General features: G+C 38.7%; 14 protein-coding genes and 1 long non-coding RNA gene across 40 annotated transcripts in view; 10 read left to right on the top strand and 5 right to left on the bottom strand.

The window, feature by feature from the left end:
* The window catches only part of LOC101161682 (ephrin type-A receptor 6), a 203,896-nt gene extending 126,072 nt beyond the window's left edge, over positions 1–77,824 (top strand). For both annotated transcript variants that reach the window (XM_078939863.1, XM_023951152.2), the window contains 12 exons: positions 32,882–33,006; positions 33,889–34,051; positions 35,922–36,030; positions 61,543–61,613; positions 63,221–63,346; positions 63,893–64,078; positions 71,049–71,110; positions 71,453–71,662; positions 73,439–73,588; positions 74,757–74,950; positions 75,242–75,391; positions 76,381–77,824. In XM_078939863.1, coding sequence (XP_078795989.1) covers positions 32,882–33,006; positions 33,889–34,051; positions 35,922–36,030; positions 61,543–61,613; positions 63,221–63,346; positions 63,893–64,078; positions 71,049–71,110; positions 71,453–71,662; positions 73,439–73,588; positions 74,757–74,950; positions 75,242–75,391; positions 76,381–76,495 — 1,661 coding nt within the window. In that variant the 3' untranslated portion in view covers positions 76,496–77,824. The remainder of the gene's footprint in view (positions 1–32,881; positions 33,007–33,888; positions 34,052–35,921; positions 36,031–61,542; positions 61,614–63,220; positions 63,347–63,892; positions 64,079–71,048; positions 71,111–71,452; positions 71,663–73,438; positions 73,589–74,756; positions 74,951–75,241; positions 75,392–76,380) is intronic.
* On the top strand, positions 45,338–47,067 carry LOC105356805 (uncharacterized). The gene is made up of 3 exons (XM_011489633.4): positions 45,338–46,309; positions 46,391–46,609; positions 46,676–47,067. Exons 1-3 carry the CDS (start codon positions 45,480–45,482, stop codon positions 46,881–46,883), a joined length of 1,257 nt encoding a protein of 418 aa, XP_011487935.1. The 5' UTR covers positions 45,338–45,479; the 3' UTR covers positions 46,884–47,067.
* LOC105356806 (G2/M phase-specific E3 ubiquitin-protein ligase) lies at positions 47,061–55,996 on the bottom strand. Of its 7 annotated transcripts, none has more exons than XR_013652871.1 (14): positions 55,628–55,996; positions 54,226–54,341; positions 53,835–54,141; positions 53,675–53,754; positions 53,435–53,487; positions 53,145–53,184; positions 53,031–53,074; positions 52,807–52,893; positions 52,407–52,720; positions 51,114–51,292; positions 50,739–50,911; positions 48,745–49,266; positions 47,747–47,961; positions 47,061–47,677 (listed from the first exon to the last, which is right to left on the bottom strand). XR_013652871.1 is itself a non-coding variant. In XM_023951153.2 (13 exons), exons 1-13 carry the CDS (start codon positions 55,782–55,784, stop codon positions 47,442–47,444), a joined length of 2,001 nt encoding a protein of 666 aa, XP_023806921.1. In that variant the 5' UTR covers positions 55,785–55,996; the 3' UTR covers positions 47,061–47,441. The 7 variants fall into 7 exon arrangements, 3 of the variants coding, with proteins under 3 accessions (XP_023806921.1, XP_011487938.2, XP_011487937.2); XR_013652873.1 differs by having other exon boundaries at positions 53,675–53,751; XR_013652870.1 differs by having other exon boundaries at positions 47,747–49,266.
* Positions 77,825–78,982: 1,158 nt separating the features above from the next.
* LOC101165359 (ADP-ribosylation factor-like protein 6) lies at positions 78,983–83,815 on the top strand. Of its 7 annotated transcripts, none has more exons than XR_013652874.1 (9): positions 78,993–79,272; positions 79,473–79,523; positions 79,622–79,683; positions 79,786–79,854; positions 79,934–80,028; positions 81,382–81,511; positions 81,827–81,882; positions 81,975–82,181; positions 82,543–82,672. XR_013652874.1 is itself a non-coding variant. In XM_004081692.5 (9 exons), the coding sequence occupies exons 1-9, from the start codon at positions 79,150–79,152 to the stop codon at positions 82,580–82,582; spliced, it is 639 nt and encodes a 212-aa protein (XP_004081740.1). In that variant the 5' UTR covers positions 78,993–79,149; the 3' UTR covers positions 82,583–82,936. The 7 variants fall into 7 exon arrangements, 6 of the variants coding, with proteins under 6 accessions (XP_020568871.1, XP_004081740.1, XP_011487933.1 ...); XM_004081692.5 differs by having other exon boundaries at positions 81,975–81,987; positions 82,543–82,936; XM_020713212.3 differs by lacking the exon at positions 79,473–79,523 and having other exon boundaries at positions 78,983–79,272; positions 81,975–81,987; positions 82,543–82,936.
* LOC101161447 (F-box only protein 47) lies at positions 82,807–90,512 on the bottom strand. Of its 2 annotated transcripts, XM_011489632.4 has the most exons (11): positions 90,387–90,512; positions 89,944–90,135; positions 88,433–88,594; positions 88,241–88,317; positions 87,654–87,728; positions 87,474–87,582; positions 87,050–87,223; positions 86,711–86,860; positions 86,406–86,548; positions 85,739–85,895; positions 82,807–83,350 (listed from the first exon to the last, which is right to left on the bottom strand). In XM_011489632.4, the coding sequence occupies exons 2-11, from the start codon at positions 90,113–90,115 to the stop codon at positions 83,259–83,261; spliced, it is 1,311 nt and encodes a 436-aa protein (XP_011487934.1). In that variant the 5' UTR covers positions 90,116–90,135; positions 90,387–90,512; the 3' UTR covers positions 82,807–83,258. The 2 variants fall into 2 exon arrangements, with proteins under 2 accessions (XP_011487934.1, XP_078795992.1); XM_078939866.1 differs by lacking the exon at positions 90,387–90,512 and having other exon boundaries at positions 89,944–90,256.
* A 1,262-nt stretch (positions 90,513–91,774) lies between these two features.
* On the bottom strand, positions 91,775–100,035 carry LOC144988839 (uncharacterized). Its single transcript, XR_013652878.1, has 2 exons — positions 99,895–100,035; positions 91,775–93,951 (listed from the first exon to the last, which is right to left on the bottom strand). It is a non-coding gene; the product is annotated as an uncharacterized LOC144988839 (long non-coding RNA).
* LOC101161199 (claudin-14) lies at positions 93,671–96,593 on the top strand. Its single transcript, XM_004081838.4, has 2 exons — positions 93,671–93,904; positions 94,792–96,593. The coding sequence occupies exons 1-2, from the start codon at positions 93,671–93,673 to the stop codon at positions 95,308–95,310; spliced, it is 753 nt and encodes a 250-aa protein (XP_004081886.1). The 3' UTR covers positions 95,311–96,593.
* On the top strand, positions 99,963–110,091 carry LOC101160945 (high-affinity choline transporter 1). The gene is made up of 8 exons (XM_078939865.1): positions 99,963–100,146; positions 100,228–100,341; positions 100,484–100,639; positions 100,738–100,886; positions 100,965–101,108; positions 101,307–101,460; positions 104,809–105,026; positions 105,667–110,091. Exons 1-8 carry the CDS (start codon positions 99,963–99,965, stop codon positions 106,318–106,320), a joined length of 1,773 nt encoding a protein of 590 aa, XP_078795991.1. The 3' UTR covers positions 106,321–110,091.
* A 26,066-nt stretch (positions 110,092–136,157) lies between these two features.
* gcc2 (GRIP and coiled-coil domain containing 2) lies at positions 136,158–156,750 on the top strand. The gene is made up of 24 exons (XM_023951142.2): positions 136,158–136,375; positions 136,733–136,795; positions 137,104–137,188; positions 137,271–137,353; positions 137,454–137,558; positions 137,677–138,181; positions 138,296–140,157; positions 140,312–140,372; positions 140,464–140,564; positions 141,009–141,107; positions 141,777–141,896; positions 142,700–142,864; positions 142,972–143,076; positions 144,758–144,920; positions 145,991–146,091; positions 146,246–146,323; positions 146,433–146,570; positions 147,372–147,493; positions 147,735–147,911; positions 148,130–148,338; positions 150,716–150,943; positions 151,313–151,452; positions 155,081–155,282; positions 155,504–156,750. The coding sequence occupies exons 1-24, from the start codon at positions 136,370–136,372 to the stop codon at positions 155,575–155,577; spliced, it is 4,992 nt and encodes a 1,663-aa protein (XP_023806910.1). The 5' UTR covers positions 136,158–136,369; the 3' UTR covers positions 155,578–156,750.
* Positions 153,433–154,426, bottom strand: tmem223 (transmembrane protein 223). The gene has a single exon (XM_004081690.5). The coding sequence runs from the start codon at positions 154,283–154,285 to the stop codon at positions 153,530–153,532; it is 756 nt and encodes a 251-aa protein (XP_004081738.1). The 5' UTR covers positions 154,286–154,426; the 3' UTR covers positions 153,433–153,529.
* A 1,317-nt stretch (positions 156,751–158,067) lies between the features above and the next one.
* On the top strand, positions 158,068–181,913 carry lims2 (LIM and senescent cell antigen-like domains 2). 10 transcript variants are annotated; one of them, XM_011489628.3, is made up of 11 exons: positions 158,068–158,265; positions 174,212–174,371; positions 175,955–176,021; positions 176,109–176,229; positions 176,357–176,506; positions 176,846–176,996; positions 178,050–178,142; positions 178,345–178,393; positions 178,540–178,615; positions 179,199–179,387; positions 180,535–181,913. In XM_011489628.3, the coding sequence occupies exons 1-10, from the start codon at positions 158,237–158,239 to the stop codon at positions 179,341–179,343; spliced, it is 1,041 nt and encodes a 346-aa protein (XP_011487930.1). In that variant the 5' UTR covers positions 158,068–158,236; the 3' UTR covers positions 179,344–179,387; positions 180,535–181,913. The 10 variants fall into 10 exon arrangements, with proteins under 10 accessions (XP_011487930.1, XP_078795986.1, XP_078795984.1 ...); XM_078939858.1 differs by having other exon boundaries at positions 158,072–158,265; positions 179,199–179,335; XM_078939859.1 differs by lacking the exon at positions 158,068–158,265 and adding an exon at positions 161,539–161,612.
* Positions 181,914–182,337: 424 nt separating this feature from the next.
* Positions 182,338–205,524, top strand: ranbp2 (RAN binding protein 2). 2 transcript variants are annotated; one of them, XM_023950481.2, is made up of 30 exons: positions 182,338–182,550; positions 183,566–183,633; positions 183,708–183,819; positions 184,932–185,084; positions 185,278–185,508; positions 185,607–185,749; positions 186,061–186,256; positions 186,639–186,779; positions 186,951–187,110; positions 187,197–187,378; positions 187,563–187,756; positions 188,240–188,363; positions 188,726–188,887; positions 188,994–189,131; positions 189,421–189,552; positions 189,667–189,888; positions 189,972–190,055; positions 190,138–190,276; positions 192,338–192,432; positions 192,512–197,231; positions 197,575–197,655; positions 199,741–199,917; positions 200,793–200,873; positions 200,995–201,167; positions 202,075–202,324; positions 202,614–202,700; positions 202,794–202,945; positions 203,790–204,063; positions 204,159–204,514; positions 204,616–205,524. In XM_023950481.2, exons 1-30 carry the CDS (start codon positions 182,479–182,481, stop codon positions 204,919–204,921), a joined length of 9,405 nt encoding a protein of 3,134 aa, XP_023806249.1. In that variant the 5' UTR covers positions 182,338–182,478; the 3' UTR covers positions 204,922–205,524. The 2 variants fall into 2 exon arrangements, with proteins under 2 accessions (XP_023806249.1, XP_023806250.1); XM_023950482.2 differs by lacking the exon at positions 197,575–197,655.
* A 370-nt stretch (positions 205,525–205,894) lies between these two features.
* tpt1 (tumor protein, translationally-controlled 1) lies at positions 205,895–209,015 on the top strand. The gene is made up of 6 exons (NM_001164864.2): positions 205,895–205,999; positions 206,771–206,838; positions 207,059–207,243; positions 207,335–207,440; positions 208,452–208,568; positions 208,649–209,015. Exons 1-6 carry the CDS (start codon positions 205,972–205,974, stop codon positions 208,649–208,651), a joined length of 507 nt encoding a protein of 168 aa, NP_001158336.1. The 5' UTR covers positions 205,895–205,971; the 3' UTR covers positions 208,652–209,015.
* Positions 209,016–209,971: 956 nt separating this feature from the next.
* Positions 209,972–259,623, bottom strand: LOC101164354 (general transcription factor IIF subunit 2). Of its 2 annotated transcripts, none has more exons than XM_078939862.1 (8): positions 259,447–259,623; positions 259,300–259,373; positions 257,994–258,012; positions 257,615–257,759; positions 214,467–214,548; positions 212,902–213,136; positions 212,365–212,508; positions 209,972–210,357 (listed from the first exon to the last, which is right to left on the bottom strand). In XM_078939862.1, the coding sequence occupies exons 1-8, from the start codon at positions 259,510–259,512 to the stop codon at positions 210,223–210,225; spliced, it is 900 nt and encodes a 299-aa protein (XP_078795988.1). In that variant the 5' UTR covers positions 259,513–259,623; the 3' UTR covers positions 209,972–210,222. The 2 variants fall into 2 exon arrangements, with proteins under 2 accessions (XP_078795988.1, XP_004081735.1); XM_004081687.5 differs by having other exon boundaries at positions 212,902–212,998; positions 259,447–259,616.
* On the top strand, positions 234,144–235,963 carry kctd4 (potassium channel tetramerization domain containing 4). The gene has a single exon (XM_004081688.5). It carries the CDS (start codon positions 234,404–234,406, stop codon positions 235,178–235,180), a length of 777 nt encoding a protein of 258 aa, XP_004081736.1. The 5' UTR covers positions 234,144–234,403; the 3' UTR covers positions 235,181–235,963.
* Positions 259,624–263,679: the final 4,056 nt, after the last annotated feature.

The raw sequence follows: 263,679 nt of genomic DNA, 5'->3' as shown, positions 1-263,679 counted from the left end.
ATCACAACACATTAACTCACAACACAACACATTAACTCACAACACAACACATTAACTCACAACACAATAACTCACAACACAACACATTAACTCACAACACAACACAATAACTCACAACACAACACATTAACTCACAACACAACACATTAACTCATGGCCCAGAAGGGTCACAACACAACACATTAACTTACCTCACAACACATTAACTCACAACGGAAGTAAAGCAGCAATTGAAGTGCTTTTATTCTGAAATTTCTACTGGGCTGAGCAGCTAACTACCTAACAGAAAGTAATGTCACAGTGAGCTGTGGAGGGAGCATGTTATTGCTACAAGAGAAGCTAGCAGCAGTGTTGCCAGAAACTTTGTCTTTACTACGGTTCTCCTTCCTCTAAACACACACAATATGAACACACACTCTTCCCTCCGCTCTGACACCCCCCTCTGTCGCTGCACGCGCGCTCCTCTCCTCTCCTTTTTTCCGCTCTGTCCTGTGTGTGCGTGTGTTTTGGGGACTGCACGTGCCTGTGTGAGAGGACGGAACGGAAAAAAGGAGAGGAGAGGAGCGCGTGTGCAGCTCCCTCCACAGCTCACTGTGACATTACTTTCTGTTAGGTAGTTAGCTGCTCAGCCCAGTAGAAATTTCAGAATAAAAGCACTTCAATTGCTGCTTTACTTCCGTTGTGAGTTAATGTGTTGTGAGGTAAGTTAATGTGTTGTGTTGTGACCCTTCTGGGCCATGAGTTAATGTGTTGTGTTGTGAGTTAATGTGTTGTGTGTAAAGTTAATGTGTTGTGTGTAAAGTTAATGTGTTGTGTGTAAAGTTAATGTGTTGTGTGTAAAGTTAATCTGTTGTGCGTAAAGTTAGTGTGTTGTGTGTAAAGTTAGTGTGTTGTGTGTAAAGTTAGTGTGTTGTGTGTAAAGTTAGTGTGTTGTGTATAAAGTTAATGTGTTGTGTTGTTACCCTTCTGGGCCACCGTAGGATGCATAAGTCGAGGCCTTTAAAAAAGCAGCTGCAACTTTAGACATCATGTTGAAATGCAGCAAACGTGTTCGGGACACCTTTTAGGCTAATTTTTTTAATCCATTTTCAAAACTTTTAAAGCCTTTGTGACTTAACACTTTTTACTGGTAAAATCCTAGTTTGCTTTGACTATATTTACAGTTTAAAAAAAACAGTGACAACGTGCAAATTTTAAAGCTGTGACTGTGAATGTAACTGTGACTCTTCACACCTTCTTCCATGATTCTGAGATTTTATTTTTGGTTAATGTTGCTATCATTAGGTTTCCCTTTCAGTGTCAACTCTTAGAACAATCTGTGGATGTTTGCGATCCACCTAAAGAGAAAAACAAGGTTCATATTTGCAAATCTACAGATTTATCTGCACTTCCAGCTGCTTAGAAACCAAACAAAACACATGTCAAGCTATTACAGTAACAGAGGATGTCACATCATTTCTTTCCTCCATGCTCTGAGTTGTGCTCTGCTTTGAAATTCCACACAAATAAACTGAATTCAATCTTTGCGCTGCAGTCTGCATTTTTTTTTTTTTTGTTTTTAAAGAAAAAGTGGTTGCAGTCAGAGCAGGTTTTGTGAGCAAGGCTGTTTTTGCAGACTCCTGCAGCATCACTAACCATTTTCATGCAGATGTTCAGGTGTTCTCTTGGTCAATCAGCCTTTCATTAAAAAAAGCCAGTCTGATTAAGTCTGTGAAGTTATAAGAATATTGTAATGCACTGCCTCAACTGAGCATCAGTGACACAGACAATTACCTTTCATTCATGTGATTAGGGGTCTTCTGACTTCAAGCTATTTTTCCCATTCTCCTTGTCTCACGTTTTTTTTTCCAGTATGCAGTATTCTGTCCATCTCTATTTTAAATGTACAGAGAATGTTTTTGTTGGATGTTGTAGTTGGATCTTCATGCCTAGTTTTGAAGATGAGCTTCCAATGTTATTAGCAAAGAGTATTTTCCAGAGCAGTTCATCAAAAGGATTGTTTATGCTTATTAAAACAGAAAGGTGAGACAAAGAATTGTTTGAAGCGGGCACGTGGAAAATCTTGATCTTAATCTGACAGAAAGTGTGTGGGGGTCATCAAAAGCTATGCAGTTCAAGTCATAAAGCTCAGCAACACATTGAAGACTGCAAACAAATACTTTTTTACCAACCTCCAAAGTAACCCCTTACAATGATGTAAAAGTTTAGCCTATATTGTCCTTATTTTGCAATTAATGACAAGAACTAACGTTTAGCATTAGTTACATCATTTAAAACCCACTCTGATGAAAACTGGTGTTTTTAACATGTCCTTGTCTTTTTCTGACGATGGAGGACATATATAAAGAAAATCAATCTTAAAATTGAATTTCTTAGTATGTTTTTATACAAATTACGTCGGTAATGTAAGGTTTCAGGTGTTGGGGGGTGTAAGCTAGTGGGAGAGAGTGTAAACAGATGGCACAGTTATAGGTGACAGGAAGGGGGATAAGGTTGTTCCGCCTCAATAGTCCCACCCACAACTTAGAGGTGAATTTCTAACGAACTACTGCTACTCTGCAGAAACTACGTTTTAGAAAATAACACTTTTTTTTAAACTAGAAACTGAATAATCATAATAAAAAGACCACTGAGAACACTTTGAAAATAAATCAAAAGTTGATCGAAGAGGGACTTTAAAGAAACATTTTACGCTTGGTCCAAGTGACCCACACTCACGACCAGATGTAAATTTATACTTTACAGTTAAACAAAAGAAACATTTTAATTTTAACAATTAAAATGATGTGGTGCTGTAGCTGTTGCAGCAGTATGACATTGAAGAGAATGAACATGGCTGATCCATCTATAGGGTCTCTTCTAAAGGTACTGTCACCTTTAATACAAACGGAAGGCAAAGCAAAGACTTTTGCATATAGGTTTATTCAGGAAGATTCAAATTGGATTCATTTTCATCTCTTTACTGTTAGCTCTGCTCAGTTTTAAGGAACATATGTGGGTCACGTACAGTAATGCATGCATCCTTTCCTCATGCTAGATTTTTTTAAAGCAGTTATCCATATCATTGTCCCCGTATATTGATGAATGCAGAGTCTGCAATGATACATTGTCTCTGTGTGCTCAGTGCTATTTGCTTTCTGCTAACTTGTAATAGAACTGATTCTTCAAGAAGAACGCAAAAAGTCTTCTTTGCTAAGATGAGGTCTGACTGTGGAAAGCTATCTCAGAGAGGAGTTCTTTCTCTCTTCGTTGAATTCTTAAAACGACTGCTTGGTTTCAGAAAGGAGCTAAAAGCAGAACCAGCAGAGTAATGCAGTTACATTTTTTTTCCCATCAGAAAACCAGTCCATTCATTTAATTATTGTTTTATATCTTTGCTTCACCAAAACAGAAAGAAAGGTATCAGTTTTTGATTTTTTGTTTTTTTGGCCTAACTTGTCAAAATTTGAACATTAAGGGGTGTAGCAGAATACCCAATAACGTATTTCTAGCTTGTGGGGAGATAAAACTGATGAGTACGTGATGATGTTTACGTTGGATATAAAAGTCTAAGTGATGCAATATATTTTTTTTGTTTATTTGGCTGCATTTTATGAACATTTTATTTGATGTGAATATGTGCATGCTTTGTGTTTGTATTCTCACAATTCAGCAATTTGTAAGCATGAAATAATTCAGGTATTCTCACATGTAGACTAAAGCATGGTGACTGTGAGCAGTCGGGAGCTTGTTCTCGCCCACCCTATGATGTACTTAGTGAAACATATGAGTAGCTATCTTCTGTTGCCGGGTTTGAAGTAAACTAATAATAATAATTGATACTTTATTTATCCCCCAATGCGGAAATTCTTCTCCGCATTTGACCCATCCCCTGGGGGAACGGTGAGCTGCAGCTGAACCGCGCTCGGGAGGCAGTAGCGTTAAGAGTTTTGTCCAAGGACCCCCACTGTGTGATGTTAATTTTTCGCCGTTGATTTGGTAATCCCCCCCAGTATCTTTGTTCATTCTGGAATTGAACCCTGGATTCCTGCGTGGTAGCCTTTCACCTTACCAATCAAGCTACCCAGCATAAACAAGAACAGTCAATGGTTGAGCTGTACAAACTTCAGTTGACATGCCTTTCCCAAATCAGACTTCATTTTTGCAAATCAAACTACTGGATGACACCAAAGATTTTTTGTCCAGCGTATGTATGTATATGATTGTACCAACTTGATCAGATTCTATGAGCTTACAGTAGTTATTTTGACTGAATGGACCACATTTACTCAGCTTTTTAATCTTATTCTTTTCCTCTTTACAGAATCTTATTGAATGTTCTCTGTTGCCGTCCTTCATACCAGATTTTCATACACTTTCTGTTTTTGTATTGAAACCAACCTCACTGTTGGAATACCGTCAAATACTCATTAGTATGTTAATGGAAAAAATGATATAATTTAATGTACATCAAACTTATTATAAAGGTTTTTTATGATTGCAAAAAGCACAAGCTAAAGTTATGTAAGTAGTATTTTCATGAAATAAAAAAGAAAAATAATTGACAGAAAACGAGAAGTTTGAAGGCTTGCGGGTTCATTAAACAGCTCCATTCATAGCTGCTTTCATAGAATGATTTTATTTTCATAAAGATTAGAAATATCTTCTAGCTTCATTAAAGATGTTGTGTGCAAAACTGGATTGCTCCTGCAAAGGACTGTAGCATTATTTGCTAAGAAATTGCCAAATATGTCCTATTACTTTGCGCTGCTGCACAAGTTCAGAAAGGTTAACCTGAAAGCGAAGCATAGCCTGTCAACCTTGTGCAAAGCTAATAGGAGTAAACTTGGAGTTTTGTCCACGCTGGTTGAATAATGCTGCATTTGTAAAAAATTAGCATGATTGAGTGCACTTGTCAGGAGAGACCACTGTATGTATTTGAGGACTGGAGTGCTGTGCTTGCACTTGTGCAAACAGCAAAGAATACACAAACACACACCGGAACAGGAACACAACAGAGGGAGAGTTTTGTGGAGAAAAGAAAGCCTGCACCTGTAATAGAGTGATAATGCTGAGTAAGATAGACACGCAAACACACACACACACACACACACACACATACATGCACACACATGGACATAATGACTACAGCTCCATTAAACGGCTGCCACTGTGGATTCGTGACCTAAATGGGTTGAGATTGCAACATCATCTGTGATAACCACAGAAAGTCTTTGATATATGACAGTGAGAGAATATCTTCATATTGAAACATGATCTGCGACAGAAACTGAGACATCGCTGAACAATAACTACAGATGAATAAACATCACAATTGAGGAGAAAAAGGATGTTACAGACCAAAGGGAATAGTCTGGTAAAGTGGCACATGTCAGAGAAGTCGGATTTGTTTTAAAACTTTAACAAAGCGTCTTCAACTTTATATTACTGAAAGCTGAATAATTTTATATAAAATATCTGTTGATGAAAACAACCTCTGTATTTTTTTTAAATACATCAAAAGTGACACATTTGAAGTTACTTTAAGGAAATATAAAAGCTAAAAACTTTTCTGTCTTTATATTTCTGAATTTGATACATGTTTTGTTTCAAATTAGTTTATAAAATCCAAAATAAAATAAAGTTTTATTTTCATGTCCACAAATGTTGTTTTATCCTGTGTTGATCAGACTACTTCTTACCTTGCTTGACAATAATCCTTACAAATCTAATGCGCAGTTTAGATTATCCATCAAATTTGACTGCTAGCCCTGAAAAACTGTTGTGAGATTACCCACAACTCACATCCTCTTTTCTTTACATTAATCATCAAAATAATGGTGTCATTATCTTTCGTCGTTACCTTTGTGCTATCCAAGGCACTTTAACATTGGGTCCCACTCCCAAAAAATACAATTACCATCCCTGTTATGATCCAAATTATTCTGAACAAATCTGGGCTGTTGTAGATCACTTTGGTCTAAATCAGGGGTTCTAAAATATTTTGTAGCACAGGGCCAAATTAGGAACTCGACATTAGACTGGGGGCCAATTTTGGTTAAAAAAAAACTGGATAAAACAAAAAGAGTTGTTATTAATAACTTTAAAGACCAAGCAAGTGTCATTTGTACAATTAACCAAACCCTCCAGATGTTTTCCCAGTTGCGATTTGAGGTTGCTGCCCAGATTTTCTACTCTTCTAGTAATTGTATCATTCGACAGACTTTAGTTTGCTCTGGACAAACAATGTCAGCTGTTTTCAGCATACATTCTTTTTACAAACTCCCCGTCACTTAAGGGCTTGCTTTGCGGGGTCATTTCCAAAGCCACAACGTAGCTAGCTTCTGTCACAGCTTCACTGGATTTAGCCATTTTTTAAACATCTGGTGTGAAGCATAGCCTTGTAGGTTGTTGGAGCGTATTGTTGCGCTCCTCGCCAGTAAATTTGTTACAGTTTTTATGGTTTGTAACATAGTTATTTTGAATTCTTTGAGCATTGCATTTACCTGCTTGCAAATAAAGCACAGGACTTTATCCAGCCCATGAGGTACGACGAAGTAAACATTTGTCCACTTAGGGTGAAAGCCCCTTTTGTCCTCACCAACGCAACGTTTTTCCTCAAAGGAACCTGCCCTGGCTCTCTTATTTGAGAGCCTCAAAAAATCATCCTGAGGGCCGCCATTGGCCCCCGGGCGACACTTTCAGAACCCCTGGCCAAAATCCTTCAACTTAAAAATCAGACAGACAAATGTATAGTAACTTCATAAATGTAACCCACCTTTGCCTAGTATTTATAGCAGATCACTATTTTTGTACAGTTTCTGTGTAAAACGTCCCACTGCTCCCACACTTTACCCTAAATATAACATGAACATCTTACATGCTTGGTGCTTGAAGCTCTGAGAGCTGCTAAAGACATCCCTCCTGTGTGTTGGACCGGCATAAAAATAGCCCAGAACTGCTTCCAGGAGGTTCTCGTGGCATATTCCAAAGAAAAAGTGTATCCTGAAAAGGAAAAGAAACTCTGACAGTCTTTTTTTTTTCTATGTAGGAGGTCTAAAAGGGACATACATTTATGCGCAGGACTTTTTTTTCTGAGGGTATTTACACATTTCATGCACCTTATGCATTATTGATTGAGGTTGCTGCCAACCGAACGTGTGAATGTGTCACGGACAAGTCACATCTATTAGTGCATGTGTAGACATTACATCTCCCCCTATTGTCTTTATCAGCCCGTGTGTGTGTTTGTGTGCCTGTGTGTGTTCCAGACTGATGGGACACATATTTCACACACAAGACTGACTGGCAGTAAATCCCAGCTGAATATGCGGTCTTGTTACCGCAGGCTTTTCCTGTCAAAGTGTCCTTGAGAAAAAGTCGGAAGCCATATCTGGTCACTAATCATGAGTCAAATAAAACATTTTCTAGATGAACAAAATTTCAAGTGAATATTGGGAGAAGACTTTTATTGTAAAATCACTTGAATTAAGTTTCATCAAATGAACTTCTTTCTTGTGTTGTTCAGTGATTGACATGACTTCTGTGTTTTTAACATAGCAACACATTTCATTACTTACCATAAGAGCCGGATTATGAGACATAAACATCGGAGGGGAAAAAAGGACACCGGCCATGTCACTTGTGTTCAAGTGCGCGCCAAACGCTGATTTTTTAATGGCGGATTTAGCTCATGGTGCTCACACTGGACAAGCAGGGAGCGGTTTCTTTATCTGTTTACTGGTGCATATCTGTCACCTATTAGAAGAGGCTTGGTGAAAAATGGCTTGGTGAAAAATGTCAAAATGGTGCAAATTTTGCCCTAGCTTTTTTCTATCCTAGCTCTATGAAAGACTTGTCATAGAATTCCAACCGAGCACAAACCACAATTAGTAATTTTTGCTCCATGATTAATTTTTAAACGTTTGGCACTTCTGTGAAATGAAAGGGACACCATCCCTACTTAACTACCAATCCCAGACCCTGTTTGGTAAAAGTTTAACCTGGCTTAACTTGCAGCATGTATTTAGTGACCACGGTTTGTACGTAGAACCCTAAAACAATTGTAGAAATGTGTGTAACTGCTTGTGAAAACGAAAGTTTTGAACGCTAAAGCTCCAAACGCTCGTTTACATGTCTTAACGTAGACTTTTTAGTGGAAGTGGCCGCTTGAACGTGCGTTTTCACGGGTGGTTTAAATGTAGCTTAAGGCTCTGTGCACCCAAACCCTTTCAGAAATTGCTCTGAAACTATCTCAGCAAAAACAGTACCAGAAGTCTCTCATGTAGTCTCATCAATTTTTACATCATAAATGACATGACTAATGATATGAGATCAAAAGATCACTTTGCAGAATTTACTCTTCTATTGATTTCAAAAGCCCCCAGATATTCTCATATGCTAAAATAAACATTTCACATCCTTTCAGACTCTGCAAGAACTGTATCTCTCCTCTAGAGCTATAAGAAAAAGAAATAATTTATTATGTTCTTGAATCCCCAGTTTTGGAGTTCCTTTTCTCAACACATCCTTACAGATTATTTTGGTTGTTGTTTTTTTTTCACCTTTTGTAGAAAAACTAGTGGGCTGAAGCTGTTAATCTGAGACACTATGCTCATTCTGCTAAACTCTTCATCTCCTTGTCAATCTGAAGTACAGACAACAAAACTTTATCCTTTTCCCAGTGCGACACTCTTAAAACCCAGGTCACGGGCAGAAAGTGTTGCCTTTTTTCTCTCTTTTACTTTAACGTAGTTATCCCGTTCCCAATGACAACAGGAGAAAAATACTCGACCTCCTCAAGCCAAACTGGTTTGTTGACCTCACTGGGGTCAGCGTATGAAGTATAGCAGAAAACAGAGGCCTTTCTCCCCTACGGCAAGAATAAATGACTTCATTTCACCTTTGAAAATGAAATGCACAAACTAAGAAGAAACACAAAGCTGTTAGGTGAAATACACCACTATTCTCCACAGAAGAAAGGGCTTTACTTAAGCTCCAAATTTCTTACATACACTTCTGTATCAACAAGAATGCAGAATTAACTCCAAATCAAAAATTTCTAAAAGCAGGTCCTTTAGAAATCACAGTTCTGCTTTTTATTCAAGTTCAACTCGTTGTTTCCGTAAACTTATCTAACCTCAGACTTTGTCACAAAGTAGCTGACAGGAAACTAATACAAGTTGAAACAAAGTAACAGCATGAACGCAGTGTTTGTCAACCAGCATGTGCCGTGAGAGATGGTCATTGGTCAGGTGTGCTGTAGGAAATCCTTTAATTTAAACCTATTGGCATACAAATCCTTTAGTATTACCAAGTTATCAGCTCTATGTTCATCCAAACAGGCCCAGGTTTCATACTGGTGAGTTAAAGATTATAAAATACTTTTTTCTTTGTGTTTATTTCCCTATTTGGGACGATATGATAAGAATGACTGAACTGCAATTTTGCCACAACCTTGACCAATTGTTCTCATTTTGGGAAAGGTTCAACCCTTCATTCTGTCTCCACCTATCATTCTTGGAGGCTTAATCATGTACGCCATCATTCTAACCAATCAGATGTGGTTAAAGTCTTCACTTCCTCATGTCAACATTGCTCAAAAGTTCTCTCAGTTCCAACAGAAATATCAGCTAAAGATAGTGTTTAGTAATGCAGCTTCCCGCAGGATCCAGGGTTAGATTGGGTAAAAAGTGCATAAAATAATGAAGCTTTAAGAAACAAGTCAGTACCAGCGTTTTTTCACAACATCTCCCATGATTCGTTGGGGTAATGTGACAGCATCTCTAACTACACTAGTTTTAGCATGAAGCACAATAGACAGAAACATGATTTTGTACACAAACATCAACATTTTACAAATATTCTTGATGAAAGTAGGTTAACACTTAAGTTCTCCTTGTGTTTGAGCACAAAGGAATTCTTAACAACCAGAGATACCAGTGGTTGGTCCAAGTCATCTTTTTAACTGAAAAAGCTGGTTAATGTCTGTTTAAAGGAAAAATTCGGTTTCAGCACTTTATAAAGAATTGAAGGTAAGTTTAGTAATAAGAATAAAACAAAGAGCATTTAGGTTAAGTAGCCAAATTACACATTTAACTAAAACTAAATTGAAACCATTGTTTTTCCCAAAAAAGAAATACAAATGTTTTGTTAAGTTTAGGTTTTTTAATTAGGACAAAAATAGAAATCCTCTAAAACTATTAAAAAAACAGCACGTGAGATCCTGGAAGGACTGCTACATCATTAATACACACTATACATTTTCCCTTTTTTACATTTTCAGCTGCTGGTGTGTACCCCGTGAGTTTTCTCAAGGAAAAAGTGAACCTTGGCTCAGAAAAAAATTGAAAAGCATTGTTATTTTTTTAGCACGCTTACACCCAGACTCTAACCGAAATCCGCAGACTTCAGTTGATAAGAATGTGTCATGTTAACTAAACATATCAGGGGGTTTGAGTGTGAGAGGCAGGGCTTTTTTAATGATGAATTGGTTTTAACTCCTTTTCCAGACGCTCAAAGCGCTTGCAATGTGTCCATTATTCATTCACTCCTCATTCATACTTGGTGATGCTAAGCTACTGATGTATCCACAGCTGCCCTGGGGCAGACTGACATAGGCGTGGCTGCAGTGTGCGCCCTTCGTACCATAACATTCATATGCATTCACACACCAGTGGAGCCATGTTGCATGCAGGTAGGGTGCGTTGTCTTGCCCAAGGACACAGCAACGGTTGACTGGGAAGAGCAGGGATCGAACCGCTGACCCTTTGATCATTGGCTGACCTGCTCAATTGCTTGAGCCACCATTTTTTGTTAAAAAAGGCATTAATGGTTGAGAGAAACTAATTCCGGCACTTTAATTAAAACACATGGACTTTAGGAAAACTGTTATGATATTTGAAAAGAGAAAAGATTTGTCTGTTATGAGAAGCACCAGAGAGTTACATAAAAGTTACAGTACTTTAATGCAGTCCAGCTAATCCACTTTTGAGGCAAATCAGATTTCAGAAAAACTGTAATATGACCTAAAAGAAGACTTTATTTTCTTTTTGTGTACTGAGGGGACCTGTGCAAAGTCTACTATTAAGGTCAAACCTATTTTTACTTAACTTTAAATGGTTTTACTGCTCCAAAACAATTATCTCCTTTTGTTCTAAATATCTCACCTATTTTAACTATTTTGATGCAAAAAACACACAAGAGAAAAGATAAATTCAAGACAGACAATTAGCTGGTAGTTCCCAATGTCTTTAAAGGTTCTTTCTTGGACAATTGACCATTCTAATAAAAAAAAAGGTGATACGTGTTTAATCTCAAAGTCTCCAATGATGACAAAAAATGTTTTCAGAAGCCTTTTTGAAAGAGTTGTTGGACGTATGCGTTATTTTTTTTTTCTTTTTGGGGAATTACTGTTAGAACCTGGGTGCAAAAAATTAAGTGCAAAACTAAACCCATTTAAGAATTTTTTTTCTTCCCCCTTTTCTGGATGCATGTTAGCTACAAATGGCTGAAATTAAATTTAGCTTTGCATTCGTTTGTTTTTACAAGCACCTGTGTGATGACTAATTACACAGAACACTCTGCTCTCTGGCCAGGCTACAAAAGACAAATCTGTACTATTGGCTTGCACAATATAGTGCTTTGTAACAGATATTTTGCCTTAAAGATGAACCCTTCTTTGGTTGTTTGAATATGAAAAAATGAAGCCAACTTTATTGACATGGTTCAAGGTAAAGGGGTGATTATCTGACTTAGTGCAATCTCTACTTCTTTCCATTCTATGTTATTTTAAGGATTCAACTTTGTACTCACACACACTCAGATAAACTCATAGCTAAAACTGTAAGCCTAAAATCCATAAGGTTTCATTCAGATGCATAACTTACCTGTAAACCCTGCTATACTCTATATGAAGTCAGTGCCATCACCCGCATAATCACACATATGCATTTGTAAAAACACATTTACTGAACTTTTGTGGATAGAATAAAAGAAATACCACTGATTCAGAAGTGTGATATTGCTGAAAGAAGGCTAAGGTCTTGTGTGGTGTCATGTGCATGCGTGTGCATGCCTGGGTATGTATGTTGGGGTGGTGGGAGGCGGGGGTGCCAGTATGACAGCCATCAGAGCAGCACTTCTTGGCCAGCTGACTCCCCTCCATCTGAGATCCTCTGAGAGGATTATAAAACCAATCAGCAGAAGGTGATTGCTGCCGCAAGCCTGTGATTGGATCGCAACCCGGCCGCTGCCATCAGATCTGTAAAGAGAAAGAGTGAGATGAGAAGAATGAGACTTGAAAGAAAGTGATGAGAAGAGATAAATAAAGAAAGCCATCATAGGTGCCCGCAAAGGTCTGATGCTCACTGGAAATGTCCTCCTTTTTTAGACTAAACTTTTTCTTTGGACTTACCGAAAAGCCAAACTTACATATTATTTTTGGGTTGCAATGTCTGAACTTCTGACAGATGTTCATCCTTGTATTTATTCATGTAAATCTAGTCCAGAGTCTCATCACCGACCGTATCGATTGCTGTAACTCCCTTCTTTCCGGACTTCCACAAATAACCGTCCGTAAGATTCAACTGGTTCAAAACTCAGCTGCTCGAATAATAACCCAAACCCCCTCCATTCACCATATTACACCCGTCTTACAGCAGCTTCATTGGTTAACAGTACCTCCCCGGATCACTTACAAAATCCTCATTTTAACCTTCAAAGCCCTCCACAACCTCACCCGTCCGTATCTTTCTAAGGTCCTGACTGTAACAATTCCCACTCGCTCCCTCAGATCCTCTTCCTCCCTTCAACTGGCTGTTCCACGACAACGTCTCATTACCACGGGGGGCAGAGCATTCAGCAGCTCTGACCCCCAACTCTGGAACTCCCTCCCCTCTGATCTACAAAATATGGACTCACTCTCTAAATTTTCCAAACATCTCAAAACTCACCTCTTTCGCCATGCATTCAGCACATAATATTTAAATTGCTGTTTTAACTGTTAACTTATTTTGTTTTTTGGGAGTTTTATTGTTGTATTTTTATGCTTTTACATATTTTTAGACTGTGAGGCGACCTTGAGTGTCCAGAAAGGCGCCATATAATTAAAATGGATCATTATTATTATTATTATTATTTTATACCATGGTCTGGGGGAATATTCGATTCTGATTGGCTGCTGGGTGTGCGTTAAAAAGTGATATACGACAGGATAACCATACGGTGAAAAGATAAGTTCCGGTCACATCGCTTAAATGTTTTGTATCACTGCACCGGCTTCTTTAAAACAACCTTTTGCTTAATCTTTTGGACAAAAACAAGTGGTAATAGGTGAACTTTCTCTCTGAACTGATGCTTTATTCAACCCATCGGAAAGATCAGCATATATAACGTGGTGCGTGTGCTTTTGTCAGAAAAGCGATCCAAATTGGAAGGAAAACAAGAATTAAGGACTAAAAACTGGTAACTATTTATTTATTTTCTAAGTGACCATGGTATAAGCCTGGTATAGGCCTTCGAAGTGTGCATTATCACTTTTTAACGCATTTCGCATCGGACAGTTCAGGCGTCCACGGCGTGCGTTAAAAAGTGATAATGCACACTTCGTCAGCCATTAACCCTTACATAAATGACTCATCTATCTAAGCTGACATTTATTCGCTATAACAACAAATGATTGCTTTCCTATTTGACATTTTAACATCTAAATTTTGAAGACCACCAAACCATCACTATGTGTACTTTGTATAGTGTTTATTACAGTGGCCCTGAAGTGCAAATCACATTAACAAATCACTCAAAGCAAAAACCTATTAAAGATCAAAATGAAAATTAAAAACTTAAAACAAAAATATTACATTTTAGAAATCAAAACCAATGCAAATCCAAAAATGAAACAAAATAAAAAGGAAATGTTTTGGAAAACAAAATTTCCAGAAGACAAAATGTTTAAAAACAACGTAAAATAAAATCTGGAAAAGATAGGTACTATGGTACATAACTGATTGAACGGTGATGTTTGTTCATTTTTTCAAGTGGAAGTTATTTGGCATGACAATATCATCAATATCAGAAAGGATATTTCTTGAAGTTTCTGCCCCCAGCCACTGCAAAAATCCGGTGATTGTTCAATCAGAGCTTTACCACCGTTCAGGATAAACATCTCTTTGCTTTCCTTCTACTGTAAACATCAAACATCATTATCCAATCAGCAATGTCCCATAGGATATCCAATAGCACCTACTTTTTCTGATTTCATCTTTTGTTTAATTTTTTTTTTTTTTTTTTTTTTTTTTTTTTTTTTTTTTAACTTGTCCTGTCCAACAGCTAGGCAGACAGATGAGAGCTGAGGGCCTCTTGGGTTGGACATATTTTACTTTAACAAGAGGGGTTATTAATCTTCAGACAAACCAGAGGTATGTCTGAATAAACCCCTTTTGTAATTGAGGCCAAACTTTATTAATTTCAAACATGTCTGAAAATCTTTGGTGTTGGACCGGACGGAAAAGGAAAGAGGGGAAGAAGAGAGAGGGACGTTAGAGAGAGGGGGGGTAGGGGGTGATAATAGGAGGGGAAGGGGGATAAGACCATGAAGCAGCATAAAGCAGCAAGTTTACTGGTTGTTAATCATTATGGTAAGGTTCAAATGAAAAAAAAAACAAAAAAAAAGGGCGGAGCCTGTCCACACACACACTCAAATGTTATAAACACACCTGTTAGTTGCAAAAATGTCCACCTGTCGACATGTACACAAAACAGATAGTGTTCACACGCATACTTATGCCTTAAAACCAACTAGTGTGAAATATTTCAGTCATTCAGTCTGTTGAGCTAACACCTGTGCTCAGGTGAGTGTTTATGTTCTTCTAAAATGGATGGTGGAACGTGAAAAGAAGGAGGGAGAGTGCCCAGCCATCCCCACCCCAAGACCCCCACCGCACCAGCAGCGGCAGCCGGAATCCCCCCAACGCCACACGGGAACCGGCAGGGAACAACCGCCGCCCGGGCGACCAAGCCCGCCACCCAGGCCAGGGCCAGCAGGGCCGCCGCAAGGCCCCCAGAGCCAGAGAGCAGGGAGGCACGGAGGGAAAGAGGGCGCCGCCCCAGCCCAACCAGGAGAGCAGCCCCCCCGCCGCGCCGGGAGAACCCAACGCAGGGCCCCACCGGAGAAGGACGCCCACAGCCCCAGACGAGCACCCCACCACCACCCAGGAGTTCCGGGCATCCCCCCGCCCCAACCCCAGGTACGAGCCAGGACCCCCCAAGGGAGACCCACTCCGCACTCCAGGCAGCCACCCGCCCGGCCCACGGTTGGTCCAGGGAGGAGCGAGGCAGGGGCCCGCCGCCCCCGCCCAGAAGGGGGGAACCCCGGGGAAAAAAGAGGGCCCACAAGGGGTGTTGTAAATATGGCCCGACCAGGCTCGGCCACAGTTGGAAATTTGGCGGGGCCCAGCACTCAGGAGCAAGGACCAGAACCCACCCCCCAGGGACACGAACACCCCCGGCTCAGATGTAATGTGAACCCCCCCACCGCGCGGAGAGAGCACCGCCGGGCCCAGGAGGCCAGCACCCCGGGGACACAGCCGCCGTTGCAAAGGGGCCCGTACCCCCCACCAGGGAAGAGGCAGGGGACAGAAGGTCCTAGGTCCCACCTTCCTTGCAAAATGTGTGTGCGTGTATGTGTGTTTGAGAGAGTGTGTGTGTGCATGTGTGTGTGTTTATGTTGGGATGTATATATTGAGGGGGGAGGGGTGTGTGTACTAAGGGGGGTGCGGTTAAAATTGGCGGGTAGGGCACTAAGGGGACGTCTCCTGATTACTCACAGTGACGTCCCCTCACCCTCCCCACCAAGGGGCCCTAAATGTCTAAGGTGCGGTTAAAATTGGCGGGTAGGGTGCTAGGAGGACATCCGCTGCTTGCTGGCAGTGATGTCCAATCACCCCCCCTACCAAGGGCCCTACATGTCTAAGGTGCAAATAAAACCGAAAGAGGGGGGGCCCACTCCATACGGCAACCACAGGAGGGGGGTCACTGCCTAGTAAACCCCCCCCCCAAGGCTCATCGCAGGCTAAGCCCCCCACCCCCTCACCCTATTATGAGGTTATATGAGGAAGGGGGTAAGTTGGGGACAGATGATAGACTGTCCCCCGGTGGTCAAACAGCTGTCCCCCGCCCCCCCCCCAGCAAGGGGGCCAGGCCCACCCAGCCCCGGGGCCCCACCCCCGGAGGCGCAGACACCCCAGGCCCAGCACCACCACCCCCACACAGAGAGAGGGGAGCCAGAAAGCGCCGGCCCCCCCCGGAGCAAGCCCAGGCCCCCACCCCCAAACGCCGGCCCTAGAAGAGCTCTGGTCAGGCCTCGACGGGACCGAGGCAGCCAACCGGCCGGGGAAACCGCCGATGGCCTCAGCGGAGACCCCGACCCGTCAACCCCCCCTGCCCCGTACCAATAGTGCCCCCCCCCCCTCCCCCAGAATGCCCCCCCACAGGACAGGGCCGACAAGACCCCCACCCCACCCCCAGACCCCGCAGCCGAAGCGGATGACACCCAGAGCGACCGGGGGCCCCAAGAGGGTTGTCCCGTCCCGCCCCAGAGCCAGGGAAGGGCCGATCCCAGCCCCAGGTGTAGACGGGAAGCCCATCCAGCGCCGCTGGGCCCCCCCCCCCCAAGCAGCGCCCCCCGCCAACCCCCCCCAGCACAGGCAAAGGGACCACCCCCCCAAGCCAAGCCAGACCACCACCCCACCCCCCACCACGCACCCCCACACCCAAGCCCAGAGGACCACGCAGCGCCCCAGGCCGCCCCACCCAGGCGCCGGACCCAACCCCCCGACCAACGGAGCCCCCACCACCCCCGGCCAGGCACCGGAGGCCCCGACCCCCATCCCGGCCCACGGCAGAAGGGCAAGGAGCAGCGACGACCATGCCCCCCCCACCCCCTAAGTCACGGAGTTAGCTATGGGAGACCAGAGAGACCGAATTCTTTCAAAGTTACTTGAACTTTGGGCTGACATTTTTTCCAAGCTGATATGATCAAGCAGCAGATTTCTGTGTTGACTTATATTTATATTTTTTTTGCTTTTCCAATTTATTAAAATAGTTTTTTTAGCAATGCAAAGAGTTATGAAAATGATAGATGCTAATCCTCCTTCTACATCGATGGCACTCATGTCACCAAGCACACAAAGTGACGGTGAAGCTGTGATTGAAACCTTAAGCCAGACTGATAGATCGGCACATACCTGCTGCCAGAGAGCCTGGACAGGCGTGCAGAACCATAGTGCATGCATGTAATTGTCGGGTAGATTACTGTCACAGTGCTGACAAATGTCTGAGTTACTGAGACCCATCTTGAACATCCTCTGTCCAGTGTAGTAAATTCTGTGAAGAGTTTTGAAATGGATTAGCTGCAGATTTGGATTTTTTGTCATTTTAAAGGTGTTTAGACAAAGTTCTGACCAAAAACTTTCATCTGTGCTGATGCTCAAATCCGCATCCCATTTTGTTGTCGGAAGTGAAATATTGTTATCTAAATTACATAAAAGTTTGTATATTTTTGTTTAATTTTTTAACATTTCATTTTGTTTTCTGGAAATTACTTGTGGTTTCTGAAAATATATGTATTTTTTAAGTTGCGATTTTTGTTTTGATTTCTAAAACGTAAAGCTCTTGTTTTGATCCCTTATATGTTTTGTTGATGTGATTTAGACTTCAGGGGCCTGTTTCAGAAAGGAGGTTCAACCAACTCTGAGGTTAAATTTGAAATCTGAGTTGGTCAATCGAGAGATTAACAACTCTGAGTTTTCTGTTTCAGAGAAGCTGATCGGAGTTAGGTCAATCAATTCTGAGTGGACTGATTCGGAGGTAAGCGTGCGCACAGCGACTATAAGAAGCCATTATCAATGGAGCGCAGATATTGCGAGTCACCATGGCAACCAAGGAAAACAAAGAGGTCTGCGTATTTTTCGCCAGCTGAACTTGACGTGCTGCTGCAGAGTTACAGTCAATATAAGCACATATTCCGGAAGAAAAGCAACACCGCTGCATCTGCAAAACAGAGACAGTTAGCGTGGGAAACATAGCTGCGCAAGTTAATGCGCAAGTTTGCATTTAAATTATTGTTATAAAATATTGGCTGTAATAACTTTCTAAATAGCGTAAGGTGTGAAATGAAAAATGGCGATATTTAGGTGTACTTTTGAAGTGTTATTCCTGGTGTAATTGCATGAAATGCTGCATAGTGTACAGAACCAATCTGGGGGAAAAATGCATTTAACGTCGGTAATGTTTAGAGGACTTTTTTGTTAACCTTCCCCTCTTGCAAACGTTGGTCAGTTTAATATTAATACATGCAATTGTGTTTTTAAAAGTGAACTTTTGTCTACCCTTGTATTGATCAACTGGTATAGCTTTATACAGGATAAAGAAATTAAGCAGTTTTAGCAAATTGTGTTTCCAAAAAGTAATTGTTACATTAATCTAATTCAATGTCCCTGATTTCATTTTCATGTAGATGCAATCCTGCAGGAATTAAAAGAACATGGCAGCAGCTAAAAATGAAGTATAAAAACATAATTCAATCAGGTCAAATGTGAGCATGTCATGGATGTAGGCTTTGTTGACAATATTTGACATATGAAACATCTACATAGCAATACATATCTAATGTTGTTTTCATTGTATATATGTAATTGACTGCAACGAAAAACGGTAACGCTCAAACAAAAACGTATGGGGAAATGACAAAAAATCGAGTCTAGGTCTCAAAATCCTCGCACGACGTAAATGTAATTCTCTACGAATTAATGCAGCCTCCTCGTCTATTGGGTCTTCCAAAAAAGGACAAGCTATTCTTGTCACTTAGACCGTCTCTGTGTGACGGAAATGTGGGCAATGAAGGTTAAAGCAAAAAATACCGCTTCGTCTTTAAATAGGGGAGGGGACCGGCAGAAACCTTGAGTTTAGGGAATAAAACCTGCTCCCGACCAGGTTAGGTTCACAGCATAAGTAACCATGGACACTGACTCCGAGTATAGGTTACCTCTCTTTCAGAAACGGGTTTGACTTACTCTGCTTTCTCTGGTTTAACAAACCTCCCATTCTGAAACGGATTTCAGAGTTAACGCACTCAGAGTTTACACTTAACCTCCTTTCTGAAACAGGCCCAGGGCTGCTGTAGCTTGTTTTCTTTGGAACATTTTCATTAAGTAAAATGTATTGCCATTTTTCCTCCATTTCTCACTTAAATCATGCCACAGAAAATCAAATGTGTTGAGGTTGCTCACTATAAAAAGATTCACCTTTCACCGTCTTACTGTTTTGCAAATTGTTGAAGTGCCATTTAGCATGTTTTTCTTGTTTTGTTTTTTAAGCAAACTCTGTTCTGCATCCTGATTGGGTGCAGACTTTGTCAATCTGTGCCATGTCTCCACTACAGAATGTATTCAGTTTACCAAATCTACATAAATCTTTGATCATGAGCAGATCTTTGTTTTTATTCTATATATTTCTGGACAGCAGTGATGCAAAACTGATGTGTGCAAAGGAGAACTGAACTGCTGTTACTGTTGGACCAAATCTTTAGAATTCGTGAAGAAAATAAGCGTTTGAGAATTCTGACTTAGCAGGTAACGGTCGGCTCATGTTTTACTTACTACCTAAAACAGTCAGTGCATCCATCTGGACACCTTGTTTTCCTCTTTTACCATCTTTTCAAATGCCTGTATAAAGCAATGAACTCATCAGTTTAATGAAGAAAAAATTTGGATTTCCAGGAACCTGATAATATTTTTTGTTGGTTCCTAGTTTTCTCTTTTTTTTATTTCTGTTCTGTACTTCGAGATCATATCCAGTAAATATTTTTTGTGCGATTTATTAGTTGAGCTCCTAGAAATATCTCATCTAAATTGAACAATTTTTTTCAGAATGGTTATTTAGTTATAGAAAAAGTTCTGCTTTTTTATGTACATGAATACCTGGAATTCATTTTTAGCTAAATAAAGATTGCAGAAATCTCGCATGTCTAGTATTTTGATTTGAAAAAATGAACAAATTGAAATAATCTATCTAAAATAATACTGGTCCAGATCATTACTTTTCATTTATTGATTTTAACAGGTAAAATGACAGCAACACAAAGGTATTACAAGGAATCACTCAGAATTGTTCACATTCTTTTCCAATCATGTGATGAGTGCACAGCTGACATGGTGATTGACCAACCATGAATGTCTGAGACGATAACAAATTATGTGAGGAGAAAAAATATCCAAAGGAGCTGCTGTTTCAGAAAGAAACGAAGCAGTCAAAGAAAGGTCAGAAGATCTTTGGTCCATGAATGTCGACTGGTCTGTAGATTTTTCAGTACATCATTTTTTCCTGTATAAATGAGGCTTCAGAGGGCTCAGTTATTTCCTTTTTCTGTGATATATTTGCACAAATGCCTGTTCTTCACACTAAAGCTGTAAGAGAGCAACAAGAGGATTTTGCTAAATGTCCATTTAATTTTGAAGAAAGTCGACAGTAGTTCTATTTAACCCTGTCAGTTCCCTTTAGGGGGATGCTTTTAGGGAGAATAAAGACAGTTGGAGAAAGTTCTCTTCAAATGCAACAAAAAAAATGTCTGGTTCAAAAAACCCGATTTTTTTCATTTACAAGTGAAGTTAAAAAGAAAATTCATATTCTATGAAATGTGACTGAACTGAGAATAAGATAGAAAAACAGAAGTCCAGCAGCCTCAAACCCAAGAGCTTAGTAATGTTGCTTGCATGATATACGTGGTTTTGTGTGTGTTAGTGTGTCAGCGTGATTAATGTGTGTCCCTTTAATTACATTGTTAGCAGGTGTTTGCTCACAGCCTTCACTGGCAAGTTTGTTTTGCTGGCTTCCCAGAGGGCAGCTTGTGACCTGTGGCATCTGCTGCCCTCTTCCCATTTTCTGCCCCTCGCTGCCCCCTCATATTAATGCCCGCGACCTCTGGCAGCCACACACATTCACAGTCACAAACATGTAGAAATGCTCAGAGTGGGTCCCACTGATTTGTCGTGAAAAACAACAGATGTTGAGAGTGAGAACACAACGGGTGAGGGTTTTTTTGTTTTCTTTTTTTTTTTTTTGGGGAGCAAAAGAAGTCTGACACACTGACAAATAGAAATGGTAGAGGAATGGGTTACAATGAGTTTTAGCTCGTAGTGCTTTTTAAATTAGGTAGACTTTCGTGGAACTCCATGAGTAGAATAGATAGGAGTGTTGCAGTAAAAGTCAAACTAATTACTACTCAAACTTTAAGTACATGCTTAAGTGATTGGGCCTATGGATAAAAGTGTTTCCTTTGGTCATTTTAAATGCATTTATTGGAGGGTTTAGCAACAAAACACATGAAGATTTTGGAATAACAGATGACAATTTTGCTTCTTAAGACTAGTATTCTAGTGGCAGCACCCAGTGCTTGTTGAGAAGAGTTAAATAAAATATTTGTCTTCATGGAAGTCTTCATCGTTTTTTATAAAAACAAATAAAAAAATAGTTCCACCACTTACTAGCATTTCAGAAGGGTTGCCTAATGTGTATGAACATTTCTGTACACGGACAAAATTGGTGGTTTTAGCCATAAATGTGCAGATCGGTAAACAAGTGTATGGTGGCTATAATGTATGAAATAAAGATTACAGATCATATGTTGCCTAAAAACTCTTACTTTAGTTTAGCCTAAAGTCCCACTCCGATCCTCTTTTAATTTATCTTAAAAGTGTCCTCAGCTATCTTTATGATTATCAGGAAAATGCCAAAATATTGTTTAAAACACCAAAAAAAGAAACAATGATCATGGGAGTGGGTTATTATTTGAGTTAATATTTAAATACCACACCGTTAACCAAGTCCACTCAGTCTCCTAGGCATACTGTAACTTCCTGTCTCATCAGTCACTGGGGAGCACACGTATTCCCAAAGATTTCTATTCAGCACTGTTCATAGCAGGTGCAAACTTTGAGAAAATAGAGATTAGCTCTCTTTGCTCCACAAAATGATTTATGCTGCGGCTTTTATCAGGAAGCTTCTCCCTGCCTGCAAAGATCATTTCCCCTGACTTCACCTCAAAACCAGAACTATTTTAAGCATTGGCTCATTAATACTTAGTGATTGGATTCATTGTGCGCCAGTCCTGATGGATGTTCTCTGAAGTTTTCTCCTCTCAACTCCCACCTCAAAGCCCTCTTCAATCATCGCCTTGAATTCCCTCCCAAGAATGTGGCGCTATTGTGCACAAAACATCAGATAAATCAGCTGGCAATGCCCTTTTGTTGGTTCGGTTCATCTACATGAGGCTGCATTAGCCACCCGTCTTCAGACCAGACATAATGATGGCTGCTCCAGCCTAAATCTCCACAGACCTTTAAATACTGTGTAGATAAATCAGCAGCCACAGAAGTTATGTTCAGCTCCCACAATTTCCTCTTCACTTTTGCGTAGCAATCAGACGGATTCCTAGTAAGACATCAAATGTACTCTCAAGCTTTTTATTATCAAGCTTCTCCTGCATGTTCATTTTTTTTTATTAAGCTGTGGAATTGTGCCCTTTTCAAATGTGCCTTCTTTTGTTATCCCGATTAGCCATATCACTCTGCATTTGTTTGTTTAGGTATCTCTGATCTGCCAGAGAAAACCACCACGGGCGCAGAGGGAGATTCATACAAAATGAACACAAAGCTGAAAACAGTATTTTTCCAGCAGATCAATGACCTTTTTTTTGGTACACATTTGTCAAAGCTGTAAGTGACTAACCCATGCAGGGATTCTATGACTCTTTCCAGTGATTGTCTTGACCTTGGACATTTTGAGTGTTTTCAGAGTGCGTCCCCCTGCAGCACATCTAGGCTCTCCTGTGTGACCTATTCACACATTTGCGCAATAGTTGCGTGTTTTATTCCAGGACGGTTGACTTTGACAGCAGGCTCATGTACAGACAGATCTGCTTGAGAATTTGCTCCATAGGAAAATGTGTTGTGCTGCAGTAAGTCTGTTGTGGGTGCTACAGCAGGGTCGACTGCTATTTATACTCCATCTCTGCAGCAGAAGCGCTTCATTCCCTGTCTCCATGGACTCCAACCGGGAGAGGAGATAAAGGAAGCATGTGAAACTGAAAATACTTTGAATATTTTTTGTTGATTGCTTAAGTCAGACATTTTCTTCAACCGCTGCATTTGATTCCCGTTTTGACACAAACCCCTGAGATGTTTAAAAAACGGAAACACAATGTTTATAACCATCACCACACACAATGTCTCAGTTTAACAGCCACTGACAAAATACCTGGACACATTGTCATAGTAACCACACGTTTCTTTAAGCTACGTCCTCAAGCCAGCTGCAGCAGGACTTTGAACATTCACATTAATCCATAGTAGATCACACCCCAATCTTGAATGCTTGGTTTCAACCATAATCAAGCTTTTAAGTAAAAGCATGAGAAATGAAGAAGGTGTTAGGTGCGAGTGTGGACAGGGAAATCAGCTGTCAGCAGCCAGATACTTCCGTTCTTCTCATTAATTAGTTTTGGGGAAAGAGAGTTGGAAGCCAAATTAGTATTGATTGTGATGGGCCAGTATAAGGCCAGTTTCACTGGCCTTTCTCACACATCATTGCCTCTCCTCATCCCCATTAAGTGGGAACAAGAGGGATCAGTGGCAAGCTGGGACCTATTAAAGACAGCACCCTAAGAATGGCAGACAGGCTAGCTAGCGCACAAAGCTTCTCTACGAGAAAGTGGACAACACTTCTTTTCAAATTGGATCCGTTTGTCCTTTAATCTCCTTCCTCATGCTTTGGAGCAGGTTGTCAATAAAGGATATACGTTTAAATTAAGGTATTTGTCAATGTTGCTCAAAGTCAGACTTTGTTCCCCATCCTTTTATCGTTTCTCTGTTTTTAGTTTTTTCTTCTTTTTCTTCTTCTCTGACTTTCATTTTATCACACCTGAAAGCTGAGGCACAAGTGTAGAAATGACTCTTGGCAAACGGTCTTTTCCCTTTTTTCCGTTTCCTTTCTACCACCACAAACTCTGCTTTTATAGTGTGACTGATGATTTTAATTACCCGTTAACTCCCCGTACTCAGCAGATCCAAATGATAAATCGTCCGCAGGGTTGTTAAAGCCACCATCTGGATGGTGGGAAGGAGTCTATGAAGCTTCTCTGTGCCGTCACAGTGAAGACAAGCAACACAACAGGGGTGGACTGCAGGTGTGCCTGGGGAGTGGATGAAACTGCCCCAGTTTAGATTTGGTTGACTGTTATTTCATGCAAGAAGAGTCACATCCATTTTTCTTTCTGAGATTTTGTGACGCTACTAGGCACGTCCAGAGAAGAAACTTCAAATCAAAACAGGAGAAAAGAAATTACTGTAGGATATTTGTCCAATAAATCCCATTATTATGAATAGATGTAGCACAAGACATGAAGAAGCTTGAAACCCATTAGAGTAGAGTCAAATCCACAGGTTGGACACCAATGAAGGCATTATTAAAAGTAAAACATGTGTGTAAAGTAAAGTTGTAAATACAAAAAAGGGAATGCAGTTTTTAGTAGCAAAATAAATATAATTTGTTTCAAGCAACCTGCTTTTTGACAGCATTGACTGTAAAGGAATGGTCACCTGTTGATGTGATGTAATCTAACGGTTTCTATTTATCCATTTACAGGCGGTTTTTTTACTTTGGGGTCAATGCGATCTTGGGCCAATACAATGTTAAAGAGCCCAATAGTGGGCAAAACAAATGGGACAGTGGTTGGACCAAGACATGTGAGGCTGTTGTGGTACCCAAGATTTAAATGTCAGCTTTAAATGAAAATCCACACTCGCTTTAGAGCAGATTTCAAGATAAAAAAACTTAAAATAATAGTATATTGAGGTTTCTAAACTGTTTTTGTGAATAGTGAATTTAAATGTGGAGGCATAGAAGGGTTTTTTGCTATTGTTTTTTTTTTTTTTTTAAAGTAGATCCATTTGGCTCTCTTCTGTAGAACACTTCTGCATTCAGGTCTTATGATTCTAAAGATTCACTGTAACCTCACAACAACCTCAGGGAGCTTGAATAAATGCATCCATTTGTTTTTCAGAACAAAAGCAGATAAGCAAAATCTCCAGGAACAATAATTTCCTCTCCCATAATCTTTAAACAATGAGTGTCAAGGAGTCAAAAGTAGTTATAAAAAAACAAACGAATGAAATTAAAGAAACTAACCACTACTTTTTGTACTTTGTCTTTCCAGTGTTCTTATTTTAAATTCTGTTTTATTTTACCACATTGAAGATCATTAAACAAAGATCACACATGTGGAAACTCATTGTTTCTGAGCTTTGTCCCAAAATATCAGTGTTTCATTTCCTCCAAAGATCTGTAGGTATAATAGCAGCATGACAAATATCACAGAGAGGTGTTCAGATGTTGTGCGGTGCACTTTGAAATACTTTATTGCCTCACTAAGCAAAGGAAACGCTACTGTTTCCAAAAGTAGACATAAACACAGATCGCAAGAAATGATAGCCTTTATTTGTTTCTATAATAATATATTCTATGTATACATTTTTAAATTCTTTACTCCGATTAGTCACATGACTTTTTATGAATTATTTTTTGCATTGTTGACTGCAAAATTTACTAATTTAAACCTAAAGTTTAATTTCAATCGCAGTTAAAAAAAGAAAGGATCTTTTTTTTGTTTTGTTTCAACATCTAAACTGCAGTCAGAACCTGTCAGTCATTGTCTGAGCAGTAAGATGTTAACAGATATTATATTTATTTATTTAATACAGAACAATGCTGGGTCAGGGAATAGCATCAACGGGTTCAGTGATGTGCATCCCTGTTTGAGATAACGGTATAGTAGATTAGACAAAAACTAATAAATAAAACAACATTTACTGCTTTACATTTACAACTTTTTAGTTTGTCCAAGTTTTACTAAGATTAAATGATAAAAGACATCTTTTACGCATTAAAAATCAAAATGACGCATTTACTACTAGACTGGAATCCATATTTTAGATACTATAACAACAGCAGTAAGAATGAAAAAAGTATCTGATGATGGCAAATACTTTAACTTTTCTTTTCAAGTTTCATATACCTCCTTTATTATACCAATTTAGCCTAGCAAATCTCAGTCATTAAAACTTGATGCTGTTGTTATTTAAAGCTGAATGTTTGGACTGATAAACTGTTTAATTGCATCTAAATCAAGTTTTTAAATGCACAGTACTGGAGTCTAATTGACTTCCTGATCTTGTTATTTAAAACTCTGTATATTACAAAACATATATATATTCATGAGTTTGTGTTAGCGCTAACAGTGGATTTCAGGGGGGGGGGGGGGGTCAGATAAAAACAGTCCTGTTAAAAAAAAAAGAAAATGATAAAGCCTCTGCTGCCACAGATTAAAGAGGGGTTTTTAGGGTCAATACACAAACATGAAATGAATGATTTGTGTAATTTATTAATGTATCAACACATTCATAGCAAGTAAACATGCCCAGCCCTAATATATACCTCCCCACAGTGATGTCCGGGAGGCATCCATAGGAAATGCCGGAGCCACTTCAACTGGCTTCTGTTAATGTGGAGGAGCAGCACCTCCACTCTGATCTCCCATGTTGACCTAGCTCCTCCACCTATCTTTAAGGGAGCGTCCAGCCACCTTGTAGAGAAAATCATTTCAGCCACTCGTATCCGGGGCTGTATCCTTTTGGTCATGACCTAAAGCTCATGACTGTAGGTGAGAGTAGAAGCATAGATTGACCAGTAAATCGAGAGCTTTGCCTTTGGGCTCAGCTCCTTCTTCTTTATAATGGATCGATACAGCGACTGCTGCAGCCGCTGCACCTATCCGCCTGTCAACCTCACGCTTCATGCATCCTTCACTTATGAACAAAACCTTTAGATACTCAAACTCCTTCACTTGAAGCGGGAGCCCTCTCCCCACCCAGAGAGAGCAAACTATCATTATCTAGGCAAGAATCGTGGCCTTGGACTTCCAGGTGCTTCCCACTTTTTTACAAATAAATGTCCTGTTAATTCTGTGACGATAATACTTTTCCCCATCTTTGTCCGTAAAGGTATACTATATTTACATGGTAATTGTGATTGTAACCTCTCTGCGATGAGCAAAAACATATTTACCTTTACAAGTGTCCAGGTGAGTTGTTTACAGGTTAAGCTCCGTTTACAACGTGCTCAGAAAGGTGCGTTCAAGTGACCATTGCCGATGAAAAGTCTACGTAAATGTGCATGTTTCAAGCTTCCACATTCAAAATTCACGTGCTCGTGTCGCTACACAATTTTTTTAAAGTCCATTTTTGGGCTCTACACGCAAAACCAATGATGAAACAAGGACTCAGATTTAGCAGTGACGATTTGGTGGCATCCTTTTTTAATTTACGGAAGTGCCAACCATTAGAAAATTCATCCTGGAGGAGAAATTAACAATTGGAGTTTGTGTCTGGCTGGAATTTTATGACACTGAGTCTTTCATATTTCGGAATAGAACTGTGAAAGAAAAAGCCTAGAGCACAGTTAGCTTCAACATTTTGCAACAAGCCTCTTCCAACTGTGAGTAAATGCCCTAATATCAGGATATCGAGAGTCCAGTGTGAACACCATATGCACGTTCACATGCCCGATGTGTCATCTGAGAATAAAATGAGGAAATTTGCCTGGATGTTCTAAGCACTCCACTTCTAAACAAAGAGCCATTTGCACAGATAAAAAAGAGAAAAACCTCACAGTCAATGGTAATGCTGGAAACAGCACTTTAAATTGACAAGTGTCCTAAAGAGGACTTACAAGGAAATAAACTGAGCAAATTCAGTCAAAACGGAGTGAAAGGCATTCGAATATTTTGAGCACTTGCTCTCTCGCACAGATTTTATGTTTCCCAGAAAATGTCCCCTTGGTGACATTAGACAAACAATGAGAGAGGAGGCACATCAATGTGAGTGTTGTAAACAAGAGTTTCCATATTGTGTTTGTGTTTCTTTGGTACTCTGGCTCTTTATCAACATGGAATCAGCGAAGTGTTACGACATCGTTTAAGCTCTCACACAGCATCAATAGTGACTCTATTGATTTTTTTTTAAACAGTTAATGGAAGCCTTTAGGGCAGGAAAGCTAATTAAAATCATATGCAGGTCAAGCTCATTTAAAGACTCCCCATTAGTTTGTGTTGAGCTCAACCACGCTCGACTGAAAAATCCATCCATGGGGTATCATAATTGACTGCTGGTTCTAATGGCTTTCCAGTTCTCCTTCATCCCAAGGATACATAGGGAGTTCCTCTGGCAGATTTCATGCAGCAGGTTTAATAGCCCACATACAGAATCATTAAAGGCAATTGATGTGTGTCCTCAAGGTGTCTTGTCAGTGCCTGAAAAAAGTGTTGTCTTTCCAAAGGCAGGAGGCCTTTGGAAATAAATAGCGAGTCTCCACCTGCACTTGCTGTGTGAGTTTGTTCGGTCTCCTTCTATAAATTATGCAAACTACCCAACCTCTATAGGATTTATACCGGTACATAATGAGCTTGAAAAAAATTCCCAAAAGGGAAAATTAATGTCAGCAGAATTACATTTATCTGACAGCATGATCAGCTACAAAAGTCCAATTAAGACTGTTAGCATCTCAATGGAGACTTAAGATGCAAAACAATATTGATGCTGATTTTGTTTCCAAAACTTTGATTGTGACGAGTAGCCAGAGCTGCTATATTTTACCTGAATTTTCTTCCGAATGGAAAACAGCGTCCAAAAACCATGTTGTTTTCCCTCCCTGCTCTCATGTGTACGTGCTCCCCAGTTTATCAACGCAAATCACGAGAGGCTCACTCTGCTGAGCTGATTTGAATCTGTGAGTCAGGAGGAGATTAAACTGAGGCTGTGTTTATTGTTTCTTATCAGAGCACAATATGCTAACAGCAGATGCCAATGATCTTGCTGCGTCTTAGAATAGCACTTCCCTGACACGACTCTCGCCACAAACCACATCGGCCCCGCTGTGGCAGTCGTGCCCAGCTGGTATAAGCAGAGGAGGACACGCAGCACGCCACAGCACCAACATGGGGCTTTGTTAGACAAATTCTGATCCCGCTGGGAAGACTTTCCCCTGGATATTGTGGAGGAAGAGGTAGATAGGAGTGAAGTGTGGGAGTTGATGAGTGCTGCAGATGTTTTAGTTTTTTTTTTTTTAATTTCTCCTAAACAGGTTTATTTTGCTCTTCAGCCACTGCATATCTATTTTTTGAACATTGCAATGTGCTCATATGTATGCATGTGGGCATAGCCATAACCCCCACACACATCTTGCCCTTTGAGCTTGATGACTATGCTAATAGTGTAAGCAGTTTCAAGTCACGCGTGACATTATACTGTTCAGGTTTCACCAGCATTTCAGACTACCTACCCAATTCTAAATGCCTTGCAAGTTGATGGTTATTAAGGAGAAGTCAAGCAAAGCAATGCATTTAATTTGAAAGTGACTGTTGCTTAATACAAGATGCTGGACTGTGCATCTCACCGGTACTTTGCTTTTCCTTGGTCATCAAGTTTTGAACTCTGCTAATGTTCTGAGTTGGCTGTTAGATTGCATTTTTTATTCTGTGGCAGATTTAATAATTGAATGTTAGTCATACTGGTCATAGCCATGTTTGGGAGTCACATCTTTACAAAAATAAAATATATCTGTATTATTTGCGGTAATAAAGTATAATGTTATAGGTCTAAAGTTCTCTGTTTTGTCCTCCTTTTTCATGTAGAAAGCCTATATTTTTATTTTTATGGACTAAAGCTGAGAGTTGCTTCACCTAGCTAAAAAAAAAACAATAATATTATTATGGTAGTCATTATAGTATTACATCATGCATCCTTCTTTTAAAAAAGAAATACTTCATGGTACATTTGTCATTTCAGAATTTATGTTCTACTTCTTCATAGGTTTTAAAGAAAGTAACTTCAAAGTACTACAGGTCTCATGTCTTGCATCATAATTTTTAAGAGTAATATTGGAACTTACTTTAACTCTTCTACAGTTGTTTTTTCTTTTTAACTTGTCCTGTCCAACAGCTGATGAGACAGATAAGAAGGCCTCTTGTGTTGGCCATATTTTACTGACACAACAGGGGGTTCTTGATCTTCAAGGTGTGTATTTGTATAAACCCCTTTTGTGATTTAAGCTTGTTTGTATTGATTACATTTGTATCCTTTTTTTGTTGGACCGGACAGAAAAGAAGAAGAGGAAAGAAGGGAGGGATGTTAGAGACAGGGGGTAAGGGCACCGAAGAAAGGGGGAGATAAAGAAATCTGGAGGATGACAGCAGTGGTGGTGGTGGGGGGGGGGGGTGTTAAGCAACAAGATGCTGGAGGATTATCATCATTACTGTCTGGTGTATATGTTAGTCACAAGGGGCGGTGCCTGTCCACACACATGCTCAAATGTTACAATCATACCCGTTGGCTCCAAAAAGCTTCACATTCAATCATGCCAACATGTACTGAACACAACCACAGTTTACACACACACATGCATACAAACCAACACAAGTAAAGCATGTGCATGTGTATGTGTATTTATGACAATAGTATGTGTGACAAAATTTCATTCTGTCACAGGTACTATTTGTGCAAGGTGAGCTAATACCTCTGGTCAGGTGTGTGTTTATGTTCTGTTGAGGTGAATGATGGCATGAAAAAAAGAGGGAGAGTGCCCAGCTCTTTTACAGTTTATAAAATCAACGTTAATCAGCTGATTTTGACGCAGAGAAAATGTTTTTTCACATTGGACTTGCACCGATACCAGCGCAAGGCTGCTCTTCTCTGTTGCAAATGCAAGTGTTTGCAGGGCAATCACACTTAACCCTTTAACACCAGAGAGTTGGCTGCAATGTTTACATTCTTTCGACTCTTCAACTGTTTATTCAATTAATGTCATTCCAGTGGATTCTAAACTAGAGAAAAGCAGCTTTGTGTTGATATGCAACACTACAGTAGTGAAGTGCTTATTCAATCAACGCAAATCAACTGAATCTGTCGCAGAGAAAAGCGGCTCCGCGCCAATTTGCAACACTTTACGTTTGTAAATGCAAAACCGCTTTTCTTCATGTTTAGAATCAGCTGATTCACGTTAATTCTGATTCAGGATTCAGCAACATTTCCAGTGTTAAAGGGTTAAAGGAAATTTTGATGTTAAGCCTCTCAAAACAGAGCCTTGTGTTCAGGAGTATTTCTGTTTTACATTAAGCGCCATCTAATGTCAGGGAATGAAATTGCATGTTCGCTCGGCTCATCGTCAGCGAAAATCGCCTGGGTGTGAACACAAAAAACGTGGCAAAAAACGCTGGCGAAAAACGCCTGGCGAATATTCGTCCCGGTGTGTACAGGTCTTTATCAACTGTTTTACTGAAAATCCTGCAGGGTTTGGCACAGCTTTTTTAGACTTTTGAAACAAGCGCTGCGTCTGCTTGCTTGCTGCTGCTTAGTCTGGCCTCAACACCCAAGCCTTCATCATTACACTGTCATTTCTAATGAACCCCCAAACCCTCAGAATACACCCCAATGCCAGACGTTTTTTCTTTTTTTCTTTTACCCTGAAGCTTCATGCCTCACTAACTCAGATTGAGAAAAAGAGCAGAGCAGCTTTCTCAGGCATACTCTTCTTGCAGAATAAGTGAAATCGAGTATGTTATAATTTCACCTTAAACCCACAGGAGAAAAGAAGGCCTGTATTTTGAACCCTTGTAATGAGTTAGTACTATTATAGCAGATGAAATAATATATAGAAATGACTCTCAGGGCAGTGTTATCTGCTGACCTCTCTTGGGGACTCAATGCAATTATTTACACAGGAAAAATTCATAGAGCAAAGCTAATGCAATTCAGTCAAATAAAGGGAGATGTTTTGGACTTACTTTCAAAACGAACCACATGATATCATGAGAGGGTGAAATAGCTTCAAGAAAGCTTTTTCCACTGACTTTAAAAGCTCCTTTTAAATGAGAATGGTTGAGCAGAACCTTGCTGTATGATAACTAACACTTTCACACCACAATAACTACAGGATAGAACCAAGAAAAGTCCTAATTCTGCATTCAAAGCACATTTTCATTGCTCACTGGAGTCGTCTGGTTCTCCACAACTGAAGTTAGCAACCACAATGGTGGCTTTGTGAGGCTGTGGGTAAAGATAGTTAAATAGTAGCCTCAAGATCAATGTAAGCATGCAGCTGTTTAGCGGTAATGGAGTACAGGGCCATTGTTGTAGCAGTGTTTGTTAGCCACCGTGCATACATGTACCATAATTTAATACCCTAGTGTTTAATGAATCCCAGCAGACTGCATTTACTTCTTTCTACTTCAGTTCTGATTATTCGCAAGGCATTCATTACTTTGTACTGCAAACACAGTTGAGGATGAGTATGACAAAGCTTCATGCATGTTAAGACCTGTATCATCTCAACTAATCATCACTGTGTGCATGACAATTCCCAGAGACTCAATCATATTTAACGAGACATTCATCACTTTTATCAGTTTCAAAATTTTAACCATAATATACTGAACGTATATTTGATTATTTATGTGTTTATTTTTTTAACTTCAATATGTTTCTTTTACCCTCTTATTGTCAAAATGGCTTTTATTCTCTTAATTTTTAAATCTTAATTTTTAAATCTAATATATATAATTCTACAGTGATTTTTTTACTCAATCACTGTATGCACATAACCTACATGTTTATATTTAATATCATTTTACATGTGGAAAGTGACAATGAAGATCTATCTATCTATCTAGTTTGATCGTTAGACTAAAGATTAAATCAGAACATTCAATAATTGTCTCCCCATTTTTGTGTCTTTGATGCAGGTCCGTCTCTGATTGGTAATCTCAAGAAAGACTGGGCTTCTCCAAACAGCATTGCTCTCTCCTGGCAGCAGCCCGAGGAAACAACACTTCCTGTTCTAGAGTATGAGGTCAAATACTACGAGAAGGTAGAGTCTTGTACTAACTGTTGGTAAATATAAGTTAATTTAGCCTTGATTCCGTTTCCAAATAAAGGATAACCTAACGTGTTTCCTAAAGGTTCAGCAAATTAAAAAAAATAAAATAAAATAAAGGTTGAGTTACAGAAAAAGAAAATCCGTCCAGAAAAGGTCTATGTCTGGGAGCTGCAGAGTGTGCTCAAACAATTCCACCTTGCTCATTTTGTCCACAGAAGTTATTTTTTAAAGTTTTGTGGTTTCTGGGCATATAACTCTGCAAACCCAAGTGCAAGCCTAAACTGGGCTAGCAAGCTGTTTACAACGGCATAATACTCGATTCTTCAGAACAAAACAAAAAACATGTGTGACCTGAATTTTATTATCAACAGTTTAAGAATGGAAAGAACTAACAGAATATGCATTTATGATAACCGGTTGTTTCAGATTTTTTTTATTAATATGAACTCCAAACAGTTTTTCTTTAGGTTTTTCAGGCTTTTTTGAATTGATGGTCATAATTATATACATTATATTTTTTATGGATTAATATACCAGCTGTTTTTTTTTGGCACTGAATGTAAACATCTGAATGCCACTAATCAGGAAATTCTAAAGTTTATGTAAGTTTCTTTTTGTTTTTTTTACTAAGGTAAAGTTAACTCAAGTAAATTAAATCAGCAGAACCCCCTCTTATTTTTTTTTTATCTCATGACATGTAACCACGACTATGTTTCCATGATCATGTTTGCTTTTCAGTTAAATAAACAGTACATAAAAGTAATTGATTGTTTTTTAAAAATAACATAATGCATCAAAAAATGTTGAACATCTTAAAGCTTAATCTTAACTTTTATAAAGCTTTGTTGAGCCTCAGTCTGATGTCCATCACAGGAGCACGAGCAGTTGAGTTTCTCGTCAACACGCACCAAGGTGCCCAGTGTGATCGTTTCTGGGTTACTTCCAGCCACCTGGTATGTCTTCAGCGTGCGCACCCGGACATCAGGTGGATTCAGCTCGTACTCCTCCAAATATGAATACCAAACTACAGGAGACTGTAAGTAGCCCAAACCTTCTACCACCAGTTATTTGAGAAAAGTTTTAATGACCATTATTGGTTTTACTACTTTAATGTATTTTTACTATGGCAAAAAATTGAATCTAGTTTTTGCAAACATGTACGTCTTCATTTTTGAATAAGAAATATATGATTTATACGTTTTTTTATCTGTACAAACAGCTATAAGGTTAAAGTTAACTTTAGGTTCAGTATAAGTTATAATTACATATTCATTTAGATTTGTTTTATCTTTCTGTTTCATAAAGACACACCTAAAAATTTTTTATTTTATTATTTCTGTTAAATTTTTGTTATCACCAAGTCATACATGATTTTTCTTTTTATTTCATTTTGTATTAATTAGTGAACCAAACTATATATCAGTCACAGAATTTGAGGGTTTTTTTTAAAAGAAAACAAAATTCTATTGAATCTTTTTTAAATAAAAAGTTATTGTTTAAAGTTGAAAGACACTAAATGTGCTTTTTTTTTCTTAGTGTGAACTTTTTGCAGAGTTTAAAGTGTAGCTACAACATTTTTCCATCTTTACAGCTAGATTTACATTTCTCGATAGATTTTTGCCCTCGAGATGAAGCTGCAAACGATAATTATGTGTATTTCTTAAAACGATCAGGAAGAAATTTCCTTAATCTTTGATTTCATATTTTCTATACATGTTTACTAGTGAGTTGTACCTTTACAACATAGGCACAACACACAAAGGTGCAGCTGCCCTTTTATGTTGAGGTAGGTATTGTTGAGAGGTGATTTGGCTTCACAGAAACCCCCTCCTTTCCAAAACTGCAGAGCTTTTGCTCTATCTGCAGATTAGAGGCTGCCCGGCCAAGCTTTTGTTCTGCCTGGCCTTTTATCTGTGTGAGAGAAGGTGGATTTGGCTCCTGTCGCTCTCTTCAGTCTGTCTGTCTGCCTGTCAGTCAATGTCAGCGCACTTGTTTTGTTTGGCGTTTTCCAGCCACCTGTGCATCTGTCACTAAAGTGTCTTATTTTCATTTCAGTCTCGCACCTCCCTCCTTTTATTTTGATACTCGAACACCTCATTTCAGCTGGATCAATTGAACACATCTGTTTAGTAAGTGATGTGAAGAGAGTGTGAAACTGAAAATCGTCATCTGACCACTGTCAGTTTCGCTGAATCCCCCCACACCACCCCTCTGAATGATGTGTAATCATTTTTTTATCAAGCACAATGACACACGTCGACATCTCCCCCTAACCGTCTACTCCTAACACACATCCACACGAGCCCTCGCCATTTGGCTCGCCACCATGCACTCTGATCTCCAATTCATATTCATTAAGCATGAAATATTATAGAATACGTTTGGTAATAGTAATCATCTTTCAATTATCTGGGATTCGTTAGCCCTGTGACAAAACACAGAAAAGAGAAAATCATGAATATCAAATAAGCCCAATTTAACCAAATGATCACGGACTAAATCACAATTTCATGAATGAATAAAATTAATTAAACAGCAGCCGGAAAATGAATCATTCCAGCACAAAACTTGACAGGAGTTTTCTGCTCTACAAAGAGCTGTTCAGGTATCTCTCTATAGGGTTTCCTCAGAAATACTCAGCCGGTATATGTATATTGCATTGATGGGAAAGAATATTAAAGATGATGTTTAATAAAAATGTTCTTTTTCCAATCAGATTATTCTGAAAGCCATCGTCTATGCTTCTCATCGCATCTCTTTGTTTCTTTCATTCTTCCCTGCCACATGAACATCTCATATGTTCCCCCTTTTCACATTTTTTTCCATATATTCTGTGCTCAACACAATCATTTTTCTTTGTCACCCAGGCTTTCAGCCTACCGTCAACTATTCTCTGCTTCTTACAGCTTCAGACATCGCCTCTGATCAAGGCCAGGTGTTAGTCATTGTCACGGCAGCAGTTGGTGGCTTCACCCTTGTCATCATCCTCACCCTCTTCCTCCTCATTACTGGACGGTAAGAGAAACTTGCTTCTACAAATTTGTAAAACAAATTTCTGTTAACAAAAAAGATCCCAAATGACTGTGGTTCATAATTCTGCAAAATTGCAAGCGGCTTAGAATTTATCAAATAGGTCGGAACCTTTTTGTTCAGCGGTTGCCATGGTAAATCCTCACATCTGACCTCCAGTGTGTGTGGCCTGAACTCATCAGAGTTGATGGCCCTAACCCCAATCAGCATTTATGAAACTGGTCACAAGTAGATTTGTAACTTGGGTTAATTTTACTTTATTACTTTTCTAATTAGACTTTTATTGAAATTGCAGTCTGAACCAAAATGAAAGTGGTGTTGTATGGCCCAGAGGCGGTAACCGCCCTCGACCCTCCCTTGTAAGCTGGCCTCCCTGACCGAGCGGCTGCTACATCCCCATCACTCTCCCTCTCTTCCCCAGCCTCTCTGGTCATAGCTGCACATTACAAATAGATGTAAAACCAACATGAAAAAGTTTTTTATGTTGGTTTAATCTCCATAGCAACCATTTTAATTTTTGGTCGCCTGGGGGTGACGAACATGTCTATGTAAATTTTAGAAGAATCTTCAAAAGTAAACTTTTGCTCTTTAACTTTTTGCTCAAGCACCCCCTAGGGCCCTATGTGTGCACATGCCTGCCTTTGGCCATATCATCATATTTATATAGGATATCCCTGACACATGTTTTGGTTTCATTTGTGATTTTGAAATATTTTTTGAGGACAATGAGGGAATTTGCCTCCATTCGTGTTTTGATGTTTTCTCCCATTGTGATGTCAGCATTCACAAACATTTGAGTTTGAGTAAAGGTTTGATGTAATATTTCTACATTATGTTTTGAAATAACTGCATTTGTCAATCCCCCATTTAAATTAGACTGTTAGGAGTGTGAATAATTGGCCTCATTTTCTATTTTTTTCTTTTAATGGATCCAGCTCATACAAGAAACAAGTGCTCTTTAAGGATGAAACAGGGAGACAGGCGTATCCACATATTATTATTATTCAGCGAAGGAAGGAAAGATAAATCATTTGTCAGTCTGCCGACTGAACACCACCTTCTCACAAACAAACGCACAGTCTAAATTTTGGTGTGTAAGAATGTGAAGTTTGGGTAAAGTTGGGTAGAGTTTGGTGACTCAACATTGTTTTTAACATGTTCTCAACAAAAATGCACAGATCTGCTCTAAAATTGAAGCTGCTGTAACAGGCTAAAATGCATGTGCTGTCCCACATAATAAGTATCATTCTGGTATATTTTTCACTCTCGCTGTTATAACAATATCTAATGCTCAAATTTGGAATAGAATACATAAATTCATCATGCTAGAATATGGTTACAATGTACAAAAACAAACAACAATCTAATGCTATTTTAAGATGTGGCATGTAAGTGATAGAATAATAATGCTGGTGCTTAAAAGCTGATTGATTCAGTGCAGTTAGTTGGAGATCCTGTTATACTGGTGTCTCCTTTCAATTAAATTTTTTGCAAACGAATCAAGACTGGATTACCATATTTTCCGCTCTATAGGGCGCAACAGATCTCAAGGCACACCGTCAATGACTGGTCTTTTCTTGAACTGTGTCATACAGTACAGAAGGCGGACCAAACTATGAGGTGCATTAAGCGAGATAAAAGAGTCAAAGATATATCTGTCAGTCAGTCAGACATTCATAGTAATTCTAGAATTTGTTCATAACACATAACATGTTGGCCACGTTAGAAGCGTCAGCCAATTCACAATACCTTCAACTCCTAGCTTTGTTTGCAACACGTAAAAATACATACAATTACGGCTAAAACAAAATTGACCGTGCTAATTACCGACCTCGTTAGTAACGCAAACTAACACAGTCCGTCACCGCTGCACATTAGCCACATTAGCATATTCATAATACCTGTAACTCCCAACATACTGATACCACTAAAATAAATGTTACTGTGACTACGTGAACTCTCAACCTTGTTAAAAAAAAACAGTCTGACACTGCTATATGTTAGCTGCATTAGAGATTTCACAATAACACCCAAATTTAAATGGCAGGATCTCTCAAAATCTCGTCGACATCAGTAAACACAACCAGATTTAATTCATATTTAAGACACTTTGGATTATAAGAAACACATTCAATTTTTTTTTTAATAAAGACTTTTAAGTGTGCCTGGAACCCTTTCGAGCAACTGTGCAGTTACCCAGGGCCACAAGATGTGTGGAAGGCCCTGGACTCCCAAAAAATGCTTCATTTTCCCTGCAGCTGAGCAGTTATGTCTCAAGGTGTTTCCTCTGCTACCGTGAACAAACATCACTTTACTCAGTGAGTGTGATCTTTTCATACAATGCAGCAACTGCAGTTGTAATACAGTTGGGTAGCAGAGCCATTTACCATGGTGTTAAAAATAAACACAATGTATTTTCTGGAAAAAAGTAAACTATTCAACGCAGCAGTTCATAGTGAAAACTCAGGATTTTGGGAATTTTTTTTGTTAGTTTGAGTGATAGGCAGGAATCACTTAATGCTGTTTTTTTTGTTTTAGGTCTCATTTCTTTTTCTTTGTGTAATGTAATTTATTCACATGTGCTTTTTGTCAATTCTGGCATGTACTGTCACTATAATGTTGTGTCTCAACAATCACCTTGCAAAGATGATCCTTGTTTCATTTGATATTACTGGACTAATCTTTTCTGTGAAAGTTTGAACTTTGAGAGTTTAAACAAGAGAAAATAGAGTGAAGTGTTAATGCATGTCCAAGAAAAGTTTATCAAGTGTGTGAGAGGTTTAACAGCCTTAACCAGTTAACACCGGAGCTTTATCACCAGTGTTGACATTTCTTTTACTTGGCTACGGTTACTCTTCAACCGTTGACGTAATTCCAGCGGGAAAACCAGCCCTGCACTAATATACAACACTACACAGTAGTGATGTGCTTACACAATTGACTTCAGTCAGCTGTTTGACAAATTGTCTCCTCATCAGAATCAACTAAATCATGTTGATCACGTAAACCATCAAATGTTCCTGATTTTTTTTCAGTGTTGCCAGCCTCATGTTAAGGTGTTAAAACATCTATACATACTTGTAAAAAAATCTAGGCTGGCTTCATTGCAGATTTTCTTTATTGCTGGTTATTTTTAGAATGTAACTTATGAAGGACCATTATGCTCAATTTTAGAAAAGGTAAAAATATTAAGTACTACTCATTAAGTAATTCTCATTAAGTTATACAATTATTTCATGAGAATGGTCATTTTGACCGTTTCCTTTAGTATGTGGTGGGGGGCCTGAAGATTGTTTGCCCGTGGTACAAAGTCCTAAACAAACCCTCCCTGGTACAAACATACGTTTCCATAGATTAAGTTTACCTATTAGCAATCTGTTGGAGAAAAAAAATGTCTGATATTTTTTTCATATATGCAAAAACTTAAATGATGTAAGTATTAGACACATTTAAAAAAAAACTATAAATATCAACCATTGGATTTTCTTTGCACATTTTAAAAATACTTAGCTGCTGCAAAAATATTTTAAGTGTTACAACATTTTTAATGCATACTTGCTCAAATTATTTCTTTGTGTTAAATGTGAAGAATATTTGCATTTGCTTTTTACACATTTGTAAATGTCATAGAATTAGAGGGATGTCAGTCAATCTGTGAAGAGATCCAATGATGCAAACGAAGCGCATACACCTGCCAATGCACCTAAGTGGTTAACTAATTCTGATCTTTTTTATTTGGAGAGAATGTTAAAGGACCAAACGCTGATGAGTATGATTATTTTACATGTTTGATAAGATTTAGACATTTTCCAGATGCCTAAAACTTCATCAAAACATTGTTTTTGTGCTCAAAATCGTTATCCATGAAGAGGTGGGGTTCACCCTCAACAAGCACCCAGATTTTTGCAGAAGAAATAGTTCTTAAAAATAGATAGACAATTTTTGAGAAATTTGTAGGATTTTTTTTTTAGTTGCACATATACTGTAGGTCCTATTTTCATAAAAAAGCAATTTTAAAAATGAATCCAGGAGGACTTAAATGAATGAAAACTGGTAAATGTTGTTTGTTTACCACAAAAAAGTACAACCAAGCTAACACTGAGATCCAAAGATGACCAACAACCCAGCAAATAAGGGAGAATAAAACCAAACTTTAATGCAAATTAACTAAAGAAAAGAAAGAATAACAGGTGAGTCAAACAGTGTTTTCACTGCGGGAGCAAATGAATAGATGAGCAGACGGTTGCATCCCATCCGATTCCATTGAAACCTTAATTTTTGGGTCATGGTTTTGTTTTGGTTTGATATATGATTTGTGTATTACAAAGCAACCCAAAAAAAGTGAATTTGCATGCGTTTACATAGACTTAAATAAAGCTTAAACAAAAGTAGTTGCTGCATGATCTTTTTGTTTTTCATTGTTTAAAGTATTAACACCAGGATGTTGCAGCTGAATTTAAACAACAGTGTTTTTTCCCAAGTCGACTAAAACCCTGGATTTCCACATGTACCAGTTTCTCATTTGAGCCATGCCAGAGTTCAGATGAACTTCCACAGCTGCTGAACGAAGTGAATTTTTAAGGAACCAGACTCTGGTGAGGATCAAAAAGCTCAGTGTGAAAGTGCACTAAGAAACTCTTTGTCCCTGCATCAAAAACTGCATCACTACATACAGAAGTGAATAGAACAAGGAAAGGAAAAAATGATGAAAGGAGCTAGTGAACACATTGAGTGTCTTTTAACATTGCAAAAATTTACATTTGGTTTTGCTGTATGCCTTGTTACATTTATTTGAATTACTCTCTTGTAAAAATCACAATGCTGATCTTAAAATTGCATTTTCCTGCAGGCAACAATGAGATCAAAGAGTCTTTTGTTGCTCTGTGCATTGCCCTGTTACTTACCTACAGATGATAACTAATCAAGACATCACTTTCCACTTCAAGTATAAAGAAAAGGCTGAGAGGAAATGTGTCAATTTTTTTCAACTTTTATCAAAAAGTTGAATTTTAGGGAAGGAAAATCAAACAGATCATTGTTTAATGTGGGTTTCTACTCAAAGCAACAGCACCTCTCAAAATGTACACTCCAAGACAGGTGCAGAGAAAGGTGATATTTTTTATAGGTATGACACAAAAACGATAGGAGCAAAAAAAAAGTCTTTAGCCATTTAGCAATGCAGCGCAAGCATGACCCTTTTTATTCTGAGCCATCTTGAAGCAATAGCAGCATTTGGACCTTTTTTGAATGGGTCTGTCATTTCTGTTGGGACTCTGACATGTGTGGGAGTGACTTTTACTTTCTTTCAGTTTTAGAAAAGCTCAGAATGGAGTCTTTGCAGCCAGAAAAAGATTATAGCTTTCAGTCAAAAAAAAAAAAAGCTTTTACAGATTAAGGTTTTGCAGCACAAATGGGTATTTAGAAGTAGCTGATGCGTGACGAGTGTTTAACACGTGGCTGCTCTAAAAAGCTTCCTGAATGCACATCTATGTTTGAGTATTCTAAATGTGAAGTGTGAAAATTCTACAGGAGGAAAATGTGCAGATATTTATCCTGTGTGAAGAGTTTCACTTAATGTGTAAGGTAAATTTCCTATCTAAATAATTTTTTCCCATCTTGTCCTCTTTTTTTATCTTTATTTTTAACTATCCTTTCTTTATTTAGCCAGAGAGGCAGCACAGTGAGGTAAGCTGTGGAGGATGTGAGGGCAGAGGAGCAATGGTTTGAATTTCGCTGATGCTTTGATTAGCCCTTTGAGTGGGGTTGTTTTACCAGTCTGTGTGGGTGTGAAAAGAGCTTGTGAAAATGTGGACATGAATATGTGCTGGAACAGCACCTAACAAGCCAGAAAACAGTGGAAGAAACATTGGGGTTGGTGTGCTGTCGCTGGGTGTGAGGCCTCTTAAGAGAATGAAAGCCAATGATAGGGACACAGGGACAGGCGGATAAAGCGGATCAGAGGATAGGACTGGAAGAAGCTGATAAAGGCACATGCCACAATTTCTTTAACGAACAGCTTGACCCCATCAGCAGAGGTCAACACTTGCTTTCCAAATCCCCTTCTTGTTCTCTCTGCTAGTGTTACTTGCCATGTTATCGGCTCTGCCTATCAGTTTACAGAATCCTACAGGCTTCACTTAGACAGAGCGCAATCCGTTGACCTGTGGCCCATGGCCCCCTGACACCTCCTCTAATATGGCAACTTGGATTATGTTAAGTCCTCTAAGAGAAGCCAGCTCCTATATGTTCAGACAGACTCAAGCAGGCTTGGTGGTTTTATTTCTCCCAGTCACACTCTGCATTGAGGAGAAATTTTCTCTACACTCTTTGGTTTTAATAGAACCAAAAGTGGTGTTCTTCAATAACGTACATATGAAAAGCAGACAAAGAGATCAAGAAAATTGTTAAACAAAAAACAATTTTGTCAAACAGCAGATGAAGCTGATTGTACCTAGCTACATTCACACCACCTTCAGCAACGCATGTTACACTTCCCATGAAAAGTCTATGTAAACACAGGTATATGCACGTTTTGGGCTTCCATATTGAAAACTTTTGCCTTCACATGTAGCTGCGCAAGTTTCTATGATCATTTTTGGACTCCAGGTACAAAACATCTGACCAATGAATGCGCATTGAATGTTAAACCGGGTCAAACTTTGACCAACTAGAGACTCAGTTTGGTTGTGACGAATGGATGATATCCCATTAATTCACAGAATTGCCAATCATTTGAAAATTGATCATGAAGGAGAAATTAGTAATAGTGATTTGTTTCCTGCTGGAGTTATATGACACCAGGTATTTAAATAGAGCTGTGAAAGAAAAAGCCTGGATTCACAAGATTTGCACCACTTGGACACTTCACACCAAGCCTCTTTCAACTGGAGGTGGAGGACGTGCAATAGAACCTGTTGGCGACAGTCCAGTGTGAACACGTGTTTAATAATGCACCATTCTTGAACGCGAGTCACACGCCTAGTGTGACCATAAATAGAGGGATTCACCCAAGTCCCTTTTGGAAAGTCCAAGTCTAAAGTATTTTGTTTTAGGTTTAGGTCATGATTTAAAATTTATAGATATAATAACAAAGTGGAGACACAAAAATACACAATTGGTGTTTCTCCATTCCTACAAGTTGAATACTAGCAAAGGCATTTATAGAGACTTTTTTTGTTTGTCATGTCTTGGAGTTAAATAAGAAAACAAGTCCCAAAACTCAAGTTTTAAGTCTTTTTGATCAAGACCCACTCTGATAAAATTTGTGGTTTAGGTGTTTTTAACACGTTCTTGTCGCAATTTTTCTCATGATGGACAGACATCTAGAAAATTTAACTTAAAATAGCATTTCTGAGTACTTCTTTATTCAAGTAGTTGTGAATCAGGAGCAGATGTCAAAATACAGTTTGACGTAGTTTCCGCTCTGCAGGAACTATGTCCTTGAAAATTATAGTTGTTTTTTTAGTTTGGTTAAAAAAATCATAATTAAAACACCACTGGGAATGTTTTTAAAAGCTCTGTAAAGATGAGCGTAGTGCGTCTTTGAGTCCCTGGCTGTAATACTTTGGGGAATTTCAAGTCCAAACAGCTGAAAACATTAATTCTTTTTCCGATTCATTGTGGGTTAACTATGGTGTCTCGGACAGCTCACAACAACACTTCTGGTTAACCACAACCTATGACAATTTACTGCAACACAAAAGCTGCAACAAAAGTAAAGCTACAAACAAAGTGAGCGGTGAGCTGCTGCTATTAGACGTGACATCAACAGGAAGCGAGCAATTTTCAATGTTAAATTAGGAAATGTTTGGAACCAACTTAAAAAGTAACAACTTGAAAAATAAATTTACACTTTTTTTTATTTCATTTCTTGTTGTTTGACATTTAGCAAAGCAAACAACATAAGATAAAATAAGACAAAACGTAATATTAGAACAAATTGATACCAGCAAACATTCATGCAGTGAGTCAAACATGTAAAAAAAAATAGATTCCTCCATGGCTGCCTCCTATGAATGTCAGAATTGTTCTTTCTTGTAGTGATATTCCTTGGTGTTCATGTTGTGTTCTGAGTTGTCTCCTTGTTTCAGTCACCACAGGTAAATGTTGATGATCTTCCCCAGCTGTCACAGCTTTGACCCTTTTTTCCATTTTGTTTTTTCTTATATCTAAGCATAAACCAAAACAATTAGATAATAATTGTCTGAAGGTTTCCAGTAAATCCTTATAGTATGTCTATATATAGCCATGCAGAGCAGGGCTTTCATGTGTCATCTTTTTGCTCATTATGAGCTAGAATGCACTATGACGCATTAGTTTAGAACAGGAAAAGTTCACGGCAACTTTTTTCCTTTTTTTTAAAAGCTGTTATAAGATTTACATTTTAGATGACAGAAATTGGAAAATAACTCCCCAAAAAATCTGAAAGGAACCAACTAATGGTTGTAAATCCACTGGAGGAAAGAAGACATGGGACAAAGGAAACGGCCACCCTAAACACATCATAATGGAAATTCCTTCCTTCTTTTAAAGGTTCAGTAATTGACTGTGGAAAGACAAGCATTAACTCTGAGATAAAGAATCTGCATTTCAAAAGAGACTTGTGAAACATGCTTCTTTTTTTCATGAGCGTCATATTTGTACGGTGGCCGAGAGGTGCAAGACACGTTTACATTTAAGATACAACCGACAACAAATCCCAGTACAAATTACCAAAACCTGAAACACAACAGCAAAACACGGAACAAATTACCAAAACCTGAAACACAACAGCAAAACACAGAACAAATTACCAAAACACAGAACAAATTACCAAATCCTGAAACACAACAGCAAAACACAGAACAAATTACCAAAACACAGAACAAATTACCAAATCCTGAAACACAACAGCAAAACACAGAACAAATTACCAAAACACAGAACAAATTACCAAATCCTGAAACACAACAGCAAAACACAGAACAAATTACCAAAACACAGAACGAATTACCAAATCCTGAAACACAACAGCAAAACACAGAACAAATTACCAAAACACAGAACGAATTACCAAATCCTGAAACACAACAGCAAAACACGGAACAAATTACCAAAACCTGAAACACAACAGCAAAACACAGAACAAATTACCAAATCTTGAAAACACAACAAGGAAAGCGGAGACACTTTTTTTTAATGTATTACTACAATAAAAATTACTACAATTTTTTGCACGGTAAGGATTCTGGGTCACTGTCGGTGTTTTGCACTTTCCGGCCGCCCGGCCGAGAAGTGCAAAACACAACAGCAACAAGAGCTGCTAATAAAGGTTAATACCGGAAGTGACGTAACGATAACGTATATGATTTGTTGTTGAGCTTCACGCGGGCAGTTAGCGGCAAAATCAGTCGGGTCCAGAAGAGGACATAACCTGAGCCAGGTGAGGCTAAACAATGTTTTGCCCTTTTTGTGGAGTCCATTTTGGGGCATTTGTACCCTTTTGTGCTTCTTGCGGACGGTCTTTGGAGCTGTTAAGAGGCACGGAGCAAGCCGGAGGATCAGACGTCCTGCAACACTGTATCAAGTATTTCAACGAGGGTCACTCGTACAGCGTTATTTTGGACATGCTATTGAGTTTGCATGGTGTAAGGATGAGTTTGAGGACTCTTAAAAGTAAACTTAACCAGTCTGGGCTGTATCGAAGAAAGTATTATAGCTCAAGAACAACTGTAATTAATGCAATCAGAGCAGAACTTCGTGGGCCTGGCCAACTCTTCGGTTATCGAACTATGTGGCAGGTGCTAAAACAAAAGCACCAACTCCAAGTGAAGAGAGATACTGTAATGGAGTTACTCCGGGAGCTGAATCCTCGAGGATGCCAGAGCAGGGCTCGCAGACGATTCATCAGGAGAACCTATCATTCCCTGGGACCTAACTACATGTGGCATGCCGATGGCTATGACAAACTTAAACCATTTGGTTTGGCCATTTCAGGATGCATAGATGGATTTTCTCGTAAAGTTCTGTGGCTGAAATGTGGAGCAACAAATAATAACCCAACAGTTATCGCTCACAATTTCCTGTCATGTATACGAAACCTCAATGTAGTCCCCATGAGGCTCAGAACTGATTGTGGCACTGAAAACGGCATCATGGCTGCTGTTCAGTGTACACTACGCCACCAACACAATGACCACTACAGCGGAGAGTCCAGCCACATGTTTGGTTCATCTACCAGTAACCAGCGAATTGAGTCCTGGTGGTCTATCTATCGAAAAGGAAGGTAAACATATACACACATATATACAATTTATTTTACTTTTGTGAAATTACTGTAATCAAATTAAAAATATATTTTTTATAGGGCTCAGTTTTGGATGGAGCTATTTGCTGATCTGAGAGATGCTGGCCACTTTAACGGGAGTCAGGAGCATCAGAGGCTGTTGAGATACAGCTTTGGGGATGTTGTTCAAAAAGACCTAGATGAGTGTGTGAAGCTATGGAACACTCACCGAATCCGTCCTTCGAGAACAGCTTCATGTCCAGGAGGAGTTCCCAATGAGCTGTACTATTTACCTCACAGGTAATGGGTTGTTGGTTATTAATTGCATAAATGTAAATAAATACTGTTGTCTTCCATTTTATTCAGGCATGGGTCCAGGGACTGTGGATTCATTATTCAACATGATGAGCTGGATGCTTTTCCAGAGTCCAGTCTGTCACTACCTTCATGCGGGGACCCAAACACACAGGAGTACCTCGACTTTGTTATGGACCACAATCGTTTTCAAAAGCCAGAAAACTGGGAGTCAGCCTCAGAACTATACATGAAGCTCAAAGAAATTGCTCAGCTCTAAATTAGGATAATATAAAATTACCACTGTAACTAAGTGCATGTCTTGTTTTTGATGGTTGAGCTGCTAAAAGTTTGCATATAATTTTTCCATAGTGTTTTTTGATTTTGTAGTCTGTTCACCCAAAAGCGATATGTGTGACTAAATGTTACATTCTAAAAAATAAACAAACCATAAAAATCTGAAATATTGCACATTTTTTATTAAAGATCCTGAACATTGTTAAATAAAAAAAAAGACGCAAAAATAACTTTGCGCAAGTTTAAAACAACAAAAAAAAAGCTCCCCAAAAAGCATATTGTACTTCTAAAAATAAAATTAAAATGTAACAGAATTTTGAACAATTATATATTTAAAAAAAGGCAAGACCCAGTGATTTTCCACTGCCACTAGCAGGTCCCTAGCTCGCTTGCCCAGCAGGCGACCTAGTAAACAGCTATAAATAAAAGCTATAAACAGCTGTAAATAAATTAAATGAAAAGAACTGCCTTAAACGTCAAATTTGCAATTAAAACGATTTAAGACCAACTTAACAACAATTTAAACCTTGAGTAAAATGGCTTAGGAGCAGCCAAACCCCGGAGAATTTTGAATCCCAAAGTCCATCTGTGACTTGAACAGAGTGTACGACTCCAGCAGAGGCAATTTGATTGTGTTTAGGCATGTATTTGCCATCGGATACATGGAGTTGTCGAGGAACTGTAGCCTTGGCAGTGGGTCCAATCCAGAAGGGGGAAGTGATGTTAGCCCAGTGGCAAACATTAAAACATCCTCCAATGTTACAGGACTCTGTCCTTCTGGAGAAGAAAAAAAACAAAAATCAGAGTTTTAACAAATACTTCCAAACAACAAAAGTATTCACAAACCTTCACAATCTAGGAGATAGTCTGCCCAGTAGCCCACAGTTTGACCCTCAAGCAGTCTCCTGTTGCTGCCTGATGGACTAAAGTCCGGTTTGAAGAGTCTCTCCAGTTCCAGCCCAGTGAGCTGCTTTTCAGTGTGACACAGGACTGGACACAGCAAAGTTGGGTGTTGCTGCAGCGCATCCAAAAAATGAAGAGCCGAAAGACCATCTTTAAATCTAGAAAGAAAAAAAACATGTTACTTCCTGCCCTGTATTAATACAGTGAAAGTACTTAACAGACCCTGTAGAATGTGTATTCAAATTACCAATTGAGGTTGTTCCCATATACTGGGATCTATCCTATTACACACTGTATTCACAACACAGACATAGCATTAATATAAGCGCCATTTTGTGAATTTGCAATTTTATAAGAATTGTTTTAATTTTTTTTATATCTATTCAGCTAAAAAGGGGTGACTAACCCTGGTCCTCAAGAGAATCAACCCTGTCTGTTTTCCAGCTCTCCTTGAATTGCAAGATGCCTAAATCATCATTTGTTTACAACAGAAGTTCCTGTTTCTTCTTCTACGGCCGTTTCCGGTATTTTAGACAGTTCTGCACGTCAAATGATTTATTCTGATGGAAAGTATGGCGTATGTAAAAGTTTGTTATAATCGGTTAAAGTTTTTTTCCGGGCTCATGTAGAAAGTTCCATTCTAATCCAATATTTCATCTGATCAGAGACATTTTGTGTATGAAACCGCATATAGGGAAACGAGCAAGACTAGGGGTGACCCGGCCCACCTCCATGTTTCGTCCGGCCCCTTAAACAATATCAGAGCCGCATTTTTATTTCCAGTCTGGCCATGGGATATTAACCCACATAGAACATGACATTTTAATCTGTCCTTCTGCAGTCTGTGCCCCAATCTAAACCCCTCTAAAAATCCCTGTCAAGTAGAAGAGAAGACAGTGTTCTCTTTCTATGTCGCAGTTCATCTTTTGCAGTTCTCTCACTTTGTTACAGAGATTCTGCTGCTTCTTTTTTCAAACGGCGCACCATGTTCTGATTGGCTGGAGATCTTGTCAATCTCCTTCGTGACGTGTCTCCTGTACAGAAACGCACAGCTTTAAAGATCTGCAGAAATCGTTGATCGTGATCAGATCTTTGCTTTCATTCTATACTTATGGACTTTATTACTATGAATGGTTGAACTTTGAGAGGAATGTGTGAGAAAAGTGAAAAGTGCAGAAAGTGTGTAGTGAGGAGTTTTACTGCCATAAAACGTCCGAAATCCTACTCCCCAGATTTCATCGTTCTTGGTTATTCTTAGAACGTAACTCCTGAAATAAACAAGGGAACTCTGTTCTGGTGAAAAGGTTATCCAGATATCAGTCCAGCTGCAGCAGAAGACAAAAAGAAACTAAAGCGTATCTCAGGGGTAGGCAAACTTTTTAACTCGCAGGCCTCATAGGGTTCTAAAATTTGATCGAAGGGCTGGACCAGGAGCAGATGCATAGAGTGTTTTGGTAATCCACCTTATAAGAGAAAGAAACAACACAAATTATTAATAATAAATAATAATTTAAAACAGAACATTTTTAGATTTTTCTTTCAAAACTGTGGCTTTTGTTCTTAATTTAGAGCCAATCGCACCAATGGTTTGATGTACCTCATGTAAAACGCAAACCTAGAGAAATGCAGCGTTCATGTGGTGTTTGAATGATTGGAAGGATGAAAAAAAAAAAACAAATCTTCAAACACCACACGGATGCTGGAGCAGGGTCCCCTACCTAATCTTTTCTTGTGAGGACCTCAAAACATTTTTCTCCGTGCCCGATTCTTAACTTCTTCTGTCTTTCTTTTGTTGTGAGGTAATTTGGGACCTTATAGATATGTATAATGCTATATGAATACAGTTTCATTCATTCATGATACTTTTAATGAAAACACTGTTTATGAAATAAAAAAACAACCAAATAACTTTTTTTGTGATCTTCATAGAAAAAAAAAAATCAGGAAAAATAACAAATTTCAAACATATAACCAATAAATAGAGGATCCCATCATATCATAGTCTCGTTGAGTCTTTGGAGGCTGCAGCTCCTCACATAAAATACTTTGCCCTAAACTTCATGAATCAAACGAAGCAGCTGCACGTCTGAGACACGGTAAAAATAATTCTGAAGGATTTATGTCGAGAGAAAGTCGAAATGATGCCCGAGAGAAGTAAGGCCAAGCCTTTAAGAATAATTCAGTCTTCACAAAACAAAATGGCTAGTGTCAGTAAAGCAGAGTTTCATCTGTCCATCTGTAACCTTTGTCATAAACCTGTCATGCACAGAACACCAAAGCTGAAGGTAAACAGTGTTTCATACGCCCCCTCCTCCTGATGAAACGTCTTGTTTCAACATAAAACAAAGATGAAAATAATCTGTTATATTAGCATTACAACCTCGAAAATGCTAAAAGCGCGCCTCCTCAGATAAAAATGTCACTCAGACTTTGAGATCTTTTGTGAATAAAGAAAGGATGTAAGTGGACAGCTACAGGGATACCGACAGCTTCATCAACAGGCTGCAGAGATCCTGCAAAACGCTGATAAATAAATATAACTTTAATACACAGTCAATCACATAAATGAGCTTCCAAACATTTGGAACGTTATCAATAAGCATTTAGCTCACCTGTTCAACAAAGTTAAGTCGGTCTGCTCTACTGTGTGACATTCACTTGCTGCTCTGTAGCAACATTTCCACTTTTTTCTTGAAATTTTATTTTGACTTTACTCTCGCCATTTTGACTTTAATCTCAACATATATCCCCAAGAATCTTTTTCTCACCGTGACCCTAAAACTCTGTTTTAGTTTCTCATTTAGTGATAATGAAAAAAATTCAAATTCTTATATAAAGAGGTTAAAACCCGAAAAAGCAAGGAGGAAGAAGAACTGAGATGCAGAAGAAAATAACCAAAGATTGACCTCTGCAATTAATTTGAATATAATCTTACCTGTCAAGTACAGATGAGTTGCGGTCGATTATATACCATCGGAGATAGTCAGACACAATGTCTTTCTTTTCTTCAATCTTTGAAATATGTCTCAGACAACCTGCTGTCTGCAGCATAGTGCTGTGTTTCATGAGACATTCACGCAGGACATCCACTGATGTAGAATTCTCAAGCTGTAAAACATAAAAATGGACATAAACACTAAATTTAGTTATTGAATCTTGCTGAAATTGTTTTCTAGGATGAAAGAACCCTTGGTGTAAACATATACAGATGGAGCTAATGTAGAATAAGTCATAAAAAGTGAAAAGTCCAGCAGAACAAGCAAATGCAACAATTCTACCTTATAACACTGAAATTGTGTGGTGTTCTCACCTCTTGTAAAGCTTTCCTTGTTTCGTCTTCAGTTATTGAAGCAACTGTTGCTCTGAATAGAGTCTGTCCAGCAAGATAATGAACCAGATTTTCTGACAGGAAGTGAGGTCCCGGACCACCGTGCACAACTGACACAGCAATCATCTTCCCAGCTATGTAGTAGGCATCCTCCCTGACAGCTTCAATAAATACAGATTTAAAGATGTTACACACACACCGTATTTTCACGACCACAGGGCGCACTGGATTATAGGGCACAGTCTCAGTTGTGTTTTTTTTTCTATATTTAACATGAAAAAAGGCGCACCTGGTTTTAGGCATGTTATAACATCCCGGTAAAACATGCATGCTAGTGTGTGTTTAAAAAAGGCAGTGGGAGCAAAACTGAGTTAGTTGTGATTTATTTAGTATTTTTTCAGTCATCAATCAACATCCAAAAACCCATCAAAGTCCTCATCTTCTGGATCTGAAATGAACAGCTGGGCTACATTTCTATCAAACACACAACGCCCGGATGGAAAGATAACGGCGTTTCATCAAACCAAAGTGAAAGCTTCTTCTAAAAGCGTTACTGCCCTCAGTCATATGTTGACTGTACAGAAGCTTCTCCCAGCTGTTCTTTGATGGTTAATCCATGGCTCGAGTCGACTTCCCGCAGAAACTCAGCTGCATCAGCTTGACTTGTGGGAGTTGGTTTTCCAGTGTCCTCCACTTGTGAACCATGGATTCATTCATCTGAAATTGTCTGGCAGCTGCTCCCATGGTCCTCCTCGTAGCTGATAGCTTCAGTTTAAACTGTTCTGTTGTTCACGCCCACACTTCCCTCCCCCGTTCTCATGCTGTTTTCTCCTACGCCCTTCACTGAAGTCCCACAACAACGCATTTCGAGCAGCGCCTCATAGGGCGCCCACTACATTTTTGGAGAAAATCTAAGACATAAGTGCGAATTATGATCGTGAAAATACACTGTGTGTATGTATGTGTGTGTGTATATATATATATATATATATATATATATATATATATATATATATATATATATATATATATATATATATATATATATATACACATACATACATACATACATACATGTATATATGTATATATATATATATATATACACATACATACATACATACATACATGTATATATATATATATATATATATATATATATATATATATATATATATATATATATATATATATATATATATATATACACACACACACATATACACAATTACTAAAGCATACGTATTGAATAAAGCAAATATCTGACCAGCTTACCATTTGCATTGTAGACCAAGAACCGATGTCCTTCTGGTCCATCAAAAATGGGACGGTCTCTAAGATGTTTCATTAGCAGACTCAAAAACTCTCGCTTTGGGCCACCTGCATCAAGTCCTTCTTCAAAAACACCAGCATCATCTGTAAAGTTAACTAGCATGTCACAGGTTTCAGAGTAGGATGAACGCTTGAAACCTCTAACTGCTCCATCCCAAACATTAGCCCTCGAGATGTTGAACCTGCTGACTCTGTCATGATCAATATCATGGGACAAGTTGCCTATAATGTCAGACAGAGTAATGTTTGTGTCTTCCCTATAACAACAAAAGTGAGAGACAATAATCAATTGCATGAATTGTTTCGTATCAAATTTATGCACACACAGAGAAAGAGAGCTTACACTGATGTGTGTGCATTTGGTGAAGCAACTTCAACCACATCTTCATCCTCTTCCTCAATACAAGGCGCACACAGTTCCGTGTATTGACTGTTAGAAAATTATCATTAAAAATATATTCCATTAAATTACTTTTTATATGCACAGATTTTTACAAAACCTAAAGTTCTTTTATAATGCATACTCTAGATTAGAAATTAAAAGAAACACCATCATTTCTAACTTACCTATAAGGGCTCTTGACTAGATCCTCCATGTCAGATGTCACAACCTGAAGAATAAAAAAATTAGAACAGCAATATTACCACGAAATTACAAACTGACACAAAATGCCCGAGTACCTGTCCAGGTTGTAGTGTGGATGAATGTCCTGGAGCTTCTCTAAAATAATATTTAAAAAAAATACATGAAATTATAACATTAAGATATAGACTATAACAACATAGTGGGTAATAGTTTGATTCTGGGCTACAAAAGTGATAAATACATCAACTTCCTTGTACATGACATACAGTAGAACATCTCTATCTGTGTTTATCAGGGACAAAGTTTAAGACTGGTAACATCAACAAGAAAAATGTTTCTTTTGTAAAAATAAATAATTAAGTAAATAAATAAAATATGTACTTACTCTGTTTCAATGTGTTTGGGATCAGGGGTGCTGTAGTCTTGTGGCTCAAAAACCTCAGAAGAAAAGTATACTTTTTTAAGATTATATTTTAACAGTTCTTTTACTGTTTCCATACCCTTACAATGGTGTAAAAGTAGTCACTGTATATGAAATTACCAGTTGATTAAAAAAAAAATAAAATACATCAATGGATTTTGTAAAAATGTTCCCAAGTACAAATTTAAAGATAAAAAAACATACCACAGTGTCGGCATGATAGAACTCTGCTGTGCTTTTAGATGTGATGACAACTTCGCAATCAGAATCGGAAGTATCATCTGCTGTAGGAGTTGAAAAATACATTATTGTGTAATAAAGAATATTTGTTATGTAAAAACTGTAAATACTGAGAACAACATACCTCCTTCAAAGTGTCTCTCAGAGCAAATGAAAAGAGTGATTCTGGAGTAGTTCTTTCCTATTTCTTTTTTATATTCTTCAAGTGTGAAAGGTCTTTCTGTCCCTGGCACATTCACCACCTTGGTGCAGTCTGGGTATAAAAGAACATACGGCCCCTCACCCAGGTCCTTGTTAAATGTGGCCATTTTAATTGCAGCCCGTTTCAGGAGGTCCTGCGCCGTTATCTCCGGGTTTGTGTTTAATGGGAGAGTTTTTCCTCTTACGGCTTTTAAGTCATATCCTTGTCTGCTCATTAATCCAATGTTTATCTAGTAACAAAGAGTGATGATTAAAAAAACATCAATTTAATTTTTTTTCACTGTTACATTGTAAAAACAGTTAAAACAACTTACCTGCACAGTTTTGCATTGTTGTTTAAATGGTACTTTGGAGTGGGTAAAAGACTGTCTCTCTTTTGATTTTGAGTTTCTGTAATCCAGAAACTGCTTGTATGTGGGATTTGTATTTTCTGCCGGCACAAAAAACAGTTCCACATCAAAACATTTACCACTATATCGATTACTCAAAGCATGATGACACTGAAGTTGGCTTCCAATTCACAGCTCCCTATTCGCGAGGGCACTAAAGGAAGGAAAATTCATTTTTTTCCACACTGAGAACCTCTAAAACCAGGTCCAGTTGAAAAACCACAGTATGTATAAAACCTGGATTAAATTACGCTTTAGATAGTATAGAATATATATTAGGAGACAGTTTCTAATTTGTGAAACCTTTATGTGTTTTTTGAAACTGCGAAATATGATCAAATAAAGGTCTGACAGATCAGAAACTGTGTCTAATATATTCTTTACTATCTAAGCATAATTTAAACTAGGTTTTAGCAGTCCAGGTCCAGCGTTTTTTCAATAGGACCGGATCCTAGGTGGTATTAGTGTGAAAAATCCAGTGGAATGTTCCTTAAAAGTACCTCGCCAATCGGAAGCTGTGAATAGGAAGCCTAACTTCAGCGTCGCTAAAGCATGTCAGTATAGAAGATTCCATTCCCTACGTAGTTTCTTTTTGGAATAATTTAGTTTATCATTTAGAATGGAAAAGGATTTGGAATTTACCAGCAAAATACCAATAAAGTGAAAGGAATCTCATTCAAACTAATCCATAAATTCTATCCACCCAAACTATATCTGCAAAGGTTCAAAGAAAATATTGATGTAGCCTGCTCTTTTTGTCCCTGAAGATGCTGTACATTTATTTTGGCCATGTCCATTTTCCACAACTCTCTGGTCTTAAGTTGTCATTTCATTTCCGCCCACATAGACACAGACTTCCACCTGTACTTAAAACATGTTATGTTTGGCCTCACCCACTGTCCATCTCATAAAAAAGAACAATTGTATGTAATTAACCTTTTATTGTTTTTATGCAAATGGTACATTCATAAATCAAAGGTTACGAATCATACCCCTCATTTCTCAATCTTTATCAATTAGTTCAAACAATACATTAAGACAATAAGAAACTCCAACAATAAGAAAACCATTAAAACATTTGATCTGTGTGTCAGTTTCAATATATCTGCGTAAAATGTAACAACAACCCCCTGGCTTGTTCCTTTGTTGTTGCTGTTTACATTGTTTTGTATTGAATTGTTATATTCAAAAAAGTTTGAAAAAAAAGTGTCAGTATAGAAGATCACCTGAACTGCCTGAATGCATGTGACAAAGCATTTTATTCCATAAAATATATTAAAAAGACTTCATTCTTTACTTATAAAAAAGTTAATGCTGTCACACTTACTTTGCTTCGAAATACCTGCTGAGTGTAGGCCCGACGGACCGGGAGCGTCTGATCCTCCGGCTTGCTCCGTGCCTCTTAACAGCTCCAAAGACCGTCCGCAAGAAGCACAAAAGGGTACAAATGCCCCAAAATGGACTCCACAAAAAGGGCAAAACATTGTTTAGCCTCACCTGGCTCGAGTTAGTGACCTCTTTTGGACCCGACTGATTTTGCCGCTAACTGCCCGCGTGCAGCTCAACAATAAATCATATACGTTATCGTTGCGTCACTTCCGGTATTAACCTTTATTAGCAGCTCTTGTTGCTGTTGTGTTTTGCACTTCTCGGCCGGGCGGCCGGAAAGTGCAAAACACCGACAGTGACCCAGAATCCTTACCGTGCAAAAAATTGTAGTAATTTTTATTGTAGTAATACATTAAAAAAAAGTGTCTCCGCTTTCCTTGTTGTGTTTCAGGATTTGGTAATTTGTTCTGTGTTTTGCTGTTGTGTTTCAGGATTTGGTAATTCGTTCTGTGTTTTGGTAATTTGTTCTGTGTTTTGCTGTTGTGTTTCAGGATTTGGTAATTCGTTCTGTGTTTTGGTAATTTGTTCTGTGTTTTGCTGTTGTGTTTCAGGATTTGGTAATTTGTTCTGTGTTTTGGTAATTTGTTCTGTGTTTTGCTGTTGTGTTTCAGGTTTTGGTAATTTGTTCCGTGTTTTGCTGTTGTGTTTCAGGTTTTGGTAATTTGTACTGGGATTTGTTGTCGGTTGTATCTTAAATGTAAACGTGTCTTGCACCTCTCGGCCACCGTATATTTGGATGAATCCAACTTAAAAAAAAATAACAAAATACTTTTACCCATGTCTCTTTCCTGCTACTGAGACTTAAAAAAAAACCTCAGTTAGTGAGTTAGTCATAAAGAGGTCACAGATCAGGATAAAATAACACATTTCCTACACTTTCATATCTCATGATGCCGCATTTTCATTGTAATTTGAGCAAATCTAAATCAGCTTTCTCAAAAAAAGGCACAATGGAAAAGAAGTCGAGCTGAGTGACTCATTGTCTGGGTGCTGTAAGGATGGCTAAAAGTTGGATTTATAGGGATTTTTTTCTTTCAAATCCCTGCGGTGCAAACATAATGTGAAGCACGTCAATAATACCCCAGGAAAAATCTTTTTCTTTTTCTTTTTTTGCCTTGTTTCATGTTAAGAGATGTAATTTCAGAATCCAGAGTTCAGTATTGGAGAAGAATTACATCACTCCTGATATATTTAAATATCAACATCCATGCCTGGTACAGTCAACTGAATGTTAGTGTTTCCTATTATATACAAAATATTATTTTTCAAGTCAAATCAGAGTCAGCTTTATTGTCAAATATGCTGCATACACATGACATACAGCACAGATGAAATTACTTTCCTCTCGCCCCACAGTAAATGCAGCTCATAAAATAACAATTATAATTAGAAATCTAAATAGTGCAAAAGAGCAATGAGATGGTTAAAGTGACAGTTTAAAGTGACAACAGTGCTAACAACAGTAAGTAGATGAGTCAGTGATGGCAGTCTTTGGTGAAGATGATATTCTGAACAGGTGTGAAAGTTTTTCCGTGTAAGTTTGTAGCAGGGAGTGGAGGGGCCAGAGGGGGGAGGGCAGGGAGGGAGTTGAGTTTCCTTATCGCCTGATGGAGGAAACTGTCCTTGAGTCTGCCGGTTCTGGCCTGGAGACTTTGCAGTCTCCTCCCTGATGGCAGCAGGCTGAAGTGTCTCTGGAATGGGTGGGAGGGGTCCCTTCCAATCCTGATGGCTTTGCGGGTGAGGCGAGAGGGATGAATGTCCGAGAGGCCACTAAGAGGGACACTGATGATCTTCTCAGCTGTTTTTACAATGTGCAGAGTCTTCCGGCAGGACAGGATGCTCTCGATGGCACCCCTGTAGAAGGTCTGCATGATGGGGGGAGGAGCTCTGGCCCTCGTCAGTTTGCAGAGGAAGTACAGGCGTTGTTGGGCTTTCTTGGCCAGTGATGCAGTGTTATGGTTCCAAGACAGGTCGTCGGAGATGTGCATTCCCAGGAACTTGGTGCAGCTCACCCTTTCCACAGCAGCACCACTGATGATCAGTGGAGCATGCTGGGTTTGAGTTCTCCTGAAGTCCACAACCATCTCCTTTGTCTTCTCCACATTCAGGTGGAGATTGTTGTCTTTGCACCACAGAGCCAACCTGCTCACCTCACTTCTTTAAACATAAACAGTTGTTTGAAATCATCATTTACACATTGTTGCTTAATCTACGTGTTGAGCTCCAACCTGACTGTCATTCCTAAGGATTTAGTAGGATTTATTGGAACTTATTTGCCAGGAAGGGGTTGCTTGTGTTTGGGCTGTAAAGTCAAACATGAGCTAACTAAAAGAGGCTTAAAAGATCAAAAATCTTTGGATAAGCGACCTCTTCTTGTAAAATCACTTGATGGTTCAGTTTAAAGAGGGGAAAAAAAGAATATGGTTGTTTGCATACAATGAAGCAGAAGTTTTTGAGGAAGGGACACCAATGGATCAAAGGCACACTTACATCAAAGATGAAAAGCTTTTATGAGAATAGAGGTTTCATAATGCAGTGAAAAGGAATATGTAGCAAATGATCATCTGTCTGGAAGCGACGCTGGCACATCTCATACAGTAAGTGGTCAAAAACAGGTTGAAGAGAGCTGTTTGATCCTCGCATTTCAGATTCAGCTGCATCTGACATTTGTCATTTTGGGATGCCCTTTTACTGTTTTGCTGCGTATTCGAGCATCGCTTAACGGCCCTGTTTTTTTGTTCCCAGAGCCCGAAAACGGTCGTAGAAACTTGGCTAGCTACGCTTGAACGCGTGAGCTTTGAATGCAGAAGCCTTAAATGTGCATATCGCGCATATTCATCAACTTTTTTTCGGAAGAGGCCGCTTGAATGCGCGTTGCCAAGAGCAGTTTGAACTTTGAAGGATTTGTATTGTCTTTTTTTCTTCTTTTCTTTTTATATTTTTAGAAATTAGCAACAACCAAAATAAAGAAACAGAAACACATTTTCAGTTGATGATAAAGAATGTGAATTGAATGTTAGCTATTGTAATTCTGTTATTTTACTAGTATATTGAGTTGTTACCAAAAGGTGCTTTGAGTTAATTTTAGATGGGAAACATTCAAAACCTTTTTGCCAGACCTCGTTATTCTTTTTAGACCTCAAAACTAATGTAGTTCCTCTGGCCTCAGTCTTTTGTGTGGAAGGGCAGAGCTCTTAGGAGACAATATGAAAGCAGCCGTGAATATGAAAGCAGTAAAAAATCGTACATTTCTGTACAGTGGAGGCTTTTGTTCAAGCATCAATGCACTGTTTTGTGCCATTTTGAGGAACTTCAATAGAAATGTACAACTTTTAACTCAAAAAGCTTCCTTTACCCTGTTGTAAAACATTGCTTTTTTTTATTCATACAGCAGAATGTAAACTCCTATGAGAGTTTTCTTCTTTCAAACTAAATTCTAAATATTTTTTTTATTATTTTCCTTCTTTAAATGCTTCCTTTACTCACATTTTCCACAATAAATCAGTTTAATGTAACAATGAACACAAATTTCAGAGTCATATTCAAGAATCTCTGTCCCTCGCCTACATTTGCCTTTTGACAGACAGGATGAAACAAACCGTGGAATTATGGTCCATATAAAGATGATGAAATATGAGAACATTTATTAAGGGACCACTTGTGGGAGGGAGCGTCTCCGCTGCACACGGTCATTAATTAAGCCCTCTACTGCAAATACATTTTAAAATTCATCAGCGAAAAACCTTCCTTGAGAACTCAAAGCACATCTTGCACTTTATACTATTATTTTTCATCTCGCTGCTCATGCATAACAGTTCCTCCTTTCCTGCCACCTCCCTCCCGATAATTCAGTAGAGCTAGCGTGCTCAAAAAAAGCTCAAGTTCCAACATTTAAATGCCCCGTTTGGAAATCAAAGTGACCATAAGGTCACATGAAAAAATTATTTTAACTTATGTCGTATTTACTTGAAGGTTCTGGAAAAGTTCTTTGAATTTTTAAAGCAAGCAAGAGTGTCTTGATTTATGGTTTAAAAAAACAGCAGTTTAAGTATTTTTGTCAAAAAAAAGTTCTTAAGCACCTCAAAGTTTTAAGATCTTGCAATAATATTGAAATGGAGTGTGACAGGTCATTTCCATTATTGAATTTCTGTACATTTTTAAGTGAAACAGACACTAATGTCTTGTATCAAGAAACTATATAATAAATGTAGTTGTCTCTAAGGTGACACATAGAATAAATGTTTAGAGTGTTTGCTTGTTTTTTTCCAAACTTGTTTTATTCTTAAAGTATTGTTATTTGTCACTGTTTGGTAAGAGGAGGACCCGACCTCAAGCCTAATTTAAAATAAAATAAAAAGTAGTTGAAGAAATGTAAACTTTGCCTTAGCAAAAAAAATTATTTGAGGTGTTGCCACTAAAAAGAACATGGAAATCACATAAAATTGAAATGCTGGAACTCACATAAAAAACTAAAAGGTAGTTGGTAATGGCTGAAATGTGTGCTTTCTGTGCTCCATGCCTGCAGAGAGAAAATGCGTTTCATTTAAGCATCATATTTGCAAAATGTAATCCAAATTTGTGGGAGTATCATAATTAAAGTATATTGTCTTGCAGTCTGTCTCATAGCAAGTATAGATATTGCAAATATATTTAACAAAGAAACAAGAAAAAAGACAAAATCAGGTTAAAACAACATAGACCAGCTGTTGTCCAAAACTTATCTCCCATTTTATTTTTTATTGCAACTTTATTGTAACTCATGCAGTTGCATGATAAATAAAAAAAGTACCAAATCAGGAATTAGATCAGATAAAATGTAGAGAGCAGACATAACTCAGGCATATATAATAAAGACTCATAAATTGGGTTATGTCAAATATTTCTGCACAATTTGTCATCTAACCTTGCACGCTCTCAGCCTCTCCTGGAAGAAGCTTTTATTTCTGTTGCATGCACACGCTCCATTTGGTAGCTTTCTAAAGAAAACTGAACCTTCATTTCTGCCTTAGGTCTCCTTTTATTTTTCAGTGGACAGTGCCATTTGTCTCCAGGTTAATGTAATTTGGCTCATGAAGTTTTTTTACTAACTGATAGTTCATTTTGAATCGTGTCTAAAAGACAAGAATTAAATGTATTCAGAGTGTTTTAGGGAGTTTTTTCCCCCAGAAAAATTAAAGGACTCCGTGAGTTCTGATCAGCCATTTTTACGTCTCTTTCATGTGTGCATGTTTGTGGCATAACTTTTTCCTCTTGTTCTCCAAAATAACACATTTTTGGTGTGAGCTTGTTAAAATGACACCTCCAGTATGCATCAGTGGGCATGTGTATTGCATGATCATACAGAGAAAAGTCTGTGATGAATTATTAACTGTTCGTTGTGTAATCTTTCATTACGTGGATTTGTTTATCTTGCCTATTAAAACTTAAACCTCAAGTGACTTGCAGAACTCTCAGATGAAACTTTGTGATGTTGGGTCTGTTGGTGTAGACTACGGTAGATCTTCTTTTACTCATCCACAGAAGACCCTTGGAGCCTTCTTTCCTCATTGTATGGCTTTATAGAACTAAATTTGAATTTATTCATTCTCAAAATAATAGTTTCCTTTAAACTAAACATTTTGATATTCACCATAGTTTAACACAGGTAGACATTTAGACATAGAAAAAATAAATTAAGACACCTATTGCGGTTTTAAGTTTGGTTGTGTCCGCTTTCAGCAGTGCTCTTCAAAGCAGCCTCCATAAATTGGACCTTGCTTCTTTAACGCACAGCTAATCTCGATGAAAAAACTACTTTTTGTTTATTTTTTATTTTTTTATCTGATGATTTTGTTTGCTCTCCATGTACTCCAGATGTCAGTGGTACTTTAAGGCAAAGATCACCTCAGAGGAAAAACGACGGACTAATTATCTGAACGGAAGCGGTAAGCCAACCAGATTATTTAAGTTAAACTTTTTTGTTTTGTGTAACAATAATATCATTTTTTTTATTCTTGGAATGTTTGAGACTTCTGAAGTTTTGTAGATGATATGCTCCTAATCATTATGACAATCTTTTTCCTATATATGCATTTTTTAGAGTCCTCTCAGAATAGTTGTAGCATCACTTTATCTGTGCTCCTGTGCTTCTGCATTGGAAGTTCACAAAGTTCACTCTACTTTTTTTGCAGAATGCAAAATCGCTGTTTTACAGTTGTCAAGTATGTCAAACATCAAGTTGTTTTTTTCTCAACCAAACGGTACCAAAAAGTGAGATGTCACACAAATCTAAAAATTGTATATTTGCTGGGCTCCTCTCCATTTCTGTCTCTCACACCTGCTTCTTCTGCATCACTTTCCTTCTATTTCAATGTCAATTTTACACATGGTGAGTTTTCATGGTGGAAAATAAAAAAGTTAAAGGAAGCATGAAGTTAAAATTGGTGAAAAAGAGGCCCAAAAAATGTAATTTTTAACATTAATTATTAAATTTATTAAACTGGATCATTTCCTTCTTTAAATTAAAAACTTGCTGTCTTGTTGATCCTCAGTTAGAAAACTGACGTTGTTTAGCCGCTGCTGAAATGTGTTAAAGACCTTGTACTGCTGCTCAACTGCCTCACAGACACAGCGGTACGTGTCGACTGTACAGTTTCAGGGCTTTGGAGCGTGACAAAGTCAGTAACAGGCAATGACATGAAGACAATATAAGAACGAGAGTCTGTATAGCCAGACCATGATCATGTTAATCATAAACTCCTCAGTTAAGTAGATGGTGAAAGTCGAAACCACACTAAGAGGTTTTGTTGAACCAATAATACCGTGATTTTTATCATCAGAGTTGATTAAAAAAAAAGGTTGTTTAGCAGCTCCCACTTGCATCAGCAATAGCATTTAATTAAGGGATGCAGACACATGCACTGTATGGCATAATTTTACACTCCCTAATAGTTGCATCTATTTCTATATTCATGACAAATAATTAGTGGAAATATGTTTAACAGAGGAGTGAACTTCTGTCCCCTCCACCTGCAAAAGACACATTGCTACACAAATGTTACATATGAGTCTGATTCAGATGCACTGCTGTTAGGACTTGGGATGTGGGAGGGAGTCACCAACTGCAGCACTCGCTGCATGCAAAGAAGAGTAAAAGCATGTGCTTCACAGCAGCATCTCCATAGTTTTCCATTGTTTTTCAATCTGTCAATAGTCGTCTAATTAATACATTTAACAAAAACCACTTTGTCTAAACACTGCTACAGACAAAATGTAGTAAAATAAAGGTCAGGATGTTTGAAATGAAAAGCAAATGCCAACGTAATGCAATTCAAAGACAGGGATTGGATTTAGAAAGTTGGCATTTGGCACCTCACGAACAATTAGCGTGGTAATTTGCAGCCAGTTTGTGCGTTTCCAGAAGAAACACTGAGTGCAAGGGTGTTTGTGCATATCACACAGGACTGTGTGTGTGGTGAGCACCTCAAGTTTAACATGTATTCAATAAAATAAAATACAACATTTTTATTTATTTTTTTCCCTGTGTCCACAGTACCTTTTCCCGGGATAAAGACATATGTGGACCCCGATACGTATGAGGATCCCACACAGGCCGTGCATGAATTCACCAAGGAGATTGACCCATCCAGGATCCACATTGAGAGAGTGATTGGAGCCGGTAAAAGCACACAGCTGCACTTATGTCTCCCTGACTTCCGCAGTCTACCTGAGAGCTGGAGCGTCGCCTTTCACGCCTGCCTAGACAGCTATGACTTAAAATGTGCATATTAAACAAATTTACTTTGGTTCTGTCCAAATCACTTCAGTGAAGACCCTCCACTTCACACCTTCCAAAGGGCGTCTTTTTCCATTTTTCAGTACTTGACTACTGTTTTTCTCACCACATTTTGTTTGATAAGTTAAGAGAAAAAAAGAAAGTGTTGGAATACATTTTAGTTTTTTATTAAAAAATGATGAAGTTTATCTAATCAGACAAGACATTTGAATGGATGTGAATCACAACACTGCCCTCAGGTGGTCTGATGATCTATCTGCTGATAGTGAGCACTTTGTTCACATTTGTGTTTGTGGACTCTTTCATCTCATGCAAATGACAAAATAAGTGATACTGTAAAGCGTTCAGTGTTGATTCAAGCTATGTTGACGAAAGCTAGACATTTAAATGAGTGTAATGCCCCTTTAAGTGAGGCCCTGTTTTTGGCAGGTGAATTCGGGGAGGTGTGCAGTGGACGCCTGAGGTCACCGGGGAAGAAGGAAATTGCCGTGGCAATAAAGACCCTGAAAGGAGGTTATGTTGAGCGCCAGCGGCGGGACTTCCTGCGCGAAGCATCCATAATGGGGCAGTTTGACCACCCCAACATCATCCGGCTGGAGGGCGTTGTTACAAAAAGTAAGGGGTCTTGACTGAATTTAATTCATAATAATTTTATAAATCCATGTGGAATTGAACTACTGCTGACCAGATGGAGTCCAGTGGAGAACGTGCTTTTGCACTTTTTGGTAAATGACTGTCAGGTGCTATAAAATGTGTTTTTTTGAAAAGTTATTATGCTCTTTTGTGTCCTTCTGTTTATATAAAATACAATGTACATCATTGTGGTCTCATACCACTGTCACAAGTGGAAAGCATGTTTTTAAATCTTTTGTTTGTACGTGACAGAGAAAGTGTGGATTGTTAACGAGCTCTGTCATCCTGGGATCACCGGTGCAACATATGGTTGCCTTTACAAGCAGTGTAAAAGCTGAGACATCTCTGTGAATGTTAATCATGTGCCTTGTGAAGACTCCGAAAGCAGATGGAGAACACTCCTCACTTTTCTACAAGAGACTCATAAAATAAAGGTCACGAAAGTGTCAAAGCTCCCAATATGACAATCAACAGTATGTTTGTTTAAATAAGGTTTTGCTGGTGTATCAGGGTGAGGTGGCATAAAATTCCTCCTAAACAATTCTGTCTCACATGATTTATTTAGTTTTTAAAATCTGTGATTTATTGGCTGCTGACAATATGACCAGTCAAACAACCTGCTGAATTTGTTTGCTTTTTTTTTAAGTTCTTCATAGGTTAATTGGTTTCTCTAAATTGTCCATAGGTGTGAATGTGAGAGTGCATGGGTGTGTGATTTTTGGCCCTGCGACTGACTGGCGACCTGTCCAGGATGTCCCCTGCTTTCGCCCAAGAGTGGCCAGGATAGGCCCCAGCAGCCCTGTGACCCAGAAAGGGATAAAACGGATTGAGAAGAAGAATGTTTCAAATATTTTATTAAGTTTTAATTTTTGGCACATCCACTTCAGTATTCCAAATGAGACTCAGTGCAAAAGGAAGAAAACATTTTCCACTTTAAATAGTTCTTTATCCTAAACTTAGTCTTAGCAGTCTATTTTTGTAAAAGAGCCATTTTGAATAGTGGGTATATGCAGACTTAATAACACACATTAATATGTTACCACAGCTTTAAAGGCTAAATGATCTTTTCTCAACCTCTGCCTAGCAAAATCCAAATGCATTTTTGTGTCGACAAATACAAGAAATTAAATCTGCAAGTACTGGCTCCACTCGTTTCTTGGTTTTCCTTTAAAAATGTTTAAAAAAAACTTCAATTTTACCACAAAAATTATGATTTTTTTTTCTTTGTTGATTTAAAATCGGAAATACTTAAAAATAGAAATTCTGTTTTATTCAAACTCAATGGAAAAATGAAAGTAAGTTTTGTAAATTCTCCTTCAGTCAGAGACTTTAATAGCTTGCTGCAGGAAGGAGGGCTTTTGTAGATATTTCCTTTCGATATTTTACTTTTCTGATTTATAACGCCTCATAGACTGGTGGTGTCTGACAAGTTTGCAAGAGACCAAGCTTTGTGGCAGAAACTGAAAAATGTAATAAGCATGACATGGAGAAACAAAAAGGTAGCAAAGCAGATGGAGAGCAGATGACCTGACAAAGGCAGTTTAAAACATGACCAAAAATGAAAAGAACAAACACACCCACAGAATCCTCACAGGACCCCTCCCCAAAAGGGCAGATCCCAGATGCCCAAACCCAACACAACACTTTTAAAAATAGAACCTACAGGACAAACAAAACAAAAGCTAAACCAGAAAACAGTTCAAGTTCCTGCAGCCAAAGAGATGTGAGGGGAATCAGAGAATCCCTCCTCAGGAAGTCCCAATGACTCTCGTAACCCTTGTGCTATCTTAAAGAAGATCACAAATCATTGAAGAAAAAAGGTTCAGCGCACTGTCTAGTGGGTCTAGATGACCCAACTCCCAATGGTAAAGTGCCTAGGATAGCACAAGGCTTATGGGACAAGAATCATGAAGGGGAGAGGCCCCAGTGACCCTCCTCTAGACCATGAAACATGGCCAAGGAGGAATGAACAGCAGTCATCCTCAGGGACAACGGCAACCTTTCTCAGGAATAGACACTTAAAGAAGGGGCGGCCCCGACGAACCTCCACAGAAATGGACACTTGAAGAGGAGCACCCCTGGCGACCCTTCACAGGAACAGGACAGGGAATATGAAGCGTGGCCACAAACACAGCTGTGGTTCTATTCTAAACTCTTTACTTGCTTTTCCGAATATCTATTGTATCTGAAAGCAGTCAGTGTAAAATTAACCACAGCTAAATGTATTCATACTTGTACTGGCGGTCACTCAGGGACTTGGATGTTTCGGTCGATAAAAAGAAATAATTTAAAAAGACTGGAATTAAGTTTAAATATACGTATTTATATATTTCAATGTAGCCAAAGTTGCTTAAAAGAAGCAGACAGATTTTTTTTTAAAAACAGGAAAATAAAATATTGGAGAAAACTGTTTCTCTTTGCTGCTTGAGGAACACACACGCATGTGCACAGTGTGTTTGTGTACACATCAAATCAAGCAATCAAAAGCCATGTGTGTTTGACAGTTGGGCTTCATACTGTGTTTATTCTGAGAATCTTCTCCCAGCCTGCCTTCCCCGTTTGTCTTTTCTTCAATTTTAATCTATCGCTCTCTCCATCTGTTGTTGCTCTTCAGAGACTAATTATGGAAACTATTGTGGTGTGACTGACTGCCATACCTGTACTGCAAAAAAAAAAGAAAAGAGCAGGTGACACATTAGTTTGTGGTAAACAGGTGGGTTTGTTTCTGCTCAAGTGCTGCACAACAGAGCTGCACGTTGTTTTCGGATCCCTCCAATTAACTCAGGGAAAGCCGAGCTTGATCAAATCATTTCATGTCTGTGTGAGTGCCACGTTACATGGAAAAGGAAAAGGATGGAGATTCATCGCCACACTGAATGTCCATTTGCCTGTTTCCAAACATTAAAATGAGTCCTTCTAAGTAAAAATAATTACACGCTGAGAACATGAATTGGAAGAAGACGTGGATGTGTCAGTCTACCGGAGCATGGAAACATCGCTGCTCGAGCCACCGCACTCGCGCCATCTGTTTTTATAATTATGTTGTGTTTTGGACAGTACCAGATGTTAGAAATTAAAAGACTTTAGGAATAAAATTGATTTTGGATTTGGTCAAAGAAAACTGTGAGGAAATCAACACCCTGGAGCATTGAATGAACCAGACGTCGTTTTTATCCTTTAAAGTTGTGGTGACACATTTTTGTGACTATTGAAGGTGAACATTGTCCTTAAACCAGTCTGATGTGTTTAAAAAAAATGTCAGTAAGACAAAGTGTAATGTAGAAAATAAAAAAAACATTCAGGTATCTTTTTTTATTCAAATACTTTTTATCCAAACATCCCAAAAAACTTTTTATTTTAGACATATCACCTTATGTCTGACTTTGTGGAACCATCTGGTACGGTCTCAGAAACTGTAGGAAAGATGGAATAAAAGTGGGTTTTCTCACACCATCTGTTCCTTAAAATATTATGGTAGAAGCTCTAAAAAAGCATTAAGTCCTATAAATGTAATCATTGTTTTTACAGGTTTTTTTTTTTTTACGTTTGTGTAAATTGTTTGTAAAATGTGACTATATCATTACACTTTACATTAATTGTACCCTTTATCAAAGACCTGCAACATTTTAATACTAAGAGTCCAGTTTCTTACTGGCCAAAACCTAGCAAGAGCCACTAAGTTCAGCCTCACCATTTTAGAAAAATACACTTTATTTATGTTTTTGTGGCCATTTATCAAATATTGCCTTCAAATATTTACAATAATTAAATTACAGGACTTAAGATTTTTATATACATACAACTATTTGAATGTCTTTACTTTTGCCAGCAGTATATACTTGTTCCTTTTTAACCCTTGTGCTACCTTAGATGACCCCACCCTTACATTGACGTGTTCTCCCTACCATGACAAAGGTGGATAAAGGTGGAAAGATTTCATGAAATCCATGGATACCAGTGAAGATCACAAATCATTGAAGAAAAAAGGCTCAGCACACCGTCTAGTGGGTCTAGATGACCCAACTCCCAACGTTAAAGTGCCAAGGATAGAACAAGGGTTAAATAAAATACATCCTGTGCCAAATCAGATCCTCCTGCTACAGAAGATTAACTTAAATTAAAAATGGAAAAAAGTCAAACATGACATTTTCTATCATTACAACTTTAGTGCACCATCATCCGTTTTTTTCTTTTACTGTTGAATGTGACAACATTAGTGCAGAATCCATTTTTTATTATTGTTTTACAGCAGAAAACCCAGCTTTAAAAAATTCTTACAATAGATTAAAACTTTTAACATCATTTTACTCATTTATCAGACATGTTAAAGATCTAATATGACAAATGGTAAAACCTAACAAAAAACGATTTAACTAAAATAAAAACAAAAAACATTATTTATTCAAATTGTTAGCCTTTTTTATTATTTAAGTTAGACAACAAAAAAACAAAGGCAACAGCAAACAAATGAAAATTCACTGGAAAAACAGATTTGACAAACAAAGACAACTACCAATACTAACACACAAAAACAGGAGGTAAAAAAAAGAAAAAAACAAAAAAAGAAAATGAAATAAAAATAAAATAAGAAAAAGTGTGTGTGCATGTGCGTGCGTGTGTGTGTGTGTGTGTTTGATATAAGGACAATGAGAGTGAATTTCCTCCACAAGCTTGAACTAACCATCATGCATTCTGCTAACTATACATATTTAGGGATACATGTTTGTTTAGGAACTCAATGAAAGCTGACCATACAGATAGTGGTTCAGTCGTGTCGGTGGGAGAAGGTAATGAACTGGCTAAAGAAATGTATTCAAGAAACACATTTTTCCATATGGAAAGGGTTTTTAGTGTTCTTTGATTTCCATCTCATGAAGCTTGTTTTTAGCAATTGTTAATGCTACAAGAATAAATGTATTCTTAGACGGGTCAATATTCAAATGTGATAGTTCTGAAAGGTCTTCTAAAAGACACAGTGAAGGTGTTAAAGGATGAGGCAGGACAAGAAAGTAGATAAAGTTTGGGTAATTTCTTCCCAAAATTCTTTAAGGGGTGTACAGTCCCAAGATGTGTGTTTATATGTGTTAGGGATATTTTGAATGCAAAATGGGCAGATCTCTGAATCAAATCCCATTCTTGACATTTTCTCTCTTGTGGAGTGAATTCTATGGAGGGTTTTGTATTGTATGAGTTGTAAATTAGTGTTTTTTTGTCATAATATGGACGTTTGTACATATTTGAGCCCAGAACTCAATGTTACCAGCAGTAGAAAGATCGTTTTCCCACTTTGTTTTGGGAAGTGATAAAGACTCATTTGAGAATATGATTATTTTATATATTTTTGAGAGAAGTTTCCTTCTTGAGGTTATTTTTATTAAATCTGTTACTGCAGGTGGGAAATCTAGATTTATTGTAGTCGCAGAGATTTTAGCTTCGATTGAAGATTTAAGTTGTAGATATTCTAAAAATTGTTCCTGATGCCGTATTCCTTGATAAAATAAGAAAATGGTTTTGGACCACTGGAATTAAAAATGTTTGAGATGTGTAATACCCTTGTTAGCCCAGGTGTGTAGATTGATTGTTTTTTTTATTGCTTAAAAAAATCTGGATTATTCCCAATTGGTGTAGAATAAGATACAGATAGATTTGAGTTTATAATTTCATAAAATTTCCACCAGGCATTAGGAGTATAAGCTATTGTTATTACTTAATAACATGGATGACTCTTGATAGATTGACTTAGAAATGGGATGTCTGAGATTTGGAGTTCTTTGCACAATTCTTTTTCACTATCTAACCAGAGGATGTCTGACTGACTCGGATGGATCCATTTATAGATATATTGCAGCTGGTTAGCTAGCCTTTTAAAAAAAACAAAAAAACAGAGAGCCTCAATGGAGGGTAAGAAGACCCACATGTGGCTCCAAAGCCTCACGTTGCAGACCCTTACTTTATATCATGGCATCACAAAACAAGTGATTCACATACTGAACAAAAAAAATTCTTGCGTAAAACGTTTCTGTTTTTTTCCATCTTATTCTTTTGCTTGTATTGTGGAAAATAAAACCGCTATAAATTTCCTCTTTTAAATTTTAATCTTTAATATAATTGTAACAATCATTAGAAACATTTACAACCTCTCTGTCCATTTAAAATACCTAATGGCATTTCCATTCCACAGATCCTTAACTCCTGAACGTTTTTATGTCTTTTTTCGTTCTGTTCGACAAACGTAAGAAGGAATTTCTCAAAGTGTACCAATTTCTTTTAAGCAGCATCAAAATGAAGACAACATCCATCCCAGTTCAATGAATAATCAATGAAAACATCTATTTAAATCCAATAAATTAAATATTTGAATTAAAGCAGCATCAAACAGAAAAAGGAAGCAAAAATTCTATTTAGTTGATCTGAAAACCAAACTCTTGGCTGATAATCTGTAACAACAGATGGATCATCTACAGGAAAATCGTCACTTGTTGCTATCTTTGTATCTGAATGTGAATCAGGCAGGCCTCATGTGGCAGGTTTGACATGCTGAAGAGGAAAGCTTTGATGAAACAAGCATCTTCACTTGATGTTTCAATCAGCTCCCAACAATCTGGGGCTCCTTGGTCTGTCTGACATTTTCCTTTCTCCAAACTGACTATTCTGACTATTCTACCCACGCATAGACACATTTTCTCTCCTGTATACTTGACTTTTTGTGCTCAGACATATTTGTGTGTGCGCCACAGGCAGCCATCTCCCCAGCTGTAGATGTTGTCTTTGTTGATCATCAGAGATTATAACGTTATCTTTATATGATAGTTTTATAATTATAAATCTTCCTCTATTTAGTTTTCTTCTCTATTGTCTTATGCTTTATTATTGTTGCAAACGCAATAACTGAATGAATGTGTATCACTTTATAATCCATTTAATGACTGCATTATGGTTCTTGTGCCTGCAGGTCGCCCTGTGATGATCGTCGTGGAGTACATGGAAAATGGATCCCTTGACTCTTTTCTGAGAGTAAGTGTCAAATGTAAGATTATGTCCTCCTGATTGTGGCCTCAGCAGTGAAAAAGGTTTAGTAACTTGACGTGTCTCTTCTTTTAGATTGTTGTATCAGCTTGAGGACAGAAGATACCCCTAGTTCACTTTTATGACTTACAACTGGTGCAAAAGCTAATATGTGTATACTGCCACAAATGTCTTTTTTATTTTGTGTGTGTATTTTATTTTACCGCCTGCATGATTCTGAGCTTAACTGTTTTCTCTGCCAGAACTACTAAGCCTCATGCAACATTTTCTCTGAATGTCCATAACACTTCTGTCCTTGCTTACTTTTTTTCTTTTTTTTACTGCTGTTAGCAACACGATGGTCACTTCACGGTCATCCAGCTGGTTGGGATGCTGCGGGGCATCGCCTCAGGCATGAAGTATTTGTCCGACATGGGTTACGTTCACCGAGATCTGGCAGCTCGAAACATCCTGGTAAACAGCAACTTGGTGTGTAAAGTCTCCGACTTTGGCTTGTCCCGAGTGCTAGAGGACGACCCGGAGGCTGCGTACACCACAACGGTACACCTCAACACGCTGTCACTTAACCCTTGTGCTATCCTAGGCACTTTAACATTGGGAGTTGGGTCATCTAGACCCACTAGACAGTGCGCTGAACCTTTTTTCTTCAATGATTTGTGATCTTCACTGGTGTCCATGGATTACATGAAATCTTTCCACCTTTATCCACCTTTGTCATGGTAGTGAGAGCACTTCAAAGTAAGGGTGGGGTCATCTAAGATAGCACAAGGGTTCAGGAAGATTTTAGACCACTTTTTAAACTGTCAGCCTGATGACAGCTTTAATTCTCAATTGTATAGATAGTAGACTAAAGACGTTTCTAAAAGTGCCTACTTGAGATGAGTATTCCTTTTTTTTTATTAAAAAAAAACTTGTTTATGAAAGAAAACTAAAAGACAGCAACAGATTACAGAGCATTAAAAGCAGCTTAAAAAATGTATTTTTATGCACCAAGTCACATTTCTATATTTTCAATATTTAGTAAAAGGGAGATGGTTTGGTTATGAAAATTTTATTTATTTATTTATTTATGTATTCATTCACTTTCGCCAAGAGGCCAAGACCCATTAATAGGCGAATTCACCTGCTAAATTCACAAAAATCGACTTATAAGATATAATTAAACAGAGAAACAAGTTATTTCAAGGTTTCACAAACCTTTCATTAAAAGGTGTCAGCAATTTGCCAAAGTACAAATATGACAAAATGTGCCAAATTCAACTTTTAGACCATGAGTAAATAGAATACAGAATAAAACAGCTTGTCGTGCGTGGTTTGCTGTGCCACTCAAGTCCAAAGTAGCCTGACAGACGTAAAAGTGAGATCAAAGTGAATGCAGTGTGATTCTAGCATTGGGATATCAAAAAATGTTAAAAGCTGTTTGTGTTCTGGAGATAAAACTAAATACTGCAAATGTCAGACCTGACTCCTTAATTTAAATATTTTGAATGCAAAAGAAGAATTTCGATGTAATTTTCAGTGGTTGAAACAATTCTGCAGTTTCTTAAGTCTTTGTATTGTGTTTTGTTTACATATTTAAACACATTACTAAAATGTCTCCTTACAAGCTAAATATTAGAAAATGGTGCAGTGTGTACATTTCTGAAATTGCCCTTTGACTCAAAAATGCATATAAATACCTTGTTGGATGTTTTAAAAATAGTAAGGTTTGTTTATTTAAGAAATGTGCATTTATTCATTTTTTTACACAATCAAAGTAAGAATAATGAAACTAAAGTAACATTATCTCCACTAAACCATTGAAAGTCTTCACCTGCGGTTCTCTTCAGTGACCCTTCATTTTCCACTTGTTCTTTTGGTCACTGTGTGAATGAAGCAGTGTGTAAAAGTTCATCTCAAAGCTTTAAACTGTAGGTTTTTGTTCTGAACCTTCTGACCCTGAATTTTAGAAGCTACAGTGAGGCAAAGAACAGTAGTGAAGTGCCAAAGTTTAGCAGATTTTCAGAAGATAAAGGAGAGTATGACAAGATTGTTTTTTTGTGAGTCATGATACGGATCTATAGATGTTTACTTTTTTTTATTTTAGGTTCTATCATCACCTCTAAATATTGATGAGGGTTTGAAAGCAAAGTATCTGTTGTGGAAACCTCTGTAAACCTTTTAAACCCCTTATGGCCATAGACTTAGAGTACATTGTTTGCCATCAACAATCAGATGAAGTGTGTATTTTCCCAATCTGGAATGACAGACCTTGAAAGTTTTGATGTGGTTTTCATCAGTGTTTGCCCTCAACTCTTCTTATTTGCTCATGAACAGGGCGGAAAGATCCCTATCCGATGGACCGCTCCCGAGGCCATAGCATACAGAAAGTTTTCATCGTCAAGCGACGCATGGAGCTACGGCATCGTCATGTGGGAGGTGATGTCGTATGGAGAGCGGCCATATTGGGAGATGTCCAATCAGGATGTAAGTGGCCATTTTTGGTCTTTAAGTTCAAATTAAAAGCATCATTTTTTTGTGTCACAAAAACTACGAAGATATTCAACAAATTAAGACTTTTAAAAGTTAAAAATAAGGTTAAAAAAAGTGTGGTGTGTAAAAATAAAAGCCCCACAGTTATGTTTTTTATTACCCAGTTATTGCGGATTAGTTTGTTTTCTGCTCAGAGGTATCAAATGTTACTTCCCAGATTAGAGTTTTTTCATTTTCTGCGATATCTGCCTTGTAACCTTCTCTGTGACTGTTCTCTCACATCAAAAACACACCTCTGAGAGGAGGCAGCTCAGGAACAGATAAACCACCAAAAGGATGAGAAAGATGAGTAGGAGGGGATGAAAAAAGCTCAGAGAAGGTCAGAGGTTCAGAGGACTTGGGTCCAGCTGAGGGGAGTTTAAAGCTGGGGATTCAGTGGGGCTGAGTAACCCGCTGATCCCTGTGCTGTGGTCAGGGATTGGAGGGACCACGGTGAAAGGAGATCCATCCTTCTCTCTGCTGAGTATTATAGCTGCACGGTAATCCCTTCAACCCCTCAGACACAGACTCAAACACATCTGTACACAGACGTGTTGCCATGTCGCGGGTTTTGGGGGGGATTTATGCTGTTTGGGAATTGCTTAGAAGTGCTTTCCAAGGCAGAAGGGCAGCCAAGCTACAAAACCAGCGCAACACTATCTCATCTGGTCAGTGACTTACCACTGTGCCCTGCATAGATACATGCAGATACTCCACTGTCCTATAGAGATTTGAAGATAGTTTAGAGGTAAATGTGCACTATCCTGTGAAATCATGACAAAAACAATTATTTATGTCATGAAAAGGTATGGATTTTTAATGGGCAGCAATGGCATGTTTTGTGTAAAGCTTCATTATATTTTCTCCACTCTAAAAGTTCACTGGCTTCAAATATTAAAGTAGAAAACCACACCCGGCTATTGGATCTAGATGTTTTTAAAATGCATATTTTTAGATTTGACATGTTAGAGAATAAAATTCCAGCAGGTTTGGCACTTTGAGCTGCAGATTATGGACCCACCTGTTAAAAGTCACTAGATTTCCCACTAAAAACATTCTTTTTATCTCATCTACATCTGGTTGGATACTCGCCTTCGCACTCTCATCCAATCTGTTTCTACAGGTCATCCTGTCCATTGAGGAGGGCTATCGTCTGCCAGCACCAATGGGTTGCCCTGTGGCTCTGCACCAACTGATGCTTCACTGTTGGCAGAAAGACAGGAACCATCGGCCGAAATTCACAGACATCGTTTCCTTCCTGGATAAACTAATCCGTAATCCCAGCGCCCTGCTGCCTCTGGTGGAAGAGCTCCAGAGGTGAATTAAAAGTCTCTGAGTAAATGAAAATAATCTTACATGTATTTAATAAAGCATGTAACTGGTTAAAGTTAGCCTCCAAAAGCAAGAAAAGATATAGCTGAAGAGCTGACTTCATTCTTATCTACTATTTAATTCCATGCCCTGGAGGTCTTTAACTCCCACACTAGGGGAACTAAATTAGTCACTCAGTGATTTTTGTGTCTTCTCCAATGCATTTGCAGCTTTTTAAGTTGGTTAAGCTGGCATTATCTGATAGGAACTGATCCATTTATTCTTTTCTGGCATTAGTCTACCGGAATCTCCGGCAGAGGAGATGGACTACCCAATGTTCATCTCTGTCGGCGATTGGCTGGACTCCATAAAAATGAGTCAATACAAGAGCAATTTTATGGCAGCTGGCTTCCACACGTTGGATTCTGTGGCCAGGATGAGTATTGAGTGAGTCAAAGAGTCTAATTTATCTATGACTTTATGACTTTTTAACTGAGTTGAAACTAATGCTGAAAACGAGGAAGACTGTTAAAGGCAGGGGTCGGCAACCTTTTACACTTGAAGGGCCATTCGGGTCGATTTCTTAGTGACAACAATCCAGTAGGAGCCACAAAGTTTTACTGTAGCCTTGAGAAAAATAAGACACTGATGTGTATTTAAGTAATTGTTACTATTACGATAAATATAAATGAACTATTGTATTTTGGGCAGCATAAATAAAACAAAGAGAGAAAAGCCTTTTTTGAAATATGTAATAGTTTATAACTTTTTGACATGGGTTTGCAGGACTTTCTTTCAAAATAAAAGACACCTTCTGCCACATCTCAATGCAGCAAATGTAGCTAATGTAATGTCAGCAGTAATTACATACAGTTTATTTTACAATTTGTGGTGCATTTCAGCCAGAAATGTGTAAATCTAACAAACTAAAAAGAAATCAGAGATAATTAAGTGAGCCTTACCGAAAATCTTTTAATTTGGTGCACCTTAAATAATAATTCTGGTTGTCTTCACTGACTTTAAAGTAATTTTCTGTGGTACACAGCAGTCAGAAATCTGTCAAAATATTTTACTCCATCTTAGTTCAACTATTGCTTGATGGATTACTAGAGCATTGTGGGTAGCATCATGCTGTCAGGAGTCGGTCAGAGTGATACAAACTGTCCTCAAGCTGTTTGCGAATTAATTGAATAACATTTGAGTTAGTCTACTTTTCGTTTTACTTTACAGTAACATTTTAAAAGAAAAACCTTTTTGTTTCTTCAAATAGAGAGCTGCAGTGGAGTGATTTTGGGTGTCTCAACCCCTATAAAAAGTAGAGCCTGATTTTCATATTTTACATGTATCATAGCGAGTGTACTGAACCGGTTCTATTTACCAGGTCATGCACATTTCCATGTGTTTTGCGGGTGTTTACATGTCCCCTTTTGGCCTAGAGATGTGAGGCGTATTGGCGTGGAGCTGATCGGCCACCAGAGGAGGATCATCAGCAGCATACAGACCCTTCACCTTCAGCTACTGCACGAACAGGAGAACGGCTTCCATGTATGAGGACGCTCTTGAACACAGCCTGGGATGGGCGCGACGACGGAGCAGATGGAAGCGAAGTCTAAGCCGTGCGGCCACAGCCTACAGCCTGTGCCTGGGTCTTAAGTCCTCATGCAGGAGGTCATCGGACAGAAACTCCAACAGACCTCTCCTCGGCCTCCCACTCATTTTGTACACCCCCCCTTACACCTGTACGCCTGGCTCTACCAGACTCTGCAAGACCTCACAGGCAAGCCCAGGCCCTCACTTAGGGGAATGTAATGCCTTGTTGAAACAAGAGTACCTTTTGAGTGGAGCAACAATATCTAGAAACGAAGACTTGCAAATGTAATCCACTGACTCTTTGGATTTTTTTTTTCTTTTGCTCAGAATTATGTGCTCATGTAGCTGCTATCAAGTGTGCAATTTATAACAGTTAGTCCTTAAAAATTAAATATGCTGAAATATTTTATTATTTTGCGTTTAATAGTTTATCCTGATAGTTTATTTATATATTGCTTTAGCACTCTCCAGAAAAATGGTACAATATTACTTGAAGAAAGACGAAAGTTAGGCAGATTCAATGAATGTTTAAGTGTATAGACAATTAAAGTTATAAAAATCTAATATGAATATATATGTGCAGTTCTGTATGTGAAAGCCCTTGTAAATCTGGATATTATTTAGGATATTCTTTTATGTTGTCATAATTAGCAATACAGTATTATGCAGTCACCTCAGTAAAGAAAGATGAATGACAAACCACCATACAAGTCAGACGGCGTGCTCACAGATGTGGAATCCGCCTGGTTCCTTCTTCTGTATTAACTACGAATGTCAAACATAGCCAGGGGCAAAAAAACAAAACAAAAAAAAGGCACAATCTCCACTGTCTTTATAAATGAATGTTCACTGATTTTTAGATAGAAATGGGAGATATTTTCTAGTGTTTGGAGGCATCATTTGTTCATACCTGGACATACACTAACAGAAGCACCGGCTGACAGGATGCGGGATGAGGCCCTGGAAAAAACCAGGAAAAGTGTACAGACCGTGAGAGATCTTAGCGGTTTGTGCACTGTGGTCACATGACACATGGGCAGCCAGCATATATAAGTACGGTTTGAAATGAAAACTGCTTGTGTCTGCTTTATGTCATGGGTGTTTTAAAGATTCTTCATCATTCCTTCTGTGGTAAATACACAGTAGTGCAGAATTTAGTCTAGTCCAAGATGAAAAAGGTTAGCTGCCTGAGAAAAACAGAAGTAGCTTAGTGTAAGCCTAAAGTTGTGAGGATTGTAAAGAGGAAGCTGACAAAAAAATGTAAAAAAAAACAAAAAAAAAAAAAAACAACAGCATCATTACTTATCACACGCCGTTTTAACATCAGCCGTTATTTACACACACGCAAAGACACACAATGCCTTAACGTCTCTTTCCATGCAAGACACGTTTGTGAGTTTCAGTGCAGTCACAGGACCTAGCCATTCTTCCGATTGTATGAGAGCGACGGCCGACATGTCGCAAACTGGAGCTCGGGGCTCAATTCAGACCTCGTCTAAGCTTCAGGAATGGGAACGGTGCACGCACACAAAACCCAAACTTTTCCACTCATGCTCCCTGTCACCACCCCCTTTACAAAATACTGAGATTTTCAGATGCTGTTCGTTTGGCATGTTCTACTGCTGAGCAATGTTAGAACGTTCTTTTGTACAAAGTACAAGTAAACTTATGATTCTTGTATCATTATTTTTTTATAATTTCCAAAGAGATGTAGTACATCTTGCACACTGTAAGAAGGAGATTCAGCGAATATTTATTTGCAAAATAAAGATGAACTGTTCTGGTGGTTGCTCAATTCGTTTTGCTGCAGTTTTTGAGTTGGGGAAGCAAAAATTTAAGCTGAGGATTTAAATAAAGAAAATTTGTTGAAGTATTTTTTTGGTGAAGTTTTTAACTCATTAAAACCGAGGTTACTTAACGCTCAGAGATCATTTCTTTTTTCTCTTTTGGTTCAACGAGATGGATCAAAATTTGACCAAAAGATGTAGCTGTAGTCTCTAAACATTATAAAATATGGAAACAATTTAAAGAAATCTTTTTTATTTCCTTGTATTTTGGCCCTTTAATTCATCCAAATATCTCCCTATGATTCAGTTAGAGGGCTAAAATATGTTTCATTAGATTTAAATAAACAAAGTTGACATTTAAATCTTGTGTGCATGCATTCCTTTTCTTTTTAACATGCAGTCATTCTCCGTTAACAAAATTAAGCGGTTCTACGGTCTGCAAAAACACAAGTTAACAACCTAACTAGTTATGCCTACTGTTGCCTTTTTCAAAAGTGTAAAAAAAGTTGTCTTTCCCAAAAGAGGGAAATCGTTAGAGTTTAATAAATCAAATGCATCAGGAGCCTGGGAAGCTCCATACTCTGTGAGCAGGTCACCCAGTGGTTCACTGGGCTTAATTCGCCCTAATAGGATTACCAGGCGCAAGCTGGGATGGCCAGGCAGCATCTCATCTACTCACAGCAGTAGCTGCAGGGAGCTATTCACAGCTATATTTTATCATTAATGTTTGCTTTCATGGGAATCTGCAAATCTCACACGCTTGATTACCAGTAATCAGACCACCTATGGGGTAATGTGTGGAGAATTTCAGCGGTATAGCCAGTCAAAATGGGTCTGCTGGATAAACTATCAGGCTGGCTCGGATTGAGGAAGAAAGAGGTCAACGTTTTATGTTTGGGACTGGACAACAGCGGCAAAAGTACCATCATCAACCAGCTGAAGCCGGCAAACGTAAGTTTGTGACACCGAGTATCACCTGTGAGGCGGTTGGCAGGTTTGTAAGTGTTGTGCAACGGAGAGGCATTAGTTTCTGACAGGATGGGGAACAAACTTATCCACCATATAAAGCATTTTCAGTGCCATTTCAACATGTGCTCAGATGCATAGAGTTAAAGATTTTGTTAAAAACCATTACGATCATTGGTTTTCAGCATCCAAATCACTTAGGTCCGTTGTCGCCAGAGTGGAAACATGTTAGTCAGGTAAAGTCCGTACTGCACATTTCCTCTTTTCCCCTTGTTGACATGCTTTTGCCATTACTTGTCTTTTTTGTGTGTTTGTGTGTGGTGATTGTGTGCAGACACAGGCACAGGAGATTGTCCCAACAATTGGTTTTAGTATTGAAAAGTTCAAGAGTTCAAGGTGAAGTGCTTAATACACTAAAGGGTTTAAGTGTCAACTTCTTTTAAATCAACCACATCGTCTCATTTAATTGTGTTGTTTCTTTGTGTTTCTCTGATGTAGCCTGTCATTTACAGTCTTTGATATGTCTGGACAAAGCAGATACAGAAGCTTATGGGAACATTATTATAAGTATGAGATTATTCCATATACTGTATGTTCATATTAAATTTCTAACATTTAATTTTAACTGATTTTTTTTATTTTGTAGGGAAAGCCATGCTATAATATTTGTAATTGACAGCAGTGACAAGCTTAGGATGGTTGTTACTAAGGAGGAGCTGGACACTTTTCTTAACCATGAAGGTACGCTTTACTTTTCTTACGTTGTATACCATTTTAACGTACAAAAATGTTGTTTTTTTAACTCTAATATTTGATCAAAGTAAAGTTAAAAATAAAACAAGATACAAAGAAATTGTCTCAATTAAACTGGAAAAACAAACTACAGCAATAAGAAAGGAATTTTGGAAAATTAAACACCCGTAGGTGAATTTAATAAAGCAGGAAATAGTCCATGTCATTGAATTGGTACATAAACAGGGAGTTGCCACTAAGAATAGCAATTCATAGAGAATCAAAAGATATCTTTTAATGATGACTAAAAACTAAATTTACAAAGAAAGGGCTCTACCAGGAAATATTTACACAATAATTATTTCCTAAATGCAAAGTAGAGGGAACAAAATAAACTTGACCTAAATCTGCCAACTATTACAAAATATAAAATTATTTTACACCAAACTGCCTCAAATTATCTGTACGGGTAGTAATACATATTGTTCTTTTACTTTTATTTGTTTGATATTAAAGCATTATGTTATCGATTTAGAAATCAAAATTATATTTCAATTTTATGGAAGGTAATTCAACAATGACTGTAAAAATTAAACAATTATTTTCACATTACAAACTTTGGTTTGAGCATGCACAAAAAACGAAAGATTATGAGAAGACAGAATGTCAAAACACTGACAGACACAATTTGCCATAAAAATATAAAATCCAGAACAAGAGGAAGTAAAACTTACCCTGCTAGAAAGAAGAATTTGTGGTAGAAAATGTGAAATCCCCTGACTAGAACAGTTTTCAGGCTAAGAAAAGTCTTTTATGGACCATCATTACCAGCTGAATAAAACAAAGCAATGCCAAAGCCCCTAACATGATTGAACTATAGGTTATAAATGATTAGAAAGGACAAATCCAAAGTCTGATTTTGACATCCAGAGTGTTGATGCAGAAAGTTTGGTTTGGAGGAGGTAAACTCTGTAAATAACATCGTCTGAGGGAATCCAGCACAGATAAACATTCTTTAACTACAATGGAATGCATGTGAAAATCAGAGGTATTCGGATTTTTGTCAAGTTTTTCTATATAACATATTTGTATCATTTAATAATATTACTGAATCTGTTGTCTGTAAAAGAAATGTTGCTATGGAAACTATTGGAACTCTACCCAAGTTAAATTCTATATTAAAATTTAGAAAAGAGTTTTAATCCTGCAAAATTAGAAAAGCTAATAAAGAAAACCAAAAAAGATTGTAATGTGACAAAAAGTGTAAAAAAAAAAGTGTTATGTTACACTCTTTGGTAGAGGTTGTAAATAAATCCCAAATGTCAGCTCCTCTGAACATCTCCTGACTTTTCTACTGCACAGACATTCGGGGGAAAAGGATTCCTGTATTGTTCTTTGCCAACAAGATGGACCTGCAAGATGCCATGTCCTCGGTCAAAGTCTCGCAGATGTTGTGTTTGGAGAACATCAAGGACAAACCCTGGCACATCTGGTAATGTGTCTTCCTCTGCGCTTTCAAATCTACAGCATTGAAGAAAAAAAAGTAGCTTGGAGTTAGAAAGCACCTCATCTTCACTATTAACATCACAAGCTTCTCAAGCTGACACATTTTACCAAAGGGTTTCACATAAACATTAGAGGTGCCAAGTAAATGAGCTGTCGTTCTGCCTCTCTAAAAAGATTTTCATTGGACAGATGGAAGGCTGATGGATTAATATATTGACAGCCAATAACAGCTAGGATCCATAAACAGTATTAAGAAAATTAATATGAGCAACAAAGTGTTGAACTGTTTTTTTTTTTTCAGTGCCAGTAACGCTGTCCGAGGAGAAGGCCTGCAGGAAGGCTTGGACTGGCTGCAAGGTACTTTGTCTGCTCAGCACACAGCACACATTACAACAACAAAAAACAATTTTCTAAACATGTTTGTGTTCTTGTTTTTTTTATACCTGTAGATCAAATTGCACAGTAAGTATGGTCATGGTCCTTGACTGTGGTTCTCGATTTGACCTATGCTTGAGTCTGAACAGGATTCTGAACAGGAGAGGCCACACCCCCTTCCAATTCTATCAGCGACTGACACCCGATGTTAGGATGTCTTCACATTGATAACCCTTATGTTGGAATTACTAACCCAACTTTATCTGCAACAAAAAATAAAGGTTTCAAAAACATTTTATTATGTTCATATATTTGAACCACAACTGTCATCATTCTTTTCAAATAGATTGGTCAGTTTAGAAAGACTTATATATATTTTTTTTTAAATAGAGAATACTACTTATATTGTAAAAAAGAAAATCTATTGAATTTAAAGAAAAATGTCAAAAAAGTAAAAAAGAAAATTGGTTATACAATCATGTCACTCCAAGCCTCCACTAGAAAGAATTCATCTTTTTCAGACAAAGCTTTGACTGTAAACGTGTGCAGGGCTCTATGGTCATTGTGTTGGTAATTGTTATTTATTGACACATATCTTTAAAACTGTAACCAGATTTTCCAAAGAAGACATTTTTCTTGCAGATCACATCAAGACGGCGAACAGATGAATGACCCTGCCTGACGATGGATCGCCTCTCCTTGCTTCAAGAACTCCTCCCACATCCTGTCGTAGGCCTTAAAGCTTGATAGCTCCGCGTTTCCTGTTCCTGCTACACTTTGAAGAAAATCTACTGGAGCTGTAATTTCTCCGAATGATCCTCTAATAGATGCTCTACTAATGTAAAATGTCTAAACCATCCAGGTAGAACATACATGTGTACATTTGTGTACAGTAACACTCACTCATTTTGTATTTATGGCTTTTTTTTTATTCCATGACATGTAACACCAGCTTTATTCATTTTGTCCCCAGAACATTTTTGAAAATGCTTTCAAAGCAAAAGATTGGACAATAAAAGCTTGTTTGCACAAGAAAGAGTGCAGTAAAAACTTTAAAAAATCAACAACAAGCATAGGTACATTGAGAAAGAATAGAAAATGTTAGTTATATAAATAATGCAAAGTACCCCTTAAACACGGGTAGATTTCCTCAGGAAAGTATCAAACATTAGAATAAATAACTTTTTAAATAAATAATTTCCATGTCAACACTCAATAAATATTAAATACTGTTTATAAAAGTTACTTTTCAAAAAGAATTTAACTTTAAAACATATAGATTTTGTATAGAAAAGTGTCAGTGGCAGCTCATTTAGGCAGCTTTGTAAAATGTTGCAGCGCTTTCAAGCGCATAATTCCTATTTCAGGAGTGTGTGGAGGAATTTAGTGTGGAAGCGAGCGCTGGATTCCAGGAGGATGAACAGCATCTCTCTGTCTTCAGCCTGGTTCTCTGGAAACAGATAATGACATTATGAAGGTTTTGCTGCGATTGAGAACGCTTTGGAACATTAACAGAGGTTCTCCTGCCTGCACAGATTCTCCATTAAAGCAAAGATTCTAAAAATAAATGTCAAAAGTCAAAAACTCAACAAAGAAACTGTCTTGAGGGCTAAAGGTAAAATAATTGAAAAGGAGACTAAAGCCCCTCATACCCCCAACCTAACATTACTGGTGCATCAAAAAAGGTGATCAATATCAGAGCTATCCAGAAGCCAGATGTCAGCTCATCCAAGAAAAACAAAGACGTAAATGGATCTATTTGTCTGCAAGTGGATGCATCAGAATAGAGCAGTGCAGGGAGCTTGTGGCCCGCCCAGCGTATTTTTTATTTCACATCTAAAATGCTTTTTTTAAATGGTGTGTTTTCGTCTGCTCCTACTTCAAAACAATCTGAATTAATAAATACTCAGAAATGCAATTTCGATCTTAATTTTTTTCCATCATCAGAAAAAGGCCACAAAACAAGTTCAAGTCACCAAAAACATTAGAGTGGGTCATTAAGGAAAATAACATTTAAGTAACGTCATAGTCATTACATAGTTTTCAAACTGATAAAAAAATTAAGCTTAAAACTTTTAATTTCCCTTCCTAATGCTCTATCCCAATTTCCTGTCAATTGATCCCCAGCTCTGCTCGTTAATATGGCTGCTGAGAGCTCGCTGAATTATTCATCCACACACATTAAAAGAAATGAATGTGGCCTTCCAGTGGAACAAGAGGAAATTAGCATATGCATGGAAACAATGAAAGCTGGGCTGCAGTCAGAGATGAAGATGTGCGGTAGCTGGCAAAAAGGAAGCAAAAACAAATTCACCTGAACAGAGAGCTTCCGCCAAAATGGTGACCAGTGAATGAATGTCGCATGTCTGAGCTTCCTCACAAACACACAGCAGCTGCTCTTTCACTGCTTGACCCCAAACCCTGACTCCTACTATAGCAGGGCTCGACATAGCCATTTGTCCGCTGGCCCGGTCCTGTTTTTCGAGCAGTACGGACCACAAGACTTTATTTTTTACTTGTCCGCTCGGGCCACTAAAATATCTAACAATTAATACATTATTCACCTTTTACAATAAAGTATATTTTGCGAAAACGTGATTTACCTCGTCTTTATAATTCACTATTTCTGCTAGTCCTGTGTTCAGACTTCAAGGGTTTCTATGGGAAACCTTTTATCACTCTTCTCCTCCTCTCCCACCTGCGCGCGCGCGGCTTTCACTGCCGAGCACCACGCGGCACGCGCTCACTCAATTTCTTTTTCAAACTTTATTGAATGTAACAATTCAATACTAAACAATGTTAAACAGCAACAACGAAGGAACAAGCCAGTGGGTTATTATTACATTTTAGGCAGATATATTTAAACTGACACACATATCAACGCGCCCCCTGGTGGTTTTTCACCGCGATGATCATAAATCCAACACCGTCACTGAAGAGAGACTGAAGCATGTCAGAGATGTGGAAGACATGGCAGGAATAGATAGGAATATGTTAGATGGAGTGACGGGTGGAATTAGTGCTATGGACAGCAAGATATTTAATGAATGCATTGAAGATGAAACTGTATGCACTAAGCTTTAAGCTGAATGTCAAAGAATCAAAGGCAACTCAAAATACATGAATCTCAGACTCAAATGGAGTATAAGGTCAAACTACTTAATTTTGTTTTTCTTTACAAAACTGTAAGCAGTAAGTATTTCTAGTTAGCTGAATGATCTCAGTAATTTAATTGTATTTAATTTTTCAATTATTTAATTTAATTAGGTAACTAAAGTAACTAAAAACTAAATGTAACTTTGCAACAGTAACAAAAAGCAGAACCTTAAGGCAGTCAGGGCAAAAAAGTCAATAAAACTTCTTAACTATTGATTAGGAACAAATGTGAAATAGCAGTGATTAGAAGCAGCATGAAAACTTCTGAACTAGTGTTACCTACTACACTGCAGTGCTCTCTTCAAAACATCTGAAACAGACTAGAGCAGATTTAAGTTTGATATGCTCTATTTTTAGTCATTGAAAAGTGTATAAATAAGTGCTAGATGTCACCAGAATGCACCAAATTGCACCATATTAAAATTTTCCGGGGGGGCATGCCCCCGGACCCCCCTAAAGTTGCAAGCACCTGCGGAGCGGCGGGTCTCGCTGTGCGCGGTGCCGGGCCAGTAACTTTCAAAAACTACTGGCCCTGTGGGCCAGTGCAAATTTCTGGGCTATGTCAACCCCTGTATAGTCATCACCAGTTCATGCCTCTTCCATTTTTATCCTACAGATTTCTTCAATAGATGTAAACAAAAACAATAAAAAAAACACTCTTAGGTAAGTCACTAAAACTCACCTGCAATGGATTCGCATATCTCCCTGGTGAGTTGTGAGAAAGAGTTCTCCAGATGTTGGATGAAGAAAAAGCGTTCAGTCGATGTGCTGAACACCTTAAAGATCTGCTGAACTATATTCACCACCCAGCTCATGTGGTAGCCGTCCTTCTCACATACCTGTGCAGAGCAGAATGCAGAAAAAAATGGAGATGTCACCAGCATTTTAGAAAAAACTTGTTAGGTTTTGTACAAAATCAGTTTAAATCACTACATTAAATGAAGATAAAGTGACTCAAAAGTTTAAGTAGCAAAAAAAAAAACGCATCATAATAATGTAAACCAGCTAAAGATTTTATTTGCATTTTTTATCATGGACTTCAAAATAAGAGACCAAAATCAGAACCATGGACAGTCCAAATGATTAGGATTTTTTAAGCTAAATAAAAAGCATAAACAAAGCTAAGAAAGGTTTTCAAACTTTCTACAGCAGTTACAAAAATCCATGTTACATTGATTAAAAGTTGTAGTTTGTCTTTATGTTTTTTTTTCCTTTTTTTTTATCTGAATACAAACTTTTCTATGCCATCATTGATATTTAGCTGAAATGTTATTCACTTCCCATTGAACCCACTGACCCAAATGTGCAGCTAAATAGAAAGCAATTCTCCTTTCCACAGCAAGTCTCACCAGTATGATGTAGATGATGAGTCTTGAAACCTCTGAGACATGTCCGAAAAGGGCCTTGCTGGCCAGAACGGTGTAGCTGACATGGTTGCCACACAGTAACAGAAAACGAGCCAAATTCTCCAGGTGCCATGGTTCAGGAACAGCTAAAGATAGGCAAAAGAAGAACTTTCAATCAATAAAGTAAAACACATAAAAAACTGCAGGATGTTGCCTCAATAAAGAAGGCTAAATGTTGTATCTGGATCATGTGATTTATGTGTGTATGTGTGTATTTAAATGATTCTGAAAATGCTAGAGCAGGTTACCAGTTAGCTCCATCACGATAGAAAACATCAAGGGAGTTGTCCAGCCTTTAAGTTCTGGTTTGCCAAAAAGAAAGGAGATGGCTTCAGCTAAGCTCCACAGAGAGCCAGGTGTTAGAGCTCTCTCCACCACATCCTGCCAGCCAAGGATGCCTGCAGAGAGCAGCGAAAAACAGGCAGGAATATTTCATACAGCTACTAATGCAGTAACCATTCTACATGTCTTTTCTGAAGGGTGTTTAATGTCAAAACTTCTGACTTTTAAAACTTTTTTTTGCAAAACAGAATTTGGGCAGGAATTATGGGAAACCAAACAGTCTGTCTACTCTGTGAGTTATTTACCTCCAGGCTGCAGGGGTCCATAGAGGATGAACAGTAGATGGGCTTGGCTCACCATTGGCCACGGCTTCAGCAGCTGCGTTAACCAGAACTGACACTCTGGTTGGTTCGCCCAAGGGTCCAACAAAACGCAGCGGCAGAAAAGCCGAAGCTGCAGCTCCCGATGCGGCTGTACTCCTGAAGAACCAGATTCAGACCAGTTATGGACATTTCAGAGAACAACATAGCTCTATATTTTTTACCTAATATCTGGCAATAACTACCCTTTTTTTAACTAACATTTTGGCCTGAAAGGCTAAATACTTTATAAAATACTTTACAATTTAAACTCTGTCCCTACTTTTACTTTTAGAAATGTCACATATTTTATCCCATTTTCTGAAAGTTTGTGATTTTTGTTTTTCTGTCCGAACATGAGAGCACAAACCAGGTTTGGCAGTAATAATTCCTTCAGTCTTCTGCATCAGGTTTGTGACGACGCACAAGCAGTTGAACACTCTGTGGGACTCCAGCTCATCCCACCCTGCAATCAGAGTCTGAAAAAAAATACAACACTGTTCGGCCTTTGCTGCTAAAACAATCTTCTAGGTTTCAGGATGAGTCTGACCTTCAGGAAGACACCAAAGCTGACAAACGCAGTGCAGCCTGGCACGAGGCACTGTTCCAACATGAAGCAGGGGATCTGACACAAATCACAGACACAACTCAGTTTAAAGCTTTTCTGTGACTTTTCAGTCATACCCAACAAAAAATACATAAACACAATTTGTAATAAACAGTTTAAGCAATAATAAAACTTTTTTTTATTATAAGTTTTATTTTATTTAAATTAGATATTTTTGGTGGGTTTTTTTTATCATCTTAAAAATTTAGATTTAAGGAAATAATCGTTTCTGGTTACAGAAAATCTCCATCTTGGTTTGGCTAAAATTGAGATAAAAACATCCCGCTGTCCTCCCGTTTTTGTACCAGCTGCCACAGGCATATTTAAAGACTGTTGCATATGTGCAACTTAAATGAATGTGAATGATTAAAAGTAGTGCAACAAGTGCATTTTAGGACTTTTTCCTAAATAAAGTTCTAAGCAGGAAAATGTTTAGCTGTCTCTTTAATCCTTGAACAAACAAAAGATCTTACAAGTTTAGTTATTCACTTTCTCTCTTTACTTGTATTCACACAAATTCTCTTCCTTACCTGTGAAAACTTGCTAAAGATAAGCTTCAATCTGTCCTTTGTCGGGAGCAAAAGCGTACATCTCTTGTACAGCAAGCCTAAGATGTAAAGCACAAAATAGATTGTCAAAATAAAGTAGAATATATAGAAAAAAGACATTCCTGCTCAGAGCAATAGGAAAAGTTTCACAAAAGAAAGTGTAGAATAAAATACCCAGGTGTCTGTAGTGTTCCACGGTGCATTTCTGCTCAGGGCATGCAGAGGGATGAAAACTTTGGATGATGGTTTTATTTCTCCATTTTTGGGAGGAGATGTAATCCAAAACGTATTTGGTGATTTCTTTAGACACCATGCTGAACACACTCATCTCCAGCACTGGCAAAACAACAGCAAATTACATCATTCATGTATCAAAAGTCAAAACATGATTTTGCTATTAAAATGTAAACATTTCATATAGTAATAATTTAAGGATCTGTCATTATTGTGGAAACACCTAAACTAAAAATGCAAGCATATATTATGAACACAAACAATACACTGTTGTTTTTATAAGTTTTTACTAATGCTTATTGGGTAGTTTTTATATTTATATAGATTAAAAAATTGTAAATGATACACTTCTATGTTACTGTCTGTTAAGATGTCCTACATTACTTCTGTGTAATAAAAAATAATATTTGAAAAAGACTAAAGCTGCCTGTCATCCTCCAACCCTTTCAAAACAGAGTTTCTTATCAAAAGTTAACTTTTTTAGTTCATTTTGAATGTATTGTTTTGTTTTATTTTGTTTTACTTGTGGCTTTTTCTCAAGTTTTTCTTTTTGGTGTTTTTGATCAGGTAAAATGTGACTTTAGAAAAAGCTGTATACATTAAAACATTAGCCAATACTGTGTCATTTCATTGATCTCCCCCTCTTATCCATCATCTTTTGATCTCTGTAAAAGCATTCCCAGTACTCTTGTGATTATGATAATGCTGTTCTTCGGAAATCCAAATTCTTTGTCGTTTTCTAGGACATAATTTCTGCAGAGTGGCAGGAGTTTATTAAAAATGTGTCACTGAGTTGTGGACGAGACAGTTGGCGTGGAAGCAGGGCTGCGCTCATTTGCCATGATCCCTTTGTTTACACTCTCTCCCACTAGCTTATAGACCTAACATTACCAATGCAACAAGAACGCCAAGCAATATTGGAGCTATCCAGCTGTACAGCTGTAATCCAGATGCCTGCTCAGATCAAAACAAAAACATACATGGATGTGGTCGTCTGCAAGTGGAAGCATCAGAATGGAGCAGAGCAGGGAGCTTGCGCCCGCTGCAGTAACTTGTACTTTGCAGTTTTCCACCTGCATTTTTTTTTGTCTGCTCCTGATTCACAGCAACTTGAATAAAGAAATGCAATTTTAGAAATAATTTTCTTTATCTGTGGCAAAAAGCCACAAGAACATGTTAAAAACACCAAAAATAGGAATTACATTCAAATGGGTATCTAAGCATCATAGACATCTTATTTTTCTTTCATCATTTTTTAATCATCTCAATAAATTCAATTTTTGAAGATCTAAAATAATTATCATTAATTATAGAACGTTACTTACTTAGCATTAAAAACTTACTAACACAGTTGTGCAAACTCATGAACTCTTTCTTTTGTTGTCTTTTGTTTTTCTTTCCTTAAGTCTTACTAATTTGACTTTGTTTTCTGTTAAGGCTCAGTCTCTTACCAGACAGCTGGTCCAAAATTATATGGAGCACTTCTACTGGAAGTCTTTGGAAGAAGCTGGGTCCGCCTGTGCCGCCATGACTGAGGCTCGTGGCGGTTCTGACTGACTGCTTCTTCAAAAGTCGAGCTTTGTGTGTCTGCTGCCCATAGCTTCTGCATATCCTTTTGCCCATTGTTGTTACCAGTGAACTAGCTATGAAAAATGAATACAGAAGATTACACATAAGTTAAACTATGTTGTAAAATCGGGTTAAAAAAGAAAGAAAGAAAGAAATAGACCCTCCCCCTCCTCCTCCTTTCCGGATGCTACAACCAACTAAACCTTTGCTAGCTAACCCATATACTTGTCCACTCCTTCTCTTTTATTTTTACCCTTTTGAACTTTAAAGTAGCTGAAAGTGACAGCCGCTGCCCAAAATGTTCCAAGACATAAAAACGTCTTACCTGCAGCATTAAAAGGGTCAAAGGTGTTTTTTTACAGTACTGTAAGGATGGCTACGCGCTAATTTTATTGACGCGACAAGACTTTGCGGAACGGCGCGAAATTACCCGAAAGACCTTGTGTTTGCGGCACGGATCAAAGGAACTTTAAAGGTCCGATGGGGAAAAACATTTTCCTAGGAATTAGCAGCCTGTTAAATAATGATACGATGTTACATAATATAATATAATAATAATTTAGTATGAAATATATTATCTGTGTATTTGTATTGTATTTTTACCTTGACAACAGGTTTAAATCAAGAAGAAAAAGCCTGATAAACATTTTCAGTTTTCCCTCTGGTCTAACTGTACATCTCTTGAACATAAGCAGTTGTGCGCCTTCGCTTTTTTTTTAAAACTTCCTTTAAAACATATATAAAAATGTCAGAGAGAAAAAACCTAAAGAGGTTATCAAGTTTAATAGCCTTTATATACTTAAGTAGCTGCATAAGAACATTATTCAGAAAGTCACTGGTAAATGAGTACCTCTTATAGTTAGTCTGTTCTCACTCTGCAATGAAATGTGGTTTTCAGATGAAATGCAGCTTATTAAGAAGATAAAGGAGAGTGAAATAAAAGGTCTTGAATGGATAAATCAATGACTTCAATTTCACTTCAACAATGTTGGAAGGAGTGCATTTGCATACAATAGTCTTGGTTTTTTTTCACCACCTTGTTTGTTTTTACGGTTCTGTTAGCTAATAGTATATTTAGTTTCACTCATTTATTGAAAGATCATGTGTAAAGTACATAGTATTTTTATATAGTGCACATGTAAAGCAGTAAAATAAATTCAAATTTCAATATCATTGTATTTTTTAAGCCTCTCAGATCTGTGGGAACTGAGATAACCTCGTGTTATATTAGGGAGATGTAAAACCATCATTCTCACACACATCTCAAATTTTTATATAGTTCTCAAGATGTTTGCAGATTGAAACAAGAATGCAGCTTTCATGGCTTGGAGGGAAAAAAACTGTGTGGCATGCACTTCACACATTCCCTTTTGTAAAGTAACAATGCTCAGCTGCTCGTCACAGGATTATTCTGCTTAAGTAAGACTATTAAGTGTGCTGCTTCAACAAGCGTCTCCCACGGGCAGGTCTTGAGGAGGATCAGCTCTTCAGTCTGCAGCTCTCACAGGGAGCTGAACGCTGCCTGCAGGACCCTGGGGAAGAGCTGGGAAAAGGCTCTTGTGTGCCAACAGGATGTCACGGCAGGCTAACCTCACAACACAAATGAAGACGTTGGACCTCAGAGGAATCAAATGAAACTGTCATCTCGATGGACATTTACTTGCACTCCCCACAGTGAGTATGACATTTAATGACATTTAATTCAACATAAGAGCAGGATCACATGTTTTTATTGGTAAAATGCTTATTGGCTGTACAGCTATACAATGTCATTTGATCAATTTCCTTTTATTTGTTCGCTTTAATCCTCAGTAGGATAGCAAACACATCATGCAGCTACAAGCTGAAACGCTGAGTCAAAAATGCCACAAGTGAGGACAATACATCTTCTGTCTGGTCTGTTTGGTATCCCAGCTCTCCCCCTGGCTCCATGTTTGATATTATTCTGCTTGTCCACAGAGCAATGAGCCAAGAGTTGGACTGTTATTCCACCATCTTTTTTACCGGATGCTACTGTCCCTCCCAAAAAATGGCCTGTATAGCACCCCTGTCAGCCCAGAGATTACACACACCCATCTTTATTTCTTCGAAAAGGAAGTAGACGCAGAAACATAGGGTCATTGTCAGTGCTCCTACTCATTTGAAGCTCATCCACATTTTTCTCTCCGCCTCTGAACAAATGTGCCTTCTTAACTCCAGCAATTCTAAGTCACACGTTTTAACGGAACTGGAAACTTTTCACCGAATATTAGCAACACAGAGGTTAGCCAGGACCTACATCTGTATTTTATAGCTGAAACTGACAATATAAAATGACTCTTCTATGGCACCATATCATCAAAATCAAAGCAAGATGCTGACAACAACTCAGCTTTTGTTATTGTTGCTTCCTTGTCAGGCCAGCTGAGTAGTCAATCATTAAGTAAACACAGTGAGGCTTGTTTCACAGAGACTTTAAGAGGAGCAACTGGTGCCAGATCTGACTCTGAACACCAACTAGCCTGCATAAACAGCCTGTTTCCAAAAACTGTAAATAATGTGTTTGTACTGTCATTTTCCAGTATCTGTAGTTTTGAAGGCAAACTCTTTGTCACTTTTCAATGCAAAAGTGGTCAGACAAGTGATACATCTTTCATTTGCCATATTTTCTGTCTAGGTTGTTCATGCTCCAGATATTGTTGGACTGAAGAGTAACCAATTTAAATTCTTAAAGCACTTTCATAATGACTTCAACTATTTAGAGAAACTTTTTAATATGCTCACAGATATTTTTCTCCCTAAAATGCAAAGTTATGCACAAAACCTAATGTTGTAAAACGGCTAAACACTAAGAAAGAGCAAATGTTAATAATTAAATAGTCATTGAATCTTTGAAAAATAAATCACTTGATGCCTTGAGCTACTGGTTGGTGTTTTTATGATGTACACAGCAGAATTTCAGCTGCTTAAATTGGGCATCGTTGATTGTGGCCGGTTCTTACATCAGCCACCTCTTCTGTCTTGTCTCCAATTTTTGGGGCCGGCAGCCATAAGCTGTACCAACACATCATTCACTTTCAAACACCCTCCAGAGCTGTGAAATGTTTCAAAGTTAGTGGTTTATGGCACTGCTCTGAGCTCGGCTGGTTTCTGTAAATGTTTAATTTCCTCTTTTCCCTTCTTTTCCTGAAGGGGTGGCGAAGAGCTTAACGAATAGACTTCTGCAGTTTTGCCCTCCAGAGGAGAGCGTTAAACAGGTGAAGCTGAACACTGCTCTCATTAGTCACACATACAGTCACCTGCCACTCACTAGGGACTGACGCCACAGAGCTGAAAGTTTACGCAGCTTTTTTTACCCAAACTCGGGAGACTCTAAGGGAATGGCTCAGCTTCTATAACTGGATGTAAGCTCAGTGGAATGTATTCTCATGCCGGGGAGCATACAGATAAAGGGACTGCATAAACCACATTTCCGCCTTGGGGACTGTCAGTAAACCTGTGTTGAAGGCAATTACAACTTTTTCCATTTCCAATACAGTGTTTTGTTGTTTTCCTGTCAGATCTCTAAATCCATTCTTCATCTGTTTTCTACATTTGTACGCTGCAGTTTAAGCCTTTTTCCGTGTGATCATGGCCAGCATGGGAGTCGAGCTCCTGGGCTTCTTCTTAGGACTGCTGGGCTTTGCGGGAACTGTGGTGGCAACCCTGCTCCCCCACTGGTGGAGCACGGCCTTTGTGGGCTCTAACATCTTCACAGTCACTGCGTACATTAAAGGCCTGTGGATGGAGTGTGTCTGGCACAGCACCGGCATTTACCAGTGTCAGCTGTACAGATCCGTGCTGGCGCTGCCGTCTGACATGCAGGTACTGCAGCTGCACAGTTTGAAGAAGCTTTCCGGGCACAGGAAGCGCTGAAAGATACAAGAAAGAACAGCTTCTGTTATTTGCTGATTTCAGTTAGATGTCATCACTTGGGGAATGTCTTCTGGATTGGAACCTTTACACTCCTAAAATATATATGTGTGTATATATGTATATATACCGTTTATATATAGAGAGAGAACATATCTACTTAATCAATAAAAACTCATTCTTGTCTATCTTATCATTTAAAACTATAGCTTGTTTACATTTTTAACCTACTAACCTACTTAATCTACTGCAGGCAACCTAAATTGGTTGCTTAAACATTTTCAGTTTACAGGTGGGTGTTTGGACCTCCATCCTTAAGATGAAGAGTGTATCTCAAATTTCTTGCACATCGATTTCATGGCTTGTAAGTTAGATAAACGTTTTTGCCTGGGAAATTTAGTATAGGTGGCTTTTTGAAAAAATATCATTGGAGTAAAGCTGCATTTAGGCCTAATTGTTTCATCACTTTTTGTTTGCTGATCAAAACATTTTATATACTGTTAATTTTTTGCTTAGTTTTGAGGGTTATTACTTCAACTTTGAATTAAGAACACTGAAGCTGAAATAATAAAAATGTGCTTGAAAACCATGAAAATACAGGGGGGAAAAGATTAAATGTTTACCTTTAAGCTTTGTACAGCTCTCACTTGTTTTTTTTTACAAAACAACTGCATATTTCTACTCTTATGTCTAAACTGCATTAAAAAAAACAATATTATAGATAACTGCAAGAAAATGACTGACTCTGTTGGATGACTTTGCAGTACTGCTGCAGAATCCAGTCCGTATAAGTTTGATTTTAGTGTAACATAAGTGTTTTTGTTATCTGTTCTTCTTAGGCTGCCAGGGCCATCATGGTAGTCTCCTGCCTCGCCTCAGTTCTTGCGTCTGTGATTGCTGTGATGGGGATGAAGTGTACGCACTTTGTTCAACGCTCTCAGGTCAAAAGTCGTCTGGTGTTGAGTGGTGGGATTTGTTTTCTCTGCGCTGCCTTTCTTTGCCTGGTTACCGTGTCCTGGACCACCTATACTGTCGCCATGCAGTTTTATGACCCATTCCTTCCAGGTGGGCTGAAGTACGAGGTTGGCCTGTCTGTGTATCTTGGCTTTGTTTCGACCTGCCTCAGTCTGACTGCTGGGCTGGTGCTGTGCTGGAGCAGCAGAGGTGTTGACTCACAGAGATCTTCTCACACAAAGAGGAGGCCATCATCATCATCATCATCATCATCAGTGCCTCCCTCTGCCGACAAACATTCCCCCACTCCACTCTATCAGTCTCCAGAGGCCCTGAAGGACAACCACACAGCTCCATTCTGCTGCGTTTCAAATGGCGGATATAATCTTGATAATTACTTTTAGGTGATACTAACAAAATAACTAAAAAAAAATGTACTGAACTATAATATTTTTATTCAAATTGTTACACTATTTCTGAGTAGATATTTAACAAGCTTTAAAAAAGATGGTCCTGCATGAGATGTCGATGGGCCGGACTGAAGCATCAGTTTGTTGTTCTGCAGTGCTCACTAAAGCCCAGAAGGTGGCGACGTTTTACAAAAAACACCATAACTACACCAGTCAAAAACAAAAAAATGAAATATAGAAAAATTGAATTGTTAAAATCATGTACTGATGTTATAAATTAATTATTGAAATGATTTTAAAATAAAGAAAAAAATTCAAACGGAATACACCGTACATATACACAGTTGATAATGAATACACCAGTCAAACTGTAACTGTACTTTCTCACACTTCTGCCAAACAATTGGGCTAAAACTGTTTTTTCAGCAATACCTGTAGTTGTAATAAAACTAAAAACGAATAAAAACAATTTACCCTAGAACTATTCTTATATTTTTTTACTTAAAAGTAATAATGATTAAAACACAAACTTTAATCATTTGCATAATATTATTAAAATCTACAGTACTGACCAAAAGTTTGGACAAACCTTCCCATTTATTTGAATAAGAAGGTGTGTCCAAACTTTTAGTCTGTTCTGTATTTATGTACAGTTTGATTTGTTTAGGCTTCCTTTGTGTCGAATTGACTTGGTTCATGTAACTTGTGACTAGTAGATGTAACCTGTAACTGAGGGTTAAATTTGATTTTTAATATCTAAATTACTACAAGGCATTACAATAGAGATCTGTGTGTGCGGCCAGTTTTTCTTGCTTTGCTAGAAATCAGTGTTCTGGTAAATGTTAACGTGGATATATCTTAGACTCCTTGAAGCCACTAGATGGCAACAAGGTACTTCTAGAAGACTGTATTCACATAAGCCTAGAGGACAAATCCAGCACAACAAGTCTTACATGTTGCTTTTGACACATCCATTGTTCATTTTAATGGATTCAAATGTTCAACTGTCTGTTATATGAAAGTCTCTGGAGAAAAACACAATGGAAGCAAATCAGTTCATTCAGGCATGTTAGCAAAATGAGGCAAACCATAATTTCAGTTTTTACCTGTGTCTACATTTCTGAATACAATTAACTGCTAATGTAACATTTTCAGTGATGTAAGATAACATCTGATGTTGAGACAAAATTTTACAGTTAGTTTTCGAGCTAACACAGATGTTTCATATTTAATAAATGCTTCCGAAAGAATATCAAATAAAGTGGACATTGTGTTTATTTGTCTGTCACAATTAAACGATTGTTTTACACCTGGCTTGTTCTGTTGAAGAACACAGATACTGTTGTGCAGCTGTATTGTCTCTTGTGACATTTTGTGCTTTGAAGTCTTTAAAAGAAAATCTCCAATTAAAAGTGCCCCAAGTGTGACTCTGTCAGCCTCAGAGACATTAAATCACGGCACAAGTGAGTCTTTTTATGCATTGTAAGATAATAATATGTTTACATTTTGGGAGTACATAGTCCATGATAAACAAACTTTTCTGCTTTGACAGAAATGAAGATGGTAAACATGGAAGAAAACAGGTGATGTGTTCATAAACAGAACTGATCATCAGCAAGTGTGCAGACCTGTAGGAGCTTTCAGGAGTTTTGTACCCCACTATTAATGGAGACATCATAGGAATGTCTTTGGGAAGTTTGTCAAATCAATGTGTCCACTATTTATCTTTTGAAGAAATTCGTTTTTACACATGTAAAACAAGGAGAAAAGATGGGTGCCTTTGAGTGAAATGTGCAACTGAGCTCTAAAACAAAAGCAAAATCCTTTTTTCATGAGTAAAATGTCTTTTGCCATAATGAGCCTAAAGGGGCTTCCCAAGTACCTGTTCCAAACTACGGTTGGAAAAACATTATTTGAAAAGTCATAGGATAGTTTTTATTTATCAATTTCTTTGGAGATAACTTGTACTTATTCTGAACTTATAAGACTCCAAAAGCTATATTCAGGTAGTATCATGATGTGGGCTTACTTTGAGTTACTTGTTCAACACTTGGTCTACAGGAATCCCACAACTACTCACCATTTTGACTGCTCAGACATTTTCTGTATGTAACTTGGAATATAATGAAAAAAAATCTTAAAATGTTTGGGAATATGGGAGAATAGGTAAAAACAAATCAAGACACCAAATGAAAACCATAATAGTTGTGTGTCCTACTTAACCTTTTAACCTTTTTATATAATCGAGAATTGATTATCAGGCCTTTTACAATTCATAGTAACCTCCATTACTGTCTTGTTTTTCTTCTTGTCATTTTTGTCTTTCTTTAGTTTAAAAGAAGCCATAACTTGGTTTTAGCTTTAGGGTGCATAATAAAACAAAGAGACAACAGAGCAGGAGAAAGATCAGGAAAATGTAGTCAATAGTGAAACATGACACAAGTTGGAAAAAGCATGGAGTCAATTTGACTGCTGTTGTCTTTTAAGGTAACAACAATCAGGTCTCTTTTGTGTTTTGACATTTAATAATAAAACAATGGTAGCATTAAATTTACACACAGGAAAAAGCAGGGACCTATTGGTCCATTCCGAGCCATAGTCTCAAGGATGCTGGAGCCAATAAGAAAAACAAATAGTTTGGATACAAATGTTGGGTTAATGCATGGCATGTTTAGGACTTTTGCAAAGTGGATTAAAGACAAAAATTGGGCTGCTGTTGGTCTATGACATATTTATACATTTCATCCCGGTTCAGACAAAATTTGACGTTGACATGGTTTCCAGGTAACGTTTGAAGTTCTCTCAAAACATGTTTTGAACCTCTTCTGAAGTATTAAATGCGTGTATTTCCTGATCTAAGACCACAGGAGTTTAGCACCATGGACAGCAGCCACACTGATTGTACTTCAAGGAGAATTATTACAATAGAAACACAGAGAAACAGGCAAACGGTTATCTTGGCTATGCCTAAATGGACATTTTCCACACTATGGCGACTACAGTAACTTTGATGAATTGATGACACAAAGCAGTGGAGCCCAGGCGTTGTCCCCGCATTATCACAGCAGAGCCAGCATCAGTGGTAAGACCAGGACGCTTTCATCACGGAGCAAACGAAGGTCTGTGCAACGTCGTAAATCATCAGGCCTGAAAGGCTACCTGGCAAAAGTAAATGTTTCATCCTCTGCCAATATGATATCATGGTATTGGAAAGCTTTTCCTGAGAGACCGTGCGTCACGCCACTCTCCCTAGATGCTATTTTCGTCCTGCCCTAGAAGACATTCATCCACCATCTACCCACCCTGACAGCGCCCAATAAACCCACCACTCCCATTCATCTCCACCCTCCACCACCCCACCCTCCCTCGCTCCCCCTCCGCTTCTCCTGCGCACCAGCATTTGTGACAAAAAAGACACATCGGTGATTTGTATTTGCTCATTCAGGAGACTTGTATGGTGACGCCGTGTTTTTTTCTTTGCCAGATCACTTTGACACTTTTATTCAATTAACAATTCGCCCCTGTGGTCCAGTTCCTTAACGAACGGGTAAGCATGCTTAGTTTTTTTAATGTATCCGTTTAGCTTGACTGACATCATCTGACCAGACTGACATGTTTTTTAGTGGATTCAATCGCTCAAACTTTGTTCAGACTGCGCGTAACGAAGAACCACAGAATCTGCGTTAACGCAGCTCTCACAAACGCAAAAAAATGACACTGCTCAATGACAATTCGCTTATGGACTATACTGTCTGGTTGTTTAAGTCAAAGCGAAGAAAAAGGATCAGTAGTCATTTTTAATAAAAAAAAAAAAAAAAGACCAAGAGTAACAGAAAAATCTAAACTTTATGGGAGAATCAAGAAAAAACGCACCAAGCTGAGAGGTTTGCTGCGCGCGCGCGCGCGTCACGCCGGTCATCAGGAACTCATCCACGAGTCTATCTGGGATTAGATGTGCTTCCAGTCAAAAAAACATTCAGTGCATGCCCGTGCACCACGAAGTCCAGTCTCTTCTTCATCGTTCGGCTTGTGCATCATTTGGAAACGGTAGGATGTATCTCTGAACGTATTGTTTCACTGCGCAATAGAATTTCTGGGAAAACTTGTACACAAACTCTTTATTTTGATTATTTTATTTTATTTTTAGTGATATGCAGCAAAATTGTCTGTAAAAGCTTTTGTGCTTCAAGCCAGTCATAAGAAAATTAAAGGATTCTCTGTCTTGGTTGTTTTAAATATCGTGGAAAATAAGTCAAAATAACTTCCACGAACAAGGAATCCCTTTACTTAATATTGCATTTAATTTTTTGCTGTAACAAGTTAAACAGTGGTTTGTGCGTGATACGTCCTAAAGGTGTGGTCCCTCCATATAAAACTGACAGCAAAAGCTATACTTTGCAGTGGAAAAATAAAGATTTTATGTCAAATATAATATCTAAAAGTTCGTTGATGAAGAAATTCACATCTCGTGTGTTCTACAGACATTGTTAAATTGCTCTGCCTGTTTCAGGAATAACAAGAATTCCAGTAAATTTCCGGTTTGTTTACTATCAAATTAACAATAAAAACGTTTTTTACCCCAGTTTTCTCCATGAGCTCCAGGTCCTTGACCAGTCGCATTTGATCCGGATACAAGCAGAAGAACGATGACGATCCACGTCGAGGGCCTCGTGGCTATCGTGATTTTCTATCTCGTGATTCTGTTTGTGGGGATCTGGGCTGCGTGGAAGAACAAGAACTCTGGAGTCGGTGAAAGTGGAGACCGGAGTGAGAGTATAATGGTCGGGGGAAGAGACATAGGATTGTTCGTCGGCGGATTCACAATGACTGGTGTGTTGGATACAACGTCTCATTGAAGCAATTTTTACGCACAGTCATAATGGAAAGTTTTGTTTCTCTTAACTGTTCCAGCCACCTGGGTGGGTGGCGGTTACATCAACGGAACAGCAGAGTACGTTTACCTGCCAGACTATGGCCTGGCCTGGGCACAAGCACCGTTTGGTTATGCACTCAGCCTAGTAGTAGGTAGGATCAGATTTCTAAACTGGGACAAAAAAAACATTGAAGGGATGCAGCTACTAAAATATGTTTGCAATATTCTGGGCCGTTTAAAATGTATTGGATGAATAAAGTTGAGCTGACTATGTAAATCTCTGGTATCTCTCAGGCGGTCTTTTCTTTGCCAAACCGATGCGGTCACGTGGATACGTCACGATGCTGGACCCCTTCCAGCAGATGTACGGGAAAAGAATGGGGGGTCTTCTTTTCATCCCTGCTCTGATGGGGGAAATCTTCTGGTCTGCAGCCATTCTGTCTGCATTAGGTAAGCAGTGCAGGACTGCTTCCTTTGCATTAAGATGACTGTGCTTTCTTTATAATAAGATATGTTTTCCAGATATCGAAAATGTTTTCTTTCCTCAGGTGCCACACTCAGTGTGATTGTGGACATAAACATTGACATTTCAGTGGTACTCTCAGCGCTGATTGCTATCTTCTACACTCTTGTTGGAGGACTTTACTCTGTAGCATATACAGATGTAGTCCAGTTGTTCTGTATCTTTTTGGGCTTGGTGAGTTTTCATGTCAATCATTCTGAAATGCTGACTAACTTAGAACTTTGAGTGATTCTGCTCCATGTTTTTTTTCAGTGGATCAGCGTGCCTTTTGCCCTTTCCAACCCTGTTGTGTCAGACATCACTGTGACAGCCAACGAGAAAATATATCAGTCGCCCTGGCTGGGCAAAATCAAGCCCGAGGATAGATGGCTCTGGGTAGACAATTTCTTTTTGCTGGTAAGCTCCACTTAAGGAGAAGATTTATAGGACAGCCTATTTCTGAAAGAACATCCATTTAATCACAGTTTGGGTAGCAAGCTGAGACAAGCACTTTTTTGCTTTTTTCTTATGTCTAAGAAGTCTTTAAATTATAAGTGGATTATCCAGGCTGCTCTCTGCTTAATGGTCTATTTACTATGATGTTTTTGTTTCTAGATGTTGGGGGGGATTCCCTGGCAGGTCTATTTTCAACGCGTTCTCTCTGCCTCTTCAGCTACTTATGCTCAGGTTCTTTCCTTCCTCGCCGCCTTTGGCTGCTTGGTCATGGCCGTTCCTTCGGTCCTCATTGGAGCTATAGGCGCTTCAACCGGTAAGTGCTTACACATACACACAAAAACACACAGTGGCGGTTCTACACTAACTTACTCCTTGGGCGAGTACCCCCCCCCCACACACACACACAAATGCAAATGCAAATTTGACAATATTCTTTTGTGTTCCCTATCTTTATTTAAACCTTTTAAACCTTTAAAACGTAACTGTTTAAACATAAATATGAATAAAGACAGGAATATTAATCCATAATAAATCAAGTTAAACCTTAAATAACGTATAATCTTTTGCGCTCCATAAAAATATGTTCTATTAAAATTATACAAATATTAACATGCTGGAGAACCAAACAAAGCCTGGAAATATTATTAATAAGAAGTAAAAAATCATATCGGTCCGTTTTCTTTGATCTTTTGTACATTTTTTAGAGCTGGACTTCTGGCATAATTTTATCAATTTTATTCAAGTTCATTTCTTCTTTGTGTGTGATGTCCTGTGTGTGTCTTTGTGAAACGTATCAAAGTGACTTGATTTTTTTTTAAAGACCTGTTATTGTGGATATCCTTTTTAGGTCTTATAAAACAGTAAAAACCAAATCATACAGCTCATCATTACTTCAAAAATATTTGGCATTTTCCTAATTTTGTGCAACACCAACAGTAAAAATCCTCCATAAACCTCAATACATTCATAAACAAATGATCTATTGTTTATTTATGATCTTAAAAAGCGCAGTTGTTTTACTGTCTGCATTACCTGCTGTCTTTATGTCAAATAGGTTACTAACAGCAACTAAACGACAGGCAGACGTAAAAAATACATTTATATGGAAAATAAAGACACATAATAAAAATGTCTAAAACAGTTGATAAAGAATGACATTATTAGCACGAGCTGAGTAGTCTAAAGACACGGGATGATCCAGGTGTTGTGCAATCCAGGCTGCGCTCCGTGCTCACATGCTGCCTGCGCCCACTACCCCTTCCCTTTTCCTTCACACACATTTGGGGCTCCTTCTCTAAGACAGGAGTGTGCAGCTGCTGGGGCGCCGATACAGAGGTTTCAGGCTGTTACAATGGAAATGCTAATTCGAATTGAATAATGCGACACTTTTTGCAGGGTGGATGTGAAAATGAAAATGCAATCCCCTCTTTGCATTTTCATTTTAATTATCACACAGAATAAGCGGTTTTTAAGTAGAAAAGGAAAAAGCATTTTGGAGTATTGATTTTTCATTTTCATTTTGAGTCATTTGATGCAGTTACATTTTGAAAACGAAAAAGCATTTTGTTAATCCATTTTAATTGTGAAATTAGACATTTCTAAATGAATTTTGCTACACATTTACCAGAGAACTTTTTGAAAATGAAATGTTAAATACCATTTTCTTCATCATTTTAATTAGGTGATAGGATAAGTGATTTTTAAGTAGAAAATGAAAAAGCATTTTGAAGGATTGCTTTTTCATTTTAATTTTGAGTCAAGAAATGCAGCTTCATTTTGAAAATGAAAAAGCATTTCTGGTTTTGATTTTTATTTTGAATTATGCTACACAATCACTTCCATAGTTACAAAATCTGTGATATAACAGATAATAGAAAACCCATAGTGGCGCAAAAGTTTTTTTCTTCCAAGCACGGAGATATCGCCCTGGGCAATTGCCCATATTGCAATTGCCTACAACCGCTACTGAACACAGACAGACACACACCGACTGTAGAGTAAATAAAAGGCTCCAATTTTATTTGCTAATGGCTAATTTAACATTTAAGTCTTGCACAGTATAAAATATCACTGACAATTTAAATATAGGGGTTATGAGTTCAGTATACCATAAATATGAATCCCAGTTAAGAAATATTATTTCTTGCAGCGGTATTAAAAAGAAAACTGACGAGAAAACAGTTGAATAAAAACCTCAAAACCAAAATTTCACTGGCGCAAAAAGATAGTTTGCTGATAAATGGCCAAAATCTATTTTTGTTTGAAGATATGCAGCAATCATGGTCTTGAATTCCCACTAGATCAAATACCAAATACAAAAATAATGCAGATTTCATTTATCCAAAATTGATATCCATCTTAGTATTAAATGATGTTTTCTACACACTCACTGCTGCATCTAGATTCTAGCTGTTCAAGCTGTCTGATCCATCAGATGAGCATCTTTATATCAGATAGTAATGCAGACTGTTCACACAAAAAAGCATAAATGGTTGTTGAAGAAACAAGAAACATAAAGTTGAATAAATGTCCCAATTTGAATGAAAGGATCCTACAAATTGATCCTCTATTGAAATAGCAACATGATGATAGTCACTAATGTACCTTTTTTGCTGTTTGAATCTCAGCATCTTTTTCTCAGATGTGTAAATGCAGTTTTCATGTTGTGTCTGGGGGGTAAACGGCAGAATGATGGCGATGAACCGAGGAGAGAAATATCAAACCATGCCTGTATAGTGAATTTTTCATCTGAAGATGAGCTAATTAACCAGTTGCTTCTGAAGCTGCTTCATGAATAACTAGTGATAATCAAACTCACGCTTTTGAAGGATGGGAGAGGGAGAAAAAGACTGTGTTTCTCGGAAGGCAAAGAACAGAAAAAGTAGCAGAAAGTTGGAAGGCTGTCTTAGGTGTATATGAGCTAAAGTTTTTTTTTTACCTTTTTTTGCTGGCATGACTGGTAGAGCACAAGTATTACATTAATGAGCAACGTATACCACAAGTAACTGAAGATCCAGCAATGTCTCTGTCGTCATAAAGCCGGAGTGACTCTGCTATAGACCACAACTCTCAGATTCTAGCTTGTTAAGCAGATTTTAAAACTAGCTTCTTAAATTTTCACCCTTAAATGCTTACAAATTTGCTATAACGCGTTTCAGAATTATGTGACCTTTGACTTAATGCATCTGTTTTAAATGTTTATCTAAGTCAAATCTTTGAAAATGGGGTTCATAACAGTAAGAAAATAAAATCAATAAATGCCATCAATGATTTATCAAAACTTGTTATTGCATTTAAGATTGTGCAAGACAAAAATAGATTCTATTTTATACTTCTTTTTTGGTTTTGCTTTGATTGTCAACATAACGCTGTTTGGGGTTTCTGTGTTTTAGACTCAAAACCTTTTTGTTTCTTAGCGACTAAAAGAAAAACCCCAGGAAGCGTTAACTAACACTTAAGTGTAGAATGCTTTGTCTGTAAAGTTAATGGATTGAATATAAATACTGCAATGCAGCCTTTAATCCATTTGTTGGCAAAGAACGCTGTTACAATGCCAAGAACAGCCTGTTAAGCTTCAAAAACTCTATGTTGTGGTTCTAGTTCATTGAATCCCTGATTTTTCGGACACTTCAGCTCTTTTCTTCATTTTTACCTTTTGCAGACTGGAACAAAACTACCTATGGCCCCATTGCTCCAAAAGACAAGGATGATTCAGACAAGATCCTTCCCATTGTGCTTCAGCACCTTTGCCCGCCCTACATCTCCTTCTTTGGACTAGGGGCGGTGTCCGCAGCAGTCATGTCATCCGCTGATTCATCGATACTGTCGGCCAGCTCGATGTTTGCCAGGAATATCTATCAACTTGCTTTGAGGCAGTCGGTGAGAGCACCAAGAATGTTGCCGATGTGTGCCGTTAAACCACCGACCAAACGCATCTTCTAATAATATTTGGTCAGTAGGTTTTAGTGGGGAACAGCCTAAAATAGAGAAATACATGCTAAATTACAATGTGAAACTCAGTTTTAAACATCAAATGCTGAGCCATCACAAAGTAGAGTTTGTTCCTCGGTGCAAGCATAGGTTAGAAATTGAAAAAAAATTACATTTTTATCCACATTAAACCTTGTGTTTGGCTTTAAATTACATTATTTTTTTCTAAACACATTGATATTAGCGGCATAATGATTAATGGCTTTATATTCCTACAATCCAACCAGATCAATCTGTTTAAGGCAAGTTATCAATCAAATCGAATCAAACTACTTTTTGGGTAAAGATGTCCTGGATCGATTTTAGGTCATTGAATCGGATTAAATCATTGTTAAAATGAATCATTGCACCTCTAATTGATATAAATGTTTGAAGAATATAATTTTTTGGATGTAATATCTACTGTAGATGCAAGTAAGAACATTTTACTGAGTTTGCTTGATACTTCGTTTGTTTTTGCCTTACACAAAAATGTCCTAAAAGTTGTTTCTGGATCCACTCTGAGTCACTTTCTTCTTCTCCTCTCCAGGCCTCAGATCGTGAGATCGTTTGGGTCATGCGTGTGACCATCTTTGTTTTTGGAGCTATTGCCACAGCCATGGCGTTACTGACAGGATCCGTGTATGGACTGTGGTACCTGAGCTCTGACCTTGTCTACGTCATCATTTTCCCCCAACTTCTCAGTGTGTTATTTGTCAAGGGCACCAACACATATGGGTCTGTGGCAGGCTACATCTTTGGCTTTTTGCTTCGTATCGGTGGAGGGGAGCCCTACCTAAAACTTCCTCCATTCATCTATTACCCTAATTGGGTAATAGAAGAGAAGATCCACCATCTCACTGGAAATGTTGAGTATTTTGTCCTGCAGAGGTTCCCCTTCAAGTCCATGTCCATGGTGGCGTCTTTCTTGGCGAACGTTGCCTTCTCCTACCTTGCAAAGTATCTGTTTGAAACTGGAATGCTGTCACACAAGTATGACTTCCTGGATGCTGTGGTGTCCAAGCACAGTAAGGAGATCATGGATAAGGCTACACTAGTGAGCAACACAGATAACATCATTTTGTCAGAGCTGGCGCCTGTCACACAAGCCATAGGTGCATCGATTGCTGGGACTTTCACCAACACTGAGGCTCTCAGCGACGACGAGGGCGCCTCCAGTCCAGAGCCTTTCCACAGCAAATGATGGACCTCAAGGCACAAAGTAGAGTCGAAACCAAGGAATGTGAAAGGAGCAGTACAGGAGGCATCAGAATTCTTCTGGATTCTTGCTACTGCCACACCGGGAGCTACATCAGAAAAGAACCTGCCTTGGCTTTCTAGTGATTTCAGAAGTTGGTCAAATTGTGGTTACTGTGTTTCTTGTTTTTTTGTCATCCTTCTCTTTTCGAGCTTCCTTTTTTGGTAACAAGACTTCCACTCAGCTCTACCATCACCTCCTCTGAGTCCAGAATCACTTTGTCTTGCAAATTATTTTATTTTATTTTATTTTCAATGCTGCTTCTCTGGAGAAACAATGATAAGGTTGAGAAAGTTTATGAAGACTTTATTGTCAAGGGATCAGTGCAATATTTAACCAAGGAACTGTGACTGTATCAGCAAGCGCCATTTGTGCAGTTAATGTTCATTCATGGATCTACTGCCGACACTAAATTGGCTAAAGTCACTAATCCTGGTAGCTTTAGCTTACTTTAAGTTGAAAATGTGCGTAGTGAATAATGTATAATAATACAGCAATGCTATTTTAAACTTGCCTTTGCCAAATAATGGATCGGATTGGCACCAGCAACTCCGTGACCTGGAAAGGGATTCAGCGGGTTCAGAAGTTGGATGAATGGATGGATGTTTTATGGATAAATCATACAGAGCTCAAGGCCTTCGCTTGTTTTGTTTTATCAGACCTGAGGAGGTTTTCTGAAAAAACCCTGAGTAATCCCTCTTGTCTAAACATTTTTATTTAATTATTTTGCAAACCCAAATAAGACTCAATTCAATTTAGAAAAAAACTATTTGTAATAACTCCTCAGAACTCTGAAGACCGATCGCTAAGTCAGCAAATTTTCAAAGCTCCACTAGCCAAACTTTTGACACATCAATTCCATCAGGACTGTCAAAACTGAAGTACTTGTCAGTTTTTTAGCAACATGCCTTCCTGTGATTTGGCTGGACGGCAAAATCTAAATCTGACTACATTTATTTGACTTCCTGGTGGAATTGCATCAAAAGCTAAAACCCAACATTAGAATAACATTTAAAAAGAAAATCCTTGCTAATTATTTTTGCTAATTATTATTTTTGCTACAAAGCCACTAAGTCACTAAGACCCCAAACCTTTGTAGCTAATAGGAACAACTTGAAATATAGTCCTTTACAATGAAGAAAGCTGCATTTCCACTTTTTCTTGTTTTTGGCATCAAAAATATGTTGGTGAAGTGCCAAAACAAAATCACACGACATGGTTCAGTTTTAGTAGAGGGACCCAGACCCCTATATGGAAGCGATTCTGTTTTCAGTTTGATAAAACTATATTATGAATGTATAAATGATAAGGAAAAAACAGAGTACAGAAAAATAAACTAATTTAAGAAAGAAAGTATGATATAAATGGGTGCATTTTCAATGTTTAAAAGATTTGAGTGGTCACCAAGGGTTTGACTTAATGCAGATTTATTTGTTGAAATGCTGACTTCTTACAAACCGGTGTTACAGCTTTACATTACTCTCTTTACCAGTGTATACAAATGATTTACAAATGATTTTACTTTGTTGAACATCTACCTTTAGTCATTCATAGAACCCTTACTTTACCCAGACACCTTTCCTGAATGTTGTTTCGATCAGAAGATCTGAGCTACTTTCTGTTTCTTTAAATCAATATTCCTTTAAAAAAAAGAGGGAAGATGTATTTTAAATGACACCTTTATGAACTACGATCAAACACATTTTGTGTTTTCTAAAAATTAAAAAAAGCTGTTCTTATCCCTTTGATATCCATTAAAGCAGGGAAAAAGTCCATGAGGTGTAAAATGCAGCCAAAGTTCTATGTTCCAAGATGTGGCAGCTGGTATAATTTCTTCCACCTCACACAATCAACTGTTTTTGCAGTTTATCCTGTTTTCCTGTGAAGCAAAAAGATTTGAGTTAGATTTGATCTTTTCTTGCTTTTGCTTTTGCATTTTTAACTATATAAAAAAAAAATTATATACATTTTTTTTCATTTCAAACTTGTCAAATGTTATTCTGGAAATTGATTGCACATTTACAACACAACAACACTAATAGAAAATTAACACATATGGACTGTGGAATTTGATTTCTAAATCTAAAAAAAAAAATTAAATCCAACAATCATTGAAATCATTATATTTAACTATTAAAATAATCAGTGCAATTTTAACATTGACATTAGGGTCTGTTTATATAATTACAGGTAAGTGGTTCTGGGATACATGTAGCTGTGCCTTTTGGTGATTTGTTTCCTCATCTTAAGACTGTATTGACTGTCTAGTCCAAACAGGTTTCAGGAAAAAGGAAAATGGTAGTTTCCTGCTGAGTGGTGTGAACATGTCCGGTTATTATTGATCCAACTGACAGCTGATTAGCTTTCGGGACATTTGATTAATGCCACCTAGACATTTGAAGCAAGGATCACAAAAAAAAGACCTGAAATACATAAACGTCCCAAAACTGTATCGTCCTGTTATTTTTCACATAAGTGTTTCATCTTCTGTTTGTCTTTAAGCTATATTTGCTGTGGGACATTAAAAAAAACTCAAGAAAGGATTTTATGTCTAAGGTTGTGTTTTAAGAACAAATCTGTTCATTTCCTTTTTGAAAAAGACTTTGTGAATGATAAAATTGGAACTTAGTTACATTCAGCTGTTGGTGTAATTACAACTGAGGAAGAACAGAATAATGATATTTTAATTAACATTCTAGTTTGTTGAAATTGCAGATGGAAATGGTGAAACTTGGTACAAAAAGGAAAAATACGTGTCTTGGCTTCACATAAAGCATTTCCAGCGGTTGATACATTGAGAAGGTAACAGGTTTTTCAGTGTAACACTTAGCCATTTATGGTTTACATGTGGAATTGTTACATAAAGAAGCTTAAAATAAAAGAATACATTTGATTTCTCTGGGTAGCACCTTGTGCATTTGGTAAATGACAGTTTTGTTATTGTTCAAAGTTTTAATCGGTCCTTTTGACTGTTTTGGCTTTTATCCAATATTTGTGACTACAAGTGGAAACTCAATTACTTGTCTCTTTTTCCTGGAATAAGAAACTTCACATATGTGAGAAATGTCAGAAATCATGTCTGTTTTGTCTTTTGCATTTCAGTAAAAAACTGTCTTGGAGCAAAGAACATAAAACAATTCATTAAAACACTTCTTGCTTTTCCATTTTAGGTCTTTTTTATTGTAAACCTGTGTACATGTATCATTGGTTATGTAATGACCAACATGGTGGCTTTACAAAAGAGATCCCACACTGTTCCAGCCTTTAAGTTACAGAATTATCTCTGTGATCTGTGTTTAAGCCCACATCTGACAAAGTATGCCCCATCACAGGAAAGACACTGACCACGCACTACCAAAAAACAAAAGCAACCTTAAAAAAATGGCTGCTGGTCTGATGCAGTTAGGGGCGGGGGATGTTACTGGACTCAAACGAAAGTGTTTATTGTTCTCTGTCTGATTAGTGTGTAATGCAGCTGATCCAGAACTGTATACCAACAGAATAAACTTAGTGTCGGCTGTTGGATTGACACATTTATAGATCTGTCAGAAAAACAACAATACTGTATTTTTGTGTGATAAATATACATGAGATCAAGATCTACTTTTAAATGATGCATTATAAATGATGTTTGTCTATTTGTTTACTCATGCAGTGTCTATAAGAGTATAAATGTAAATGTGAAATCAGTTGAATAAATATTGTCGATTTCACACAGCCTATATTTGGCCTTTTTTCATATTGTCTTTTAGAAAGTATTATATATCACAGATGATATTGCTATGTGTATGTTCTGCTATGTTTATTTAGCAACCAGTATGTGTTGGATTTTGCTGACACCTTTTCTCAGTATAAAGGTTTAGAGAAAAAGCTTGTGGTCACAATTATTGTCAGGAGAGGTGGTTAGTCAGGAAAATAAGCCTGTTAGAATGGAATCATTTGAATTCATTTAGAGAATAGTTGTTTGAATGAGGACAGAAAAAAAGTCTGTGAAAACAGTATTTATTGGCTAAAATGTTGCTTATTTTCCCCAAAATAAGTTTTCAGTGACAGTTAAGCTGTTTTCAAAGCTGTAGGACTTGCTGTTCACTATAATTGCTCCCGTTTGTTGTTAAATAATTCACCTTTAACGTTGTGTGTTACTCAAGACCTTATGAATTTTGAAAGCATTTGTCAATTTTTCCTTCTGCACATCAGGACTTTACATTTGTTCACATGGAATCAATATTTTTGATCTGCAGGACTTTGAACTGTTAGAAATCCGAATCAGCAATGTGAGCCTTCTGCATTTACCTCCAAGATAATATTCTTTAAACCAAAATACTAACGTGTTATTTAAAAAAAAAAAACAGAGATTTTACTTAAGGAAAAACAATAGATTATTTTCGTGTTCAAAATAGGTGATTTACAATTTTTAAATTAATATAAACAACTAATTATTTTGAGTGAATGTAATAAACGATTATATGTGAGCCTTTGGACCATTTACTCTAGTAATAAACAGCTTGGTCAGGCTGTGTGTGTGGTGTGTGTGGTGTGTGCGGTGTGTGCGCTTAATCTTTGGGTTGTCACCTGCTGGAAAGCATCAATCAAAAGGGACACCTCTGAATCTTGGATCTGTCAAATCTGTCATGAATGTCTTTCTTTCTGACACACACAAAAAGGCAAATCCACTCACACAAAAATATATTTTAAAAAAAATTCTCCAGATCAAGTCACAGAGTATTTATATATCTTGGAATTTGGCTAGACAATGCTTTATCTTTTTCAGTCCACATTGACAATTTACAGTCAAAGATTAAGTCAAAATTAGGATTTTTTTTTAATAAAATGTGTTCTTCTCTCACTTACTCCACAAAAAAACGTTGGTCCAATTGATCATCCTTCCCTGGCTTGATTATGGTGATGTCATTTACAGATCAGCTAATAAACATTTGCTGAAAAAAAATAGATCCTCTTTACCATTCCGCCATTCTATTCATAACAAATGCTCCCTTCAAAACTCACAACTGTGCTCTCTACTCTTCACTGAATTGGACTTCCTTATTTACTCAATGTAAAATCCAACGGTTGCTGTTAATTTACAAAACTCTCCTTGGCCTTTCTCCGCCTTATTTGAGCCAGCTTTTGCACACTTCATCCCAAACGTACAACACTCGCTCTGCAAAACTGATTTTATTACCAGTCCCAAATCAAACTCCTCATTGGATTCTTCATACTTTTAGTCCGCAGCACCCAGAGACAGGAATCATTTACAAAAAAAACTTAAAATGGACACTTTTATTTCAAAGACTTATTTAAAAAGGAATCTTGGTGATCATTTTAAAGTAAAAGGCTGCTGTTTTAAGGTTCTAATGGTTTTAATAATTGTATCCTTTCAATTCTTTAAATGATTGTCTGTTATCACTGTTTTATCCTGATATTTGTTCTATATGTCTCCTGTAACTCTTTTTTTTATTTTCAAAAGCTCTTGCCCTTTGCCAGGCCCCAGTTGAAAATTACATTTTTTTTTCTTAATCTGTCTTGCTTGGATAAATAAAGGTTAAATTCAATAAATAAATAAAAGCAAACAAGCCCAAAGACGGACCCCTGGGGAACCCCATTTGCTTGGTCAGTTTAGTCTGAGTCATTGTTACCAACTTTAACAATTTCATTTCTGTTTAAAAAAGGATCTAAACATTTTAAGTGCATTGCAAAGAAGATACCTGCAGAGTTCTCAAGTCTCTGTAATATGTTCACAAGAATAACAATATCAAAAGCTGATGTCTTTCAAACTCTAACACCATCTCAAATTAAAGTTTGGAACATTCCCTCATCATTTTTTTCTAGAAGGCATAATGGGAGTTTCAGAGTCAGTGATGAAAATGTACAAATGACAATGGATCAAAGAGCTGTTCCAAGATGAGTCAACCCTGGTGACTACCTCACAGCACTGTTCAGCTCTGTTGTATTAAGCGTTATTTTGAAATCAGATGGAAGAGGTTAAGTTATTAATTTATCAGTCCATATACGTTTACCCACATAATTATAGGTTTTAGCATCATAACAGTGTAGGAGGAAATAAAAAGATTTACTCGATAATGCATTTTTACAAATGAAATTGTTTGGTTATGCTATAGCCTATAGCCTCAATATAATTATCCAAGAACATACAAACCCTGCTGTTTTTTCCTGTGTTTACCAACACCATCCTCTGCCTGAACCTTCAGCTAGTCAAGAAAAGATATTTCACTTCATCCGTATCATCATACATGTATAGATCCAATCCTACAAGGAAGCCTAAGGCAAGCTTTTCAAATCTCATCCTCGCTGAAGCTTCTTCTACTTAACAGCGGAGAATTCCCTGAACGAGGATGAGAACAGGCACCACACTTTTAGCCCTGCAGCCCAACTCATGACTTATTCTCTCTAAAACCCTTTAACTTAGGAAGGAAGTGTTAGTGAAATTGGAACAAACTGTTTTCTCGTAAATCATTTAATCCTAAACATATCTTGAAATTAATTAACTTTAGACTCAGACTGGATAAGCTACAGCAGGAACCAGCCTCTTCTTGCTCATAATTGTTAACTGGATGTTGTGAAAAACTTCAGTCTTGCTTCTGTTGGGTATGTGGTATTTTTGAAAATGATATCACAAATTTTCTGGGTCTGTTTTCTATTTTTTAAAGTAAAGAGAGTTTATTTTGAAAGAGCCACACTTCATCTTAACTTAGTGAAAACTAAGCTGTACACAATACATGTCAACCATTGACTTTATTCTGTGTTTTTAAGTTAAAGCAAAACAATACCCACTCTGATGTAAATCGTGTTTTTTACATGTTCTTGTTCCATTTTTCTCACAAGATGTAAAGAAAATTATTTTAAATTGCATTTCTGAATATTCCTTTACAAATCGTTTGGATTCAGAAGCAGACTAAAAAAGGCTGTTGCAAAAAGCCTTTTTTGGCTTTGTGTGACATAGAAATTACTATGGCAACCAACAAGTTACCTGCTCCACTCCATTCTGATGCATCCATTCATTCATTCATCTTCTAAACCTGTTTTTGTCCCTTTTGGGGTCACGGGGCTGCCGGAGCCTTTTCCGGCCACTCGTGGGCGAAGGTGCATCCACTTGTGGGCAAATATATTTCTTCATTTTCTTTGTCTGAGCTGGCATCTGTCTCAAAACTGTATAGCTGGATAGCTACGATGTTGCAACAGTAATGTTTACAGATGAATGATGGAAAGAGGGCAGGCTTAGTCCACGCCAACAGACCTGCCCACAACTCAGAGGCAAATTTCGGATGAACTATTGGCGCTCTGCAGAAACTAAACCCTAGAAAACCACACCCAAAATGACATAATCATAATTAAAAGACCCCTGGGAACGCTTCTAAAAGAGATCAAATGATGACTGTAGACCACAGTAAGTTTGTGAATGAGGGTCTCAGTCCCCCAAAACCAGCACAGCTGTACATCAAAAATAGGCCCCCTAGAAATAAATAAAAAAAAATGTTTTCTTTAGATAAGCTACAACAAAAAACGTCTACCAAAGGGCTAAGAAAAATAGTAAACGGTTCCAGTAATTTTAGCTTTAAGAAAAAAATTCTAGTCACAGACTTGTCTATGAAGACTCTCATTCCTCCAGGTTGGTTCCATTGTAGTAGGTTTAGGGGATCTCATCAGGACTTGGTTTTAAAGTTCGAAGACGTTTCGCCTCTTATCCAAAAGGCTTTGTCAATTCTGAATTAGCTGGTCTAAGAGCTGGTATATATGCGCTCATGGGGGAGGAGTCAGACCTGAAACTGGATGGTATTGTCAACTTAGTCTACATGGTTTCGAGTCCTTTGTCCTCAGCTGGGGGTTGGGGAGCCAGTGACTCCCTCTCCAAATTGGTCATCTCTTTCAGCTGTTAACGACCCAGGTGGAACTGGTTTGGTTTCTCTTAATAAGAACGGCGGTCTCAGGTTTATTCTTCCATCCATCTACGGCAGTGTTTTGAAACCTAAACAAACCTAACCAGTTCCACCTGGGTCGTTAACAGCTGAAGAGACCAATTTGGAGAGGGAGTCACTGGCTCCCCAACCCCAAGCTGAGGACAAAGGACTCTCAACGACCCGACGACTCAACGACTCTTGAAATAAGGATCTTTTTCCTTTCTTGAGATTGAGTTTTTGTAGTTTGTTAAACACACTGATACCGCTGAATGCATCATTTAAGGAAACCATTTGGCAGGAATTCAAGATCAAGTACATGAGGGAACCAAGTGTGGCAGGAAAATAATGCTGAACGAGGATATGTAAAAAAATAAAATAAAAGAGTATAGGCCAATTTTAAATAGTGTATTATAAACACAAACTTGGTGTGCAGAGATTTGTTTGTAGTGAATGGTTGATGCGGACTAAGATTCTTCTAAAAGCACAGCTTACTGGCAGCAGATTTTAAGTAACACACTGAAAGATGTAAACCACTCTGTCAGCACCATAATACAGACAGAAGGAATTAATCTTTCACATTCACAGCACTCAAGCTGCACCAATATGCATTCGAACATTAATGAGTTTTATGTAAGACGCAGTTGAAACAAACAAGCATACACATTTTTTAACTCCTCTGAGCCAGAGGTTATTTGTCCACTTAGTTTTCATGCATCCGTACAATAATTAACAGTTTACTATCTGGTCAGCAGTTCTGATTTTAGCTGGTGCAGGTGGAAAACTGTGCTGATTGTCACTTTAGATTTGGATACAGAGAAAGAGGAAGTAATTATCCCAAAAGATACACAGCTCGGAACTTAGGGCAGAAGAAGGGAGCTTCTTAAAAAAAACAACCAGAGTACAGCTGGCACTAAAAAAGGAGGTAAAACAGAGTAAGTAAGTTTGGAATGAATCATTTTATTGCTGCAAGTACCAGGTTTATGGCCCCCTTTATTGGTCCAAGGTATTGTGGGAAATACCATCGCCCTTTTTAACATTGGAATTTGGTTTGGATTAAATGTATCCATGAAATATGTGAAGCAACAAATCATTGAAGTGAAAATAGAAACCACAAGTAAACAAGTTTTGCAAAAGAAAAAATGTTAAGTTATAAAAACAATTGAGAATATTAAATGAAATGGTAAGCTATAAAAGACATCTGAAAGAGGTGAATGATGTAATTTTTAGCCATATATCTTGTGCCCATTTAGTGCTTTCCCAATAAGGCTAGGGGGAGAGAGGCCAGTCATTGTCATTATTCACATTAAACTAAGTGCTCCACTTCACAGGAATGGGGGATGGAGAGAATGAATGGGAAGAACAGGCATACTGTGGCACCCTTAGCTCATATGAGGAATGAATTCACAGTTTCCACCCAACACCCCCGTCCTTGGCGTCTGTCCTTCCCAATTTCCGAGGAAATGTTTTTGGAAACTTGTTCTTCTGCAGAAAAGCCTTTTTGCTGTTGCATTAGTAAGGACATTGTTGCAAGAAGTATTTTTTACACAATTATGTGCTTTGAAGATTTTTTTATTTTTTATTTTTATTTTCAGAGAGACCAAACAAACTAATGGGGTTTTAAAAATGTTGCTTTTGGTGTTTTTAACATGTTCTTGTGGAGTTTTTTCTCATGAAGAAGGATATTTTATATATATAAGTAAGAGTGGGGTTGCCCCACAATCAGAGGCAAATTTCTAATGAACTGATGCCACTCTGCAGAAACTGTGTCGGAGGTCAGAGCCTGGTCTCCCCCTCTGGTCACCAGCGGGAACCATCTCCAGAGTTCAAACCACACTACATCTCCCAACAACCCCAGCGCACACTTCCTGGATGCTGCACACCTTAATCTTATTCACCCAAAAATTTACAGTCTACTGAAGCACTGAGCCTTGCTCAGAGCGAAGTATTGTTTGTGCCATTCTGCATTCATTACTTAACTGTGTATCTGGATCTAATCTCTTGTTTTCTGACCGTGTTTGTGACTCCGTTTGCCTGCTTCCTGCCCTGACTCTGACCTGGATCCTGACTACCCCTATCTCTTCTCTGATGCTTTCATGCCTATTATGGACCCCTGCCTGCCTGACCCTGATTGAACTTTGTGGACTTTTAGCTGAGCTATTAAAATGGCTGAAATTGGATCCAGTCATCTGCCTGATCTTGTGACACTGGCCTAGAAAAAGATAGTTTTTTATTTTTAGTTTAGCTAAAAACTGCATCATAACTATAAGGGCACTGGGAACACTCTGAAAGTAGATCAGAAGGTGAGACTTTAAACTAACAGGATGTGAAACAAGTTGCCACATGAGATGTCCAAAATATGCAAGATATGAAATATATTCAAAAAAATAGTAGATGTGAGGATTGTACCCTTTAGTTTGGTTTGATATCAGTTATATTTTCTTGATTTTTCTCGTGTTCTGTTTTCAGGATTTGTTATCCGTCTGTCACAGTCACACTAGCTTCGACGTTTTTAATTATCCACAGTTGTTTTCATCAAAGGTAATGATCCTCAGTGAGTTTTTTATTTTATTTTCTTCAGGATTAATAAAGCTCGTTCTTCTTCTTAATGGTCTGATGTTCAACTCATCTGCCTTGTCACTCTTTGTTTCACAGGTTTGTCTCATTTAGAGTTCATTTATTAAAGTGTTTAAGTTTTTACAATCAAGCCTGTTTTGATTTGTTTTGTCACATTTTAGGGCCCATTTTACAAAGATTGTCAAGAAGAAGGTTAGTAATAGTTTGTAATGTTAAATTTGTTAAAATAAAGTTATGGTTCGGTCATAAATAAGTAAAAGGAAGAAAGAAATGTCCATCTTCTTACCAAAATGTGCTATTATTGCTTTACTGATGTCTAAAATGTCAAAGCTGAATTGTTGATCCAAACACTTATTAGTGAAATGTTATTTCTTGTGACCTAAAAAGGCAACAAAAGCAGGATTAAAAATAGAGGAAGCAGATGCTAATCACTGTCTGATCTGACATTTATTAAAATTCTTTTATGTTCTTATTTGTATGGCTTAAAGTAATTATTTGAGATTTGTCCGTTTTGCAATAAAAGGTTAGTCTTTGTTAGCATGACATTAATTGAGAGCAAAAGCATTATTTGATTGCAAACTCACAGATCCGGATTATATGAAGACGAAGACTCATAATTTTTTCTGACCAAGTTTTTTTTTTGCCATATGTGATAAACAGTTTTTTTTTTTTTTTTTTTTTTTTTTTAGCTCTGTAAATCAGTGTTTGAAGTTTTGATACCATGGCCCTATACTCTCCAGTTCCAAAAAAAACCTTTAAATTGTTTTACCACATTTCTTATTTGCCGTCATACCATTTGTCAAAATGTGCCTCTCTGTCATTATACTAGTTGATAATAGCCATCTGCTTCAGGCAGGTCGTCATCTACGGAAAATGAAATTAGGTATGTGAGCTGGATGCACTCTCCACAATACCTCAAGACAGGTACAATTTCAGGAAGCACAACAAGGCACCCTGAGAAATTCACCTCAGCAACACAAGTCATTTTTACTGAAGAAGAAATCTTAAATCAAAATCTGGAAACAAGGAATTCCACACAGGCATGCAAAGGGGAAAAAAAGCTTTAATAAAGCTAACGATAGAATTACTTCAAATTGAAGTAATTTGAAGTGATTCTGAGAATAATTCTACAATTCTCAAATATTTTAGAAAAAAAATATTCAATGATAAATTAGTTTTTCTTTATTGATAAATATAACATAAATAAAAACCAATATGGTTTTGTAGAAAACAGATCAACCTCATTGGCCATCATTGATGCTGTGGAGGGAATCACAAATGCTCAACAAAAAGAAATGTGCAGCTGGAATTTTCATTGACTTAAAAAAAGCATTTGACACTCTCAATCATGACATCCTACTTGATGAACTGGAAGTGTATGGGATAAGAAGAATAGCGCTAACTTGGGTCAAAAGCTATCTAACGGGAAGAAAACAATTTTGTCAAGATTGATAAATTTATATCAGAAACCGAAGAGATAAGTTGTGGTGTCCCACAAGGATCAATTGTGGGCCCGCTGCTATTCAATATTTTGATAAATGACATATTCAATGTTTCAAAGCCTGTAAAACTCATATTATTTGCTGATGACACAAACATATTCTATTCAACAGACAGTGATAGGGAACTTATCAATGTGGTAAACACTGAGTTAAACAAAATAAAATCATGGATGGATTACAACAAATTATCTTTGAACCTAGATAAAACCAAAGGGATTTTTTTTGGTTACTACAAAGCCAATAAAAAGCTCTCAATTGAAATCAATAATGTCTTAATTAAAGTGTTACAGAAGTCAAATTCTTAGGGGTTTTTATCGATGACAAACTAAGTTGGAAGCCACACATCAGACACATACAAACTAAAGTCTCAAAAAGTATTTCATTTGTAAATAAATCTAAACATATATTAGAATACAATATCAGATATTTATTTTACTGCTCCTTAATCCTACCATATTTCACCTACTGTATAGAAATTTGGGGGAATAAAGAGTACACTACATCCTCTCTTTTTACTTTACTAGGAGCCATCAGAATTGTACAAAAAACATTTTATTTTATCAATCTAGACTTTTTAAAACTGTATGATCTTGTGGATTTTTACACTGCGCAACTTTTATACAGAGCCAGTGGGATATCCAAAAACAGTTCTTAGAAAATGAAGGAGGCTACAAACTGAGAGGATGAAAGAACTTCAAGATCAAACTGATAAGAACCACAAAGAAAAGTTTCTGTGTGTCGGTGTGTGGCACTAAACTTCAGAACAGGTTAAGTAATGAGCTCCAAACATGTTCAAATATCCAAATATTCAAGAAAATGTATAAAGAAAGTCTGATTTCACAACATGAAGATAAGAGGGGTTAAGGATCAATAGGTGTTTGAATAATTCCATATACATGTGTGAACTTGATTGTGGTAAAATAATCAAAGCTCTTTTAACTACAACCAATGAGTATGACATTGTAATGTGCATTAATGATTACTGAAAGGTTTTAATTACAATCCATCAGCTATCGATTTTGTTTACTTGATCTGCAATTTGTAGCAGTAATTAATGGTTTGTTGTGATCATGTGTTCTAATGATAAACAATGATTATTACATATCGGTACCATTACTGTTTACTGAGATCATGAATGAATGTTTTCTGAAGATAATCAATCATTACTGGGCATTGGATTTTGTTACTTAAAAAGAACGTTGTTTGATCAGAACCGGATTACAAAAACTGTAAAACTATCAAATTATTGAACTCAGTAGGGGCTCTAGTAAGCTCTACTTATACTTTAGTTAATGATCATGTATTTATGTATGTATGTATTTAATCAAGCAAATGTGATTTAAGTGACTTTTGTTGTCGTTTTATTTTCTGTATTTCTATCTATGCATTTCATCATTTCTGCAATACGTTCGATAAATATGTGTAAATTCTTAATTGCTTTGGCTGCAATATTTGATATAAATCAATAAAATCAATTTCAAATTAAATCAATGTTACACAGCCCAGTACTTGTTTTTTTGCTAGTTCTAAGCAAATGGTTTGTATTTTTGGAGTTTTTATGAAGCTAACAACTGTAAAACTTCACAGATATTAGTTTTAATTGGATTTATTTCATTATATGTGAAAAGTGTATCCATAAGACTGTTGTCTATTGGCTCAGGCTCTAAGAAAACCCCAGTATGCATGAAAGCAGTATTATTTAGAAAGCCACTTATGCAAGCTAAATAATTCCCCTCTATTGTAATGGTATCTCTGGTGACAAACAAAATGTTCACTTAATAGAGCCCTGTGTCTAACATCAAACCAGCTTGCATGTTTTGTCTTTCTGATGTTTTTCCCCCAAATTTTCAATTTTTATGTCAAATTTTCTCTGCTTTCGAAAACTGCATCATTCATAAGTCTGCAACAACAGATGGAGCTTTCACCATTTGCTTGTTAGGTGCTAGCATGTGCCACATTTATAAAAGAACATTTCCTCTTGCACATGACACTAATATACAATGTACTTTCACAATAAACTTAACTTTTTATGCTAAAAACCTTGGACATATTTAGCAAATCAGCCTTTTTCTGCCACATCTATATTTTAAAGTATACTTAAAGTATTATGTAAATAACTCTCATATTTTACCAACAACTATCAGAAAATTCTGTATCATCATTTTGTAGAAGTGGCCTAAGCATCTGACAGATTGCGCAGCTTTCCTTATTATTGCTGGACCTGCTCATTGCAGTAGCGGCTGTCTGTGTAAACTGCAGTGAGTAATGAAAATGGTGCTCGTCTACACTGGGTTTCCTCATCCATCTGAGCCGTAGTAAGTAGCTTGGCTCCAATTAGGCCTTAATAGGCCCAGAAGGAGAGGAGGGGATGAATAGCATGTGTGCATGGCATAAATGTGAATTTGAATTTATTCATAAACTAAGAGTATTTAAGATATTTTTCCAAAAGAATTCTCAAAACAAAGATATATCTTTTTAATACTAATATATTTATATTTTGCATTCTTTTGGTTTTTTTTATGCTCAAAAAGACAAAACCTGTAAAAGAATCCTTGAAAAGAAGAAAGTAATTTATTTAATTTGTTGTTTATCCCCAATGATGGTAACCATTTTTTAAAAATTGGAACTTTCGCTTCAAGGGTTCTTTTTTATTTTTTGCTAATTTAGATGCAGCCACAAAGACCACGCTTTTCCTTCCTGCTAAATAGCTGACAGGAGCTGACTCTTGTCACCGCAGTGCAAACGTAATCAGTTGAACTCCCACAACCTTCCCCACAGTCAGGAAGAGGGGAGGGGGCTCAGAGTGATTTAGTTAATGCTTGGACCCACAATGGATAAAAAGGCGGGTGTAAGTCTGTAGTAAAAATGCATTGAAGGGAGCAGGAAATAAGGTTGTGCGAGTTTGTGCGGGATGTGTGTATTTATGTGTCGGTGTCCACCTGGAAAACAGATCCTCTTCTTGCTTCACTGCTGCTGCACATCTGGCTTCCTCAGGTTGAGCGGTTCCTCAACGACTTGAAATGCACGAATAATGCCAAAAAATAAACAAGGGGAGAAAAAAAATTCGAGGCTGAGATGAAAAGATGGAAGCTGGCGAGGGAAATGATGCTCATACAGTAATGCCAAGTAAATCAAAGACAGTTTTCTGTTTCAAACCAAAAGTGTCCATCTTTATTTGATATCAGGTTCATTTGGCACGGCTTCAGGTTTAAATTATTCAAGCTCAATACTGTTAGGATTGATGAAAAGCCATATCCTTCTGACAACCAGAAAAAAAAGTCCAATCAAGAAATTTTGTGCTAAAATAGAATTATTAAAACCATTAAAAGTAGTAGTGTTTCTTTACAGCGACAAAGGCAAATGTACAATAAGCACTTTTAAATGTGAACCTCAAGCCCTGACTCATTCCAAAAACTACATCTTTTTTTCACATTCAACATTGAATGCCTAATTTAACTAGCTGCCATTTTCTAATTTCTTTCAGATGTAATGTTTTATGCAAAAACCTTTAAATAGCAGCTAATTTGGAAAAAAATATCTTAAGAAGTGACATTTCAACTAAAATTGTCTGTTTAAAACCTGCTTCCGTTTGCTTGCAATAAATGTTGCCACAATTCAACATCACAAAAAGTGATGACATTGTGATTCTTTTGGAGTTTTTATTGCCTAACAACTCATGCCGGACCATCTATAACCCCCCCCCCCTGTTTTACTATGTTAAGATTCATTGTAAACTTTTTTTTAAAACGGATTTTGTTCGACCCAAGTCAGGTTGGGCATAGCCTATATTCTAACAATGTGCATGTGTGTGCACAGGCGGGTTTTTGTGTGTGTCATCCTGGTTCATGCTGCACCTGTTGCTGCAAGCAGGATGTATCTCTGATTGGAAGTGATAGCAGCAGCTGGCTAACAGGCTGACAGGACAGGAACATTTATCTGGTTAACGGAGCCCTGACAGAGCCCCCACCCCACCGCCAAAGCCCAGACAGCTCTCCGTAATGCTTTACGGGGCTGTCATTTAAAGATGACGTATCACACAAACAGAGCTTGCCAAAAAAAAAGCCCTGCTGTTACACACACAGCACAAAAAAAACACACAAACATAATCAGGACAGAGGAAGCAACTCAACAAGGAGACAGATGCTGTGTGAGCACGTTCCTGCAGTGCTGGTTATTTATTTGATTATTTCACCAGTTTAACATCTCTTGTAAATCACTAGAGATCGCTTTGAGTGGTTGTTCCCAGTTCTCTGTGTCAGTGTATGGGGGGGGGGGGGGGGGGGGGGGGGGGTTAGATTCTTAAAATTTGCATATGTGTCAAACCAGGATTGTGACAACCACAACCAATGCTTGACAGGAAAAATATTGGGTCTGAGTCAAAGAAATTGCCCCAGAAGAAATTACAATTTGAAGAGGTGCATCACTAATTTACTAATCAGTTAATTATAGATTATTTGACAAGAGGAAGTGAGTGTATTGGAGCCACAGAACCCAATTATGGTACTAAGCAGAAGTATGAGGCAGAGTTTGAGATGATTACAATAGGGCAGTCCAGGGTCAGTTTGCTTTCATTAAAAAGACTGATATAAAGCACAAAAATAACACATATGATAGAGAGAAAAAACAAAACACGATGATTTGGTGTCAAAACCTAAATGTAGGGAGTGTAGAATTAACAGAGTTGAGGAAAAACATTGTTTATTTTGAATGCTTGGAAAGGTGCTAATTGTTGATTGTGAGTCTGAACAATGAGAGCAATATGTGTAAGAAATAAAACCCCTAATACACACACAAAAAGAAGGTTCTGCACATCTGTCAGTACAAACAAATCTTCTGCAGATCAGATGACCAAAAAGAAAAAGAAAAAATCTTTGATTTCATATACTGTAAAGTAGCACCATAATTGGTAATATTTTCAGCTAAACGTTGTTGTTTTTAGCAGAAACAGTGATAGAAAGTCAGCATCTCCTTTCTGTGGGTTTTATGTTCCAACAATCGACAACTTTGGCTGTTTGTCACTAAGAATGTGTTATGACGTTGGCCATTATTAGGGATAAATCTGCATTTCTTTTTACTTTTTGCCAGTGGATCTTACCGCGGCAGTTCTTTCAGACATACAATCTAATTTAGATATTGTAACATTTAGGAGGCCCAATCGCACATTAGACGGTTACATCAGGCCACAAAAATCAAACAAAATACCAAAGTCTTAAAACACTATTTATAAACTTATTAATAGCAAGGGAAATCTAAATTAACCGAATTTTTTAAGAAATGAAAACATAGATTACACAAATTCAGAGAATTTCTTAATCAAAAAAGGAAAAAAATGTAGTTTAATTTGCAAAACTATTCATACACTTAATTTTCCTTCTGTTACTGCAATTATATTTTTGAAGCTTGTGCCTGTAAGAAATATAAGGTGTAAGAATGAACCTTCATCCACTTTTTTGAATTTGTCATGATCATTTTGATTCGAATGAACCCACTTATGTCTTTTTTATTAAGAATTTGACATTCTTCTGTCTTTTTTTCTCCAGTTTTTGAAGAGAAAAGTCCCTGATTTTGAAGGTTAATGATAAAAAGTATATATGTTTCTCAAAAGAAAGGAGTATATTTTATTTTAACAAACAGGTTTGGTCAAACTATCTTGTGCTTCTATGGCTCATCAAGAAAGTATGAGCCATTTACAAAGTATTTTGTGTTCTCAGTTTATTTTGTCAGCCTCCACCAAGACTGCAGGGTTTATTAGGTGCACTTAAACTTTCACATTTACTTTTCCGGGAAGTAGTTGTCAATTAAAAATAGGAAATCAATATTCGACTCTCAGGTGGTGTACTCTCTAAGGAGTCATTACACACAAGTCATGTCTAGATAGTCATTATAACATTCATCAGAGCAATCTTTACATTAAATTTTTGATTCGTTGTTTGCACCTGCATCATACTACCACCCCCATACTCAACAGTGAAGGGGGTTCACAGGATCACGTTTGTTTTCTTTGTTCTTAACGATCATACATGTTAATATTACTATAGTTCAATTTTGTGTTTCCAAAAATTGAAGTAGTGGTATTGGTTTCCTTCTGACTTTATCACCTTTAAGCACCAAACATGGTTTGGTGGTTCTTCCAAGATTCATTTGCACATTTTCCTCCATTTGACTGTTTTCCCATCTTCCTTATCCTTAAATGAAAAAACACGGTTTGCTTTAACATAGATATTAATGCCTCACTATTTGTTTTAAAAACAAAGCTTTCCATAAAGCGGAATTACAACTGATTCACAAAGGTTTTTGTATTTTCCGTTATGTTCATGTCTGTATCTCTTCTGTATACAGGAAGTCTCAGGAGATGATTAGATTACCAGTCCTGAACGGAAAAGATAAAAGATAATTTGATTTAACATGAGATAACGTATTTTCCAATTTATTGACCCTATTGTTTGGTGTAGGACACCCTTTGCCAAAGCTGAGGAATGGAGTTTTCATTTAAATCAGTCACAAGGTAACCTTAAAGCTGAAGTTTACCTAGTAATTTGATGTTTTTGTACACACAGTTTTGTTAGATCTTTCTAAATGTGTGTGTCTGTTGGGATTTATGTTCACAGGAAAAACATTTTGGTCTGATTTTTTTGATGTGTTGTTTCATCTCAAAAGCCATGATCATTGTTCAGTAATTATGAAAGTGGTTCTTAGCTGCGTGTTTCTGTGTGTGTATGATGTCTTTAGTCAGTGAAGTGCATCATCTTTGTGATCTCAGAGGTAGGTTTTGGTTGGGGGCAGAGAAAGTAAGAAGCGAGTTTAATGGATAAAACCCTGAAGTCTGAAATAAAGCCAGAAAAACAAGATGCAATCTTTTTTGTGGGAAAAAGCTACTTTGAAAGGATTGTCTGCTCTAGATACTTCTGTTAGCAAGGATAATTTATTTAACCCACGTCCAACATCACAGCATTTTATAAATCCATTAAATTATGTAACTATGGTTCAATTATTTGAATTTTTTTGAGTGATTTGATTTCTGTACAAAAAAAATTGTAATTAAAATCAGTTTCTCCCTGATTTTGAAAATTATCAGAATCAGAATCAGAATCAGAATTACTTTATTGATCCCACACGTGGGAAATTTGTTCGTTACCATAACAACTGACAGGAAAAAAAGAGTAAGAATAATATAAATAAAAATAAAAAAAGAGAACAAGGAAAATGTGGTATAATTTAAAGAGCTATTTACAAAACAGTGCAGGTAAAGAGATGTGCAAAAGAAATGTGCAAAAGAAATGTGCAAAATAAAGAAAAGAGAAAAAAAATGTGCAAAGGTTATCTTCTGCATTGTGAGTTATTGAACAGGGTTATAGTATTTGGCAGGAAGGATTTCTGGTACCGGGCAGTTTTGGAGCGGAGCTGTCTGAGCCTTCTAGAGAAGGAGCTCCGCTGTTTGTCCAGAACAGGGTGGAGAGGATGCTCTGTGTTGTCCATGATGGATAAGAGCTTGTTCAGTGACCTCCTCTCCATCACTGCTTCAAAGGTTTCCTGTTTGCAGCCAATGACAGAACCCGCCTTCCTGATCAGCTTGTTCAGTCTGTTGGTGTCACTGACTGCAATGCTGCTTCCCCAGCAGACCACGGAGGAGAACAAGGTGGTGGCTACCACAGACTGGTAGAAGATCCCCAGCATCTTGCTGCACACATCAAATGACCTCAGCTTCCTCAGGAAGTAGAGTCTGCTGCAGGCCTTCTTGTACACAGCAGTGCTGTGGCTCCTCCAGCTCAGTCTGCTGTCGATAGTCACACCCAGATATTTGTACTCCTCCACCGCTTCCACATCCCTGCCCAGGATGCAGAGGGGTTGTAAGACAGTCCTTTTCCTCCGGAAGTCGATCACCATCTCCCTGGTCTTGTCCACATTGAGCAGCAGGTGATTCTCTCCAGCCCACTCCACAAATCCGTCCACCAGCCTCCTGTACCCCTCCACCCTCCCACCGCTTATACACCCCACAACCACAGAGTCATCAGAGAATTTCTGTAGGTGACATGACTCTGAGTTGTGCTGAAAATCTGAGGTGTATAAGGTGAACAGGAATGGAGAGAATCATTGAATTAAAGCAGCAGAAAAAGAATTTTTGAATGTAAACTTAATAGATTTTTAAAAAGCAGCAGGATGCCGTCCCTCAAGGCTTGGAGACTCACACCCAATATATTCAATCTTTTGAAATTAGGTCACACACTCCAGCGACCTGATAAGTTTAGATCTAGTTTGTGCCCTTTCTTGTTAAGATTTTCCTTAAAAAAAAGAAAAACATTTTTTTAAATGTATCTCCTTATTCTGGTTGATAGTGTTCAATGTCTGAGATTTCTAACAATAATTCTGTCAATCGTTAACATCTCTTACTGTATGATGAATGACCAACGGGAAAAACAGTTTCCCAGCAGCTGATAAAGTTTTATTTAAAAGATAGATGGATTTGGAGTGTTTTCAAGGCCAAATCAAGAATTTACTGAATGGCGTGTTGTTTGTCTCACAAGAGAAAAAACTGCTTGCATTGTTCTTCTCCTAGCTCTCAGAAAAGTAGTTTAAGCTCATGAAAACTCGTGAATTTCTTGATAAATCTTGCAATCCTAATCTGTCCAGAATGCCCAGGAAACAAGAATAACAAAAATCAGATAAACTGGAAATCTGGTGTTTAGTTTGTCTACATGCAAAAAAGATTATTGGATGCTTTAGAATGCTCAGTAGCACAAAGATTCAAAGAAAATGTTTCCTTTTCTTCATTTCAACAAGTAGAAAACACACTGTTGGTTACTCGTTTCACCTGAACATCTCGTAACCCAGTGTTATCTAGAGATGATAGCTGAATCGGTGTTATCTGATAAATATTTAAATTCATTATTAAAGACTTAATAAAATTTAAAAAAAACATGTGTCCAGAGCCTGTGATAAAGTAGTGCTGTTGTTTTGGGGTCATGTTTTTGGCAGCAAGAAAAGGGACGTAGAATGATAAAAAGAAGATGATTAGAAAGAAAGTCTCAATATACAAAAAAAAAGTTTAATAAATGTGCCATGCAATCTTGATCTGAAGGTCTAATGCCTATTTTTGCTTGTATTTGTCTGACAAAGGCATTTGCAAAGAGAATTTTTAAACATTCATACACCTTAATGTTCATTTTGATCAAATCTATGTGGACACAATGATGTTGTTGTTGTAACATGTGGGCTAGGACTAAAAAATGGTACAAATGTACTTTTTAACTCTGGTTTTCTAGTACAGTAGAAGCTGCAAATGACAACAACAGACGAGAGGAAGCACCACTACAACGTACCTCTTTCTGTCTAAATTAAATAGGTTCTTAGAGGGAGGCGGAGAGGCTATTTGTCTCCACGTCCAAACAAGCTGAATCAATGTATAAGATCAATACTGATATCTTTAGGCCCATAGCTGCTACTCTAATCTATTATGGATGTCTGGGTCTTGATGGATTAAATATGTGTTGGTCATAACAGTTTATCATCATCACACATGTAGAAAATGGTCGGAGGAATGTCACAGCTGCATGGTGTAGTTTTGACGAAGACCTGAACGCATGTCTGCAAAAAAAGAAGCTGTTTTTCATAAATAAATAAAAATCAATTAGATGGGAAAATCCTCCAAGTTGTGGCAAAAAGTGACGATTACAGTGGGAAACAAAACAACTGCCAAAATACAAAGCCTATCTTTAAAAAAGTATCTAATCAATGCTCAAATATTCCGGTCAATGCTGATATGAGGCTTTAGTTTTGTGACTTTTATGTCATAAATAAGGGCAGGATTTTCTGGCGGACTCACTTAAAATATGGAGTTATCCTTGTTCTTATCATTCAATGCAAAAAAAAAGCTCAAAATCTAAAAATGTGCATATAGGAGGTTTTGTATTTTGGTCATTGATCACCTAGATAAAAGCAAAAGGCTGAGTCTAGGTCAAAATAAAAAATAAAAAAAAAACAAAGAAGGAAGTTTAACTCTATAGCACAACCAAATCAATATACCATGACAAAAGTTCTGTTTGGTGGTTTGTTTCCTGTATAATATTAAAAATAAATGCTGTGCTAACAATGCTGCTAGTGTGAGCTATGAGAAAAATTTAAAAAGTCTATTTTCCCTTGATCGCCCGTCCAGATGTCTCTTTGAATGAAAAGCATTGTACTGGGAGGAATAAAACCACATTGAAGACCAGATTTATGCTCAAAAAGCAACCTACACAAGTGTAAGTTGATGTTTTATGTTTTGCTTTTTTTACTTGACTTTATCTCTGGACAACAACACTTCTAAATATGAGACTTGCAATTGTACTTTTAATACCTTTTTAAAAATGTTCTTGCATTCTGAGTGGATATTTAAATGGATTTTTTAGAATAGGAAAGCAGATACACATTTGCTAATATTGTAGTCTAAGGTTTTTTCTCTCCTTGTGTTCGCAAGGATTAAGAATATTAAAAGAAATTCAAAAATATATCCAGTGGCATCTATATTTGTATTCATTTAAATTTACATGTAAACAGTGGCTACACATTTATACATAAAGGACTTTATTAAATACTATGTGTGTCCCAGGAGTTATTTTCCTGTACTTTTCCAAGTGCAGAGGTCTTTTCCTTTCTTGAAAGTACTTTACATTTACTTTCTGTCTTTTCAATCAAAATAACATGTTTTCTTTGTTAAAGTGTTAGTATATTTTTGTAATCAGAGTGCTCCTTCCTCGGTTCTGTTTTTTAGGTGGCATTCCAAACACACAAACCTGCCCCTTCTGCTCATCTGGAGTTATTTAATAGTGACCTCTTTTTGTGCTCCTTTACACACCTGGTTAAAATGCATATTCAAATGTTTTCTAATGAGATCATTTAAGTTCAACCAAATGTTTCCTACAAGAAGCATATTATAACTGATGAATTAGATGATATTCATTAACTTCTTTCATTTATTCACCTCTTCTGGCAGCACTCTGAGACTGCTGTAATTCCACTAATGGAGTACTCACCATTAAGGTCCACTTTTTTGACAGTGACTGATGCTGCTGAAATAATAAAAAAAAGCCTGAATGGTTCCCAGCTAATGCTAAAAGCAGAATTAAGTACTGCGACAGGCAGCGTTTGTGACTTTTTGCATTATTATCATTACATGTTTCGCTGAAGCAACAGCTATCTTACAAGAAAACAGAATGATACAAAAAATGTATTTAAAAAAAGTAATAATGGGCATGTATAATTTAACAATACTGCAGAATTTAATTCTTTAAGTGCTATGTCAGACACGGGCATTAGATATACAAATAAAGGCTAAATTTGCAGCCGTGAATGTCTTTCTATAGAAGTACATTTACAAGGTAAATTTCATCATAGACTTATAACCCACAGACTTTTTTTTTCTTGGAGAGACATTGTGGAGTTGCTGAGTTGCCAAACAACATGGGAATTGTGTGCATATGCAGTGCTGGTTCTGTGGTTCTGCAGTGTGCGCTGGATGCTGAGCTGAGGGTTAGCCAGCACTTCCATTAGTTCCTAATTGAAACTGAGCAGTTGTGAGAAATACATTCAATGAGGGTTATGTCTTCCTGAAAACCACCCACACACAACTGCACAACATGCCCAGAGAGGAAAGGCCACATCTCCACTGGAGAGATGATGAATAGCTTGAAACAAAAAAAGGAGACAGAGGGACAGAAAGAAAGAGAAGCAGAGTGTTTCAGTAACACTAAGCAGTAAATCCAGTTGACTCATTGCTCTTAGAGCTGTTGACTATTTGTTTCTAACTTTGCTGCAGCAAAAGAAACCAGATTTTCTCTGCTTTGCACATGCTTTGTTTGTATTTGCATCCGTGTGTTTGTGTTTCTGGCAAAAATGAAAACTCTCTACTCACCCTGGTGTGTGGTTTTCCAACAAAGACCTGGGAGCTTAAGGCTCCTGTCTAAGGTCTGAGGTCTTCCTAGAAATTAGGTGTAGTCACTCCACCAGTTTAGGGGTTACTGCCCCATGTCCACAACGGCTTTCCTCTGTTCTTTATCTTCAACTACCATGTCTGGTTGGTTCATCATTACCATCCTGTCTGTATGTATCTTAAAGTCCCATAAGATCTTTGCTCACTTGTTCTCCACCACTCTTGATAGACAATGAGACCTTAACCTTTGGTCACACTTTCTCATTTAAATGAATGGGAAGGTGTGTCCAAACTTTTTGTCTGTACTGTAAGTCCATATACAATTCCAGCCAATTGGTCCGTGTATGCTTTCTCTGCCAGCATCTTACACCCTGCAGTTATGTGTTGGATTGTCGCAAGTGCCTGCACCTTGAGTCTTGTGTTGTGTGATAGATCTGGGCCTCTGTGGCTCTGTTGCTCAGGGTTTGTCCTGTGCAGCAACTGAGACAGAGCAACTCCTTGTTTTATGCCACATTTGATGGACACTTGTGCAAGAACGTTAGCATTGGCTTAAAAGGGGGTTTTCTACAACCTCATTGAGTTTGCTGAAAAGGCTCTTAGAGTCTGGTCGATTTTGTACAGCTCCTAGTATTCAGTTTTCCACGTGTGTGGTGCTGAGTCATGGGCTATCCTGTAATCAATCCAGGCACTGCAGAGGGTTAGTGTGTCATGACCTTCAGTCTTGAGTGACTATTTTGTTAACTAGGAGTTGGTGTTTGGCTCCCCTAGTATCGCTACCACTACTCTTCAGTGCATTGCTCTTGCATTGATCCATGTGCCTACAATGATGCCTGGGATGAGCTTCCATGTTGTTGGCAGGTAGTTGGACTGAACCCTTTGAGGGATTCTTCTGTATCCTTCTGTTCACTTTTCCATAAGCCATTTTAGAGAGTCCCATCTCTTGTTTATTCATTTCCACCACTCAGTTGTTTCACTTTACGTAACCCTATTTCTTATTGTCACTTAAACACTACAATCATACATATTCATTTTGTTTCAAAAATTCCATTAATAAGGGTTTGTACAGGATTTTGAAAGGTTGGAGTAAGCATGTGTAAGCAAAGAGTTGTGTTAGGAAAAGAGGCTGTAATCAGAGCTCAGCGGGAGCGTAAGTGCAGACGGATGCAGGTTGTTGCCATCTTCCTTGATGAAGTGCTGTTCTCCTGCTGAGCCACCAAACTATTTATACAGCAACATGGACAGCCTGGGGGCAGGAAGGACAAAACTGCAACACTGTCGGTTCCTTCTTCCTGATCACCTTTTTCTCACTTTGCATCCGTTCACAAAAAAACAAAAAAAAACAGGTTTCACATTTGTAGTATGTAAAACAGCATTTGCAATGGAGACATGTAAATATACAGGGCAGCATCACTAACAAGCACTTTTGTCCATTACAAAAGAGGATGACCCTGCGCAGCTGAGACTGACATTCTGTATAAATCTGTTTTTATAAAAGTCTAAACATTCTGAGAGTCGGATCGAAGGTCTGATCAAAGGTCAGCTGTGGAGCGTGCTCCTTAGATCAGACGCCGAGCAGACAGCATGCATCATCAATAATGGACTAGCATCCCTTGGATCACTAGCACACATCTACACACTTACAGAGATGGTAAGGAATAAATGTCGCTTTCACAACATTTGATCTAATCAAAAAATCCATGATTGTACAAATACAGATATGGTCAAAAGGCTTTTGCCCTCAAGTGGTCAATGCAAACATAAAATACAAACTACAAACACACACTTACAGGGACATACAGTACAGACCAAAAGTTTGGACACACCTTCCCATTTATTTGAATGAGAAAGTGTGTCCAAACTTTTGGTCTGTACTGTACATATAATGGACTTTTGTTTGGCTCTCAGCAAAATAAAAACTGATATATTTACACAGAAACACAGGATCCAGTAATCTATCATCTTTTTCCAGTTTATTCTTTTCTATTATAATTGTAAATAATTACATCATTTAATACCATAGGATTATCTCAAAGATACCTTCCAACTATTAAAATTTTGATGTTTTGGCATTTTCAAAAAAATTAAATCAGCATCTTATGTAAAGTTCATATTTAAAACATTTTTATGCATTCATAAGGAAAAGCAAAAATCTTTCTAGATTAATGATTGATGCAATAATGGAGTGCTTTCTCCTGAGACTTTGACATGCAGCCTATACTATTAAGCTGCTACATAAACATAATTAACAGGAGCTCAAACAATACAGTCTTTCATATTCTGGGAATGCAGATCCTGAAGTCAATTATTAGTGACCTCGCGCTCACAGCATCATGTTGTGAGAAGAACAATCTGAGAGGTTCAGTTCCCACATTAATACATGAAAATGTCAAAGCTATATGTTAAAATGTCAGTTTTCTTAATGGCACTGCCACTCTGCAGAAGTAAAATGTCAATAAGGAAAGAAATACAGGAGACATAAAGAGAAGAGTGAAGCCATGTAAATGCTGGGTGAATGGGGATGGGTTGAAATAAAAATGTGAATGAGCACTTTAGCAAAAAAGGCTGCTGAAAAGATATCCTTATAATACTTTACAACTGCAGAAAAATTAATTATCTCACAAATTGCTTATAAGATATACATATTTTTACTGTCAGCATTCAAACCTACCAACATTCCCGCTTAACCTCATCTGTCAGCCTGTCCATCACCACTGCAAACAAAAAAAATCTTGTTGACTTCCATTATTTTATTCCACTTGTTTCTCAATTTATTGTACATGCAAACATTTTTCAAATTACAGAAATGTAATAATTTCTGGTTGTCTGAAGAGGCTGCACAGTTAAACTCCCGTCAAACCGCAGGGGTCAACAACTCAAAACTATCAGTCACCATTCACTGATTGGCTAATAGGGAGAATGTTGGGGAGGGTGGATATAGTAAAGGGTAATGGAACACTTCTGTGTTTGCAATCTATTGATTTTTTATTTTTGTTTTGTTACTGAAGGAGTCAAGAACTTCACGTTCTGATTGAGATCTACAAGAAAATCTTCAAAATTGAAATTTCCCTCTAAACATTTTTTACATCAGCACATCTGATCATACAGTGTATTCATTACACCATCATAAAACATACGTTGGAACAGGCAACACAGACATTTACACAATAATATAAATCATTCATTATATTCAACTCTCATTCTAATACATACAATAATTATTGAGATAAGAGCTGGGAAATAAGATCACCTGAAAAAAGTAGGCTTTTTTTAAGACAAGGAATTTAAAAGCCTACTTGGTTATTGTTTTAATAATGCAATAATCCACACCTGTATCTGTTTAGATATAACTCTGAATAGAATCAAAAATCAAAATTACAAAAAAGAAATTAATCCTCTGAACCTGTTTTATCCCTTTCGGGGTGAAGAGACTGTCAGAGCCTATCCCGGCTACTCATGGGCGAAGGCAGGGGACACCCTGGACAGGTCGCCAGTCTGCCACTGGGCCACAGATCACACACCCATGCACTCTCACATTCAAACTTAGGGACAATTTTAGAGTAACCAATTAACCTATGAAGCATGTTTTTGGACAAAAAATGTTAATTTTCAAGTATTGAATGGAAGAATCAGGAGAAATAATTGGCATTTTGAATCCCTAACATCATCTAGGTTAGGAAGTGTACATCTGCCAGTGGGAAACATCAGAAGAGCACCTGATACACTTTTTGTGTTTGTGGGGTTTATGTCAATAAATGGAATGTCTTATGCTCCATGTTCTATTTAGTATGTGGCAAATGCCAAAACAAAGCTACCAAAGCAAAATCAGAAAGAGAATCTAAAAATACCAGGAGTAAAACAGCATCTGTTGCTCCTCCAGATAGACTGAGCCGGTTCATTCATTACTCCCTTAACGCCGGCCGGTGTCAGTTATATTACTGCAGAGCTGTGCTTGACTGACGGCCACAAGTGGGGGGAGAGAAATCACTGCACAATGCTGGTGGATGCACTAAAAGAAAACAAGGAAGCAGCCATTGATGGATGGGTATGTTTGACCCAGGCAGGGTGGAAGGCAGCAATGGGTCTCTTCCAGATGAGACAGGGAGTCGACAGAGTCTCTGCCCCTCTGATCAGACCGTGCCAGCTTTGTCAGCATGAGCGGCATCTTGCTCAGTTCTCCCAGTTGGTGCCTCCATCAGTTGTGTCAAAACAGGCGATCTCCATATTCAACAGATGGAACTGGACCTTATGTGATAGGAATACAGAGCCTCCACTGACTTTCTGACAACCCTGTTGTCAGAGTGATGAAACAATGTCAACATCAGACACCTTTAGTATATTTTATGCATCATGGATTGCCATAGACAGATTCTAAACCCTTATTTCAGGGTTTAGAATCTCTCAAATGAGAGAATATTTTTTGCAACCATCTTTTTAATACTAGATGTGAACTATAGGAGTGTATGCGTGAATTTTGGTGCCTTGAATAAAAACAGATTTCGTTTTTTATTATTATACAGTAAATCTGCTGAACACATCAGAGCTGACTTGATTTCATGCTCCAACACGATGAAAAGAACTGTTTTTCTATTCAGTTGAAATAATTTGAATAATGATTCAAAAAACTTTTTTTTAATGTGCACAGTGTGTAAAAAAATACTGTAATAAATGTGCATTTTGATGTACATTATATGGGGGGGGGGGGGGGGGGGGGGCGTGATGCAGTGTTAGGACCTCGGATTGGAAGATTGCAGGTTTTATTCACGCTTTTCCCACCTATGTGTCGAAGTGTCCTTGGGCAATACACTGAACCCCACCTTGCCTCTGGTGGGAGGTTGGCGTCAGTGTTTGGCAGCAGAGCCGCCATCAGTGTGTGAATGTGTGTGTGTGAATGTGAATGTGTGTGTGAATGAATGGGTGAATGGGCCTGTGACTGTAAAGCGCTTTGGGCCTTCGAAGAAGGTAGAAAAGCGCTATATAAGTGTACGCCGTTTACCATTTACATAGTATAATTTACCACAGAAAAACTTAGGGAATTTGTTTTGACCACACGTTTCCAATTTTTTTTTCTAATTTTTTCCATTTTTATGAATGAAAGAATACTATATAAATTAATATGGTGCAAAAACACAATATAACTCAAAAATACGTTTGAGTCAAAGTTATTCGAAATTACTCAACAAGATGAAAACATAACAACAATAACTACAACAACCATAACAATAATAATAATAACAATATAATAATAAACTTATAATAAATCTTAGTATACACACACAAAACCAACAACAAACATTAAAAACAAAAATAAACAATTAAAGAGCAAAGTTTGGATTTATGTAAATTGAACCTCATAGCCCTAAACATTTTGATAACTTTTTAAGGTTTTATGTTGAGCAAAGAGGAGATTGTTTTCAAACATAGCTGAAGTTCCATATGATTTTAAGTGAGTATGTTAATGTTCAGGCTTTTTGTTAGCAAATTTACTTTTGTGAATATCAAATGTTGCCATAAATAAAAATACACAAAAGTATAAAACGTCACGATCCTTTTCAAACAAAATTAGGAAAACCAAAAAAACGACATTTGTATTATAAAGTTGAAATTCAGCAAAGAATGAAATGTTTCGAAGTTCCTTTTTTTTTGGCGAATACAAAAGAGAATACTACAATTTGAAAGGAAGCAAAAAGAAAAGGAAAATTCTTGTCAGTATGTATACATAAACCTATTTATATTCATAATCATAGAGAAATCAGGGAAAAGTATAACATAGGAAAACAACAATTTCAGAGTTGGATAGTGTTATAAAATGCAGGGGGATACACAATATAAATAAACTGTCTTAGACATCGGGAATTGGTTCGAGGTTCCTACCTCGAAATGTGAATAATTCTGACGTCACTTGCTTGGCTGACGATTGCGGAAGTAAAGTGCTGCTCCAGTCTGCTATTTCAGAATCATAACAGTGGAAGTACCTCTGACTTATATAGTTGGAGTATTAGAAGTATTTTTAGGTGTTTATTTGGTTTTCTTTAGCCATCTACTAGTTACCTCTGCGTGTGACGGAAAACGGTGACGGAGATAAAGAGTCCACTGTCAGGATGGAGGTAAATGTTTATGTCGAGCTGTTAGCTGTTAGCTAATCAGCTCTTCTCAGTTTAGCAATCTCAAAGTTAGTTCCGTGTCCTTCTTAAGTCATATAAACCGAGTAATGGTCACGTTGAAAGTGATCAGAGTTGTATTTTATCACATTAATGAAACGTAGTATTTATATTCGAGGAAATAGTAAGTAGCTTCAGGGTTTGGTGAGCATTTTTTCTGTTTTTCGACGAACTTTACTTATTTCTTCCCACTCCCCCCCAAAAAGGGGTTAAAAATCCAAACTATCAAATAAAAACAACTTTTGTTTGAGATTTTTTCCAAAATGTCAACACATTGAATGGTTTTTCGTCATGCATTTAAAGGAACCTGGAGGTACTGCAGCTGAGGCTGTGACTCCATCATCAGCAGGTGCATCAAAATCAAAGGTAAGGATGTTCAGCAAATACACTCCCGTTTTTGCTCAACTGAAACTTACTTATAATTCTCTGTTTATGTGTTAGCTTTGTTAATATTCACTGTGTGCATGTTGATGACGTTATATTGAGACTGTCCACATGTGTGCACATCACATTTTGGGTTTTTAGTACCACAGTAGTTGATTCTGCTTAACTGGGGCTATATGACTATGTGTGTAGAAGGTTAGCTCAAACATTTTCTTGGGTCTTGAAAAGTAAAAATTATTGCTTTGATATTGATATTTCTTTTATTTATTTATTTTATTGTTCATTCACAGCTGGACACGCTGTCCAAAGATGACCTCATCAAATATGCCAAAAAGCAAATAGCTGCCATGCAAAAGATGAAGAGCAAATGTTCAGGTAGCTATGAATGTTGTACATTATTATTTATCTGTCCGTCATAAATGCAGTCGTTTTCTTGAATGTGACTTTGCCCTTGCAGATTTAGAAAAGGAAGTGGAATCCCTCAAACAACAGCAATCTAAAAGCGGTGACGGCAATCCAGATGACGCTGCTTTGTTTCAGGTTTGTGTCTAGAAAGTGACTGCATTGTCTGTTATTGATACCCCTCTGTCAAAAAAATTTTACTTTCACACTTAATTGTGTGGATGGGTGTGCGATATAGGAGCTGACTGAGAGGATGGATGCCTTATTACTGGAGAAGGCCGAAACTCAGCAAAATGTTACACTCCTGCGTAAAGAACTGGAGAAGACTAAACAGCAAGCTAAGGTTATCTTCACTACAGATACACAGAATGACAGTTTTATCAAATTCTAATGGATTACCTGTCTGTTTGTAAGTGTGATTAGTTGCAATGCCAAATACGCATGTTTGTAATTTTGTGCAGGAGGATTTAGCGGCTCTTCAAAGTGAGCATGAGCGTGTCATGGAAGACCTTCAAAGGATGATCAAGAACATGGAAAGCAGCATTCAGGAAGCCAACCGTAAACACCTGGAAGAGGTGTCTCATTTCCAAAATTTATTAATAGAGCGAGAAGAGAGAGACAGGGAGAGGGAGAGTGAAAGAGAAAAACAGCGGCAGGCGGATTATGCCATTGAAAAAGAGAGGGCAGAAGAAAGACGGCGGGACTTAGAAGTTCAGCTGGAAAGACTCAAAGCTGAGCTGGAGGATATCCAAGAAAAACATTCTCTAGAGCTTTCCAAGATTCAGGAGAACTACCAAAGGGGCTTTACAGAGGCCCAGCAGGAGGTGGAGAACCTGAAGGAGGAGCTGTCACAGAAAAGTCTGCACCATGAAGAGGAAATGAGAACTCTGGAGGAGGACTTTGAGCTTGAGCGGGAGCGTCTCTTGTTGCTCAACGAGGAGCTCACGGAGCAGCTTGCTCTTAAAGGTACAGCAGCCCCCTAATTCCATGTTTCATCAACTTTTCCAACTTACTTGTAAATAATGAAAAAAACCTAGTCCAATGAACATGAATTCAATCCTTTTTCTTGGTTGTTTTCAGACAGCTACCTGCAGGACGTTCAGGAGGAGGATGAGGAACCTCCCCGTGGTTCGGGAATAGCACAAATGCTGGAACTGTCAAGGAAAACCCAGGCAGACTGCTCTGGCGATGGGGAGGACTCTGAGAGCAGCAGGCTGGCAGCAGCTCTGGAGGATCTTCAAGCTCAGAACACCATGTTACAGGATGAGCTCACGCTGCTCAGCAACCTGAAAGGCGAGCTTGAAGCAGAGCTGGAACGAGCTAAGGAAGAGTTCCAAACGGAAAGGGAAGAGCTGGAGTTCAAGATCAACGAGCTGCAGCTGATTAAGGACAGTCCATCCACTGAACCTAGAATGATTCTAGATGCTCACTATCAACATGAAGAATTGAAAGAGTCGACAGTTAGCTTAGCACAAGACCAAAGCTCCCTGAAACTTGAGGAGCAGCAAAATCTGAGCCTGGAAGTAAGAACCCAGTGCGAGGCCTTGATCAGAGAGCGAGACTCTGCTTTGACTGAGTGCCAACACATGAGGAACATTCTTCAAAGCACTGAAGCGGAGCTCAGTGAGAAGACTAAAGATTTTGTTCTACAATATCAAGCTATGAAAGAACAGGGAGCTAGTACAGTCCAAGAACTTCGAGATACCATTGAAAAGCTCAGTCAAGAGAGAGATGACGTTTTGGGCAAAATGAATGAAGTTATAGAGGAGAAAAATGCTCTGATGAAGGATGTACAAGACCTTAGGCAGAAGCTGGAATGTCCACCCTTTGAAAACCAAGAAATGCAGTCATCTGAGGAGGAGCAAACTCCTTTAGCCTGCAAATCCAAACCATCGGTGGAGGACTTCACCCAGCAGAATGAGCAGATCCGCTCCCAACTGGAAGAGCAGGAGAACATGATTCAACATTTAAAGGATTCTGTCGCCACGCTGAAAGAGGAGCGAGACAAAATACAGAACTTGCTAAATCTCAAAGAGGATGAAATGCGGAACCTCAACGAAGAGCAAACAAAAGCAATGGAAAAGCTGGAGCAGGAAAAAGCTAAAGAGGTTCTGATGCTCAGAGAGGAAAAAGAGAATGAGCTGAAAAGCTTGAAAGCAGAAACCCAAGAGAAAGTGAAACAACTAGAGGAAGAACGAGAAAAAGTAAAAGAAAGCCTGAAAGAAAAGCTGGTGAATAAAGAGATGTTCTTTAAGTTAGAAGCAGCAATCAAAGAAATGTCTGATGAGAAGGATAATCTCCATCAAAGGTTGGAAGACATTTTAGTGGAACTTTCCAATGCTCAAAAAGAGAAGGACGTTTTGGGCTCCAAGGTGTTAGCTCTGGAAGTTCAGCTTAAGCAGGAAGCATCTGTAAAACAAGAGCTAGAAGAAAAGTTGAAATTAGCGACAGAAGATGCAGCACGAAGCTACGCATCCATGCAGGCGCTGGAGGAAAAGCAGTCTCAAATACTCCAAAACTCCACTGATGAAGTCGAAGAGCTGCGAGCACGTGTTGGTGAGCTGGAGCAAGAGAGGAACCTGTTGAAGAGCAGTCTAGAGGAAGCTCAGAATGAATGTAAAGCTGAGGAGATGCAGACGGATCTACAGACGCACATTAGAGACCTGGAGAAGGAGAGAGACATGCTGAAAGGGAACCTAGAGGAGGTGGTTCATGACATGGAGGGGCTCCAGAGAGACCTTCAGGAGATGAAATCGCTCAATGAAACCGTTTTTGATGAGAACCAGACCTTACAGGCTCAGGTCTCTCAGCTGAATGAAGCAAAGGTGGAGATGGAGAAAAGGATGGAGAACTTGGAGAAAGAGAGCAAAGAGCTCAGAGATCAGCTAACAGAGAAGGAGTCGCTCATATCTCAGCAGAGGGGGGAGGTGGCTGCTCTTCAGGTGGGTGTGGCTGTTTTCTCATGTTGGAGTGGCATTAGGCTTTTCCACAGCATGATTTCCCCTTTCTTCAACATATTATATAATCAGATCAATAAGTCCAAAGGTTTTTAATTTTTTTTTTTTTTTTTTTCAATTTACCCTCTAACTTTTAAAGGAATCTGCTGTCCAGTCTGCTTCCTCTGAGGAAAATACATCTGAGATGACAGACAGGCTAGGTGTTTTGATATTCGATGTATTATTGCACTGCTATATGTGGGATTACATGTATAGATTCATGACTTTTTCCATTCTTTTTTTTCCCCTCAGCTTTGCTACAAAAAGAAATCAAGGAAAAGGGTGAGAAGATGAATAAAATCAAGGCAGTTGCTCTCAAAGCAAAGAAAGAGTTGGACATCCATAAGAAAGAGGTAGTGTGAAAAATCCACTCCATAATGAGGCTAATTTTTTAGTGCTTTGAAGATTCAAGAACCAGTAACAAAATTTAGTTTGAATTAAAGAGACGCCTTTGTTTTGGATCAGTAGTAATTTAGAAATAGTGGAAGCCATGAAAAACTACCAGTACATTACATTTTATTTTTTTAAGGAACTGGTATTTAAAAATAAAACCCTAAAAATTCTGAGATTAAAGACACTTTAAGAAAAAGTGAAATTCCCTGTTTCCTGGTAGATATGTTTATAATATTACCTTATTGCTCTTATCTTTTCCCAAAGGGAATATACTCGCATCTTTTTAGTTTTTTTGGTTTTCTTTCATCCTTATGTCAGTCGTTTCTTTCTTTTGTCTGTAAAGACCAAACTTTGAATAATCACTTAAGGGTAGATTCCACAAACTAAACTCCTTTTTGTTGCAGGTTTTGAGTCTTAAAGAGGAAGTGGAGTCACTGAAAGCAGAAAGGGAGAAAGTAAACAGTTCAATGAAGGATATCATCCACAGTGCTGAAGGCTACAAGGTAAGAAACCTGAAGTCTAAGACAAACAGCTTTAGATCTATTCCACGATAGTAAAGAGGCCTAAATACAGAACAAGATGTTTTTCTTTTTAAACCCTAAAAGTGATATTGATTTAGGAATTTGTAAATAGTAATAATAATAAATCCTAATCAATTTGTCTAAAGAAACATTTAGATTTATTCTTTATATTGTGGATTTTTAATTAATAAAAAAAAGAATTTGGAAATGTGAAATAGATAAAAGTAACTGCATGTTTTCCAGCTGACTCTCCAGCACTGTACCTCCAACTCATCCTCGTCTTGTATTCTCTTTCTGTCATGGATGGATCCTGGTGTCTTTCTGTTTTAGAGTCTCCAAATTAAAAGCATAGTTTAACTTCACTTAAAATTAAACCGTTCGAATTTATTAAATTAATTACAACAAGTGAAAGCACGCTCCATTTAAGCAGACTTGGTGTGCAGTATTTACTCCCAGTGGACTATAAACAGCTCCATGCTTTACAGCTGTGACTCCATTAAAGCAGAAACCATTCTCTTGTGTCTAATGACTTTTGGCCCATCTTGGAACATGGATGCAGCTTGAAAAACTGAGATGCAGTGTTTACCTTCAGTGAACTGTTCCGCCTGTAATGAATAATAAAGGGACGTGCGGCTCCGCGTCTTTGCTTAGAATCTGCAAATAGATTATGACAAACGAATGGAGCAACTGGATCTGCAGAGGGAGAAGGTGGAGGCAGCGGAGAGACAGATTGCTGAGCTGACCAAACAACTCAGCAGTGCTGTCACACAGGTAACTGGGATGCGCACTCAATCACACGCACACACGTTGCTACTAACCAATACATACGATGCTCCAAGCCTCCAGTAAATCTATGCGCAGAGGCTTTGATAGGTCTCAGCGATATTTATGCTGTTGCTGGCTTTCCAAATGATTTACAGGGGGTCATTTTAGCCGGCAACATTTTTCCGAGATATGTCTGACAGCCCGGCGCTCACAAATAGCCCATCAGATGTGACTGGGTGAGCAAGGGAGAAATTGTTTTTATATATACTCCTTTCCCCCTAAGCCCATAACTGTCTCTTTCCAATGAGAGAGCAGGCGGGTAAATGTAGCGGGCTATAGCTCCCATCTGCTGCGTGGTGGTGCAACACCATTCTCTGAGACAAAGCTTTATTCTCATATGCACTCAAGGTTCTCTGGGGGGTGCGGAGGGATGCAAACTGATGCTGCTTAGGAAACTCGGAGTCTCTGTTTACCGATCATGATTTTCAGAGTTTGGCTGGCAGCCGATTGGAGATGAAGCTGGCTGCTCAGTGTTGCTTTCAGAGAAAACCCTCAGAGCCTCTCTGCTGTCAGATCCACTTGGATGGCTTTGAGCGGTGTCACGTCTGTTCGTGCAGGTTTCAGATGTTTAAAGTCTATGGAGAAAACCTTGGACAAAAGGGAGACAGAGCCTTTTTCTTTTTTTTCATTCAGTTTGAGATTTAAATACAATACATTCATTAGATCACCTACTGAATGTTTGCTTCAATTCACAACAAAATCTTGATTAGTTCATGGGACAGTGATGAGTCGTATCTTCACTGTTGTAGAGGGAAGCACTAAGCAGTGAAAAGGAGGACTTGAATGCCGGTTTGGAGACGGCGAGGAGCACAGTGAGGCAGCTGGAGACCAAAAACCAGGAGCTGCAGAAACAGATAGCAAGTCTGGACAGAGATCTGTTGGCTGAGAGAGCAATGAAAGAGCAAAAGCTTAAGGTAGAGGTTTGCTTAACATTTTTGGCAGAATTACACAGCATGTTTTTAGGGGAGCCTTTGTAAAATCCAATGCGGCTTCATCAAGAGGAATTTCCTCATTTCTCCAGGACTTGGCAGCTGCCACAAAGGAGGTGGAAGAACTGACAGCAAAGCTCCGCAAGCAACAGGAGCAGTCTCAGCAGACTGCCCAGGAGCTGGAGCAACTGCGCAAGGTATGCGCGCACAAAAGCCTCTCAGGCTGGAGTGTGTGCCACAGGTCCTGCCCGGTCAAGCGGCTGAGCCGGTGATGGCTGGCCTGGAGCTGGAGTAGGACCCCACTGACAGAGATAGAGCAATTGTAGCCCACAGTGAAGGAGTCTCTGCTGCTTTCACGTTAATGGAGACCTACATAGTACAGCAGTATACATGGAAGCTGCCTGCAGGCTGGACATTATTTTGTGTCCATTTTTCTTATGCTAGCAAAGGAATCTGAGGCTGATTTCATTGTTTATAGATAAGCAATAGTATATATTTGAGAGTATTTTTTGTTTGTTTCAAAAAGAAAAAAGAAAAGCAAACACGAAAAATCTAGGCGTTACTGTAATTTTTGCATTGAGTAATGAAAATCATTTTAGTTATTTGCTAATTTTTATTTTTTTAGGTTTAAAAAAATAAAAAAGTGTCTGTAAATGCACCTGTTTAACAAGAATGTTTTTTTTTGCCTTCAATTCTGTAATGCCTGAGAAAACAGTCTGTCTGCTCTCTGACTCTTTTCAGGCCTGTTTTTAAAGCTCTTTATTACGGTGGCCCTGAAGTTCAAATCACATCGAGACATAGCTGAAGGCAAAAACATATTAAAAATCTCAATGACAAGTAAACAATAAAAGCAAAACAAATTGTAAAAAAACTACATTGCATTTTAGAAATCAAGCATAAATCCCAAAAAACAAAACACAACCAAAAAAGGAAACAAAATAAAAACATTTTGGTAAACAAAAGGAATTTTCATAAATAAAAAGAAACAAAATAAAAACTTTGAACATGTAGGTGCTAAGGGACATCACTGATTGGATGGTTTCAGCTTTAACTTCAACCGGAAGTTATTTGGTACGAAGCGCCTGAAACCACAAATATGAATGTTACTGGTGACTTAAACAAAGAGCAGCTAACCCTAATCTACAACCACAGCAAAAGTTAGTGATCGCTCAATCAACCACAGTTTGGGCAGACAATCTTTCTGCCCAAACCGCCCCTCTTCTTAAAAACTCAAGTGTCATCATCAAATCAGTGATGTAACATAGTTCCTACCTTTTCCAGTTTCTTATTCTGTTTTATTTTTTAACATTTTCTTTTATTTCTGACTGTTTCTTTTGCTCTCCGATTTTATTTTATTTTTTTTACATTTTGGTTTTTAGAATTTTGTTTTGATTTCTAAAATGTGGTGTTTTTTTATTGTTATATTTTTAATGACATTATGATCTTTAATATGTTTTTGTGTTGAGAGATTTATTGATGTGATTTGTTACTAAGAGCCACCGTTCCTTATTCCACACAGGACAACAGTGCTTTTATTAGAATCCAGAAAGATATCCACATCCTCTCTATTTTGGATGTTTTAGTAAGTGCATGTGTGTTTGATGCAGCAGCTTTGTTTCCATTCCTTTGATGAGCAACAGGAGTCATTTATTGAAGACAGAGAATAGAAAAAAGCTCTGGAACATCCACAGAAACACATAGACCACGTACAGCAAACATAAAGGCCAAATTTATAAATCGTTTTAAGGATTTGTATTACTGGAAGATGTTAAAATCCTTTGACAAAGGTGAATGAAATGTGAAGTTGAGGGCATTTCTGTTTCTTTGCGACTGGAGTTTCTGTTGGGTTTTTGGACTTGATGTTGAATGTTCTTCCAGGAGGCCCAGCAGAACTCCCTGATGGACATGGAGATGGCTGATTATGAGCGTTTGGTGAAGGAACTCAATGGCAAAAATGCAGACAAAGACGAGCAGATTAAGGACTTAAAAGCCCAGATAAACACTCTCTCCCAGAAGCAGGAGGCGTTCAAGAAAGAAATAGGTAGGGATCACTTTTGAAACGTTTCTGTTTCATTGAAGTCTCATTTGTTTTCATTTTTCACCAAAAATAGTAGCTCTACACAATGTTTATATGTCTGTGTTCTGATGTGCCAGCTTTAATACATTTGTTTTTGGATCACTACAGGATTCCACTTTTTTCAAATATCAGCACTTTAGTTAAATTTAAAATTTGTTAACAATTACTCAGTTTGGATTCCAGAAAGTTATCACCAAATTATTTAGGTTGTGTTGAATTTGCATCTTTAATTACTATTCTAGGAAATGAAAACATTAAAATGGCAAAACATTTCATCAAAAATGATTGTTTTCCATAAACTGATTTTGCAGCAATCAGATAATTGTTCATTTGAAGACAGAAAATTGAAAAAAGGCAAATTAGCATATTGATAATTAATAAGTGTCGATAATGAGAGGATCCACATGTAATTAAGCATTATTGTCAGAAAACCTGTTCTCTCTACAAAGAACATAACACAACTAAACACTGTTGTCAATCCTATTCTCAGTGAAAACGGAACACACATGTACAAATTAACATTCAAATCAACAGATTGTCTTTGGACAAAACAAGAACAGAATAGAGATCATTGTTCTTAGTATTTAGTATTTGTTAAGCAAAACAGATTTTTTTTAAAAGTCTTAGGACTGAGATCTGAATAGCACGGTGGTGGAAGGGGAGGATTTAGACTTAATCACAAAACTGTTTGGATGCCAAGTTACTTCACAGACAAACTTGAAGCCACTGACTGTTTAAGCTTGAATTAAGCAATACACAGAAGGAATAGCTTAAAAAGATGTTGCAGTGTGATTGTGTCTATTTTGTGGTCATGGTGCCAGTTCAGGAAAGATCAGAGGATATGAACAGGAAAAGGAATTGACTGCAGTTTGCTTTGAAGTGTGTCACGGAGAGACTGACGAGGGAAATTCAAATATCAGCATTTTCCAAACGTGGTTTCTATGCATTAAAGTCATTCCAAGCAGTGCAAATGTATCTTGTGTTTGTCATGACTGTACTTGCGCTTATGCCCATTTATACATATGTGTCTCCAGAGACTCTGAAGTCCCAGGTGGACCATGAAGAGGAGAAGTGCTCTAAGATGAAACAGCTGCTGGTAAAAACTAAGAAGGACTTGGCTGACGCCAAGAAACAGGTTTGTTTGTCTGGAAGGATGACCTTTTTTCTGTGCTAGACTCCATTTTTAACACTGTCGGCTGTTTCTGTGATGTCACTAGTGTTTTGGTGGCTTTAGTTTAGAGTGTGTTTTTTTTTTTTATGTTTGCATTTCTGTATGCTCACATGTGCAGGAGAGCTCCCTCATGATGCAGCAGGCGTCTCTGAAAGGAGAACTGGAGGCAAACCAGCAGCAGTTTGAGAGCTCCAAGGTTTCAGAATCATCTCACTCTCCTTTCTGTCTTTACAATAAATAAATGGATAAATGAGAATTTAGTTTCAAAACATGAATGAAAATATAGATGTTTTTTTTTTTTCCAGATTGAGATTTGTGAGCTGACAGCTGAGCGCCATCATCTGCAGGAGCAGCTGAGGTCAGCGCTGGAGCAGCAGCAAAGAACCAGCAACTCCTTACAGCAACGCATACACAGTCTGCAGCAGGACAGAGACGCTGCCAAGGTCCACACGCTCACTTATCTGCTTTTCAACTACACATGAAGTACAGTATAACAGCTCTACTGATGAACGTAAGGTTTCCTCCAACAGCAGTTATTTGTTGGAGATACTTGTCACTAGAGGGCTGCACCGACTCTGCTCATTAGAGAGCATTGATAAATGAGGCTGTGACTAATGACTCTTTTTATTATTAATCTCTCAATTATTCTTGATTTATTCTCAAATCTTTATCAATTCATCAGCGTTCTAGAACTACCTATGTCATTTTTAAGCTTCTAAGTCGACAGCAGCTATTAGCTACGCTAGGAGCTGGAACAAGTAGGGTTTTTTAAACAAAACGTTTTTTTTTTTAAAAATAAAAGGATCACAATTGAAATAAACCATCTTTATTTATAATTGCCTGTTTGAAAGATTAAAAACATTAAAACCATTCAAAAAATATACATTTCTTTTTTAGTAGTAAGAGTTTCCCAAGGATTAACACCAAACAAAAGAGGTCAGGATGGTGAGCAGTGACTTTTAAGAGGGACGAGAAAAGGTTCACATCTCAAAAGTATTCAGTGCACAACACTCATCTTTGGATTTATGTACATTTATGATGCTTTTTGAATCTTAGATCAGTAATGAATGATCTAACAAGCCAAAGATGTTCAGGTATAAAAGAGGAACCGATTGTGAGGGACAATTCTGGAGAAATCTTTACCCAAGAATGTTTCTAAAATTCCAACAAATGTGTCTCCTTGGAATCCCTCAGGGTTCGGGGTCATTTATTGCTTGTGTTTGTGTGTGTGGTTGTGTGTCCAGGCTGAGCTTTTGGCAACAACAACTGAGTTTGAGAGTTATAAAGTGCGAGTCCACAACGTTCTCAAGCAGCAGAAAAACAAAGCCAGCGCTCAGAGTGAAGGAGATGCTTTTAAACTGGAGAGGTGAGACTGACCATAGCCTCAGACACAAAATACCAAAACAAACAAATCCTTCAATGCACGTGCAGACTTCGAAAAGTCAGGCCACTTTCCAACAATTGTACAGATACAAAAAAAATGCTAAAAGTACTTTTATGGCATTACAACAACTTTACAGTAATGCAAAATGCTAAGCTATAACAGAAAAAAAAACTGTATGTGTCATCCTCATTGTGATTATTTGGACGTTTGGTGTCTCTTTCAGAGAGCAGTTGTCCTCTCAGATAGAGCAGCTGAGGGTCAGACTGTCGGAGAGCCAGCAGAGCCTCCAGAGCAGCACGGCTGAGCTGCAGCAGCTCCACATTGAGCATGACACTCTCCTGGAGAGGCACAACAAAATCCTCCAGGAAAATGTCAGCAAGGAAGCTGAACTCCGTGAAAGGTGAACTCACCTGCTCCTCCAAATGTCTTTGTTTTAAGTGATATGTTTTTGAATGGAATTTCTGTAGCGTTTCTTTGTTTTCATCTGAAATATGCCGGCAACACCTGATTTAACCTGGCAAATACACTTTTTTTTCCCTCCCGTTCTGCTGTCACATGTCTGACTCAGCCGAATGAGCAGTCTCTAAACTCCTCTTCTCTTCCTGTCTGTACATCCAGGCTTTTGTCGCTGCAGTCAGAGAATGTGGCCCTGCGGTCAGACTTGTCCCAGGCTCAGGCTGACCTCTCGTCCCAGGTTGAGACCCAGCGGCAGACCTACAGAGACCAGCTGAGGAAGCTGCAGGACGACCACCGGGCCACTGTGGAGACCCTGCAGAGACAGCTGACGCGCGTTGAGGAGCAACTCTTCACCCTGCAGAGCCAGAACAGTAAGCTTACTTGAGAACTGAAACTTAATTTTAGCAAAATTGTCTTTTGCATTCATTATGTTTGCTCAGACAAAGGTAAGGCAAGTGTTTTAATCATTTCCATTTTCTAGGTTTTTTTCTGTTTACTGAAAGAAATCATTGTAGACTGAGAGAGAATAGGCTTGTAGGGGGTGTATCAGTGTGCTTATTAACACCTAGAGCCCATTCATCACCTCCCACACAGCTGCCCTCTGGAGTCAAACAGCAAATATTGCTCAGTAATGACTAGGAAAGGCAAGTGTGTGTCTGTGTGTGTGTGTGTTGCCACTTCAGTTTGGCCAGCTGTTAGCAAGATTCCTCAGCCCTGTTCTCGCCTCAAAGTGTGGCGCAGAGCTCACTGTGGCATCTGGAGAGACTCATAATTAGTGTCTCACACACACATATGCCATGATCAGCCCAATAAAGAGAGCCAATATTTATATTTTATTACAAAACATTTGAGCCATTTTACTGCTGTTTCAATTTAGTTTCTGCTAGAGAAAAAAAGTACAGCTATGTGGATTATTGATAAAAGGGCTGAACCAGTTGTGAATCAGATGTCATTTTCTGCGACGAAAATTGAGTTTTTAACATGTTCTTGTGAGTCAGGAGCAGATAAAAAACAGATTCTATTTGTGACATTTGATTTCAGCTAAAAGGGAAAACTCATAATTAAAAGAACACTGAGAACGCCTTTAAGATGGATCAAAAGAAGATTAGAGTCGGATTTTAAATTATTCTAAAGTCTTTTCAGTTTTAACTTTTCTTTTATGGGAGGAAAAAAAAACAAATTAGTGCAATTGTTGTTTAAAAAAAAAGGTGTCCTTTATGATATTTTTACATTTAAACATCATTTGACAGCTCTATTGGGTTTTAAAAACCCATGTTTTCTTTGTTTTATTAAAGAAACTGAAGCTTTATTATGCCTAACATTTACCAGCACTCATCCCTGTGTAGTCTGATGTACCAGCACAGTTCTTCTTTAGAAGAGACCTTATTATCTTGATCATTTCCCTCTTTTTAATCATCTTTTTTTCATTGTGAAAGGACGAAGTCTGGACTCTATATTTACTCTCGTCATAGTTCTTCACAACCTCACTATCTTCTCTGAGATTTTGTCTGACAATAACTCACAGCTGAAAGTTCCAGACCATCAAGCTGCCAAAACTTCTTTTTCTTGAGGTCTGCACACCTGTTGCTGATTAATTAATCACATGCATCTTATTAACAGCACCTGGGTGCTTTTTGGTTTCCTCAGGTGCAGTAATCATGATCTTCATTTTTCATGCACAACTTCTATGGCAGGTCTAGCCAGAACAACAAAGGTTTTATTAAATTTTTTGAAATGTACATGGTTACTTTTAAAAGAGGGAGTACTTGGATGACTGTTTGTCTTACTCATTGACTTCCTTCAAATTTAATTTGAGTAAATATTTAATCTTAATGCAAATCTCTTTTAGCTCTGTGGCTGTCTCAATGAGGCCCTCTACTGGTACAGATAGGTACTGTTAAATGTCATGGGGCTGACTTTGAGTTCTGTTGGGGTGGAGATCTAAGTCCGAAGAATAAATCACACATTTGAAGTGACAGCAAGAATAAGAAGTATTTATATTCCCTAAACCTCAAGGAAGACATGAATGGTTCCTTAATCTTCTGTAGTGCAGAAGATAGCAGAATATAGGATCATTCCTCATTACAGAAGACATTGATCTATTTTACATTTGCTTGCAACTACATTTATCAAAGTGAAAGTCACTTTCAGTCCCTAATACTATTGATAATATTTATCTAAGAAAGCATTTAAATATGTCAGAAGGATGGTGAGTGTGAGACACGGAACTTGTTCCTCTCACTGAGATGATGGAAGAAGCCAGACTGGAAGTAGGGAGGTGTGATTGTTCAGGTTTGGCCTCTTTTGACCCCAGCCATGAATCACAATCATCTGCTGTCCACTCACTCTCAAGTGTTTTATCCGTCCCTCTCAATTGTCTTGTCACTTGTGTCCTCACTCCAGTGATGTAGAAAACTGTCTTTTTACCTCTTGGTGTTTGAGGTTTAGGATTGTGCACACCATATAAACTTTAACAAAAGGAGGCTTTTAAAAGTGTTGTATCTGTTTTTTTTAAGTGTAATTTAGTTTTTGCCCTCCAAAACTAAGAAAAGCTGATGCTGCAGTTTTGGAGCTTGTTACTTCTTCACTAAACTTTTGTTTTTTAACAATTTAAGTAATGTTTTTAAACTGCTTTAAAATTGAAATAAACAATTTAAAACTTTTTGTTTTTTTGTTTCTTATGTTGAAGCTCAATTGTTTTTCGGGTTTTTTGTGTCTGCTGCAATAACATAAGTATTTGCTCGTTAGGTTCGTTGTTGGTCCAACACAGTCGCAAGACTTTGGGGACAGACCTTCAGCGCAGAAATGGAGACCAAATCCAAGCCGGAATGGGAATGGTGGCCATCAGTGACCTTCAGTCGATGGCCAGGGAGGAAGGGGAGGGCATGGAGACCACAGAGACCGAGAAATCCTCCCCAGCACAAACCTCGCTGCCCTCTCTGGAGCAACTACTTACATCACCTGATCCTAAACAAGGTGTGATTGAAAGCAAACATAAGAGAAATGAAGGTTCAAGTTGTTTTTTGATTTTTAAAACTGCATAACGTATTTTTTTAAAAAGTCAAATCTAATTAATATGCTGACACTTTGGGAGTTGTAGCTTGATCCACAAGTAACTACAATTCCCAGAGCCCCACCCCTTCACATCTGATATATGTCCCAAAATGTCCTTTTGTAAATACTGTTTATTCAGTAGTATTCAGGTGTTGGGAGATATTCAGGTTTAAAAATGTCCTTTACAGTGGACAAATATGCATTGCTACTTGTCAGGAGGATAAATAATAAAGCATAGATAAAGCAAGCAAGGTAATTTAAAATGGATGTTGCTTTGATTGTACCATTTAGAACCATTTGTATGGACGGTGGAGCCAACCATAGAGGAGGTAACTGAAAAGCTGAACACCGCCACACGCAGCATGGAGCACATGAACAGCCTGCTACATGAAACTGAGGCCACCAATGCTATCCTCATGGAGCAAATCACTGTATGTATGAATATAAAAACTCTCTTACTGTTTACAGCAGACATTAGCATTTCTGTTCATTCAGATCTTACCATTTGGGTATAGTTTTCTAGTTAGTTTCTAAATCTGACTTAAAAACATATCTAATATCTTAAAAACAGAAATCTGAAAACAATATGGTTCTTTATCATAATATTAACAATATGGTTCTTTATCATAATATTAAACTGGGCCCGGCAGTCCTCTCTCCACGTAGGGAGAGGGATCCCTGAGCTTTCTGGCAAGGCCAGAAGCCGGGGATCACATTACACCTGAGCCGGGGGTGTCCGTGTTCCTGTGGTGTGGGTTCTGTTCATTGTCCCTGAGCGCTGGGCCTCGCCAAATTTCCAACTGTGGCTGAGCCTGGTCGGGCCATGTTAACAACATGTCTTGTGGGCCCCCTTTTCTCCTGGGTGCCCTCCTCCTGGGCGGGGACGGCTGGCCCCTGCCTTGCTCCTTCCTCGACCAACCGTGGGCCGGGTGGGTGGCTGCCAGGTGGGTGGCTGCCTGGAGCGCGGAGCGTGTCTCCCTTGGGGGGTCCTGGCTCGTACCGTGGGTTGGGGCGGGGGGATGCCCAGAATTCCTGGGTGGTGATGACGTGCTCGTCTGGGGCTGTGGGCACTCCTCTCGGGTGGGGCCCGGGGTTGAGCCCTCCCGGTGGGGGGGCTGCACTCCTGGTTGGGCCGGGGCTGCGCTCTCTGCCCCCCCATGCCTCCCTGCTCTCTGGCTTGGGGGCCCCACGGCGGTCCTGCTGGCCCTGGCCTGGGTGGCAGATGTGATCGCCCGGGAGGCTGTTGTTCTCTATCTGCTGCCGTGCGGGCTTTGGGGGGTTCTGGCTGCCGCGGCGGGGGTCCTGGTGTGGGGATGGCTGGGCACCCTCCCTCCTTCTTTTCACATTCCACCATTCATTTTAGAAGAACATAAACGCTCACTTGAGCACAGGTGTTAGCTCACCTTTGCACTAATAGTTTGCGTGATTGAATGAAATATTTCACACTAGTTGGTTTGAATGCATAAGTGTGCGTGTGTGAACAGTATTTGTATTGTGTACATGTTAACATGTGGACATTTTTGCAGCCAACAGGTGCGTTTATAACATTTGAGCGTGTGTGTGGGGACAGGCCCGCCCCTTCTAGATTTGTATTGCATCTGAACCTGACCATATTGATAAACATCCAGAAACTTGTCTTATGCTGCTTCATGGTTTTACCCCCCCCCCATATAATCACCTTCCTATCCCCCCCTCTCTGATATCCCTCTCTCTTCTTCCCTCCTTTCCTTTTCCGTCTGGTCCAACACAAAAGATTTTCAAATACAATTAAAATGAATAAAATTTGGCCTTGATTACAAAAGGGGTTCATTCAGACATACCTCTGGTTTGTCAGAAGATTCATAACCCCTGTTGTTAAAGTAAAATATCTTTAACACAAGAAGCATTCAGCTCTCATCTGTTTGCCCAGCTGTTGGACAGAACAAGTTGAAAAAAAACTGAACACAATGACTCAAAAATGCAGATTTGTCTGGCACCCTCCAGTCTATTAAGGATCCACTCTGATCATCTGAGCTACTTTAAAAGCGTTCCCAGTGGTCTTATCTTTGATCATGCTGTTTTCTGCCAAAAATCAAAAGACCTATGCTGTTTTTAGGACATAATTTCTGCAGAGTTGCAGTTATTTCATTAGAAATTCATCTCTGACTGTTGGTGCAAAGCAACCCCACCGCCCCCCTTCCCGTCACCAATAACTGAAAGCTGTTTACAATCTCTCCTGCTAGCTTACAGCCCCTAACACCCCCACCTAACATTATCTTTGTCAAGTAGTATTGGAGCTATCCAGCTGTACAGCTCAAACGAGGAAAACAAAGACGTTCGTCGATCTAGTTGGCTATAAGTGGATGCATCAGAATGGACTAAAGCTCCTGGTTCACAACTATTTAAATAAAGAAATACTCAGAAATGCAATATTAAGCTTAATTGTCTTTATACATGTCATTCATCTTCAGAAAAATGCCACATGGAAAAAAAAAATCAAAAACGTAATTTTCAAGTTGGAGTGGGTCTTTAAATTGGCCTGTATGCACCCACAGTGATGTCAAACAGCCTGGCGTTCTTTATTGCCCCGTCTTTGTCCAAAAGAAAGTAGAATTTGTGTCCCTTGACTCTCAGGGGAATGAATGACGTGGACTCCTGTCTGTGGGCGTGGCAGGCCACCTGGGACAGAGGCACTGTAATCCTCCTGCCGCGGCCTGGACCCAAAGGCGACTGCGTCCCAACCGTCACCATCTTCCCGCCTTCGTGTAGAATCACCTTAAAGACAGAGCGCCGGCAAAACACAGCGCCGAGGCCGACAATCCCTCCTCCTATCGCCAGGCATCCCAGCGTGAAGCCGTACCTCCAGGCGTTTGAACCCAAATTCATTTCAAAACTCCACATCCCAGCTAGACCCGTGGTGGTGGGCGGTTTGGTGCTTTGTTTCGCTTTTTCTGCACCCGTGTCTCTTAGCCCGGTGTAAGCGAACTGAGCCAGATATGTCCAGAAGACAAATTGTCCACCACAGAAGACAGAGAGAAGCCGGAAGAAGTGGGTTCTGTCGTGTTCGAACAAGGTGACATCTTTGGAAGGTTGGGCGGAGGTGGAAAGGCTTCGACGAGCTTGCAGTTGTCGGCCTGTGTTGAAAAGTTTTCCGCTGTGTAATCCAGAAATACTGAGCGGAGAGGACCCGCTGGTGGTCGAAGCTGACATCCACGCATTTCGACACAGTGAAAACGGGCTTGAGTTAAATTTGAGGACTCCGCACAAAAACCGTTCTAGCCCCATAACAAGAGCAAAATACCGCTTCGAAACAACTAAACGACAACTTTTACTGTCGCAAGTTTCAAAAACTACTTTCACGGACGTTTTAATTTAAGTTTTTAATCTCCGTAAAAATAAGTGAAAGCCTGAAGAGTGCGGCCATCTTGGGTCAAATGACGTAAAGGGTCAAACGGGGTTTGCTAGATCTCGCGATATGCTATGGGAATTGCTGCATAATTGAAACAAAAAATGTAATTATTTTAAATTTATGAAACGGCAATACCGGCATGTTTTGTGCAAAACAAAAAAACTTTTTTCTTAATTATTAAAAACTATTTTTTATTTATACTTGTGCATCCAGGTCTATAACTAGATTTATATTCACAATTTACAGTGTTCCCCCGCTTATTCGCTGTTTTTTTTTCAGTGACGTGACTCCTCCAGTTCATTACAAAAACTCGGCTCAAAACCCTTTTCTGAGACTTTTGCATTCAGGGGGCTGAGCTGTAACTTTTCCCCCTGGTTCCTGAATCTCTATAACCGAAGTTTGTGCCCCTGCATGGAGAAATGACATCAGCTGACTGAGAACCGGCAGGAAAATATCCTTAAAAACAATGAAAAAAAATGTAAAATTTCCCTCCATTTTGGCCTTTAATGTGTTTTTTATTGTAACAGACATACAGATTTCCATATTTACTACTGTATAGACACAATGAGCCTTTGAAACTAACAGAACAAGAGTTGTAGCCATTTAGATAGCTTCTTTCTATCTTTATTAATTCATTTATTCGTTTTATGATTTTTTTTTCTACCTACCAGCTGTTGAAGAGTGAAATGCGACGTCTTGAGAGGAACCAGGAGAGGGAGAAAAGTGTTGCCAACCTTGAGTATCTGAAGAACGTCTTGCTGCAGTTCATCTTTCTGCGTTCAGGCAGTGAGAGGCAGGCCCTGCTGCCCGTCATTCACACCATGCTGCAGCTTAGTCCAGAGGAGAAGAGCAAACTGGCTGCCATTGCACAGGGTATGTAAATGGCGAACAGTCAGTTCACTTTGCACAAATGAGCTATTGAACAAGGCTTTCTGGTGTCCACTCTTTTTACCAGATATGTTGTTTTAGCTTTTCTGTTACATTTTAATGTTTTTAACTCATTAGTTTCCAAAGTTGCTCTTCATATCCTTCAGAAGTATCATTGTAGTTGTGTCAGTTTTTTAATCAGGTGTTTTTGCCTTCCCTGTCTGCAGGTGAGGAGGAAGGAAGTGGTTCTCGGGGTTCAGGGTGGTCTTCGTACCTCCACAGCTGGTCTGGGATCCGATAAAACTGGAGGCTAACCAAACTGACCTTAAGGACTGAAGGCACATTGCAGTGACTTTACTGAGCCATTTTCTGTGAGATTGAGTTGTGAAACATTGACTCCATGGTGGATGTGGTCACTCTATAACAGTACTGGGACCAATGAATGTATCTGCTGAAAAAACAGCCTGGTGGAGATTATGAAGACCAAAATACTTTAACTTAATCTTAGTTAGCATTTATAGGTCCAAGGTGTAGGTGTGTTGTATTTATGTTTATTTATGATGCCACATCTCATTGTAAAATCTTCTTTTCAATTTAGGGCATTTTAGAGCGCATAACAAATCTGAATCTGTTACTGTTTTTCTAATCCACATTTAATGGGTAAATGATGAGATTATTCTGGGACATTTATGAAAACTATTACTTGAACTTGTCACATGCCTGATAATGAACCTTTTGTCCAGATTCATTCACTGTTGGCACTTTGTGTCTATGTTTTACGGGAAGCTGTTTTTTTTTCTCTCCCCATTCCTCACATCACATGTGATCATGGTTTGTTTCAGAAAAGCGTCTCTTTAATCTTTAACAGCTTTTGCCTGGAAGGTCCAGATAAAGTTAGACATTTTTCAATGGCGCATGGTTTTTGGTAATAATTACCTAAGGAAGTATGAAATGGTTTGGTGTTAAACTATATCACAATCGTGTCTGCGGATCTTTCCAATGAGTTTCAAATACGTCATATTTTATCTTTTCTTAAGCGGGGGGGGGGGGGGGGGGGGGGTAATGTTAAAGAAAACCTCCAAAGGGCGAGTTTTCATCCATAACATGCATCAGTGTTTGGTTCGGGTTGTTATTTGTTCTCTCTAAAATATCAGTAAATGGAGGATGGTGCTCACGATTGCATCTGTACATTTTTAGGTGCCTTTTACCAAGAATATAACTCAGACCTCATTATAAAACTCCTCAATATATATGAATTTGAGGTGAATGGAGAAATAAGCATGCATTTAAATCTATTCTGTAGTCAGATTCTCTCCACAGGTTGTGTCACTGGCAGTCTTGTAGGATTCATTCATCACAAATGAATGTATGTTCTTCTTTTCGTTTAATCCACGTTTTTTCTTTTGTGATGGGTCCTGTAAGTTTGAAAGAGTTCATTACAATAAAATTTCATGCAAGATTCAATAGAGAATAAGTGCTATTTGAATTGGGAAGAAAGCTTGAGATGTGATTTTTAAAGACAAAAATTTGAGCATTTTGATATAAGGGTAAAAAATAATCATGACTTTATTTTTCATGTTTGAAAGAGTACAGAAATATTTTTGCTCCTATTAAATATGTTGACATTTGTGCTGGTGATCACAGTACAGAGGGGCTGGATATCTCGCTGTTATTAGAGTCCTCATCCTGCCTGAAGGAGGGAGGAAAGTGTGGCGCCTTTCCTTTTAAGGGAAGATCTGCTGTTCTGGTAGAGTGACGTAGTTAGGAGAGGAAACGACGAATATTGACTACTGTACTCAGTTGGTTGCAAAGGTAAAGCATTTCTCGAACGATGTGCAACTGCATCGCCCTTACTTTGTGATGCATTTAGATAGTTTCCCATGTCAAATTCTGCTGGTTTCACAAGTTTCTGCAGGAGTGGGAGTGTGTTTGGGACAAAACGGACAATCATCCTAGAAGATTTTAAAAGAGAATGTTTTGTTTACAACACGTTATATTTTCGTCAAACTGGTAAAAACGGGGGGAAATCTCATTTCTTTCGAGTTAAAGGAAAGTCTTTAATGACCAACCAACAGCAGCCAGTAGCTGTAAAGTCACGAGTATGACTACGTATCGGTAGAATCTGACGCTACTGCACAGAACACGGTGGGTCATACTGTTTCGTGTATGTAAAAACCCGCAAAAATACTAATTAGGATAAAGCCTCTGCACTCCGTGTTAAGCTGTCCCGGAGTAAAAGACGTGTTTACATCCTGCGATTTTCAAAATAAAGGTAAGTTCCTCTAATAGTTTGCGTCTGCATTTCTCGTTAAATCAATTTGAACTTAAAAGGGGAAAAAACTTAAATAGATTACTTCATCATATAAAAAGTATCAATGTGCCTTCATTTTTTTCTATTTGTTAAAAGTATTCAAATATGATTCATAATGATAAACTATTAGGCCATCAATGTGCAAATCTTAATATTTAAATTAAAAGCAAATCAAAAGTTGTTTTATTTTTTTAGCTGGACAAAGCAATAAATGGCGTAATGTTTAAATGTACTGATGCTAAAAAATACTTTTTACGCTTTTAGAAGAGTTTAGGCATTGACACATACATTTGAAATTATTAAATGCACCAATAAAGTGAAAGGGAAGACAAAAATATATTTTTAAACTAAGTATTTGATCTTGATTCCTTTTCATTAAACGTTTCTACTATTTTTCTTCAAGTTTGCACTAAGCTCCACTGATTCAACTGAAATTGACTGACCTGAACCCTTTTATTCTGAACCCTCGAGCGGAAGCTCAGCATCATTGATGGAGCGGCGCGTGGACAGAGCGGGACAGAGGCGAGGCCGTCCCCGTTCGCCATTCTGCGAAGAGAGACAACCGACACTCCGTATCCCTGGCAGGACAACATCTGGACATCCGCATCTGAGAGCAGAAAACGTCTGTGGTCCGAGGGTGTGGTGAAAGATGCTCGCCATTGCCGAGATGACCAACGGGTAAGGGGAAAGAAACGCGTATTAAGAACAAATCCAGCTGAAAAGTTAAGTAAACACTTTTACATGTAGAGAAAAAACCGCTATGCCATTTTTATGATTGGAAACTTACCTAAAGTCATTATTAAAACAATTTAAAAATGTTATTGTAGCTGAATTGGGCTTTTAAAATATTGTAACGTGCTTTGTCTATTTGTGTGCACGTGGAAAATGCTTTAAAAATCAAATTTGCTACCCAAATGATTCGTCTTATCGTAGCTGAACTTGAAGCTAGCGCCCCCTACAGTATGAAAAAAATAAATCAAACAGCTGCTTTAGCCAAAAAAAAAGAGCTCAGCATATACTTCTAAATCACTCTTATTCTACGTCAGGTTTAAAAACAGCGGTAAACTGGTAATAAGATGCTCAGACTTGAGTTGGGAATGAAAAACGGCGTAGAATAAGAATTAGAAGTTTTCCCTCTGTGTCCATATGTCCTCAGCCTTGAGTCAAGACTGGAAATGTTCTGCACTGAGGACAGAAATGACAATCAGCTGCAATGATGCTCTTATTTTCTCCAAATCCCCCTCCTCCCTCCCGTGGAATGTCCTCAGTGGGTCACTGGACTGTGTTCCCAGCTCTTCAAACCACTTCCTGACCGTTCTTTCCCTTGGGTCTCTTCTCTGAAAGAGCCTTTTCTCCCTACCACCATAGTGTGATTGCTACTGTGCGTATCATAGAGTTTATTATGGCCTGGAATGACTTTTTATAAAGTACTCTGGACTGAGTAGCTCTCAAAGGGAGAGTCTGAGGATCTTTGGATTTATTCTGCATTAGAATGTCTTTTTATCTGATCCCACGCTGCGTTCATACAACAACAGCTCAGACAAATGTCTCTCTCTCCAGTGTAGACTTGTCCTTGTTTGGAAATGGGAAGCTGGTAGATGTAGGATTTAGGTGTGTGTGCTCTAACTGGAGTTTGGCGGTGTGAAGAAGTGTGGCAGCTGAAAAACTTGTAGAAACTCGTTTTTAACTATTTATGATATTATAAAGTGCCTTTTTTATATGACAGTTCCATTAATACACACAATGGAAAAGCATTTCTGCTCATTTAATATTTAAGTATTTATTATAAAAGTTATAATATTTGGCTGTTTACATTTAATGTCTGTTGTCAGGGTCAATTCCTAGCATGCTTCCTATTTTTAGATGCATGTTAGATGCATTCATGAGGGAAAGCTTTAGAAAAATGTATAAAATAGTAATACATTTTTTTTACATTGATAATTGATGATGTATTTGAGACAAGTGATTAAGGCAAGCATCTTGACATGCATCAAGAATGATTCATGACAGATGTGGTGGAAAGAATCAGGCAGTTTTTCAAAATTAAACATTGGTCACAGACACATGTTTGGGAACGCTGCTTTCCATTCCAGTTGCAGAAAGACTCAGCTTTACTTGCCTTGTACAGATTTTCCATCCAGTTTGCTATGAACGTTTTTAGAAAACAGCTGGAGAAGATGAAGTGTGAATGTAGCTTGTGTGTTTATGCTAGGAAAAGCTGCTGCTTTGTTCTCTGTTGGTTTTCCATTATCTCATGACATGAGCAATAATGTGATATGCGTTACATCAAAACAAAAATGGTCACAACAAGTAAGAAGATCTGATATGCCATCTTGAAATAAGCAAAAATACTGAAATACTCTGATTAAAATAGACGGCATCTTCTGTCTGAGAAGCATATTTGTTTAATCTGCTCTTTTATTCTCAAATTTGTCATCTTATCCTTTATTTGTAACCAGGAAATACTTGTGTATTCTGTGATGACTCGTGACGTTTGTGTAACTTTTCTCAGGTGTTTGTATACTTTTTTGCAGCAAAGCTTTGCACGTGGATCCCATTTTTAATAGGACAGAGTTGTGTTGCACATTCAGGGTGAACCAAGGCATTGACAGATCATCCACTTTATTTCTATTTACATTTATCCAGCTGCAACTGGTACGTTCCATTTAGTTTAGAAAAATAAAACTCTTTGTGTCTAAGAGAAAAGTTAAAGAAACTTCCTATTTTAAGATCCTTTTTTGCTGGTTACCAAAACCCCACAACATTTCGAGACATTTTTGCATATTATGATTGTGACTGGGTGCATTTATTGTGGTTCTTTCCAAGTCAGAGGTTTCCACAGTGTAGTTTCTTTTTTTGATAGAATTGCATTTGAAACAGTTAATCTTGACATAAAAAGCTGCAATTTAATGAAGTGATATTTATGCCACCACATTGCAAAAAAAAGGAGGTTCAAAGTAGCAAATCAAAATATTAAATATTTGCTTAAAAAAAACTTTTTATTCTTGCTTTCAAAACCTATTTTTGCATTTGCAACACAAACGTATTGTTATTTAGTTTCGTTTTTATTTCTGTTTGATAAACTGAACCATCTCCATCATGATGCCACCACTTCAATACCTCATTGCTGGGATAAAACTCTGGTGATTTAAAATCCTAATTTTTCCTATTTTTATGGCCCAAATCACATGTGTTCCAAAAACTGAATCTTTGCTTCCCGTATGCAGATGCTTTGGTGTTTTAAATAATGTTTTAAATTATTTCCTTTTGACCTTTCAGTTAAAGACATCTGATATATAAATAAAAACGAGGCTTTCCTAAAAAGTTTCATCAATGGTTGTTCAACGTCTTTAATTGTTTTCCATTCAATGGTATGAATTTGCAATCTTTAACCAGTCGTCATATAAAAGAAAGATGCAGGCCCTAAATCTTGGTTGATTCATTATTTTTTTCCTCACATTCCTTTACAATAAGCTTATTGTTTATAAGGCAAAGCGATACACCTTAATTTGGTTTGCACAATTCAAACACAGTCGATTTGTATAGATATGAAACATATACTTTGAAATATGGCATATGTTTGCATATTATATATGTAATCATGTATGTTGGTTTTGGAATCTTTGTAAAGATTAGTTCATGCCTTAAGTGTTCTCTACCTTTGCTTCGACCTGCACATTGATCATCAAAAGCAAGAATATCAAGATGTAAATTTGTGCCAAAGTATATATTTGTGTAAGTGGGTTTAATATGTGAAGAAATTCAGTTTGATTTTTGGAAAATCATAAGATGATCCACTACACAAAAGATTTAATGGCTTCTGGAACAAGAAGGGTCTGTGTTTTTGCTCAAAGACCCACATACGGGTGCAACATTTAGCTGTTGTTGGCCTGCTCTCACCCTCACCACAGCGTGCAGGAAATGATGCTTCCCAACAGGCAGAGATAAACACACTGAGAGTGACAGCGACAGCAGAGGTCTTTAGAAACGGCTCCACATCTTCATTGCAATCCAACACCGTTCTAGTAAGATATATTTGTTTTATTGTCAAATGTATTTTTAGGTGTAGTGTCAGTATCAATCATAGTTCTTTATCATTTCTTGCATCTGAAGTCGTTTTTTTATGAAGCAGTTCTCCTAAGTTGTTTGGCAGTGTGTGCTTCCTCTTCTGTGAGTGTGATGGTTGTACTTTAACCTAAGTATGAAGTAAAAGAGGAGGAAATTACCAACAGTTGATGTGTGAGCAGATGGAAAAGATTATTACTAAGCCGTCCTTTTTCACTCTTTCTTTCCAGTGTTAACAGATAGAAATAGAGTTTTAAATATGTAAAAATAATTAGCTTCTTTCAAAAATTAATCTCTTCATGCCGGTTTTTAGCTTGAATCCAGTTTAAAATGTCAGATGATTTGGCTTAGCCCCTTTAACTAAACCCCAGTGTGAGTTAAAGTCTTTCTGTGGTCCAAAAGCTTTCAGGAGGACACAAGCACAGAAATGTTCTGGACTGAAACAAGTTGTAAAACAAAGCATTGCCCACACGGTGGCAGCAGAGTCACTCAAAGCATTTACTGAAGAGATGTTCATGTTGAGAGCTGCACTGCAGGGCAGTGGTTAGCGCTCTTGCCTCACAGTGAGCTGGGTCCGTTCTGTGTGGAGTATCAATGTTCCACTCGTGCATGAGTGTGTTTTCTCTGTGCTCTCCAGATAGTCCAAAAACATGCTTTATAGGGAATCTCTGACTCTGCAGAGTGTGTGTGGGAGTGATTGTGAACCCTGCAACAGAGTGGAGACCTCTCCAGGGTGTACCAGTAGTAGCTGGGATAGGCTCCAGCAACCCCATGACCCCAATAAGGATATAGGGAGCTAAAAAATGGATGGATGGATGTTTATATTGAAAAAGTGGAAGAGAAAAGACAAAAAAATGTATCAGTAACTGCAAGACATCTTTGTACATACATTTATCAAATCTGTAATAGGAAATACAGCCTTTGTCTGTATTATACAAATGTTTTGTGCATTTAAACTTTAATTATGTTTAAAATAGTCGACATATATGTGTATAGTTGTTAGAAGAAAGTTCTATTCTCCTCTTTGTGAGGATGATAAGTGTTGCTACATAAGGTCTCAGACTGGAGGTTTCCAAAGGTGCTCATCATCGTTGTTTTAGCGTATTCAGACATGTCCTCCTACAGCTGCAGCAGGAGGAGAGACTGATGGGAAAGTCCTGCACTCAGCATTTTAAGAGACTGTATTGGCCCAGGTAGTAGATCTTCCACAACATTTGATATGATCCCCAGACCATCCATGAAGCTTGTTAACTTAGACAACCTTTGAATCTACATTGTCTCGGATGTTCTACTCTTTTTTTTTTTTTTTTTTAAAGTGGCTTCTTGCATGCAGAACAGATATGTGTTTTCAAATAGCTGTCTGTTGAGTAAGAGCCCTAAAAAAGATGGAATGTTGAAAGTGTTTAGCGTTTGGGAAACTTTGTACAAGTGGCTGTAAAATTCAGGAGAATCCTCAACAGGTCAAGGCAGGCTGCTGTTCTGTGGGCATGAACCTGTCCTTACATATCTAGATGAGCTGTTACTACAGCCAACAAAGATTTTTTTCAAATAAGATGGTCTAACCATATCTTTATAGAGCCAAAATAGCTTGATTAAGAACCTATTTGTTGCAGTTGCATTTCTTTCAATCTAGCATTTGAAGTGAATCACATGTTGCCTCTTCTGTGGTACAGATAGATTACCTTTAGTCTCATTCTAATTAGAAAAACAACAACCAAGAAGGTAAATATGAGGTTTGAAAATTACTGAGAGTATGATGATGCTGTTATTGGAGATTTCTTTATAGTCCATGCTTTGTTTTCCTTTATTCTTACCTGCGTGTACAGAGGGCTGCTGCATACATAATGAAAATCCTGACCTTTTCTCTCTATAAAAGCAATAATCTGCATCTAAAAGCCCCGCTTTCCGCTGCAGCTGATTCCTCTGCCGCTTGTTTGCGTCCACGCCGTCTACCTCGCAATGAGGTCACAGCTCGGTGTTTTCAATCATTGAAGGAGCTTCCAGCCAGATCGGGATAAGTGCTTGTGTTTTGTTTGCTCCCTGAGAAGAAGGCTTGTTCCTGTTTAATGTGTCAATGAATTATTCATGCATTGGCATTTTCTTTTTCAATAGTTTGTTGTTTCTGAAAATATTCCAGTCTGGAGCTCAAATCGAATTCAAGCAAAACAAAAAAACTCAAAGTTCACACTGTCTCGTTGAATGTCTTCCCCCATAACACCCTTATAACTGACATGTCTGTTTTCAAAACACGTGGATGTAATGTTTCACTAATGGTTTTCATCAAAATACAGGAATATATTTTTTCCACTCATGGTTAAGGTCTTTTGTTGCAGCGTTTATCAGCAATCATCCGCGTGTGATTGGTTAGTTTTTTTTGTCCTCAACTTTTCTTGAAACTCAATTCATTCGTTCTGTTTTCCCCTTTCACAAAGAACATTCTTATTATTTTCCTTCCTATGTTTGAGACACAATAATTGCAAAAGAATGTAAACAAAAAACAAAAGAGCCTAGAAGACAACATCTGAGTCTTATGATGCTCCCCCTCCTACCTGCTGCAGTAGGAGGAGCTACAACTGCAGTAGATAGGTGTGCAGGCTCTCAGACCACGCCCCTGGATTTGTCTTGCCATAACAGTGTGAGACCTAGAGGTGTGTTTTGGAGAAAAGCTCGAGACTCCCAAACTTAGCAGAGAATTTCACTTTGCTCCAAATATAACGTATTCCGTGTTAATCTTGTGGTTGAGAAGTCTAAGAAGACGTAGGAAGGAAAGGAGGGAGAGGAGGAGATGAGCTCTCTGAGGCTGAAGGAGTTGTCCACTTCAGACTTGTACAGACGGAGACAGGAGAAAGCAGACAGCTATGGGAGTCTGGGACAGGACAGCCTCAGGTGAGTGTGGGCCTTCACGTTCTGGTGAGGCTGCATTTCCAATTCCTTTCACTTCTAGCTTGCACTGTAGTGGATGATGTGTTTTTGTCATGGGAATGTTCAGTTGTGTATTGAAGTTGACATTAGTTATTTTTTGCCGCTACAAGCCGTTCACTTCATTTGATTCCTACTTTGTCAAAATTACCTGAAATTTAAGAAACTAACGAGAACCAAATTTCTCTTATAAACAGTCTTTTTGTTTTTTTGTGTTTGTTGTTCAGCTAACGACTTCTTCTCCTCTATGTTTTTAGTTTTTCCCCATAATTTGACCTTCGGTGTTTTTTAAACACTCTAATGTAGACCTTACAATGGGTTTGTTTGTCGTTAGCTGGTTATCACTCCTCAGAGTTCTTTACAAATCACCATGTCGCTGCTCGTGTTCCCAAAGAAACACTTCATTAGCAAACAGTGTGTGAAGATAAGTCCTGGTGTGTGTGTGGCGTCCTGCAAAGACCGATAGGGTAAACTGTGGCGGAGTGTTTGATCAGTAAATGCTGCAGCTGATGGTTGAATTCCTCAGGCTCGTGCGATAACAGAGCCGTGATAACCGTACGGTAACATCAGACTTTTCTGTTTTCTACTTTACGTTTTTGCCAAACTGTTGCTGCTGCAGTCCAGGAATTGAACCACCAACCCTTCGGGTTTTACCTTTTGAGCACAGCAGTGTGCGTGCGTGTGTGTGTGCGTGTGTGTGTGTGCAAGTGGTTAGAGGAATGTAACAATGTGAGGAATGTGAACAAAAACAGGGGCCTTTTATAGGTGTCCCCAGCTAACCCTCAAGCCTTTCTTACGCATGAGCTCCTTGCCCTAAGGAAGGGTAATGTTTCTTTAGAATACATTATATTATTATGAAAATCAGCTGTTGGGTCCTAAACACAATACTATTGGAAGAATGGGATCCTGATCTTTATTGCTTACTAGAATTGACGCTCACAGACGTGATGTCAAGAACAAAAAATATTTCTTACTACAGAGTTTTTGATATTATCATTTATGTTTTTTGCCAGTTTGATTCAGTTTTTTCCTGTTACCACGGTTTTAAGCACATACCATAACACAGTAAAATGACTTTTGTAAGTGAGTCAAAAATGCATTTAAAGTCCCGCTCCAATCATCTTCTGATTTACTGAAAAGCGTTCCCTTTGGTCTTTTAATCAGGCTTAAGCTGTTTTTAGCCAAAATAAAAAAAATAGGACATAGTATCTGCACAGTGGTAGTAGTTCATCAGAAATCCGCCTCAGAGTTGTGGAAAGACGTTGGTGCAGAGCACCCCCATTGACTGTAAAAACAACCGGCAGCTCAACTTCTCCCTTCTCGTGTTCCCAAATAGGAAGCACCATTTCTTCCTGATATGGGCACCGCCATGTTGACACCAGTGGACAGCGATTGGTCGGAGTCGCTCTGAGTCATCGTAACAGTGGCAACTACTGTCGCCATTGCCATAGATACGATGACTCAGAGTGACTCAGACCAATCACTGTCAACTGGTGTCAACATGGCGGTGCCCATATCAGGAAGCAGTGATGAGGGATTTTGCCTCATTTTGAGAGAGCTTGGAGGTGAGGCATTTTCTATGGGTGATGTCACACCTGGATTCGTCTATTGTTTTACAGTCTATGAGCACCCCCTCCCCCCTCCCCATTGCTGAGAGCTCGGAGCAGGGAATTTGTCGCTCACAAAGAAGCTCTTTTTTTTAAATGACATTTCTTTATTTGCTCCTGATTTACAGCAATTTGAATAAAGTGTTGTTTACCCGGAAGTGTTGTTTTGAGCTTATTTGTTTAAATATAAATTTGTTCTCCAACATCAGAAAAAGGCCACTGGAACATATTAAAAACCCAATTTTCATCAAAGTGGGTGTTCAAGCTAAGAAAATGGTAAATACAAGAAAAGTGTGTATTATAGTATTTCATTTTTATTTTGTGAAATATTTTTGGATTTACTTACTGGAAGGAAAGTGAAATAATGGGATTGACTGCAGTTTCACACTCAGTAGGGCACCACATGGTGCTGTAAGAGTAAGTAAAGGTTGTATAGTATTGAAAACGTAAAAACATGTTGATGTTCTCCTTAGGGCTGCATGTTTCCTGCACTACAGTGGAGTGGGTCCAGGCTGGATAGGTCAAAGTGTCCTCTGGGACCATGAGTCTTAAAACAATACGACCGTTAATCACAAGCTCTGTTTAAACAGTCAGTGGATCAGCGCGTGCTTACGTTTAGTAAGAGTGCACAGACTTGATGGTCTGCCAGACTGAAAAAAAAGAAGAAGAAGAAAGTTTAGTTGGAGCAGCCCTCACCTCCCTGTTGCCATGGTTACTGTTGACACAGCGAGTAGGAGTGTATGACCAGGGTGTGTTTGAATTGTGACTCTGGCCTCAATTTGCTATTCATACAGCAAAAATAACAAAAATAAATAAAATTCCAAGCCGGCAGTGAGACAGGTTTTCACAACACTACATGTTGTGTAGTGTGCTGTTTTACTTATTATTTACTTATTTATTTATTAACCTTCATAAACTGCTATCTGAAAAACTTTAACTAAGATATTACAAAGCTGCAGAAAAGTCTGATCCATTTATTGATATTTTGTGGGGAGTTTTTGTCAAAAAATTCCTTTCTGTGGGAACCTTGCTTTTGAAAAAGATTGCTAGTTTCCTTCTTTTTGATCTAACCTGGAAACCTAACCCATGACATTGAAATGCTCCATGAAGGAGTCCCAAAGTCTGACCACAGATGTGAAATATGTGTTACCTTTTTTTTCTTAATAAGCAAGTAACCTTGAAGAAAACCTTTCAATTGGCTTCTACTAAACCTAGTGTGATTAAATAAAACAATAAATAATACATATTTTTTACATTTTCAACTTCAACAAACAACTTGACAGTTTCAAACATGCGTGCTTGAAACTTTCCATGTAAACGAATGCAAACATGGAGATGCAATGGATGACTTTCCTATGAGTAGGTTTAATGGTGTTGCATACAGTTCAGGTTTGAACCTAGAATGGTGGCATCCCTAATATATATTTTATCTTCTAAAGCGGGGGTGCCCGCACTTTTTTGCCATGCGAGCTACTTTTAAGACAACAAGCGCCAAAAGAATAAATGTTTACCATAATTATTAATTATTCAAAAGTTTGTATTTTAAATGGTACTTTGAGTCTAAAATATTATGTTTATGTACTAGTAATTCATAAACTACACAGTGAGAGTACATTCATCTTTAAGAGGAGATGGCTTTGTTGTGTGAATTAATATTATTATTGTAGTAATATAGAAGTACAACAGTTCTGGTATTTTATTATGAAAACAGAAAGCACAGACTTCATGTTTTGCTGTAAACCGTGTAATGGGGGGAGCATGACATTTCTAAAAAAATAAATTGTTCTAAAGAATTCAACGAAGATTTTTTTTTATTTATTTATTTATTTATTTTTTTGTCTAATCCGTTCATATCACTAAGGGGAAAAAATGACCACATCTGCATGGGTAGAAGTCTGTGCCTTAGTTCCATTCAGACTTATTTTAACAGTCGAGGCTTCTGGCTCTGTGATGCTCAGCCGAGTCATTTTCCAGCCACCTGGCTGGCACCGAAACCATACAATCCACACCAGCAGGATACTTTATCACACCAGACTGTAAATCAGGGACCTGATCTCATCCCCAGCCTTTATTTTAGGGTGGAACATTCTGCAATGCCAGTGACTGCACAGTAATCAGGAGCAGAGTTTCCTGTCGAGCCGCCACCCTCTGTCCATTGTACCCCGGTCAGTCAACACTGGTTTCCAGTGCTGAACCCCCAGCAGAATACATGAACTCTGAGCAGACAGTTCAGAACTTTGACAAGAGTTTTATGGTTCCAGAGGATGCTTAATATATGTATGTGTGTGTTTGTGTGTGTGTGTATATATATATATATATATATATATATATATATATAGATATAGATATAGATATAGATATAGATATAGATATAGATATATATATAGATATATATAGATATATATATAGATATATATAGATATATATAGATATATATATATATATATATATATATATATATATATATATATATGTAGAACCTTTTGCTTTAAACAGATGTTTTGTGACACAGGCCTGTCATGTTTCTTTTGAAATTTTCAAAATTAAATGCATCTTTACTATTGCAATGACTCATGTTGTTTGTAGTGTGGGGTCCCTTTCATAAGGCGCCACAGTGATCTCCTATTATGTATACAAAGTCTTTTGCACAGACACACACGCGTAAAACACGGCAGCTGCCTGCGCCTAGTTTGGAGTTGAGGCTCCACTGGGCGTCTATTTGTAGAATGGAGTAATGTAGAAGGCTTTTATACTGAAGGACTCTGAGACGGCTTTCAGCTGGACACTTCCACACACACAGGTTCAGAACCTTGTACTTGTTATTGGCTCCTTGATTCGGCGGGATCAGCCAAGCAGCTTTGTCTTTAAATCAAACGTCAAACATGTTTGTCCCACTGGAGTGTATTTCCGGATCTGGCCTGGTGTTGTTTTGATGTTTCGGGAAGTGGTCATTAATTTGAGAAGCAAGTTGAGTGTAACTGCATAAATAGCTGTCGGCAGGGGAATGCCTAAGCTTAGACCATGATGGGATTGGAAAAGATTAGCATATTTTAGAATTGCTAGTCCAACCAAATAGCTTCAGAATCCCATTTTCATTTGGTGTTCATATTTTTCTTGTTACATAGTATCTGAGCCATAGCAAGATTCTTTTGTGTCAGGAATACTTTGTTGAGTTTAAGCTGAATTTAGAAACGGTACATCTGAAGTCAAAGTCCACTCTATTCAGTGAAGTGATCAAAGCCAAACTTGATCAATTCTATGCTTTGTGGGTGCGTGCTGCACTTACATACCACAAAGGAAATGGACATGGCTGATGGTGAATGACAGAGAAACACAGAGAGCATGTCTGCTGCTGGAATCAACCACGCTTGAGTTTCTGCATTCGATTATTAGAAGCTGGAGGCTCTGAGTCAGGAAAAACTACTTGATGAGAGCCAGACACTGATCAGCCAGCTCTTTGCTACATTTGTGTCTCTATATGTTTGTTTAAACATAGAAATGTCTTAGGTTTATGCAGTCATGTCAAATTTAAAAATAAAATCCCTCTTTGTCAAGACAAAAGTGGTATAAAACACTACTTTAATTTAAAGACTATAGCAAAGGTCTGTGTGTGCGTCATGACACAGTGACCTCTGTCTGAACAGAGTAACCTGCACGAGAATAGTGCAACAGGAGGGGAGGGTGTGGAGGAAAAAGAGGGAGAGTAGATGGGAGAAAGAGGGAGTGCGTCCATGAAAACAGTGTTTGTGAAGGAGAGAGAGGGAGGAAGCAGACCTTCGGCAGTGCGATCACTTGGTGGTTCATACTTTCTCCTCACTGGACTACAGCTCCTACAACTTTCCTCTCCTCCTCATTAACGAGGCATTGCAGTTGATTTTTCCAGGAGTTTCGGGATGGGAGCCCCCCTCTCAAGGTTTTAGATGTACATCTGGAGTTAGGTCACGCTGCTTGTCGGGGATCATGGAGATGAACGGTCGTGCTCTCCCGCCGTCAATACCTGAGGATGGCGAAGCCCCCGACCAGGCGATGCGCGGGGAGATTAATGGCTTCCACACCAGTCTTCAGAATGACGGAGGAGACACTGAGCTCCCAGTGTCCAAGACTCAGAGGAGAAAGAGTGATGTTAAAGTCTATAAGGAGTTTTGTGACTTTTATGCTCGCTTGTAAGTATTGAAATTCAGTCTCAGTGTAATGAATTTATTTTGGAAAGACGTTCTAAAGTCCTGAAATCTGAATCTTTTCAGGTGACCTAAATTTAGCATCAAGTCCCCTCATTGGTGTCTTCATTTGTGTTGGTCATGAAATCATTATTTCCAGCAGTGTCAATGCATGTTCCTGTAGAAATGCCAACCAAAAGTACTGGAAAAGAAGCTGTTTGTTCAGGAGGGAGTTAGCATGAAGGAATCCGCTCTCGCCGATGGGAGTGTGTTAACTCGGAGCTGACTGCAGTGTTACAGAATGTGAAGAATTCTGATACGCTTCGAGCTGGCTTTCACCGGCTACTTTGATTAGCGCAAGCCGCTGATGAGCTGCCATGTTTCTGCGGGATCGGGGAGCCCTACTAGAGGGAAGACTATTTGAATGGAAAGGGGGGAAGTTGTTACATGAAGTGGCAGCTGGCATTTGAAGTATGAGTGCCTGGGACACAGAAAGGCTAAATATATATGCTGCATTTCTGACCAATACAGGTTCATCATTGGCTGTGGGGGGAAATAGAGACGTGGGGTCCACCACTGTTTTTGGAAGGGGCATTTTAAAGCATCCAGTGATTCAGCATTTGCCCAAGCACAGGAAGATTTCATCACCACAACTGGAACTATGGCTGCACGAAATGAGGAAAACTCGCGATGACGATATAACTTGCGATACATGAACAGATAGCAAAACAACCAAAAAACATGCAACAGTTTGATTTAAATAAGAGAATAACTTACATCATACTCCAAAGGACCTTAGTCTACATGGGAGGCAGGTATTAAAGGGCTCCATCCAATTGGTCAATAACATGAAGGGCTACATACGATTGGTCAAATGCATAAATTGATTCATTTGATTCGTTAAATACTTAAGGCTGCGGTAAGATTGTTTTAGTACATTTAAAGTAAGCATTTATTGCAATTTTCGCCGACTTTTGCGATATGGAAATTGCACAGCTTGATAGTGCGATAACAATAAATTTGCGATTTATTGTGCAGGCCTAACTGGAACTATTATATGGCACAGTAAAAGCAGAACCCTAAAGAAATTATTCTTGTTAATATCATTTTTCATTTCTTGTCCAACAAATGGAAATCAAAGACTGGACACCTGGATGTAGTTTCTGCAGAACGACAGGAGTTCATTAAAGTTTTGGGAACGTTGGCACAAACTACTCCACCCCCCCGTCTCCTGCCCGTTGCTGAAAGCTCTCTGTTTACATGCTCTTCCGCTATCTTACATTCAGCCCCAACTTAACTTTACCGGTGCAACAGAAAGGGTGAGGAATATTGGAGCTATCCAGCCGTAAAGTTTAGAGCCAGTTGCATCAGTGGATCCATCAGAAGGGAGCAGAGCAGGGAGTTTTGGATCCGCCCAGTGGATTTTTTATGTAACAAATCTGCTCTTTTTCAAACAGCATTTTTTCGTCCTGCTCCTTATTCGCTACAATTTGAATAGAAAATACTCTGAAAATCCTCCCTCATCAGAAAATTGCCACCAAGAACACTTTTTCAGCAGAGTGGTTCTTTGAAAAGATTTTTTTTCATCATATCTTGATGGGATATGTTGCCTCCAAACCTCAGTCCTTCCAAAAATGTGCAAGCCGGCGGGACATTTGGCGCCTGACAGTTGCTGGAACATTCTCAGTAAGGCTGTTGAAGAGCTGAGGATTTGACAGTCACCTCTCAATCAATAGACCAAGCAAATGTTTTATGTCAAACTAGACGTATAAAGCTTTACCCCAGTGAACATGACTTGGATCTTAGTCCAGAGGTGGCTTAAAGGTTTTGCGCGAGTATGTCAGCGGTAAAAGGGCTGGTTTTCCTGGACATTAGTGGAGGAAGGAAGCTGAGGGGATTCACAACACAATCAGGAGTTTACATCATTTTCCTTAGCTGCCAACCACACTCCTTTTATAGGCAAATGTCAGATTAAAAAGTAAAAAAAATAAAATAAGTAGCTGTACTTGTACTAGTAGTGTTAGTTAGAGTCTGGAGAGTTAGTCAACATTTTTGCTTTTTACTTCTTGCTCTGTCCTGCTGCTCTTTTTATTCTAATCCACACCTTCATTGATTCTGCAGAAAAGTATTTGAATGAGCTAACTTCCATGCAGCACACCTTTGCCGCCCCCATCTTCTATGTTCTCTTAGTTCAATTATCTTGAGCTGCAAGAAGCTTCATAAAAACTCCCTGTTTGCCCTGCACATGTGCTGGAGCACAACTGTGGTTAACCTGACTCAGATGTATGAAAACGGCTTACGAGCAGAGCTGAGCAGAAACCAAAAACTTTAGGAAACTCGAGGCAGCTTTAAATTTAATGAATAAAAGGTATCATTTTTTTCTTTTTCTTTATTGGCAGTCAGGCTTGTGTTGACTCGGCGTGCCAGGAGCAGGCAGGAGGTGGAAATGCCTGAGAGATGTATCACAACGTCCCACAAATCCTTTGGACAGGGCAGGACTCTCTGTCTGTTTGATATCAGTCCAGATCGGGTATATCGAAGAGTATGAATTTAATAAACTAGGAGAACTGGAAACATCTTGCTTCAACATGGTGTTTTTAACACTGGACACTTCAAGAGGTTGAAAGATGGATTTGGGTTCATCAGAACATGAAAGATTTTAGATAAGAGACAAATTCATTATTTTAGAGGCAAATCTTTTAAAATATCTTTTTTTTTGTAATAATCCTTGATGTGTAAAATAGACAAAAAAGGAAAAAAGTGGTTTAAAAGTAAAATGAACTCAACAGCTTTGTGTGGATGTGTTGCTAAGAGACAAAGTGGAATTCTGACCTTTAAAACACAGGAATTCCGGATTCTCCTTCTATCCTCCTCTGTTTGGGGTTTATTTTAAATTAAATCTGCCGGTTGAAATGCTAGGATTGACAGCTGATTTATAGTCAGATTTATAAATAACAATAAATAAGAAGGTTGTCTCACTCAATAATAATAAAAAACATTGGACCAACTATCTGGTTTTGGACACTAACTTTTTTTTACGTATCAGAATAAAATAAGCTGCCTGTTGAAAGTCTTCAGCTGAAGTGCTCTGTGGTTTAGATGTTTCTCATCTGTTTGTGAAAACAGATGAGGTCTGGTCTCTGCTCCAGACGTTTCCCTCTACACTCCTGTACTGTTAGCAGCCGTGTCCAGATTGAGGTGGACACAGATTCTCAGTCAAGCAGGAAAAAGCCCCTCAAACCCAAACAGGAGGAAACTGAATCTTCACTTCTTGTGTTGTAACTAGACAGGACAGTGAAAGTACACAGAATACATTAGTAATCAAGTGTTGTCTGAATTTATTGTTTATCAGTATAAGAAAATATCTGGGTCAGAATTATCAGCAGTGAGAGTGGAAAAAGAAAAGGTGAAATCAGCTTCACATCAAAGGGATGTTAATCTAGCATCAGCGGTGGTTTTAGTCTGTTTCCTCAGCGGTTTCCCACCTCGACAAACCCCCCACGCCCTGATGAGCAGGGCCAAGGAAAACCTGTGACTGAAACTCTGTGTGTGTGTGTGGGTGTGTGTGTGTGTGTGGGTGTGGGTGTGGGTGTGGGTGTGGGTGTGGGTGTGCATGTGCACGTGCCTGCGTTCTTGTTTTGATATCAGTTTTTTTAGCTTAAAGTGTTCACACTACAAGTCAAATGAATTAAAACCATTTCTTTAGAAGCAAATGGTTTTTAGATACAAAGGTTTGAAAGTCACAGTGTGAAACTGTTTTGTTTTTTTATCCCTGTTTTAAGATGAGGATTAAAGTCAAATCCGTTTTTATGACACTGGATATGGAAGCTTTGTTTTTATTTTAATGCCTGACATTCTTTTTTTTTTCTCCCTCAGCAACATGGCCAACGCTCTGGCAAACGCCATGTGTGAACGCTGCAAGAGCGGCTTCGCTCCAGCCGAGAAAATTGTGAACAGCAACGGGGAGCTTTACCACGAACAGTGCTTTGTCTGTGCACAGTGTTTCCAGCAGTTCCCAGAGGGGCTCTTCTATGAGGTAACATCATGCTGCAGAGACATCAATCAACAGACTGGGTTAGGCACCCTTTGGGGGAAATGATTACTAATAAAAAGTCCACTGTTGTGTTTGTTTGAAAAGAAGAACTCCAAAGTTACTATAAAATAACCACCTTTCTCCTCACACAAACATCATCACAGACTTTAGCTCGTAGTGTGCATGAAGGTCATTTAAAAAAGATCCTCCAGTAATTATCTGAGAAACCGGAGCCTCCAAAATCAATGAGGAGATGCTTCTGTGAGCTTGATCAATACAAGCCCCAAAGCTAAGGATGCAACATTTTCACCTCCTGCAGTTCCTCTAAGTTTATGTCCGGCTACGAAAGGCTGTGCTGACTAAGCACTTTAGTTTGCTTTAACCTTTTGACCTTGTTGGCATGTCCTTGGGATTTGTGAGAGTCCGTGGCTCATGGACAAAGTCCAACATACTTTTTTTTTCTTTTTTTCATATGTGAAAAAAAAACATTTGTGTTTCAGAAAGGAAGCAGCCTGATTGCAGTAAGAAACAATGAAATTAGAAGTTCACTCAATGTCCCTCTAATCGTCTTTTGATCTATTGTAAAAAGCTTCACAATGTTTTATTTTCATTTTGACTATGCCGATTTTAGCCAAAATAAAAATAAAAAAACTGTCGTTTTCTTGGACATAGTTTCTGCAGGAGCGGAAGGAGTTGGCGTTGAGCAACCCCGCCCCCTTTCCCCTCCCTGTTGCTGACAGCTCTCTGTTCACACGCTCTCCTGCTAGCTTCCAGCCTAACCTAACATTACTGGTACACTAAAAATGGCGAGCAGTATTGGAGCTGTCCAGCCAGATGTCAGCTCGGACGAGGAAAACCAAGTCGTACATGGATGTAGTCACCTCCACGTGGATCAGAATGGAGCGGAGCAGGGAGCTTGTGGCCACCCAGTGTTTCATTTATGAAACAATTAAGTTCTTTTCAAACAGCATTTTTTTATCTGCTCCCGAGTCACAACGATTTGAATAAAGAAATACTCAGAAATACAATTTTAAGTTTAACTTTCATTAAAGATGTCCTCTTTCATCAGAAAATTCCACTAGAACATGGTAAAAACACTATTTTTTACAAGAGTGGGTCTTTAAACTACAGAGTTTAGTCTATTAGCACTTTAAATTAACTCAACCTTTTCAGATTCCCTTTTTTTTAATCATTCAATTTTCTTCTGAAGCAGGAGAAGTTACTAGGGTGTACTGCAAACCGCCATGTCTTACCCTAATTATTAATGATTACTACAGATTATTTACAACCAGCAATGCAGACCTGAGGAAGCGCAGATTAGAGTGAGATCTAAGAAATGCTGTTACTAGTGGCCAAGAGGTCAGATGTATTCAGAGCTGTAACGTGGGGGGATTTTCATCAAAAATTTTGGCTACAACCACTAAGTTAGTCAGGTGGTTTTAGGAATCTATGGGGGAACTTTTATTTTTTTAATCTACAAGGTTTATGGAAACAAAAGTGACACTTTAAAAAGTGAATGTTTGTCTTTCCAGGCACCGGTTTCATCTTTGTAAAGTCTTATAACCTATTTTCTGTCATATTGACAGTTCGAAGGCAGGAAGTACTGTGAGCACGACTTCCAGATGCTTTTCGCTCCTTGTTGCCATCAGTGTGGTGAGTGCAACTCTTTTTTATTACCCCAAGCTATTGTCAGTATTTTTGCTCAAATCATCTCCGTGTAAACTTGTTCTTTTGTTCCAGGCGAGTTCATTATCGGCCGTGTGATCAAGGCGATGAACAACAGCTGGCATCCAGACTGTTTCTGCTGTGTGATCTGCCAAGCTGTGCTTGCAGATGTTGGATTTGTTAAAAACGCTGGACGGTCAGTCTACTATTCTACTGACGATAGCATTTTCAATCGGAGCAACTGTTTTGACCTTGATGAGGATAGAGGGACAGAAGAGGTGCTTGAACTGGAGTTTTTTTCTGTTCTGCATCCGGCCCACCAGACACTTGTGCCGCCCGTGCCACAACAGAGAGAAGGCTCGGGGTCTCGGCAAGTACATCTGTCAGAAGTGCCACGCCATCATCGACGAGCAGCCTCTGCTGTTCAAGAACGACCCTTATCACCCGGATCACTTCAACTGCAACAACTGCGGGTACTCTCATGCTCGCACACACACCAGGCTTTTGTCTGACTCACAAATGTGAATATTCTATAGCAAGTTAGGACCTATTCTAGTTTTTGTGTGTGTGCATTTAAAATGTTTTATTAGTGTTTCTTTATGAAATTGACAAACTTGTTGATATAATCCACAAAAAGATGTCTGATCGCCCTCTGGTGGACACATTCTGTAACTGTAAATGCAGGCGGAAAACCTATGTTGTCGTTTTTAGTTAGACATTTTATTTTAGACTTTTTTTTGGGTTGCATAAGAACTATTATCATCATCTTTATTATATGTTATCGTCGGCGTGATTTCTTGCCGCCTCTGCAGTAAGGAGCTGACAGCTGATGCCAGGGAGCTGAAGGGAGAGCTCTACTGTCTGCCCTGCCATGACAAGATGGGCGTGCCCATCTGCGGCGCATGTAGGAGACCCATCGAAGGCCGCGTTGTCAATGCCATGGGCAAGCAGTGGCATGTGGAGGTACTACCCAAATCACTCATTATTTATAACAATTCGTACTTATTAATATGTTCAGAAATCTGAGCCACTTCAGGCTCATCTGCCATCACTAACAGTCACACTTTTTATAGTAAAAATACAACCGAGTAATTTGTTCTGTTCAGTTAAAGTAAAACTTATTTTGAAATCTGTTGTGACACTTTCACGTTGTAACAATTTCACACTTCTATTGGCTAATTCGGCAACAGAGATGTTTGAATTGTATAGATGTCGCCATCTAGTGGTCAATATTGGAAAACTACACTTGGTGCTTTGCAACAGCCTCACACTCAAAGAGAATTTTACCATTTAATTCAGCATTTATTTGTGCAAAGTGTTTATGTACTGGCAACATAAGTCCACTCAAAATTATTGTTGTAAATAAAATGAATCATATTATCTTGTACAAGATACCTTTTCAACATTTATAATGTAATGTTTTTGAAATGCTACAGAAGATGGAACAAAAATTCTGCTAGAGGTTTAACAAAGTTTGACAAAATCTTTAAAAGACTTAAACGTTGACAAAAATATTTCAAACAGTTTGGCGTAATCAAAACATTATTTTTTTCAGAATTTTTATATAAATTAGTTTATTTATACAGAGAAAAGCTTTTGGAGAACCAGAAATATAATCTAAAGGTCAGGTTTGAACATAAAGTACTCTGGAGTCAAAACTGTCAACTATAGATTTAACTTTTGAAAAAGTGTAGGTGTCTTAGAGATAAATCTCTGCATCGTTACCTCAGTAACATAGAAGAATGTATTTGAATTTTCATAATTTTTCTAAGAGATTAATGCTCAAAACAGTGTTTTATCTTCTTATTCAAGACTCCTGGAGTCTGAGAAGTAAATATTTGTTTTTTTGCTTGGTTGATTTAGAGAACAAGTGGATCTTTCTGCTAACACTTCTTCTTTTTTGCGGTATGAAGGCCATAACAGGGCATGTGTTTTGCTCTCACAGTCCCTACTTGGGTTCTGACCTGATGTGGTCTGTGTCTATATATTTATACCACCTTTGTGTCCTTGTTTCAGCATTTTGTGTGTGCTAAGTGTGAGAAACCCTTCCTGGGGCACCGTCACTACGAGCGAAAAGGGCTGGCATATTGTGAGACCCACTACAACCAGGTAAACCTTGCCAGTGTTTCTTTACCAGTGTCATGTACATCAGCAATAGTGTAAATATACCGAACAATACATAAATGTGGGATAATTCAAGCCCATTCTCTGCCAGTGTAAGAGCACTTTTTTGAAGGGCTGATAGAACAGAACAGGCAGGTTGTGTGTCTCTATTGCTGACCCTCAAACTCTCCTCTTTCATCAAACTCAGCTGTTCGGAGACGTTTGCTACCACTGCAACCGAGTGATTGAAGGAGACGGTGAGAACCTTTTACAGAAGTGCAGTTATCAGTTTTAGATTATTGACTTCTTTACTTATTCATAAACTATATCAAGATGTTCTTACTATGGCATTGTCAAAGCATCCTTTTGTATTTGTAAGTAACTAGAATGGTTTTTCTTTCAGTGGTGTCGGCCCTTAACAAGGCTTGGTGTGTCAACTGCTTTGCATGCTCTACCTGCAACACCAAGCTCACCCTCAAGTAAGTGAAGCACATTGTGGGTTTAGGTGTCATTCAAAGGATTTTACTCTGACTTTTTACCCTTCAATGAGGCTTGATGGGCTTAGTTGATGTGACTCATGTGTATGGAATATCTAGAGAATAGAGTCACATGAGAAATGAATTCTTTTTGAATGAAAAGCACTTTTTTTTACAATCAAACAACAAAAAAGAACAACAAAATGATACACTTGAAACTCACCAATTGAAAGAAGCAGGAAGATAAATGCAGGTTACCAGCAGTAACACAGGTAACAAGATGTCAGGAAGATGGGGGAAATACGGGAAGAGGTGAGTATTTCAGAAAGAAATAGGAAAACAGGTTGTAGACTCTTTCTTTTTCTTTCTTTTAAGGCTGTTAACGTTTCTTCTCAGCGCTCTTTTCTCATCTCACCTTTCTCGTATTCTTGTGCTTCTCTGAACTCCTTTTCTTCCTTTTCTCCTGCCTCTCTTCAACCCCTGTTTCTTCCTCCTGCCTTCTTAATGATCCTCTCCCCTCATTTCCTTTTCTTTCTTTCTTTCTTTCCCTCCCATCACCACCTCTCCGTGGTCCCTGCTCTGTCAGGGATAAGTTTGTGGAGGTGGATCTGAAGCCAGTGTGCAAACACTGCTACGAACGCCTTCCAGACGATATGAAGCGCCGCCTGGCCAAGCGCGAACGGGACTCGAAGGAGAAGAAGAAGAAACCTCTGATCCCCATGTGTCTGTGATCCTTTCTTGCTCCTTTCTCCTCACTTCATTCATTCTTCTTTTGGTCAGTGTCCATCTCCCTTTCTGTTGGATTTTGCCTCACTGTTGGTGTCACTCCTAATCCTTAGACCATGGTCACATTTGAGTGACCTTTCTCTGTAAAAGTTCAGCACGAGACCAGCTGTAAGCAGGAAACGGAGATTTGGAGTTAGGCTGTCGCTCGCTGTGCAAACAGAAAAATCAGATCCGTCACAGGCTGAAGGGAAAGCTTTGTTTCACGGGTCTCCCGGCCTGTCTGCTGTGGGGAGTAATTCCTTAAATACTTCCGACAGCTTTTCACTGGCACACAGAAGGGTTCCAGCATCATTTGCATGCTTTGGTATTTTGATTAGATGAAGCTGAGATAAAGAGTTCAGAGGCACGGAAATAAAGAAGTTCAGTAGATTCACGTCAATGTGCACAGCGAGGCCTTTCTTCCATTAAATACTGGATTATCGGTTGTTTTTGAAGAAAACAACAGTTTCGTTTTAAAACATTGTGCTTCAGAAAAAACAAACATTTAATGTATTGTGTATTTTATCTTTTAGGTTCCAAAGTTTGATTTATATAAAGATTTGTGGGTGTTTATGGCGCCCATTGATCCCTGACATGCATGTTCTCATATCACAGCATGTACATTTGTATTAGTGCTTTTTAAGACCCACTCCAATGAAAACTGTGTTTTTTGGTGTTTTAAAATTCTCTTATGACATTTTTCTATTTATGTGGTTTAAGAAAATTCAACTTAAAATTGCATTTTTTGAGTATTTCTTTATTCAAATTGTTGTAAATGAAGAGCAGATGAAAAACAGACAGTTTGAAAAAGGGCTTATTAGTGATATAGAAATAATGCCAGGCGGGCTACAAGTGAGGGCAGGCTCATTCTGATGAACTACTGCTGCTCTGCAAAAACTTGGTCCTGGAAAACAACATAGTATTTTTAATACTAACGGCATACTTATAATTAAAAGACCACTGGGAACGCTTTTACATTAGATTAGAAGATGATTGGAGTAAGATTTTAAAGTACATTTGAGGTATAACTAAGTGTCAGAATAAACACCCAATCCAGGATTTAAAAAACCCAAAAAACATTTGTTATTCAAATGCTGAAGTCACTCAAGTATCCACATTGCATGAGATGTCATTTTTCTGTCTGCTTTTGTTTTCAGGAACAAGTTTGTGGAGTTTGACATGAAGCCAGTGTGTAAGAAATGCTATGAGAAGTTCCCGCTGGAGCTGAAGAAGAGGCTGAAGAAGCTGTCGGAGACCGTCGCTCGGAAGTAAACGCAGCTCAGGAAGATGCGATGAGAGAGACGAACCGAACCCTGCTCCAACACACCCTTTAAAAGTCATTGTTGTGCTAATGTTACATTTAGCTTGGGTATTGCACTTAGAATCACAGGTTCCATTAGTTTAGAGTCATTTTATTCTTCTGAAACTGACTCCAAACTAACGGTCAGTCTTGAGTGCCTTTTTGCTGAAATTCTGCACTGCATATCTTTCATATTCTGGCTTTCTTTATTGCTAAATAAACTCTTGAATAAAGAATATAAAATCATCATAAATGGTCTTATATACTTGATGATAAAAATTGTGCTTTAAAACATATTTGATATTTTATATAAGAAATGTTTGCCAGTGTATTTTGCCAATATGTGACAATTATTTTATAATTAAGTAAGACTAAAGAGAAATTCAACGTATTAAAAGTCTATTAAATGTGAGCATATTTTATTACGCTTCCTGTTTTTTTAACACAGATTATGCCAAAAATACTTAATTTAGATTCTTGTTGAATATTTTCACCAATAAAGTAGTAATTTCATCCAAAAAGTTTCACATCCACTGTGTGGGATTGCTTTTTATATTTTTATTAAACACTTGTCTATGCTAACCAGATGTTTAACCACAATTTTTTTCACATTTTTTTTCTAGTTTATATATATGTTTTTGTCATATTTAAGCATCATATTCAACATGAATCCATAACAAATATAAAACATATTTATTTACAGTTTTAGCTTCAGTTGGACTGAGTCATTGCTCCCTGTCATCTAACACTGAGCAGCTTTACAGTCGCAGGTTTGCATGGCAGCTGTTAATGCTCTGTTTATTACAACACGGTGACTTATGACGTACAGGCGCTGCCGGATGTTGGAATAACATTTGGATGTTGGAACATTGCCTGTGCTGTTTGTAATCCAAAGGAAGTGATCCTCTTAAGGAAGTGGAGGCTTTCTTACTTCCTAGGGGCTCAGACCCACTCAATCGAGGAAGGCAAACCAGCGGCTTTGGGAAATCTGGTTCTGTATTTGATCATAGGATGTTTATGCAGCAAAATACAAAGTATTAGTTTAATTGTTCATATGTGTACAAAATGATAAAAAGTGATATTTCTGTGAGGTGTTAAATGATCCATGCAATGTTGATGAAGATATTTGTTGTGTCTTGACAAACCAAACTGCATGTTCCAGGCTAGAATAGAAATATATGTTTTGTTCATTTCAAGTGTCGTCGGCTCATCTGAATAAAATTATATTAGCACTAATAGCGTGTGTGTACTTCCATTAATATTTTAAATTTATTTAAATTATTGCCTGATCAAACTTATTTTATTTTACAATTTGTCGTCTATTTTAATTTTCTTCTGCTGACAAATATTTAAAAAATTACTAAATTTGTAAGGATTGGCAGCATTTAAATAAAACATTCATGATTCAAAGGCATATGTATACATTCAGGTATATTTTCCTACTCTATAAGTGAACACGCACTTTTCTGACTTATTTATTTCAAGAACTGTTTATTTGGCATATTCGTGTTACGTTGGATAACCGCAGAGGGGGGGGGCGCAAAAATGAAATTCCACCCTCTTTCAAAACTGGCTTACGTTAGTGTGCGTCGTGCGTCACATGGAATCCTCGTTTTCTATTGGCCAACCACTGGCCAAGGAGCCTCCAACCACGTGACCCTCTGCCTTTTTTTGACTACGCGTTAGCAACATGGGGAGCTAACGTGTTGGAGCTGACGTTAGCAGCGGCGTTTATGATATTTTGTAACTCCTTGGCGAACTGTATTTTTTATATTTGAAGGAAGGGGACACACTTTAAGTCATGCGGCGAAGTAAAGTCGAAGTGGACCGTTATGTTTCTTCTGTTCTGAGCACCTCTACAGCTCTCAAAGAGGTAAGTCGGTGGACTCCCACCCTAGTCGATATCTAGTGTAGCCGCTAAGCTAGTCGTGCATATGACAACCTGGAACGAAGCCCGAACACGGTCCAAAAGAACCCAAACTGTGCATGAACGTAAAAATGTGTGTGTTACGGTCGTCGCCGTATTCTGTTTGGGTTATTCTTCTGTTAAACTAACCCTGGTCTGAAGCGTAGACATTAGCTTAACCGGCTTTTCACCGATCGGAAACGCGCGCGCACACAGATGGAGCTTAGACGTTGAGTTAGCCACAACCAGATAACGTGTATCAATATAAGTAACCCTTGTGCCATCTTAGATGATCCCACCCTTACTTTGACGTGTTCTCCCCACCATGACAAAGGTGGATAAAGGTGGAGAGATTTAATGTAATCATGGACACCAGAAAAAAACACTAATCAATGAAGGAAAAATGTTCAGACACACACACACACACTGTATAGTGGGTCTAGATGACCCAACTCCAATGTTAAAGTGCCTAGGAATGATAGCACAAGGGTTAAACGACTATTTGAACGTGGGTAAACCTCGTAGTGAAAACATTAACCATCAAATAAAATTGAATAAACATAACATTTAATGTGAAATTATTGTCAACAACCTATGGTTGCTAATATTATTGCCGTTAAGATTAAATGGTGAGAGGTTGTTGGTAACACCACTGTTACCAACCGTAACACGACTGTTACGGTTTTCATAATTAAATTCATAATTAAAACAGAGGTTTAATTCATGTCACGTTTTATGAAGTAAATAAAGGCGTTGTTTGTATGAGACTAAGGTGTTGCTGTATGGTTAAATAAAATAATCCTAGCTTGTGACATGTACATACTAGCAATGTCGGTGTGTGTGTGGGGGGGGGGGGGGGGGGGCTTTTATTATCTTTACTATTATTTATTTATTTTATATTTATCACTCGAATGTGCTCTGCATAAAAAAAGTGCTTTATTAATAAATGTGGACTTGAATTTGTGGTATGATCTTTCCACAGAAGCCAGTGAAGGGATTTTTGTTTGCTAAATTGTACCTTGATGCAAAAGAATATGAACTTGCAAAAAGGTAAGAATGTCAACGTGCATTGTTTCCTCTGTGTAGCTTTCTGTAGATTCTGATTGTCGCCTGTGCTGTTTTAGGCATGTTTCAGAGTATCTTAAAGTGCAAGAGAGGGATCCAAAAGCACATAAATTCCTTGGACACCTCTACGAGAGAGAGGGAGAGCTCAACAAGGCTGTTGGGTGCTACAAGGTAGAGATGATGATGTGTTGTGAAGATATAGACTCATTAAGTGTGATTATAGACTTATTTAAACTTGCCACAAATCTAGTTTTAACATATTATCGTGTATTTCATTCTTTATGTGTAGCCCATATTTAAAAATTAATTTCTACTTGACCTTTATGTGGAATGCTATGAGCAACATTGACATTCAGAAGTGTAATACACAAACACTCATGTCATATTTAGCCAGATATTCAAAGTACTAAAAGACCCACTTCAATGAAAATCTTTTTTTTTTTTGGTGTTTTTTTTTTGTGGTGTTTTTAACATGTACCTGTGGCATTTTCCTGATGACGGAAGAATTATAAAAAGAAAATTAGGCTTAAAATTAATTTCTGAGTATTTCTTTATTCAAATCATTGTGAATCAGGAGCAGATGAAAAAATGCAGTTGGGAAAAGCTTGTAAGTGTAGAAGCTACAATTAGCTAGCCACATTCTGGTGCTTGTAGATGATTAGATCCATGTACGTCTTTGTTTTCCTCGTCTAAACTGGCATCTGACTAAAAACTGTACGGCTGGATAGCTCCAAGATTGCTCGCCGTTTTTGTTGCAACGCTTATGTTGGGTTGGGGGTGTGAGGGGCTGTTAGCTAGTAAATGGATGGACGATGGGAAGTGGTTTCCCGCACAAGCAGTCCTACCCACAACTCAGAAGAATTTCTGATGAGCTCCTGCCGCTCTGCAGAAATTGTGTCCTAGAAAATAATAGTTTGTTGGATTCTGTCTAAAAACGGCATAATCAAAATTAAAAGACCACAGGGTACGCATTTACAAAAGATAAAACGATGATCAGAGTGAGACTTAAACATTCAGCTCCTGAATTGTTTATCAGTTTTACAACAAAAAACAATTTCATATCTGCAATATTTCTCTGAATCATTGTTTTGTTGTTGATTTGTTACTTCTTTATTTGGGTGTATCTCTAAAACTGTATGTAGTCCCAGAATTGAAGTTAAACCTGAAGCTGTGTACTCTGTGTTACTGATAAATACAGATTTTTTTTTTTTTTGCTCTTCCTTTAAAAATAAAAAGCAAATGTATTTTTGTTCTAAAGTTTCTTTACCTATACGTTCTTGTAGCGCTCTGTGGATTTGAACCCCGCGCAGAGGGACCTGGTCCTGAAGGTGGCTGAGTTACTTGTTAGTAAAGAGGAAAATGACAGCAGAGCAGAGTTTTGGGTGGATAAAGCTGCAAAGCTTTTGCCCGGCAGCCCAGCGGTCTTCAACCTAAAGGTGGGACATTTTTTCATGCATTTCCTGTTGGACTGTTTGTCAAAGCATTCAATAATAAATTGTTAACATTAAGAGTACCATTGTCTGACCCCGTTTTTAATGTTTTATGGAGTTTACTGTGGACTAATCTAAAGAGAGAAGTGTGTTCATGTAACTAAAAATGACTTGTCTTTTTCTTTTGTTTCTCATACAGGAGCGCCTGTTGAGTCGCCAGGGTCAGCAGGGTTGGAACCAGTTGTTCGATCTTCTCCAAGCCGAGCTTGCAGCGCGGCCAGCCGATCCTCACGTAAATGTGAAGCTGGTGCAGCTGTTCTGTCAGGACGGGCGGCTGGATGAAGCTGTTAAACACTGCCTAGCGGCAGAAAAGAGGGGCCTGTTGCGCCGCAGCAAAGAGTGGTACACTGTTGTGTTGCGCACTCTGCAGGTCAGAACAGGCCGCCATGTCCAATTTCTACTGTTTTGATATCAGTTTGCATCCTTTTTGCTTATAAAAGATTTTTCTTGTGCTCTTGTGTGTTTCAGGAGTATCTGGCTCAACCCAGCATCTCTAGTAATGAGAAGTTGTGTCGACGACTTCAGAAGGAAGTGCTGTTGACGCACTGCAACCTGCTGAGAATCGCACTTTCTGAGAGCGACGTGCAACCCGGCCTAGATGCATTTAGAAGGTTCTTCAGATCCCATTTCATTGTTTTAAATATCTTTTTCTTACATAAAATTCAACAAAAATAAGCTTTTTGTTTCTCATTGAATCATCTTTTGTAAAGGTTGTTTTTCTTCATAGTTACAAAACTTAAAGTAATCTTTAAATATAAACCATGTTTTCTAATGCATCATCTTTCAATTGGATTGTCTAAATAAAGCTTTGGGCTGTGTTACACCACTTTTATAATGTGATAATTACTTATATTAAAAAAAAGAAATGCTCTGAAGCACATCCTCTTCATATGAGGTTTTCTTTTTTTTTCACTCTGTTCAGCTTTGACGGTGCCATGCAGACGCTGGCTATGGCAGCTAGACGCCAATCAGATGATCTTCTGGAGGTTTTTGTGGAGATGAGAGGTCACCTCTATCTGCATGCTGCCACACTGTTGTTGAAAATGGCTCATGAGCGTCAGCAAACCTGGAGGGCTGTCATCGATCTGTCTGTCATGTGCTACCTGCTGGCGTACCAGGTACCTGTACACCTCCTGATGTTTCATTTTGCCTACAAATGTTTTATCAGCAAAATACTCAATGGGTTATGGTTTATTATTACTACTGAGAACTGACAAATTGTATTAATTTAAAAAATACTTCAGTGCAAGAGAAATGAGGATCTCTGTATTCCTTTTTTTTTAAGATTACGTGGGGTGTTTTTTTTTTAATATATTCAATATTCTTAGTGTTATGAGCTAAAAAAATACACAAGTGTTAACTCTTAAATAGGTTTTATTGGGAAAAGTATTAGAAATTCAATAAATGTGTTGAGGTTTTTTTAATCTATTTTTTTTTATCTACCGGTAATCTTATTCTTGGATACAAAAAATGTTAAATGTCTTTTTTCATTGTCCTCAGAATCCCAGACCAAAGCCAAGAGTGAGCAAAAGAGACCAGTCACCTCCACTGCTTCTGGAGCTTCTGGCTAATGATCGGCAGAGTCAAGCTGGACACATGCTGTTGAGTCTGAATCCAGATCCATCTACTTTAATCAGAGAGGTCGGTCCAACTTGTGTTTTGAAGTGCCCTCCTGTTTTATAATTTCTTCATTTTAGGAGCCATTTGAAATGTTTTAGTTTAGTTTTCAGAGATAAAATATTTGGTAGCTCTGCACAGCTGGATGCAAGGCATTTTAGAAATGAGTTAAATACTTTCCTGTTCTTGGTGCAGGTGGTTGAAGCATTTGGAAACCATAAAGGACAAGAGTGTCTGTTTGAGCTACTGTGGGGTCCCCAGGCTTCCAGCAGCTCCTCCTTCATTGCCATAGACGACATACGGTCACTAAGCGCTATCACTCCTGAGCTCTCACAGCTCACTAAATATGACACTGGTATGAAACTCATGATCCCAAAGCTCTGAATCAGCCTCAAATGACCACCTTCTGTCACAAACATTATGCTGCTACTTTTCCTGCAGGCTCCATCCTGCTGCACGGTGGAGATTTGCAACATCTGAGTTGGTTGGGGCTGCAGTGGACTCTCCAAGACCAAAGACCACCTCTGAGGGACTGGCTGCAGCAGCTTTTTCCCAGACTCACTCTGGAAACCTCTAAGATAGACACCAATGCACCAGAGTCCATCTGCCTTCTGGATCTAGAGGTTTTAATTCTAATTTAGAATTAATTCTTTAAAAAAATAAAAGCAAATAACTTGCTAACTCTAGAAGTTGAAGAAATCTATTTAGCATTAAATTCAAGGTCTCTTTGTTTGTTACATTAAAAATGTCTTTTCTATTTTTTGTGTGAATTTACATTCAGCAATAACATATTTGTTTCACTTGCAGGTGTTTTTATACGGTGTGGTGTTCAGCAGCCACTGTCAGCTGCAGGAGAAGGCAAAGATGAGCAGTGGCATGAAGAAGCAGCAGGAGCTCCTGGAGCCTCGCTGCCTGCCTTTGTCTCTGCTCTGCCTCTTGACCACAGACAGACAGAGAGAATGGTGGGATGCCATATACAACCTTATATACAACCGAGCAGCGTAAGTGGCAGACCAATTCAGGACCTCCAGCATTTGTTTGTCTCAGCAGTTGTAAAAACTGGTTAAAACATTAAAAAACACAGGTAAAAGTTATTAGAGGAGATTATTTTCTTCAATTCAGGTTAAAGATGCACTGTTCTGGGATCAAATACAGAATGTTTCGTCAGCTTATCCATACATTCATTACATTATTAAAAAAAAAAGGAAATGTTAGACTTTGTGATGTTTAAATGCCAAAACAATCTTCTCATGTTAAGGACACAGTGCTCAACCAGTGAACAACTAGAACGGTTTAATACTTAATCTCAGTCAGATTTTTTTATTTTTTTTAGTCCAGAGTCTGTCATCCTGGTGTACCTTGATCTTAATGTTTTCTAAAATGTTCTCAACTCCTAAAAAATGTTTTAGATAAACAGGATTTAATCTTGAGGACAAGTACTCCACTTTTTTTTAATGTGTTGGGGATTTTGTGTTGCCTTGCAGTTCTGGCACGTCAGCCAAGCTGCGGATGATTGTGCAGCACGGTCTCAACACCCTGAGAGCTGGAGAGAAACACGGCCTCCAGCCTGCGCTGGTCATCCACTGGGCCCAGTGCCTCAGTCAGACGGTACGCGCTCACGGAATGAACTGGATTTCTGATTAAGCTTAGTTCTTCTGAAGAGTGTCGTGTCACAAGCTGGTAAATTGACAGTCGTTTGCAGAAATGCCCGAAGGTCCTACATGCAGAAGAACCTGCTCATAAAGTGAATGCTCCATCCTCAAACAGCTGATTCCTCCGTTTTCAGTCTGCAGCTCCAGGCAGTTAAATGTACATTCAACAGTTTCCATAGTTGTCAGTTTTTATAATGGAATTTATGAGTATAAAATAGTTTATTTACCTTGATGTTAATATAATTTACTAATAATTATTTGATATCATTTGTTATATTATTATATTACCGGTACTTATTTTTGTGTTTTCTAAAACAGGGTGATGGCATGAACTCGTACTACGACCAGAAAGAATACATCGGGCGCAGTGTCCATTACTGGAGAGCTGTTCTCCCCCTGCTGGAGAAAATCAAATGCAGAAGAAGTATACCAGAGCCCCTCGAGCCCCTCTTCATGCACTTCTCTTCTAAAAATATTCAGGTTCATAACCTTTTAATACCCCCCCCCCCCCCCCCCCCCAAATGAATTGGGTTATGCTGCCTTACAAATCCATCTTTCTCCCCTCAACGTTTTGTTCTGTTTTCAGATTTCTTCAGTGAGAAGTTATGAGGAAGAAGCTCAGATAGCGCACGCTGTTCTGCTTGACATAGAAGGAAGAACAGATGAAGCAATCACCATCTTGGAGAAAATCAACAACTTGTCATCTGCCTGGCATTTAGCACAGGTAAACCCAGACTGAAACCAAACTGCCTCTCTATACAGTGATGCTCTCAGCGGCTCAATGTTTGAAAAACTGCAGAAATTAGGAAGGATCTTCTGTCATTGAAAAAGTTTTTTTCTTTTTTTTTGTACATATCTTGTGTGAACTTCACAACTATTAAAGTGGTTATGAGCCAGGTTTTACTACTTTTATTTTAGACTTCCTTGTAAGGTCTCAGTGGTTTGATCTGAAGAATAACTGTTGAATGTGAAAATATTCTTTTAAAACACAATTTTGATTGATTCTCCTGCAGATCCATCAGCGACTGTCAGAAGAGGCCAGCAATGGTGTGGAAGAGACTCAAGACCGCTGTATAACTTCTCTGAGAAAATACAGAACATATCTGCTACGGATCTACAATGCCAATGCAAACGACATCGACAAGGTCGGTCTCACTTATGACGAAGAAAGTTCATAATTGGTAGATTGCTCTTGGTAAATACGCAGTTTAGACTTCTTCAAATGTATTTGTTTGTAATCATGTATTTTGTGAATTCAGCTCCCTGTATCCATGGAGGAAGTTGTCGACCTCCTGAATGATGTAAACCAACAGCTGGGGGAGAGTGGGGAGGATGAGGAGGATGAGAAGGAGTTTGAGCGTCAAATAGGACCAGATCACTCCAGTCCCGCTCATCTCCAGGAAACCAGCGCCACCATTTCTCACATCAAGTTCTCCACTCCATCTCCTAACAAGAGCATCGTATCTCCTTCCAAACGTTTGGTAAGTGCACTGCTTGTTTGTTTTTAACGAGAAAATAATAATAAAAGCTGCATCGTGAGTCTTTGTTTTCTCTTGTTGTTCAGATTTCTCCGAAGGCACCACCTCATTGGGTCGAAGACCAAAAAAATCTCCTGCAGATGTTGTGCCAGAAAGTTGAAGCTCTGAAGGTCAGAATTTGGAGTTAATTGACATTCTTAGAAACAATTTCTGTGTTTTCGGTAGTTTACTCATTGGATCTGTGTTTTGCAGAATGAGGTTCAGGATCTAAAACTCAACGCATCAGTGGCTGCAGGTTCTCCTCCTAAGTTGTATGGAGACAGCTACAGGGCTGAGGGTTTTCAGGAACCATTTACGCCAGTCCAGTCTTATCACGGAGCCCCCCTAACAGGTCAGCATACAATCTAGAACAGTGCTCCCCAACCCCTGGGCCGTCGACTGGTACCGGTCCGTGGGACAGTACCGGGGTGCAGAGGGAAAAAAAGCACCGCCAACATTTTTTCTGTTTTATTTTTTAATCTGATACTGAAGGAAGTTTTATTTTGGGAAAACTACTGGATTATCTCCACATCTGACTCATTTTAGTTTATTTTGCAAAAAAATCAAATGTGAGGAAATAGAAGAAGAGCCTTTGACTTCATAGAAAAAAGAAACTGCAGTTAACAGACAAAAACCAGGAGTCTTTACTCCAAATATGGATTAACAGTGATGAAAGTCTTCCGGGAATTCCCGGAAATCCGGGTTTTTGAGCAAACCGAACGTACTTTCCGGGAAATAAAGACCTGATCTCTACGGACAAATCGCTTTCCGGATCAAAAAATGGTCTGAAATCAGCTAATTTTAGCTTTATTTTCTATATTTCTCCGCAAATCGCTTCCTCTATGGTCGTGGCCATCTCTCGTCTTCCCGGCCTAATTGACCAATGACGGGACGTTTTAGTTGCTTTCGGATGCGTCGACGGGTCTGATTGGCTCTGTCTGCACCACGTGGTCAGCGTGACTCGCTTCCCTAGAGACCAAAACTGGCGGACCCACGCTAAATTTTCACAAACACATCTGAAGAGTTTGCGATCAAATTTGTGTTAAAATAATGGCAGGCATCGTCATTATTGAGCGCGGTCACGACCTCAGTTGTGAGAAGACGATAAAAAACAAATTGAAGTGGTCTTGGCTGGAAAAAAAAGATTTTTAAGGTAGTGTAGGTCAAATACTTTTTTGTGTAAAATAATCTCAAAACCACATTTTGAAATAATTTCAATTTTAGTTTTGAGTTTCAGTTTTTATTTTGAATACATTTCTCTATCTAATTTATTTGTATTTCCTAATTACCATGATTTAGTTCAGTATAGTTGACATTAGTTATAAGTATTTGATGGTTTGGACCCGCACTCCCTTAAAAAATGATGTTTACAATGTTTAGCTTAGTTTGTATGTTTGTTTTGATATTTCCCAGATTACTTAGTATTGGTGTTAAAGAATTGATGTATTATGTTATAGAATTATAGTTTAAAGCAGATCCCATATTTTGATGTAGTTATAGTTTGAGAAAACAGTGCAAGTGGATGTTGTACATCAGTCATTTCTAAAGCAGAAATAATGTATAAATAACTGAGGTATTTTCATAGAATATAATAGTTACTGGTGTTCTTTTTGCCATTTGGGGCTTTGATGTTACTATATTTTAGCAATTGTATGTTTTGCAGCTTTAAGGAAAAGCATAGATTGTAGGATTGTGTTACTTTGAGCAATTTTCCAAATTCTTTTTTGGGACCAGCAAGTCCTTAATGGAGAGTCAAACTAGGGGTTTGAATGACAAATCATGATGCTCCAATTAGTCTTAGTTTCTTGATAAAGAAGTGAATAACTAGTTGCCAGAATGCACCAGAATGCATCTAAGACCACGTATTTTTCCAAAATTTCGCTCTGTGCCCGCCATATCGCTCAAAGAAAAGTTCAGGGATTTTTTCCTTGCCTGACTTTCATCACTGATTAATATTCATTATGATGGTTCTCACACATAATAATGCATAATATTCAGCAACTAACTAAATACCAGTTTCAGTCTTTTTTGTGTGTGTATTTACAGTTGGGCAAAAAAGTATATTGAGGTATGCCTATGATTAAAATGACAGGCCTCTCATCTTTTTAAGTGGGAGAACTTGGACAGTTGGTGGCTGACAAAATACGTTTTTTGTCCCACTGTAGCAATTGTGCCTTAAAAGTTGGACGAGGCTGCAAAACAGTTGTTTTATACTCAAAACAAAAGTTAAGGGAAACTGGAAGCTAAGAAAAAGAATCGGACACCCTCTTTAGCCTTGTGCAGTCCAGTCTGTGATTGTCTGACATTAAACCGGTCCGTAGCTTGAAAAAGGTTGGGGACCATGGCTCTAGACTATTGTACATTCTATTCCTTTGTTTACATACTATTAATCTTTGATTTCTATTTGCTTTAGTGGCTACCACTGGCCCCTCTCTGTTCTACAACCAGTCTCCAGCTTACAACTCCCAGTATCTCCTGCGGCCTGCTGCAAATGTGACCCCCACCAAGGTAGTTATTGTTCTGGGACGTGTGTTGATGATAACAGCCTGCGCTGACTGTGAGGTCATGTTTGCTGTCTTTCCTGCAGGCTCCAGTTTATGGTGTGAACCGTCTGCCCCCTCAGCAGCATGTGTATGCATACCAGCAGCCCACTCACACTCCCCCCTTGCAAACGACTCCAGCGTGCATGTACCCTTCCCAGGAGCAAGTGTTTGGCGCTCCCCTTCGCTTTGAATCTCCAGCCACCAGCCTTTTGTCCCCTTATAGTGAGGAGTATTTCGGCCAGAGTGTTTCCCAACAGGCTCCCAACCCCCCCCTCCCAGAACCTGGGTACTTCACCAAGCCGTCCGTGCTTCCTGTGCAGCCGCCCAAGAGCTTGGAGGGGCCGCCTGTAGATTTTGGAAAGGTCCCACTGAGCCAGCAGGCTCCTGAAGCCTCTAGAGTGCCCAGTTTTGGTGTAGCTGCTCAGGCTGCACCCTCAGCTGCTTTTAAGTTTAACTCCAACTTTAAGTCCAACGATGGAGACTTCACATTCTCCGCTTCACAGGCAAAGCACAGCGAAAGTTTACTGGGATTGTTAACATCTGACATCCCCACAACTAAAGACTCTACTCCAGAGAAGCCTCCCGCCCAGGAGCAGCCCCCCAGCATCTTCAGCTTCGGCCACAAAAACCTGACCAGCTTCTCTTTTGTTGATCCTGTACAGAACTCTGTAAGCGGGGGGGCTTTTGGCAAGGCGGATCAGCCCTTTAAATTTGGGGAGAGCCCCAAGCAGCTGTTTGATATCTCCAAACAGGTAGAGAGTGACAATGACAGCGCACACGCAGACGAGGACGAAGACGGACCCCACTTCGAGCCGATCGTTCCTCTCCCTGATAAGGTGGATGTGAAAACGGGCGAAGAAGAGGAGGAAGAAATGTTTTGCAACAGGGCCAAGTTGTACAGGTTTGACGCAGAGACAAAGGAGTGGAAAGAACGTGGAATCGGCAATCTAAAAATCTTAAAACACAACACAAAAGGGAAGGTTCGTCTGTTGATGAGAAGGGAGCAAGTCCTAAAGATATGTGCCAACCACTACATCACTGCTGACATGCTTCTCAAACCGAATGCTGGCTCTGACAAGTCCTGGGTGTGGAACGCCATCGACTACGCCGACGAAGAGCCTAAACCCGAGCAACTGGCCATCCGCTTCAAAACGGTTGAGGAAGCGTCTCTTTTTAAAGCCAAATTTGAAGAGGCTAAGAAAGTGGCTCTCGCATCCCCAGAAAAGCAGCCTGAAAAGAAGAGCAGCTCCAAAGATTCAGATTCCCTGGCAGCTCGGTTTGCTCTGAAAGAAGGGGACTGGGAGTGCGACGTGTGCTGTGTCGTAAATAAACCCTCTGATCTGCGCTGCAAAGCCTGCCAAACAGCCAACCCTTCCTCAAAAGCAGAGGTCCAGGCTCCTAAAGCAAGCGCTTTTACTTTCAAATTTGGTACAGACTCGTCAAAACAGAGCAGCTCTGGCTCCACGTTTGCTGGATTTGGTGGTTTTGGGTCTTCTGTTCCTTCTTCGTTTACATTTGGCATGGGCTCTTCAAAGCTCCCTGATGCAGCCACCAAGGCCATAAGTTTTGGCTCTTTGGATGATAAAAGGTCAGCTCAGTGGAATTGTGAGAAATGTTCTACAAAAAATGAGACCTCTGCAGACGTTTGTCTTTCTTGTAAAACTTCTAAAACCGCAACCAAAAAGACAGTTCAAAGCAGCCCGACTGCAGCAGTGCAGCCGTCTGCGTTTGCCCCTGATCTGAGCGCTCAGTTTGGCAAAAAGCCTGGACAGTGGGACTGCAACGTTTGTGAAGTGAGGAATGAGTCTGCCGCTGAAAGGTGTGTTGCCTGTAAAACCGCAGCCAAAAAGACAGTTCAAAGCAGCCCGGCTGCAGCTGTGCAGCCGGCTGCAGCTGTGCAGCCTGCTGCGTTTGCCCCTGATCTGAGGGCTCAGTTTGGCAAAAAGCCTGGACAGTGGGACTGCAACGTTTGTGAAGTGAGGAATGATTCGGCCGCTGAAAGGTGTGTTGCCTGTAAAACCGCAGCCAAAAAGACAGTTCAAAGCAGCCCGGCTGCAGCTGTGCAGCCGGCTGCAACTGTGCAGCCTGCTGCGTTTGCCCCTGATCTGAGGGCTCAGTTTGGCAAAAAGCCTGGACAGTGGGACTGCAACGTTTGTGAAGTGAGGAATGAGTCTGCCGCTGAAAGGTGCGTTGCCTGTAACACCTCAAAGGCAAAAGAGACAGCCACAGCTCCTGTGGCACCAAGTTTGCCGCCCGCGCCAGAAATAACAGCCGATTCAAGCAAAGTAGGTGGGCAGTGGGACTGCAAGAGCTGCCTGGTCAGAAACGAAGCATCTGCCACCAAATGTGTTTGCTGCAGCGCCCCCAATGACACTCTCTCCTTGGAAGCCATTTTTGGCAAGAATCAAGGAGAATGGGATTGTGATGCATGCTTGGTGAGAAACGAAGCCTCTGCTAGCAAGTGTGTCGCCTGTCAGGCTGCTAATCCTAATGCTAAAATCGCCAGCAGCTCCTCTGCCTCCACCTTTAGCTTCACCTTTGGAAACAAGAGTCAACCAAGTCAACCTGCCGGAACTGGGATCACCTCTTCTGGATTCCAGTTTGGTCTGAGCAAAGAGAAAAACTCTGCTCCTCCTTTTAAGTTTGAAACTCCTCAGACTGCACCCACCACCACAAGTTCCTCTGGCTTTTCTTTCTCCATGCCCATTCCACCCGGAGGCTTCAAGTTCGGCCTTCAGGAACCTGCAAAGGACCCTGCCTCGTCCGGTGGTCCGACACCACCCGGACCAGCCTCCAGCTGTCTGAAAAGCATTGCGGACAAACACAAGGAGAAAGAAACTCTGTCCACACCCCCAGACATCAAAGCAGAACAAGACGCCAATCCACTCATTTCTGGAAAGGGCAGTTTGTCCAGTTTTGCTGACTTGGCCAAATCCTCTGGGAGCGACTTCCAGTTTGGACAGACGGACCCCAACTTTAAAGGCTTTTCTGGAGCCGGGCAGCAGGTCTTCTCAACGCCACAGGCAACACCCACCAAGATGGACTCTGTGAGCGGACAAGAGGATGACGGCATGTATAAGACTGAAGAAAACGATGACATCCAGTTTGAACCGGTGGTCCAAATGCCCGACAAGGTGGATGTGGTCACGGGAGAGGAAGACGAGCAGGTTCTCTATTCTCAGCGGGTCAAACTGTTCCGCTTTGATACAAGCACCAGCCAGTGGAAAGAGCGAGGGGTTGGGGTCCTCAAATTCCTGAAAAACAGCATCAACGGTCGCCTGAGGGTATTGATGAGGAGGGAGCAAGTTCTGAAGGTGTGTGCCAACCACTGGATCACGACCACAATGAACCTGAAGCCCCTGGCAGGTTCGGACAAAGCCTGGATTTGGTTGGCCAATGACTTCTCTGACGGAGACGCCAAGTTGGAGCAGTTGGCTGTCAAATTTAAAACTCCAGAGCTCGCAGAGGAGTTCAAGGCAAAGTTTGAGGAATGTCAAAGACTCCTCCTGGACATCCCCCTGCAAACTCCACACAAGCTGGTCGACACAGGCAGAACGGCTCACCTCATTCAGAAGGCAGAGGAAATGAAATCTGGTTTAAAAGACCTGAAATCATTTCTGACGGATGAAAAAACCAAGATCAAAGATGAAGACACGCAAGGAGACACGACGGCTTCCGGCGAGATTTCCAGCATGGTCATCAGGCCTCATGGGGAAACCACCGGGCCGACCTTGGAGTGGGATAACTATGACCTGAGAGGAGACGCTCTGGATGACACAGCTGACTCCTCTGTTTATGCCTCGCCCATTGCCAGCAGCCCCCTGAGAAAAAACCTTTTCCGCTTCGGAGAATCCACCGGTGGGTTCAGCTTCAGCTTCCAGCCTGGCATCAGCCCCTCCAAATCTCCCGCTAAGCTCAACCAGAGCCAAGCCTCAGTAGGCACTGATGACGAGCAGGACGTCACTCAGGATGAAGAGCGGGACGGGCAGTACTTTGAACCCGTGGTGCCTTTACCGGACTTGGTGGAGGTTTCTACCGGAGAGGAAAACGAGCAGTCGATCTTCAGCCACAGAGCAAAGCTGTATCGCTTCGACAAAGATGTGGGTCAGTGGAAGGAGAGGGGGATCGGAGACCTGAAGATCTTGCAGAATTATGACAGCAAACGGGTGAGGCTGATCATGAGGAGAGACCAGGTGCTGAAGCTCTGTGCCAACCACTGGATCTCAGAAACCATGAAGCTGGAGCCCATGAAGGGAGCAGAGAAGGCCTGGGTCTGGAGTGCCATGGACTTTTCTGAGGATGGGGAGGGCAAAATCGAACAGCTGGCTGTGAGGTTCAAGCTCCAAGAAACAGCAAATACCTTCAAACAGGTCTTCGAAGAGTCCAAAGTCGCTCAAGCAAAAGCAGAACTGATGACTCCAATGGCGTCTCGGCTCGCAGCGCCTAAAGACGACACAGCAGCAGAATTGGCAAGCACTCCGGTGTGTGGCAGTGCGGCTATTGCTGTTCTGGAGGAGATCACAAAGGAGCGCACAGAACCTCCTCCTGACAGCAAACCGTTACCTGCTGCCTCTCCGAGTCCAATCAACCCCTCAAAGACTGTGGTGTCTCCCCCAAAGTTTGTCTTTGGGACCGATTCCCTCCAGAAGATATTCGGCTCACCAAAATCCCAGCCGGAAGCTCCAGCTCCTGCAGGGAAAGCGAAAGATTCTGGAAGCTCTGTGAAGAGTCCTCTTCCTGCTCCTGCATTCCCGATGCACACAGGTAACTTGCTTGTTTGTTTTCCTCCGGTATAAAAAAACTGCTTTTTGCCGACAGAATTCCTGTCTCCTTCCATCTGCATCTCTGATTTCATCCTCTTTTTGCAAACTACCATTAAAATAAGTTCTTATTACCATTACATATGCATCTATAGGTCATACTATCTAGAACACTCTACTGTACATTCAAAAATATAGCTGTACTATGTAAACGTGAATAACCTGCACTAATCCAACACTCTGATGAATAATTCCAAAGCTATAGCATCTGCTTAAAGCCAAATCACATTTGGAGTTTTCTGATGTCACAAACGGTTTCTCTTTGCTGAACAACCATCATCCTTCAGGTCTGGATTTTAGGCTTTTCAAAGATAACCCAATGGCTTTTTGGACCAGCACGTCCACCAGCGACAGTTTTGAACCCGCAGGTACTCTGGTTACTGCAGTGTGTGTTAACACCTGTCAGCTGTCACCCGACTGGCTGCCTCCTACTGTGACTACTGTAAAGAAAATAACACCTGAAATGCACGAAGTGGCCGAAACGCTACAAGCTAATCCTGCATGTTCAGTGTGTTTATTTCCAGTTTTTGCTGTTGGGAGACCTTAATTTAATGAGATGTTTGTCTCGTTAAAAAAATGTATATTTTATAGGCCGTTTTGTTTTGTTTGGCCTTGTCACTATTGTTTTTTTTTTCCCCTTCTGTGACAAAGTTTAGGAAAACTAATCCTGACATTTGGGTATTATTATTACAGTGATGAAAGTCTTCCGGGAATTCCCGGAAATCCGGGTTTTTGAGCAAACCGAACGTACTTTCCGGGAAATAAAGACCTGATCTCTACGGACAAATCGCTTTCCGGATTAAAAAATGGTCTGAAATCAGCTAATTTTAGCTTTATTTTCTATATTTCTCCGCAGATCGCTTCCTCTATGGTCGTGGCCATCTCTCGTCTTCCCGGCCTAATTGACCAATGACGGGACGTTTTAGTTGCTTTCGGATGCGTCGACGGGTCTGATTGGCTCTGTCTGCACCACGTGGTCAGCGTGACTCGCTTCCTTAGAGACCAAAACTGGCGGACCCACGCTAAACTTTCACAAACACATCTGAAGAGTTTTCGATCAAATTTGTGTTAAAAAAAATGGCAGGCATCGTCATTATTGAGCGTGGTCACGACCTCAGTTGTGAGAAGACGATAAAAAACAAATTGAAGTGGTCTTGGCTGGAAAAAAAAGATTTTTAAGGTAGTGTAGGTCAAAACCTTTATTGTAAAATAATCTCAAAACCACATTTTGAAATAATTTCAATTTTAGTTTTGAGTTTCAGTTTTTATTTTGAATACATTTCTCTATCTAATTTATTTGTATTTCCTAATTACCATGATTTAGTTCAGTATAGTTGACATTAATTATAAGTATTTGATGGTTTGGACCCGCACTCCCTTAAAAAATAATGTTTACAATGTTTAGTTTAGTTTGTATGTTTGTTTTGATATTTCCCAGATTACTTAGTATTGGTGTTAAAGAATTGATTTATTATGTTATAGAATTATAGTTTAAAGCAGATCCCATATTTTGATGTAATTATAGTTTGAGAAAACGGTGCAAGTGGATGTTGTACATCAGTCATTTCTAAAGCAGAAATAATGTATAAATAACTGAGGTATTTTCATAGAATATCATAGTTACTGGTGTTCTTTTTGCCATTTGGGGCTTTGATGTTACTATATTTTAGCAATTGTATGTTTTGCAGCTTTAAGGAAAAGCGTAGATTGTAGGATTGTGTTACTTTGAGCAATTTTCCAAATTCTTTTTTAGGACCAGCAAGTCCTTAATGGAGAGTCAAACTAGGGGATTGAATGACAAATCATGATGCTCCAATTAGTCTTAGTTTCTTGATAAAGAAGTGAATAACTAGTTGCCAGAATGCACCAGAATGCATCTAAGACCACGTATTTTTCCAAAATTTCGCTCTGTGCCCGCCATATCGCTCAAAGAAAAGTTCAGGGATTTTTTCCTTGCCTGACTTTCATCACTGTTATTAAAACTCTAGGCTTGTGTAAAGCTCAGTGGTTTGGAGGTTTTGATGACCAAACGTGGAGCAGAAGTTGCGAAAGCCAAGCATCTGAAATATGAGGAGAGCAGAATCAGTTCCTTTATAGCGGCACGTCCCCAACAAACGTCACAGGGCTATTTATGGAGCAGGAAGTGTAGCAACAGCACGGACTGTAATTTCCTACCTGGCCTGATGTCTGTTAGCGATGTGCACATCAGCAAAGACTAATTAGGGATTTATGTTTTTGTTTGTTACTCTATTATATGTTCAGAAATGAATAGCACAGTTCTTTAAAAACAAAGGTAGATATTGTCTGACTGGAGCAATCTGCATGCAGTATATGCTTAAAATGTGTGTGTGTGTCTAACATTTGTGTATACTAAGACAAATGCACAGAAAGGGGGTTTCTTTTGTCTATAAATGAGTTTTAACTCTGCTGTTTTTGTTTCTTTTTAATTCCAGGTTCTGCTCAGGCAGCAGCGGGCAGCTCACGGTCGGAGGAAGACTCTGAGGTGGAGGTTTTGTATGTCAAGGAGCCCACTGCTGAGCAGGCGGCTTTAGCCAGGAAACTCCTGCTGCCCCTCACCTTTTTCTGCTACAAGAACGAGCCAGGTTACACCAGCGACAGTGAGACCGACGGTGAGACAAAGGACTCTGGATTTGTACACTTGCTGTATCACAATGCGTTATAATTATCAGCATCATATTATAAGGCGCAAAAAAAAAGGTTTAGTTGAACTTTATTCCACTATTTAACAATCCACACTCACAATAAATTTTAATCAATCTTCTCCCACACAACTGTCAACGTCCTTATGTCAACACGCCAGGTTCCCTCTCATCGTTGTCAGGTGGCTGTCCAGCAATAATGCCGACTTTAGCGAAAGCTCAGACAACTGTTACAGCAGATCCTTAAGCCCAGCCATGCAAGGCACTGCCTCCCAGTCTTAGTAAAACTCTGTACGCCGTCAGACATCCATTGAACAAAGATGTGCACTCTATTCAGCTTTTTCTCTGGTGGCACCGGGAAGGCCTGAAGAGGACCTCGCTGAGTGTGATTGAACACTAATTCAGCAGGACTGAACCCGAGTCACATGCAGGAAACATCTGGAAAAACCTGCGTAAAGCTTGAGCGGATCGCTGTGCGCCACACGCCGTACGCGTGTGAGGAGCGCTGAGTTCTTGCCAGAATCACTGTTTTTGACCCACCTGTGTCCCTCAAAATGCACACGGTGCGCTCATCCATGCGCTCGCCGCTCCTGTGTTGGCGAGAAATGGTCCAACAGTCAACTGAGCAGAGCGCTTCCCAAAGTCACAACATTTTGATAGATTTTGGAACTCTGTACATAAAGATGCTCTGGATTATTAGGCGCATGGTCAATTTAAAAAAAACCCCAAAAGTTTGGGTTTTTAAGTGCACCTTATATTGCGGAAAATACCGTGCAGATTTCTGATGATCTTTTTCCCTGCTGATGATTTACTTAACATTCAATTGAATTTGTTTGAATTTTCAGATGAAGACTTTGAGTCAGCAGTAAAAGCGTTAAATGGAAACCTCTACCCGGATCCTCCTCAGGCTGCAGCTTCTGATAACGGTACGATTGTCTTCATCCATGACAATTAATTTTTTTGTCTTTTTTTTGTTTTAATCTGAACCTTTGGAAAGCATTAGTCCCAGTCACTATTTTGCACTAAAGGTGTTGATGCTGCTTTCAGACTCCTGTGAGGTCGTGTGGGAGAAACGGCCAACGCCAGAAGAGGAGGAGAAAGCAAAGAGTCTGCAACTTCCCCCCACGTTCTTCTGTGGCCTGAGCACCTCTGACACTGACACCAACCACGACAAGCAGGAAGACTTTGAAACAGAAGTCCGCAAAGCACAGCATGAGCTGGTAATCGACCCAAAGACCTAAACCTGAGCTTTTTAACAAACTGACTCATGTTCTTAATGACATTGAAGGACTAAATATCCCTGTGAACCATGAGAAGCTGCAGGAACAGACAGAAGCAAACAGCGGTGTGTGTAGTGGCTGATGAGGAAACTGTAGATGGGTTTAGTTATCAGCAGCTCCAGCTTTTCACCTCCTTCTGTTCAAATGGAGCTGCTTTCACTGATCACTGTTAACCTACGATCCACACATCCACACACATCCAACACTCGAGTTTCTACGGCTGTTTTTGGTCTCCACGTTCAAAAACGCGGTCATTGAACAGGCGTTGCAAGATAAAGCAGTTACATTTTGACAAATCAGGGACTCCGATTTAGTAGTGATGTATGGATGGCGTCCCTTTTAACTCACAATAGTTCAAATCGTTTGAAAGTTGACCGTGGAAGAGAAATGAATAATTGCAGTTTGTTCCTCAGATGAAATTCTATGCCACCAAGTCTTTCCTTTATCGGAATAAAGCTGTGAAAGAAAAAAGATGGAGCAAGATTCATGACATTTGTACCAAGCCTCTTCCAAATGTGTAGGTGGCGGACATGCGGTAATGAACAGTAGAAAAAGGAAAGGAAGCCCCGCCCCACTTGTCCAGTGTTGAACACCATGGCTAAATGCATCATGTTCAAGAACGTTCTAAACGTGTTCTTATGCACACAAATAACCTGAATTTAAGATCCTGGTTCTTGAGGGATTTTTAACTCTTGGGACTAGTGTGACCTGAAAAACCAACAATAGTTATTTAGATTTTTTTTCTTTTATATTTAAGAAATCCTACACGTTTTGGTAAATGCACACATGCGGCTGCGTGAGGAAAACATTTTTCTCTGAAGACTAACACTGATTTACTTTGTCTTAGGCTGGTCAGTCAAAGAAAGCTGAGAAAAGCTGGAGCCGTCCAGCTGCAGCTCTTCAAGACCCGAGCTCGGTCCCAGCATCCAGCTGTCCAGAAGCAGCCGCCAGCGGAACCGCAGTGGAGGGGCAGACCGCAGACCAGCCAGCAGAAAGTCAAAGCAGCAGCTGTCCCATCGACCTGTCCACCAAGAAGAGCTCAGAACCAGAACCCGGTTCTAGTACAGATGTTTCTGACTCTCCAGCAGCTGCTCAAGGTCAGAAATGATGTCCGTTTTAATCAACTGTCCTTTTCCTTGTTTTCTGTCCTCTAGCCAGCTTATCGCCAAATCCCACTAGTTTATAAAATCAAAGATTTCCTTTTTATACAATTGTCTTTTTGCATTTTCTGTTTTTTTGTTTTATGTTCTTCTGGTGAGCTCTGATGAAACATCAGTCATTCAAGGATCATAAAAGCCTCTTTTTTTTTATTAAGTTGTGAAAACTTTTCTACAGACAAAACTGAGAAAAACTGTTTCATATGTTACGACTTTGTTCTTATTTCAGACTCCAGCTTTGGTTTTGACTCACTCGCTGGATTCTCTTTTGCTGACTTGGCAAAGAAAACAGAAGGCTTTGCGTTTGGAAACAAAGGTTGACTTTTTATTTTCATTTTTTCCAAATAAACCCTTTTTTTTTGTTTTTTTAATTCCAAATTAAATGTATCTGTTTTTTATTTTCAAATAGATTCTGACTTCTCCTGGGCCAATGCTGGGGCAATGGTATTCAAACCTCCTGTGTCCTGTGAACCTAAACCCAAGACAGACGATGGAAGTGATGAAGAGGAGGCTCCTACCAATGTGGACATTCACTTTGAGCCTATAGTGTCTCTGCCTGAGGTGAAGTGCACAAACACTCACAGACTCACACATGTCCCCATGAAAAACTGGAGAAAAAAGTAAAACTTGGAAGCTACAGCTTGATGCTGCGTTCACACCCGACACGATTCACCCGTCAAATTCGCATCTGCTGCCTCTCTTTTGAAACATGTCAAATTTACTGCTGGACGCCCCGGCCGCGGAGAACCCACCAACGTTTTTCTGGCCTTGCCACATCATGGAAAACATGGATGATGTTAAGGGAATTTTTTGGGTTCAATGTTTTGGTTGACACGCCACGTCAACCTCGCCACGCCGCAGGACCTCAGATTGCGTCTGTACATTGACGTACCATTGAAACTCGATGCCTGGAATGAATACAGTATAACAGGGACATCTAGTGGCCAACTGAAGACATAGCAACATGTAAAAACCCTGACTGAAGTTTTTTCTTAAATCTGATTTGGGCAATTATATATTCAATAAACAGTGTGGTCCTTATAACTTATTGTTTTTATATATACATACTAATAAATATTTAAAATATGAATATATCTTAAAATTGAAATCATTGCAGATCTTTGGTCAGAGTCTTAAAAAATAATTCCCAAACATTCATTCCACCCAAAAAATAAGAGTAAAAGGAAAGTAAAAGTAAGTTGAAGCTTATTCAGAAAATGGCTGTAAAATAATGAATTTTGGTTTAAACAAAAGTTTATTTGTGCAATTAGAGGTTTATGAATGAAAGTCAGAACGTTTTAACTGTGACAAAAGGATTTAGATTAACCAAAATAAAAAAGATTTACCTAGTGAGTCAACAAACAAAACCCTAATTATAGTGTTTTTTGTGCTCTCTGGCTTTCAGGTGGAGACCAAGTCCGGAGAGGAAGATGAGGAGATCTTGTTTAAGGAACGAGCCAAGCTTTACCGGTGGGACCGAGACCAAAGCATGTGGAAGGAGCGAGGCATCGGCGACATCAAAATCCTCTTCCACCCCAACAAACGGTTCTATCGAATCCTGATGAGACGAGACCAAGTCCTGAGGGTTTGTGCCAACCATACCATCATCCAGGGAATGGAGCTAAAGCCTTTGAACACCACAGCTAATGCCGTGGTCTGGACTGCCACAGACTACGCAGGTACCTGCAACTCCGGTTTGGTAGTTGGTGAATGTCTGTCGCTCCTGGAGTCTCTTTAATGCTTCTGGGTTTTTTTTGTTTTGTTTTTTTATCAGATGGTGAAGGCGTTGTGGAGCAGCTGGCAGCCAAATTCAAAACCCCAGAGATTGCAGAGACCTTTAAAAAGACCTTCTGCGAGTGCCAGAGCCGCATGAGTCAAACTGACGGTGACGCTTCATGCGCCTTGTCACCACAGATGTCCAGAGTCCAGGAGCACTCTAGAGAGACCAACCCACAAGTGTTCCTCAAAGTAGCTGCTGATGACGAGCCGCTCGGCTCCATCACCATAGAGCTTTTCTCCCACATTGTTCCCAAGACTGCTGAGAACTTCAGAGCCCTCTGCACCGGCGAGAAAGGCTTTGGCCTTCAGAACTCCATCTTTCACAGGGTCGTACCAGATTTCATGTGTCAGGTACGGAGGCAGGGGGACTGATCTTGTTTTAGTAACATGAAGCTCTCTGTCCCTCAGAGCAGGATTTCAGCTTCTCCCACACTTTCCACTTTCTGTTTCAGGGTGGTGATATCACCAACAGCAACGGCACAGGGGGCAAGTCCATCTACGGGAGCTCGTTTGAGGACGAGAACTTTGACGTTCGCCACACAGGTCCAGGGATCCTGTCGATGGCAAATCGAGGACGCGACACCAACAATTCCCAGTTCTTTATAACGCTGAAAAAAGCAGAACACCTGGACTTCAAACACGTGGCGTTTGGCTGGGTTCGGGACGGCATGGATGTTGTTCAGCAGATGGGAGAGCTGGGCACAAAGCAAGGGGTTCCCTCTAAGAAGCTGGTTATCACAGAGTGTGGACAGCTGTAGCCTTTTGAAAGTCTAAGAGCAACATGGAACTCTCTTCAGGCTTTTGAAGAGCACAATCTTTCTCCCAAAGCACAATCTTTAGTCACATTTTTATTAAGAAGGTAAAGATTGGAAACTATTTTGCAGTGTAACCTCAAATGGGAAACAGTGAGGAGGAGAATTTTAGGGCAATGTTACCTTTGCTCCCTTTTGACATGTCATTTAAATATTGGTCAAGAGTTTATTTTTTTGTGTAAAATTGTACATGAACTTTTAAAGGTGTTTTTGTTTGGGTTTTTGTTATGTTTCTGCTCCGTTTGACTGTACTGGTTTTCTTCACTGCTAGTTGAATGTTTTGCGGTTTTTCAGGAAGCAGCTCTGTCACCACGTACACGTCTCCCATTTCAAATGCAGTCTCTGGTTACATTTTAAAGTGGGAAACCAACAACATTTTCTTTGAGCAACCGCCGAAGGTCATATTTACCCTCTGGAGGGTAACTAGATGTTTCTGCTTTACAAACTACCAAGATGTTTGATTATGTGTACAGAGTGAGATGACGTTCAATTCAGATACTGCTTGTACCAAAACAAATCTCAAAATTAATAAAGTTGCTTTACAAAATATTTAAGTGTTTGTTTTCAGTGTCAAATTATTGATTAAGCTTTCATTTAGCATTGGAAAAGCTCTTTATTACAATATGAAGGGGAGCTAAGATCATGATAAACCTAAAGGAACTAAAAAGGAAAACGTTGGTAAGGTATAGTTAACTGAATTATTTATCACAAGGAAATAAAGTGGGGAAATAATATATTCGATTATTAAAACTAGGAGATATAATCTATAATGATTCCGTAAAACATTTTTACGAAAAGACAAACATAATAGTGCATTACCACTTTTGGCCGCCACCTCCAAGTAGCAGCAAACTAAGTACGTGGCTGTCCGGAGTGACGTCAGCAGGATGTAAATACGGTGCCCAGGCGCATGCTCGGTCTTTTTCCTCTCCTGAGCTTTTTGGGGCGGTCGGCCTTGTCTCTGTCTCTGGAAGATCTACCACCGAAGCAGCCAAAATGATCATCTACAAGTGCGTCATCAGTGGTAAGTCGATGTAATTGAGTTTTGTGTCTTGAAGTTTGGTGATGTTACGGTCTAGAAAGCCTAGTTTGAGGCGTTACGCTGTTAGTGATGGGAAACTAGCTTTCGGTGGCTAGCTAGCTAACTCGTGTATCGTGTTCAGAAGTTAGCGATGCTAACGAAAACTATGGAGTGTTATCCGCCCCGCCGGTTAGCCGGCTTTTCCGAAACAGAGTTTTGGCCGCTTTTCAAAAATGTATACGAAATCTTTTCAGTCTGAGCCAACGCGTTTGTTTCGTACTAATAAATAATTATCGGGCCTCTGGATTTAACACTGCGGCCTGGCGTTTTAGAGTTGTGTGGGAGTTTTTGTCTATAGCTTTTCGGCTATATAGCTTCTAGTTCAGTTTGATTTGTGTGGCCAGAGTGTGTAGACTGGCAGTGCACGCATTTTAAATTGAGTTGGGTTCATGAAACTGTAAAGTTCTGGAAAATTACCAAGATTATATTAAGGGGTTTTGTTTCGCTTTGATTTTTAGTGTGTATTAGACTCAGGGTTTAAGCTATTCAAGGCACAAAGAAGATAGACTATTCGGCTTTAATCTGGGAGAGGCTTTTATTTAGAAATGCACAGGAAGTGCGGGTTTGAACATGTCGTACTAGTGATGGAGTGTGATTCCACTTAATTGAAACCATACAATAGGAAAGTTTTTCAGTAAGGTAGTGAAATGTGTAATAAATTTGGTTCTTTATTACCCCTCAAGAGTTGTGCTTACCAATGTTCTTTTGTTGTAGGGGATGAGATGTTCTCTGATATTTACAAAATAAAAGAAACGGAAATCTTCTACGAAGTTGAAGGAAAGGTGAGTGAGATGACACAATCATCACAGAAACTGCTATTCAGCTAAAAGGGTTGACCTATATTTTTAGTATCTTTCAACTCTTTCACTTCAACATAGTGTTTTTCCAAGTACCAGTAAATGAAACTTAAAAATTGTGAAAATGTTGTTGAGCTTCATCTTGTTACTACGCCCCTATGCCTTTTTGGGTTACATGTTCTCACCCTGTTTGTATTGATTTCAGACGGTCACCAGGACAGAGGGATTTGACGATGCCTTAATTGGAGCCAATGCATCTGCCGAGGAGGCGACTGAGACCAACGAGTCGAGCACAGTTTCCGGGGTGGACATTGTCCTCAACCACAACCTACAAGAGACGGGCTTTGATAAGAAGGGGTACTTGACTTACATTAAAGACTACATGAAGTCGTGAGTATCAGTCTTTATATATTTCAATCCCACAAAAAGACATTTACCAGTTTGGACAGCATCAAGAACATGGCCTTGCTTGTATGTTTAGTATTAAGGCAAAGCTGCAAGAGTCCAACCCTGACAGAGTGGAGAAATTCATGGCCGAGGCTCAAGTGGCAGTAAAGGGCGTTGTTGGAAACATCAAGAACTACCAGGTATTTACAAAGCTGTCTTCTGCAGACTCTTTTAATGGGCTCCATTCATTGTTTAGTGTTGGATGTACTTTCAGTGTGATGACAAAAACAAGGAAACAGCAGACAGTGATATACGTGACACTAAACATCTGGCTTGATTTCATTTAAGAACCAAATGAACGTCTTCGTTCTGCATTTTTCTGATGGACATATTTAAAGAAAATTTATATTAATTTGTTTATGTACAAAATCAAGTCGGGATACATCCTTTATCAGAAAATAAATGGTGACACCCAATTCTAAACAGTAGAAGACGTTTTTGTTTATGGCTATAAAAGATTTGCGCTAATGTTTTACAGATGAGCAGAAGTACACGCATCAGATTAAAACATAAATCTTTAGTGTGAAAAATCTCCTGCAGGGTAAATTTGAGATTTTAAAATGGGTTTCTTTGTATTTATTCATCAATGTGTTTTCTAGATTGTCTATTTGAATCACAGCTGAAGGTTAGTTACTAATTTAGTCTTTTTTTTAATCCTGTAAGGAGATATCCTTAATGTAAGGATATACAATGTAATGCAACTCTGGAAAATGCTGTTTACTCACAACGTCCCCCCCATAATACTATTTGATGGAATGACGGGGCCAAACCAAACTTCCCAAAGTTTCAATGGTATTTTGGACAGCTCATCACATTTGAACTCAGGTTCTAGTCCTCTGACCCGCTCAAAGAGCATATTTGGGACATAGAGGCTGGGAGATGCGATTCCTTTGCTGATTTATTCTAAATGACGCAATTTTTGATTTTATGGCCTTAAAGCGTTCATTTTTAGAATGAACCAATTGAGTTATGTAAATGGTGTTTTATTTTTCCAAATAAACTTGCATAGATTTGGACTGTCCTAAAACACAGTACAGTTTTATTTTTGGCTAAAATGGTATAATCATAATTAAAGCCACTGAAAACGCTTTAAAAACAGGGAAAAAAAAGATCATCGAAACTGGACTTAAAAATTCTCATTTGCTTCTCAGTTTTACACCGGCGAGTCCATGAACCCCGAGGGCACGGTGGGTCTGCTGGACTACCGTGAGGATGGTATCACACCATACATGCTCTTCTTCAAGGACGGCTTGGAGATTGAGAAATGCGTGAGTAGCTTTTAGTGTTTATTATACGTCATGGCTAAAAATGTTTTTTAAAAATCTAATTCTCACTGTTCTGTTTTCAGTAAAAATCTGCAATGAGAACTGCTGTTCAATTGCCTGCTGCTTCCCAAAAGGCCCCCCAGGAGCAGACCTAAGGAGCCCCCACTCTGTGCTCTTTTTGTCTGAATGGATACTTTTGTCCTCAGGTTCCACTTATGCTGAGCGGAATCAAACACGGTCACAGAATACAGTTTTTAAACTTTGTTTTTGGCTTTTGGGTGCTTTTTGTCTCCATGGAAACCAAGTGAATGATTGAAGCTCTGACTCTGGCCAAAAGTGTTTTTCCTTCATCTGCCTTCAGTTTTAGCAACAACAAACATCCCAGACCACATTGAGTTTGGGTTTATGGTTTCAAAATTCATCTATCAAATAAAGATAATGGAAAAAAAATATTACCAAGTTCTTCTTTACATTGGAGTGAGTGTGCTCAAGTTTGAATCGCAAACGACGCAGCTTTAGGTTGACAGATATTTGACTCGTGCAAACTAAAATGTAGGCGTAAGAAGAATCTAAAAATCTTCAGGAGCATTTCAAATGCTTATTCTGTTGCCAGAACTGTTCGCTCTGAGTTTAAAAGTTTGGAGCAAAACCGTAATGGTACAAAGTAATGGTTTGGTCGCCGTATTGCAAAATAACCTGAAAAGGTGGTTTTGTATTTGACAGTCTGCTCCTGCTCAGTCCTCCGTAGGGTCAAAGGTCTTGCTGAGGACAGCGGTCCATCACAGACTCCCCTATGGGACTATCTACTCGAGCCACCACTTCAATGAAGCATGTGTCTGGACTGTGGGAGGAAGGCAGAAAAGCCAGTCACATGTTTGGAGAGAACATGCCAACTCCACTGAAAGCACAGAAGTGGTACTTGAACCATGACTAACCGTTAAACCCATTTTATCAGAAGTTAATGAAATTTAAACCAAGGTTATGAGAAAAGGGATTTACCACTTGATATTGGGTTCAATTGGTACAAAGTTCAGAACAAATTTACATTTCATGTAGAAAATGAGCTCTGGGTTCATTTGGTGCAGTTTAGTCAGATCTTCCCTCAACTTCAGAATTATGGACAATGTAACCCTTGTGCCATCCTAGGCACTTTAACATTGGGAGTTGGGTCATCTAGACCCACTAGACAGTGCTCTGAACCTTTTTTCTTCAATGATTTGTGATCTTCTGGTGTCCATGGATTACATGAAATCTTTCCACCTTTGTCATAGTAGGGAGAACACGTCGATGGCACAAGGGTTAAACATGAACTGAACTGTTGAGGATAAGTCCAAATGAGTAACAGACATGCAGTGTCATTCTGTTGCCATGGTTACACTACTAAAGAGATTGGACAGAACTACAAATGCTCTTTAATCTTTATTTTCCAGACTCATTACTGTTAACAGTGTCTCTTCAAATAAACACCTCTTTGCGCCGGCGTTGAACTTAACGATGCGTGGCGTTTCAAACAGGTGTGTCCAATGACATTTGCAGCCTGTTCACTGTCTGGCCACAATGGAGCGCTGGGACAATTCTGCAGAGGCTTATAACTAAATATACACAACTTAAAGGCCTCATCTCAACTAAAGAACCGACGGACAGATGCAGAGGACACCTATGAGTCTTGCTTCTCCTCTTCCTCATCGTCAGCGCGGTAATGCTGGTACTCCGGCTTCAGCTCCCAGCTGCTTTTGTGTGCTCCTTTGCGGTTGCATACTCCGATTTCCCTCACGATTTCTTTGAGGTAGGTCTGTGCCAGAGGAGGAAAACAATTTCAACAGTACATTTGTGTTCAACAGAACTGAAACATTTCCTTCACTTCCCCATTAAACATGCTGCAGCATTTGTATGTCACACGAAGGATATACGCAGCACTGACTGGACTGGACCCACAGTCAAACAGCACTTTGCTTTTTTGCAGGTTTTAATTCTCACCGTAATAATTCTGGCTTTCTGGAAGTTTCTTTCCTTTCTGCTATTGATTTGACCCATGAATGGCTAAACAGTCATTGGATGAATCAGCAGTGTCTCTACACCAAATAACAAAAAAAAGCCAAGATCCACTAAAGCTGATGGAGAACAGGACCCGAGAATTGCAGCTAATGTCAAAGGAAAAGTTTTCAAATACATCCAAAGAGAAACAAAAATGGTTTTCCTGTGCCAATGTACCACTATATTTTTTCTAAAAGTTCCTGACAAAAATCCAACATCTTTGATATTGCATACGGTATGAAACCAAGTTTCATGCTTTGTCCCATCTGTCATGTCTATTAAAATTAGGATCTGTTCTAGGGTTAACTTTTAGAAATTTCGTCCACTTTAGGATTGATGAAAGATGTTTTATAGGTCCTACCTAAAACAATAATTCAAAAATCTTTAAACACAAATCTTGTTTTTTCTCTCTCCAACTTTTGATTTTGAAACCTGAATTCCAAACACCGAGTTGTGAAGGCCTGACAGCCTGTTCGCTTGGGTCAGGGGTCTGCAAGCTTCAACACTAAATACCCATTTGGAACAGTTACTTAGCGACCAAACCGAGAGCCACAAAGTCCCATTTCAAAATGAGAAAAAATTACCATATTTTTGTGGCCATTAGGCCATTCATTTATAAAATATAGCTTTTAAATCTTTGCAGTAATTGAATTATATCAGTGTTATATCTGTCTATTTGTAACTATTTTAACTTCTTTTTGTGGCACGAAGTTCCTTTCAAAATAAAATCCCTCCGGTGTCAAAGAAGTTTCTCCTGCTGCAGTCGATTTACTTGAATCAAACGTGAGAAAGCAAAGCAAACATGGCCTTTTTTTATTAATAGAACTTTAGTCCGCCCTCATTTGTTTTTCTCTTTTAATATCAAAAGTAACATGACAACATTGGTGTAGAATTAAGTTTTTTAAAACATACATGTAAATGTAATCATATAGGAATTACATACTTTAAGAGGTTTACCTTTAAACGGTAACTAAACACTGCTATGCAGAAGATAGAGTAAGTTTAAGTTGAAGCACATTTTCCTAATTATAAACCATTCTGACAATAGATTCAACCTTTAACCACCATTTTGTTCAGTGTGACATGCTAAAAATCCAAACTTCAGATAAATTACATTACTTATTAACTAAAAAAAATCAATCACGCTACAAATCCATTATTTGTGTGAATTTGCAGATTTCATTAAAGCCAAAGAGCCACAATGAAGTGAGTCTCGTGTTGAAGACCCCTTGTTTAAGCAGAACAGTGCGTGTCGAGCCTTTATTCTGAAACAACCACTAGGTGTCTCTGTTGGGCTTGTAGAGCTCTGCCAATTCTTCTCAGGGAGTTCCGCCACTGTGCTCCAAGACTTCTCATAATGGACATTTTGGTTACTTCGGTTCAGTTAATTTGAGTGTTGGCCAAGTGCTCTGGGAGAGAAACGATGGAGTGGAGTGTATCGGGGCGTTTGACTCCTACTCAGTCGATGGTTATGCAATCAGATGCAATCAGAGGGAGAAGAGGGCCTCAAGGTCTCATCAGCACCTACACAATGCTGTTCACTGGGAGTTGGAATGAATCCTGTATCGATTCACCCTCCCTCCCCGTGTTTGTGTGTGTGTGTGTGTGTGTGCACACACTCTGGTCAGAATTTGAGCCACAACAGAGTGTGAGCAGGCATGGACGTCATGCTGTGGGCGATTTGTTCAAATTTAACAAGGCAAGGTGGATGGTGGGCAGGTGCCTGGTTTTGTTTTGTTGTGCTCTGCGTGCAGGGGCTCCTCACCACGGGTTGTTTGGTGATGTCCACCAGGTCCTTGAAGCTATAGTACTGGTGCTTCTCAAAAGCAGAGAAGAGCATGTCCATCACAACCTGCCGCTCCGCCCTCACCATCTTCCCTTCAGACTTCTTCTTCTTCTCAAACTCCACCTTGAAATGACGCTCCATGTTAGCAGGGACACAGACAGCTGATAATGTGGAGAAATTAATCACATTACAAAATACACCACAATATTTATAATTTATGTGTTATTTTTCGTTTTTATTGTAATTATATTATAATTTCAATAATAAAAGCTCCCCCTTTGTGCAGCTTAAATCAACAACAGTTTTTTAAACAATATTGGTTGGGGATGAGAGTTTAAAGTCCCATTATGAAAGCATTCAATGATGAAATTGTTTTCCGTTGGAATTAAAAGTCTATTAAACACTTCGGTAAACACATTTTAAACTTGCTCTCATGGGTGAAGCTCAAAGTTTCAGACACACACGTTTGTTGGTGTTCATTGTGAACCTGGCTGAGGGGAAATGCAGATTTCTTACATTGAAATCATGGTTGGCCACAGGCTTGAAGACAGTGGTGATGGCCCGGTCCAGCTGCTGCGACAGACGCTGGGGCTTGACAGACTCGCTCTGCAGCCTGTCACACAGACGCACAATCGCACAGCAAAGGCTGAGAGACAGAAAGTTTCCTTTGTGTCCCTGAGGCCGACTCCATCGTCGAGGTGACAGATGTAGCTCCAGGCAGGAATGACATTGTCTGCACCTTGAGGTCAAGCTAACAAAATATGTCATGACACTTTCTCCGTTCAAAGACTTCCTTTCACTGAACAGTGTTTTCTCACACCACCCTGACAACATCATCTTTTCTGCTGCGTGCATTGATTGACAGACATTCATCTGCAGCCAGAAATGTATCATCCGGATCCACAGGTGAAGGATTTTCTGCTGCTCACATTTCGCCTCTGCAGATAACGGATATGGCCATACCGAAAGTCCACGCTGCACAAAATGTCTTTGTGAGCGCGAATGAAAACACAGTCCGAGGGTCAGGATGAAACTGGTTTCCACAGTTGTGCCCCTAAAGTGCTTTTCTCTTAGAGAATAATGTGACCCGCTGATTTGACGGCTACCACAATGAAGCGAAATGTGTTTGCCTTGGGTTGTATTGAAGCAGTGCATCTGCCACAGTGATGTCGTTGCTATAGCAATGGACCAACTCTGGCTGAACTAACATCATTCACAGAGGAGGAGACAAAGACCAGTTTTTAAAAAAAGGCAGAGTGGTCTGGAGTGTTTTGTGTGACCAAAAGAACATTTGCAGCGATGCATCCATTAACAACTTCCCTGCTGCTGCTGCTGGAATGAATAAGCATTGCTCCTATAGAGCAACAACGGGGATAGGAGCAACTTTGGCTCGACAGCTGCCCTGAACACTTTCTGCACTGGATGGATTTTTTTCCACACTAAATTACTTCAGACCGTCGTTCTGCATGCTGTGACTCACGTAGAATGACAAAATCAACCAGACGTCTCCTCAAACTTGTCAGGAAAGCGTTCAAGCTGAAATCATAAGTGTCCCACTTTCCTATGTCTATTGCTTTAATGTACCCCCCCCCATCACCACCACCACCAGGGAGGCTGGCTTTTAAAAAGTGTGTTGATGACAAGCCTGAAGGTCCCTCTTTTCCTCCACCCAGAGGACAAGGCTTCAACAACTCCCCAAAGTAATTTGAAATGTTGATTAATCAGAGCATGTCAAGTGTTAGGCTTCCTGTTTGTATTTGTGCACACCTGAGGCAACAAAGGATCTGAACTAGACTGGATTCTAAAATCTTGTGAGTTTACTTCTCAATTTGGTTTGACATTTTTACTGTGTGGCAGAATGACAAACAAGAAGATCGTGTTAAAGAATGTTCTTAGAATCTTCTTTGAGGTTTTCTGATCTTTTTTCAAAAACAGGATTTAGAAGATTAGAACGTTTTGCTCTAGTCTTTAAAAATGTGCAATGGTTCCATGTGCGATGGAGACTTTTACATTCAGTGTGTTGATGTTGTGCCTTACGTTAAATGGCAGGTTCCTCGTCAGACTGCAGCTGTGTGACTTACCGTTTGATCTTCATGTAGTCTTCAGAGACGTTGGGTCTGCATTCCGCTCTGTGCACCACCGTTCCCTCCAAGCTGATTCCATCTGCAACAAAAGGCCCATCTTCAGCTCTAAAAAAAATCACAAAAAAATAACACGTGCACACACCAATCAAACTTTTTTTTTTGTTGCTCTCTTCGTATTGTTAAACTTTAACAGCACTTTCAACGTTTACTTGGCTTCTGCTTGTAACCATGCACCTTGAAGAACTTAACTTGTTTTCCTTTTCTGAGCTGGCATCTGGCTGAAAACTGTACAGCTTGATGGCTCCAATATTGCTCCCCATTTTTGTTGGACCGCTGAGGTGAGGTGTGAGAGCGTGTTAACAGAAGGATGTCGGGAAGCAGAAGCGGGCTTACTCTGCGCAAACGGTTCTGCCCACGACTCAAACTATGTCCCAGAAAAAAATTGGGCTAAAAACGAAATAATCATAATTAACCACTGTGAACGCTTTAACAATAAATCAAAAGATGATCGGAGTGGGGCTTTAATTCATAAATGTCAGTTATAACTGTGGCTTGGAAAGACTACAGTAGTGACTGCTGTGACATCTGCAGCTTTGAAAGTTTGGCCTGCTGAGAGTTTGTCTTTAATGTGGAGCAGAAGTTTCTTTGAATGGCACAAACAGCAGGACCGGCTTCCATCTGCAGGAGAGTCAGAACTCTGTGGAGGTAACAGAGCCCAGCAATTTCCACAAATATATATTTACAAAATGCTCCGATCTGGCTTTCTCTAAAGCTGAGTTAAAGATATGTTTGTGGAGCTGCAATGTGATGAAAACTGTCTGTCAAATTGAGTTCTGTTAATTGTACCATTTGACATTTCTGAAAGGTGGACAGTCATGAAGCTGAAAGCCACATGAAGTGCTTACAAATGATTGTCCCTAACCTTACACTTTAGAAGGAACTACATGCTTCTCATCCAACATCAATGCTTGAGCTCCAGCATAAAAAGGATTGTTCAAGAATTTTAAAACATCAACATTTTGGCATCATTCACTTGGCATTTTTTGCAAACCCCCCAGATCAGAAATGTTATGCATGATACTTTTGGTGCATTCAAACTTCAAACCTTAAAGCTAACAAACCCATGTGGTCCCGAATGCTCCACAAGTCTGGATAAACAGCAAGCAGAACAGATAATAAAACACAATAAAGGTACAGTAAGTCTCTAACTGTAAACATCAAAACAAATATCTTTAAAAAAATTACAGTAATATTATAACTCAGACTTGTGATTAAATCATTTGCAGCTATTTGCCTTGAAGCAGTTTTGTTTATAGTTTTATCTGATGAACAGTTCCACCTTCACAAGTTTCTGGATGTTCTTCTATAAACTGTTTCAGCAAATCCTTTCTCTGTGCCTCCTGCAGGTTTTTCCTCCTCTGCTCCTCCTTTCATTTTCCAGATTTGAACTGACAGTGCAAACTCAATAAAAAAGTCCAGCTGGTGTTACAACAGAAACACATTTAGACTGGAATTGATTGTGTTTAAATAAAATGGCTTCAAACGCCTCTGTGGTTTCTAACACATAATATGGTAAAACAACAGAAAAAGAAAGTGGTAGAGATCCCAAAAAGCCAAACCGACTGTGAGCCTACCCCAACACAAAAAAGCAACAAACGACAGCACAGAGGAGAGACACCGGCTGTCCAACTCATCTCAACCTTCTCTTTGAATTCCTTTTAACCCAGAGAAGCTTCAGGTATGACGTTCTGACAGGAAGGAGTCAGCGATTTCCTCCGCAAATCCCCCATAGTTCCTCCCATGTCTCCTTCCACCTCAGCTGTCATCCGAAGCAGCGTCAGCTTCTGATGACAGGATCACCTGTCAGACAGGCAGCGTCTTTTGTTACCGCGGTGAAGTGGTGCTGCATCTGAGAGCTGCTCAGACAGGTATAGCTTTCAAGATGTCCACCAGATGACACAACACTGCAGAAAAGGGGAAACAAAGTTGGACTTGACCTCATTTGTTTCCTGGTAAAAGAGAAGAAAAAGAAGTAACCAAGTATAAATAGCACACGTCTCCCTAACCCAGACCAGTGGGTCTAATTATAAACACAGTATCTGTGCCAGCCGTACAGATACTGAACATCCTTTCACTGAATCACACATATGTTTTTATGGTAAATACAGCAAAGTGCAAACGGCAGGGAATATAATCTGTATACAAGCTCTGACGGCTCTCAGGAGACAACTCCCTCTGAGCGACAAGCTGCTGTTTAAGAAAACCCAAAATAGACAATTTTCAGAGATGGGAAACCAAATGTGTGAAACCATGTTGAAGGTATCAGCGGAGTCTTCTAAAGTTAAAGCAAACACAAAAGAAAGACTGTATGTAAACCCCTCAGTGTTTCACGTGGACTCAAGTTTCAAAGTAGAGGCTCTTTTCAAATGCACAGATGACATTTCCTTTGTGACATTTTTGCACCCAGATACTAGTAGTGTTTTCTGCTAAAGCAGAATAGTGAATAAAGCCTTAGATTCAGAATAACTACATAAGTATTGGTCTTAAAGTGTCTTAGATCTCAAAACTGCTTGCTTTAGCAAAAAACAAGCAGACTAGGTTTGTGTTCAAAGTGAAGAAACGAGGGAAAATTCACCTTAATTTGCAACAATGGAACAGGTTTTTAAAAAATTGCATAGGTCAGTGCTGGTAAAACATTGGAAGAGAGAAATAAAGTAAATCTGTGGTCAACTTTACAACCTTTAGTCTTAAATGAACAGAATTTAAGGAAAATGTCAAATCTGGTCCATTCCAGATTAGGTGAGAACAACAACTTGTGTCCTTTATCAAGGAAAAACTTGCAGAAGTGAAAGACCAGCATCCATTACTCTTTATCAGTACTCTGAAAAATGTATCAGCAAATGTAATTTAATGGCTGATTTTCATCACAAGGGGTTACAAAATCAGATTTTTTTCCTCTTTTTGCTGGTCTGGAGCAATGAAGAAGTTATACAAGTTGTTTTAATGTTTGAAGACTCAAAAAGTTCAGCAAGTGGAATTGAAACGTCTTGAACCCTGGTGGTGGTTTCAATTCATAAAACTGCATCTGATCAAACCGCAATGTTACTCTAACAACCTTGTGCAGTTAAGTGAATATAACAAGTAAGAGTGAAACTCAGCATATCAGCAGAAAAACCTTCCAGAGGAAATGGACAGACGTGGGGACATTGATCTAGGACGTTAGCTCCAGAATAACAGCCCTCTTCACAATGTTTTTGAAACAGCAGTTTTGTGTCAGCTCCTGATTCACAATTTGAATAAAGAAAATCTCAGAAATGCAATTTTGAGCTTAATTTTCTAAGCTTGATTTTATATGTCCTCCATCATCCGAAAAATGCGATAGAAACATGTTAAAAACACCAAAAACATGATTATCATCAGAGTGGGCCTTTAATGACAAATTGTGATAATGAAATATTCATTTTAACTATGATGTTTTAAAACTTGCGCTTTTACAAGAATTTACAAAGACTTCAGACTCGACTTGGACTTGTATAAAAGGGACTTGTCTAGAAATAGAGGACTGAGAGTTTGAGCCTCCTTTGTTGCCACAGCGTCTAATCAACATGTAGCTGTTGAACCATCATAAACTGAACATGAAAATATCAGTGAAGCTACCAACCTTGAACTTTTTCTTTCATTTAACCCAAACTAGAAGTCTCCTTTCACTCACAGATGGTACATTAAAGATGAGAAGGTCGAAGCAGCTGCTTAAAAACTAAAACAAAGGATGGAAAAGCGGAGCTTCTGGAGCATCCTTGTTGCAAAAAAAGCCAGAGATTGAAAAATACAATATTTTTTACCAGCAGTGAAGTTGTGGACTTAAAAAAAAAATAAACTGATGTTTTCAAATTAGCATAATTTGGGCAGAAAATTCTTTCCCCTTTCTACAAGTGAGAAAGCGAGCTTTTCTGCCTGGGGAGAAAATATTTGAAAAAGATCGGAGGTCAGTTTTTGTTTTTTGCAGCACTTCTGCTCTCAGGAGGTAAAAAGCTGCTTGATTTGCAGAAAGAGTTGGATGAAGCTGAACTTCAGATTACTCAGCCACCCACAGTCAGGTCACCGCTGGTTCACAAAGCTGCTGCTTGCAGATGGGGCTCGATCGAGTTCTCTTCAGAAGGACTCTGCACACAGATGGCTGATGTGCCACAAGAAGAAATAAGAGCACACTTTTAGCTGCTGGAGAAAAGAAAAAATGTCGGCTCTCTCACAAGGAAAGACATTTACAAGCTATAACTTTTTCATTATTGGAAATTGGCATATTCTGAACAACCTTTTGAACAAGGGAGAAGGTCATCATGAGCTCCAAGTACAAAAACCGATTGAAGTTTCCCTTCAGAAACAATAGATAAACTATGACGCATCAGTATTTAAAAGCAATCATTGTTCTCCGCTAAATGAAGAGCGGAGGAACCTGAAGCAAAATATGTCTTTCTGGGATTTAAAAAAAAATCTTTTTCCTTTTAACAGCTAACAGGTGTGTGTGTGCAGCAAAAATATATCTGAAACAGCTGCGAGGCCAGCAGTGCACTGTGAACACAGGTTCTGTGTTGCCAACACAAACCTTAAAAATCTAAAGGGTTTTACCAGTTCATTTTTTTTTCTTAACTTGTCCTGTCCAACAGCTGGGCAACCAGATGAGAGCTGAGGGCCTCTTGTGTTGGACATATTTTACTTTAACAACAGGGGTTATGAATCTTCAGACAAACCAGAGGTATGTCTGAATTTTCGATCCCTTTTGTAATTGAGGCCAAACTTTATTAATTTTAATCGAATTTGAAAATCTTTGGTGTTGGACCGGACAGAAAAAGAAAGGAGGGAAGAAGAGAGAGGGATGTTAAAGAGGGGGGGATAGGAGGGTAATTATAGAAAGGGGGGGGGGGGATAGGAGGGTGATTATAGAAAGGGGGGGGACCATGAAGCAGCATAAAGCAACAAGTCTCTGGATGGTTATACTCATTACGGTGAGGTTCAGATGTAATACAGGTTTATAAGGGCGGGGCCTGTCCACACACTAAAATGTTATAAACACACCTGTTGGCTCCAAAAATGTTCACATGTCAACATGTACACAATACATATACTGTTCACACACGCATACTTATGCCTTCAAACCAACTAGTGTGAAATATTTCATTCTGTCACACAAACTATTAGTGCAAAGGTGAGCTAACACCTGTGCTCAAGTGAGTGTTTATGTTAATGTTCTTCTAAAATGGATGCTGGAATGTAAAAAGAAGGAGGGAGAGTGCCCAGCCATCCCCACACCAAGACCCCCGCCGCCGCCGCCGCCGCAGCAGCAGCCTGAACCCCCCAACGCCCGCACAGCAGCAGATAAAGAACAACCGCCCCCCGGGCGATCATATCCGCCTCCCAGGCCAGCAGGACCACCACGGGGGCCCCCAGAGCCAGAGAGCAGGAAAGACATGGGGGAACGGTGAGTGCAGCTCTGGCCCAACCAGGAGAGCAGTCCCCCCCCGCCACGCCGGGAGGGCCCAACGCGGGCCTCCGCCCCAGAAGAGCACCCACAGTCCCAGACGAGCACCTCATCACCACAATTGATGGGGGACCTTCTTGCTGTGAGGCAAGAGCGTTAACCACCACATCACCATGCTTCATAGGTTAATTGGTCACCCTAAATTGTCCCTAGGTGGGAATGTGCATGGGTGTCCCGTCCAGGATGTCCCCTGGCTTCGCCCACGAGTGGCCGGGGTCAGGCTCCGGCAGTCCCGTGACCCCGAAAGGGACAAAACGGCTTAGAAGATAGATGAATGAAATTATGCATACAGAAATAGTATACCAACGGTATACAAAAAAAAATGAAATAGAGCAAAAATAAAATCTCAGATTTTTTTTTTTTTTTATTCGATTTCCGTTTTTCCCCCCCGATTCCCCTCCCCCATACTTAAGGAAAGCAATAAGTACAAATGGCGCACAACTTAAAGAAAATTTTGCTTTTATTTAATCAAATGCAAGACAAATGTAACCCCATTTCTGGGATGAATAATAAAGAAATGAACACACTCTTGGGATCAAAGTTAAGTATAAGATTTTTCTTCTCACTCCCTTTTGGACTTGTGAGGTTCATATAATTTTCTTGTTTTACATAATTTATGTCTTATTTTTGTTATTCTACACTTGTTTTACTTGTCCAAAATAAAAAGGTTACTTACTTACTTACATAAAGTCCCAGCTGTGTTTTAAGTCACACTTTGTAGTCTAGACTAAAAGGAGACAAACATTCACCTTGAGAGTAGCACCATTTTCTAAAGGATTAACAATACAGCACATATCTGGGGTCCAAGGTTTTAATTCAATTAATAAACCCCGTCTTCTCCACGGAGAAGATGATGAAGCAACAGGAGTTGGGGTTTGGGGAGCCAAAAATGCGCCATTACACAAAAACTTGATTTAGTTATTTTTGAAATCGTCCGTAACAAAAATTCGAATTATTTCATTCAATCGATTTTTCGCCCAGGCCTAACTTCCATGTTGGAAAAAGGCCCAGGAAAATAACTAATATTTATGTAAAAAGAAAAGGTTCTTTTGTGTGCCATCATCAAATACATGGATATAGTTTACTATGAAAGGCTTAAGAATAGCATGGTATAGGCCCTTTAATAAAATACGGATCCAAGAACGGACATTTCATCTTGAAAGGTAACTTATAATAACCGAATAGATAACAATTATAGACTGAATATTTGAAGTACCCATATTTACCTTCCTAAAGCACAAGAGGAATCTTGTATATTAATGCAACATATGAACAATTCTTCAGATAATCATAGCATAAAGAATACGCTAACCAGTCAACTAAACTCATATCACTTCAAACACTAAATTCATATAATTCTTTATCCTCTGTGTCGCTTTGAAACGACCCTGCCAATGCCGGCGTAAAGGCCCGTACACACCGGGACGAATATTCGCCAGGCGTTATTCGCCAGCGTTTTTCGCCACGTTTTTTGTGTTCACACCCAAGACTGAGCGGCGCTTCTTTCGTCAGTAGCAAATACTGCTACATACATCTTATGTGCCCCCTAGTGGTTATTAGTGGGAAACTAACAAACATCAGATTTTTTACCTCAAATTGACCAAACTATGCAAAAGAACGCAACTTATACTTCAAAATATACGGCAAGTAAAAATGTAGTTGGTCTGATCAACATTTGTCCCTCAAAACTTGATCAAATTTGATGTTTTCTGCCTCCCATCAGTGCACTTTTGTGTGCACACACAAATAAAAACTCACCAAAGAGGTAAGTCACTATGACACTGTGCTAATTTATAAACACACATGCAGATAAGATCTACAGAAATATTAAATAAAAGTACAAAGTTATGGGTTTTAGGTGATGCTTTTTATTTTTAGTTCGATTTTTATTATTGATTTTCTTTTTTAGTTTCTAGGAAAAATATACTCATGTATGCAATTCCAGAAATTCAAGGATTAAAAGAAAAATGCTGGTCAAAAAGCAGGTGCGCTGGCCTCGGTCACCATAGTAACCTTCACATTCCAACCTGACATCATGTCTCACATAGCGTTCCATCAACCGCCTGCACGAGTCTCTCAAGGCTACAGTACACGTCAGCGATCTCCCTAATGCTCATCTTTGCCTTTTTCCACCAATGGATGCAATTATGTGCAATTACTGGCTTGTTAGTGCCTGAGTGCAGCGTCTAAAAACACTCCCACACACATGTGCGCACAGATGCACGGAATTTTCCTGCAAAGTTACAATTTTCACACAGGGTCATGGACTAGACCGCAACCATTCAGATATCCCCCCCCCATTTCCTCTTTTACAAAGCTCAGTTGAATGTTTAATATTGAATAAAAATGTTTCACCAAACACAGACAAATGAAGTAAAAAAAGAAAAAAAAAAAAAGGAAAGGAAAAAATTGACCACCGCCAAGTGCAGCTCAAGGCGTCTGTGTGTGGGAGGAACACTTGAGACGAACAGTAGATTCTTGCACATTAGCTTCAATCTGAAACTCTTGCATTGTACAGTTATGTCCTCGATGTGGTCGACACCCTGAGTATTGATTCAATATCCTAATTCTCCTACGCATTTATATCAGGCAGTACTTTATAAAACTCACAAACAAACAGAAATTCATAGTCTGTGCAACATCACATCATGTCTGTGACACAGCAGAGTCCAAATGATCTTACACAAAAGCTCTACTCATTCTTTTAACCTTCTGTAAATCTTATTTTTATCATGCATCTGTTCATCTGAAAAGTTTGATGCATGGAAATTGTTTTCCATTTTCAGAACCATAAAATGAACAAATCAATACATTTCTTATATGAGAAAATCAAATATGTGTGACAAACGTATCTGTGCTTCATAATTCTGTGCTGAGCTTGAAGTTTCAGTTCCAAATTTCACAAAAAATTCTTGCAGCTGTGTTGTAATCCGCTATAATGTACAAAGAAGTGGACAAATCCCACGTAGAAAAAGGTTTGTGAGATTTGTTTGTCCAGGATTAGACTGACATGATGAATGAAATATAAAAAGAAAATTGAAAGTAAAACATCCTGAGTACTCAAATTGTTAAGAATTAGGGGCAGATGCAAAATATGCACTTTAAAGGGCTCCTTTGTGACAGGAAATACACTGGACGGGCAACAAGCTCCCTGCTGCATTCACTTATAGACGACTTGATCCTTGTACATGTTCCTTTTCCTCATCCGAGCTGTCATCTAGCACAAAACTGTACGGCTGGATAGCTCCAATATTGCTCGCCATTTTTGTTGCACCAGTAATGTTAATTTGAAAGTATGAGGGGCTGTAAGCTAGCGGGACAGTGTTAACAAAGGAATGATGGGAAGTGAGGACAGGCCCATAACTCCAAGGTGAAATTCTAAAGAACTCTAATGAACTGCTGCTCTGCAGAAACTATGTCCTAGAAAAAGGTTTTTTGATTTTGGCTAAAAACAGCAAAATCATAATTAAAAGACCACTGGGAACACTTTTGAAACAGATCAAAAGATTGTAGCGGGACTTAAACAGGATAAATGAAAGAAGAGTGAGGATGACGTGTGTTGTTTCAATATTCATGTTTATCTAGTAAAAATGTCTAATTTTAAAATGTTTTTTTTTTTTAAATAGTAGGGGAAAAAACACTTTCATTGGTATTTCAGAAACACACAAAAAAGGTCATGATCTGAGTTATGAGACCTTAATTTAGAAAAGAAACACACTGCTCAGTTCAGGTACTGTATATAGCTCAAGTTTGACACCGGACATGTTCAATGGTGTCTTTCTACATGACAGTTGGTCTTCAAGACAAAACGCAGTGCTTCAGCCAAAGGGCAGTGTGCAACAGAACAAGCTGAATGGACCATTATCTGGCTTTACTGCGTTTGAGGCCTGAGGCATAAAGGTCAAACACGCTGTAATCTGCACATTTATCAGAAGGTTGACCCACACAAGCAAAAGGACAGTGGCCTTTTCCCATTACTTAGAAACCTCAGTCAACCTACAGGGTCTGAGCTTTTACCTTTACAGGTTGAACAACACACCAGAAGGGTAATAGTTTTATGATATGCAATGCATTATTACTGATGAACATGAGAAGATTAAACAGTTGTTTTGCTTTTATTTTCTTTAAAAAACATCAGATTTAAACATACAGAGTTTTCAAATTTACAGAAATTCCCCAAGTTTGATTTTTACAAAGAGGCCTTTGGTCAGAACTAAATAAAAATAAAGTCAGAGGAGATGGTGGAAGCTGGAATGTGGAGGAGTCTGCCTGAGGTGGACACACAATCATGTAACTAAAGATAACAAATGAGCAAACAAATTCTCTGTAATCCTTTATAACTGCAGAAACAGAAAAACCAGGGATTATTTCCACAATTCTTACAAAAATCTCAAACATTTTCTACGTTTTTATAGCAAATCTTTGGCCATTAAAAGTATTTAACTTGCAGCTTTTTTAGACAAAACTTTTTGGAAGAAGAACTTAGAGCAAAATCTGCAGCCATGACAAAATGTAATAAATGTAAATATCAATCTAACTTCTTTTTTTTTTCTTAACAAATCAAGAAACCACCACCAGTCTGAAATATCCATTTATCATAATGAGCAATTACACTGTCAAGAAGATAGCACCATCTTATTTCAACTTCATTATTTATTTATTTGATTCCTAAACAATGTAGTACTTAATATCTGAAATGGGTTTAATATATTGGTGTTTTGTATTACTTTTATTGTTTTTATTTTTTATATATTTGAAGTATTTAAAGAATTTGGTTAAACCACAAATGAAACACATTCCAACATGATGCCCAACTCTTAATACAGTCTTAAAATGTTTGAATCAAGTTGGTGACAGTTTTCTATAAATATTACAATAGTTTTCTGGATTCTAGTTTGAAGGATTTCATAGGGTATGAATAAAATGACTCAAGCTCTTTAATCCACCTTTTAGAGAAGTAGGGATGTAAGAATTATTTGACTTTATCAATTAATTGGTTTATATTCCTACAATCCAACCAGATCGATCTGCCAGAGGCAAGTTGTTCATTGAATCAACCTTTACAATTGTTATATTTTTTCAAAGTGAAATAGATAGATTATAATCAATGCACAACCTTCACTGTCCAGTACCCAGTTATTTATCTTTGAATCCCACTGGTTGAAGTTTTGACTAAAGATGTCCCAGATCAATTTTAGGAGATTGGATGGAATCAAATCGTTCAAAATGAACCAATATCAACTATAAATCATATCAGCAACCACAAATTATGATATTGATTGTCATCTTTCAACCACCTTCCAATAACATACATTTGGCTCATTTCTTTCCAATTGCAGTTTTGTTCCACTGTGCCCCATAGCAGTCCAGAGGGATCATTCTAACAGGTGCCTTGACATGAGAAGAAACCTCGCATGCAGGTGACACACGAGCAAGTGCTGCAGGTTAATCATGACTTCTACATGGAAAGCATTTCAACCAGCTGGTGTGTGTGTGTGGGGGGGGGGGGGTCTTCCACATTAATCAAAGACTAACTATGGTTAATTTACACTGCAAATATTTGAAGCAAAATTAAAACATACTCTGCATGTTCCAGCAGAGATCAGAAGAACAATTAGGTGAACCAAAGGCCAGCGAACTCCTTTTATTAATACTATCCATCGGATTTACACACTACAACAAAAGCATGGTGTGCAAAGATCAAGAAAATGTGAACAAGCACCAATGAAAGCTACTTAAGATTCAAATACACACAGAGTGATTATTTTTCTTAAAAAGCAGAGAATCTAGCAGAGGAAGAGAGAAAGACAACTGTAAGGGTGAGGAGGTCAGTCTTCCTCCCCCTCATCTTCATTTCTCACCTCTATCTGCTTTGACGCCCTTTCCTCAAAGCTCTGACCTCCCTAACGGTCCAACAACAAACAGCTTGCCGCCCACAAGAGCTCCATCCTCCATCACCGACTCCAGCTGTCAGCGCTAGTTAGGTTTTTTGGCTTCTCGCACGGAAAAACCAACACAATGGGACAATGCATGTAGATTAGACTTGGACCTTCATCTGCCCCAATATTGACATTGCTACTCGTTACTGTTTAACGGCTGCTGCCAGCAGCTGTATCCATCTTTCACTCCAAGGTCGGCCTGAAAGCTCCATTCAAAAGCAACAAAAGCCGCTTTTTTCCTCAAATCACAATATTTTACTCGCAGCAGGAAAGGTTAGCGTTATAGGAGCTCAGGCGGGTCATGTCATCCCTCCTCTTCTCTTTTATGCATTTCATTATTAACTAGATTTTTCATTTTAAACCTTTACAGCTGTGACCTTATTTCAAAAGCAGGGAGCTCCCAGCAGCAGTTTGGGGTTGATGGGTACAATACTGACATGAAACAGAAAAAAATAACATATACTTCAGGTACTGTACATATACTACACAAGACAGGAAAGGAAACCTTTGCATTATACAGTTTTCCTTTAAATAAAACACATTAGGGATCAGTCATTAGTGTTTTAGAGAAAAAACTGTGAAGTTGACATTCATCGGTCTACGAGTGCAGGAGGCAGTAATGTCTTGCCCCATGCACAGAAACAAGTCCATCATCCATGAAAGACATTGTCTTTTGAATCTGAAGCCCTGCTACACACAAATGCAAGAACGCTTCTCCAGAACAGGAATGCAACACTGAGGTCAGAACAGAAAAATGTATAAAAGGGAGCCTCAACGGATGCATACATGCTGCTAATTTATTTTCTTATTTTTTACAAAATATCATAGCACCTCAATGTTCAACATGAAATCTTTCTATTTAATGTTACTCAAGTGTTTTCTTTGACATCATTTCCCTTTTTAAAATAAAAACAAAAATGACACTTTTTGGCCAAATCCGAATTCCTTGCAGGGGCATTTGGAACTTTAGTGTTGTGTACTTTCCAAGCGCTGGCAGCTACGCACTAAAGTAAATGACTGGTGACTAACAATGACGTCATCAAGTAATAGTCACGTCCAGATCTGAAGACACTATTTCTCCATAACTCTCCCCTTGGAGGGCTAAATGTAGGGGTAGGGAGAAGAGGTAAGGAATGAATTTGGATTCTGCCTTGTTTCAAATCCATTTCACGCTTAGGTTTTATAAAATGATTTGTTAAAAATTATGAAATTGATTGATTTATAACTGTAATGAAAAAAGCAAAAAGCAAAATCATGGTGATGTCTTTTTTTAATTGAAATGAAAAATTCTGACCTTAAAGTTGGACTCCAACAGCTTCATTCTTTTCTAAAGAAATACTTCTAAAAAGATTATCTTAGATCAAACATTTATTTCTTTTGCTTTTGGGAAATTTGGATGTAAAAACTTAGCTCTGGGATTGACCCAGACTTTTCTAAACAAGATTAAGTCAAAATACAATTTTTAATCTAAAGATACATTTGTTTTCAAAATACTCAATATTACAAAACAGAACTTAATTAAAAAGCATGGTACTTGAACTAAGATAGGGAAAATGCTAAATAAAATCCTGTCTTTACATTAGCCATCAAATTATCTGAGGACACACCACACTTAAACATGCATAAATGTCACTGCATGGGCTCACTAAATGTCAAAGGCTTTTGGACTTTATTTCAAGGACAGACGACATTAAAACACTTACCGGTACTGCAAAACGTTTTTCCGTGCATGTGCTTGTTGGATTTAAAATGATAAATATGAAAGAAAACTTAATGAAATATAAGCTTTGTTTTATTGTGTTCTACTTGGAAAAGAACAAGGGTTTTATCCAATTAGATAAGTTGTGGGTTGATTTCCAAAAGAGCAGTAGATATGGAGAGAAATTAGACTCAGTCGGATTTGTGCGTGCGTAATTCTTGATTTGTGCGTAAATTAGGATTTGTGTATGCATATTCTTGCTTTGTGCGTGCGTAGATTTGTGCATAAATTTGGATTTGTGTGTGATTTGTTACTTGCGCACAAATCAAGAATTACGCACGCACAAATCCGACTGAGTCTAATTTCTCTCCATAAGTAGATTTTTTACGAGGGTTTCCAAAACCAGATTTCAAAAATAAAAGCTTTAGTGCTATTTTTTTTAAACTTTTGATCTGTATGTAATACGTTTTCTTTTTTTTTTACGTGGTTGCTAAAAAGGTAAAGTTCTCTGGACTGGTAAGAAAAAAGGAGTGCACACAGACACACAACTTGTGTATGACTCCAATTATAGCTATTTCTTTTATCCAATCACTCATTCTAAGGCAGGGGTGTCAAACTCATTTTGGTTCGGGGGCTGCATTCAACCCGTCTGATCCCAAGTGGGCCGGACCAGTGACATAAAAGAAAAAAATGTTTTTTTTTACTGAGTTGGAAAAAAAGCCTCAGCCAACATGGTAGCCTAATCATTTATTATTACAGATTCATTTACAGAGGCCAATGGATGTAAAATAAAATGCATTTCACTTAAAAAATTGGTTTAATTAATTTTTATTCAGACTGAATATTTTACATCTGACACTGAATCAATCCTTATCATAAACTCTTTATGGTGAGTCTCATAGTGGTACTGAATGTTGTATTCTTTGAGCACCTGTTGATGACATACATGCAGGTTTTGCTTTCAACTCTGTAAACAAATAAAACTTTGTCCATTTTTCCTGGAAAACTCAGGACTTCAACCCTTTTTTTCTTTTTGACAACATTTTGGTCATTAGGGTGTCACTACTGATCATTCTTATAACAATGTAACAGCAGTGGGCTTGCGGGGAACCAAAATAAATCTTATTCAGACACAGTCCCCCTAGTGGCGGAATTGCGCATGGACTAGAAACGTGCTTGTTTTTTTTTTTTAAACATTCTTATTTTTACTCTTTATGAATGGGCCGGATTTAACCATCTGGCGGGCCGGATACGGCCCGTGGGCCGTATGTTTGACACCCTTGTTCTAAGGTGTAAAAAGGCAGATTTTATGAGCTTCTGAAGGTTTTTTTCACGACTGTTGTTTGTAAAAGATGTAAACCATAAACACTGATGATGCAGCTAAAGTTTCCAGTGATGCACCACTTTGTAAACTAACTGCATCTATATAAAGCAAACAGCAGCGATGTAAATATGGCCTGTGTATGGACACTAATGGCTTCTGACAGGAATTACAAAAACATATGTAATGACGGCATTTTTGCATCTCTGCGCATTAGGAGAAATAGGCCCATAGATAGTAAAGCATCCTCATTTTGTGGTCATTACAAGCCTTCTTAGGATATTTTCTCATTCGGCATAATGCAGGGAATTATTAACATTAGTTTATATTTTGCTACAGCAGTATGTCAATAGCGGGTCATAATGACAAGGAAGAATTCTGTATGGGGCTGAAGGAAGGCCAAGATTGGATCTCCAAATATAAATTTCCATTAAAGCTGACGTCGTTCGGGCCCAGAGGCTGCTTCATTAAGGAAATGTAATGATTCCATTCGTTATATTCCGACCTTTGCGACTCATCCACCCGCTCGTTTTGATCTAATGTGGATAAACTGCATCCAGATGCAACGGGAGGCGGCTTTCATGTCCTACCAGCAGGTGGGCAGTTTAATTTCTTACAGGCGGGGGGGCCTGTGAGAAATCTAGTCTTTTTATTCGTACATTTACAGTTAATAACAGAACATGTATTTTTATTGTAATTTTCAATAAAAACGTGCCTCATATCCTGGGGCGTCAGGTACTTTATTCCAGCACTAAATTCTTTAGGATCCATAGATAGGGTTTTTTAGATCTCAACATATTGGTTTCTGGTGGCTGGACAAACACCTCAGACTCTGCCATGTTTGTGATTTTTCCTAAGATGTTTTCCATTTTGCTGCTGTCCTGCAGGAGAAAGTTGCCACTTTATAGGAGAGATACTGCAGTGTCTGTGTGCCAGGATGCAAGAATTTCTCAGTGGTTTATTGCACAGCAACAGGACAGATGTTGTTTCTTGTTAGGGCAGCTTTAGTTCTGGAGGGAAAACCGCAGTCTGTCAGTTTCTGGCTCCAGTGGTCGACATGTTGAAACCTCCTGGGGTGAGGCATTGAATGCCACACTGTCCTTAAAATGTATTTTTTAAACAATATATGAAATGAACGATATCTAATATACATTACAGAGTGAATATTTTATTACTATAGTTTATTAAAATGTTTTAAATGCTAATAAAATGGTGACATTCTCTTTTTCTTTTGAGCATTAACTCTAGTTTCACAGATGCTAAACCTCCACACACTGACTCTCATGGTAAATGAAGGCACAGATTGACAGCTCTGAGCTCTTAGAAGACCCTATTTTAAGTTGTTGCCATGCCAGCTTCATAGCAGTCAGTGACTCCATGTAAAAGCGCAGCTCTAAGAGCAGCACCATGAATTATTCACTGCCTTTAACAGCGAGGGCGAGTCCTCCCTAACAGCATTTTCAGAAACGCTGAAATGCCCAAAATCTGTCACTTCGATAAAGAGATTCAACAGATTCTAACAGACTTTCAATGGTTTCCTTCAATGAGACGGTTTTAATGAACAGGAGGCAGAAAACAGGTCAAATCCTCCCACAATCCTCTCTGCTGCCTCTCGCCCTCGTTTGCAATTCCAATTGAGCGTCGGTAAGAACAATTCAGCTAATTACCTATGATTTTTTTCTATTTCTTTTTAAATCACAGCAGAACACAGAGATGTCCCTCTTGTATCTTCTCCATGACCAACACACACACAGACACACAGATACAAAGAAAGGCAGAGTGTGAGTCACCTGCATCAATGTACACAGCAGCTGCACATTGTATCTAAGTGCTTCATTTTAAATGACTGTGCAGTCACCGCCTTCGGGGTGAATCTGCAACAGTTGTGAGGGTAAGTGGCTGATCACCTGTTGCATCAGTCTAAACCACCTGTTACTCACTTTGGAGTTTAACATAAATTCTCATCGATTTATTTTCATGCACAATGCCACCTAAAACAAAAAAGCAGGAGTGTGTAGCCTCAACTTTCAGATGAGAAGAATCATCTTTCATTTAGTATCAAAACAAACAAAAAGTTAAAAAGTATATTCAACTTTCCTACTTTATGCCAATTAACAGCTTTGTGGCCAACCCTTATTGTTTAAAGTCCCACTTCAACTGTATTTTGGTCTATTGTCAAATAATGATTGTACCATTTTTAGCCACAAAAAAAAAAGACTTGTCGTTTTCTAGGACGTTTCTGCATAGTGGCAGGAGTTCATTAGAAATTCGCCTTTAAATTGTGTGTAGGACTTGGTCCAGAGTAAGCCTGCCCCCATTTCCCATCATCCCTTTGTTTACATTCTCTCCCACTAGCTTACAGCCCCTTACAACCCCAACCTGACATTAAAGCATTAAAATAAAACAAAAATGGCGAGTAATATTGGAGGTATCCAGCCGTAACGTTTGGAGCTACAATAAATGTCAGCTCTGGATGCATCAGAATGGAGCAGAGCAGGGAGCTTGTGGCCCGCCGACTGTAACTTCTAGGTCACTGCTACAAGCTTTTTCAAATTGTATTTTTTCCTTCTGCTCCTGATTCAAAACGATTTTAATAATACTCAGAAATGGGATTTCAAGCTTAATGTTCTTTATACATGTCCATCATCAGAAAAACGCCATAAGAACATGTTAAAAAAAACATTATTTTCATTGGAGCACGTCTTTAATTTATGGTATCCATTTTTGGCAATAATGCTGCTAAGATTATTTACTATTACTTTTAAAAAAAAGTCATTGTCATTATTTAAGAGACAAAATGTCTCATTCCAAATAGTTTTTGAACCTAATTAGCTGTGGATTTACAAAGGTCTTTCTATCTAGCTTCTATTTAAAAGCTGCATCTGCAAATGGATCAACAGCAGTCATTAGTTTTCTTCTTCATTCCTGCAGCAGCCGGATACTCCTGAGTGTTCAGCCTGCCCTCAGGCAAAGTACAGGAACCGAGGACATGAGCATCCTGACAAAGCGGACTCGCACAGCATCTGGTAGCCTGCACTGACAAATGCGGCAGGTATTCATTGTCTGATTTGTGCACAATTGATGATAAATTATGCAAACTGATAGGCGATGTGTCCCTTGAGTGAAACCCCAACTAAAGTAGGTTACAAAGCAACTGCACTGAAATACTTCTGCTTTTGGGGTCAAAACCAAATCAGACCAGCTGTATATGGAATTTCATGCACATTCTTCTTTATTTACCTTTCTAAGTGCAGCTAAACTAACATTTAACCACATGTTTCATAAGAAGAAGGTGCGGAGAAACAAGAGATTATTTTTTCTTTTGATCACTTAAAATTGTTTCTTAAAGCTGAGTTTAGCTTTCTTTCGGTTCAATGTCAAAATTAGTAGTGATTTGTCTCTTTGGTTAATGTGTTTAAGTTATGTTTGTTATTTGTAGATTCCCACCTTGTAGGTCCGATGAGCCAGTTTAAAACCCCCTTAGTGTATCCTGCTGGATGAGTCAGTTTTAGTTTGTTTGAGGAATTTGTTTGTGATTTCCTTAGTGACATTTGGTTAAGTTGACCCCATTTTATTTTGGGGCCATTCATAAGTTGGTAATAGTTATGTTGGAAAATAAAAAACTTTTTTTTAACATCTTTTCTCCTGTGGCTCACAATCTCTAAATGGTTTATCAAAGCTATTTTCGATCATTTTCCAAATGATAAAACCAAATAGAAAAAAGGAAATCTGGCCAACAAGACTCACGTGATAACAGGTAAAAACTGAGGGCGTAACAATTAATGAATCAATACATTCCTACGAACCAACCAGATCAATCTGTCTGAGCCAAGTTGTTAATTGACTTGACCTATACCATTATAAAACATTTTCAAAATGAAATAAATTGCTTATATCAATATTAGGAAATACCATTTGGATTGAGGTACAGTATATTTACTAGAGCGTAAAAACGACCAAGTGCTTCACACGTGATGGCAGCAGAAAATGATCAAGCCATCATTACAGTGCAATGTATGGAGACACTTTGACTTTAGCAGAGACTTGTACAATGTGGTAAAATGTTCTAACAACGTCCCCTTTGGATTATTTGGATCTGGAAAAATAACAGTGGGTTGAACTTAATGAAGCTAAAATGTTAAACAGAGATTCTTGTTAACTTGTTTGTTTGTACACAAATCTAATTTACTTTTTATTATCTTTGGCTAAAGATGTCCAGGATGAATTTTAAGTCAGTGATCAAATCGTTCAAAATGAACCAAAATCCACGATGAAATGTATCAGCAACCACAAATTATTATGTTAATCAAATCTTTGTTAAAGTGAATCATTCCACCCATAGTACAAACATTGACAGGAAGGTAGAAAGGTTAAAACACTACGTTACAGCTGATTGAGTCATCAGACCAGCACATACATGTAAATACACATAAATGCTGGGCCCTCATGTTTCCTCATGTTTAACATGAAGTGTGATGATTTCTTTGCACTAGGAGAGACAGCCGTGTGAAGCACACTCACAGCGTGAATGCTGTGTCCTTTCATTTTTTTTTGTGTGTGTGTAAATGGCCAGTCTTTTGCAGTTCCCAAACAGCGGGACACCTTTTCAAAACATTGCCAAAAGAAAGAAAATCTGCCCCTAATGGCCAAACTGTAATCGACTGCAGTTGATTCTTTTTTCCTCAACCTTAAATTATTGCAATCAATCAATGTGTCCACTCACCAGGGCAGAGACCACTGCTGGCTATCTTCAGAGAAACCCCAACAGGATATTTACATGAATTTAATCATTTAATTTGCATTAGCAGGGCTCCATCAGATTAACAACAAGCGAAAAAGACAAACCTCGCCTCAACAAACCATCACTCTTCTCAGACAGTCAGAAGTAATGATGGGAGGTAAATCAGACGTGTGTGTGCAAATAGAGTTTTGAATTCATGCTCACAAGTCTGACTATTTTCCTGTGCAAAGATTATAAAAGCCCAACCACCCCCTAACTTCCATCTGGTGAGAGGATGGTTTAGGTGCGGGTTTGACACCTTTTTTTTTTTGCCAAAGATAATTAAGGACTGAGAGAAAAAGAGTCCTCACTATTCTGTTGTTTGCTCACATACTCCCTTTTCCTCCTCCCTGAAATGTGACGCTGTCTGCACACCCACTCTTAAAGAGAGACACAGAGAGAGGGAGAGTGGAGAGGAGGGACACGGATCGGCACACAGAGCCAGCTTGCAGCTCCTACTTCACTGTAGCTGCTCTGCCAGACAACACTCAGCCATCCACATCACACTCTCTCAAACACATTTGCTCTCTCAGCCGACAACACCCTCTCAATTTCTCAGCTGCATCAAACGTCCAAACGACAAGGTGAAAACAAACCCCACGCACAGACACCAGCTCTGAGGAGGAGGCTGGACTGAAGCTGGAGGGGCTGACTGGAGAATGGAATGGAACCTCAGAAGGATGGAGAGTGAACTGAGGCACATCAATCCGGACCTGCTGCAGCCCAGCAAAAGCTTCAAGAAGCCCTCTTCCGGCACCATCACCCTCAATGTAGGGGGGTTTCTTTACACCGCCCATCGGACCACCCTTTCCAAGCACCTCGGGTCCTTTCTGGAGGAGGTGGCCAATGGTAAAAAGCCGGTTCAACACACAGATTCTATGGGCAATCCCTTCATTGACAGAGATGGTCCTGTTTTTCGCCACGTGCTCAACTACCTCCGGACCGGTGAGCTCCAGCTGCCTGATGACTTCCGTGAGGCAGGGCTGCTGCGCAGAGAGGCCGACTTCTACCGCCTGAGCCAGCTGGTGGAGGCCGTGGTCGAGTGGGAAAATCAACGAGCAGCCCAGCGAGAACCCGCGTTTTTGGAGGTGACAGACAGCCACGAGAGGTCGCAGGGCCTCAAGGTGTACTGCAGCGACGCCACCTTCATTGAGAAGGTTAAGGGACGGCTGGTGCAGATCTCCAAGAGCCGCTTGGACGGCTTCCCAGAAGAATTTGTGGTGTCATCAAATGTGATCCAGTTTCGCCACTTCATCAAGTCTGAGCCGGGCTCACGGCTCGTGCTGAAGGAGGACAGCACGTTCGTGTGCACTCTAGACTGTCTGAAACTAGAAACAGTGATGCTAGCACTTAAATCGGGGTTCAAGTTGGTCACCAGCCTCGACAGCAGTAAAGGCTCTGTGGTGGCAGCGGAGGCCCTGCACTTTGTCAAGTAAGATGAAGAGAAATGCAGGAATCAGAGAGAAGGCAGAAGGGAAAGTACTGCCATATTTCATATTCACTCCACTAATGTCAGGTATTGGTTTGAGTCTTGTAAAATGTGTATTATGTGAATTAGTAGATAAAATAAAAGGTGAGCTGGACTGTTTAGGACAGACTTTACTAATGAAGCTTTGGGCGGTTGTTTTTAGCAGAACCATGTTTTGGCATTTGCCGAATTTGCACTGCTCTGTATTATTGTATTGTAGAATCCAGAAAGATCCTGATAGCACAAAAGCCCCGGTGACATGGACGACAAGCCACAAACCAATCTTCACGCGGAAAATACTGCACTTCAAGTTCCATCAATACATGTGTGCTTTTGTCAGTGGCTGCAAAAACGGAAAAAACAGCCCCTTCATAAAAAGCCTGTGATGTGCACTGTTGTGCCATTCAGCTTTTACTACAGCCTGTGTGTGTGCGCGTGTGTGTGCCTCGCCGTACACGGTGTGTGTGAGTGTTTCTGTTTTATTAGCTTGAGTTTTTTAGTTCGATTTGAAAAGCAGAGCTCACTGAAGGCAGGCTTAGGCCAACACACAAACGTTTAATTAACTGTTAAAGTTTAGGAGCAAAGAGCTGTGATTATTGCAAGGGCTTAGAATCTTGCATGATGCATGTGCACAGAAATCCTTTTTAAAAAGTGTGTTTTGTAAGTGCCGTGAGCCTCTGTGAAGCCAGTACCACAAAAATGCCTATTTCTTTAAATGTGAATATTTTACAAATAAAATGGATTTAAACAAGCAGTTTGTAGTTTCTTTGAAATCCTGGGTTTATTATATAAAACAAGTATTAATTTGTTTGCATGCGGAGGTCATTTATTGCAAAACTAATTATTCAGGGAATGTAGAAAATTATAATCTGTAATTGTTTACTCCAATTATAATAATCTACCTCCTGTGAAATGGACATGAGCAATATTACAATACCTCACATGGTAAACTTTGTTTTCACAGAATATGAAGCCTAAAATACACTACACATGACAAACATGACTCATTTTCCATCTAAAATAGTTTGACTTTTAGTTAATGTTTTATCAGAAGTATAAAGTAAAGATTGAAGAGACCCTAAACTTGATGAAATTATGTTTGTGTTGTGTTATTAGAGCATCTGTTGATGTCATTCTGTCCTGAGGACAGCACTTTGATCTGCAAAAGCAGAAATGTCCTGCTTTCAAAAGGCTTTCTTCCTCTGCTGAAAGTTCCTAAAGCTCTCACACTGTAGCACTGATATATAGGGATGCAGAAATAGCATTAAAAATATATTTGCATAAATAAAATTAATATCTCTTTAAAAAATGTGCAATATTTTTAACTCTGCAAACACTTACTAAAAGTCATTAAACGAGAAATCACCATAAAAGATGACACTTCTAACAAAAATATGGATTTAAGTACTAAAATGTACTTATCAGTAAATCTTACACCTCTTATCCTAAATATGATCTTAGGATAATCAGAGAGAATGTTTTCACTGCAGTGTCTTTACAAAAGCATCAGAGTAGTGGCGTCATATGAACATGGTCATTGTTCCATTCTTTTGAAAGTGAGGATCCTGTAAGTGCTGTCAAGATGTTTGAAATGACCACATTTACATGTTCAAGCTAAAAGACGGGTTCAAACACTGTGTGGGCACAGTTACATCAGCTATAAACCAGATACTAATGTGTTCGGTGAGTGTGCTTTGGTTAAAAAAAAAGAAAAGAAACTGAACATCAATAAAAGCCTTTTAAATGCCAACTGAAAGTAGTGAGATTACATAGGAGAACTATTTCTATTTCCCCCTTTGCCAAGAAGCCACACACATTGCTACAATAATCACCAGAATGATCCTGGAAATCAAGACACTTTAATTTTTTTGTTCTATTGAATCCAAAACAGAACTGTTAGTATTTCATCCCTTCATGTAAAATAATAAAGAAGCAGCTTACAGGCTTTTACATTTTTAAACTGGGTATTTTTTTTAGATAAATTGTGTATTTTAGATAAATATAGGCTCCAAAAATGATAAATTAGCCAAGTTGAGAGAACTCTCACAGGAGTTCAACAAGAGTGTCACAATGAAGATTTTCCCAAATACCAACAATAAATAAATAAAAGCTTGTTTTTATCATTAGAAACTATGCTTTGAGATTGACTGCAGTCTTTTTCATTGTTTGTGTCCATCAGAAGACGGGCATTAATTGCTCTAAAATCTGGCTTCAGTGATAGACTAAATTGAGCTAAATAAATTGCATTTTGAACTGATTTACAATCTAAAAACTAAAATGATCAAAGATTTTTTTGTTTGTGTTCTATTTGAATGCAATACTTCCACACTTTAAGCCACTGTGAAATTTCCTTCGGTCCATTGCAGCTTGACCAGTCATACATAAAATAGAAAACAGGCTGCCACGTATTATAACTTCAGCCATTAAATGATTAAGCTCCGTAACTACTGCTAGACCCCCCCCCCCCCCCATCAGATCGTTTGTTATTTAACTTTTAAAAGAACAACAAATTATGGTTATAAATACCCCCATTATTCCTTTTCATTATCACTCATTATTAGAGTGCCTTTAAAACAAATTATAAAATAAAAGAAGCAACAGAACAGAAAGATCCACAAAGGTCAGGTTACATGAAGTCATCCTAATGTTTAAGTAAACTACATATTTGTAAAGCTAATGTAGTTCCCCGACTTAAGTCGAGATGTCAAATAAGATTTTTTAGGGGGGCATTCAGGTGGTTGGACCAAAGATGATAAATATGATCCACTTGAACAGTAGAATGCTATAATGTAAAGGTCTGACTATGAATAAGAAGCTCTTTTACTCATCGATGATGCCTGTGCCAAACGCAAAACAAGCCCAGCCTGGCTTGAACCCAAACAATGTGAAGCCGGCATGCGTCATGATTCATTTATGGAAGCTTGTGGGAGTGGAAATCTTTAAATTTAATTATCCTGGACATTGGACAGCATTAACCCCATCTTCTTACTGCAAAGGGAGATCCTTTTGTCATCAAAGTTCAGGCTTCTTTTTTGCTGCCTGAACGAACTTTTAATTGCAGAGCATTCGTCTGTAGGGAGCCGCTATCAGCTGGCTTGAAATGAACACCGTCACTCTTTTTACCGCTTACTGTGATTCCCCCGCCTGAGACCAAAAGCATCTGCTCTGGCAGACAATGTCGCAAAATCAACCAACCCTCCCTCAGGTTGAAAAAGCCAGCTTTCAAGCCTGACAGCAGGAGAACAAAATGCACTGTAAACATGAAAAAGGCTCCAAACAGTCCAGATAATGTGACCCTTCAGGATGGGGTTCCCTCTGTGGAGCGCAACGCAAGCTCTGGCATTTTGCTGTAACATTCAGCCCGCTCTTAAATGCAGATCAGTTCCATGCATTTTTTATGATGGTGGCAGGTTGACTGTATGTTTTAAGGGATCGGTCTGAAGTAAAAGTGATGAAAGTGTAATGGAGGCAGCATGAGACGCACAGCAGCGCAGATAAGATAAGCATTATCAGCTGGAGGAAAAACACAACCACCCTCTATCTCGATCCTTTCACCTGTTGCCAAGCGAGCTCAAGTCCTCCATGCTGTCAAAGGCGATGCTCCTTTCTGTGTTCAATACACCACAGTCATGGGAGACTGCTGAGATAAAAACATGACTTGCATGCCTCTGATTTCTCTGTCGCCTCACTAGAAACAGGAAACGATTAAGGTAAAACGGGTTAGAAAGATCAGGTCTTTTCCTCTGCAGCTAATTCAAGGCTGAATGATAAAAAGACTTGTGTCTTTGTGATGCTAAAACACTTCAACACTCTAACCTGTCTTCTATCAGGAATCTTGGGGTTATTTTAGACTGTAGTTTTAATTTTGATGGACAAGTTAGTGCAGTAGTCTAGCTGTCATCTCAGATTAATCAATACAACATAGCAATATCTCCCTCATGACACCCTGGAAAGAGTTGTTCATGCCTTCATCTTCTCTAGACTGGACTACTGTAATTCCCTTTATTCTGGGATGGACCAGTCCCTCCTCCGCCGTCTTCAGCTGGTCCAGAATTTAGCTGCCCGTTTAATAACGGGGACGAGACGGCGTGATCACATTACCCCAATACTATGATCTCTACACTGGTAGCCTGTTTCTTTTAGAATGGATTTTAACATTTTACTCATGACTTTTAAGTATTAATTTTGGTTTAGCACCTCTCTATCTTACTGAGCTCCTACAGAATCTTCACCCTCGTAGAGCTTTGCAATCTGTGGTTCCCAGGACTCAACTTGTGAACAAGGGTGACAGAACCTTTTCAGTGGCTGTCCCTCGACTCTGGAATCGTCTCCCTTTTTCTGTGAGGTCTGCCAGATCCCTATAAGATTTTAAATCTTTGTTAAAAACTCGACTTTTTGCATTGGCTTTTAACACCAGAGTGGATGACAATTAGGCCAGCTCTATTAGTGTTTCTATTAAGGTTGATTTTACTGTTGTTTTATTGTATTTCACTAATTTCTACTTGTAATTTTTTTATATACCTGTGCAGTAGTTTGGATCTCTGGTAGATGTTAAAGTGCTTTCCACATAAAGATTGACTGATTGATGATTGATGATTGATTCAACCACATTCAGCGAAATAGTGATTGATTTTACAAGTGCTTACGGCCATCTTATGGCAGTCTTTGTGCCTCCTTCTAGGAGCACCTCTGTCATGATGCCCAGGGGAGGGCTCACCATATAAGATAATCTTTGGTATGCCATGGTTATGTAGTCTTGAGAAATGCCCTGTGTCAGTAGGAGCATGGCTTCAATACGAGCCGTTACTGCTTACTCACGGACTTCAACATTGTGGTGAAGTCACACCAATGGATGCCAAGTATGGTGCGCAGGCAATGTTGGTGAGTCAATATTTGCATTGATAATCATTGGACCTCCATGTCATCATTCAAGCTTGCTAGGCAATGGCAGACGAACCAATGGTGTAAAGGGTAAGGCCAGTACTGCGCAGACTGCACTCCACCATAAATCCCCATTGCACATGCCTGAGGCTGCAAAATGGGGCAACCTTAGTTCATCCAGGAAATGTAATACTAACTTTGTGGCTTTTGGGCTACAACTCTTGAAAGAGCTACTCGGATTAAAATCACATTTTTGGGGTGTTTTTTGGCATGTTCTTGTGGCAATTTTTGTCATGATAGAGGACATATGTTAAGAAAATTAAGCCTAAAATTGCATGAGTTTTTTTATTCAAATCATTGTGAATCAGAAGCAGACAAAAAATGTTGTTGTAAAAAAGCTTGTCGGTGTGACGTAAAAGCTACTATGGCAAGCCACAAGCTCCCTGATCCGCTCCATTCTGATCGTTGACTGTATGCGAGGACTGAAAAGAGTGAGTGGGATGTCAACCATAGAAAATGCATTGCTTCAGGTTCCAACGCAATGAAGTCAATTCAGTCACCATTTTTACACAATACGGCTGTCAACCATTTTGAAACCAGATGTCATCAGTAAGCAGTGATTAGTCGGAGTCGATCTGAATATACGTTTCTATGGCAACCAGTCTTCAATCAGGAGTAAGCATGTTGGAATATCACACCTCTTCCACTGAAATATAGCTTGTGAGAATCTGTCAATCAAAGGCTTTAAACGTTTAACATGAGACCACATACTTTTACTGAGGGATCTGATCTGTCAGTTTATAAATTGAATATCTTAGGCTACTGCAAAAATATCATGAAAAAAAATTTGGATTAGGAAGAACAAGTTAAGAAAAGGTAGCAAAGCAAAAATGATTATTCTGAAAAACACATTTTTACAAGACGTCACCGGATTTTGGCTTTTAGGAACCACCAGGTATTATATATTTTGAATGCGGGGGGAGGGGGAGGGCATCCACTTGTAGGTGATGTACAGTACAGACCAAAAGTCTGGACACACCTTCTCATTTAAAGAGTTTTCTTTATTTTCATGGACTGTGAAAATTGTAGTCACACTGAAGGCATAAAAACTAATTAACAATTAACACATGTGGAATTATATACATAACAAAAGATATGTCATATTGTAGGTTCTTCATAGAAGCCACTTTTTGATTTAATTACTGCTTTGGACACTCTTGGCATTCTCTTGATGAGCTTCAAGAGGTAATCACCTGAAATTTTTTTTCACTTCACAGGTGTGCCCTGTCAGGTTTAATAAGTGTGATTTCTTGCCTTATAAATGTGGTTGGGACCATCAGTTGTGTTGTGCAGAAGTCAGGTGGATACATAGCTGATAGTCCTACTGAATAGACTTAGAATTTGTCTTATGCCAAGAAAATAGCAGCTAAGTGTCCCCAAGTGCAGTCTCAAAAACCATCAAGCGCTACAAAGAAACTGGCTCACATGCGGACCGCCCCAGGAAAGGAAGACGAAGAGTCACCTCTGCTGTGGAGGATAAGTTCATCCAAATCAGCAGCCTCAGAAATGGCAGGTTAACAGCAGCTCAGATTAGAGAGCAGGTCAATGGTACACAGAGTTCTACCAGCAGACACATCTCTACAACAACTGTTAAAAAGAGACTGTGGGAATCAGGCCTTCATGGTAGAATATCTGCTAGGAAACCACTGCTAAAGAAAGGCAACAAGAACAAGAAGAAGAGACTTGTTTGGGCTAAAGAACACAAGGAATGGACATTAGACCAGTGGAAATCTGTGCTTTGGTCTGATGAGTCCAAATTGGAGATTTTTGCTTCCAACCACCGTGTCTTTGTGCAACGCAGAAAAGGTGAACGGATGGACTCTACATGCCTGGTTCCCATCGTAAAGCATGGAGGAGGAGGTGTGATGGTGTGGGGGTTGCTTTGCTGGTGACACTGTTGGGCATTTATTCCAAATTGAAGGCATACTGAACCAGCATTGCTACCACAGCATCTTGCAGCGGCATGCTATTCCATCCGGTTTGCGTTGAGTTGGACCATCATTTCTTTTTCCAACAGGACAGTGACCCCAAACACACCTCCAGGCTGTGTAAGGGCTATTTGACCAAGAAGGAGAATGATGGGGTGCTGTGCAAGATAACGTGGCCTCCATAGTCACCGGACCTGAACCCAATCATGATGGTTTGGGTTGAGCTGGACCGCAGACTGAAGGCAAAAGGGCCGACAAGTGCTAAACATCTCTGGGAACTCCTCCAAGACTGTTGGAAGACCATTTCAGGTGCCTACCTCTTGAAGCTCATCAAGAGAATGCCAAGAGTGTGCAAAGCAGTAATCAAAGCAAAAGGTGGCTACTACGAAGAACCCACAATATGACATATTTTCAGTTGTTTCACACTTTTTTATTATGCATATAATTCCACATGTGTTAATTCACAGTTTTGATGCCTTCAGTGTGAATCTACAATTGTCATAGTCATGAAAATAAAGAAAACTCTTTGAATAAGAAGGTGTGTCCAAACTTTTGGTCTGTACTGTATGGTTTTGTTTTCCTTATTCCAGCTGGCACTTGGTTTTGCTAGGGTTATGAGTGGCTGTAAACTAGCGGGAGAGAGTATAAACAAAGAGATGATGGGAAGGGGCAGGCTTACTTCACGTCAACGCTTCCACCCACAACTCAGAGACGAATCTCTAATGAACTACTGATGCTCCAAAGAAACTGTCCTAGAAAACGACAGTTTTTTGGCTTTTACCTAAAAACGTCATAATCATAATTAAAAGACCACTGGGATCGCTTTAAAAATAGATCAAAAGACGCTTGAGGTGGGACCCTAAAATAACGACAGCAGCTACAATAGTTACTGAAAATGGCATATTTCATGAGATTAATGCATTTTTTGCATTACTGTAAATCCATTTCTTAAGTTAATTTTACAACAAAAATATTCTAACTAGATTAATTGCGTGTGATTTATATATTTTCCATCTTTAGTTATTAGACATCTATGTTTCTTTCTTTAACCATAATGACACTCCTCTGCCCATTTGCGACAGGTCTACAAGTCTGTGTTCCACTATGCAAAAGCCAGAGTAACTGAGCTGTATATAATTCAGCAAAATTTATATTTACAAAATGACAGAGTGGAAGCTAAAAATTCTGGAATGCTCATAGAGATTTGTGCAGAGAGAGGCTCTGCTTCTTCTGGCTCTTCCACATAGCTTGTGCCAGCTGCTCTTTAGTTTCTTTCACACAGCCTGTTCTCCATCTCTGTGAACCTCTCTTTTCACCCTGTTGTGCCGCGTGAACTGCACCATCATGGAACGGGTAACACTTCTTTCCGCTGCTGTAGCAAATCTGTACCTTCTTCTGAGGTAATCACAAAGGCAAAATTACTGCTGCGTGAAAGGGTGAGGCGCAGTACAGAATGTGCCATTCGCAGCTGTATCCAAAATACCAGTTTGCCGTATGCAAGTACCAAACTTTTTAGCAACGTACCATCAGAGAATAGTTTAACAAGTATGTCTTTTTGGACGGTGTGAAGCTGGACTCTTTACTTTTTTAGTTTTATTTTCCCCCAAATAAACCTGGATTTTGGATCTGAATCGCCAAAACTTACGCTTATGTTTACATTTATAATTGTCATTTGTTTGCACTGCTCTATATTCAAACATTTAAAATGATGCACAATACGCTCTGTTGCTGTACAATTTTGAATTAAAACATATTGTTAAACATCTAAACACAGCTATGATGACTGACTAGTAGTTGCCTGTGCAGTTCTAAAGAAACAGACTAAAGTTTGAGAATCTTCCGATTTTCAATGTGGGGACAAAGGATTTTATTTTTTTAGTTGACCTGAATGATTTCTAAACTGACCTGAACATGGTCATTCTTAAGTTTTATAATTATATAGTTCTGCAAACTGAAAAGGAGAAATCCACATCTACAAAGTCAGAGTGCTAAGATGTACAGAATGATAAGTGCATTTCATTAAGTTTGAGTGATAACAAAGTTTTCGATCAGTAATTGTAAAATTCAGATATTCCGTATAGACTGATGCCTATAAATGTTTTTCATTTTTTGCTCTCTTTGAAAACCAATACTTAATATATCAGAAACTTAGAACATACCATGGGGCAAAAAAGTATTTTATCAGCCACTAATTGTACAAGTTGTCCCACTTAAAAAGATGAGAGAGGCCTGTAACTTTAATCATAGGTTAAATTAAATTAAATTAAATTCAATTATGAGAGACGAATGAGAAAAATAAATCCAGAAAATCACATTTGGTGAGTTTTAAAGAATTTTGTAGAAAGTATGGTGGAAAGTAAGTATTTGATCACCTACAAACAAGCAAGATTCCTGGCTCTCACAGACCTGTAAATTCTTCTGTAAGAGGATCTATATAAAAGACACCTGTCCACAACCTCAAACAGTCACACTCCAAACTCCACTATGGTCAAAACCAAAGAGCTGTCTAAGGACACCAGAAACAATATTGTTGACCTGCACCAGGCTGGGAAGACTGAATCTGCAATAGGTAAGCAGGTCGGTGTGAAGAAATCAACTGTAGGAGCAAATATTCAGAAATATAAGACATACAAAATGATCTCCCTCCATCTGAGCCTCCCTGCAATATCTTACCCCATGGGGTCAAAATAATCACAAGAACGGTGATCCAAAATCCCAGAATTACACGTGGGGACCTAGTGAATGACCAGCAGAGGCTGGGACCAAAGTAACATATTTTACCATCAGGGTTAGCTGACTAAATACTTTTTTGCCCCACTGCATTTCAAATACTTGAATAATGGGGTATCGTGGTAAATTAGTTACAACTCCTGCAATGGTTATTTTGGCCTTTGGAAACAGTCGGTCTGGATGAGTCAGGCCCCACGTAACAGAGTGATCACAGACTTGACAGTTGGTCAGTGCAGAAGAAGCTGGCTCTTTCCAAACACATTAGTAAGAACTTAAAACAAAGGATAAAATGTGGTTCAGAAATGTGTATGAGAAAAATAAATCACAATTCAAAGAGGATTTTATAACTAAGACAATTCAAGAATTTGACAGACAATTTGACAAGGAGGGGGCTGCTGGTAAGGTCAAGGACTCAAGAACCATCTCAGACAGATGTATCTAGGACATGGTCCTCATGTACCTTGTGTCAAGTGACTCCTAGATCAGACTTCAGCTTAAACCTGAACTACAAGTAAAAAGAACTGGAAAATCACTCACTATTGTAAAGTCCTTCTTTCAGATTAAAAGTTATTTACCGGTAGCTTTTATTTTGGAAGTCCAAGCCCCAGAGTGTAGAGGGACAGACGAGAGGAGCAGAATCAAGTCAAAGTGATAGTTTAAGGAGCCATAACATCTACTAAAGTTAGTCTTCTGTGTTTCCCACTCAAATCATCTTTTGATCTATAGTAAAACCGTTTGCAGTGGTATTTTAACCATCTTTTTGCAGTTTTAAGCCTAAATTTAAAAAAAACACCTGTTGTTTTTTTAGAACAGTTTCTGCAAAGTGGCAGTTGGTTAGATATTCAACCCGTCGTGGGAGGGACTGCCTGCGCAGTGAACCCCCCCCCCCCATTTCTAAGAGATCTCTGTTTACAAACTCTCCTGCTAGCTTACAGCTCCTCAAAACCCCAACCTGACATTACCGGTGAAACGAAAATGGCAAGCAATTAAAGCCATCTAGCCGTCCAGTTTTGAGTCAGATGCCAGTTCAAATGAGGAAAACAAAAACATACATGGATCTGGTCGTCTACAAGCGAATGCATCAGAATGAAGCGGAGCAGGGAGCTCATGACCCACCCGGCGTATTTTCTCACAAATGTGCTGTTTTTCAGATTCACGACGATCTGAATAAAGAAATACTTAGAGATGCAATTGTAAGCTGAAATTTCTTTATATATGTATTCCATTGTGAGAAAAACATCACAAGAACATGTTAAAATCACAATTTTGATCAGAGTGGGTCTTTGAGTTCAGCTCATTCATCTACCAGAATGTTTGACACAATTCATGCTTCTCTTTGTTGACCAGCTTTATGGGCTTCAGCAACTTCAGGGAAAACCACAGCCTGATGTTAGTAAATGCAAAGAGCTTCCTTAAAACTACTGAGAGTCACATGTTTATACTTGTGAGTAATCATCCATACAACACATTTCAATGTAATGTTTTGAGATTATTAATACCTGCAAGTAATAAACTTTATTATAAAACCTACTTGAAATTTGTCAACCCGTGTTCAACAAACACAGGCTGACAAATTTCAATATCATTTCACATGTATGCATGTTGTGGGTAACGCAGCTCTATTTTAAACACGTTTTTTATTTTTAACACAGTTTTTGCCTCTACATGTAAGACACAAATAAGGCATTAGGGAAAACTGAATTATGCAGCAGTGATGGGGGGGGGGGGTGATCATCTTCAAGACAGATGAATGAGAACAAGATTCCTATGAGCAGAAAAAAAAGATCCAGATGGAATTATCAACATATTAAGAACCAGCATTTCAAAGTGGTGAATGGCTGTCTTTGTGCCGCCTCTTTGAGAAGATTATACCTCCCTTAAAGATCTCAGAGAAATTTTAAATATTATTTTCAAGACACAACACAAAAGAATGACCTTCAGCAGTAGAGCTCCATCTCAGTTCATACAAAGAGATAACTAGTCACTGTTTTGTGTACATTGCTAAAAACACTTTTAGTGTTCCAGCGCCCAACTGGCAAGCACTTTGTCCCCCCCCCCCCCCGACAGAGCAGTACATCATTATCCTCTCCGTCACACGTCTGCTGTGTGGGAGCTCAGCAGAGGTTGAATAAAGCTTTATTTCAAGCCGAATCGAGAATACGGATGACATTTCTCTTCCAAAATTTTTCTAGCCTTGCTTTGCTGTTTTCACCTTGGGCAACAAAAACAAACAAACAAACAAACATCTTTCCATCCATCATTTCCAAACCACGTTTTGGTTGCGGTTCATGCCCGGTAAAAAAGGCATCTGGCTGCCCTCTGAACACCAACACACCAACATGCTCTCTGGGAGAAAAAAAACGCTCCTTTTTCCCTCCTACATTATTAAAAATATGAACATCAACACTTCAAATGTTTGCAGATGGCATTTCATTTTTGCAATGACTCAGTTTCTCTTTGTTTGATAGCAACAATTAATGGGCAAAACCTCTGTCAAATGAATGTTCTGCATCAGCGTGCACGGCCGTTGAGTGCTGGTAGCTTAAACTGTCCAGGCCTTAGGCTAGACTAAAATAACGCCACTCTTTGTAAAGTGGTGCTTGATTTTTTGCGATCCCTTTTTTAAAACAATATTTTGTCCAACCACGATTGGATTTTTACAAAAGTTTTAAAACAAAAGCTTCTCTAAATAAGTGTAAAATATTACCTTTATTTTGTAGTAACGCACATTTGGAGAAATATTTCGTTGAATATTTTGTTGAATAAACTGATAAAAAATTAGGGGCCGGGGTAAAAGAAAATTAAAGATCTATTGATAAAGGATCAACGTTTCCTGAATTATGAAAAATGTTTTTTATACTAATTTTTGGATTTTCTTTAATGAAACATTTTTTAATGCAATATTTCATAATTTTTGTTAAAATATGTTTTCCTCTGTTCCTCCTTCTTTGCCAGATATTTGTCAAAATAATGTCTATACATGTCAATATTTTAGATATTTAAATTCTGATCAACTAGTTCCAGCAATTCTACATGGTTTATTCCTGTGAACAAAAGACCCGAGAAGACATTAGCGAGAAAGATGGAATAACAGAACCAAGAAAACTCCAGATACTAGTAAAATAAGTATACCGTACTGCCCTAAAGCCAACATTGCTAAAAAACAGAACAAAACAATGCTTCACAATTACGTGGATGTAGTACTTCAAGAAATAAGCTTCTTTACTTTAACTTAAGAATTAACTATTTACAAACTTTCTCTATGCAGTTTTAGCTTCACTGCTATCCAACCAGAAGGTTCTACTTTCGTTCTTTTTTGTTCCAAGTTGAATTTTGCTGGAAATTGCTGCTTTTTGAAACCAGCCTCCAGTGGTCACTTAAACTGCAATATCTCCGTTTGGTTTCAAATCAAGGATGATGCTTGATTTGATTGCAGAAGCTTAAGCAAATGGCAAATAGCACCAATGTCCCCTTTGAAAGTATATATTTACCCTTGCAGCCCTGCATTTTCACTTTAAATCACTTAATGTGAGAGCAGAGAGCAGACTCTAGGGCCTTCAAAAAAGTACCTCAAACTCCTGTCTTTGCAGACTAGGTGTCCTTCATTTGGATATTGGGTGTTTAATATTGTTGTGTGAAGTAGTCACTTTGGGGGTGTTTTTTTCACAACACTATACTGAACCAAAAGATGAGAGTAAACTTTTTTTTGACACTACTTTAGTCTCCTAGGCAGGGACTTCAGACATAAGGCTTTTTCTTTACCTTTGTTTGTTGATTTATCAAGCAACGTCGGTGCAACATTTGTGGAAGCAGACACAGGCCAGCTTTGACATTGTGTGCCCACTAGCTGTCATTTTGTGAGAAACACCAGCTTATATACATCTTTGAAAGAGTTCTTAAACCCCAGGAGGGTTTTTACAGTTCACTTCCATTTTAGTTGTCATTTTTTGACTTCACACTGCAAGAATGATAACCAACTCTGGTGCATAGCACCAAACCCATACATACAATTAGAGTACAGTACACCAGAGCCTAAATATAGCCTTCATGTAACTGCCAATGTAAATAAACAAGGAGGAGAAGCGATGAGAAAAGTACAGAGGTTGTCTGCATGTCAGTAGAGAAATGATGCACTAGGAGAATGGTACTTTTGTAATTTCCGATGGGGAGAAAAGGAAGTGAGACAGGAGAGAGATGAAACCTTCAATTGCCTCTGACAGAGATGACAGACAGGAAGTATAGGCTCTTGAAAACCTGAAATTAGAAAGTTCTACCGCAGTACTTGTCCACCATGAAAAAAACTTGGTATACCTCTGTTGGTTCACAAAATTTAGCAAAGGATCCGGACATCTGAGGGCTGAAAGTGGAAGTGAAAAGCTACAGACAAGCCAGGCACGTGACTCACATTCGAGAACGAGCTAAACGCATGTTCTTTAATGCACGTCTATAGCCCATGTTGTTCCCACTGGACAAGAGGGAAGAGGCTTCTACTTTTTCTACATGCTACTATAGGTGGTAAGAGGCTTAGTGCTAAATGTCAAAGCAGTGCAAATTTCGCAAATCTTGCTCCAGGTGTTTTTTTCACAGCTTTATTCCGATATATGACATCATATAATTCCGGGCACAATTTGGGCAATTATCAATTTCCCCTCCATGATCAATTTTCAAATGGTTGGCCCTTCTGTGAATTAAAAAATAGATGCCATCCATGCATCACTAACAAGTTAGAGTCCCTGATTGGTCAGAGTTTGACCTGGTTTAACTTAACATTTCAATGCTTTGTACAGTGAAAAAAAACTTGCGTAGCTACGTGCGAACGCAAGTTCTGAATGCGAAAGCCTGCTTTGAATTTTCATTGGAAGTGGTCGCTTGAACGCGCGTTGCCGAGTGTGAACCTAGCTCAACGCTATTCATCTCTCAAAATGAGGACTAATGTAACTGGGCAATCAGTCGTTTCAAAGCCCCGTAGTTTTCTTGTGCTCACCCGCCTCAGCAACATTTGTCCTCAGAACAAATATGTTTCAAAATTTGGCATACATTGGCTGCATTTGATATATACAACATACATATACATTGTTGATGTCAACAACATGTTTGCAAAGTTAAGACAAACTGTTAACAAAAAATAAATGCAAAACATTATGTTCCGTTCCTTTTCTTTCCACTTTCAATGGGCTCAAAGATTTTCAGCATTTTAATGAAAAGCCTTGCGAGCGGCTGAAGTCACACTGTAACAGAGCAGTACATTAGATCTGGCCTACTGTTCTCCTCTGCACGCTTCTGTGACAGCTTAGCTTGTTGCTTAGCAACCCCCTAATCAATACCAGGACCTTAGCCGGAACAATGCAGAACAACGAGAGGGGAAATAATGGAGGACTATTTAGCTAGGAGCCTCGCAGCACAAAAGCCATGTCAGGCGTTATTTTAGTGTGCATCAGTCACCTACGGTCTCCATTAGCAACCTCTTTGTTACTGTTGGCTCGCTGAATACTTTTGTAACAGAGGTGAAGAATGAATTGCACAGAGTGAATTGATTAGATTATAGACATTAGACACCGCATCGCTTCCTGAATCACATATTTCTGAAAAAGAAGCAGAGGGTTGGTCTAGCATGGATGAAAAGTAAGAGATCCTAGAATGGTCGCTTTGCCGACTTCAGTTAGGGAAAACTCCAGGACTCCTGTACACTTCTAAAAAAGTTATTCCACATAGAAAAAACAGAAATAAACTACAAATGTTTTCTTTTTATATGCATAATGGGAACTAGCATGTCATTAGGTATAAACTGTAGAGCAAATTTGAACTTCAGAGATGTTTTGGCACTAGCAAAAGTTTTCTTGTTTCAAAGAAATTAGAGCTTTGAGCCTGAACTTTAAGAGAATTTATGTTTGAGGTTCCTTCCAAAGACCAAACATTTTTGGGGGGAAAAAATAAAGAAAAATATGCACGATACTTTATAGGGAGTATGATAGAAGAGGGATTGTCTGGTTAGAATCACAGAATGACTGATGTTTAAAATATACTTTTTTATAAACAAATTTGAATGACATTTTTTGAATGAGTTCTGAGGAAAATATAGTTTCTAAAAGGACCAAAAACTTCTTTGAAAACAACATTTTTCACATTTAAAATATTACTTTAAAGAAAGTTAAAAAAAAACAATTTTGCAAAGGTGACTCATTTAAAATAATTAATACAGAGCACAATTTTAATATCATTCTGATATCTGATGGAATTCATATTCCATCAGTCATCAGAGCAACAAGTATAAATAATCAATTCTGCAGAATTGCTGAGGTATGGTTGAGCTATAGTTATCTATACATTTATACCTGACCACTTATATGGTATGTTTGTCAAATTTCAATTTAGATTTATGAGATTTTTTTAATGAAGCATGTATTATGTTGATGTTTTATGCCATCTCTTTAAAGAACAGACTTTCTTCACTTGATTATCCCAAAAAAGGCAATAGAAATAACTTCCTCTAATTAAATTTTTAATTAGGTTCTGGCATTACACAAATGATATGAATTTATTTATCAGCCTGCAGACATTGCAGGACAAGACTCCTTACCAGTTTAACCACTTTCTTAAAACAAAGAAATTGTGCAGAAAGTTTATTTATTTGCAAAAATTCCAATGGGTTGGTGTCAATTTACTGTATTATTGATCAAGCTTTTTTTACTGATCATCTTCTAAAACTCCCTAGAACAGCAGCAGCTTCAGTTTAACCAAAAATGTAAAATAAATGACATTTATGAAACTTGGGGTTTGAGGTGGTGAGGTTTGGTTTTGGAGATAATTGAAGGTGTCTAGATTTTACATAAAGAAAATTTATTAATTGGAAATAAAGGTTAATTTAAATAACTCACTGGAAAAATACACTAAAATACTGAATAATGAAGCACTTTTTGGGTGACTGGTTAATGTATTGTCCGTCTTCCAAACACAGCATAAACAATACAGCTGTTCCTTATCTCATACAGCTGTGAGATATTTCAAGGTGTTTGAAATTAATATTAGTTCTGTAGAACCACAGAAGCATCATATAGAAGAGAAAAGTGTAAAAGAACTGACTTCAGCAGTAGTTAAAATAGTTCTTTTCCTTTGGGCTGCTTTCCTTAGGGGAATGCCACAGCGAATCATCCACCTCCATCCAATCCCATCCTTTACATCCGCCTTGCTCACGCCAACCACCCTCATGTCCCTCCTTCACTACATCCATAAACCTCCTCTGAGACTCTTTTCTGATAGTTCAAACCTCAGCCTCCTTCTACCAACACAATCACTGTCCCTCCTCTGAACATGGCTTAAAGATTACAATCTGGCTTCTCTCCCTAATAAACAAATAAAAGCACTCTTCTTTATATAGCTTCCATCACTTGGCACTCTTCTCTGCCCTTGTCCTCTTCATCTTCCTCACCACCAGAGTCATAGAACACACCACCACCCTCTCTGGGACGGCTGCGGGCGCAAGACGACCAAGAGGCAGGATCCACAGCCAAGTGTAGGAGAAGTAGTAGAGGTGAGCCGGAGAGGAGGTACACCGTCAGGTACAGGGGCACAGATGAGCCAACTGGAATCTGGTCTCCTGTACACATAGGACTTCCACCTTTTTTCTTTCTATCATGTTGCCCAACACTAGTTTTCCCCATCAAAGTTCTTACTCTAAGCTACCCTTCTGCCTTTCCTTTTCTCTGTCTACCACCAAACAGGCCTTCCTCCTCTCTTTCTTTGACCAACAGTAGTCCAATTTCCACTGGCACCCAGTTCGACAGCAGCATCGGTGGAGATGTTGTCAATGTAAAGACGGTGTTTGTGATTCACATGATTTATTTATGATTCGGTGTCAGTTTTACTTCAGATGCCCCTCCTGACACAACCCTCCCCATCTACCAAGACTTGACACTGGGACACATATAGGACCTAGGCCGAATCCGAATTCTTCCCCAACCCCTCCGGTTTCTCCAATTGTAGGGGCATTTGGAGGGATAGGGGGTGAACAAAGTTTTTTGAAGAGGAAACCCTCGCAGCAGAGGGCTCTGTGTCCCTCCGCTGCGAGGGTGTTCCGTATCGCGATGTGCCGCAGAACACGCATTTCTTTACGTGGTTGTGCAGTCAACCATCTCCAAGAGGCACAGATGTAAAAGTAAGTACTAAAACTGATGTTATGCATTTAGCGAGCGCTGGCAGCTACTCGCTAACGTGGATGACCGGCGACTATTGATGACGTCATTGAATAGGAGTGAAGTCTGAATAAGACAACACTTTTTTTTTTTTGAATTCTCTGTTTGGAGAGCTAAATGTAGGGGTAGGGAAAAGCTGTAGGAGTTGGAGAAGAATTTGGATTCAGCTTCAGAGTGTGTCCCTTGTGGTAGTATTAGTAATTGTAGTTAACTTTCCGCCATATCTTCTCAGGGGTCACTTCCGAAAATTAGCTTTCACTGATTCGCACAAGTGGTTTGGACAAAGATTTTTACGCCGGTTGACCTACCTGACACAACCCTGTGGTTGCAATAGTAGTAAAAATAGTAAAAAATGGAAAACATTACCAAAATATCAATGTTTGCATTGTTTTGCTGAGATAGTATAATGATTTTATTTTGGAGAATATCTGTTCCCCAGACGGAGCTGTAGCAGCAGTAGAATCTGGTCAAACACTTCAGTTGAAGAATCAGAGAGAAACTATGACAACGGTGGGCAGCTTCTTAGATTATTATACATGCACTGCAAATTTGCGATGTATCCTGTCATATTCCAACTCTGAAAATGAAAATGCAAGCTAATGACTAGGAGATAGGCTCACATTTTACGCCCAACATATAATTATTACAACTGAATATTGTTAAGATGTTCAACAGTTATGGGTCCATACTTATGATGCATCCCCATGCTTCACGTGTGGGGAGCAGTTCTTTCTGTTTGTGTGCTGCACAAATGTCACACGCTTCTTTCTTCTTTGGAACATGCCCTGCTGTTGCTCTGCAGGGGATGACAAGCTGAGCATAGTGCAGCTTTCAAACACACAGCTCACATTGTGGTGTCAGTTCAAATAAACAAACATGTGCTAACAAGAGAGAGCAGCCCAGCCGATGCAGATCTGCAGTTTAAAAAAACCATGCTTTCAAGTATGCATGCTTTAAGAGAAACCCTGCTAATTAAGATTCTGTCCAAATATTAAAAGATCTAGATATTCTTATGTTAGAAGTATTGAGATCTGTTAAAACTTTAACATTACATGTATGTTGTGGATAGGTGTTGTTTTTGTACATAAAGGCGAAAAATAGGAACCTCCTCCGCATTTCCAGCTTCATCTGGAAACAAACCAAAGGTTTCTAGGGCATTGTGACATTCCTATTGATTCTTACATGATGGGTGTAGTACAGTAATTTGTGAAATCACAAAAGTAATGATGACTACATCCAATCTGGGCTGATTTAATGCAAACTATGAGTAGCTTTTAAATGAAACTTAAAAATAAAAAATAAACTTAAACTTTTAAAAGCTGATTGATTTCTATTCAATTATTTTAATTTCTTACATCAATTTACAATACCCCCACTGCTTTGTTCCAGGTGTCAGAATCAAGTGAAATCTGTGGAGGTGTGCAAAAAAAAAAAAGAAATTCCAGGTTGAGCGTGTAGATCAGGCCCCGTGAGGTGTGCACGTTTACAGGCAGGTAGAGGGCTGAAATGTGGATGTTTCTGTGCGAAAGGCGAGTGGGAGACCGGTGTCATCCAGCCCACCTTCCTGTGCGCAAGTGGGGGAGGAGCCGAGCGTCGGTCAGGTAAATACAGACTGCACACCACCGCATCTCCGAGGACATTATTCCACTTCTTGTTTGCAGAGCACTTTCACAGTCAAGTGAGCCATCTGCAGCACTGACACCTTTATGAAAAAACGAAGAGCTTTTAATGCATCCAGAGTGCCGTGCTCCCACATTCACAAGCACAAGATTACAACCTAATGAACCTCTGACACCCACTGCTTTTGTTGTATTATTTACATCAAACTACATTCATTTTTGAGCTGAAGATCACAGGGCCATGTTATGGGGCGCTCAGGCCATTAATGGCTACCAAGAAAAGACTAAAGAAACAGAAAAAGAGCTTAAATATAGAGAAAAGAAAACACCCTTTACCACACGTAGGAGGGATTAACACTTTGGAAGTGTGGTGCATGTAAAGTGTATAAGAATGGTGGCAGAAAAAAGGGAAAAATGTATTTTCAGTGAGGGGCAGAGATTCCTGACTGAAGCTAAATCTATTTAAGAGTGCTCAGTGTTGCAGAGGGGTTTGCGTTTGCTTTGAATTTGTAAAATTTATGATATTTTGTAAAGTTTTCTCAAACTCAAAATTGACCTAAAACTAGGTTTAAAACTATTCTTATAACATTGACAGTTGGTTTCCAGGGCTGGGCATTACTGCAAAATGCCGATTCTTTTTTATTTCTAATTTAACATAATTCAATCAAAAATCTATGTATTTCTCAAAATTATACCATAAACCAACTTTTATTCTGCTTAGACATACTATTTTAAGTAACTAATAAATAAAACTTAATAATTAGATATTTTATTACATAATTAAATATTTTTTCCTTATAAAAACAAAGAAAAACCTTTTTTGCCTAAAATTAAGTTACTTCAATGAAAAATCGGCTCACAGGTCTGATGAATTAAAAACAACATTTTTTAAATGAAAGTCAATTTGTGCATCTGAAATAAGTCAAAACAATAAAAAAAAAAAACACAATTGTCCTGTAATACCAATCCCTGCTGTTTGGACATAAACAAAAATAAAACTAAAAACAGGAACAGTAAAATATTTTCCCCCAACTTGTTTGGCAAAATCTTCAATCGATATATTAAGTAAAAAAAACTTTATTTAAAAAAAAACTGAAATAAAAGATTTGTTTAAATGAGCAATAAAAAATAAACAAGAAGGTTTTAGACCTACAGTTGGGGATGGTTGACTATGAAGCACAGAGTTAGTCCAAAACGTAACAGAAGACATTAACAACTTGTTTGAATATCCATGATAACCAAAAATTAGTTGAGATTTTAAGCAATATCCATCTCAAAAAGTAAAATAAATTTAAAAAACATCAGATCCTATAGCCTATAAGTCCGGACCAATCAACTGAAATGTTGTGGCATTAATTTAAGACATTAAGGCAGCTGCAGACAAACAACTGTCTTAAAAACCTAATTTCACTAAGTCAATCCTATCAAAAAAAACAGCAAGAGCAAAAATAATTTATGCTAATGCCGTTTAAAGGTGAGCTTTTTAAATCAGTTCGTGTACCTCATTAATTGCTAAAATGTCCTTTAAATCCCTAATTAAACCCAGATGGATTAAAAAAAAACTATTAAGAAAATAGTTGTGTAAAGTAGACCACATTGAACATATCTTTTTATTTTAACCCTCCAGCCAAAAAAATTAATAGCCATGAACTGAAATTTCAATAAATTTCCAAGTAGAACGTTGTATTCCAATTTCCTTAAGGACTCTATTATTAAATTATTTAAGTTCACACAATAAAGTGACTGATCTCATACTATTCATACGAATCACAACATTTCCATTTTCAAAATAAAGTGAATGGCACAATTTTAGATGTTAGAGCACCTACATGTCCTGTCCGTGATGCATAAAACTGTAACTCCATTCAAGTCTGTCTCACAAAACATTTGCAGCATGCCTGTCACCTGTCTGAAGGCCTGTGCGCTTTAGAAACGTATGCTTCACACTCTGTACATTTTGTGCCGTGTATTCCCTCATGATGCCGACACGTAGTCCTCTTTGCAAGCTAAACTGCACGGGATGCTCCATTTTCACACGTCTGCCCTCCCTGGATCAAGGTTTGGTCTGCAGTCAAAGTGTGCGCTTTATATAATTTGCTCTCGGCTGGGGAATGCTTAAAATATGCTTTTTGTTTTAGAGCCAGTGCAAGCTAATTACATGCACCCTTATCTGTATATGAAAAAGCAGGCACTGTATTTTTCACTAAGTAAAAGCACCCAGGCAGGTGTGGAATAGCCTGTGGGCATTTTTGCTGATTTGTGCTCCCCTGTTATTATTTATTTTTGCCTCAAGTATAGCACTTACAAGATTAAGGCAATAGCTGACACATTTATTTTTCCCTTCACTTGATATAAAATAATTATTGTCCAGCCTTATCAGTTGGCTGTTTGGAATAATAAAAAAAAGGCTATTTTCAAATAAAACCTGCTATAAATTGCCAAAAGAAACTTTGGCAATTTAACTCAGTTGAAGCTACTTTGATAGCTTGATGTAAAACTAATCCCTTAGGCTTGGAAAGCAGTATGACACATTGTGCCTGGCAGCAAACGTCCTCCATAAATAAGGAGACGTTCTGAGAATTCTCATGAATTTTACAGTGCAATCTAAGAGGAATAAATCAACATCAGGTTTTAATCAGAACGATCTAAGGAGATCCGAATGTAATGTCATGTTTTAATCACCTAAGCTCTCAGCCTGGGCTTAGCTGCATGTAGATCAAACAGTTCTTGATTTTATTTCATTTTATTTTTGTGTGCGAGTAAAATGGGATTCCATTTTCCATCCCCAACATACAAGTTTCAAGTCGTATCAGATAAATATGTTCTACTTTGATGAAACATAAACCCACACTGCCTTGTCGTTTATTGAAGGCATCACACTTTATCAAATCTATTTTTCAGCTCAGACCCTGAAGCCACCTTCATCACCAAACAAGTGATCCAGATGACATTACCCGGCAGAAGAGCGGCGAGCGCAGCTGAATCAGAGACTGACCTGTGTCGCTTTGGCTGAAGACAGCCATGGTTTGTCCGCCCACTGTTTGCATAGTGAAGGGATGATCCCTGGGGACCTGCACTGATGCATCCTTCTCCTCCGCAGAGCCCAGGGCCGCCAGTTCCTCACTCAGACTGAAACACACCTGAGGAAAACAGCTTAGTCAACACAATGGCTGGCTAGTCATATTACCAGCTGGCTCTTTATTTAATCAGATCAGGTCAAACATGCTATGGTGAAGCTATTGATTGCTGTGAGTCAGTGTGTGAACAAACAGATGGAATACAACAAAGCAGAAAACAGCAAGAGAAAAAGTGCTGGGGTTGATGCGATTACTTTTTTTTTTTTAAGTGTTTGGGGGTGGGGGACAATTTCTCACCTCAGTTTTACCTTGTTTTCTGTAAAGAGTAGAAGCAAAATGATCAGTAGAGCAAATTACATTTTTTCACAGCTGAAAGTACGCTATCTCAGAGTAGAAGCTATGCATTCAACCAGTTTTAGCTTAAGGGTGATTCTATAATTAGGGGTAGATTTCATGTCAAGCAAAAACCCAAAGTATCAGTATTCTTTTTAAATAAATAAACTACATGACTCTATAGTATACACCCTTAATGTGTTAAATGAATTGATTGGCAAGCTTAAAATCATATGATCTTGAAATAATAAATATTTGATTCATTATATCATCAACAGTGTTACGGACAAATGTGTAAAGCAAGAGATATATAAACATACAATATATATGATAACAAAGTTGTTTGTAAGTGTTTCAGTCCATTAACAAGATTTTTAGAGTTTATCTGTCCAACTGATCTGAAAATAGGACTTTTGAGCTTCACAATGGGGATTTTATGTGAGCATGTCTCAGAGGATGACACTTTTTTTCCAACACTAATCCATATACACTGAATGTGTGGAGATCTTCCCAATTATTTTTTTTACATTTCGTCCAACCTATAAGAGATTTATGGCACAAAAAACAGTAGAAACACAGTTGATGGAGAGTAGCACAGCCGACTGTTTTGACAGGTAACACGGTTAATATTGCGGCCCCATAAAACCTTATCCAAATCATATTTTTACAAGCTTTTTATGTATTTTTGCGATTATACTATCTGAAGCAAAATCACATAAACATAACGGTAACACAGTTGACAATCAATATATTGACTTAACATGTAGAAAAGAGAGACTTGCCACATAGTCTTTACATTTCTCAACAAAAAAGATCCAAATGATGTTGATCATGTGACTTTGGACCAAGCCACTGTTGATTTATGGAGGGGGGGGGGGTCAGAAATTAATGACTTAATGTGCATAAAAAGCAAAATAAATATTTAAACATGTTCATCACATTGTAGTCATTACTTTGAATAGATATTTCAGAAAAAAGTTACATAAAAAACACTTTAATGTTATTATGAAAAACATAACCTGACTTTTATGAAATTGGACAGCATGATAAAACCTAAAAGCTACAGTTTTGTATAAGTATTTTACACACAAAAAAGGACTCTATTCGCTCTTTATACCAAAGAGAAATATGTAAATGTGCCTTAATGTAGAAATGTCCATTGGCTGAAGTTAATAGCTGTTGATAAATGGACATGACTTGTTAGAGCCCCTCATGATAAAAGTGGGTCAGATAACTAAGGTTAAAAACAATAAGGTTTTCTCATACATACTTGCCAATTGTGATTTTTCCAACTTCTCCCTTTTCTGTGGCTTTGTCCCATTGCTGTGATAAGTATTTGGGTACCTAAACGGGAGTAAAATAATTATTTGTTAGTTTGTTTTTTAATTGGACGGCTTCCGTTTGTACGTAAACAAACCTTAACGAGCCACACGCCTTTGCTCTGTCTGACTCCGGTCAAGTTAACCTCCACTTTGTTTGACATATTTCAAACGACGAGGACTTTACTGTTAAACTATCTTTTTATCACACCTGTGGGTTTTCACGCTTCATAAAATAGACTTCCTGTCAGGCTTTTCAGAATAAACGCAGTAAGGGAGACGGTTGAAAATTAAAATGACAGACATTTTGTCGTGTGTGTTATTTATTTTCCTATTATTAAAACTACTTTTTGATTTAACATTCCGTCGTCACGAAATTAAAATTCTTAGTAAAAACATAACCTACGAAGTGTCATAAAAAGGGAGTTAAAATAGGTTTATGGTGAAAGTAGTGAAAAACAGGGGCGCATCCAAAAGGGGCGGGGCATAGCCACTCCCCGAAGCTCATTGGCTGCCCTCTGAGAAATTGGGTCCGCCAACTCAATATTAGACAAATCCTGACCAAAATAATTTAGTCAACATGTGTAACCGCTGATGGAGTAGAAATATAAATAAATTAAATCTAAATAAATAAATCAATTAAAAAATGTATTTGATGTAACACATATATGACTGATGTTTTAGCTCATATTAAAACTACATTTTCAGAAACTTTATACACTGTACAGTTATACAAAAATATAAACAATGAATGAACATTCAAATAAATCATTAAAGATTTAACATTTCAAATGATTTTATGTTGAGAACAAATTTCAAGACATTTCAAAGCTTTTTGGGGTTATTTATTGTTAAAAACTAATTGATTCATTATATAGTCTGAAAAATACAGAAAAAAATGGGATTTTCTGACAAAACTTCAGCCAGGAGTAGTAATAACTTTATTAAAAAAATTAAATGGCGTATTGTTATTTTGGTGGAAGCAATATATTTCCAATGCTAATAAAAAGAAAGAGTACATTTGTAAAAAAAAACAAAAAAAACTACATAATACAAGCACATACAAAAATTAAGAAAAGGGGCAAAGCCAGAAAAAAGTTAAAAATTGTTTGAGGTGAACATTTGAAAACTATATAGTAGTGGCTTTTTCTCAGTTTTTTAAAGAGTACTTGTGTTGTATGTTTAGTATGCTTTACAATGAGTAACAAAAGTAAGGCATTTTGGGATTTTTATAAAATTTTACACCTGCATTTGTAAAATTTGTGGAAACATCTGCAACTAAAAAGAAATGTATTGCAGATTTGAAAGCTAACACCTCTTTTATTTTTCATTTTTGACTTTATGATTTTAATCAAGGCAAGCCATACTTACATTGCATATTTTATAAACAGCCTCGGGTTAGATTAGCCTCATTGCTCAGTTAAAAGCAACAACGTTATTTTAATACATTTTATGTTTAATTTGTGGTCATGTTTAGTGAAAAGTAACAATATTTCTTTCTAAAGAAACGGTAAAAACTTCTTCCCAACCTCCCAGCACGTCAGTGTGCAAGCTTAGTATTATCTGACAGAAGATTGGAGGAAAACAGAATTGGCCTCCCTTGAGAAATTATTTCCTTTTGAAGCCGTTTGCTCCAGACAGAGGGTAATTTTGTGCTCGCTCCAAGAGTTTTCTTTGCAGCTCTTAACACTCCTCAGGGCTTTTCTGTCTGAGAAATGTTAGAGCTCTCCTACAGAACATTTACTGTTGGTTGTTTTACTGTCCAGCTGCTGTTGACGGTAAAGATTCAGGAAATTTAACGGGCTCTCTTCAGGAAATGTGGATTCTGACGCACATTTACACATGTGAGGAGGTTTGCAGAGAAAAGAAAAGGTGATCAGTAGAATAGCCCCCTCAGGAACTCTTAGGACAATCTCCACAGCTGTTCTGTTCTTGTTATTTTCCTGATTTAAACAAAAAAATGTTCCTTTTGTTCATTTCGGCTGTCCTGAATATGCAGTGTGTTTGGCATGGTTAAAGGGGTGTGTGCTCCTTTTCCACAATCATTTTAGGTCTGGAGAGTGACTAATCAGTGTGTTCATGGAAAAACCATTAAAGGATTATCAAATAAAAGGGGGCCTCCTGTTAAAAAGGTCCAAATTCCAGGTGTATTTTGACAACTGCAGTTTTGTTGACCATATAACAGTTTACAAAGAATCTGGGTAGCCAATTAAATGTAAAACTGAAATATTCAAACAGTATTTAGCAATCAGTATCATAGAATTTATTGGAATTTCTCAAATAGTAATGCTGATTTTATCAGATATCTAAAAACATGTAACAACCTTTAAAAAAGGGAGAAATGAATTCTAAAAAATCTGTGACTTTCACTTTGTATTCACTACCTACTGTTGCATTTATTTCGCTAATCTTATTTAAGCAATTTATGTTCAATTTATTATCATGTTTCAAAGATTTATAATTAATTGAATGCAGATGACCCTTGTCTTGAAAGAGAAGGATTGCATGCATAATGTTATGAGCAGTAACTAACTTCAGCAGACAAAAACCGGATATAAAGATGTGCTGGTAAAGCTGCTGCATTAAATAAGTGAAGATCAGCGCCAAAATTAATCGTTCTGATTAAAAAAAAAGGTCTACTATTTTCCTTTTGGTCCAAGCCTCATAAGGCTTTTGCATATGAAACAAGTTCAGTAAAGTTTAAGCAAAAATATTAATAATAACTGTGGCAGGATCAAGCAATATTTGTAGAGCACATTAACACATACCAAATAATTCCAAGAAAGAAATACTCCATTTTTTACTCAAGCTTTGAACAGTCGTTTGAAATTAGATCGTTGGAGTATACTGCCATCTAGTGGACAACCACTGGAAAAACGTTTGAATGAGAGGATGAATGAAGCAATGGATGAAACCTAAAAAAAAACCCACAGAAACTGCAATGAACTAGTTGGATTTTGGATTTTGAAATTGTTTATTTCAAGCAAACAAAACAAAACAAAAAACACAGAATTGTACATCTATACAGAGATGTATCAAAACTTAGGATAATTAGTTGTGGCGTTGATTAGAAAATTAATATACATGCGCATCCACACACAGTTGTGACTAATTCCATTGTTACTCTTAATCATAGATAGACACAATAACTCCTATGCATACAGACACTGAGACTATTAAATATTAAGTTTGTCAAAGAAGAGTTTAATAAAACGCTGAAAAGGGGGTGGGAGGAAGCAACTTAAATAATCCCACCCCTGTTTTGCTGTTTCATCAATCTGATGTCTCAGAAAAGAAATCAATTCATTCAAGATTTAAATTGTATAGTTATGTCTGTTTGTTTTTAGTTTTGATAATGAAGATTATCATCTTTGAGCAATACAGTCAGGGAATAAGGTTTAACTTTAATTTTAATACACACATTTTAAGACATCCTTATATTTACATTCAAAAAGTACAAAAGTATCAAAAATATTTTTCATCAGCAAAGGTTTTTTGTCAAATCAACAATTTTGACTATTTTGACTGCACCACTGTGCAGCCCGTCATGGTTATTTTTTAATGTTTTATAAACTAATAACACAATTAGTTTTAAATCATAAAGACTGGCTTAAAAAATTAAAACTTAAAAAGTGAAACCTGTATTGTACGCTGTCATTTCGTGATGGGGTTATTCCTTTGACAATGTTTACTTTCAAACGTATTTGATAGTCATTAAATAAAGCACTTCCAAGTAGGTCAGAAGAGTAAAGAGTAAACTTTGTAAAGTTTAGAAACTGAGTTGTTTAAAAGTTACAAACTAAGCCACCGAAAATTTTGATAGTTTTGATTTGGTCTGTTTGGTAATTAAATCAAAAAATAAACTTTTTCCCATTAGGCCTTACTCTGTTATCCAGCAGCATACAAAGTCTTGAGTGATTATGGTCACGACTTTGGTATCTCATACACTCACAAGGTTAAAAGAAGGTTTTAAAACCCCATTGTTAGATAGAGATTTGAGCATTCCAACAAAAAAAACTTACTCTGTTTCGCATCTTTCTCTTCAGAGTAACCTGACAAATCTGTGCAACACAGACAGTGATGCCAACTGAGCAGCTGTCAGCACTTTCTCATGAAACTCCACAGAGGAGAGCTCTCACCCACATCAAGACTTACGCATAGAGCCTCCAAAGTTCCCCAGGCTTCTGCTCACAGCTTATCGGCTTTATTCGGTTCTGTGGAAAGTGTGTGTAAATACAACACGCTAGGTGAGACGATAAATCGCAGGCCCAACTTCCTTCCATTACGAGGGCTTGGATCTGGGTGAAGCTTCGGCAGTCCTCTTCATGTCC

The sequence above is a fragment of the Oryzias latipes genome, chromosome 21, assembly GCF_053564925.1.
Source record: "Oryzias latipes strain Hd-rR chromosome 21, Olatipes_Hd-rR_3.1".
NCBI classification, from domain to species: Eukaryota; Metazoa; Chordata; class Actinopteri; order Beloniformes; family Adrianichthyidae; genus Oryzias; species Oryzias latipes.
This window is presented reverse-complemented; position numbering and strand designations above follow the sequence as displayed.

Coding starts and splice junctions, on each gene's coding strand:
- LOC105356805 (XM_011489633.4), top strand. CDS start 45,480: ATGTTTTGCCCTTTTTGTGGAGTCCATTTTGGGGCATTTGTACCCTTT. Junction 46,310..46,390: donor TCTATCTATCGAAAAGGAAG/GTAAACATATAC, acceptor TATTTTTTATAG/GGCTCAGTTTTGGATGGAGC. Junction 46,610..46,675: donor CTGTACTATTTACCTCACAG/GTAATGGGTTGT, acceptor CATTTTATTCAG/GCATGGGTCCAGGGACTGTG.
- LOC101165359 (XM_078939867.1), top strand. CDS start 79,150: ATGGGTCTGCTGGATAAACTATCAGGCTGGCTCGGATTGAGGAAGAAA. Junction 79,855..79,933: donor TTATGGGAACATTATTATAA/GTATGAGATTAT, acceptor TTTATTTTGTAG/GGAAAGCCATGCTATAATAT. Junction 81,512..81,826: donor GACAAACCCTGGCACATCTG/GTAATGTGTCTT, acceptor TTTTTTTTTCAG/TGCCAGTAACGCTGTCCGAG.
- LOC101164354 (XM_078939862.1), bottom strand. CDS start 259,512: ATGTCAAACAAAGTGGAGGTTAACTTGACCGGAGTCAGACAGAGCAAA. Junction 212,509..212,901: donor TGGCCAACCATGATTTCAAT/GTAAGAAATCTG, acceptor CGTCATTTCAAG/GTGGAGTTTGAGAAGAAGAA. Junction 210,358..212,364: donor ACATCACCAAACAACCCGTG/GTGAGGAGCCCC, acceptor CCTCTGGCACAG/ACCTACCTCAAAGAAATCGT.
- LOC101161447 (XM_078939866.1), bottom strand. CDS start 90,166: ATGTGTAATCTTCTGTATTCATTTTTCATAGCTAGTTCACTGGTAACA. Junction 87,583..87,653: donor GCTTTGGTGTCTTCCTGAAG/GTCAGACTCATC, acceptor ATTTTTTTTCAG/ACTCTGATTGCAGGGTGGGA. Junction 87,224..87,473: donor AATTATTACTGCCAAACCTG/GTTTGTGCTCTC, acceptor CTGGTTCTTCAG/GAGTACAGCCGCATCGGGAG.
- LOC101160945 (XM_078939865.1), top strand. CDS start 99,963: ATGACGATCCACGTCGAGGGCCTCGTGGCTATCGTGATTTTCTATCTC. Junction 100,147..100,227: donor CGGCGGATTCACAATGACTG/GTGTGTTGGATA, acceptor TAACTGTTCCAG/CCACCTGGGTGGGTGGCGGT. Junction 101,461..104,808: donor AGCTATAGGCGCTTCAACCG/GTAAGTGCTTAC, acceptor TACCTTTTGCAG/ACTGGAACAAAACTACCTAT.
- tmem223 (XM_004081690.5), bottom strand. CDS start 154,285: ATGGGGCTAGAACGGTTTTTGTGCGGAGTCCTCAAATTTAACTCAAGC.
- ranbp2 (XM_023950481.2), top strand. CDS start 182,479: ATGCGGCGAAGTAAAGTCGAAGTGGACCGTTATGTTTCTTCTGTTCTG. Junction 185,750..186,060: donor GGCCTAGATGCATTTAGAAG/GTTCTTCAGATC, acceptor CACTCTGTTCAG/CTTTGACGGTGCCATGCAGA. Junction 187,111..187,196: donor GCTCACTAAATATGACACTG/GTATGAAACTCA, acceptor CTTTTCCTGCAG/GCTCCATCCTGCTGCACGGT.
- LOC101161199 (XM_004081838.4), top strand. CDS start 93,671: ATGGCCAGCATGGGAGTCGAGCTCCTGGGCTTCTTCTTAGGACTGCTG. Junction 93,905..94,791: donor CGCTGCCGTCTGACATGCAG/GTACTGCAGCTG, acceptor TGTTCTTCTTAG/GCTGCCAGGGCCATCATGGT.
- tpt1 (NM_001164864.2), top strand. CDS start 205,972: ATGATCATCTACAAGTGCGTCATCAGTG. Junction 206,839..207,058: donor TCTACGAAGTTGAAGGAAAG/GTGAGTGAGATG, acceptor TATTGATTTCAG/ACGGTCACCAGGACAGAGGG. Junction 207,244..207,334: donor ATTAAAGACTACATGAAGTC/GTGAGTATCAGT, acceptor TTGTATGTTTAG/TATTAAGGCAAAGCTGCAAG.
- lims2 (XM_011489626.4), top strand. CDS start 170,139: ATGGAGATGAACGGTCGTGCTCTCCCGCCGTCAATACCTGAGGATGGC. Junction 174,372..175,954: donor CAGAGGGGCTCTTCTATGAG/GTAACATCATGC, acceptor TCATATTGACAG/TTCGAAGGCAGGAAGTACTG. Junction 176,507..176,845: donor TTCAACTGCAACAACTGCGG/GTACTCTCATGC, acceptor CCGCCTCTGCAG/TAAGGAGCTGACAGCTGATG.
- LOC105356806 (XM_023951153.2), bottom strand. CDS start 55,784: ATGTTTTGCCCTTTTTGTGGAGTCCATTTTGGGGCATTTGTACCCTTT. Junction 53,755..53,834: donor TGAGAGACACTTTGAAGGAG/GTATGTTGTTCT, acceptor CAACTCCTACAG/CAGATGATACTTCCGATTCT. Junction 52,721..52,806: donor CCAAATGCACACACATCAGT/GTAAGCTCTCTT, acceptor TTGTTGTTATAG/GGAAGACACAAACATTACTC.
- gcc2 (XM_023951142.2), top strand. Junction 140,158..140,311: donor GGGAGGTGGCTGCTCTTCAG/GTGGGTGTGGCT, acceptor TAACTTTTAAAG/GAATCTGCTGTCCAGTCTGC. Junction 144,921..145,990: donor GGCGTTCAAGAAAGAAATAG/GTAGGGATCACT, acceptor ATGTGTCTCCAG/AGACTCTGAAGTCCCAGGTG.
- kctd4 (XM_004081688.5), top strand. CDS start 234,404: ATGGAATGGAACCTCAGAAGGATGGAGAGTGAACTGAGGCACATCAAT.